Genomic DNA, 254,501 nt, shown 5'->3' with positions numbered 1-254,501 from the left:
ACTCACACTACACTTAGTCCAAACCCGGCACTGTTTTTATTGAATATACAGACGACAGATGAGACAATAGAACATATGTATTTAATTACACAAATATTGATTGCTGCCAGGACGGCCATTGCTAGGAGCTGGAAACAGGCGGAAGCACCAACTCAACAGCAAGTGACCCAAAAACTCACGCAGATACACTATCTAGAACATTTGACGGCTATTAGACATAAACGCTTGACACAGTTCCATTCTCGATGGCGAGCCTATGAGGATTGGATTTCAGGTGCCAAACTGAGCATATGAGTTAGGTCGGAAAGGATCTATACTTTAGATTCTCTTCTCACACCCGGAAGGCAGAAAATTCAGGCAGGTTGCTATTGGCTTACTGAGTACCACACTTATGGACCTACATTTTCTTATCCTCTCATGTTCTCTTATTCCTATTTTCAGCTACGGTAGACAGAGTACTGAAGACATCCTGTGACACTATGAGAGGGGTTGGGTAGATCAAAAAGGGGAAAAATCACTGTGGTAGTAAATATTTGTACTGGATGTAACACGTTACGATGAGTAACCTTGTATTTTCTTGTACTTATGGTGCATGCGTATGCTTTTGTACCCTTAATATTTCATGTTGTGGACTGCATCCATTATGCTTGTGCTATTATTAGTATCATATGATTTGGTTATATCCTGGTTGTTCTTTATAAATCCTAAAATAAAAAAAATAAAACTTCCAAGTACACCTTGACATCCTGCCTAGACGTATTACATTTTGTGAACTCCAGCAGGAAGCTCTCTTTGGTACAGTTGCAACTAACAAGGGGGCCAATGCAACACAGTATGCTCAGCCAAGTTTATCGGCGTCGGTGTTCTTAACCAGCAGACCGCCGGTAACAGTGGGGTCGCGTTAGCAAGGAGGCGCTGGCGCCACCCCCTAATTTGTTTATTGCATGGCACCCCCCCTTGCGGGTGCCATGCGCACATTAAGAAAGCAGGCACTTGAAAAGTCAGCGCCCGCTTTCCACGTTTAATATTGCATCGGCCTCCAAGGTGAGCACCAGCAGTAAACTTGAGCGTCCCCTGGCTTTTGAGCAAGGTTCATTCTTATATTTTACAAATATTTGGCTCACGCATTTTCGCTGTAGCAGAAGGCAAGGTACATTCGGGCACTGTGGTTATTTTTCTTCTTGTCTTGGTGTGCGCAAAACAAAGCCAGTTGGAGACGCTACCCCAAAGACTGCACATGCATTACAACCATTGGCAACAGTGCACAGCTCCTGTTCCGCCTGACCAAAGCAATAGGCAGGTACTGAGAAACGTAAGGGAACTGGAATCAGGCCCTTGCATGAAGGGCCCATGCAGACTCTGCCTCTGGCATGAAAGCCAAGAAGCCATCTCATGTTGGGATCGCTGCACAGTTGTACCTGTCTTGTGTGGTTAAACCTTTACAGTGTGAACTGGGTTATGGTATGAGAATGGGGTTGGAGACCTAAGTAGGATATCATATGACAAGGCAACATGAAAGATGGAATGAGTGAACAGAAAAAAGTTATGATTGCTTATCTCAAATGGTGGGCCAATACCTATCTTCAAGGATAGGAAAGTTAAGTTCTATAGCAGTGATTGAATCTACATGTGATTATTCGCAGGAGGTGATTTCAGAACCGGGCTGTAGTCTTTTTCCTCCCTTGCACATTCCATAGGAACCTTCACAGCCAAGAACAAGATCTTACCCAGGATCCAAAGTCGTACTGCACGATGGTAAATGAAGTTCTCACCCTATCAAGGGCCACAGGCTTACCAGTATTCCTATAAAATACGATAATGAAGATGGATGACGTAGCTAAGTCTGTCCAGTGGCTATGGCCATCATTCACTCTGCAAAATTATTTTGTGAAGCCACTTAACGGGCTTGGTCATTATTTACTTTTGTAGAGTAGTATGCAGTGGAGCCAGCGCAATATCCTGAAAAGCACTGTTTGCAGTCTCTTCGCACACTCCGTCTCCAAGGAAATTGTACAGCCTCCCCAGCGCGAACTGTGCCTGAAAAGCAATACTGTAATCTGTGACAACTTTTGAAGCATGATGCAGCTGCTAACACAGGCCTCTCGCGCTCAGCATCACACATGGCTAGCGGAGTTACCACACACGAATCCATTGACCCTTGGAATGTGAAGGGCTCCTGCCTGCCAAGGAGATACAGAAGCAGCTGCTGTAAACTGTGCATGGGAAGTAAGGCAGTTTACCCAGCCTGCCTGCATGTGGTGGTGCAGTAACCTGAAGATGCTGAGTAGACCCCCTGGCACGCTGCCAGCCTGTCCTATCTCCTGATTAAGAGATGCAGGTGGAAACAGCCAACTCATGTCTTTATGTACTGGAAATACTTCCAAAAAGATTGAAATAATCCTGCAGCTTTGCTCAATGACACAGTTCCGTGACACGAGTGCAGCAACACAAAGCACAAATAGACACTGCCTAATACCAAAAAAACACAGGTTCTGCTTTGCAGTCCAGCAGATGTTGCTAGAAACAGCAGAAACCCAGTCTGCCTGAATATCTGTGACTATACCGAACCCATACTAAAAAGGGCCAACTGGAATTCATACTGAGCTACCACAGAAAGATCCATCATGCACAGGGGCTTAGTCTTGCCGACGTCCATATTCAGAAGCATTTACTGGGAGATGCATCAACTGCGGTAGTGCTCTAATGTGCGTTAAACAGCGTATATCGCACTATAGAGCGCTATCATGGCCATATCTTGCACTATACATAATATTTTGCATGGCTCTGCCCAGGTTCCCTCACCTATTACAATTACCTGCTTTGCATGCTTGAATAATGTAAATGTATGCAAATGAGGTCATTACTAGACAATTCCATGTTAATATTTTGTAGTGGCCGACCGAAAAAGTGGTCAGTTGTGATAAAGTAACACTTCCTGGGGAATCATTATGTGTAACGCGGAAGCCCAGGGACCCTAATACGGGTCCTAAGGCTCCTGTGTTACATTTAAAGGGCCATGCAAAAAAAAACAAAAAACGAACTACTGCAGCAAAAAATAAAAGTTGAGCAGGGGGGTCAGGCCTGATCCCTGGCTCAACCAGGGGCCACCACTTGAGGTGGCCCTGATACCCCAAAGGTTAAAAAAATGAACTTCATGCACAGTGATGGCCCCCCAACTCTGTCTGCACAAAATAAATAGTGGCCCCCCCTCCCCCTTTCCAAATGCTGTACATACATTCATTACTATATTAATTTTCCTAACATTTTTCAAACAGGAAACAATCTCTCAACATTGAAAAATCTATCGAATGAAATTGTTTATCCACCAACAAGGCAAAAGAACATTTTTAGGGGAAGAAGAGGAAGGTTTCATACAATTTCATATCATCGCATCCAGCAATGTATGGCATTTTTAATCATAAACCGACCTCCTCCAACCCGTGAATATTTTTTCTATTTTTAACGTGCACAGATAAGTGACAGGGAAGTTCCCTGCAGTAAGATTGGATGCGAGAGAACTGTGTGTCGGCGTTATTGAAAATTGTTTTGCTGCTTCTTGAAAAAGAGAAGGTTAAAAAAAAGCCCAATTGTGGGTGGAAATAACTTCAAGGAAAAGTTTTAAGTCATTTTTCACTAAATTTAATCACGTTAAAAATAGAAAAAATATTCACGGGTTGGAGGAGGCCGGTTTATGATTAAAAATGCCATACATTGCTGGATGCGATGATATGAAATTGTATGAAACCTTCCTCTTCTTCCCCTAAAAATGTTCTTTTGCCTTGTTGGTGGATAAACAATTTCATTCGATAGATTTTTCAATGTTGAGAGATTGTTTCCTGTTTGAAAAATGTTAGGAAAATTAATATAGTGATGATCTGAGGTGATATCGGTTTTTGTGTATTTGTGATATTTATATCCCTCTAAAACCAGTTTGTGCGTTGTTTTTGTGGTACATACATTCATGACACACACCTCAATAGCGATCTAAAATCGTGGTGGGTATAATGCCCCCTCCCTCTCCTCATTCATTGGGGTTCAGAAGGATCCCTGCACCCCCTCAACCTCTGACCCCCCTCCCACACCCCCTCAAGCCTTCACAACTTGAAGAAGCTCCCTCAATGGGGCCCAGGGTGCCATTTTTTCAGAGTATGACATACCTAAGTCCCCCCTGTCTGTGGCACTAGTTTTTGGAAGGCAACACGCCTGCCTCTCTATTACACTTCTAAAAACTGGCCCTCACAACAAAATCGAAAGGAAACCAATGAATCACGCACACACAAAAAGACATTAAAGCCAAAAAATGGATACGTTGATACCTAAAGAATCAGCTAGTGCCGTTGCTAGAATACATATTATTCATAGGTTTACTGGACATTTCTAAGTTTTCACTTGTTGTAAACAATGTCCCTGATATTTATCTGTTGTTATGGATCTCAGGGTGGTCTATTTGAGTTTGAAAGGGTCAGTATAGTAATGGATGGTACAATTAGGGTTTGGGTACCATTCATTCATAAATTAAATAAGACAAGAAAAAAAAACAGTTAAAGATTCAGATTCTAGGAAAAACATGTAATTCTCATTCAAAATAGACTTGACATTTGCTTAGTGCAGTCAGGTCTTCAGTGCAGCTCTCGTGCTTATTTTAAACCAGAAGCTCTTGAAATGTCAGTCTACACTAGGTCTAGTGCTTGTGTGTGTGTGTGGGAATTGAACAAAGAATTTTATCTTTCCCATGAGTCGTCTTTAAATCCTAAGATACTGGCTTTTCACGAGGGGGAGGGCGTTGAGGAGCGTAACTTCAAGATTCAGTTTTGTGCTTCATGCAACTGTAGCACCCGTGCCACGTGGTGTGCCCCGGAGAAATGTGAAACACGGTATTTCTGAGCCCTGGTAATAGTGCCCCAGAGAGCACTCTGAGCATGTTTTAGCCAAACAAAGAAACATGAAGGCAAATAAAAGACCATACAGCCCTTCCAGTCTGCCCGGCCACATCCCTTGCTCAGCTTTAAGGTCTCCTCCTCTCCCTCGGAGATCCTCTTCATTTGTCCCGTGCTCTCTTGAATTCCGATGCTGTCCTCGTCTCCACCACCTCCACAGGGAGGCTGTTTTATGTGCTCAGCAACATTTCTGTGACAGCAGAAGCCAGAAGGGTGCCTGCGTGGCTAAAGGGAGGAACTGGTCGGCAGAAAACAAAGGAGGCGATGTCACGCCTGTCCATGTCCCTGCTGAGGTTTCATCTGGAATCCTGGGTGCAATTCGGGAAACAGCACCTTCAAAATAGCATAAACCAGACAGAGTCAGTCCAGAGAGTGGCTACTAAAATGGTCAGTGATGACCCCGAGGAAAGGTGAGATAGGGGAGATCTAATAGAAGCATTTAAATACCTCCACGGTATCAATGCAGAGGATACAGGCTTCTTCCAACTGAAAGAAGGTTCTGGAATGAGGGGGTCGTGGGATGAAGGTGCAAGGGAGTAGACTCAGGAGTAATCTACGGAAATATTTCTTTATAGAAAGGGTGGTGGATGCATGGAACAACCTCCCCGTAGAGGTGGTGGCAATGACAGTATCCGAATTCAAGAAAGCATAGGATAAGCACAGAGGAGCTGAGGAACTGATAGAGATTGTAAGAATGAGCACTTGTTGTGGGTGGGCAGACAAGACAGAAACATAGAAATGCAATGGCAGAAAAAGATGGGCCTATGTTTCTTCAAACAAATCTCTATCCCTGTCTCTACCTGTAGAGCAAGTCTGTATATCACATCATTATAAATGGATGTTCCATTTCCTCTTTCCAAATTAACCCACAGTGGCTCTTCCTTACCAAGTAATCACATCAATGATTACGAATGCCAAACTGGCAAAAGAATGCTCCTTAGCGAGGCAATGCGTTACCACCACTGGAGCCCCTATCGTCAAAATACTAAGACGGTTCTGATGTTCGATCATGCAGGTTTTAACGCCTCACATGGTCTTACCAATACAAGGTAGATTGTATGGACATTTAATAAGACACACAGTACTGGAAAGCTTTGAAGCAATTTCTTGACCTCCCAAGATGGGAAAAGCTGTGGGGATAACAAAACATGACCATATGGTCTGTGTCCATCAGATTTAATGTATATTCTCTCCTCAGATCGAAATTCAGAACAAACCAACATGTCTCTCAAATTCTGAAGCTGCTGAAATGCAAAGGTGGGGCGTGGGTATGGAAAATATCCTGAAGAGCTAAAATGTGTCAATGGCTGCAAATAATGAATTGCATCACAGATGCACCATGGGAAAAAAAGCAGAATACCTACAACTTAATCAACAGTGTCCTTTTGCTTGGGACAAATCAGAAGGTGATGATTTGAGTACAAAGTCCATCTATATGTCTGATTAATAATCCAAGATTTATTTATTTATTTATAACTTTTTTATACCGAGGTTCAGGTAACAGAGTTACTTATCACTCCGGTTTACATTCTAACAGGCAATAAATAATGACAATAATATGTCTTACAAAGAACAAGGAGGAGAATAACTAATAAGTGTGGTAGCACCGCTGAATACACCCAGCTATCTTAAAGTAAGCCAGGTACAGCGTGACCAGAGTTAGCTGCATAAGTTAAGCGGCTAACTCCGAATATCAAAGTTAGCTGCATAACTCGTTATGCAGCTAGAATGGAGCCACATACGGTGATGAATATTTCTGTTTTGCCATTTAGACGGATACCTTTTCAGTTATCCATCTAAGTGGCTTTTGAATATCAGCCTCTTCAGTACTTGAGAAAAACAAGATTAAGTGAAGGAACTTAGAAGCTATGGTGGAAAGTCCTTGGATTCCGAAAGTTTTGCTTTATGTGTTTGTTAAAGAATGGCCTTGGATTTACTACTGATACGTTTAGGAAAGCAGGTGATGAAAAGCATTTTCAAATCAATGAAAACTGATACAATAAATACTGAGGCGTGCAATAGTCAGGGTCAGTTGGTTTGACAGTGTTTCTGTCATTACCACAGGATTTGCAGTGCCTAGAAAAGCATGTATGCTATGAATAAATACTCGAAAAATACCAAGGGCAAAGGCCAAAGTCACATGCACTAGCAGCAGTGAGAAATAGTTTAAAATAAACTAAACTAGGCAGCCTCTGAAACCGGTGTTTGCACTGTAGGATATCAGGTCTTCCAGCCTAGGCTGAGGGCCACATAATCCATTTCCCCACTGAGATCAGCACAATGATTTCATGTTTCGGGGCGTGACCCATTCCCCATCCTTACACCAATGCCCTAGGCATGGCTTTGCTGCAGGCCCCACTGTACTCCTGGGGAAACTCTGCACAGAATCCCCCCCCCCCCCCGCACAGAACATAGGAGGAGCCAGCTCGCTTCGTTGTGCGCTCTCGCAGGCCGGTACCATGAAGCAGTGCAAGCCCGCAGAAGCAGTCGTCTTCTCGCTACATCACGCGGTGCTCTGAAGAGACTTTAACAGCACAGGAGATAGAGCGCGAGCCGCTCAGGAGGCAGGGCAATGGCTCTCCGGCACCGGAGAGCAGTGCCTGGACGCAAGAGGAGGAAACAGATCCACTTCCAAAGCTATGGCTCGTGTTGTGGCTGGGTCAGGTGCAGGGAGGAGGGATTTTACTGCAGCTTCTGCCATACCCACTGAGGAGCCCTCCCACCCCCACCCCACGCCACTCAAAGTGGTCCAGTACCAGCCTGCTCCTGTGGTTGGAGGCTCTGCTGGATTCTGCCCCTTGCAGCATGCATTTTGCTGCCCCATGGCACTGGTGTCTCTGGTATGTATTTGCAGTTTCTATATTTTGCCTGGAGGTGGTGGGTAGTGGTTTCAGCACCTACCAGTCCATCTCATGTGCCTTGGTCTCCGGCACCCTCAGCAGATTTCCAGCAAAATTTCCGGCACCCTCAGCAGATTTCCAGCAAAATTTCCAGTCTCCCAGTTTATTTGTTCCAAGTTATATACTCCTTGTTCTATGTAATAGCATTCTTACATGCATGTTTAATGTTAAAATGTAAACCGAATTGATTTGTAACTCTGCTACATGAATTTCGGTATATAAAAATGCTAAATAAATAAATAAATAAATAAATAAAATAAATAAAATTCAAGTGAATTCCCAACACAAGTCTAAACTCCTCCCACCTCCCCAAAGCTGAAGCCCTTCAGCCCTTCCCTACCCACCAGTGACTTGATGCATTTCAGTGGGTGTCTCCCCAGAGCAGTGTTCCCAACCCTCTCATGGAAGAGCACCTAACCAGTCGGGTTTTCAAGATTACCACCATGATTATGCATGAGCTAGATTTGCACACACCAGGTCCCTAATGAATGAACATCTGTCTCATGCATATTCATTACAGATATTCTGAAAACCCAACTGGTTAGGTGCTCTTCCATGAGAGGGTTGGGGAACAGTGTTTCAGAGGAGCTGAGGGAGTAGGAAGAGAATGGGGAGGGAGAGAGCAGTCTGCTGCCTAACGGTTAGGACTTCGGATTTTCAAGGATTTTAATTTGGCAATGTACGGTACCCAAGCGGAGCTGAAGACAGCACTGACTTCTTTCAGCTGCTGCCATTCATTGCAACAGCCACGGACACCGCTGTATTGTTGGGAAGCTGGAAGAAGTCAACACTACTGCAGCTTGATGCTCCTCTTGGACTGCTAATGTAAAATTATTGAAAACCAAAAGTCTTTGTTTTGATGTACTCCTGAGGGAATTCTACACCAAAAACTTAAACATTTTGCAATTTTTAAGTAAGAAATTTTGCTGCTGGCATGGACCTTTAGGCCAAGGTAGAGTTGGCACAACCTGCAGGGAGGTGCCCTGTAGGTCCCCAACGTTGGCAGGCAGGGCTGGCAAAAGCAGAGGCCCAACTGGAGCTTCACCAATACCATCCCTCGTTCCCCTTAGGTTGAGCCTTCAGGTGCATGGGCCTCTGTGGAGGTGAAGATCCGTTGAGATGAAGATATTGCAGGCTAGCGCTAACGAAGTTTGAGTTTAGCAGCGGTCAGGGCAGGCGGCAGGCGATCAAAGTCAGGTTCAAGCTGTGGTCAGAGGCGGGCAGGTGGGCGAAGTTCCTTTGGAGTCGAGGTACGGGTAGTGGTTGGTGGCAGGTGGAGAACAGTCAGAAAGGTAAGCGAGCAGTGGCCAGTGGCAGGCAGAGGTCAAACAGTGTCACTGTCCAATCCGAAGTCAAAGCCAGAAGCCCACCTGAAGAGACAAAGAACAAAGGGAAGGATGGAGGATGAGGAACCACACAGCAGGACGAAGATAGTGAAGACTGATGAAGAGAAGAGTGACCATGAGTAAGTCGAGAACATGTACCAGACACAGGAACTCAGGAACCCAAGGAGAAACTGACTAATGCTGAAACGGTGAGGCATTGCACACTTCCAGAGAATATGACCTATTGCCGAGACAAGGAGCAAGTGCAGCACTGGCCTTTAAGTAGTCCCCCGGTGATGATGTCATCAATGGGCGCCACTTTTCTGTTCCCACCACTGGCCCTTTAAAGAGGGCAAGGTCAGGCGTGTGCGTGCCTAGGGAGGATTCGAGACGGCTGGGGCGTCAGAGGCCGGCTGAGTGCGGCGGTTTACCACGAGCAAGGAGGCGGCAGCATCGGCGTCCAGCAGGGTGGCAGAAGCAGGGGCAGTGTGGCGATCTGCTGCGTCTCTCTTCGCGGTTCTCCCCCAGTGTCTGGTGGCGTCAGCACAGGCTTGGGGCTGGAGGGAAGAGCTGTGGTCCATGGGCCTGCCTCGCGGACTGCCGAAAGCAACTAATTTGTTCTGTTTTGAACTTAAAATGAATTACTACTCAAAGACCTTGATTATACTGCATTATTATCATTTATTTATTTATTTATTTAACTTCTTTTACTATACCGACACTCAAGACCAGGTCTTATCGTACCGGTTTACATTAAAACATGGGGAAACCAATTAACGTATAAGTAGAAATGAGAAGTTACATTAAAACAGGGAGAGTAATAACATGGATGTCGGAAGATAGGACAGAATTAAACAATAACAGAAATGGGAGATCAAGAATCAACCAATAAGTTAACAAAATTACAAACTATAAATTAACATAAAACAATAAATTAGTAATACAGAAACATGGATTATAATCAGCGGATATATACTTGGTATGTCAGATGGGGGGTGGCGGGAAAAAAGGTGGGTTGAGGTGGAGAGGGGAAAGGGAAAAAGGTTGGGAGTGAGGGGAGGGATAAAGGGTGGGTTGAAGGGTGAGAGAGTTGGTTAAAATGGATTCCTTCAACGGTAGGCTTGTGTGAACAGCCAGGTTTTAAGTTTTTTTCTGAAGGTTAAATGGCATTGTTCCTGGCGTAAGTCTTGAGGAAGCGAATTCCAATGTAGCGGACCTTTTAGAATTTTATGATAGTATGCAGAATTTATGATAGTATGCAGAATTTTATGATAGTATGCAGAATTTTAGAATTCTGCATACTTTATGATAGTATGCAGAATTTTAGATAACTTTATGATAGTATGCAGAATTTTAGAATTCTGCATACTATCATAAAGATAGTATGCAGAATTCTAAAATACTGTGCAAGGAGCTTTACATTTTTCTCTTCAGACACCCCCAGGCATAGTATTGTAATTTTTTTCTGCCTGCTCCTTTGTGCTTTCAGCTGGCACCATAAGCTTTCATTTACAAGAACCCAGTGATTTTTCCCCAATTTAAAATGTGCATCTGCATACTTTTGAATTATTATGTTGCGGTTGCATAAAATGCAATTTATTGCCCCTGGATAAGTACGGGTTATAAATTATTTAAATAAATAAAGTCAAAGAGAGGAATAGTTGAGTGTGACTCTTTTAGACTTGGGTCATGGCAGATTTGGGTCACTTAGGAGTTCTGAGTGAAAATAACAACACTAGAGCATTGAACTAAGAGCCTGGAGAATTCAACTCCCCATTTATTGCTGGCTCCTTGCATTGCATTGGGCAAAACCTTCAATTCATCCAGCCGTAATTTTAGTCATGGATTTGTCTTCACTTATATCCCACAGTTCTATAAATATTCACTGCGGATTACAATTAAAGTACATAAAAACACATTAAAGAACATAAAACAATAAAAAATGACACAACAAACCAGACAATGAAAACAGAATGAATAAACATAAAATGATCAATTCAAGTTGTTCCCAAAATCATGCGTAAAAAGAAGAGCTTTTAGTTTCCCCCAAAATCGCAGATAATCTGACTCACTATGCACTTCTTCAGGACCTAATATTGAAAACGCTCACGCTCTCATAGTACTTAAATGATAAACAGAAACAGCAATTAATAACCGAGAGGAAGAACTCAGCATAATTGAAGAAGTGTATCTAAAAATTTTGTCTGCTAAACAAAAAGCTCCACAATAAATAGCCTTATATACTAACATTAAAATCTTTAACTGTGTTCTCTAATAGGTAATAGGGAACAGCCACTGCTTGTTGTCGGCATTAGTAGCATGGGATCTATTTAATGTTTGGGTACTTGCCAGGTACTTGTGACTTGGAAACAGGATGCTGGGCTTGATGGACCCTTGGTCTGATGCAGTATGGCATCTTCTTATGTTCTTATCTCTCAGATATGGAGCAATACTAACACCCCACGACGTCCGAGGTCACGGCGTGCACTCATTACCTTTTAGAGAATAGGGAGCCATGGGGAGCGCCTGATCTGCCCCGGGCTGCTGAAGCCGCTCTCGCCGCCGTCTGTCCCCGGGAGGAGGGGAGAGAGGACTGGGGCTGCTCCGGAGCTGTCAGCGCGGGAGATCGGCACCCATGGACGCGGCCAGGGCAGGTGAGCGGGGGCTGGCGGAAAGTTTGCCCGATTCACTTCGGTCTTGTCCCGGGGAGTTAGGGGGTCAGGCAGTGAAGCGGGGCTGGCTGGGGCTGCTCCGGAGTTGTCAGTGCAGGAGATGGACGCGGCCAGAGCAGGTGAGCGGGGGCTGGCGGAAAGTTTGGGGGGAGTTAGGGGGTCAGTCAGCCCTTCTCAGATGGCTGCGACCGCTCTGCCTCACCTCTCTTTTACCTTTCTTTTACCTTTCTTCTCCTCCTTCGGAAGGATGGTTGCCTCCGCTGCTGTTTGCCGAACCCCTTGGCATCTCCGAGTCAACATGGACGTCCCCGTCCGCCATGCTTCTTCCTGAGGCCTCCTAGGGCGCGCGCGCACGCTGCCCACGTTCTTAAGCACGTCATGGTGGGAACCTCGGGGATGGCTCCACCGCATGACATCAGTACCTCTGGGTATTTAAACCTCCGCTCCGCTCCAATACAACCAGTTAGCAAGGACTTCGGTTTTGCTACTCTGACCGCTTCTAAGCTGCTCGCTTGGATTCCTCACTACCCTCCGGGGTATTTCGCTACCTACTGAAGCTCTGGGTACCCGCTCCTCGGGGGCCCCTCGCTTCTACTCGCCTTCTGGGCTTATTCGGCCTAACTATCAGGACACCCGCCCCTCGGGGGTCTTGTTTGCTTTATTCCAGGTACCCTTGGTGCTCCTAGGTACTCGCTCCTCGAGGGCCTATCCTGCTCTGGGTATCCTGCGCCTTGGACCACGGGTCCTTCTCTTCACTTGACTACCGAAGGAAGCTATCATCGATGCTACCCTGTGAGTACTACTACGCTCCAAGCTCTCCTCGCTCCACCCTTCAGGTTCACAGCCTATCCCGCGCTGCGGAACACTACTGGACCTTCGCTACATCTGGGTGAGATCATCAACTACATTACTACTGAGACTATCTGGAGCCTTACTGTGATATCGCTGGACTACAGCACCGTCCATTCCTTGGACAAGTATCATCTTCATCACAGCAGTATAATAAAGCTTCCTTTCCTCTGTGTCCACTTGCTATTGAGTCTAGCCTATCGTTGTGGATCCCCACGGGGCCCCTCCCCATGGAAGGAGTCATTGCCACTTCGACCAAGAGTCCACATTATGCCACAAACACAACAGCCACAAAGCAAGAAGGCCCACAGGCCACAAGGCAATAGGCAGACCTAGATAGGCCACAAGGCAAGAGGCTAGAAGGCCCAGAGACCACTAGGCAACAGGAGGCCTGGATAGGCCACAAGGTAAGAGGCTAGCCTAGATGCCACAAAGCACGGCAAGGAATGAGAATAACAGTGGCCAGATCAAAGAGTCGAAGGTAACTCCATGATAAGGCAAGGGGGTTCTGACAAGGCAGGGTTAAAAGAGGCTTGAGTTTGGGTGTGGTACAGGCAGAGGGGAGGAGCTTGGCAAGGCTGGGAGCCAAGTTCGCTAGTGGCCTCTGCTGGTGGGGAGGCATCATTGCAGAAGGCAGCAGGGTAGGATGAGGCTGCATAGCAAGCAAAATCCTAACATTTTAACTAAGGAAGGGGGTGGAGACCCTGACAGGCTATCCGGGTAAGTGGCAGCAGCCACCGCTGCCACCTACCCAGATAAATTCTGATTTATGCATTTATCTGGTAGCAGGAAGCAGCAGCCAGATAAATGCATAAATCAGTATTTATACAGCTATCTGCTGCAGGTCACTGCATCTCAGCCAGATAGCCACAAAGATCTGGACTTACCTGGTGGCTGCTTTTTGCTGCTAGATAGATGGATAAATCAGTATTTATCAGGGTACATGGCGGCGGCGGCTGTTGCCACTTATCCAGATAAGTCAGTACTTATGTGGGTAAGTCAGTTATTATCTCGATAAATGGTGGTGGCTGCTGGCACTGACCTGCAGAGTTTCTGAATATTTTTGTAACTTTTTGAAAATTAACTGTTTTTTTTTTCATAACGCTGGCTGGAAACTTAACTTCATCTGTGATCAGGGATTAAGTTTTCAGTGCTAAAAAATGAATGCTGGCCAGGTAGTCTCTCTGCATCAGGGGACAATGCTTAATGCCCTCATTTGCATGGGATTTCCATGCGAGGGTTGTAAGCAGTACTCCCATTTGGAAATACACATTTTCTGCTCGCAGCACTCCCTGCCGCGTCGGCAGTAAGTTTTGCCCGCAGAAAACGCGCGCTGAATGCACTTTTCTGCATCGGCCTTCTAGTCTAGAAAGGCTTAGTAACGAGAAGGAAGCAGGCACGTGCTGAGGGAATGCTGAGGAACACATATGCAGGGACACATACACACAGGTCAGCCAATAGCCTCTCGGGTCAATGACCTCCGGCCCATGGGACGCGAGGCCTCACTAATGCATTTCCAGAAAGGGCAGTGTAAACTGAAAGTACATAGATAATCCCAAATTCAGATTTTCACACTGACTTTTATTAGATCTGGGGGCAGCATGAACGGTACTTTGTGCCACGGTCCTAGGGAAGGCCTGGCTTGCAATTTGTTTGGCTGATCAGTTTCGTGGATCTAGCCTTATTGCACTTTTCTAATTAATTTTTCCGTTTGTTTAAGTTAGAACAAAAGTTCCTGGGGAGTGCACCTTGTTCTGTGTTATAAATGCTACAATAAACTATATTTATATTTTGAAATGGTGATCTTAAATTGTTACCTCAATTAAGGATCATGATTAGCAGTCAAATGGCCAAGCTCCCTCTGTTTGCCCTGACGCTCCTGCCCCAGGATTAATCCTTCTTCATTCATTTAAACACCTTAGGTATTACTTTGGCAAAGCATGTACAAACTGTCACGCCAATAAAGGCTCCTGAATCTGAATTTCTGTAATTTGCTTTTTCTTTTCCAGCTCTTGGGGGGAGGGAGGGGGGGGGGGGGGGCTGACCGCGAGAGAGACGCAGAGCTCTGATAACAGAAACGTCTGGGCTCCCAATCACAGAGGTCACAAGTGTCTAGGTTTTATTTTTTAACACAGTGGGAACCTCTCTTTTTATTGCTATAGGTGGCTATAACTCGCACAGGGAGAACACAAGACAAGGTTAAGTATCTTAGGCAGAACCAATGCATGCTCATCTCAGGTCAAGTAGGTAAAAAAATGTGATGATTTAGGCGCAGTGCGAGGCACAATCTGCAAAGGATCTACACCGGCCTTTGTGAGGGGTTTCTGCTTGCAGTGCCTTCATCCTTTTACTTTTCTGTAGAATATCTCTCCTTTTTTTTTTTCAGTTGCCTAGACCCAGCGTTTCTAAAATATTTGGGGCTTGATACAGCATTTATTCTACACCGTACACACACACACACACACACACACACGCATGCATGCACAAACCCTATCAAACTTTAATCAGGGCTGGAGAGAAAAGGCTTTTCGAGAGCTATGCCTGTTGAAGTACAAAGGGAAGAACAGAACTGCAAATACCGCAGTGCCCTGACGTGTAAATGAACAAAGCAGAAATGTTTCCCTGCTGAAACGGAGCAACTTTCAGATTTCAGACAGAGTGTTAGCACTGCTGACTCCCGTATCTGCCAAGCTCCCCGGGGCTACAGAGGCCTACAACAAAGTGAAGGTCACATTTTGGGGAAAAAAAACTGACTTTTAGGGGGGTGCATGTAAATGGCTGCTCTAAAACGGACCTGGGCTCAGGATGTGTAAAACTTCCTACGCAAAGACTGAGGAGAGGCATTCTGGGAGGTGGGGGGTTGGTGCTTACATTCATACCTTTGGATTTTAAAACGCCTTTGCAGAAACATGCAAGCGTACGTTCCACTCTCCCAAGAGGAGGTGTAACTTTACGCCAGGGAAGGTGTGTATATGCTCAGCCAATGACCCAAGGATTTTCAAAGCAAACTTACACTCATACGTTTACTTTGCAAATACCAGGTAACAATGGACAACGTACATGCAGACTTACAGAGAAATGATGGCAGAAAAGGACCAAACGGTCCATCCAGTCTGCCAAGCAAGCTTTCCATGGTAGTACCTGCCCCTATACTTAACAGTTTCCCAGACTGTAAAAGTCAGGGCCCTTGTTGGTTGCTGTCAGAGTCCAAATCCCCGTTACCTCTTGCCGTTAAAGCAGAGAGCAATGTTAAGAGTTGCATCCAAAGGCTTATTGATATAGGGGTGGATTTTCAAAGGGTTGCGCGCGTAAGATACGCGCGCAACCCCCAAAAACCTACCCCTGCCTCCCCCTGCGTACGCCAAGCCTATCTTGCATAGGCTCGGCAGCGCGCACAAGCCCCGGGACGCGCGTAAGTCCCAGGGCTTCGGTTAAGGTTCTGGCTGGGGTCGTGGCCGGGGGCATGGTGGCGGTCCGTGGGCGGGGCCGAGTGCTCCAGCACAACGGCCTGTACCGGGGCAGGGAGCCAGCGGCGCGCGCAAGTTACGCCTGCCTAACTCCACAAAATAAGGTGGGGGGGGGGAGGGATTTAGTTATGGTTGAGGGGTGGGTTAGATAGGGGAAGGGAGGGAAAGGTGGGGGGACAAAAAAAAATTCCCTCCAAGGCCGCTCCGATTTCGGAGCGGCCTTGGAGGAAACGGAGGCAGGCTGCTCGGCTCGGCGCGCGCAGGTTGCACAATTGTGCACCCCCCTGCACGCGCATGTTATAAGATCAGGCATAGATCTGTTCGCACCGGGTTGCGTGAACAAATCTGTGCCCTCGCGTAAGTTTAAAGATTTGCCCCTAAGGGTAGTAACCGTCACACCAGCAAGTTATCCCCCATGCACGCTTTTCCTCATTTCCATCCTCTAGCCTTTAGGGATCCACAGTGTTTATCCCATGCCCCTTTGAATTCTTTTACAGTTTTTGTCTTCACCACCTCCTCTAGAATGGCATTCCAGGCATCCACCACCCTCTCCTTGAAGGGTGGTGGATACAGGTGCTTTGAAAACTATCCTTTTAGATTATTTATTTATATTATTTATAATAACGTATGAATTGCTTTCCAGCTTTTACAATAAAATTGTTCAAAGCAATGTACACATTGTTAAACAAAAACTTAAAATAAAATCATATTCAGTATACATAAAACAATATATAAAACACACTGCAAACATTTCTCAACATCGTCATCATTACTAATCCCTTCTTAAATTAATCTACCTCAGACACCATCAACCAAGTTTTCACCTTACGCCAAAACCGCATCGAATCTGTCTCCTCTTTAATTGATACAAGAAGATCATTCCATGATTTGGGTACAGTCATTGACAATGATCGATTTTGCAGTTTAACATGTTGATAAGTTGAAGTTGGTAACAACTATGTATCTAGAAGAGGACTCCTAGCATATCTTGCAAGACATATGTGATGGACCTAACCCCCGCAAGATCTTGAAAACAAGTACCAAAACTTTAAATTTACACCGTAATCTCACGAGTAACCAGTATAACTTCAAGAGGAGAGGTACGGCTGATTCCCGTCTAGATCAACCCATTATTGTGCACTACTTGGAGCTTCTGAACTAAAATTACTTGGGAGCCCCCGACAGAGGATAATACAGTATTATTATTATTATTATTTATTTCTTTTATATACCGACATTCAATCGAGATATCACATCGGTTTCCAGATAACCAAGAGAATAGGGCGTAGTCCGCCCTATTTTACATTATAACATGGTAACCAAAAAAAAACAAAAAACAATTATAACATATTATAACAGTGGTACATGGAACAAAAGGTTATAGGATATAACAAAAGGTTATAGAAAATAACATATGTACATGAATGTGTTGTTGATAAAATAAATTTAGGATTAGGGACTTGTTGGTTAGGTAATTTAGGCATAGAGGTGGGGGGGATGAGGGAAGGGAGGGGGGAAGTAGTCTAGTAACGCTTTAACTAGGGCATAGGCCTCTGATTTTAGTGCTTGGAAGCTCAGAAGAGATTTCAATTGCCTCACTATTCTTAAACGCCTGTAAGCTGTTCGAAGCACTGCATTTTTTTTTAATTTTCCAATGTCCAAGTAGAATTTAGCATGACCCTAAGAGATCTCACATCATCACTTGCTGTAACCATTTCTCCCTCAGTTTGGAGTTGATATTTCTCCAAGTTAGATCCCACTTGTAGTATGTCAGTCTTTTTAGTATCCAAAATTGTTGTGACCGTTGGTCTGCGATGGCTTTGCCCTGCCTACTTTACTCTTCTTGTGGCTCCTCCTGCTCACCTCAGACTACTGGCTGCCGCCTCTCCGGCGTCCCCGGACCAGCTTTGGTGCTGCTTCCCGCCATGCTCCTCCAAGGTACCATAGGGCGCGCACGCACACGTCGCCCTCATCTTTATTTCCTCATTGGCGCGAACCTCAGGGGCGTCCCCCTGAGATGACGTCACGCTGCCCGGATATTTAAGCCTATCACTTTTGTTGGCTAATCGAGTTAGCAACCTCTCGGATTACTATGGATGGGATTCGCTCTCCATACCAAAGCTACTCTGCCACTCCAGCGTTTATCTGGAACTCTTATCGCTAACGGGCTACCCGCTCCTCGGGGGCCTCTTCTGCTTCTTTCAGGTGCTATCAGGAAACTAGTAGTCGCTCCTCGAGGGCCCATGTTCCCTGAGTCGCTGCCTGCATCTACAACCCTTTCTACTTGGAAGACTTCACTAACAGTTTCCATCTGTGAGTTCAACTACCATCTATTCCACAGTACTGCTTCCCTGGAACCAGGTACTCGCTCCTCGAGGGCCTGCCCTCTGTTTCGGTGCCAGACCTCTCGTCTAGTGGAATCGTGTGAGTATAATACCACTGAGTCTCCCTGCTCTAAGGGACCAGGTACTCGCTCCTCGAGGGCCTGTTCTCCCTATTTCGGAGCTTCTCCTATTCTACCTGGGCCTCTGTATATTTCTCACTGTGTACTCATAACTCTCAGTCTTTTTCCACTACAGCACAGCTAAGCAGAGGATTCGCTGTTCCAGCGTCCTGTGGGATACTTGCCCAGCCGGGCTCAACATCTACTACTCACTACTGCCACCTCTGGTGGTTTTCAAAACTGTTTAAAGAAAGATTCAATCTGTGTTTGTGTGTCCAGAGTCTAACATGACACCGTGGTCCCTCACGGGGCTGCCCCCCGTGGGCGTGGTCAGCTGCCACAGTGTCCAAGGATCCACCCAAAATCTATAACCATAACAAAATTTAAGTAGCTCTCCCTTAACCAGATACCAACAGCATCCATACCTTCATTAAAACGAGAAAGGACCTGTCCTAAATTAGATCTCAGAGGCACTAAAATTTGGACACTCGTGAGAGTAAAGGCAAACAAATGAATAATGCCCTCCCCCAAAGGGATTAAATATACTTTAAAACAATGAAGGGGAGCGTGAGGAGCCCTGTGGGACTCCACAATTTACAGAACACATATGAGAACATAGCCTCTGAGCGTGTACCGGTTGCATCCTATTCTGTAAAAAAAAAAAAACCCCAAAAACTGGATCTCCATCTCAGGACAGTTCCCAGCAAGCCCAAAAACTGACAGCGCGACACAAGGATATCAAGATCCACCAAAAGCGCTTGAAAAATCAAGAAACACTGTCAATACAGTAAACCCTCTATCAAAAGGGGGGCAGCACGGAGTCTGTTTCTCTGTAATTTGGAAGAAAGCTGCTGCTAGCTGTCCAATACCATCCCCCACCCCAACCCCATGTAGTCTGTTGTTACAGACCTAGTCCAGGACAGCTGTCTCTCTGACAGGGCCAGCAGGAGCTAGGAAGGGAACACATTTCCCTAAATGTTTAATTTAAAAGCTACTTTCTCCCTAGAAGCATGGGGGGGGGGGGGGGGCGGGGGTGCTATATTTTACTGCTGTAAAGCTCTGAGGAAGGATAGCTACATAAGCTCATTTCAGGACAGCTACATTTAAGTTTAACAGATATTCTGTTTTATGCACAATAAAAAAAACTGCACAACATCCTGCTATCATGACCATGGAGGTCATGAGCTCTTCATGCATAATTTTCCCAGTCTGTTTCTGCAAACCAGGGCTTTTCACACTGCTTCAGGAGGGCTGCAAATCACGTCTTTAAGCCAGGGTGACATCCTAGAAGACCAGAAAGTCAGCCCTTAATGATTTGTTTCCCCGAATAAGAACACAAGGTCAGTCGAGCCCAGCATCCTTTGTCCGATAGTGGCCAGTCTGCAGTGGCAAGTGGTCAGGGCCTTTTAGGGATTCAGTGAATCCCAAGCCCTAACTGGCATTTTTTTTCTCTTTGTGGATGACGTCATTAGGCTGCGCAGGCCAACAAGAGACTGCATCGGCCTGCGTGATCCCAGGTGAGGGAGAGGCTGCGGCACCGGCAGTCCGTGTAGGCTGACAAGACGATATGAATTTGTCCTGGGTGGGCCTGCAGAGCGTTGATGATCATCAGATACAGGGACCTCATAGCTGACTGAAGTGGCAGGAGTGATTTGTGGGCGAGAGGGGATGGGATCATAGGGGATTTGGTTGGAAGAGAGTGACTGGGATTGGGAGCATGATAAAGAATCAGCTGTGGTTTATTGCGCCTCAGGGCTTCTCTCTCACAATATTCTCTTCGCTCTTTGAATTCTTATTATGCCAAAAAATTGATTTAAACCCCCCCCCCAAAAAACATTATTCTAAGTGATTTTAATGTACATGTTGACATTACCCTCTGCTTACCACCAGTGAACTCCTATTAGAAATCATGCAAGCTTGTGGCTGGGGACAGATCTAAGGGTTATGAAATGAAACTCCAGAGAGGATGACTCAGAACCAATGTCAGGAAATATTTCTTCACGGAGAGGGTGGTGGATGCCTGGAATGCCCTTCTGGAGGAGGTGGTGAAGACAAAAACAGTGAAAGAATTCAAAGGGGCGTGGGATAAACACTGTGGATCCCTAAAGGCTATAGGATGAGAATAAAGAAAAGAGTGCATGGGGGTAACTTGCTGGTGTAGCAGTTACTACCCTTAACCAATAAGCCTTCGTACTGTTGATGCAACTCCAACATTGCTCTCTGCTTCAACAGCAGGGAGAAAAGAGGAAAAGGGGAATTAGATTCAGACAGCAACCAATGAGGACTTCGAATTTTGCGGTCTGGGAAAGCAAATAAGCATAGGGATAACTTGCTGAGGCAGTGGTTACTACCTTTAACCAATGAGCCTGTAACTCTTGATGCAAGTCCAACATTGCTCTCTGCTTGACTGTTGCGCGTCCCGGCTGCGCTGGTGCCACGACCGGGCTTGCTCACCTCGGGCTCCCCTCTGCAGGTCCAGGTCCGTCCTTCCTTGCCGCGGCTGCCAGTCCCCAGTGTCCCCAGCGCCTACCCAGGGCATCTCCGGCTCCCTCCATTGCTCAGGCCTCTCAGTGGAGCTCCCACAGGGGTTCCGCGTCCTCGGCCCTGCCCCTAGGCGCACGTATGGTCAACACCAGCCTCAGCCCAGGCGCCTCCCGATGACGACACCTGAACTCAGTATATAAGGCGAGGCCCTTTCCCCAGAACCTCGCCTTGGCAAATGGGTCGTCACCTCAGTGTGAAGCTAGTTGCCGTTCCTGTGCTTGTTCCTGTGTTCCTTTGCTTGTTCCTGCATTCCCGTGCCTGTTCCAGTATTCATGCGTTGCTCCTGAGGTCCTTCCTGTGTTCCAGCATCTGTTCCTGAGTTCCTTCGTTCCTGAGTCCTGTTCCACATTCTGCTACCCAGGTTGTACCTTCTCGGACTGATACCCGGTACTGACCTCGGCTTGCCTCTGACCACGCTCGGACTGATACCTGGAACTGATCCTTGCTTTGGCTGACCATCCTCAGACAGATATCCTGGCTTTGACCCTTGCGCTCCATTCGGACACTCTCTTCGCTTCTCCTGTGATCACCTAGTGGTCACCAGGCCTGCATGCTCTAACGCTGCCTGCGGCTTTCTTCGAGTTGGACCACTAGGTGCTGCCTATCCTACCCAGAGGACTTTCAGTTCCTGCCTCGTACCCGTGGTCTCCGGTACTTTCTGTTCCGGTCTAGCTCACCTGTTCTCCAACAGCCGCGCACCCCTTCTCTTGGTGAGCACACTTCTTCGTCATCTCTCCGGGAAACCCCCAGAGGCCCACCTAAGCCCAGGCAGTCCGGGAATCCAAGGGCTCAACCTGCAGAGCCCCCAGACTGTTATTGGTGAAGTTCCTGTCAGCCTCTGTCTCCTGGTGTGCTCCGCCTTCTGGCAGCAGGCGCACTCTGGGATTCCCTGGTGCTGGCCGAAATTAATGCCAGCCTTTGGTCGTTAATTTCTGAAAGTAAAATGTGCGGCTTGGCTGCACATTTTACTTTCTGAATCACGCGGGAATAACTAATAGGGCCATCAGCATGCATTTGCATGTTGCGGGCGCTATTAGTTTTGGGGGGGTTGGACGCGCATTTTCGACGCGCTAGCTTTACCCCTTATACAGTAAGGGGTTGCCATTATCTATAATTGGTAACTATATCACCTAATTGAAGTATGCTCCGTTTTCCTAAGCTCTCCTTATTTTCCTTTATTTTATTAAGTACAGTGAATGACATTTAGAAATTACAATTTGCGATTGTAATTATAGATTTTGTATATTTCTCTTTTCTGTACTTAAGAAATTGCCTTAGCAAGTGGATGCTTGTAAATATATTAAAATGCAATAAATAAAAAATGAAAAAAAACCCCCAAAAACTTCTCTTATGAAAGATATTTCCCAACTACTGTCCCATATCTTCTCTTCCCTTCATTACCACAGTGACTGAATCCACAGTCCTGCATCAGCTATCTGAATTTCCTGATGACCATATAAGATTGGACCCATATCAATTTGGGTTACGTAAATCTCACAATACTGAAACATTACTTATCTCAAGCTTAGACACTATCCATACGGGTTCTGAATCTGGTACTTGTTACATTCTGGTTCTTTTAGATCTCACCACTGCATTCAACACATTACTTTGATTCTCCTTTCATGCCTCAAGGAAATTTGTATAGCTGGTTCTCCTCATACCTTTCGGAACAATTTCAACAGGTTAGAATTGGTTCTTCTTGCTACACTGGGCACCCCATAAAATTAAGGGTCCCACAAGGCTGCAGCCTTGTTCAATATTTACTTAACTCCTCTATGCAAGATATTAGGACAACTAGGTATGTCATACAAACTCTTTGCTAATGATATCCAATTTTTCTTTTCTTTAAAAACCTCTTGGATAAACACTAACAATTTTCTTTCACAATGTCTGGAATCTATTCAAGACTGGCTTCAGACAAATAAAACATATATACAGGCAGGTTGCAGTGTTTTGAATTATTTGCAAGGGTCATATGGTGGATTGAGATAAATCAGCATAAAGAGAATTGCAATAGTCTAGATCTGATAGCCTGTTGCTTGCGGGCATAGGCTCGATTGCCGGGGAAAGCGTGAGCCCTTGGATCATGGCACAACCCCGGGGCAAGGCCCCAAGGTGCATACTGCGGGAAGCGAGTGTATCTGGCATGGGCTGGACAGAAGCACTTGGAGAGCTGGAACGCTTGGGGACTTCGCTGAACCTGCACGCACAAAAGTGAGACCCAGCAACGCAATGCTGGTCTCTAGGGTAGCCCTCCGGCCACTCGATAGCCCTTTCGGTCCTGCTGCTTGGGAATGGCTTGTGTGTCAGGACAGACGAAGGCACAGACATGACTTGGAACTTAGACGAAGGCACTGAAGACTTGAACATCCCTTGGAACAAGGAATAAGGAGATCCGCTGGACGGACAAGTTCCACAAGACTGGAACTAGGAACAAGACTAGGAACTTGGAACACAAGGATGGACTCCGAGGACTTGTCCCAGTGAAGACAGACTTGGACGCAGGCCTTACCCAGCCCGCCATGGACTGGTTGTGGACCATGATGTTGGCACACCTGGGGGAACTTGGAGTCTGGATTTTTGCTGTGGTGCGCCCTACACAGCCGCCATGGCTGGTCACACACAATGCACTGGCACATGAGGAAACTGAGGGACTTTAGACGAAGACGAGGGGGACTTGGCCCACGTACCTTGTAGGACTTGGGAGCAGGGCTTTGAGGACTTGGAAGACTCAGGAGACTAGGACAAGGCGAAGACTCAGAAGACTTAGATGCAGGAACTGACGGGAGACCAGGAACATGAAACAGGATGGACGTCCAACGAGGAACATAGAGACAGATGCAAAGGCAACCAGGAAGCGGCAGAAGAGCCCTTTTATAGGACTGGCTGGAGGACGTAGCACAAACGTCATCGGAAAGAGCTGCGGGGCTTTTCACCCCACAGGCCCTTTAAATTGTGGACGGTGGCGTGCGCACACGCACCTAGGAGGACACTGGGGAGAGCTGGAGTCGGCGGCATTCAGCTGCAAAGATCAAACAGCAATGCGGCGGTCCAGCTGCGGGAAGGAAGCCGGCAGAGAACACTGCACCGCCTGGGAGAAGCTCAAGGATGGGCGGCATCAACCACGCCCAGGGAAGGGAGGCCGCCCCACTAGCAGCCAGAGAAGGTGGCACCCCAAGCCGGGGGGGGTATTGGCATAGGGTGTGAGTGAAGTCAAACAGGACATAAGGGGGGGAAGAAAGGCCCCGGGAGGAAGGGTTAATTAGGAAGACCAGGATCGGAGCTAGGGTAGGGTTATCTTCCTTCCCCAATCCTGGATCCTCTCTCCCTTCCTTCCTCCTTCTGCTCCCCTCCCACCAAATCCAGATCCTCCCTTCTCTCACCAAACTCGGAACCTTCCTTTCCCCTCCTCTTTCAATTCTCCTCCCTCAGTCCCTGGTCCTCTCCCCCTACTTGAGTCTCCCTCCCCATATCTTTCCTATCCATCTCTCCACAGCACTGATACCTGAGATTTATTTTCCCCACCCACAAATGAATAATTTATATAGACAAGCAAGGTTGCCAAACTACTTTTACAAAGTAGAATAAAATATGTTAAATGCTGCTAATTTATGCAAATAAGCCACATAATCACCCATATACAGTTCCCGATGAGGCCTCATTTGGAATATTGTGTACAATTCTGGAGGCTGCACCTTCAAAAGGATATAAACCGGTTAGAGTTGATCCAGAGGATGGCTACTATAATTTATTATTTCTTTTATTCCACTAGATCCATTTTGTACAATGTGGGTTACATAATAACACAGATAAAAAGAACACTACTAAAACACTTAAAACATCATTTAAAAAACAATGTACATCTTATACTTCCCACATTTCACATCAGCACTCCCTCTTCTACACTATCAAATGCTTTTTTAAATACTTTAGCTTTTACCAATTTTCTAAACTGCAGGTAATCTCATTCTTGATGTAACTATATCGGCAGCTTGTTCCACATAGTGGGAGATATGATAGCTGAAAATCCTGCACTGATGGTATTCTGCAATTCTTCAGAGTTACGAGTAGGTACATATTTGTCCAATTTTCCAAACAACCCGGATGATTTACTTACATATTATGGTATACATCTTGAACTGAATTTGATATTTAACTGGGAACCATCAGCTCAGTGTGCTGTGGCAGTCAAAAACGCAAACAGAATGTTGGGAATTATTAGGAAGAGAATGGTTAATAAAACGGAAAATGTCATAATGCCTCTGTATCGCTCCATGGTGAGACCACACCTTGAATACTGTGTACAATTCTGGTCGCCGCATCTCAAAAAAGATATAGTTGCGATGGAAAAGGTACAGAGAAGGGCAACCAAAATGATAAAGGGAATGGAACAGCTCTCCTATGAGGAAAGACTGAAGAGGTTAGGGCTGTTCAGCTTGGAGAAGAAACGGCTGAGGTGGGATATGATAGAGGTGTTTAAAATCATGAGAGGTCTAGAACGGGTAGATTTGAATCGGTTATTTACTCTTCAGATAATAAAAAGACTAGGGGGCACTCCATGAATTTAGAATGTGGCACATTTAAAACTAATCGGAGAAAATTCTTTTTTACTCAACGCACAATTAAACTCTGAAATTTGTTGCCAGAGGTTGTGGTTAGTGCAGTTAGTATAGCTGTGTTTAAAAAAGGATTGGATAAGTTCTTGGAGGAGACGTCCATTACCTGCTATTAATTAAGTTGACTTAGAAAATAGCCACTGCTATTACTAGCAACAGTAACATGGAATAGACCTAGTTTTGGGTACTTGCCAGGTTCTTATGGCCTGGTTTGGCCTCTGTTGGAAACAGGATGCTGGGCTTGATGGACCCTTGGTCTGACCCAATATGGCATGTTCTTATGTTCTTAACCAATGTAATTTTAATTAAAAAAAAAACTTTATCGATGCCTTCCAAGGTAAATTAAAAATCACCATAACAGCAGCATTTTGTATCATCTGAAGCACTTTTATCAAATTTGTTGGCATTCCCATGTAAATTGCATTACAATAATCTAAATAACTGAGAACTAATGCCTGTAGAATCAAACGAAAGCCCTCCAAAGTCAACACATTTCTTAATGGTCTCAAAACCTTTAATTTGAAAAATGCTCTCTGGGCCTTTAATGTCAACACTGAATCCAACATAACACCTAGGTTATGGGATTCAGTTCATACTGTCAACATACAGGGGTAGATTTTAATAAAGTACACCCGTGCGAACAAGAGTACGCCGGATTTAATAGATACGCGCGTAGCCATGCGTATCCTTTAAAATCCGGGGTCGGTCCGCGCAAGGCTGTGCAAAATCGGCAGCCTGCGCACGCCGAGCCGCGTAGCCTGCCTCCGTTCCCTCCACCCCCGCCGCACCTTCCCCTCCCTTCCCCACCCCCCCAGCCCTATCTAAACCCCCCCTACCTTTGTTTGAAGAGATACGCCGCGCGCACCGGCTGCGCGATTCCCCGGCCTGGGAACAGTTTCGGAGGCCTAGGCCACGCCCCCGGCCCCCCCGAATGATGCGTCACTGCGACACGCCCCGACACGCCCCCAGGAAAGCCCCGGGACTTGCGCGCGTCGCCGAGCCTATTCAACATAGGCTCAGCGTGCGCAGGGGGAACTTGGGGCAGGTTTTTGGTGGGTATGCGCGAATCCCTTTGGAAATCTTCCCCACAATTCTCAAAATTTACCGTCATTGGTATTGAAGGCAAAAGAACTACATAACCACATTATACTTGTTTTGCCACAATTTAACAATAAACCATTCTCCATTAGCCAATCCTGTATTACTTTCATACTATGCTGCAATGATCTGCAATTACAGAAAACCCAACTGACTGTGGGGTCTCCAGGTTTGAGAAGCCCTGTCCTAGAGAAAAGGCAAAATAGGGGAAATATGATAGACATTTAAATATCTCAAAAGGTTTCCACATATAACAGGTAAATCTCTTTCAATGGAAGGTCATGGGATGAGGGTTAATCTTAGGGAATATTTCTTTACAGAGAGGGTAGTGGATGCATAGAACAGCCTCCCAGTAGAGAAAAAACAAACTATCTGAATTAAAGAAAGCATGGGATAAATACAGAGGACCTCTGAGGCAGTGATGGGAATTGTAAAGCTAAATTAGTTGGGTGATTGGACAGATTGTATAGGCCATATGGTCTTTTTCTGCCGTCATGTTTCTTGCAAAATTTGTCTGAGATGCTGTAGGCGACTGGGTGCTGTGCTTATCATGACCTGAATTGGGACTGTTCTTATCCTCATAAAAGGAATGGGTATAATGCAGTACAGTTGCATGTAATGTATAACCTTTAGAGAACAGGGACGATGAGGCAAGGGGATATAATACAGACTTTTAAATACCTGAAAGATATTAAAATGCATGAGACCAGGGCTGATCTCTTTTGGGTGCCTTATTTTCACAACTTTATTTTACTTTGTTCTCTGAAATATTCTCAAATTGCTGTAGCAAGAATTTTCGTGTTAATTTGAAAATTCTGATAAATAAAAAGTTAAAAAAAGAGATAAACTTTTTCCAGTGGAATGGGAGCTGTAGAATTAGGAGTCATGATATGAAACTCCAGGGACATCGGGAACTTTGTCTTTATTGATAGGGTAGTGGAAGCCTGGAATGCCTTCCTTGAGACAGAATTCAAAAAGGTGTGCAATACAGAGGATCCCTAGTGGCAAGACGTTGGAAATGAAGCACTGGTAATTTTTCTGTATTGGGGTAAACTGCATGGAGCAGCAGTTAGAAACCTGAACACCATCCTGGGCAGACTGGATGGACCTCTTGGTCTTTATCTGTATCTGTCCTCTCTTACATCTTCCATGAATACATGTTGCTTATTATCAAGAGCTACTACACATATTTGTGTTATATAACATTATTTCTTTTGTATGGCCGAAGTGCATCATTATAGTGTACAGTGCCATGCAAACTGAGTATAATAGGAATTGTAACAAAAACAATCTTGAGCTTGTCCTCCTGACTCTCTTCTAATTGCCAGCTTGTGTGAACACAAACTCAAATGGAGTCAATTAAATGTTAGCTTATAAAGAAAATAAAATGAAGATACCGAGCAAATGGAGTTTTAATCTTGGCTTTTCCGGAAGGTGATGTCACCGAAGACAAACAGAGACAGGCATTAGGCCAACTGCACAAAAAGAGATCATGACATCATTGGCCTGCAGGAAAAGATTCAGATAACTTGATTGACAATTTAACCTGTAATGCCAAAGGAATGCATAAAAAGCTGAGCCCCCTTCTGCCGCAATAAGTGACACAGCAGGAAACAGGCAGCCACCCCCACGGCCAGAACTGGATGACGTCACCGCAGGCCCGCCCCCTCTCGTCACGAGACGGTGAGCAAACCGGACGACCTTTCCCGGCTCCGACCACCCTCTCCATCACGTGATAGGAAAACGACATGGCGCTGGAGCGGGAGGGGAACATCAGCGCGCGTTTCGGTCCCGTCACATTAATGCCTATGAATAAATGCATACATATCTAACGTTAAAAACCAACCTATCTTCCGAGCTATGCCTGTATAAGCGGCCTACCTACTGGAGTCCAACATACAACCTCGGAAACGCTATCGAGTGTCGCGGGGCTGCTACGGAGGCCGGAAAGGGACATTTTTCTTTGCTCCGTGCAGCGCGGAGCTGAGGCAAGAGGATGGCGGAGGCGGAGTGAGTGGAAGTTTGCTCGGTTAGAGATTTTACGCAGTGACTACAGACAGTCACCTGAGAAAGCGGTCGGGGTTTTGCAGGTGACTGGCTGGACGCTGGTCAGGGAGCGGCATTACAGGGAGGGTGCTCACCCACCTTGATACCGCGCACCTGAGCCACGTCACATCCTCGTTCTATTTATTGTCTCTAGCTGCAGCATGAACGGCGGTGTGGGAATCTTCTTTGGCTCGTGTTGACATTCTTGGTTTGTCCTCCGTTAAGGAATCTTATTTCATGTTTCCTAGATTTCCAAACGCTAGCCATGGAGACTCTAATTTCACCCTGCACACCACCCTCGGCATGGCCACAAAACTTGTGCTCTCTACGCCTGGAAAGCCCATCCTTCCGGTGCAGACTGGGGTCCAGGCTCAGCAAGAGGAGCAGTCGAGTGGCATGTCAATATTTTTTAGTCTGCTCGTTATAGGTAAATGTTCACCTTGTCTTGTTTTTTGTTTTTTTTTCCTTGTGGAAGTTTGGACCTAGAGTGGCTTATTGGCCCAACAAGCAAGATGGGTTTTCAGGATAGTTATTTATTTATACATCCCTTTTTATAACCCACTTTTCCAAAGCAAGTTTGTCCAAAGTGAGAACAACAGTTAAAATAATGGAGTAAAAGGAAAATTAGAATATTAAAAGTACACTAGTGAAAATATAATGTAAACAAAATCAATTAAAATGCTGAAAATATGCAATATCCTAAGTTATCATTAAAATACAAACTAAAAGAAAATATCAATTCCTAAAAATACAAAGAGACTCTTAATACATAATACACAATTACCATTTAAAAAATACCAGGCAATAAATGGCTGTGTGAAAAATCATACTGTTCTTTTCCCAAGGATTTCACTACCACTCTCCAGTCTACCTCTCCACATCACAAATTTCACTACAAATCCAGTCCCAAATTTCAGTCTGCTTGTGTGACATTGCTGCCTGGCTGTCCTACTGCAATTTAACTTGGCCAAGATAAAACATTTTCAGGCCAATGCAATCTCACACTTGTAAAATGTGCATCCAAATTGGGTGCATGTTTTTTCAACACGTGATGCAATATGTTAATGAGCTGCAGTGCTAAAAGGAACAGAATAGGTAAAACTTGTGTATCCCTAATGCTCAAGCATCAGGCCACCCAGCAACTGACCTGGCCAGGGCTGGTCCCGATTGGTCCTTTTCATTGATGCATGTCCGTGAATGGACCAGTCCCCCTTCAGGACATCATTCTGAAAGGGGATTGGACTTTTCACTGACATGTGACAGTGAATGGACCAATTGGTACTGGGATGGAGTGAATAAATACATTTTTAAGTGTTAGCACCCTCTCTCTGCGGGTCACCAGAGCTACCAAGTGCAACCCAAACCCGCTATCCCGGGCTGGCTCATTTCTCTATTTGAGCAGCAGGGCGGCCACTAAGCTGTTCACCTTATCAGACACTGTGCCTATACATTTTTTTTCAAGACTTTTTATTTTTGCATGATGATGCTTTTTGTGATTCCTCCTACTTAGTATTGCGACAATACTAATAGGAGGAACCACAGAAAGTAGGATTTGTGTTTTAGTGGTTGAGCCCTTGAGCGTGGCATACCTTAATGCCAGCTCCTGGGCTGATGTAAAATTTGCCATGTTATAATGTGTGCATTGGCTGCGTGGGAATTTTTTGAATCGCAGGGTAATAGCTAATAACCTCATCTACATGCAATTTACATGTGATGAGTGCTATTAGCTATGCACTGGTTTGGACGTGCGTTTTGGATTCCCTGTATTGCATTGGGAGTTATTTTAGTGTATCCAATCGCATGTTAAGCGCATGGTATTGCATCTGCCTGCTTGTCTCTCTTCCACCCCCTACCTCCCCCAAAAGAAAATTCTGTTTCCTCTTTTTCTGATTCTGGGTGGCACTTGTATCCTCTTAGTTCGCTTGGTCTGTAACTTTGAGGTCATCCTTGATTCCTTTCTCTCCTCTATGCATGTCCAAAAAGACTGTTAGAGTGTGTTATTTCTTCCTCTAGAATAATGATAAAATCCATCTCTTCCTTTTTAAGCTCACTTACCAAGACACTTATCCACTCTCTCATCACTTTCCACTCAGAGTACTGCAACTTTCCCTTTGCTGGCCTCCTTCAGAACCATCTTTCTCTACTATAGTCTGTTCAAAATTCAGCTGTACAACTTATCTTTCTTCAGTGTCGCTGGTCATATTCAAATGTGCGGGTCAGATGTTGTTTCTGTTTGTACATAATATTATGTTTTATTACTTAATGTTTTTTACATGTTTGTTTTATTTGTTTTATGTACATATGCTTATTTTTATGAATGTTTTAATTGTACTTTGCTTCGGCCATTGCTGTGTGAAACAATTAATTTTAGTAAAATGAAATGAAATCCAATCTAAAAACTCACTTTCCTAGCATGTAGCAGATGGATTCAGGACCAATGTGTATAGTGTGCTCCTGATAGCAGTTGGAGACGGAGTCAGATTTCAATCTGACGTCCGCACCAGTACATATACCCGTGCAGGAAGCTCTGCTCTTCAGCAGTTTCCATCTCCATAGCAGTTCGGGAATTAAATACAAATTCCATCTCCATAGCAGTTCGGGAATTAAAAACAAAGAAGAAATCTTACCTCTCCAGACGAGCCCCGCTCTCCTGCGGTGATACCTAAGGATCCCTCCTCCAGATGAGATTTCCTGAGGTGATTTCCGAGATCCCTCAGAGGTAGGCCTCGGTCCGGCAGCTGGTTCCTGGTGTGGACTTAGCCCCTGGCAACGGGAGTGGCTGAGAGGCAGCAGGTGCAATATCGAGCGCGGCGGTGAAGGTTCTTCCCTCTCCCGCCGGAGCCCACCCGGAACGAAACCTGGGAAATGCCGAGACAAGGTAAGGTAGAAAACTTTTTCTAAGTCTCCCGTCTCTGAGGCTTGGATAGCCGCACAGATTGCCTACCGGCATCTGTACCATCGGGATGATCAGCCCAGGCAGGGCTACACCCCGATTGATACGAGGGTCCTCCCATGTGGAGACCCTCTGGGGTGGTCGCCATCTTGCTCGCGTGGTCGCCAACGCCATTTCGCCGCTCTGTCCACCTAACTGAACTGAGTGCACAGGGACGAGCCAGGCGGACAAATTACTTGCCGGGCGCTACGTGCACAGCGTAGCCGGGCACACAAGTTAAGGCCGTGCGCACAGCGGTGCCCACATCTCAGTGAGCACAAATCCCGGCGCGCATAGCTAAGCCTCCCGGTTCGCACATTAAACGCACAGACCGGGGTTTCAACGACCTTCACGAACAAAACCATGGCACCACCGGCCAGAAAACCAAGGCACAAGCCCTCTGCCCAGCCTGCAACATAAGAGCGGCGCGCAGTACAAGGAGGCCACAGCTCTGTGTCTACAGTGCGAGGAGGCCCTGGGAGAACCCGGACAAGGCCCTCTCCAGCCAGTACAGGAATCCAGATCCACCAATAGTACCCCGGACCTCTCTATCCCCAGCACGACCCTCCCCCAAATGGGGTCCCTGGGGAACACAGCGGCCTTTAATCTAGACCCAGGATCGTTCTCCTGGGTAGAATTCTTTAAGGGTCTACACACCTTTGTCCACATGCAACCGCCACCGATGGCACAAACACATCCACCACCAGACGGCCCTTGCCTCCCAGGGCCCTCCAGGTCTTCCAGTGACGTGCTCCCCCCCCCCCCCCCCACCCCCCCCCTGGCCAAAAGCCTCACCATAGGGGACACGGACACCTCAGACAAGGATCAAGACTCTCTGAAGGAAGGGGAAATGCCTCCAGGAACGGAACCTTACCGAACCATGAGGCGTTTCTTCTCCAAAGACGAGATACCATATCTCCATATAGCCATAATATTGTTTTCTGTATTTGAAGTTTGAATTGGGAATATTGTTTACTATGTTACTCTCTACCTTACACACATTGGCCATGAAACTCGGTATAACAAAATAATAAATAAAATAAATAAATATCTCATGGCTCTCAGCTTGAAGGAGCTCGCCATTCCAGGCACAAGTGCCACAGAGGAACCAAAGACGAACCCTCTCCTAGAAGGGCTCCGTCAGGCCTCCCGCCTTTTCCCCTTGCTTCAAGCCGTACAACAGCTGATCAACTTGGAATGGGATGCCCTGGAAGCCCTATATCCAGTGGAACCCTCAGCCAAAGATCTACTAGTGTTCCCCAAAGTGGATGCCATGGTCTGCTCGGTCACAAAGCGTACTACCATCCCAGTTGCAGGAGGAGCGGCACTCAAGGATGCCCAGGACAGATGTCTGGAATCCATCCTTAAACAGTCATTCGACATATCAGCTATGTCACTACAGATTGCTGCCTGCTTTGCCGTGGTAACACGCGCCTGCTTATCCATGACCAGGAACGCCGCCATGCCTGGCAAAGCACTAGAACCAGCGGTATCCTTCCTCCCGGATGCGACCTCTGACCTGGTACACACCTCAGCCAGGAGCGTCTCATCCGTAGTGGCAGCCAGAAGGCAACTTTGGCTCTGAAGTTGGTCAGCCGACGCGACCTCCAAGACAAAACTCACGAGAATGTCCTTTAAAGGAGCTCTCCTGTTCGGAAGCGAATTGAAGTTAGCGGACAAATGGGGTGAATCCCCAGTACCTCGGCTACCGGAGGACAAGAACAAAAGAAGCCAACACCCCTCTCCCCGATTACCTAGGGGCAGAGGATCACAGTGTTTCAGACCCTACAAGAGTACATATCAAGCCCCTCACCCCGCAGGCAGGGGCCAGTCCTTTTGGAACAAACACAACAAGAGGGGAGCCGGCTCTGGCACAGGCCCCAGCCGCACCACACAATGAGAATCAGCCGACCATCCACAGGAAGAAGCCATAGGGGGCAGGATTGCCCTGTTCTACCAAAGATGGGTTGAGAGAACAGCGGACAAGTGGATCCTAACTATCATTCGAGAGGGATACTATCTGGACTTCCACAATATCCCTCCGGACAAGTTCGTGAAATCTCCTTGCCACGCACCCTCCAAGAGGATGGCAGTGGAAACCACACTGGCTAAATTACTCGCCCTAAAGGCCATAACACCGGTGCCCATGCAACAACAAAATACTGGCCACTATTCCATCTATTTTATCGTCCCCAAGAAAGAGGGAACGTTCCAGCCCATCCTGGACTTCAAGTCGGTCAACCGCTACCTGAGGGTACCACACTTCCGCCTGGAAACCCTGCACTCAGTCATAAGGACGATACAGCCGGGAGAATTCCTTACATCCTTGGAACTGTTAGAAGCATACTTGCACATCCCGGTCCATCACGAGCATCAGCGCTTCCTGTGCTTCGCGATCCTGGACCACCACTACCAGTTCAGAGTGCTACCCTTTGGGCTCGCCACAGCCCCTCAGATGTTCACCAAAATTATGGTGGTAGTAGTGGCGACACAGAGGAAAGAGGGAATTCTTGTACACCCATATCTGGACGATTGGCTGATAAGGGCAAAGTCTGCAGAGGAAAGTTATCAGGCGACCACCAGAGTCAAGGCTCTACTGGAGAACCTCGGGTGGGTTGTCAACACAAAAAAGAGCTGCCTACAGTCCTCCCAATCCCTAGAATACCTGGGAGTCCGGTTCGAGACAAGACAAGGTCATTCTTCCTTCTATGAGGAGAAGAAAACTGACTAACCAATTGCGAAACCTGCTAACAAGTCTTCGCCCCAAGGTATGGGACTACCTCCAAGTCCTCGGCCTCGTGACATCAACCCTGGAAGTGGTCCCATGGGCAAGAGCTCACATGTGACCGCTACAGTGTTCCCTACTGTCACAGTGGAACCTGATGTCCTAGGACTACTCTGTTCGCCTGCAGCTCCCAGAAGAGGTGCGGAACCAGCTCCAATGGTGGCTACAAGAAGACCATCTGAGCAAGGGAGTAAGGCTATCCCGGTCCAGAGAAAGGCGACCAAAAAGGTGGATGGTCTTCAGCGAATGAAGAACCTAAACAGGAGCAGGGGTGATATGATACAGACTTTCAGGTACTTGAAAGGTTTTAATGATCCAAAGTCAACGACAAACCTTTTCCATCAGACAAAAATAAGCAGAACCAGGGGGTCACGATTTAAAACTCCAGGGAGGAAGACTCAGAACCAATGTCAGGAAGTATTTCTTCACGGAGAGGGTGGTAGACGCCTGGAACGCCCTGGTGAACACCAAAACTGTGAAGGATTTCAAAGGGGCATGGGATAAACATTGTGGATCCATAAAATCTAGAGGAAGTGAATGAGGAGAAGAGGCATGGGGGGTGGCTTGCGGAAATGATGGCTACTACCTGGTGATTAATGCTATTATTCAATAAACACACATACGGTTAATGCGACTCCAACATTGCTCTATGCTTCAACGGCAAGAGAAAATGTGGAAAAAAGGATTTGTATTCACAAATAAGCGGAGGAGTAGCTTGCTTGTTATGGCAGTTACTACCCCAAACCAAATAAGCCTGATGCTTCACTTGGAATACGTATCCAGCGCAGCTCACTGCTTCAACAGCATAGGGGAATGAAGAAAAGGTGATTTATATTCAGACAACAATCAACAAGGACTGAATTGCACAGGCTGGGTAAACAAAAAAGTGGGAGTAGCTTGCTTACTGTGGCGGGTACTACCCCTAACCAATTAAGTTAGATACATTACTTTGATGCGGCTCCAGCACTGCTCTCTGCATCAATGGCAGGGGGGAAGGAAATTGGAACCAAAAAGTTACCAATAAGGGCCAAGAGTAACAGATAAGTATGAGAAAAATAAGTGTGAAAGCTTGCTGGGCAGACTGGATGGGCCATCTGGTCGTCTTCTGCCGTCATTTCTGTTTCTATAAGTACCTCCTGAGGTGAGCCAGGCTGCCTTGTTCCAAATTGTCTGAAGCTTGTAGAGACTTTTCTTCTGGAGCTTTGTATGAAAGGCATTGCAATAATCAATGTTATATAAAACAAATAGATATTTGACTGTCTTTAGATATACCTTTTCTTAAAAAAAAAAAATGTTTAGTGTGCTCCATCTTAAGCGATAGCAACTTATTCTTTCAGGTTAGTGACATCTAGCAAAATATTCTTCATTTTTAAATTTGTTAACTTGTAATGCTTGTGATTTTTTTTTTTATTTAAACTTTGTATCTATTTGCTTGCTGCCTTGAGACAATTGTTTAATTTATCTACTGATTTTTTTTTTTATTAAGGGTTCAGCCCCAGGGGAGGGAGGTAAAGTTGAAATGGTGTCTGCATATACGTGATAGGAGACATGCACAGTGCGCATCAGCTAAATTTGTATACATTGGAGACTCTGTATATGTGCATGCATCACATGTTAAATTCCTTGTGGCTAGCCTGAAATCCTGCTTGGCTGTGGGATCAGTAGGAAAGGTTTGGCATCCATTGGCATAACATGATCCCTTTTGCATTTTATTTTCATTGGACTTCAGAATCAGTCATAGGTTTTTGGAACATCAGTTGCCTGTCTAATTTTTGAAAACTGTCCTATTAAATATTGAGTAGTATGATTAAAATATTTAATATGCACTGGGTGAATGTAGTGCTGACATAATGATGATGCATGTCTCTTTTTAAAGTCTGTGTTAGTTTTTCCCATTATGTCAGGACACTGAAAGATGCTAAAATGCTGGAAATTTGTGGACCTCTGACATTTTATTAATATGCTAATTGAGACAAGTGGTCCATCCTTTGGATATAGCCCTTGTTGAGTTGCTGCTAAGTTTGTTGCTTTAGCTTGTAAAGAAATACCAACCATTATAGGTCACAACACAATCGTTTTTACAATTGTCAAACTTTTTTTATGAAGAAGTTAAGATCTCCAAAAATGTTGAACATTTTAACTCTGGAATAATGATTGTCATGTCTCTCCTGGTTTACGGAATTTGTATTCTTGCACTCTACAATACAATGATTCCCAACCCTCTCCTGAAGGTACCACCTAACCAGTCTGCTTTCCAGGATCTCCATTGTATGCAGCTCGCTCTTATGCATATTCATGATGGTTGTCTCAAAAAAAACCGGACCGGTTAGGTGTTCCTCCAGGAGAGGGCTGGGAATCGCTGCTCTCATAATCCTTGCCTGTGATCTGGTAGCCAGATTTAGGGGTGGGGGTTACAGACTTTCACTATATTTAGATCTTCACTACTAGCATTAAACTCTCTCAAATATTTTACCTTGTTTCATTATTATTGTATTTTAATTGAAGTATTTTTGTTTGTTGTAAACTGCTTTGGGCCAGACTTTCTTTTGAGGAAGGCAGCGTATAAGTGTAATGTGACATATAACAGAGCTTCAATAATAGTGTAATAAAGATAATGTTTAGGCAATGCTTATTAAAAATCAACCAAATAGGCAGAACACTGAATTATACTGCATCCATTCAGTACCTTAGTCGCCATATTTCAGTTTATTAGAAAAGTATTTTTACATACGCTTTGAAGAAGACTTATCCTGCCTACAGTATTTAACACAGATTTGATTTGTATTTTTTTCCTCAGCTATATGCATCATATTGGTGCACTTACTGATAAGATACAGACTGCATTTCCTGCCAGAAAGTGTGGCTGTTGTTTCCTTAGGTAAGCAACCAGTCGTCTTGCCATTTAGATGAGATGTTTTGTATTTACACCTGCAAGCTGTGATGTACTGCATGGAGGGGGGGTGTATTGATAACCTGGAAGAAGGTCCATATTGAGTGAACCGGAGAGCAGGAAAGTTATCCGGCTGAAGCTTAGAGCAGCTTTTAAACTAGAACAAGGGGGAAAGCCGACAGTCACTCAGCAGTGCATGGTTTGGAGAAATGTATCCTTAAAGGATACTAATGAAACAGGAGAGTTAGGGCATCCCAACAGAGAGGTTCCATTAAAAGCAAACATAGTTCATATGCCTATATGTAAAAAATCACCAAAGCTAATGATTTCCAAATTATCCCAAACAACTGAAAAGCAGGTTGTTTAAAACAAGCAAAAACCACACTTTGAAATGTCTGTATGCCAGTGCCAGAAGTCTAAGAAGTAAGATGGGAGAGTTAGAGTGTATAGCAGCAAATGATGAGATTGACATAATTGGCATCACAGAGACTTGGTGGAAGGAGGATAACCAATGGGACAGTGCTATATCAGGGTACAAATTATATCGCAATGATAGGGAGGATCAACTTGGTGGGTGTGTGGACCTTTTTGTCCGGGAGGGTATAGAGTCCAACAGGGTAAAGATCATACGAGTAAATGCTCAGTAGAATCTATATGGGTAGAAATCCCATATGTGTTGGGTAAGAGTATAGTGATAGGAGTATACTACCGTCCACCTGGACAAAATGGTCAGACAGATGAAATGCTAAGAGAAATCAGGGAAGCAAACCAATTTGGCAGTGCAATAATAATGGGAGATTTCAATTACCTGTAAAAAAAAAAACCCAAGGTCAACCGAATGAAATTTAAATTATAGCCTAAGTGACGATGTCATCAAGCCAGATGTTGTGATTTTAACCAAATCCCAACCGGTCTTCTAATCATTCACCATCACTGTAAAAATTTAAATTTATTAATTGAAAAAATATGTTTTTTTTAATTTTTTGTTATTAATATATTAATAAATTAAAAAATGTTTTCAATTAATAAATTTAAATTTTTACAGTGATGGTGAATGATTAGAAGACCGGTTGGGATTTGGTTAAAATCACAACGTCTGGCTTGATGACACCGTCACTTAGGCTATAATTTAAATTTCATTCGGTTGCCCTTGTTTTTTACAGTTTACCGATTGGGTTACTGTACTGACTTCTTTTGTTATAGATTTCAATTACCCCAATATTGACTGGGTAAATGTAACATTAGGACTTGCTAGAGACATAAAGTTCCTGGATGTAATAAATGATTGCTTCATGGAGCAATTGGTTCAGAAACCGACAAGAGAGGGAGCTATTTTAGATTTAATTCTTAGTGGAATGCAAGATTTGGTGAGAGAAGTAACGGTGGTGGGGCCACTTGGCAACAGTGATCATAACATGATCAAATTTAAACTAATAACTGGAAGGGGGAGAATAAGTAAATCTGCAGCTCTAACACTGAATTTTAAAAAGGGAAACTTTGATAAAATGAGGAAAATAGTTAGAAAAAAACTGAAAGGTGCAGCTGCAAAGATTAAAAGTGTTCAACAGGCTTGGAAATTGTTTAAAATTACAATACTAGAGGCGCAGTCCATATGTATTTCGCGCATTAAGAAAGGTGGAAGGAAGGCAAAACGATTACCGTCATTGTTAAAAGGTGAGGTGAAAGAGGCTATTTTAGCCAAAAATACATCCTTCAAAAATTGGAAGAAGGATCCATCTGAAGAAAATAGGATAAAACATAAGCATTGTCAAGGTAAGTGTAAACATTGATAAGACAGGCGAAGAGAGAATTTGAAATGAAGTTGGCCATAGAGGCAAAAACTCGTAATAAAAACTTTTTAAAATATATCCAAAGCAAGAAACCTGTGAGGGAGTTGATTGAACAGTTAGATGACCGAGGGGTTAAAGGGGCTCTTAGGGAAGATAAGGCCATTGCAGAAAGACTAAATGAATTCTTTGCCTCCGTGTTTACTAATGAGGATGTTGGGGAGATACCAGTTCCGGAGATGGTTTTCAGGGGTGATGAGTCAGACAAACTGAACGAAATCACTGTGAACCTGGAAGATGTAGTAGGCCAGATTGACAAACTAAAGAGTAGCAAATCACCTGGACCGGATGGTTTGCATCCTAGGGTTCTGAAGGAACTCAAAAATGAAATTTCTGATCTATTAGTTAAAATTTGTAACCTATAATTAAAATCATCCATTGTACCTGAAGACTGGAAGGTGGCCAATATAACCCCAATATTTAAAAAAGGCTCCAGGGGCGATCCGGGTAACTATAGACCAGTGAGCCTGACTTCAGTGCCGGGAAAAATAGTGGAAACTATTCTCAAGATCAAAATCGTAAAGTGCATATAGAAAGACATGATTTAATGGAACACAGTCAAAATGGATTTACCCAAGGGAAGTCTTGCCTAACAAATCTGCTTCATTTTTTTAAAGGGGTTAATAAAATGCGGATAAAGGTGAACCAGTAGATGTAGTGTATTTGGATTTTCGGAAGGCATTTGACAAAGTCCCTCATGAGAGGCTTCTACGAAAACTAAAATGTCATGGGATAGGAGGCGATGTCCTTTCGTGGATTACAAACTGGTTAAAAGACAAGAAACAGGATTAAATGGTCAGTTTTCTCAGTGGAAAAGGTAAACAGTGGAGTGCCTCAGGGATCTGTACTTGGACCGGTGCTTTTCAATATATTTATAAATGATCTGGAAAGGAGTATGACGAGTGAGGTTATCAAATTTGTGGATGATACAAAATTATTCAGAGTAGTTAAATCACAAGCAGACTGTGATACATTACAGGAGGGCCTTGCAAGACTGGAAGATTGGGCATCCAAATGGCAGATGAAATTTAATGTGGACAAGTGCTAGGTGTTACATATAGGGAAAAATAACCCTTGCTATAGTTACACGATGTTAGGTTCCATATTAGGAGCTGCCACCCAGGAAAAAGATCTAGGCATCATAGTGGATAATACTTTAAAATCGTCGGCTCAGTGTGCTGCAGCAGTCAAAAAAGCAAATAGAATGTTAGGAATTATTAGGAAGGGAATGGTTAATAGAAAGGAAAATGTCATAATGCCTCTGTATCTCTCCATGGTGAGACCGCACCTTGAATACTGTGTACAATTCTGGTCACCGCATCCCAAAAAAGTTATAGCTGCGATGGAGAAGGTACAGAGAAGGGCTACCAAAATGATAAAGGGGATGGAACAGCTCCCCTATGAGGAAAGGCTGAAGAGGTTAGGGCTGTTAAGCTTGGAGAAGAGATTGCTGAGGGAGGATATGATAGAGGTCTTTAAGATCATGAGAGGTCTTGAACGAGTAGATGTGACTCGGTTATTTACACTTTCGAATAATAGAAGGACTAGGGGGGCATTCCATGAAGTTAGCAAGTAGCACATTTAAGACTAATCGGAGAAAATTCTTTTTCACTCAATGCACAATAAAGCTCTGGAATTTGTTGCCAGAGGATGCCTGTTTATGAACATCCCCAAAACGTTTTCCTGTTAACTTGTTTTAATGTATTTCACCCATGAGGTGATTGTTTAGTTCCATGTAAACCGGTGCAATATGTATTGTATATAAGAAATTAAAAATAAATAAATAAATAGTGTGGCTGGGTTCAAAAAAGGTTTGGATAAGTTCTTGGAGGAAAAGTCCATTAACTGCTATTAATCAATTTTACTTGAGGAATAGCCACTGCTATTAATTGCATTAGTAGCATGGGATCTTCTTAGTGTTTGAGTAATTGCCAGGTTCTTGTGGCCTGGTTTTGGCCTCTGTTGGAAACAGGATGCTGGGCTTGATGGACCCTTGGTCTGACCCAGCATGGCAATTTCTTATGTTCTTACCTGAATAACTTTGCTCTGATATTCAGCAGAACACAACTGGCTATACACGTTCTGCTGAATTTACCCAACTAAAGACAAAGTTACCTAGATAAAGTTATCCAGGTGTCTTTAGAACAGCCCTCTGGTGTTTTACCAGACTTTCCGGGATTACTTTATCTGGATAGTGCTAAAGTTAAGCTCCACCCTTGGAATACTACATCACTGCCCTTTTTTTTTCCCGCAGCTAAATTTTATGTGGTAATGAGTTACCTGGACAAAATGTTAATGGAGAACTGGGATACATTTTTGAAATCAAAGACTTGTCCCAGTAACATCCGAAGTTACCCGGACAAATAATTTGAATATGATCCTCATTATTTGTTAACTGTATTCTTGATGGCATCTACAGAGTTTGGCAACAGAAAATCTGGTTCTGATGTAATATGAGCAGATGTTACTGTCTTAAAATCTGTGCTCATACGTGGTTGTTAGTTTTAATGAATCTCCGTGGTGACAGAAATGCAAGATGTAGAGCGATAAAGAAGCTTGCCAGTGTGATTTCACGTGACTGTAACGTGGCAGCTAAGAATGCATCATGCTTTGCATATGTTTGTACCAGTCAGTATATTGTCAAACTGATATTTAAATAAAATAAGCATTAGTTAATTTGAGTTGGGGACGTCGTGGTCCTCACGTGGCTTTGCTAAGGAAAATCCTTGGCTTACCTATGGGACTCTGATCTTCTTTCCAGAGCATTTTGCGCTTACTGTATTTTGTCTGTCTCAGAGGAAAGACTGCAGCTAACCTCTAGATCAGTGTTTCCCCAGCAGGGTGCCTTCATTGCTGATCAGGTGCGCCACAGAAAAGTCACCACTGCCTGATTCTCTGATCCAGACCAGCACTTGGGCTCTGCTCTCAGGACCTCACAGCAACAAGAGACATGAGAGCAATGGTTTTTAAATATGTAGAAGCTCCTTTCTTAGAACATGTATAGTCACATATGCCTTCCCTTCCTAGCCTCAGCATGTGCCCTGGAGTATGGAAATTTAATAAGCACCATGCAGAGTATGGATAGCAGAGCCCCGCTTTGTTTGGCACAGTCATCTTCACCTTCTGAGCTTCCTCCTTTGAGTCCTTCCAGCCTCTGTCTTACCCCTAGGCTTTGTGAGACAGGCAGAACACGCAGTGAGCACTAGATGTGACTTATTCTGAGTGTTAGGAGCAGCAGCAGTGGAGGAGCACTGGCAGCCACATACGGCAGATTAGGTAAATAACTGAGCTGGCTACCTGTGCTACACTGACTACTTCTGCTTTCTCGTCCTTAGTGTGGGATCATGCCTGTCTTGGCCCCTCTCCGCCCCCCCCCCCTCTTTATCTTAAAATTTCAAAGAGAGACTGGAGATCTTTCAGTGCTGTCCTAGCTATTCTTCTGGCCATATGTATCCTCTTCATGTCTGCAATGCCTGCTCCATGGAGGTTGGTGCATCACACAATGTTTTTGTTAATTTAGGTGTGCTTTGGGCTTGAAAAGGTTGGGAAACTGCTCTAGATGGAGGTGAAAGTGATATGTCTGCTATGAACCTTACCACAAGATAATGAAATTGTCACTGAGGTTCTCCATCCTCAAGCAGACATGAATTAGCCATTATGTGTGGGTGATGTGATCTGACAGCACAGACAGAGACCCGACTCTCAGAACTCAGCAAAGACTTTTCGGAGCATGTGTGGGAATCCCTGCACATTTGCTGCCTTATGTGCCTCTGTCTTGCTTCTTCTGAGCTACTGCACAGATGTATCCCCTCTCTTTTGTTGTCTGGTCTCTTTTTATTGGCCTAGTATTTCTGCCTTGTTTTGCTTTTCCAAGCCACTGCCTTGAGCTTTTTAGTTCCTCCAAAAAACAAAACAGTGAAATGGAGAAATCCAAGGCCAAGAAGACCACAGTCAGTGGTGCTGGATGTCCATCGCAGCTTCTCATTTGGTGTGCTGTCCCAGCATGGGGCCAGATCATGACTCTGCCAACTACTACAATCACGGTAGGATGACCCTGTGGGCACAGCAGCACCAAGGCATAGCTTCTTGTTCCAGATTGAGGCATTGATAGATTCTCGGTACAGAAAATAGAAGCAGTAGTTCTGGAGTCCTTTGAAGTAAACATTCGACTTCTTTCCTGGTCAACTTCTCCAAGTCCAACTTCATCTCAAAGGATTCAGTTCATAGGATCCTGGACAGAATTAGTCAAGGAGAAGGCACTTCTTCCAGTTGAAAGAGCCACATTTCGGATGGGCCAGATGGGCTTTTTTTCTACAGTGGAACCAAGTGCTAGCAAAACTGGTCCTGGTACTTCCAGGATATATGTCTGCAGTGGGGCATGTAGTTCCTTGGCTTGTCTGCCCATGCAGTGCTGTCAGTGGCCCCTCCAAAGCCAATGGGATCAGCTCTATCAGCAGTTATCCCGTCAGATCTTCATGACCTCTGATCCCGAGATGAGGGCATCCTTCGGTGAATAAATCCATAGGTTTTTAAGTGAGCCTCTTGCTCTATGTTCCAACACATCAAGTTGCCCTGTCTACACAAGGGGTGGCGTGTGCACACAGAGGCTGCATGGACCCAGAGGTCATGGTCTGTAGCGGAGAACCATTTGCAGATCAGTCTGCTGGGGCTCCAAGCTGTTTGTTGTGTGCTAAGAGCAATCTCTCCCCTGCTGTCTGGCAAGAGAATAGTGATTCAGACAATCAGGTGACATGTTCTAAAGGAACAAGCAGGCACAGGCTCGTAGTTGCTTTGCACTGCAACCCTCAGCTTGGGACTCCCCACGTGTAATGGCTAATTCATGCCTGCTTCTGGACAGAGAAAGTAAGTTTGCTTACCTGCAAATGGTGTTTTCTGCAAACAGCAGAATGACTTGGCCTCGCTGGTGAGTTAACTATCTTGCAAAAGTGTAAACTCTGGAAGAAACTGAGAGGCTCACAAGGCATTGTGAACACACAGGAATTCCTAGGCACACTCAAAGTCTTTACTGATTTCTAAGAATTAGGTCTGTGTCGGTGCAGTCTGATGATGTCACCAACACGTAATGGCTAATTCATTGTGCTGTCCTTGGAGATCCCTGGTTACAGGTAAGCAAACTTGCTCTTGCCTTCGTTTGTACCCTACTTTTGATATACTGTCATTGGTATTATTTTTTTTCCATTGAGCCCTTCATAATGTTGCTTTAAATTCAGAGTTTAAAAAAAGATGGCAGAAAGTGGGCATGAACTCATGACAGGATATGTACATTAAAGCGGTTTCCCAACCCTCTCCCGAAGGCACATGTAGCCAGTCAGGTTTTCAGAATAGCCATAATGAATATGCATGAGATCGATATGCATACCGTGTCTACAATGTAAGCATATCTCTTATGCATATTCATTGTGTCAATCCTGAAAACCTGACTGGTTAGACTTGCCTCCAGGAGAGGGCTGGGAAGCACTGCATTATAGGCCACATGCATGTGGGTATTGTGAGGGATGAGGCCAAAGACAGCAAACATCTAGGAAAGTGGTTAAAGCCTGTCAGATACTGATAAAATTGCCTGGTCATTGACGAGTGTTTCTTAATGTGCTGATTCTTTGTTAAAGGACATCCGTGCACAGTCACATGCTGCTGCCTGACAAATCAGAATGCTCGCTTTTCCTCAGCCATTTTATCATGGTGCAAACTGACAAAAAAAAAATTAATGAATATTGAGCCTCTGTTCAGTATTTTATTTTATTTTTTGCAGAAAGGGAGGAATTTAAGCAACAGTGGAAAACGGGACATAATGAGAAGCAAATATTGGTGCTAGCTGGTTCTAGTACAAAGGAGCTTGCTGGAATGTATAGAAGGAATTACATTTATAAATAAATCATTACAGCTCATAGATAACCTTTATCATTTTATACTAACTTTTGCTGGTTTTATAGTTGGTTAAACCTTTTGCTTTCATTGCAGAGCAGGAATCTGGAAGTCTGTCACATGCTTTCTGATTTCACTCTGTTTTCCATAGGAGAATATAATTGGAAAGGTTTATTTTGGAATAAATATTTTTGTGAAGCGAGAGAGCCCCTTAAATTCCAGAGTCTCATTCCTGAGCAGAAATATCTGGTAGTACTGACTCTCTCTCTGGTTAAGGAAATATTTTTAGTAAAAATATTTACGTAGCGTCGCTGTCTTACTTTCTGGAGGAAACGAAGGCTTCTGAAATCACAGCGTGGGTCCCCTGTTCACATCTGATACTCGGGAGACGTTGGGACCATAGGATTTTAACAAGGGTGTCTCTTGCTCCGGGTATGTGTGTGTAGACCAGAAAATAGGTTCTTTTTAGTTCTGGGTGCACCTTCTTGCTAACTTGTTTGCCTTCGTGTTTCCTGGGATTAATTTTGAAAAGAATTTCTCTGAATCAGGAACTTTGTGTGACTTCTTAACAGCTGAAGTATAAAAGGATTCCTAGAAGGTCACACCCTAGACACAAAATATGCTAAAAAGTCTACAAGCTTGTTTCCAGTGGTTGGGAACAGAGGCGGCTGTGGAGTGTGTTGCATCTAATGGAGGCCCAACCAAAAATAGAATATGTTCTTTTGGGATTTATTTTTTTCTTTTTTTATGGAGCCAATACCACGTTTGCGAATTTAAAGCAAAATCTCAAATGCTAGACTGATGTGTGTGTTTGATGTTTCCTTTTATTGTTGATGCCTTAAGAGTTGGCATGAAAGGTGGAATTTCTTTCCCGTACAGTTGGGGTTGCTTGTCTGATTTCATCCTGTGATATCGGAGACCATCTGTCTGGAACCGAAGTTTAATAGACTGGGTTGTAAAATCACTACAGAATTTCTGTCTGATTTCTTTTTATGCAGTTGAATATCTTTGAGCCATAAAAACTGCACACTTAGAAATATTAGCAGTAGCTTGGTGTAGATCAAAGGTGTGCTAGAATACAATGAGCAAATCAGTCTAAAAGCTGAGCACATGAAATAGAGAAACCTTAAGTTTATTATATGTACTTACATTGTTTCTATATCTCTGTCTTGGTGTGATGACTGAAAGACTGTTCCCAAATGTCTTAGAACATCTGTACCACTGAAGGCAGCATTTCCACAAGTGACTAAAAGCTGCTTATATTGATATAGTGCATGGAAAGTACTGTAAATCCTTTGGAAATAGAAGAAAACATTTAGTTAATGTGCTTGTAAGTTTTTTGTTTTTTGGGGGTTTTTTTGGTGTGTCTTGCTTCTTTACTCCTCTCTGAGTTCTGGATAGTACTTGAGAACTGCTGGAAATGGAAAAAGCTGTTGAAGGTACAAATTTGTATATTTTGCTTTCTTCTCAGTACTTGATAGACCCTTTAAAAACAAAACACTTTTTAAAGCAAGTTCAAAATCGGTTTTGCCTTGCGTCCTCTGGGGAAACTGGCCTTATAAAATCATCACGTCTGTGTTTCCAGCTCTCAGCCCCTATAAGTGTCTCCCCCACACACCTAATAACTTTAGAGCAGCCCATCCAGTTTCATTCGAACATCTGCCCCATAGTAGAGCATCACATGACTCTCTGCTCACGCTCCATGCCTCAACATTTAGAATCCCCGTTTCTTTTGTCTTCCTGAAGATGAACGGGGCCAGTTCAGCTGAAATCTCCGGGAGGTTAGAGCACCTTGTGATGGTACTGGCCATTCTGTAAGATGCCCCGCCATTGCTCAAACACGTTCACATATCTTAATTTACTTTTATGCTGTCAAGAATAATCATGGCATCGTATTTTTTATTTCTTCCTGTTTTCACATGCCGAGTGTGGACTTTGCTTTTTAATGTACGTTATGAAGGCAATATTGCAAGCCCTTTTCATGGGTAAAAAAAAAGCATCTTACCCCTGGAAACGGGGGTGTTGGCTGTTGTCCAGCCTGTGGGGCGCTTCCTTTTATTCGTGGAGAATAGAAGCAATCTCTAGGGTGGAGAGAAGAACGTAGGATTCTGGCAAAGTAAATTACCTGCAAAGAAAGTGGGCGCAAATCTCTAGGGGTAACTTTTTGTTGGGCAGGAAGCCAGAGCTTTCATTATGCTGCAAACCTTGTGGGTAAACACTGCCTGCAGAATTTGCACCTAGGCACCAAATTTTGCATAATTTCTCCATATAAGACCTTTATTGGTCATTCTTTCTTTCGTACCTTGTGTAATGTCATTGATTATAAATTTAAATATCCTTAACTTTTAAATACCTGGAGGGTATCGGTAATGTAGAAGAGGTAAACATTTTTTCAGTGTAAAGTTAAGTTCTGGAACTAGGGGCCATGCTATGACTTGGGAGCAATGGCAGAAGAGAGATACACGTACGGATGTAAATATTCTGGTGAATACCTGGAATGCCCTCTTACTGCAGGAGGTGGAGAAAATAAGCAGTACCGGAATTCAAGAAGGCCCGGGTTAAAAGCAAAAATATCTCTAGGATGGTAATAGAGCACTTGGGGCAACCTGCGTGGAGAGAAAGTGAGAAACCCAAACAGAAGGCATGGGGGTAACCCACTCGGAGCTGCTGTTACAACCCTGAAAAATCTCGCTGGGCAGACTGGAGGGCCATTTTTCTTCTTCTGCCATCATTTACTGTCTTACTCTGTTTCTAAGCAGATGGAATGCAATGGTGAAACACGATTGGTCCTGAATGCATAATGGATTATGTTCCCAGAAAGTGCTACAGTCTGTCTTGTCCCTCAACACACTTCTGCCTGCAGGCTTCCTTTTTTTTTTTTTTTTTTTTAAATCTCCCTGGTACCATTCATAAAAATGAACAGATGAAACACTTATTTCTTGTATTCCACTTCCTCTCTTACATTTGCTGCATACATTAAGTTTTGTAGCGAGCAGGAAGTTCTGCTTGTAGTTCTCACCCTGCTAGTCCCTGTTTCTGGAAAAGAGTCTGATTGGGAGCATCGTGTGTTCATAAGCGTGCGTGCGTCGTATCATCATTCATTTATTCGGTCTTAATTGAATCGGCTTTCCCTTACTGTCCTGAAATAAGAGGAGAGAACTGAAATGTGTCGTTGGTCTATAAGTGCAAGAACATATAAGCAGTGCCATGCCGGGTCAGGCCAAGGTCCATCGAGCCCAGCATCCTGTCTCCCACAGTGGCCAGTCCGCATCACAAATACCCAGCAGATCCCCCAACAGTTGATCTGTTTCTTGCATCTCACTCCTAGGGATAAGCGCCGGCTTTTCCCAAATCTACCCGGCTAATAACTGTTAATGGACTTTTCCTTCAGGAACTTGTCCAGCTCTCTTTTCAGCCCCACTTGATGTTGGTTACCTTGACCACATCCTCTGGCAACGGTGTAGTACGTCATTCCTGATAAATGTTGTTCAGTGTGTTCCTGCTGACTTCCAGAAACCTTGAATAGAATGATTTGTGTGTCATAAAGAGCTCTCTGGCATGAAAAATTGAGGCTTTAGACTTTCTGTTACATTGCACGAGTAAAAAAAATCAATCGTAGGTTATCCGCGTGATTTCTTTTTTCTCGGTTTCATTTGATAGTTGCAGCTGAGTGAAATGTTATCAGTTATCCTGAAAGGAAGTGCTTATAAATCTTTCAAGGACTAAAGAAGGCAATTTATTTTTCTTATTTGATGTAGGGTGACCTGGCTTCCAAGAATGCTTGATACTTCCATTACTTTTACTGCCAAACCCATTTACAAATAGGTAATGTGAGTCATCATGCAGAAACAAACCCACGTATAAGGATCAGGATGTGATTTGCTTGTTAGGCCCATGGCCCACGTTTGAACTTAGGTGTGGTTGAGGCTATCAGTTTTTATGTTTGGTCAGCAGTAGATCTAAATTGACAGGCTCTGGTGGCCAGTACTGTTTTTTTTTCCTGTAGTTGCAGGGCTAAATTTATTTGAGGGATTCTGTTGTTTTTCTCTGTGGGGAATATCTTTACTAAAAGTAGCGCTTGGCCTTTAACTCCATGGTTTCTTTGGCTGAATCCTCGGAAGGTTGCTGACATTATCCCCCAGGGGGGGAAAGTTGCGCTGGGCTTAGGGGCCGATATTCAGAAGGCTGCTAAGCTTTTAAGCTAGCTTTCAGCCACTCTCTAGCCAGCTAGTCCTGAAAATTTGCCCTAGCTGGCAAATTAGTTTATACCTCCCTGATTCAGTCACACCCTTAGGACCATCCACTTGATAATGCAACAGGGCAGATTTTCAAAATGCTGAATCTGTCTACCCAACTCTTGAAGTTAGGAAGCTGGACCCTTTGAAAATCTGCTCTGTAGCAATGTAGACTGAGGCCCAGAGATGCCTTCGTGTTTTGTGAAGCGGGGAGAATAATGCAGTGATATGACTTCTTTGTTTTTCTTCATGCTGCCATGTTTTATTCCATCTTTTACTCTGTTATAGTCCTGCTCTCGGGTGCCCCTTTTGCGCTGAATTCCCTGATATCGCCGTTTCTGAATATGAGCCAGCAAACCTGTTGGCCTTATTCAGCAGATGATGCTTTTTTGATTTAAATGTTCATGGAACTCCCCTGTATACATAGCCAGAGATTGAAAAATACTTGCCTGCTCACTGAGGGGAAGTGTCATAGCGGGGCCACGGGGAATACCCTCTCCCCTCCCGCCCACAGGAAGCGGCAGCGTAGAAGCGTGGAGCCACGGGGAACACCCCCATCACTGAAGAGGCACATCGTCTCTGAGGTCACTTTCAGTAGGACTGGGCTGAGAAAGCTGCTGGAAAATCCATGTGCATGAGTTTTATGCAGTTCCTAACTATTGTAGGAAATTTCATTCCTGTTTCTTCACTCTGAAAGTACATGCATTCACTTGCACATAATTGAGTCATGTTAATCACATAATTGAAATTGACACCTTACCACTTTCATATCAACAGAAAAGGTTCCTAAACAGTGCTTTTTGTTTGCGGTTGCTTACTTACTGCTTTAGCTGCCTTTTATCATACAAACTTTGGAATCTTGATCTGGGCAAGTGAAGGAACGACCTTATCTGTAATGCACAAGGGCTTGCAGTAGCAAATCACTAAACTTGTAGCCATTCCTCTACCTGAAGCTTTGCAGGTGGATTATGTAAAGAAGGATTAACCATTGTAAGCCATGTTGATTTTTATTCATTTTTCTGTCCTGCTAAAGTGCACATGGGCAGAACATAAGATTCAGTGAGCCAAGTAGGGTAGAACTAGGAATATCAAGACTTTAGTGCTGATATAGAGTTAGGTTTTGTCATTTTGAACAGCATGTTTCCCAGTGTGTAGCCAGATGGACTCAGGACCAATGGGTATAGGGTACTCCAGATAGTAGATGGGAAATTGATTCAGATTTCAAAGCTGACGTCGGCCTACATATACCCATGAGCATGCTCAGCTCTTCAGTATTTCTCCGTCTCCCATAGCAGATGCAGACATTATTCCACACTAGAATAGTGTTAACAATTACAGCAAAAAGAAAAGAAATCTACAGCAAAAAGAAAGAAATGTACCTTTTAAGATCGAGCCCCACTCTCCTGCGGTGAAACCTAAAGGTCCCTCCCCAGTCGAGAATGCCTGAGGTGATTGCCGATATCCCTCAGAGGCCTTGGTCCCAGCGTGGGCTTAGCCCCCAGAGTGGCTGAAAGGCAGCGGGTGCGCATCCGAGCATGGCGGTGAAGGTAAAACCCTCTCCCCCCGCAGCTGGAGACCATCCGATACACACCCGGTAAGCGACGAGACCAGGTAAGAAGGAAACATTTACTTTAAGGTCTCCGGTCTCCAGAACTCGGATCGCCGTACCGACTCTGCTTCCAGCGAGTTAAAGAGGGAACTCCAATCGGGTTGAGAAGCCTTGGTTAGGTTAGACCCCGATCCAGTCCAAGGGTCCACACACATGGAGACCCTTAAGGGGGGGGCGCCATCTTGCACGCGGTGGTCGTCGGCGCCATCTTCCCTCCCCCTCGGCGGTACACGCAGGATCTTCTTGCGGCCTATGCGCATAACTTGTGCACACCCTATAGAGTTGTGCGCATACCTGTGCGCGGAGCGGTGCACACAACTTGGAGCCGAGTGCACTTCCAAGCTGCACACACAAGTTGGCCGCACATAACTACGGCCGCACATATCTCCGGCCGTGCACAAATGCCGAGCGCATAACTACGGCTGCGCACAAATTCTCGCACGCAGTAAAACTTGTGCGCCTAGACATAGATTCAATGGCACTGGCGTCTAAGAAGGCCCTCTCTCTGCACAGCCTGCCACATAAGAGCCGCGCAGACTGAATTGAAGTCCTGTCTATGCCCACAGTGTGAAGAACCCAGGGGGAAAGGACCCCCGCTGTCGGAGGGGTCCGAAACTATTGAGGGTTGATCCCCAGACCTACGTATCTCAGCACAACCTCCCCACAGGAGGACACCTCTGGGGCATAATTCCACCCCTCCCCTGGGATCATCATAGACCCAGGGACCTCCTCTTGGGTGGAATTCTTCAAAGGACTGCGAACAGCCTCCACTGCGCACCAGGCTCAACCCAGGCCGGGAGCACAAGATCCTCCCGGCACTACTCGGATGCCTCGAGACAGACCTCACCTAACCAAGAATTTCCCTATTAGAGGCCCAGACACCTCAGTGAGGAGAGTGACTCCCTGGAAGAAGGAGAAATTCCTCCAGGGATGGAACCATACCAAACCATGCTTCACTTCTTCCACAAGGATGAATTACCAGCCCTTGTTTCTCAGACTATGAAGTGGCGGGGCATTCCGGGCACTGACCCTATGGCGGAACCAAAGAGAAACTCTATCTTGGTGCCCTCTCGTAAGGCCTCAATGCTACTGTCCTATGTTGGAAGCCATCCAGGAACTGATTGACCTGGAATGGAATGCCCCAGAGGCCAACTTCAAAGGAGGGGAGTAACCCTTGGAAGCCCTATACCCTGGAACCTGCGGCCAAGGAGCGCCTGCGTTCCTGAAAGTGGACGCTATGGCCTGTGCAGTCTCAAAGTGAGCAACGATTGCCATTAAGGGAGGAGCGGCCCTGAAGGACAGACGATTGGAGTCCATCCTTAAGCAGGCCTTCAATGCAATAGCAATGACACTGCAGATTGCTAGCTGCTGCTCACTGGTAGCACATAAGAACATGCCTATACTGTGTCAGACCAAAGGTCCATCAAGCCCAGCATCCTGTTTCCAACAGAGGCCAAACTAGGCCACAAGAACCTGGCAAGTACCCAAAAACTAAGTCTATTCCATGCTACTAATGCCAGTAATAGCAGTGGCTATTTTCTAAGTCAACTTAATAGCAGGTAATGGACTTCTCCTCCAGGAACTTATCCAATACTTTTTTAAACACAGCTATGCTAATTGCACTAACCACATCCAGAGTCTAATTGTGCGTTGAGTGAAAAAGAACTTACTCCGATTAGTTTTAAATGTGCCACATGCTAATTTCATGGAGTGCCCCCTAGTCTGTCTGTCTGTCTTTTTTTTTTTTTTTTAATTCTTTCTTTATAACTTTTCTAATACATTCAGTATTTTAAAGCAGTGGTCCCCAACCTTGACCTGGGGGCCCACCAGCCAGCCGGGTTTTCAGGATAGCCACAATGAATATGCATGACAGAAAATTTGCATGCACTGGCTCCATGACATGCAAATTTTCTCTCCTGCATATTCATTGTGGCTATCCTGAAAACCCGACTGGTTGGTGGGCCCCCAGGACAGGGTTGGAGACCACTGTTTTAAAGCATTTAGGAAACATGTTAATCCACATTAGAAACCACTTGTACAACGCAAAAATAATTACTGTTCAGCAATCATCTAATGGGTTAACCAAATCTCAATACATTATGAACATTAGGGGACAGAAATTGGAAGGAGTATTTTAGGAAATGTATCAAAAATCAAGCTTATCCTGCTAACAAAGCTGTTTCTTCCTTACTATCCTGGGTCCCTATGGCGCTTCTTGTTCTGAAAAAGAATCCAAGTAAGTTCTCAGTTGTTCAGGGGAAAAGAATATAAAGGAATCACCCTCTCTCTTTAAAATACACTTACAGGGATACCTTTAATACAAATGTGGCCCCCAAAGAGAGAGCCTCCTGTCTCATAGACAAAAAACCTTTAGTTTCTCCTGAGTAATCTTAGATATATCAGGAAACATTCAGACCTTACTACCATGAAAAACAGAATTTAAATGTTTAAAGTAAGAGGACATTAGTTTACTTATATCTTGTTCTCTTATTAAGGAAACCATCAATGTAGAAAAATCTATTATTTCTATGGCAGAAGATTCCAAAAATGTGGTTAAATTTTGAAAATCAGTGGGGGGAACAGCCGACTCATTTCTGCGATTTAAAGCATTATTAGGAGGCAAAAAATAAACCTTATTAATCAAAGGAAATTGCAGTTCAGTCAATTCCAATGTCTCAGCAAGGTATATTTTGAAAGTAACAATCGGAAGTTCTCCCATTACTCGTGGAAAGTTTAGTAACGTCAAATTCAGGCAACTGTTCCAATTCTCAATCATTTCCAATCGACGAGAGAGAGCTGCCCTATCTTTTATGGTTGCCACATTGAAATTTTTTATATGTGAAATATCTGTTTCTGCTTTAGCAACCGCTGTCTGAATCGATGATAGGGTATTATCTTGCATTAGTGTTTTTTGATTCACTTGCAACATAAATGAATCCAACTTACTATTGCATTCCTTAACAGCCATCGATAAACCAGCAGTCAGCTCCCACAGGGATTCAAGAGTTACGACAGCCAGTCTTACTGGAACCTCAGGTCATTCCCCCGATGTTAAGGGGTTAATTCCAGAGTGAGCTGAAACTGTAGAACCAGTGAGAGTTATAGCTTCTCTGCTTCCTGGTTGAATCGCTGCCTCTGACGAAGCCGTCTGCAGACTTGTGCTGCTGACATCATCAGTCTGCGACTTCTGCAGGGCTTCAGGGGTCGAAGTTCCTCTGTCTGTCAGCGGTCGAACGTCTGTGGGACTGAGGGAAACCTCCGTCCCATGCGAAGATGCCTGTCCTCCAGGCGTGTTCACAGCTGTAAACACCGCCCCAAAATTAACAGTTCCCTGAGACAGGAAGGTCGTTATCAGAGCCTGCTCTGAAAGTTGAGTGGGAATAGAGGGGAATACCCTCACCTTCCCTTTCCGTTTCGGCAGCATCAGTAATGGAGGAAACACTTTCTAGCAGAAAGATAAGGAGCAGCTCCCACCTAGTCTTTCTATTATCCGAAAGAGTAAATAACTGATTCACATTAACCCGATGGAATCTGCGGCATCCTTCCTCACTGACGCAAGCTCAGACCTAGTGCGCACCCCAGCCAGAGGCGGTGCCTCGGTAGTAGCAGCCAGAAGACAACTATGGCTACGAAATTGATATGTGGACGCGACATCTAAAGCAAATCTCACGAGATTCCCCTTAAAGGATCTCTCTTGTTCGGGAGCGTTTTGGATAATTTGGCCAACAAATGGGGCGAATCTCCAGTGCCCCGACTATTGGAAAATAGAGGTAAAAGACCCTAGCATTCCTCCCCCAGAAGGATCTAGGGCAGAAGTTCACAGCGCTTTAGACCCTACAGGAACGCAGTCCCAGGTACCTCGCCCCCTCCAGAAGGAACCAATCCTCCCGGAGCAGACACACCATGAGGGAAGCAGGACTGGGAGACAGGCTCCAGCCGTACCCCACATGAGAAGAGACCGGCCCATCCACAGGAAGAAGCCATAGGGGGTCAACTTGCCCTCTTCTACCAAAGATGGGTCGATATAATGTCGGACAAATGGGTCCTAAATATCATTCGAGAGGGGTACTCTCTGGAATTTCGCTGCATCCATCGAGACAAAGTGATAAGATCACCCTGCCACTCCCACTCAAGAGACTGGCAGTAAAACCACATTAACAAGACTACTCAGTCTGAAGGTAATAACTCCGGTGCCCACGCCCCAGCAAACTACTGGGCGCTATTCCATCTAGTTTATCGTTTCCAAGAAGGGAAGGGTCATTCCGACCCATCTTGGTTCTCAAGAACGTCAACCGTCATCTACGGATGCCACATTTCTGCAAGGAAACCCTGTGCCCCGTTATGGCAGTACAACCAGGAGAGTTCTTAACATCTCTGGACCTTTTCGAAGCCTATCTTCACATCCCAGTTCATCAGAATCATCAGTACTTCCTGCGTTTTGCGATACTGAGTCACCATTACCAGTCCTAGGCGCTTCCCTTGGGCCTAACAACCCCCCCCCCCCCCCCACCCCAGGACCTTCATCAAATCATGGTGGTCGAGGTAGTTATAGCGGATATTAAAATACAGACTGGCATAAACCCTAATCAACACCTAAAATACCCCTTTCTGCTATTCCCATCATGCTGCTAACTCCAAACAGCAAGCTCTCCAGTCTTCTTAAATGGATGTCCTCCAGCTGTAGTGGCAGTTCCTGGCCCACACAGTCTCCTCTAACCAGCCTTTGCTTTTTGGGAGCTCCCTGCTCCCCTGGCAGTCTCCTCCTCTCAGAGGAGATCCTTAATTTGCCTCATCCTCATCCCGCAATTAATGTTACTTGCTTCAGACATCAGTTTCTTCACCTGACTGGCTTTAGGTTAAGTCTCCTTGGGACTTCAGTTCCTAGCCACTTCCTGTTCTCTGGCACTTTCTTTCTTAACGTGGTTGATTATTTCTGGGTTGGGGGGGGGGGCAGCGGAGATTCTCTTTACACAGTGCCTTCTGTATCTCTGGCTTGCTAATTTTCCCCTATTTCTACAGTGCCTCCAGCTGAGTTAAGTGCCTGCATCATTGCAGTGATTTTACTCGACATTTATAAAAAATGGAATCACTACTAGTTCATTAATAATTTTAGCTTTTCGGGTCATGATTCAACCTGACTCGTTAGCTCGTATCTACAGCATGGCGTGTTGGATTGGCGTTAATGATTTTACTCTGGAATTATATTTATCCTTTTATCTCAGTTCATTTTGCTAAGGAAATATATGTGCAGCTGTGTGTGCCTGAACTGTCTCATCGGGAGCATGCGGAAGGACTGCGTTTAAATTGAATAAATGGTGTTGCGGCTTTTATTACTAGCAAATACACAGCGTTGTCACTGCAGGGCTTGTAAGATGCTTAGTCAGATAGGATATCTAGGGAATTCATTGATTTTTCCCCTCCCCTCCCTTTTTTTCTGCTGGAGAAATTCTGAGAAGTAGCTTCATCTGGATCAATTGACAAGGCTCTGACTTCCATTATAATAAAGTCTGAGGCCCAGAAGCTACAATACTTAAAACGGTGGTGTGTGATGGAATAATTTGTAAGACTGTCGTGCAGGCCTTTTCATGAAATTTTCAGGTCCAAAATCTGGCCCCATAGATTTTCACATTTTTCGTGGCAGAGTGAAATAAATATGTATAAGAAAGTGATTTGTGCAGAATCTTTTTTATTTTTTTTTATTTTTTTTATCTTTAAAATAAATAATTTGTAATTAAATAAAGTCCCATATACTTAACATCTAGACCAGTGTTAGCTCTGTCATCTCCACTTGGCTCATAATTCTGGGCAAAACTCAGTGAAAAATGTGAAAATTTGATGAAAATATCTGAGACGATGTATGACAGTCCCTCATGGTCCAACACTTATCCCATAATGTACTGCTGCTTTCCTTCTCGTGTTTCGTGGTATCGTTTTGACTTACTTGGACCGAGCTTTGGCTGCAAAGCTTCATCTCAGGCTCCAGACTCTGGAAAATGAAAGTGAATCTTTGCTCTCTGTGTACTGTTCCTTTTTACTTTCCATACTTATTTCACTTTAATTAGTAATATGAGAGCATGCCGACAGTCGCTCAGCAGCGCATGGTTCGGAGAGAGGTATCTTTAAAGGATACTAATGATGCATTAAAATTAGGGCATCCCGACAGTGAGGTTCCAATAATTAGAAAAGTAGTCCAAGTGCCTGTAACTAAAACTCACCTGAGCTAAAAAATTCTAACTTATCCCTATCAATTAAAAAGCAGAATGAAAATACAAACAAAAAACAAACTTTGAAATGTGTGTATGCTAATGCCAGAAGTCTAAGAAGTAAGATGGGAGAATTAGAATGTATAGCAGTAAATGATGACATAGACTTAATTGGCATCTCAGAGACATGGTGGAAAGAGAATAACCAATGGGACAGTGCTATACCGGGGTACAAATTATATCGCAATGACAGAGAGGAGCACTCAGGAGGAGGTGTGGCGCTTTATGTCCGGGATGGCATAGAGTCCAACAGGATAAACATCCTGCATGAGACTAAATACAAAATTGAATCTTTATGGGTAGAAATCCCTTGTGTGTCAGGGAAGACTACAGTGATAGGGGTATACTACCGTCCACCTGGTCAAGATGGTGAGATGGACAGTGAAATGCTAAGAGAAATTAGGGAAGCTAACCAAATTGGTAGTGCAGTAATAATGGGAGACTTCAATTACCCCAATATAGACTGGGTAAATGTATCATCGGGTCACGCTAGAGAGATAACGTTCCTGGATGGAATAAATGATAGCTTTATGGAGCAATTGGTTCAGGAACCGACGAGAGAGGGAGCAATTTTAGATCTAATTCTCAGTGGAGCACAGGACTTGGTGAGAGAGGGTAACGGTGGTGGGGCCGCTTGGCAATAGTGATCATAATATGATCAAATTGATTTAATGACTGGAAAAGGAACAGTGTGCAAATCCAAGGCTCTCGTGCTAAACTTTCAAAAGGGAAACTTTGATAAAATGAGAAAAATTGTTAGAAAAAAAACTGAAAGGAGCAGCTACAAAAGTAAAAAATGTCCAAGAGGCGTGGTCATTGTTAAAAATACCATTCTAGAAGCACAGTCCAGATGTATTCCACACATTAAGAAAGGTGGAAAGAAGGCAAAACGATTACCGGCATGGTTAAAAGGGGAGGTGAAAGAAGCTATTTTAGCCAAAAGATCTTCATTCAAAAATTGGAAGAGGATCCAACAGAAGAAAATAGGATAAAGCATAAACATTGGCAAGTTAAATGTAAGACATTGATAAGACAGGCTAAGAGAGAATTTGAAAAGAAGTTGGCTTTAGAGGCAAAAACTCACAGTAAAAACTTTTAAAAATATATCCGAAGCAGAAAGCCTGTGAGGGAGTCAGTCGGACCGTTAGATGATCGAGGGGTTAAAGGGGCACTTAGAGAAGATAAGGCCATTGCGGAAAGATTAAATGATTTCTTTACTTCGGTGTTTACTGAAGAGGATGTTGGGGAGGTACCCGTAATGGAGAAGGTTTTCATGGGTAATGATTCAGATGGACTGAATCAAATCACGGTGAACCTAGAAGATGTGGTAGGCCTGATTGACAAACTGAAGAGTAGTAAATCACCTGGACCGGATGGTATACACCCCAGAGTTCTGAAGGAACTAAAAAATGAAATTTCAGACCTATTAGTAAAAATTTGTAACTTATCATTAAAATCATCCATTGTACCTGAAGACTAGAGGATAGCAAATGTAACCCCAATATTTAAAAAGGGCTCCAAGGGTGATCCGTGAAACTACAGACTGGTTAGCCTGACTTCAGTGCCAGGAAAAATAGTGGAAAGTGTTCTAAACATCAAAATCACAGAACTTATAGAAAGATATGGTTTAATGGAACAAAGTCAGCATGGCTTTACCCAGGGCAAGTCTTGCCTCACAAATCTGCTTCACTTTTTTGAAGGAGTTAATAAACATCTGGATAAAGGTGAACCGGTAGATATAGTATACTTGGATTTTCAGAAGGCGTTTGACAAAGTTCCTCATGAGAGGCTTCTAGAAAAAGTAAAAAGTCATGGGATAGGTGGCGATGTCCTTTCGTGGATTGCAAACTGGCTAAAAGACAGGAAACAGAGAGTAGGATTAAATGGGCAATTTTCTCAGTGGAAGGGAGTGGACAGTAGAGTGCCTCAGGGATCTGTATTGGGACCCTTACTGTTCAATATATTTATAAATGATCTGGAAAGAAATACGACGAGTGAGATAATCAAATTTGCAGATGACACAAAATTGTTCAGAGTAGTTAATCACAAGCAGATTGTGATAAATTGCAGGAAGACCTTGTGAGACTGGAAAATTGGGCATCCAAATGGTAGATGAAATTTAATGTGGATAAGTGCAAGGTGATGCATATAGGGAAAAATAACCCATGCTATAGTTACACAATGTTGGGTTCCATATTAGGTGCTACAACCCAAGAAAGAGATCTAGGTGTCATAGTGGATAACACATTGAAATCGTCGGTACAGTGTGCTGCGGCAGTCAAAAAAGCAAACCGAATGTTGGGAATTATTAGAAAAGGAATGGTGAATAAAACGGAAAATGTCATAATGCCTCTTTATCGCTCCATGGTGAGACCGCACCTTGAATACTGTGTACAATTCTGGTCGCCGCATCTCAAAAAAGATATAATTGTGATGGAGAAGGTACAGAGAAGGGCTACCAAAATGATAAGGGGAATGGAACAACTTCCCTACGAGGAAAGACTAAAGAGGTTAGGACTTTTCAGCTTGGAGAAGAGACAACTGAGGGGGGATATGATAGAGGTGTTTAAAATCATGAGAGGTCTAGAACGGGTAGATGTGAATCGGTTATTTACTCTTTCGGATAGTAGAAAGACTAGGGGGCACTCCATGAAGTTAGCATGGGGCACATTTAAAACTAATCGGAGAAAGTTCTTTTTTACTCAACGCACAATTAAACTCTGGAATTTGTTGCCAGAGAATATGGTTAGTGCAGTTAGTATAGCTGTGTTTAAAAAAGGATTGGATAAGTTCTTGGAGAAGTCCATTACCTGCTATTAAGTTCACTGTGGGGCGGATTTTCAAAGGCCCGCGCGCGTAAATCCTTCCGGATTTACACGTGCAGGGCCCTCGCGTGCCTATTTTGCATAGGCCGCTGGTGCGTGTAAAGCCCCAGGATGCGCGTAAGTCCCGGGGCTTTTGTAAGGGGGCGTGTCGGGGGCGGGGGCTACTGACGCGGCGTTTCGGGGGCGGCCCGGCGGCGTGGCGCCGGCCCGGGGGCATGGTCGAGGCCTCCGGACCAGCCCTCGGGACCGGAGGACGGAGCGGGGCTGCCGGCCGACGCGCGCAAAGTTACGCCTGCTGGAAGCAGGCGTAACTTTGCCAACAAAGGTAAGGGGGGGTTAGATAGGGCCGGGGGGGTGGGTTAGGGAGGGGAAGGTGCGGGGAGGGCGAAGGAAAGTTCCCTCCAAGGCCGCTCCGAAATCGGAGCAGCCTTGGAGGGAACGGAGGCAGGCTGCGCGGCTCGGCGCACGCAGGCTGCTGATTTTGCGCAGCCTTGCGCACGCCGACCCCAGATTTTATAAGATACGTGCAGCTACGTGCGTATCTTATAAAATCAGGCACCTGCTGCGCGAACAAAAGTACGCGCTCGTGCAACTTTTTAAAATCTGCCCCTTGGAGAATAGCCACTGCCATTAGCAATGGTTACATGGAATAGACTTAGTTTTTGGGTACTTGCCAGGTTCTTATGGCCTGGATTGGCCACTGTTGGAAACAGGATGCTGGGCTTGATGGACCCTTGGTCTGACCCAGTATGGCATTTTCTTATGTTCTTTTGCAGCAGTTTCTCACAAGCCTTGACTTTTTGATACTGTCATGTATCTGTAACATTCCTGGCTATTGAATTACTTTATTATCAGTTTATTGCCCTACTTTACTGTGAAAAAATGCAGTAACCACCTTTCTTCTGGGGCAAGAAGAAACCCTGAGGCCATTAGCATAGACTGTATGTAAAAATAACTAATTGTATGTGCAGTAAAGCGAAGCTATCTGCTTTTAGCCTGACCCGATAAAACTCTAGGAAAAAATTTATGTTCAGTTTCAATGTAAACCGATGTGATCTGTATTTCATACAGGAACACCGGTATAAAAAAATCTAAAAATAAAATAAATAACTAAAACAAAGGCTTTCAAAAATGAATTCTAGAATAGTACTTTAGCATCCAGTTGGGCCTAGTTTTGTGATTACAGATATCCAGTCTTCTGCACCAAGTTCCACATGAATGATGAATGATACACCTATTGATGAGGTGTTGTATGTGTGCACCCGGTGCAAACAGCTCCTGGCTCTCGGAGAACTAGTCCAATCTCTGGAGGCCAGAGTGGCAGACTTGAAGGAGCCGAAGCAGACAGAGAGGAGACATTCCAGGACATAGAGTGGTCCCAAATCCAGTCAAGCAACCCCTGTATTTCTTTGGAGGAGGAGGGTCACCTGGCAGGAGACCATCAGCTTTGTATGGAAGGAAGTGATCTTGATGCTAGGACCTGCTCTCCAGCTGATGCCTTATTTTTTTGTACTGAAGGTGTGTTTCTAGGGTCGTGTGCCCAGGATGGACAGGTTAGGACAGCTGTCATAGTGGGTGATTTTCTCATTAGAAATGTCAATAGCTGGTTGGCTGGTGTGCATGAGGATTGCTTAGTTACTTGTTTGCCTGTTGCAAAAGTAGCAGACCTCATGCATCACCTAGATAAGATTTTAGAGCGTGCTGGGAAGGAGCTGACTGACGTTGTACATGGGGGTGCCAATGACATAGGTACCATCATACATAGGTGCAGGAGGTAGATTTGGATGCTAAATTTAGTCTGTTAAGAAACTGAAATCCAGAACTTCCAGGGTTGCTTCCTGTTCCATGCCAGAACCCCAGAGGCAGGCTGAGCTCTAGAGTCTCAATGTGAGAATGAGTCAGTGGTACAGGGAAGAGGGTGTTATAATTGAGCGGTGTTTGGGTGGATCCTTGGGTACTGTGGCAGATGACCATGCCCACGGGGAGTAGCCCCGTGAGGAGCCACAGTACTAAGCTAGACTCAGAATGCACAAACACAGTTAGTTCTTTATTATACAGCTTGAAGAGTACCACCAGAGGTGGCAGTAGTGAGGCAGTCTGGTAGTAGCAGTCTCAGGGACCTCGGCAGAGGGAGCCCTTCTCACCCCGATGGTATAGGTGAAGTCCAGTATAGGTTTCCCAGCTAGGCAGTGCTGTGGATGAGATAGGCAGAGAGTTAGAGTACTCACTAGGTGTTTGCTGTAGATATGTGATTCCACCAGGTTGTAGCAGGAAGTGCAGGCACCGAGGCAGGGAGAGCAGGCCCTCGAGGAGCGAGTACCTGTTCCCTGTAAGGCACCTGAAATAAAGCAGAAGGTCCCCAAGGAGCGGGTACCCAAGTTAGCAGTTACCCCGAAGGGCAAAGAGAGAGCTTCCAGCGGCAGCACGGAAGTGACAGAGGAGCGTAGACAGGAACGGATTAGAGTCCTTGCTAACTCAATGAGCTAGCAAATTAGAATAGGTTATAACCCGGATGGTGTGACGTCAGCAAGGGGGAACACCCTGAGGTTCGTGCCAAGGTTGGAATAAAGATGTGGGTGGTGCGCGCGCACCCTAGTAGGTACCTGGGAGGAGCATGGCAGGAGGCTACACCATAGCCATTCTGGGGACGCCAGAGAGGTCGGCTTGTAGACGCGGCCACCTTTCCTAGGTAACCGGGAGGAGCCGTGAATAAGGTGAGGCAAACGGGTCGAAGCCGTCTAGCACCGGACACAACAGAGGGTTTCAGATTTGTGGGAAACAGGGGAACGTTCTGGGGAAGGCAAGTCTATTCCGAAGAGATGGGCTACACCTTTACCAGAGTGTAACGGTTTCTGGCACTAACCTTTAAAAAAGAGAGAGAGCAGCTTTTAAATTGGATTATGTGGGAAAGCCCACAGTTGTTCAGAAGCTCATGGTTCGGAATGATGTATTTTTGAAGGATACTAACAAAACAGGGAAGTTAAGGCATCCCAACAGAGAAGTTGAAATTATTTATTTATTTATCGAGTTTTATATACTGTCCGGTTTTGCCATCACAACGGTTTACAAAGTTTCGATGTTTAACATAGTGTCCAAAAAGATTCATGCGATTGTTAACATAGAAATTGTGTGCTTTATAGATGTAGTTCGGATGTCAAACTATATATGTTCTATTATGTGCTTATGTTGGTTCCACATGTTTGCATATTGCCAGTAGGAGGAGATAATAATTGAGTCATTGGATGTTTTGGTAGGCTTTGGTGAACATCCAAGTTTTTAGTTCTTTTTTGAAGGTTTTTAAATTTTGCTGTGTTCTAAGTTCGGTTGGGAGGGTGTTCCAGAGTTTGGGACTTCCTAGGGATATGGCCCTCTTCCGAGTTGAGGTAAGTTGGTTAGAGTGCACAGGTGGAATCTTTAATAGACCTTTGTTAGCTGAGCGGAGGTTTCGGTTTGGAGAGTGGAGTTTTATAGATGTACTTAGCCAGTTTGTTTGTTTTTCGTATAATAGTTTTGTAATATGGATAGTATTTTGTATTCTATCCTGAATTTTATTGGGAGCCAGTATAGTGATATAAGTGTTGGAGTAATGTGATCATGTTTTTTAGTTCCTGTAAGTATTCTGGCGGCTGTATTTTGGAGGATTTGGAGTGGTCGGATGGTGGTGAGAGGTAAGTTGAATAGCAGGGATTTGCAGTAGTCTAGACTGGAGAAGATGAGTAGTTGAAGGACTGATCTGAAGTCGTTGGGGGAGAGGAAAGGCTTTAGATGACGTAGGGTTAGAAGTTTGTGATATCCGTCTTTGATTTTAGTAGTGATGTGATTCTTGAAGGAAAGTTCGTTGTCAATTATGATTACTAGGTTGCAGGCATGAGTGACAGGGGTGATTGCCGCTTTTTGGTTCATTATGTTGAGTGGTGGTATTAAATGCTAAAGTAGCCCAGGGTCTCTAGAGTAGGCAGCATGGAATCTATCGACCTTTTGAGATCCTGCCAGGTACTTGTGACTTGGATTGGCCACTATTGGAAATAGGACACTGGGCTTGATAGATCTTTGGTCTGATCCAGTATGGAAAATCTTATGTTCTTATCTTTTTAAAAAATGATTCTGCCTCTCATTGAGATAAATATTTATTTTTGTCTAACATCACTCCCATGCTTTACATAAATGTGGGAAGAAGTACAATAAGAAAATCAAATACCCATGTAAGTAAAACCTGAAACATCTTCAGTTTGTGTGTCTTTTTATTTCCCCTAGGAATCCTAATGGGAGCAGTAATAAAAATCATCGAATCGCAAAAACTAGCAAATTGGAAGGTACATTTTCACTTATTTTTGCTGTTGTGAGGATATTTTAGTTTGTATATATAGTAATTCTGAAGCGTAGCCTTAATTATGAATTGCTTTGTGCTTGATCCTTGCTAATTGTGTCATTGTTAGAAATAGTTGATTTGGCCCACCTGATTTGCCAATTTAGCTATTTCTGGCAAATATAACTAAGTGTTGAATTACATATGTATATTAACCCCTTTTAGTTTTTACAATTAATTTGTTCTGTGATTTTGATAAAAGATGTCAGATTTATACACGTGTTAGTGAAAATGATCAAAAATTCTGAAAGCTATATTTCTGCAGGAGAAAGCCAGTAGATTATTACTTAAAAAAAAAAAAAAAGCCAAAAAAACAGCATGTGCTATAGTCTCTGTTTTGGCCCTTTGAAAGGTATCCCAACCTATAAAGATTTAAACTTGAAGAATTATCAGATGCCTTTAATTGTGTTGTGGCTTTGGTTAGTAGGGGAAACAGAATGTTTCTTTACCTATTGACTAATTTTTTCCCTTTAAATAGCTGCTGTTTATAGCTTGGCTGTAGCAAATTGCCTGGGCCAGATGGTTAAAACTCCAAAGTCCTGAAAAAAACTAAAAAATGAAATTGCAGATCTGTTACTAGTAATTTGTAATTGATCATTAAAATAATCTGTTGTAAGTGAAGACTGGAGGGTGGCCAATGTGACGCTGGTCTTTAAAAAGGGTTCCAAGGGTGATCCGGGAAACTATAGACCAGTGAGCCTGACTTTAGCGCAGGAAAAAATCGTAGAAACTATTCTAAAGAATTAAATCATAGAACATATAGAAAGGCATATTTTAATGGGACACAGCTAGCATGGATTTACTCAAGAGAAGTCTTGCCTCCACCAATCTGCTACATTTTCTTTTGAAGGGGATAATAAACATAGTGTATTCGGGTTTTCAGAAGGCATTTGACAAGGTCCCCTATGAGGTACTCCTTGGGGGGCTGGGAGTCATGAGATAGAAAGCAATGGCCTATTGTGGATTGCAAACATTTTTATAAGATAGGAAACAGGGAGTAGGAATAAATGGTCAGTTTTCTCAGTGGAGAAAGATAAACAGTGGAGTGCCTCAAGGATCTATTCTGGGATTGGTGTTCTTTATATATTGTATTTATAAATTGACTGGAAAAGGGAACAGTGAGTGAGGTGATCAGATTTACAGATGGCAAAATTATTCCAAGTAGTGAAATCACAAGTGGATTGTAAGAAATTGCACGACAACCTTGCGAGACTGGGAGAATGGGCTTCCAAATGGCAGATAAAATTTTATGTGAACAAGTGCAAAGCAGGGCACATAGAGAAAAGTAATCCTTACTATAGTTACATAATGTTAGGTTCCATATTTGGAGTTACAACCCAGAAAAAAGGTCTGGGCCTCATCATGGACAGTAATTTGAAATCCTCAGCTCAGTATGCGGCGCGACGGTCAAAAAAGCAAACAGAATGTTAGGAATTATTAGGAAAAGGAATGGAGAATAAAATGGAGAATGTTATATTAATTATGTATTTCTCCATGGGAAGATTACACCTAGAGTACTGCATGTCATTCTGGTTGCCACACGTCAAAAAAGATATAGCTGAACTAGAAAAGGTACAGAGAAGGGTGACCAAAATGATAAAGGGGATGGACAGCTCCCCTATGAGGAAAGGCTAAAGAGGTTAGGGCTGTTCAGCTTGGAGAAGAAACGGCTGAGGGGGGATATGATAGAGGTGTTTAAAATCATGAATGGAATAGAAGGGGTAAATGTGAATTGGCTAATTATTCTTTCAAATAATACAAAAAGTAGGGGACACTCCATGAAATTACTAGCACATTTAAAACAAATCGGAGAAAATTGTTTTTAATTCAGTGCATAATTAATCTCTAGAAGTCATTGCCGGAGGATTTGGTAAATGCAGCTTGCATAGCTGGAATTAAAAAAGGTTTCAACAAGTTCTTGGAGAAATCCATAAACTGTTGTTAACCAGATAGACTTAGGAAAAGACACTACTTATCCCTAGATGTTATCAACATGGAATCTATCTCCTGGGTTTTTTTTTTTTGTTTGTTTTTTAAAAAATATCTTTATTAATTTTTGCATAATAAAAACAACGAAACAGGAACTGTCAGATAATTTCAAACAAAGTCCAGAACTCTTCCCCTCCCCCTCCCAAAATTTCTCCCCCCCCCCTCCCAATTTCCATGTTTTTTTTTCTCACTGTGGTCTATAAACAGAGAGCGAGTGAAGTCCAATTGAGTCCTAACAGAAGGCACTGGTAAAGTAGTAGTTTATATGCCCGGTGCCAGTCCTACTCAAGTTTTGTTAACATCCGCAGATGTTCCCTCGTTGAGATTTAGGAGCTTATCTTGGTTCCAAGGGTCTCAAAGGGGTCCAATGCGAGGAGTAAGATAAGTTGTGAAGGACTTCCAGGACTGGGAGACAAGTACAGATTTCTTAGGCATAACTGGCGTGAGGATAGTACATTTGTGTTCTATAGAGCACGCTATTTTCCTTAACCAATGGTCAAAACTGGGGCTCTCGGGGCTTAACCATTTTGCTAGAATAATTTGTTTCCCCACCACTCCAGCCTTGGAGATAAACAAATGTTCTGAGGCAGGGAGTGTCATTGGTATGGAATCATCTACTCCGAAAAGCCAAAGGTTGGGGTCTGGTGGCAATACTTTTTTCAGTATGTTTGAACAGGCATGGCGCACTCTCTTCCAGAAAAGGGAAATTTGTTCATAGTCCCAAAACAATGAAAATAAGTTCCATTGCTATTTTCACATTTAGGGCTGTTGGGAGACTGCGTTAGTTTCATTTGGTGGGCTCGTTGGGGAGTTATATAGCTTTGCCAAAGAAATTTGTAATTCGTTTCTTGCATTATAACATTTTCAGTTATCATAGGCAAGTCCATAAAACATTTCGCAAATTCTGCATACGTTAAAGAAAAAAGAACCCATTCCGTCCATTTTACATATAGTGGGCTAGGGAGCTGTGGGTCAGACAACCTCAGTACCTCTTTGTGATAATTAGAGACTGTGGATTTGTTTCATTTCCCCACTTGAATTATGTCTCTTATTTTCTGTATTTCTGGAGTTTCTGCGAGAAACGGCTTCTTGGATTTTATAAAGTGAGTTACTTGTAAATATGCAAAAAGATCCGCTGTAGGTAGTGTATACCGTTGCTGAAGTGTGTGAAAAGGAAGTATATTCCCAGTCGTATCGTATATGTCGTATATATAAGTAAGGCCTAATTGGTTCCAACATTGAAAGACCCCACTCCCCTTCTCTGGAGGAAACGAGTCATTACCAGTGATGGTGATAAGCGAGGTTAAAGGGTTGGGCACTTGCCCCATTTTACAAAACCATTTCCAGGCCTGGCGGCACATACATAATAATTCCTGAGTTTTTATATGTTGTGGGATCATCTGATTAGGGAGTTGTATCAAGGGGTTTAGGGACGGCACACCATACCACTCCAGTAAGTAATGATAAGGGGTGAAGGATGATGTGGCGAACAGCCAGTCCTTAACATGGCGAATGCCACAAGCTAAATTGTATAGCCCCAAATTCGGGCATCCCAATCCCCCTTTTTCTTTTAAATTCATTAGAATCTGTATGGGTATCTGGCTCTTTTTCCCTGCCACAAGAAAGACCGTAAAGCTTTTTGTAACTTATAGTGGTCCGTTTTAGAAATCCAGAGGGGGGCCAGTTGGAGGAGGTAAAGCCACTTGAGCAGCATAACCATTTTAAAGAGCTGTATATGGCCTACCAGCGAAAGTGGTAAGGGTGACCCCTTCCGCAGGGTGGCCAGCATGGTCTCCATCAAGGGCTGTATATTTGCGGTGTATAATCTACCAAACCTTTGGGGAATGCGGAGGCCCAGGTATTTTAAGTTATCCATCACCCACTTGAGGGGAAAAAATTCCTTGCCAGGACCTTTGGACATTACCGGAACTCTGCAGAGCCTCAGATTTTTCACAGTTAATCTGAAGGCCTGCGAAACCACCAAACTGACTCCGGAGTTCAAGAACAGCCGAAAGCGATGATTGAGGTTTGGTGAGGAAGACCATCAAATCGTCCGCAAAATCCGCAAAATCACAAAATCACCAAAGCCCTTCACCATCCTACTCTCATCAATTTTACGTAAAAGGTGGTCAAGGGACAATATATATAATAGAGGGGATAACAGACATTCCTGGCGGACCCCTCTCTTAATCTTTATTTCTCCTGACAAACATCCATTAACTAAAATGCGGGAGGTCGGGTCATTGTATAGTAAGGAAATGTAGTGTAGGAAATCCCCTCTGATCCCATATCGTTGCAAAACCGAAAAAAGATAGCGCCACTCTACCCGGTCAAAGGCTTTCTCCAAATCAAAGCCTATGACCAAAGCTGGTATATCTTGGAGTTGACAAATATTCATGGCAGTTAACAATTTAATAATATTCGCGTTTGGCTTACGTCCTCTAACAAATCCCGTTTGGTGAGTAGATGTCAGATGAGGAAGGAATACTTTCAGTCTTTCTGCTAAGGCTTTGGCTAATATTTTAAAGTTGCAATTTAGCAACGGAATGGGCCTGTATGATGAAGGATATTATAAGTCTTTACCAGGTTTCGGGAGGACTGTGATATGGGCTGGGTAGGAAAGCTATGTCTTATGAGCCCTTCCTGGAAATAGTTAGTCAGTGTTTTGCCAATGTAAGGTGAAAGAATTTTATAAGTCATAGGTTAACCCATCCGGGCCCAGAGATTTGCCCGATTGTACCGCTGTGATTACTTGTGTGATTTCATAGGTCTGGAGAGGTCTATTTAAAAAGGCCAGTTGAGAGGCTGAAAGTGTGGGAAGAGTAACATCTTGAAAGAATGCCTCTTCTGCTTCGTCCCCCTTTGTGTCAGTTGTATATAACGTGTTATAGAATTGTTTAAAAACTTCACTTATCTCAGTATCAGTAGACGTGACCCCGCCGGAGGAAAATTTCAGATTGGCTACAAAGGACTTTGGCCGCTGTGCTTTTGTTAGTCTGGCCAGTAAGTGACCTGGTTTATTTCCGAATTAAAAAAAAACCTGTTGGCCTTTCCAGAGATAAGCTTTGGCCCTCGTATCTAAAAGGGTGTTCAGTCTGCTCAGCACGCTATAGAACTCGGCTCTTTTGCTCTCGGAGTTTTGCTGAAGCATTGCCTCTTTTGCTTCCTTGAGCAGGGATTCTAAGTGTAAGATTGATTTATTTATCTGTTTATTACGAGAGTGAACGTAAGAAATGATTTCTCCCCTTAGTACCGCTTTTGCGGCCTCCCAATAAAGATGCGGTGTGCCAATATGTTGTTGGTTGTGTGTTTCATAATCTTTCCATTTATCCTTTAAAAATATTTGGAATTGAACATCATCCTTGAGAAACAAGGGGAAATCCACAAACGAGCTTGATGGGTGGAGGATTGAGAATGGAATTGGATGGAGATCGGAGTATGGTCCAATATAGCTAGTGTTTCTATAGCGGCAGTAGTTACTTCAAAAAAAACTTGTTGGGAAATTAGTATGTAGTCAATATGTGAAAGCGTGTTGTGAGATCTCGAGATGTGAGTATAATCTCGTTCGTTTGGGTGGAGCGTTCTCCACACATCAAGGAGATCGACACGATGACAAAGGTATGCTATCCCTTTTTTTCGCTTTCCATAAGGTTTCACTGGGGAGGGACACTTATCTAGGGATATATCATGGACACAAAGTCCCTAAAACATAGTGTGCCTTGGGCATGTATATGGAGTAAGTTACATAAGTTCACGAAAAATTCATGGTCATAATCATTTGGGGCGTATGCCGTGCAAATTGTGACCGGTTTAGTGTTCCAGAGACCTAACAAAATAAGATAATGTCTCTCTGGATCAGATATGGCTTTCAAAAACTGGAAATTAGTAGTTTTGTTGATTAAAATAGCTACCCCCTCCCCCTTTCCTGTGCCATGCCTCAGAAAATAGACATGTACCCACCCATTCCCTTTGGAGTTTTGTGCTTTCCAGTGCTGTTAAATGTGTCTCTTGAATACATGCTATGTCTGCATGCAAGTGTTTAAGATGGGATTAAACCTTTTTCCTCGTCACTGGTGTTCCCAGGCCATTGACATTCCAAGATATAAGTTTAGGCATTAGGTAGTAATAGGGCCTGGGAAAGTTGTAAAGAGTGCAAGATAACCTTAAGAGGGAAGGACCTCAGCCTAGCCGCCCCTCTATCCTGTTCCCCTTTGCCTTCGTGATATTTTTGCCAAAAATGCCCATCTGTTCAGTGATATTGAATATTTTGAAGATGTCAGTACCTATTGCTAGACCACAAAGAAGAGTTTGTACACAGAGCGATATATACAACAATGTTCCCCCTCCCTCCCACAAAAGCTTTTTGTCCCCAATCCCCTTCTCCCTCCCCTTTTTTCCTTCCCTTTCCCATAAGCAAAACCTGAGATTTCAATGCCTCCATTAGTAGGAGGTATGGAGATCCGTTTAATGTGTCCAGGGTCCTCACTCCACAGAAACTTTAAGCGAACAGAAACCCAACAAAGATCCATCATTTATGGACAAACTGAAGATAAAGTCTCCGTGTTTTGTTTTGTTTTTGACTTGTCCAACTTTACAGTGCTGAGACCCAAAGAGCTAAAGGGCCTATCCCAGGGCAGGCGCCTTATATCCCTTGTTACCGGCTGATCCCAGGATCGTTTTTTCACCAAGTCTTAAGTACGAACGATCGTACAGCTAAACTACCATATTCTAGGTATGAGGCTCCATCGATGTGAAAGTCTGTGGATGTTTAATGATCGTAAAGCAGGCGCATTTTCCCCCGATCTTCTCCGTTTCAGTGGACTACAGCCAGCTTGTATTGTTATGGCATCCCTGCAAACCATTCGTTCTGTCCCGTCTTTTGTTCACGTGCTGGCAAATGTACAGAAAGTTATCCACTCTGTTTGGGCTGGTGTAATAATGCCTCCGACCCCTGCCAAACGTGGGGTTATGGAAGAAATGGGGGTCCGAGGTGAATGACTGGTAACTAGCAATGACCCCGCAATTTAATAATTTTGGCTTCCCCCGTGTTTAACTCCAACAGGATGAAATTGTTAAAAAAAAACATAGTTCTAGGCTTGATAAGGCTGCAACATAGAAAAAGAAATTACCTGGTCCACCCGCTCTTTTATTCCCGAGTCATTTGTTCATGTCCTCAAGAAATATTTGAGCAGATACTGGCGTCTCAAAGGTATGTGCTTGGTCAGCATGCCAGATTTTCAAGCGGGCTGGAAAGAGCAGGGACAACTTTACTCCTCGATTGTGTAGAGAAGAGCATATTGCCGCAAAGCCCCTCTGAGCTTCAAAAACCAACACACATCACCATCAATATCACTATTAGCTACCTCTTACAATGTAATTATATGTAATTAGCTGGTTTTCCTTTCCTTTTTCCTTCTCACTCCAAGTTCTATTTTTCCTTGTTACATGTAACTGCTTTTCCGCACTATTGTTCAAGTTTAAGTTTATTTTGCACTCCTGTTTCATGTGAACCAGCATGATGGGACTTTTGTCTTGAATGTTGGTATATAAAAAACTTAAATAAATAAATAAAATAAAAAACCGCTGCCGAAAAATCCTGGAAAATTCGGATCGAGCTTCCCTGAAAAGTTAGCTCCGTTTTCGATCTGGAAGCTCTCCATATCTCGGTTTTATGAGCTGAGTTAAGGATTTTTGCGATTAACAATCGCGGGCGGGTGTTGGCACCTCTTTTCACCCCGAGCCGGTGAGTGCTCTCCACTATGAGTTTGCCTTGTAGGTGCAGGAGTTCTAACGATGCAGGAATCCATTCTTCTAAGGCCGAGCAGAGGGATTTGTCTTCCACACCCTCTGGGATGCCGAGGAAACGAAGGTTTTCTCTACTAGCCCTATTTTCAAGATCATCTAACTTATTTTGGAGGGCCTGTATTTTTTTTTTCGCTGTCAGCCATTTTGCTCTCTGTGTGTGTCACGTCATCTTCAAGAATTGAAATCCAGTTTTCAGCTTGTTCTAAGCGAGGGTGTAGTTCTTGTAAGGACTCTTTTACTTCCCCTAACTGCGTAGTTATTTGGGTTAGCTTGTCTTCAAGAGCTTCTCGGATTGCTTCTTTTTATATCTGCAATCGTTAGTATTGGGTGAGGAGACTCACCATCTCCTGTGGCCGCCATATTAGGGTCAGTGGTCTTTGTTTTCTCCTATTCTCATTTCCCTCCTTTGGTTGTCATCGTCGGTATAAGTTTGTGCATATGGAATGATGGACATAAGCGCTATGCCCTCGTTGTATTTGTGCCCTTTTGGAGCTATTGACGGGCTGTGATGGAGCGCGATGTGTGGAGTGGGCCCTGGAGCTGGTGAGAGATGCGTCCTCCCAACTCACCACATCACGTAATCTCCCTATCTCCTGTTTTTAATTATGCCAGCTACTTGTGATCTGGATTGGCTGCTGTTGGAAACAGGATACTGAGCTTGATGGATCCTTGGTCTGACCCAGTAAGGCAAGTCTTATGTTCTTGTAAAATAAGAAATTTGTATAGGGGCTATTCTAGCTTGATAAATCTGGTCTTTGGGAACAAAAAATAGGAAAAGTAAATTCAGTTTAGCCCTAATGTGCACACCTGCCTCTACAAGGAGGAGCCATTGAACCAAAGGTACTAGAAAAAAATCCAGTCCAAACCAGATCTGGGTGTACGTTGTGGTGTGCAGCCTGATACTGGAGATTCCAGCACGCCAACTGCTAAATGCTTTTTCTAAATAAATACTTTTCTCTCTATCTTTGTATGAAATCGTCGGCTCAGTGTGCTGCAGCGTCAAAAAAGCAAACAATGTTAGGAATTATTAGGAAGGGCATGGTGAATAAAACTGAAAATGTCATAATGCCTCTGTATTGCTCCATGGTGAGACCACACCTTGTGCAATTGTATATATCTTGTACATATGGTTCTAATTTTTGTTTTTGTTTCGCGTTCTCTGAATGTGCAATAAAATCCCCCTGTATCCAACCCCCCTCCCCCCTCCCCCTCTCCCCAGTTCTTCCATCAGTTACACTGTAAAGCCCCGTTGGCTGTTTTCATGTTGTATGGAAACCGATGTGATGTTTTCTTAACGAGTGTCGGTTTATAAAAATCTTTAAATAAAAAAATAAATTTATTTATTTATTTATTTATTAACTTTTATTTACCGACATTCGTGAAACACATCATGCCGGTTTACATAGAACTCAATTGGGAAATACAGTATAACAAAATAACAATATAACAGTATGACATTGAAACAATAGGATGTTACTAAAACGAGAAGCAACAAACAGAAAAACCAAAAGCAAAATACAACAAAATAAATAAATAATGTTAAAGGAAAACGAGGAGTGTAGGTTTGAAAGAAGGGTAGGCAGGGGGGTAGAGGGCGAGGGGGGGGGAGAGGGTAAGGGGTAGAAGGTAGGAAGGGTAGGAAAAGGGGGATAAGTAAGGGAAAAGAAAGGTATAGATTGTAGGTTTGAAAAGAAGGGTAGTGTAGGTTTGAAAGAAGGGTAGGCAGGGGGGTAGGGCGAGGGGGGGGGAGAGGGTAAGGGTAGAAGGTAGGAAGGGTAGGAAAAGGGGGATAAGTAAGGGAAAAGAAAGGTATAGATTGAGGAAAAAAAGGGGAGAGAAAGTGGGAAAAGGAAGGGAGGGGGAGAAAGGCTTGTTTGAAGAAATGAGGGGAGAGAAAGGCAGAAAAGAGGGATACCATGTACAGATGGCTAATGTACATGGAATCGCTTAACTAGGTAGGATTATGGAAAAGTTGAAGTAGGTGGTATTCAAAGGGGTAAAAGGTTTTCTTCAGAGGAAGGACCTGGGAAAGGGGGGGAGCAAGGAGTATAAGGTAGAGCAAGGGGGCTAAAGGGGATATTAAATTTGGTTTGTGTCGGGGTAGGCCTGTCAGAAAAGCCATGTCTTGACTCCTTTCTTAAATTTGTGAAAGGATGTCTCTTGGCGTAGGAGGGTGGGGAGGGAGTTCCAGGGGGTGGGGCCAGCGACAGAGAAGGCTCTCCCTCTGGTATGAGTTGAGTGTGCTGTTTTGAGGGATGGGATGTGGAGAGTACCTGTATGGGTTGTTCTTGTGGGGCGGTTGGAGGAGCGGTAATGAGGCATTTCATCGAGCCAGGTGTGGTTGTGTTTATGTAGGGTGTTGTGAAGGATGGTGAGGGTTTTGTATTGTGAGCGGAAGGAGATGGGCAACCAATGTAGGTCCTTTAGTATGGGGGTGATGTGGTCTCTTTTGCGCGTACCGGTTATGACTCTGGCCATGGAGTTTTGTAGAATCTGAAGGGGTTTGATGGTGGTGGCGGGGAGTCCTAGTAGCAGGGAGTTGCAATAGTCTAATTTTGTGAGCATGGTGGTCTGTATGACTGTGCGGAAATCATTGGTGTGGAGGAGGGGTTTGAGTTTTTTTAGGATGTTAAGTTTATAGAAACCCCCCTTAAGTAGAGTTTTGATGTGGGGTTTAAAACTTAGGTGCTGATCTATGAAGACGCCCAGGTCTCTTACAGACTGGGTCTGAGAGAGGGTTGTGGTAGTATTTTGAGGAGTGTTCTGTCGCATGGGGAGGGTGAAACGTTCAGGTTGGTTGGAGATGATAAGTAATTCTGTTTTAGAAGTGTTTAAAGCTAGATGGAGTTCAGATAACAAGGCGCTTATGGTGGTGAGGCAGGATTCCCAGCGTTGCAAGGATTCGCTTATGGATTCTTGAAACGGTATGAGAATCTGCACATCATCTGCATATAGGAAGAAATTCAGGCCTAGGACGGAGAGGAGGTGGCATAGGGGTAGGAGGTAAATATTAAAGAGGGTGGAGGATAGGGATGAGCCTTGGGGTACACCTTGCGTGATAGGTATGCGTGAGGATTCGTGCTTGTCGATTTTTACTACGTATTCTCTGTTTGTGAGGTAGGAGGAGAGCCATGATAGAGCTGTACCTGCGATGCCTATTTCTGCTAGGCGGGCCATTAGTATTTGATGGTTGACTGTATCATAGGCAGCTGAGATGTCTAATAGGGCGAGGAGGTACGAGTTTCCGTGATCCATACCTTTGAGTATGGTGTCTGTCATGGCCAGTAGTAGGGTTTCGGTGCTTCGGGCTTTACGAAAACCGAACTGTTTAGTGTGGAGGACATTGTGGTCTTCTAAAAAGTCCGTCAGTTGTTTGTTAATAACCCTCTCTAGGACTTTGGATAAGAAAGGAAGATTGGAAATCGGACGGTAATTGGCCGGGTCTGTGGGGTCAAGGGTGGATTTCTTCAGGAGGGGTTTAACTATGGCCAGTTTGAGTGGGTTTGGGACACTACCTGCGGTAATGGAGCAGTTGATTAGGTCCTTAATAGGTTTGGTGATGGCGGGGGTAATAGAGAGAAGGGTTTTCGAGGGAATGGTGTCTGAGGGGTGTGTGGCAGGTTTCATCTATTATAAGGATACTGTGTACAATTCTGGTCGTCACCTCTCAAAAAAGATATAATTGAGATGAAGAAGGTACAGAGAAGGGCAACCAAACTGATAAAGGGGATAGAACAGCTCCTCTATGAGGAAAGGCTAAAGAGGTTAGGATAGAGGTCTTTAAAATCATGAGAGATCTAGAATGGGTAAATGTGAATCTGTTGTTTACTCTTTCGGATAATAGAAAGACTAGGGGGCACTCCATGAAGTTAGCATGGGGCACATTTAAAACTAATCGGAGAAAATTCTTTTTCACTCAACGCACAATTAAACTCTGGAATTTGTTGCCAGAGGATGTGTTTAGTGCAGTTAGTGTAGCTGTGTTTAAAAAAGGATTGGATAAGTTCTTGGAGGAGAAGTCTAATCAAGTTGACTTAGAAAATAGCCACTGCTATTACTAGCAACAGTAACATGGGATAGACTTAGTGTTTGGGTACTTGCCAGGTACTCATAGCCTGGATTGGCCACTGTTGGAAACAGGATGCTGGGCTTGATGGACCCTTGGTCTCACCCAGTATGGCATGTTCTTATGTTCTTTTTTAAAAAAGGTTTACTGTTACTAATCTCAACCTTTCAGCCCTCCCACCCCAGAGGTTGCTTTTCTTGTACAGCTTTCCTAAGGCAGGTAACCAAAGACCCTCAATCACTTTGCGGTCACAAGGTGTTTGATTATAGACACTTATTTTGATAGAGAAGGAAATGAATACAGTCATAATGATTTATACAGTGTGTAGTATACAGTGTGATGAATTAGTCCTAAGGCAGACCATCTGGAGGCTCAGAGCTTGCCTCATCTATTTTGAAGCTCTCTGTAATGGAAAGGGATTTGACTCAACTTAAAAGCAGAGCTCACTACAATTAAGGAGGCCAAAGAGGAATTAGCTAGCAATAGATGATGCTCCCCCATGATGCAGCATCCAGCAAGTCTTCCCCCTACTCCCGCAGAGGATTCAGAAGCAAAGCAATAAAAAGGTCACTGTGAGCTTTCGTAGGCTAAGATCTGAGACACAGACACCCCCCTGTAATACCCATTCAAAATTCCTTTTCTGCATTGGAAGCTGACAGTATTCCAGACATGGAAGCTGCAGCGGAGTCAAAAATATAAAAAGTCACCCGATACACACTCAAACCCCAAAATAATGCCAAACAAAATACTACCAAACATCAAAACGGAAAACTCATTCTTCTGGGGGACTCTGTTATCAGAGGTATCAACTTGGGGATTCATTTTGAGGGGGGGACACAATAGTTAAATGCCTTCCAGGATCCTCAGCTGGCAGTAGGGCACACCAGATTGTCAGTGCAATCAGAGAAGAAAGTAAGGACTGCAAAACTGATGTTATCATCCATCTGGGCACAAATGACTTTGCTTAGAAGTAACATTCAGGCGGTACAAAGAGATTTCCAGGTTCTGGAGAAGCATCTTGGGCATGGCAAGGAAAGACTTAACCACATAGATCACTTTAATACGTGGCTGAAAACCTGGTGTAAGAAGCAGGCTTTAGACATACAGAGGGCTGGGGCTGTGGTATAGATGACCTGCCTACATCTCTCCATGGCAGTTAAAAGGCTCATCAGGCTAGAGGACGGGGGGGGGGGGGGGGGAACAGAAGGAAGACAATTGATTTGGGCTGTTGCCCCAAACAAATACAGGAAGTGGGTGTAGAAATTAACAAAATTTAATCAGCTCAACAGTTCACTCCTGAGCAAAAATGCCAAAAGGAAGCCCAAAAAAGCCGCAAGCCAGGAAAGAATGGCTGGAAAGCTATGAGCACAACTGGAAGAGGTAGTGAAGACAAGAATGGTCATGGAATTCAAACACAGAGGAAGCCTTGAGGCTAAAGGATGGAAATGAAGAAAAAGAGAAACTGGGGTAGCCTGCACGGAGCGGCATTTACTACCCTTCCAAGCAAACAAAGAATTAAAACTTGCTGGGCAGACTGGATGGACCACTTGGGTCTTTTTCTGCCAACGATTCTTATTATTTTTTTATTTTATTTTAGATTTATATTTCGCTTTTTGCACGTTTTCAGCGCTTCAAAGTGGATTACATTCAGGTACTGTAGGTTATTTCCCTCTCCCCAGATGGCTTACAATCTAAGGGGGTCATTTTCTATCCCTATCGCACGCGACTTGCCCAAGGTCACAAGGGGCACCAGCAGGACTCAAACCCTGGTCTCCTGGTTCATAGCCCACTGCTCTAACCACTAGGCTACTCCTCCACTCCAGTGTCACTGTGTTTCCACATTTTATACACATGCACAGCTAATTCTCCAAAGAGTAATGATCTCCTAATGTCTTGGCAATTAAAAATTTGCAGTGTCTGCACAGTACAGAATGACAATGTGATTTCAAGCAACTTAAATCAGGTTTATTTCTGGAGTATTTATTTTTTCAATGTAAGGCTTGTGATTGTCTTTAAAAAAAAAATAAAAAAAATCTGCTGTCATGCCTCCAGAATGAGGCTAAGCAACCATGGTTTTGTTGCATATTACATTTACTGTCTTCAATACTCAGAATTCCAGTCACTTATTCCATTTTAAGATTTGTCGTAATTTGGCACTGCCGGTGGAACCTTACAGCAGTTCGGGCTCATCTAATCTTGCAGCAGAAGAGATGTTGACTCCTTTATTCTGCCGCAGCACCTGTTGAAGCCCTCTTTCAGCCAGCTATCGTATGTCTAATTTACATTCCCTGACTTTGTAGCTTGACATCATTTTCATGAATATGAATTAGGTTATTCATTCACAAGTATTACCAAGCTTGATCTTGTGGATACCGTTCTTCTTAGAATGAACTTTTAAGAAAGCAGCTAGCTTCACAATTAACACAAATATTCAGATATGTGACATGGAATCAAGCTTTTCTTTAGGTGCAAAGACCCAACCTACAACTGCATTGTAATACTCTCTTATAGTGTAAGAATATTTGATTACATTGATTTTGGAGGGCCTCTTTGTCTATTGGTAAGCTGTTGCGTCCTGGTTAATTTTTTTAGATTGTTTTTATATTCTTGGTCTAGAGACCTCAGAGCATCTTTTCTGTTATTGGTATATAGTCACACATACAAGGAAGATGTCAAGGGCGTACGTAGCTTCTTGCTTCCTGCTGCTTTTGTGGTAGAATAGGCTGTAGTGAAGTCATTTATTTACACAGTACAAACTCATGGGAATACAGCCATAAACCCATAATGAACTCTGTTGTTATTTCTTGCAAGTTCTTTCACTATGTCCTCACCGAAAATAAGACTATTTATATTAGGGGATTAAAAGGAGACACACAGATTGTAAGTGCCTGATAACCTTACTGTAGAAAGTCATGTTGCATTTCTGGTGTCTAGTTGACATAAGATCTCCTTAAAAATGTTATGGCTACCTAATAGCAAGTGTGAAAAGATTAAACTTTGAGAACTGTTACTATTACCTTTCATTAAATTGGTGACTTGAGGTAACAGACTAGGTGTAAGGAAAGGTGGTTTGTTTTTTTTTTGTTTTTTTTTTTTTTGTGTGAAATCCAAAACACACTATAGCTTTAGTAGTGAAAAAGAACTGCGCTGATCAGATGAAGAAGAAAAGGCCTGAATGTTCAGTTTCCTTCTGCCCATCTCTTATGAAATGGACTTAATTTCGTTCATGCAGGAAAAATCTTGCAATTTCTTTTTTTACATCTTACAAGCCAGGCTTTTACCCTTATTAAAATGTCATGAAGTCAAGGTTACAACACGGTATCAAGTGAAATTGCCTATTGCTAAACTTGAAAAAAATGAAATCAAAACCTTGAAGACTAAAAATTGGCCTAGCATCCATAATTCCATGATGGAGACTAAATTGCACATGTTTTGTATGTTTCATTATGTGTAGATATTCGGTAAACCGCCATGATAATTGGAGTGGGCGGCCTAGAAATAATTTTAAATAAATTATTTTGTGTTGAGTGTGCATGCAAGGGAAAATACATGAGCAGTGGGATTAATGGATTAGATTAAGCGTAAAGTGATTTTTTGCTTGTTACTTCAATCTGATAAATGTTATAATTTTCTTTACTTGCCTGAACGATATTGCTAAGTTTTATCACAGGAGACTGAAATACTGTATATTGGCATCCCATTCTCTCTTGATCTTACATACAGCTATTATGCTGCTTGTGGTGGTGTTCAGTATTGGTCTCCAGCAAGTCTCTTCACGTTACCTACTGAAAAGAGAAGATCACAAAGTGTGTCAAAATGGTTTTCATATTTGCCTTAAGATTTTTTTCTTTGATTTTTGTCATGCAGCCAGACTGGCTAATCAAAAAATATTAGCTGTTTAAGATAACTTATTTGTTCACCAGGAGTCTGTACCTGGTTAACTGTTTAGAAAGATTGCTCACTCCAGAAATGGGTAGTGTTACTGGGTAGAGTTTTATACACTTTACTTTCATGCTAAAATTGTACATAAGAGACATTTTTTTAAATATAGTTCATAGTATGGTTAAGACATAACTGTACTTATTGCTGTGCGACTCCTGCTTTAATCCAAGTTTAGATCCTGAGGCAGTATTCCTTATGAACTGGAAGAGCCAGGGTTTTTTTGACATTGTCAAAATCAAACCAGAAAAATGCCTTGCCCAACCTTTCCCACAGCTCTGGCTGCACAGCACTGCAGTGATCGGACTCTTAGAGCATTGCTCACTGTCTGACCTCTAATCGCTGCTGGAATTCTTTGCACTGAACCTAGCAAAGTTCAGAAGCCCTTCTTCCACAGCCTCTTCCATCTCCTTCGCTTCCACTCAATGCACAAGCATATTATCATTTTGTCCATATTTTACCCCACTAGAAGCTGTTAATTTTGAAAATTATTTTATCTTATTTAACATAGAAACATAGAAATGTCGGCAGAAAAAGACCAAGCGGTCCATCCAGTCTGCCCAGCAAGCTTATGGTAGCATTAGACATTAGGGGTGTGCATTCGTTTTGAACTTAAATGTAAAACGCTACTTTTTTTTTTTTTTAACTTAAAAAAGTGATGAGGCGAAAACGATCGGATTTCCAACGTATTCAACATAGCTATGTTGAATACGTTGGAAATCGCGATTGTTGATCCAAAATAAAAATTTAAACCCCTCACCTTCCTTAATCCCCCCCCAAAGACTTACCACAACTCCCTGGTGATCCAGCGAGGAGTCAGGACGCCATTTCTGAACTCCTTTGCGAGGAGCACGTGACGTCGGCGCCACGTCGGAGTGACGCGGCGTCACGTGATTCCCCGCGGGTTCGCTCCGGGACCCTCGTTGGGCCCAAAAGGAACTTTTGGCCAGCTTGGGGGGGCCTCCTGACACCCCCAAGCTGGCCAAAGTTCCTTTTGGGCCGAACGAGGATCCCGGAGCGAACCCGCGGGGAATCACGTGATGTCGGCGCCACGTCGGAGTGACGCCGCGTCACGTGATTCCCCGCGGGTTCGCTCCGGGATCCTCGTTCGGCCCAAAAGGAACTTTTAGCCAGCTTGGGGGGGCCTCCTGACACCCCCAAGCTGGCCAAAAGTTCCTTTTGGGCCCAACGAGGGTCCCGGAGCGAACCCGCGGGGAATCACGTGACGCCGCGTCACTCCGACGTGACGCCGACGTCACGTGCTCCTTGCAAAGGAGTTCAGAAATGGCGTCCTGACCCCGCTGGACCACCAGGGAATTTTGGTAAGTCTTGGGGGGGGGATTAAGGAGGGTGAGGGGTTTAAATTTTTATTTGCACATATGGACATACTCAACTTATGGAATTCTCCATATGTCCATATTGACCGCAAATGACCCCCCCCCTTTCGACTTATGGACTTATGAACATAAACTTTTGCTCTGCACATCCCTATTAGACATGCCAAACTTAGTTTCCCAAACCGTCAAAGTCAGGGCCCTTGTTGGTTGCTGCTGAGTCCAATTCCCCATTACCCCTTGCCGTTGAAGCAGAGAAAATTGTTGGAGTTGCATCATCTCTATGCTTATTTGTTTCCCCCAGACTAAAATTCATGTCTTTGTTGGTTGTTGTCTGAAACGAATTCCCCTTTTCCTCTTTTTCCCTCTGCTGTTAAACAGAGAGCAATAATGGACTTGCATCAACAGTATGGAGGCTTATTGGTTAAGGGTAGTAATCCTCCATGCACTCTTTTCCTCATTGCCATCCTCATTGCCATCCTCATTGCCATCCTCTAGCCTTTACAGATCCACAGTGTTTATCCCATGTCCCTTTGAAATCCTTCACAGTTTTTGTCTTCACCACCTCCTCCGGAAGGGCATTCCAGGCATCCACCACTCTCTCTGTGAAGAAATATTTCCTGATGTTGGTTCTGAGTCTTCCTCCCTGGAGTTTCATTTCATGACCCCTAGTTCTACTGATTTCTTTCCAACGGAAAAGGTTTGTTGTTGATTGTGAATCATTAAAACCTTTCAGGTATCTGAAGTTCTGTATCATTTTTCCCCTGCATCTCCTCTCCTTGAGGGTATACATATTTAGGTCCTTCAACCTCTCCTCATAAGTCTTTTGATGGAGATCCCCCACCAGTTTTGTCGCCCTTTTCTGGATCGCCTCCATCCTGTCTCTGTCCTTTTTGAGATACGGTCTCTAGAACTGAACATGATACTCCAGGTGAGGCCTCACCAAGGGCCTGTACAAGGGGATTATTACCTCCTTTTTCTTATTGGTTATTCCTCTCTCTATGCAGCCCAGCATTCTTCTGGTTTTAGCTATCGCCTTGTCACATTGCTTCGCCATCTTCAGATAGCTAGACGCTGTCACCCCAAGGTCTCTCTCTTGTTCTGTGCACAACAGCCCTTCACTTCCCATCACTTACAACTCTTTTGGATGACCACACCCCATGTGCATGACTCTGCACTTCTTGGCATTGAATCCCAGCTGCCTTATCTTCGACCACTCTTCCAGCTTTCTTAAATCACTTCTCATTCTCTCCACTCCTTCCAGTGTGTCGACTCTGCTATCATTTTCTTATATTCTGCAAATTCCATGATTATGATAAATGCAGATTACATCAATCCATACATAATAAACATTTAAAAATAATCTAACCTAACATAAAACTTTCATTATTAAAAATAACAAAATCTGGTACAGCAGTCCAAACACTAGTAACAGTTCAGCCCCTATCCAAATGCTTGCATAAGTAATGAGGCTTTTATCTTTTTCCTAAATACCAGGTAATAATCTGTGTACATAAATCATCTAGCAGTGCATTCCATAAACTTAAAGCTGTGGCTGAAAATGCTTTAGATCTAGTCTCCTGTAGTTTAATTTCATGAAGAGATGCAATCGCATACACATTTTTTTTTTCAGGGGAATGCAAAATTCATCTTGGTTCATGTGCCTTGCTTCCCAAGCAATGTTCCCCATCGTAATAGTGAATTTTATATATCAAAGTATAGATCTTAACTCTCTGCTGTGTGGGGAGCCAATGCAACTCCTTTAAACTTGGAGAAGTGTTATCGCACCTTTTTTTTTTTTACTCCTGTTATCAGTCTTGCAGCTAAGTTTTACATCAGTTGTAGTACTTTGATCAAGACCTTTGGAGTCTCAAGATAAAGAACATTACAATAATCTAGCATGCTTAAAACTATGGCGTGCAGAACCCCTCTAAAACCAGAACCAGATAGGAAAGGTTTCAAGTACCTTAATAAGCGAAGGTTAAACATTTTGGATTTTGCCACCATTCATACTTGTGACTTGAATGTGAGTTTAGAGTCTCTGATGAATCTGAGATTCTGTATCTCTGCAGTAGATACTGACAGTTCTACAATTTCCAAACTTAATTTCTACTGTAGTAAAATCTTTTCCATTTCTTAAAATGTTTTCCTAAGATTTAAAAACTAAACAATTTTTTTTTTTTTTTTTTAACTGTTTGTTTGTTCATTTATGAGCGTTTGATATTCTGCCTTTTCCCAAAGTTGGTCTCAAGACGGATTACAATACATTTAAATGAACAGAGGGATTAGAACATCTCACAACTGAATTAGAATTTGTGTCAGGGGCAGCAGCGATTTGAACCTGCAGCCTTGGTGTTCCAAGACCAGGGGATCTTGCAGTGAAGCCACAGGGACTCTTGTCAGCAGGAATCCTCTAGTAAATGTCAAGTGAAGCAGAGTTAGGGAGACCCCACCTCTGAAGGCTCCCTATTGGACCAGCATTAGGTGTGACTGTAATAGCTGTATATATGGAACACCAGGCTGCCACACCTTTGCTGGTCCAGCCGTCAATACTGTTTTTACTCTGTTCCTGGTTCCTACTCTCATCTTGGCCTTTGACTGCGCTCCTGCTTCTTGCTGCGGTCTTGGCTTTCAGTTGCACACCTGCTTCCTGCTCCACACCTGATCTTCAGTCCATTCTGGCTCCTGTTCTGCTGTGTAAGGCCTGGTGGCCTCCTGCACACAAGAGCTCAACCTGTGGCCTGTGAAAGCTGCCTTAGGTGGAAGACCACATGGCCTCTCAAGGTGTGCCTTTGCTTAGCCACTGCACCTTTCCTCCGTCCTCAGCAGAGCAGTCTGTGACAATTTGCAATTAATGAAGCATTGGGATCCAATATAGGAAATCCATTTGTGAATAGTTTCAAGACCCAGTTGTATCCCTTTTGTGTTTAACACAGTCCTTCGTAGAGGGTTCAGAAAGTTGAGTTGAAGAGAGAGCCTGACTGAAAAGCCATGCCGTAGCTGCTTTTTCCTGAACTTAAGATAGTATGGCTACAGGTGTTGGTGGTACTTTGTTCCAGATTTATGATACATAACAGCTGAAAGCATGCAGTCTTGTGCAGGACAATCTGGCAATGGTCAGATGAGGAGAGGAAAGAAGAGCCATTTTGGTAGACTGGAGTTCCCTTGAGGACATGTAACGGGAGAGACATTGAGAGAGGTATTCAGGGGCCTGTATATTCAAGCATTTGAAGACACATTTGTCTTAAATTTTATCCTGCTTTCTACTGGAAGCCAGTGAAAATGATGTGGAATGGGCTTGATATGATCAGTTGCTTTTGCACCTACCAGAATTCTCGTAGTAATTTTTAGGAGCCGGGGCACTTCACACTGTGACATGGCTGATGATTGATTAATGCATGGATTACAGAGCAAAATTGTGTTTATCGAGGAAATTTATGTAGTTGGCGGATCAAATGCGGATATATGAAGGAAGATCTTACTACTCTGGAAATTAGGGATTCTATTGTAAGATTTTGGTCGCATTGATCCCCAGACTTCAGTACTGATTCCTTAGAATATAAGGCAGAACCTATAGTGAGGGAAGTGATTTTAGGGGGGTGACCTTGGAGTTCTAATTTAGATGTGTTTACTGATCCATTGGGCTACCCTCTGTAAGACAGTTTTTGAGATTGGTAATGGATGAAGTTTGGTCAGGTTCCATTTTGATGCAAATTTGGATGTCATCTGCAACTAGGTGACACTAGATATTGAAGGACTGGATGAGATCACGAATAAGGATGTGTGTAGATGTTGAAAAGTATTAAGGAGAATACTGAGCACTTGCGCACTCCACAAGTGAGCTTTCTAAGCAGGATGCTTTGTTGGTCCACATAAACAATTGCATTCTGTTAACAAGGAATGATTCAACCACTTTAGGGTAGTGCCATTGATGCCTATGTCCTTGAGTCACTGGATCAACTATGGTATCAACCATATCATAGGTGGCTGAGTGATCAAGTATGACAATGGGAAAGCCACCCCCTTCATCCTCGTGGAGATGTATACTGCTTGCGATGGCTAACAGAACCAATTTTGTACCATGATCTTTCCTCAACCTGGATTGGTACTATTGTAGGATATTGTACTCTTCTAGGAAATCTAAGAGTTGGAGGTAAACTAATTTTTCCACCACCTTGGATGTTGGACTATCATTATTAGCAAAATCCCCAAAAAATTGTATGTAATCAGGATAAATATAGAACTCAACACCAAGGGATGTTAATGCTTCTATAAGAGGTTGCAAAAAAAATATTAAAAAGTGGATGATAAGGCTGAGCCTTGTGGTACTCCTATCATTAAAAACTTCCATGACAAACAAATTGTCTCCTATCTGTTAAAAACTGAGAGCCACTCTAAAACTGTATTCCCTAATCCCAGCATTCTCAAGCACGTAATCAATAAGTCATGTATAACACAAGCAAATGCTGCTGAAACATCTAGCACAACCTGCAGTACTGACCTCCCTTGATCTAACTCACAATGAAGAGAATCCATTAAGGAAACTAATAATACCTTTTGTCCCTCTAGACCAGTGTTTCCCAATCAGTGTGCCATGAGACCTGATCAGGTGTGCCTCGGAAAAGTCACCATTGCCTGATGTTCAGATCCTCATCAGCACCTGGGCTCTGTTTTCAGCCCTTTGCTGCAGCAAGAGACAGCAGCTGTGGCTCTTAAAGATACAGTGGCTCGTTTTTGAGAATATGTATGAACATGTATGCCTCTTCCTAGCTGCAGCATGAGCCCTGCAGTATGGTAATTAATGGACAGCGCCGTGGCATGGATAGGCAGGCCTCACTTTGTGCAACACACACATTGCACGTGGTACCTCCTCTTCTTTCTCCCTCTTAAGCCTTCTCCTTTGAGTCCTTCCAGCCTTTTGTCTTATCCCCATGCTGAATGAGACTAGAACAGCATGCACAGAGTGTTGAACAGCAATAAGAGGAGCTTTGGAAACCGCATGCAGCAGCCAAGGTAACTACCTTCGCCAGTTGCCTGTACCACATCGACTTGTCTCTTCCCTGAGCATATAGAGGGAGCTGGTCCACTGTGATGGATTAATATGTCTCTTCACCCCATCTCTCCCTTTATATTACAATTCCAAAGAAAGACTAGTTCAGGGAGTCTCAAATCTGTCCCGGGGACCCCACAGAAGCCAGGTTTTCAGAATATCCACCATGAATATACATGAGATAAATTAGCATACCATGGAGATGTAGTATATGCAAATTTATTGTGGATATCCTGAAAACCTGATTGACTTTGGGATCCCCAGGACAGGTTTGGGAAGCTTTGGACTAGTGGGACTTTCAGTGCTTCCATAGCTGTTCCTTTGGTCATAAAGCTCCTCTTCATATTTGCACTGCCTGCTCAGTGGAGGCTGCTGTGCCACACAATGTTTTGCTAATGTGAGGCTGCCTTGGGCTTGAAAAAATTGGAAAATACTGCTCTTGACCCCAGGGGTAGACAACTCTGGTCCTTTAGTACCACAGACAGGCCTGGTTTTTTAGGAATCCACAATGAATATGCATGAGGTATATTTACGTGAGTTGCCTCCATCGTATGCTTATATATCTCATGCACATTCATTGTGTATGTCCCAAAATCCAGACCTGTTTGTGGCACGTTAGGACTGGAATTTAGTACCCCTGCTCTAGACTTTCCAAACCCATACTGAAAAAGACTCTGGACTCCATGCTCCTTCCATCTAAGTAAATAATCCCACTTCTCTAATAGTCTGCTTAATGTAGGAAGATTATAGAGTGGTCTGTAATTTGCTTTATCTGTTTTAGAGCCAGATGAATTTTTCAACACAGATCTAACTATTGCCTGTTTTAACTCTCTTGGAACTATAATCTCACATGATGAAGCATTGAAAATTTTTATCAAAGGATCATAGATTTTTAAGCTTTGAATGATCCAAAATGGACATGGGTCTGCTGAACAGTAGGCAGACTAACTGTGAAATTTAAGGAAGTAAATATCATCCAATTTTATAAAACAAATTTAGTTCAATTCACATTTTAATAGTTCCCTATCAGGTTCATGGTCGGGATTTATTTGTGATTTTACCTCAGAAATTCACCAACTCTTCACTATTAATTACCATGTCTTGAAATAGACAACTGAGTTAAAAGATTCCAAATTATCCCTGTCAACTGAAAAGCAGTTGGTTAATACCAAAAAACCCCCATACTTTGAAATGTGTGTATGCCTATGCTAGAAGTCTAAGAAGTAAGATGGGAGAAGTAGAGAAAATTGACATCTCAGAGACCTGGTGGAAGTAAGATAACCAGTGGGAGAGTGCTATACCAGGGTACAAATTATACCACTTGGGTGCGGGATAGCACGTTATGATCGGGATGGCATAGAGTTCAGCAGGATGAAGATCTTTCAAAAGACTAATGCCCGGATTTTAAAAGGCCTGCACGCGTCAATCCCCAGTACGTGTAGAAGTGCAGGGCCTCGCCAGAGGGCGGGGCGGGACGGAGGGCCAGCCAGGACAGCGGCCATTAGCCACTGCCCGGGAAAGCTTGTGCCGGCAGCCAGCCAGTGCGCAGAAATTACTTCTGCTCCCAAGGAGCAGCAAGTAATAAAATAAAAAAATTTAAGGCCAGATAGTTAAGCTTTAGGGGGTGGGGAGGAGAGGGAAGGAGACGGAAGGTTCGGCAGGGGTTTAGGGAAGTTCCTTCCCAGTCCGCTCCTTAATTGGAGCGAACTGGGGGAGGCCCAAATGCATGACCGCGCAGAGTTTGCATAAATTCACCCCCCCTTGCGCGCGCTGCCCACACATGCGCACGTGGATTATAAAATCTGGCGCATGTGCGCACGACTACCCAATTTTTATAACATGCATGCGCCGGCTCGCACATGTCATAAAATCGGCATGTCCATGTGCATGCACCGGGAACTGTTTGCACATGGATGCGCGCAAATTTATAAAATCTGCCCTTAAACTCGGGACCAATGGGTTTATGCTCCCTTGCCAGCAGATGGAGACGGAGCAAGCTGATGTCACAGTATACATAACCCTGCAGTGACTCCAGATCAATCAATTTTTGAATGGCATCCACCACTGGGGAAAAAACAAGAGGCTTTCTTTAAGGAAACATTTGAGAAAGGAAGTTCCCTTGTCCTCTTTGGCCTGGTTGGTACTCACGATAGATGCAAGTCTCCAGAGTTGGGGGGCTCACTGTCTGGAGTTAACGACGAGAAGGCACACTGGCGCTTCCTGATGACGTCGGAGGCCCGGGACATTTAAACACTGGTTCCACACTTGATCAGCCTCTCGGCAACAGGTGTGCCAGGTGTCTGCAGTTGGAGGGCATTGCTTCTGCGGCCCTGTCTCCTGCCGTGCCATTCCTGGTTCCAGCTGCTCCTTGCTTCGTTCCTGCGTATTCTATCCCTGTCTCTGCCCTCCTGCCCAGCTGTTCTCGTCTTCCATCCTGGTCTGACTTCTCTGCCTCAATCTAGGCCCAGATCTCGTCTTTTTGCTTTCTGCTCCCTGCCTCGACCATTGCCTGCACCTTGACCCACTGCCACTTGTCTGCCCAGAAACTGGCTCCAGTCTGCAGACCCCTGGAACCCAAGGACTCAACCTGTGGTGGAGGGGGCTAATCTAGGTGAAGACATTTTGCTCCTGGTGCTAGCTGGTGGGGGACATCTGCTACCCACTGTCAGGGCCTGACCAGTACCCTACAGAGGCCTATGGCTCACATTCCTACATTCGTGACAAGGTCCATGGAGCCCAGCATTCTGCCTCCGACAGTGGCCAGTCTGGGTCACAAGTACCCGGCAGATCCCCAATAGTTGATCTACTTCTTGTATCTCACTCCCTGGGATAAGCCTGGCTAATTGTTAATGGACTTTTCCTTCAGGAACTTGGTCCAACTCTATTTTGAACCCCACTGTGCTAGTTGTTTTGACCTCGTCCTCCGGCAGCAGATTCCACAGCTTGATTGTGTGTCTTGTTTTAGAATTTTTTTCTCTCTTTTCTTTTTTTTTAACTTGGAATTTTTCATTTATTGTCTGCTTTGAAGCAAGTAGTTAGAAGCCTTTTCCCTGTAACTTCCCAGTGTGATGTGAGGGAACATCAAACTGGTGAGGTATTGATGCACTTGAGACTTCTTAAGTTGAATTTGAGATAGAAAATAATAGTTGAAAGCAGGCAGGAAGACCAGGCAGACTCAAATAACTTTTTTTTTTTTTTTTTTTTTTTATTGCAAATGAAATAGCTCTGGGTTAAATTCCAGTTCATGTAAAACTTGAGATTAGTTAATTTGCAGCAGGGTAGGTTCACTTGTCTTGAAGCCTGTCTGCAGAGCGCCTGGGGCGTGCGGACAAGCAGGCGAGCGACACCTGGGAGTATTTTGTAGTAACACAGTCCTGAGCAGATGATGACCGAAACAGACCAAGCGGCCCATCCAGTCTGCCCAGCTATAAAAACAAGCATACATAATGAACAGTGACGCGTGCTAAGCACGTATCCCGGCCGCCATCTATAGAGCGTGACCACTTGTGAGGTATCCCTCCCTATCCAGGACACTTAATATGGGTGTGAAAGGCTTAAGGGTAGCCCCAAGGGAGCTGTGAGCATTTCATTCATTTTTAAAATTTATGCTGCTTTTCCAGTGAAAGCTCAGAGCGGTTTCAGTTGGTTTTTTTCAGTTTGCCTCTTTATACCTTTTGCTAAACTGTTCTCTCACCGTTTTGTGTTTTTAAATTTTTTCTCCAGCACATGCCAGCCTGGCACCGCTCCCTCTGGTTTGTCTCTCTTCAGTCTCCAGAGGAGGAGAATTTGAATGCTAGCTGGTGCCAAGTAATGCAATACACAGTTCCAAAAATGACACTCTCTCTTTTTTAAGAATTTGATAAATATATCATCTTTTAGGAATTTGGAGTGCATATAATAGTCGCTAGGATTGATCACATGCAGTAAATGTAAGATGCAGCCAGATCTCTCTGGATTTCCATTGGAATATTTAAGTTTCACTGACCTCGCACTTATTGAATGTCTTCTGCTCTTATTATATTCTGACTTGGTTTTATTTTACTTTGCTTTGGCAGGAAGAAGAAATGTTTCGCCCAAATATGTTTTTTCTTCTTTTGCTCCCTCCCATTATATTTGAGTCTGGCTATTCCTTGCACAAGGTAAGGCAGGGCAAAAATATGGACAGAGGGATGTTTTGGGTAGCAGTGGGTTTTTCTCTTAAAGTAAATAATTACAGAAGCTCTTGGACTGATGTGGTGGTAACGGTGCTAAAACGCCTAGCCCCGAGGTCACAAGTTCACGATGGTTGATGTCTCATCCCAATGCACTATATATTTGTGGCAGGGCAGGAATTTATATGCCAGTTAGAGGGTTGTTATTTCAGTATATTTTTTGCCAGTTCAAATTTAGTAAATGAGCCTGCAGTTAACAGTTATAATCTTGCAAGTCCAAATTTGTGCAAGTGGAGCAATCTTCAGCTTATTAACACTTCTTGACTGAACTGTGCAGTGGTATCATGGGAATTCAGACTAGAAAGCAGAGATTTATTTAGTGTCCATTTGGTGGCACCTACAGTATTAAACCTCAAAAAACAAGGTTAGTCACTTTTTATAGCTGATTTAATTGGGATTAAGCACATAGTTGCCGATCCTTTCTTTGGAGAATTTTTATCTGAGTAAGATTTATACTTATTCCAAGTTCCCCCTTCCCAAACACATTTTGAGGGTAACGTAGAACGCTTCCTCTAAACTCTCTCTGCTAAGATCTTTTAGATGTTAAATGTGCGCACCCCAAAGTGTGTTTGGGAAGAGAGAGAATAGAATAGTCGCCTCATTTCTGATGGGAGACCTGCTGGATGATATTTGCCTCGCAGAAGGAAAAGCTAAACTGTTGGGAAGAACTGTGGTTTTTCAATTCCCCACCCACAGTGCAAACTTAGATCCAGCGCCCTTGAGAAGAGTGTATGTTCTGCACGGTTCAGCACAAAACGTTTTGTTACGAATGGGAGCGAGGAATAGCCTCGAGATGTGACCTCCAGAAGGATAATAGGAGCTGACCCAGAGATTTCACAGGAGACCAAATCTAGATTTTCCAGATAATGAGCAAATGCATTCTGGGGGATGATCTGGACATTAGGGGGGTTCACAGTAGACAGTTAAGAGGCTTGTATAATTTGGAGATGGTTATTCTTCGGGTTTTGGAACCTGCTGGGGGGTGCCACACTGCCAGTAGCATTGACTTTGCGCTGCCATCAATAGCTGCAGGTAGCGCAGTGGCTTTCCCCTCTTTTAGGCTCTGCTGTGTTACTGCTGCTACAGGCAGCAGTTGAATGTTGGTTTTGCCAGATGCTTAGAGCCTCCATTTGGCTTTGAAGCTTGCAAAATAATGAGCCCTGTGAAAACAAACTTTAGAAGGGACTTTTGTACACAAACAATAGCTGGCACATGGATTACGATATGTGAAAATGTGGTTACTCCAAGATCTATGTTTTGCTTAGAAAACAGGATCGACAGGGCTGGTTCGGTGGAAATATAGTTCAGCGCTGTGTGGCAAACCCGGGTTCAGTCCCCAGGCCAGGCCTCTGCTCCCCGGGCTTGACAAGGCTGAAGATGCTGCAGAGGCAGTATTCAAAGCCTTTGAAAGGCGGGAGACTTAGCCACTGATCACCGGTGACACCTGCTGGCTTGGGTGTGAGGTGCACTCGTACCGAGTTCCAGAATGAATGGCCCCTGGTTACGGACTGTCACCTGCAGTGGCTGGGCCAAGTGGGAGATTATAAAAATAAGAGGGAAAGCCCAGGTAGTTGCGAACGAAAGCCCATGGTACTCATTTCTGTTCTTGTCTTCACGCCCTCCCTTCTTTATAATTGTTTTACATTTCTGACAAAGGTAATGTATGCTTTTTAGTATAATTTGTTGATTGTTCTATGTAACGCTCACAGGCGAAGTTATGTTTTATTGTAAACCGGTGTGATTTGTATTTTATACAGGAATGTCGGTATATAAAAGTTAAAAATAAATAAGAATGGTGACTGAATTCAAAAAGACATGGGACAATCACAGAGGATCCCTAGCAGCTAAATGACAGCAGTGAAGGAAAGGGGTAACCTGGGTTAACTGGCTTAACCTGCAGAGATCAGCATTTGTAACTCTCATGGAGTGGTAGTTACTACCCTAAAAGAAAAAAAAATCTTTGCTGGGCAGGACGGATGGTCTCTTTCTGCCAGTGGTTACTACGAGACCGGGTCCAGTTTGTTAGTTACAGTATTGGACTGTGGGTTAAGCTGTTTGTTTGCACCTGTGCAGTTCCAGCAGAAATTTGCAAGCGAGCTTCTAATATCGAGATTTAATTTCGGTATGATAGGTTCATTGCAGGAAAGTCTTAATGCCTCCGGGTAAAAGATAATTAGATACTCTCTGAGTGAAGCAAGGAGAATAACTTAATCTGCCATTGACCGAACATTGGTCAAAGAAAAGATATGCAGTCAATAACGAGAAAGTAATGTATTAATTTCATACAGGTAATCATTGACTAATATATGGATGCTTGGATGTCTGTAGATTTTAGACAGGTTTCTATAATCTGTTCCTTTTCTCTTCTCTCTTTAGGGTAATTTCTTTCAGAACATAGGCTCTATCACTTTATTTGCTGTGTTTGGCACGGCAATATCCGCTTTCATTGTTGGAGGTGGAATTTATTTCCTGGGCCAGGTAAGGCAAGCTGCAGTTCCTTTCAACTTCTCCTTGATGGCAGGGGGGAGGAAGAGAGCAGGACGTGATCCCACCACGCAAAGGTGGGAAAATATGAACCAGTTAAGTCCGCTTTCAGCAGTCGGCAGAAGCACCTCTGAAGGAGAAGATTTGTGCAGCACCTTGAAACGAATACCAGTGCAGGATGCCAGACGACAAGAGGAAGATTGTGGCTGCTAAAACTGCATCGAGTTCTTTAAGGAGGCAACAAAAAAAGCAGTGGATCAGGGAAGTGCGGTAGACCTTGCCAGTAAGACTTTTGACGCTGTTTTGCGTAAATGACTGGCAAGCAAAGTGATGTAAATTGGGTTAGGAACTGGTTGAGCAGCAGAACGCAAAAAAAAAAAAGGGTGATGGTCATTGGAGTCCACTCCGCTGAATGCAGAGTGATCAGCGGGGTTCATCCGGGCTTGGTACTGGGACTGCTGCTCTTCAGTATCTGATTATTGGCATTGCTTGCATGAAAAAGATGCACTTTTTATTTTTTTGGACGACGATAAGATCTGCAACAGAATAGAAACACTGGAAAGGGTAGAAAAAAATGACGGGGAGTGTGGGGGGGGGGGGGGGGGGGGAAGGTCTTAAAAAAAAACCCCCAAAAACCTGAAGGGAAGAGTGGTCAAGGGTATGGAAAATGACATTCTTTGTCAAAAAGTATAAAATCCTGCATTTAGGATGCAAAAACCCTTTAGCAAAGTATCAGAAGGATGAGAAGTGGAAACTGTCAAACAAGAAAGTTATCTAGGAGTAACCATTTCAGATGACCTCAGAGCCAGCCGGTCAATATAATAAAGAAACTGGAAGAACTGGTGGGCTTGGTTGCATCAGGCAAGGTCTTATTAACAAGAAAAAGGAGGTGGTATAATGTCACTACAGGGGTCGCTTGTAAGATCTCGGCTTGAATAGTGCGTTCAGTTCTGGAGGCTGTGACTCCATGGGGACATTGAGAGGGAAGGAAGCAACGTAGAGAAGGGCTCTCAAAATGATCCAAGGCCGGTGACACGAACCCTACAAAGTAAAGCTTGAGACTGTACAAAATGTACTCTCTGAAGGAGGTAAGGAACGAGTGGACAAAATTACAAGTGTTCAAAGATTCGACAGGGCTTCAGCAAAGTATGAGAAGGCTGAGGAAATTCAAGGTCAAAGGAGTCATGAGCTGAAGCTGCAGGGAGGAGAAGACGTAGAGCAAGTAGGAGAGTGGTTGATGGCTGGAAGCGCCTACTGGCAGGGAGAGCAGCAACCAAAACCGACCCAGAGTTTAAAAAAAAATGCTTGGGACAGATGCAGAGCGCAGTGAGGGACAAGGGGGGGGGGGGGGGGGGGAAGAACTGAAAGAGAAGGTGATACTTAGGAGAGCAGCGTGGAGTGGAGAGTGGGTGAGGGGAGATGGTGTTGATTTGGGTAATGGGAATTTGTGTGCTCGTTGATTTATTAAAAAAAAAAAAAAAAAAAAGATATCTTGGGCTAGAGGGCTCAACTGTGTGCTGCCTGCCCTGTCTGTCCTTCAATGTTTATTTAATTTCTTTTTATACTTGTTTAAGTAGGCTATCAACAAAAGTTGCCCAAGGCGATGTACAACAAACATAGTATCTCTTCATACCTTCTATGCGCTTTATTTGATCTTTGTCTCTTGATTATATATGTCTTTGTTTATACAGACAAAAGTAAACACGTACAGTTTTCCTGCTGGTAGAAAAGCATTCTGTATTACAATGTGGTTTTTTTTTTTAAAGAGATGGCTGAAAATTCATTCAGTCTCTGTCTCAAACTTATCTCTGTTGAGACTAACTGGAGAAGCAGGGCCTGCAGTGTGAGGTTGCAAAGTTGTGCCGGTGTCCTTGTGAAACTTTAGAGAGCCCGTTTGTACGAGTGGAAAACTTTAACCGTAAAACTCCTCTGTCGGATATCAGTTCAGTGTAACCTTTTTTCATTCCTAGCGCTTGCTTGAGAATAATACAAATTCTCTCCTAATAAGCACTTGAATGTAAAGTGCTTTGTAGACAATTATGCGGTTATTGTAACTGGAGAGTTAGTAGGTTGTGATACCTCTCGGGGAGCAGCCATATTCTAACTGTGGAACCGGAGTGCTCTTGAATGCTCGTGTGTTACCACAGCTTTTTTTTGTTTTGTTTTGATTTTGGGAGGATGCCTTTTAAAGAGTAACAGCTTGCTGAGATTTCAGTTTTCTCCAGATCTGTTAGAAGTGCAGCGCTGCAGGTATTTTTAAATAATTTAAGCCCAGTGGATGGTAGCCTGATAGGGTAGGTGCCTCAGGAGCAAAGGGACATGAGCGCCCTGGACCAAAGGGCACGATGAAAAATTCCATAGGGCCACTATTATCTCCTTTATGTGATCAATTTGTCTTTTTTTTTTTTTTTTGCCCTGAAACTGGGAGAAACCTAGTGCGGAGAAGGTGATGAACCAACTGCGCAGGGGGCAGGGCCAACCGATGCCCCACGCACGGCCCAGCAGTGGTGCCCCCTCGGCCCTTCCACTGCTCAACTCACGAGACATTAAGACTCAATAAGTGCCGAAAGCGAAATAAAGAGAATTAAAAAATCACTTTTCTCCCAGACCAGACCCCATAACTAAATTAAAAAATATATATATTTTTAAATTGTATTTATGTAACACTAAATAGCAGTAAGCAATATAAGCAAATTATTTTCTCACAACTAGGGACCATCAGAAGAAATGCAAATTTTCCACACTCTGTGGGTGCCCCCCCTCCCCCATGGGGCCCTATGCAGGTGCTTGTTTTGCTTAATGGGTTAATCCAGGGCTGACAGGGGGTGACCCGGAGAAAGGTTTATGATGCGGCCTTTCTGACTGACCTTGCTGGAAATACCGTGGAATGTGTCAAAGCTGGCACTGATGCATACCAGAGCCATCATGGGGCCCACCCCCGCCCCTGATCCATGCCCCTTTTCCCTTGTACCCCGCTAATCTGACTGGTTGGAGGAGAGCGGCAATCTTTCTGACTTTTGATCTGCTGCTGGCCCAGGCTTGCATTTCAGTCATTTCCACCCCCCCCCCAGGCTCTCTGTGCCCCAGGCAGCTTCCCCTCTCAGCCCCCCCTGATTATGGTCTCGGTGCAAACGAGTGTTAGATTAACAGACCTTGAAAAGAAGGATTTTGGGATCTCCTTATTTCTAGTGTTTTTAATTTGCTTTCTATTGAAGATGCTTATCTTTAGGGGGGAAAAAAGGCCCATAGCAGTTTTAGAACTCGTTTACATTCTGCTTCCTAATTCTGATTTATTTCTCTTGTAGGCTGAAGTAATTTATAAGCTTACAATGACAGACAGGTAAGTGAGAAGGTTACCAAGCATCATGCATTGGCCAGATTTTGTATAAACTGTTGTCTGACTGAGAAGATAAAGCTCTTATGTTATCCTCTCTATATTAAGACTTTTTTTTTTTAAGTTTTAATTGAAAACATGAGAGCAGTTTTCAAAAACAGTTTACATTGGCTTAAATTTCTCTTTGAAAATTGTTCCATGGATTTAATGTTTTGTTTACTTTTGTATATAGTCCGGGGCAGCCTGAAAGGCCATTCAGAAAGTTTCTCTGATTAAAATAATTATAAAGTGCCCCTAGAATTAGTGTGGGCATCAGTGTTGGGCGGGTATGGAAATTGCCCATGCGTGTACTTGTGTCCACTCATATGTGTGCTCTTATTTACAGTCTTTGAGACCTGGAAACATTTTTTCAGTATCCCACACACTGTTTTATTCTAGATATCGACAAATACAAAAAGATGCTATTTGAACTGAATTAAAAGGAAATAAAAAATAAAACAAAATGTCTCTTCGCCAGGTGACATTTTTGCAGATTGTATAAATCCTTGAACTTTATCCATTTGATTTAGTTATTTTTTATTCAGATGGAGAATGTCTTGCTTAAGGAACCGAGCACCATAAATCAGGAATACTCTTCGGCAGCCGTGATAATGCATGTTCTTATCTAGGGATGTAGGGAAAAAAAAAAAAGATTGCACGTTAGTTTGCAGAGCCCACAAGATGACTGTCTGGAGGATCTGTCACATGAATTCAGTGAACTGCAGTAATAATAATTCCCTGTGGACCCTCAAATTGTCGAATCTGTAGTGGCGCTCATGCGCATTCACACGATCCGAGGGCTTTGCAGCTGCACATTTGATGTGCATTCCCACAACTCCACATCATGCTTGAATTCTCCACAGCTTTGCTGGGGAAATTGACAGATTTTAACAAATTTCTCCAGCAAGTCCAGAGCATATCTACAGATTCTGTCAGTCTCAAACTAGGCTGAAATGTGCCTGGTTTTTTTTTTTTTTTTTTTTTTTTTTGCACATCTGCAGTTGTACCAAGACACAGACTTCCTCCTTGTATAAAATGTAAGCTGTCTGTCTAGATCATAGGATGCGAAAGTTACATTATAAAGTATGTAAGGACCTTTTAGTCAGCAGAGAATATATTCAGGTTCCAAGAAGGTAATTTTGTAACATCGCGGATAACTTGCTCAGCAAATAAGTGCATAAGTTACACCAAATTTCAACAGGAACATACACATACACTCACTTGGAAAACAATCCCACCCAATGTTACAATTGCTCTCGGAGCCTGTAAACTCCAATGCATTCTTTTTACCATCAAAAAGTGTGAGGACAAGTGAAAACTCCACACCCTGGGGAGCACTTTCGCACGGTCTGGGTGAACATGTGCGTGAACCTGGCATACCGCACCTCAATTTACCTGCACGTTGGCAGGCAATGTTATAAAACCCCATTTCTGTGTGGAAATGCATTACCCTCAGTGTATAGCAGTTTCAGCCATTTCTCAGTGTCTTAAATAGCCAGACATACTCAGGTAAGAAGTCAATGCTGACATTTAAAGAACAAAATAAAGTGTGCCCAATTAAGCAGAGATGTAGAAACCAAAGTAACCTGCAGTCCTGTATATTAGGAGCATCGATGTGATTGCAGAGTTAAAAAAAAAAAAAAAAAAAGTGCAAAAAAATACAACAGGCCTCTGTTTCAAAAACACAAAAATGTATGTTGCCTCATTCAGTTCTTCATAGACTTTTTTTCTACATCCTAACCTGCTTGGAACTACATTTTATGAGATAAAGGGCCTGGAGGGTGTTAATATTTAACTCCAGTATTTAATATGCAAAAGACACACCTGAATGGCACATGGGAGTGATTGTCTAGTTTTTGTTTGGGCCGCAGGGATTATTTGCGTCTGCAGATAGGCAGTTTTCATTTTCTTGAACTGGTCACAGTGCTTGAAGCAGCTGTGAAAATAAACAGCTTCCCAGCTCTGTTGCTGCCAGCAGGGCATGTAGTCTGGGTGCTGAAATATTTTCATGAACAGATGCCAGGGCTGATCTCCCTGGTGGGATCTTGGTGTACAGGAAAGCTGCAGGAGGGGGTCCAGGTCTTCATCTGGAAGAAAATGTGCAAAGCTTTCACAATACGTTTTTTTCTTTAGAGACATAAAACACAAATCAGCTTTGTCATTTCAACATTTTATTTTTGTCTCTGAACCATAAATAAAACTGTGCACAGCCTTGTAATTGGAGAGCTGGTTGTACAGTAACACCTCTTTATTCCGAGCCAGGAATTTAGTACTGTATTACAAAAAGCATGCCGCTATTAATGTCTTCTATAATTAAGGATAAACCTCTGGTGCTGTAGTTAGTGCATATTGTTTACACGCAGGCAGCATGTTGGACTCTTGCATGTTTATTATCATTGCAGACAGTAAATGATTGTCTTAAAACATGGCCTCTTTGTATCAGCCAGTAGAGGAACACTTCAAATGAGGAAACTGATAGTCTGTTTAAATGACCTCCTTGTTTTGGTCCACTTCAAGCCTTTCTGTTAGCTACTCTGTGAATAAATATTTAAAAGTGTGGTTCAGATGTCAGTTTCCATTATATATTCTCCTTTTTCAAGAGGACTCCATGTCCCATTCGCGTAGGCACAGCTAGTAATTGATGCATGCATAAAATATTTGGTAACTAGTGCACTTAGCACACTGTATTTGATCGTCTTCGTTTTGACTTACTCTTGCAAACCATTTCCCAACTGGGAGCACTGTCCTACATTCTTGCTAGGAAAATGAATTAGTTTCCTTCATTGTATTTTGTCAAGAATTAACATTTTTATTGCATATTTAGATCTGTAACATACATTCTTATCTGTGAATCGCCAATAATTGTGTGTATTTAAATTCTCTAAATAGTTTTGCTGTACTTATTGTTTTCTCTGTTGGCAGTCCCTGCAGCTTTCTTTTCCCAAGATGGCATATCTGGATAATTGAGGAGTACCCCTCATTGTTCCAAGGCCTAGAGAAGTGCCATTCCTCTCTCTCCGGGCCTGGGTAAACCAGTCCTGATGGATGTTGGGGATCTGAACCCAGATCCCCTGTGCTACAGCTGGAGCTAACCCTATCACAATATAGTTTTAAAATCATTTTGGATATTACTTCCATAAATCTTCACTCAAAACTTTTCACAACGGACTTACCAATAGAGACTCTCAAAATTTGCAGACAACTGTGTATATCCTAGAGGAAAGGCGAGATAGGGGTAGATATGATAGTGATATGTAAATATGGCAAAGGTTTCCCTGCACAGGAGGTGAGCCTCTTTCAACAGGATGCTCTAGAACAAGGGGTCATGGTGTGCGAGTGAAAACAGGTAAACTCAGGAGTAATCTTATAAAGAAATATTTCCTAAAGAGAGTAGTGGAGGCATGGAACAGCCTCCCAGTGGAGGTGGTGGAGGCAAAAAACAGTATCTGAATTCAAGATAGAATAGGATAGACACAGGGGATTTCTGAGGGAGTGATGGGAATTGTAAGGGCTAGACTAGATGGGCCATATGGTCTTTTTATGCCATCATGTTTCTATGTATTATAATAGGAAATTAAAGGAGATATTTTTCACTTTAAAATATACAGGAAAGAAATCTTGCTGAACATTCAAGATTCCATCATATTGATAGACATACCATCTAAGCTATTTTGCGTTGGTAATTTTTCATTGTGCAAAATAAGTGTGTGAAGGGTACTGACTGTGGGGACCCTCTGACACCTGGTTTAAAATTTGAAGAGTGGAGATCACGTGGTGTGATATGATGGGCAAGACATGTCTTTGGGACCCCACTCACTCAACCAGCAGTAAATGTGGCTTTAGTGAATTTTAATTTCAATTTACTGATTAACAATACACGGGTGAGAAAAGGCAGTCTGTTTGCGCAGTGAGAGCCATGTTCCGGTGAGTCTAGATGTCTACCAAAGTTGTGCGCAAAGAGAGAGAGAGAGAGAGAATGTGGGCAGGAAGCAGTAAAATGGTGGAGGCGAGCAATGGCCCAGGTTCTCCAGTAGTGCTGAACTTTAATATAAACGACCTGGCTAATGCAGTAGCTTTGGTACTGGAGGGAAAATTTTGTAAAGATTGACTCTCGATGATGCCAATGCATTGCTCACGGAAAAGGGGAAGCAAATGTTGGAGCTGGAATCAAATGTCTTGGGCCTGGATGATCATATGGTCATGCTAGAAAGCGAAGTGCACGCCTTAAAAACACTGGTGGACAAACAGGCTAAGAAGTTAGAGTACCTGGAAAATCGCTCCAGGAGGAGCAACTTGTGCTTCATTGGCTTCCCTGAAATGATAAAAGACAGAAATTTAGCAAACATCATAGAAGACTGGTTACTGCGTGCATTGGCCCACTCCACATGGATCTTACATGGTAAGATCCATGTGGAGTGGGCCAATTGCTTGGGCACTAAAATGCCTAATAGAAATAGGCCATGCCCGGTACTGACAAAATCTCTGAATTTTGCCCAAAAACATTATATCTTGATGGCATACAGGAAAAATAAAGATCTTATTTTTGAAGGGGCGCCTATACTAATCTTTCAGGATTTTTCGGTGGGAGTGTCTGTGCAGAGAAAGGCGTTCTCCTAGGAGAGCAGTATGTTTGTCCTCACATGTGGGTGACATCATAAGATGGAGCCCGGCATGGAAAACGTCTGTCAAACTTTTTAGAAACGTTGACTGGCACACTGAGCATGCCCAGCATGCCACTGTCCACTCGGGGTCTCTCTTCAGGCTCTTCTTTTTCGCGGAGCTACTGCCTTGCGGTGGTGGAGCTCTTGTTCTTTTTGTGGAAAAAGTTCCAGAAAGTTCGTTTTTTGCTCTGCGCTAGATCTCTCTCCGGTTCTCTGTTGGTTTTTCTCTCTAGTCGGTGAGTTTTTTTCCTCTCCTTTGGTGTCCGCTGGTGGTCATATCCGTGCGGTCTTCTGTGCACCTCATGGCAGCATCAGTCTTCTGTCGGTGTCCCTGGAATATGCCCTTAACATATCCTCATGAAGTATGCATCCTGTGCCTGGGGACATCGCACTATATCTGGGGCTGCGATCTGTGAGTGCAGATGACTCCAAAGGGCCATTGGGCCAGACTGGATAAATGGAGAAGGTTTTCGGTTTGGGTAAGTCTAAACCCTCCACCACGGCATCGATGCCATCAATGCCCAAGGACCGGCGGAACCCTTTGTTATCCATCCTTCATTGGCCACTCCTTCTCCAAGAATCTCCAGGGGGAGAGGCTCTGGGGATTGACCTGTGTCAGACTCCTCAAAGTCGTGGACATCTGGATCATCGTCCTCGTCCTGGGCGCCGGGAAAACACCAGGCTGAGCACAGTGGGAAACACTGCTACTGATCTTCGTCCTCACCCGGTGCTGGCCTCAGCGCTTGCCGCCTTGCCCCCGAAGCGGCCCCGACGAGAGGAGGCCCCATTCTCCCTTGAGTCTGGTGGCCCAGGGCCATCCACACTGATCCTGGTGTCAGGCATTGACCCCCCTAGGCATCCCAAAGAGGAACTGGCCTCTCCTCTACCTTCTCAGCTTTTCCTTTCAGCGGAGGCTTTCGAGGTGGAGCTGGAGCGTCGGGTGTGCCTTAGCAGTAGAAAGCACTTTGCGCAATAGGGAGATGGTGCTCCCACCACCGATGCTGGTGCCTTTCCCAACTCCAGTGTTTTCACCAATGCCGACGTTTGTGCTGGTGTCGATGCCTGTGGTATCTGGTTTGGAACCGTTGTTGCATCGTCTTGATGTCCTCCTTTGTATCCTCCCAACACAATTGTTGCCGACACCTCACGATTCCTCGGTGGCCTGGCGGGCATCTGAGCCAGTCCTTGTTGAGGACTCCTTCGGGGACGAGGGACTGTTGGTGCCTTCTGCACCACTGGAACCCTCCGTGCCCCACCCTGTGCTACCAGGGCTGTTGCCTGGTCCATCAGGTCCCCCTTTCACTCTGAGTCCCTCGCTATCTCTGCCCTGAGACTTGCCCAGTGCTCCTCAGCCTGAGGACCCTTATGACCCTTGGGGAAGGGATATCTCGATACCTCATTGGTGGATTCCAGAGGTCTTCCGTCGATACCCTCTCCCTTGGAGGAGCAGTGTCTGTCCCCACTGGAGGACCTGACCTACACGGGTTTTGTCTGGGCTATGGCTGAAGCCATACTCTTCCAATTTGTTTGAAGAGGATGCCTACCACAAAATGCTGGTGATTCTCCTGTTTATGGATGCCCCAAAGGAAGTGGTAGCAGTCCCCATCCACGAGATTCTCCAAGAACTGCTCCTTCGACTCTGGAAACACCCCCTCTCCGTGGCCTCAATGAACTGGAAGGCTCGTAGAGTATATCTCTACGAGCCTTCCAGCTGTGGGCTTCAAAAAGCACCAGCTGCCCCAACAATATGTGATGATAGAGTCTGCACTGAAGAAAGCAAAAAAAGGTCGAAGACTCATGCCTCAGCCTGCCTGGCAAGGAGAATAGGGCATGAGATGCAATGGGTAGGAGAGTGTTCCAGGGCTCCATGTTGGTGGCCCGTATTGCTTCCTACCTGTTATACATGACCCAATATACTGATGCAGGTCCAGGAAGTTGCGGATGGCCTTGCCCAGCAGCCTCAAGAAGCCCTTATGGCTATTGTTCGTCAGGTCCTTGAGTGTGGGAAGCATGAAGTATGTATGGCCTACAATGTTTTTGAGACTGCGGGCTGCATAGCTGCTGCCGGCATCTCAGCAAGGCGTCTCGCTTGGTTCTGTGCCTTGAACCTTTGCTCTGAGGTTCAGGCTGACCTGCCTTGCACTGGGGATAACCTTTTCAGTGATAAGGTGAAAGATGCAGTCGCATAGCTGAAGGATCACCATGAGAACTTCCAGCAGTTGTCGGCTATGGTCTCATTCTCTCCATTGGCTTCCAAGAGGCCTTCCTGGCCTGGGCCAAGGAGACCCTTCTACAGGCAACAGAAGTACTACCCTCCTGCCCCTCTGTCTCGACCATAGCAAGGGGCAGATCTCATCAGCCACGGGGTCCCAGGCCCCAGCCAGCACCCTAGGCTAGCCCTGCTATGGGGTTTTAACTGGCTGCGAGGGAGCATAAGCCAGTGGAATTGACCAGTGCCAGAGGACCTGCCGGTCGGGGTCTGGCTCCAATTCTTTGCGGACTGGTGGCCGTCCATGATGTCAGATCAGTGGGTCCTGTCAACCATCCGGCACGGTTACAGGTTGAATCTCATGGCTGACCCACAGGATTCTCTCCTGTGCCCACTTTGGGGTCCCATCTCGCATCTGGACTTGCTTGTAGTGGAACTTTCTGCCCTACTAATGGTCAGGGCAGTAGAGCCTGTCCCTCGGGAACAACAGGGGTGGGGGTTTTACTCCTATTATTTTTTTGATTCCAAAGAAAACAGGAGACCTCCATCCCATTCTCTTTCTGTGAGCCTTGAACAGGTTTCTGAAAAGGGAAAAGTTCAAGATGGTATCTTTGGGCACCCTAATTCCCCTCTTGTTCCCTCGACCTGAAAGATGGATACACCCACATCGAGAACTCTCCCAGTCACCGGAAGTATCTCCACTTTGTGGTGGTTCGCTGGAATTTTCAATACCATGTGCTTCCATTTGTCTTGGACTCCCCGCCAAGGGTCTTCACAAAGGGCCGGATTTTAAAAGGGTTACGCGCATAAGTTATGCGCGTAACCCTCTTAAAAGGCCCCTGCGCGTGCCGAGCCTATTTTGCATAGGCTCGGCGGCGCGCGCAAGCCCCGGGACACGCGTAAGTCCAGGGGCTTTGCAATGGGGGCGTGTTGGGGGCGAGTCGGGTGAGCAGCGTGAATTTTGAGGCGCGCCTGGTGCACGAGCAAAAGTACGCGCGCGCGCAAATTTATAAAATCTACCCCATAGTGTTTGACCATGATGGGTGCCTGTTTACGTCAGCTGGATATCCAGGTCTTTCCATACCTGGACGACTGGTTGGTCAAGAGCGACACTCAAGCAGGAGCATTGTGGTCGGTACGCTGGACCATTCAGGTATTGGAGCAGCTGGGGTTTTTAATCAATTACCCAAAATCCCATCTCAGTTTGTCGTCACGGCTGGATTTCATAGGCGCTGTGTTGAATGCGACGCAGGCAAAGGCCTTTTTGCCCCACGACAGGGTTTGAGCGTTGCAGTCCATGGCGGGGGAGATCCAGGAGAGCCAACTACTGCCAGCAAGACAATTGTTGCAGCTTCTGGGGCACATGGCCACAACCGTCCATGTCACCCTGTTCGCCCATCTGCATATGCGCCAAGCCCATTGGTCCCTGCACTCTCAGTGGCAGCAGGCCACCCAAGATCTCCAGGTTCGTGTCCAGGTTTCCCCCACTCTCAGGGATTCCCTGGCTTGGTGGAGATCCCATTCCATTCTGGAGCAGGGTATGCCATTTCAGGCTCCCCCAACTAGGATTATTCTCACCACAGAAGCATCTCACCTAGGTTGGGGAGCCCACGTCAATGGCCTCCACACCCAGGGTCTTTGGATCGCTCAAGAAGCCCGGTGTCAGATAAACTTCTTGGAGCTGAGAGCAATCCGGTATGCACTGTGGGCCTTCCAGGTTCACCTGGCCAATCACGTGGTCCTCATTCGGACAGAAATCTAGGTTGCCATGTGGAATATCAACAAGTAAGGGGGCCCCATATCCTTCCTCCTCTGTCAGGAGGCGGTGCTGACCTGGTCCTGGGCCCTGGCTCAGAGGATGTTGTGCCAGGATGGAAAACACCCTGGCAGACAGGCTGAGTCGCACCTTCTAACCCCACAAGTGGTCCCTGATGTAGGAGGTGGCGGATCAAATCTTCTGTCTCTGGGGAACCCCGGACGTGGATCTATTTGCCGCCCCCTGCAACAGGAAGGTTCCTCAGTACTGCTCCCTGTCCAGGGCAGACAGCCAGCCAGTTACGGATGCCTTTGCCCTCTGCTGGGGATGGGGCCTCCTATATGCATATCCTCCACTCTCATTAGTAGCGAAGACTCTCGAAGCTTCACGAGTATCAGGGGACCATGATCCTCATAATCCCCCATTGACTGAGACAGGTTTGGTTCCTGTGAGAGCTCTCCCGGCAGGGCCTGATCTGTCTCGGGACTGCCCCAGACCTTCTCACGCAGGATCAGGGCAAGCTGCACCACCTCAACCTCCAGGCCCTGTCCCTTACGGCCTGGATGTTGAGTAGTTGATCTTGCAGCCTCTTGATCTCTGAGGAGGTGTCTCGAGTGGCTTCAAGGAAGTCTTATGCACTGAAATGAAGGAGGTTTGCCATCTGGTGTGAGCAAAAAAATTTTGACCCCCCTCCCCCCTTCTCCTGCCCGAATCTGGACCTCCTGGTTTATCTACTATGCCTCTTGGAGGCTGGGCTTAAAATCCAACCCCGGTGCATCTCAGTGCTATAGGAGCTTACCACCAGGGGGTGGATGGTTTCGCCCATCTCTGTGCAGCCGATTGTGGGGCAGTTCATGCATGGTTTAGTTCAGCTGTGGCCTCCCCTATGGACCCTAGCGGTGTCCTGGGGACCTTAACGTAGTGTTGGCTCGGCTGATGAAACCACCGTTTGAGCCACTGCGCTCCTCGACGCTCAAGTATTTGACCTGGAACGTCATTTTCTTGGTGGCAATCGCGTCTGTGTGCAGAGTCAGTGAGCTGCACGCCTTGGTGATTTATCTGCCCTACACGAGGTTTTTCCATGACAGGGTGGTTCTGCATACCCACTTTAGCTTCCTGCCATAGGTGGTGACAGATTTCTGTATTTATCAATCCATCAACCTGCCTACTTTTTCCTTAGGCCTCATTCCAGCCAAGGGGAAAAGGCGCTGCATATACTCTATTGTAAGAAGAGGGCCTTCGCCTTCTACCTGGACCGGATGGCAGGCCACAGACAGTCCACCCAACTTTTTGTCTCTTTTGACTCTAACAGCCAGTCTGTCCTCAGGAATCTCTTTCAGTTGTGAACCCAACTCTTCCTACCTAAGGCCCCTGGTTTGGGTTCAGACCGTCCCTGCTGTTACCAGCAGCACTTATGTTGTTGTGCCCGTTGGCACCTGTTTGGTGTCTGTTGGTCCTTTTATTCATCGGGGCCAGCCTGTAGCTAGAGATTCACCCACATGTGAGGACTACCATCCTGCTTGTCCTAGGAGAAAGCGAAGTTGTTTACCTTTAACATGTGTTCTCCTGGGACAGAAAGATGTTAGTCCTCAGGAAACTCGCCTGCCACCCCGTGGAGTTGTTTTCTCTTAGTGGTGGTTGTTTTTTTATTTTTTCGTAATTTGCTTACGAGACTGTAGAGAGAGACCCCATATGGACGTGTGGATAGTGGCTTGCTGGGCATGCTCAGAAGTTTTCCGTGCTGGGCTCCATCTGATGATGTCAACCACATGTGAAGATCCTGCTGTCCTAGGAGAGCACCTGTTACAGGTAAGCAACTTCGCTTTCTCTCCGACGTGTAAAACTTGTAGAGCTTAATCTCCCCTTTGCGCTATTATACCCAGTGAAACTAAGAATCACTCAGACTAATAAACGTGATTTATACTTCTGTAGCAGAGGCTGATGCTTTTTTGGCAACTTTGAGTCCAGTGAATACATGAGGACAGCTTTTGATGGAACTTTGTTTACTCTGCATAAATAATGTTCGTGAGAGATGGTAATGTGCTGCTCTTTATCAGCCTATGCAGCTGGCCTTGAAACTATACTTAGTTTTCGCTGGAGTTTGAGAATGTTTCTTCTAAGTTATAGTGTTCCCTTTACTCAACGTGCTTCTGGATGGATCTTCTGCTGTACTGTTATACCTACAAGGTATAACAGAGCAAGTGATTCGGCACAAACACTTTCAGGACTGGTCATACGAGAAAAATGTGCGGATTGTGATTCTAACTTCAGTAGGCACAGAGTTATTTTTGTTTTTTCTTTATTCACTTTACATGGGCTCTTTAGGCAGATTAGTGTAGATTTGTTAAAAGGAGAGTGGGGGTCCCTACACACTTTATACAGACCAATTTTGCCCATGGTTGGGCTGTTGAGTGTGATATTTCTATTGTTATTGGTTTTGTGGGGAAGGGAGGGTTTGGTGGGGGGTTGGGGTTGGGAAATGAGTCTGGTGGGGAGAAGGGGGAGCAAGGGTTGTGTGGGATGGGGGGTATGGTACATATGTCCTACGTTTGGTGATCTATTACTACTTTGAAGTTGGAAAATCATTTCTGCTGGTGGTGGAGGATTCGGATTTAGGCTGGGAAGGCTGGTTCTATATGATGTGAGTTTGTAGATTATGCAACTTTGCTAATTCTATATACCAGTAATTTCGCATCCGCTTAGATGGGCTATCTGGAATGTCTCCTGGGTTGGATCAGTTATCAAGAGATACAAAATATTACAGGCTTTGCAGAGGCTGTAATATTTTGTATCTCTTGATAACTGATCCAACCCAGGAGACATTCCAGATAGCCCATCTAAGCGGATGCAAAATTACTGCTTTAATCCAAGGAACTCATTTGGATAAAGCGGAGCATCAGAAGTTATGTAAACAATGGGTAGGGCAGGTGTTTTCTTCCCAATCGGGAACAAAGAAAGTGGATGTAGCAGTTCTAATAGGGCATAATGTCCCTTTGCAAATTTCCCAACAAATTGAAGATCCAGAGGGCAGATTTATATTGGTGTCTGGCTCCTTATATGGTAAAACAATTACAGTTTTTAATGACTATGCCCCGAATGTGTATGAACATTTTTTTTCCCACAAAACCACTCCATTTATTAGCTGATTTTACACATGGCCTCATAATTGTGGTGGGAGATTTCAGTTGTGTACATGATCCTGTCCTAGATGGTTCATCAACAACTTTAGTGGGAGGCACCAAATATCTGTGTCAGGGTTTGGATTTGGTGGATACGTGGCTTACGAGACTTGCTCCAGGATAGGATAGATTATCTTCTGATGTGAAAGGAAGATTATGGTCTGGTTTCAAGGGCTGAAATTTACCCCCTTGCAGTGTAAGATCATGCGTTAGTTTGGTTTGACATGGAAGGGCTGCAACTGGTTGATTTAGCACGAATGTGGCGCTTCCCCAAATATCTCTATACAAGTCACCACTTTAGGGATTTTCTGCTGAGTACTTGGGGCAAGTATGTTGGCAATAATAAAGACACCAGAAGTCGCAAATTCTTTTCTGGGAAGCGGCTAAAGTTGTTTTGAGAGGGGAGATCCTTTCTGCACTCATGTAAGAGATTAAGCGTATGACTAATGAAATTAAGACTTCAGGACAGACTGAAAGTTGCTTAAGTCATATGTTGCTAATCCATCTAGGGTTACTAAGGCCAATTTCCTTATGGTTCAGGCATCACTGAATATGTTACCACCTCAAGGAGCAAAGAAGAATTTGGTTTATTACAAAAGTAAAATGTTTCATTATAATAACAAATCAATGAAATTTTTAGCAAAGGTTGTAAAATAGTGGAAGGATCAAAATTATATAAAGCCATGAAGGATTCCACAGGAAAAATGGTAAACTCTGGTAAAGATATACCTTCTATATTTAGATCTTTTTATCATTCTGTATACAAAAGCAGAGTTGGTAGAAGGGAATGACATTTGGAAATATTTGGAGGGGATAGGTTTATCTCTTTTAAATGAGAATTAATTAGAGAAGCTATAACATTTACTCTGTTTGGTGTATTATAACAGTTTAGAGCAGTTATCGCTCTCTGGAGGAGCTCTGTATTTATCCATACCCATTGGATCCCAGTTACCTGTATCCCTTGTTCGATGTAATGCATTCGTTGTTATGCCGTTCCTCGTTTCGATGTAAACCGATCTGATATGTTCTTTTGCACATGAATGTCGGTATAAAAAAGTTCCAAATAAATAAATACATATATACAGGAAATACAACAGAGAATCCAGCAATCTAAATTGATGAAAGCACCAGGTCCAGATAGCTATTCAGCTGAATTCTATAAGATTTTGGGTAATAAATTGTTGCATCCCATGAGAGCGGCATATGGAGAGCTTTTTGGCAAGGATAGTTTCCCCTTCTCTCCCAACAAAGCTCTTATAGTCTTGCCAAAGTCAGGGCGGGATCTCTTGCTTCCAGGAGCTTATAGACCTATTTCCCTTTTACATTTCGATATAAAAATTTTGGCAAATATTTCTGCTTATAGGTTGGCGAAGGTTCTCCCGGGGTTGATAGAGGTGGAACAAGTTGGCTTTTATCAAAGTTACACACACAGTCTATAATGTACACAGAGTAGTGGCATCCATGGAGATTAACATTTGGAAGCACCTACCTTCATTGCTTTTGAGTTTTGATGCAGAAAAAGCTTTTTATTGGGTTAACTGGAACTTTGTTTGAAGTGATTTAAAAAAAGTGGAGATTGAGGGGTATTTTTTTATGGGTTATTGAGACTTTATATAGTAATCCTATAGCCTCAGTTCTGGTAAATGGAACTAGGTCAGATGTGTTTCCCTTAGCCAGAGGTACCAGGCAAGGTTGCCCCCTGTTGCTCCTTCTTTTTATTCTCTCCTTGGAACCGTTACTTCAAAAAATAGGAGAAAATGTGAATATCACTGGGACTCCATTAGCTTGTCAAAAGGATTTGTCTTTTAAATTGGCGACTTTTGCTGATGACATCTTAATTCCTATTGGTGATCCCAGATCCTCTCTTCCAGAGCTCCTCAGAGAATTCTCAGATTATGGCAATTTGGCAGGCCTGAAACTAAATTTAGATTAATCAGAGACCATACCTATGTGAGATGAAGTAGCAGGTACATGTGGACCCGATTTCATTATGCACTGGTCTTTTTGATTCCATTAAGTATTTAGGGATTCGTTTATATAAGGATCCTACTAAATTGAAAAAGGTTAATTATCAGCTGCTCCTGGGCCATACTGGGCAGAGACTTCAAACTTGCGGGTCGATACAGTAAAGAGCGGCCGCAGTTACCCCATTTCTAACCCGCTGTTTACTCACAATTTGGCCGCGTAAGTCCAACCCGCGATTCACTATCCCTTTTAACCCATCCTTACCGCTTTTTTAAATCAACGGGTAACCCTTTCCGCCCGCGGCATGTATATGAGATGTAAACGATCGGATTAGGTATTCCCTCCCATTCAGTAATGTGCGCCCCGACTATCGCCTTTTTAACCTGCAGTTTAGCCGCGCGTTTAACCTGCTAATTTACCACCTACCCCTACCCCTGCGTTAGAGGCAGGGGTAAGGGTAGACGGCAAACTTTCCCCCAGCCCCTGCTCACCTGCCCTGGCCGCCGGTCTCCGGGGCAGCCCCAGTCTTCTCTCCCCTCCTCGCGAAGCAAGGCGCAGGGCGAAAAGCGACTTGACATGTTATTAAAATATTGTAAATAAAGTGTAACAAAAGTTAACTTACTTCTTCTTACAGTCCTCTCTGCCCTCCTCTGGAGGCGCGCACCGCGGCTCCCCTGCCTCCTGGGGGCAGCCGGTGGCGAAAGCGGCCCCCGCCGGCGAAGATGGATGAACGCACGCCCGTAGTGCACGGGTGCTCGTCAGCAAGGGTGCATGAACGGGCGTGCGTGACGTCATGCAAGTCGCTTTTCGCCCTGTGCCTTGCTTGCCTTAGGTTTTCTTTTGATTAAAGTTGGGATCCACTTCCTGGTACCTGACATTTGAAATGACAGGTACCAGCGCACCCAGGATACTGTATAGGCGCTGTATAGCGCCTATACAGTAAAATGGATTGAGCTTCATGGACGTGGGTTGGATGTGGCTTGCATTTGCATGCCATTTAAATACAGTATCGAGCGGTAGGTGATCCTAACTATCGGTGCGGCAAACGCGGGTGCGCCGGGCACTAACGCACCTCTTTCTACCGCCCCTTACTGTATCGGCCCGTTGGATGGTGTATCCTTTATTTGTATCTGGCCGAAATGCTCTTTTTCAGATGATACTGCTGCGTAAATGGTTATATCTATTTCAAACCCTGCCCATGTGTCTCTCAAAACAGGAGATATCAAGCATAGAGACATTAATTACCAAATTTATTTGGCAGGGAAAAAAGCCTAGAATTGACTTACATAAATTAATAAGGAAAAGGATAGAGGGGAATTGATTCTTTCCAGTTTGCGGCTATATAATCTAGCCTGCAATTTACGGCATCTTGGTGATTGGCTGATGGCTTCCACTTTTTACACCCCATTGGAGAATGAGTTTGTGTCATCGTGGGATTTGTGGTTTTTGCTACACACAGAGCATTTTTTCCAATCCAAGCACAAGATAGTACTATCATACTTCCTATTTGGAAGACATGGAGGTGGTTTTGTTCTAAATTTTGCCTCAGCTGCATTGGCTCCCCATTCCTTCCCATATCCTCTATAAATCCCTGACCATTATCCATAAAGCCATATATTCACATAATTCCAATTGGCTCGTCGACCCCCTCCGCCTCACATGCCCGAATCGACCCACGAGGATCACAAACAAAGGGTTCCTCCATGTGCCCTCCCTAAAGAAAGCACACCTCACATCTACGAGGGATCGGGTGCTCTCCATTGCTGGACCCATGGACTGGAACTCACTCCCGACCCACCTCAGACTAGAACCATGCATTATAAAATTCAGAGCCCAACTTAAGACTTGGCTTTTCAAACAAGCCTTTCCCCAAAATCCTTGACAACTCTTGAATTGTGATGTTATATTGTTCTGAATTTGACTTTGATTTTGTCTTTAAGGCTCGCTAGTTCACTTGTTGATTTGTTCCTATGCCTCTCTTGCTTTCCTATTAGTTCATTGTACCCCTACCCTCTCCCCTGTGTTTTGTAATTTCCTTCCTATAGTTCGATGTAAACCGATGTGATGTTTCGACTAATGTTGGTATAGAAGACTCTTTAAATAATAATAATAATAATTTCTCATTATTTATCCATACAGGGAAATAGGAATTTTGCCCCGGGGTTCCAGAGTACTGTATTTCAGGACTGGAAAAGGCATTCAGATTTTATCACATTTATTGAATGATGTTGAAATTCTTTCCTTTCAGCAACTTCAACGTATTTGAGTTAGATTAGCGGTTCTCAACTGGTGTGTCTCCAAGCACATGCAGGAGTGTCGCCACACTTTCCGGTCCCCTGCTGGCCCAGCTGCTCCCCCTGCCCCAGCGAAATAGAAACTCATTCTCTGCCTGGGCTTAAAATGCTGATAGCCTGGGCAGAACGCAGCAGGGGGAGCTGGAGTTAGCGGCACCAGCATGGTCTCTTCTTCCCACCCCCTGCGGCCTGGAAGAGGAAGTGGTATCGAGCGGCCGCGCGCGCGGGAAGAAGAGACTATGCTAGTGCTCGCAGTGTGGCCTGAAGAAGAGCAGCGCGGAGCAAGAGAGGAGAAATGTCAGCTCCCGCGGCCGATGGGACTCCTTTTAAATATATCCGAAGCAGAAATCCTGTGAGGGAGTCAGTTGGACCGTTAGATGATCGAGGGGTTAAAGGGGCACTTAGAGAAGATAAGGCCATCGCGGAAAGATTAAATGATTTCTTTGCTTGGGTGTTTACTGAAGAGGATGTTGGGGAGGTACCCGTAATGGAGAAGGTTTTCATGGGCAATGATTCAGATGGACTGAATCAAATCACGGTGACCCTAGAAGATGTGGTAGGCCTGATTGACAAACTGAAGAGTAGTAAATCACCTGGACCGGATGGTATACACCCCAGAGTTCTGAAGGAACTAATAAATGAAATTTCAGACCTATTAGTAAAAATTTGTAACTTATCATTAAAATCATCCGTTGTACCTGAAGACTGGAGGATAGCAAATGTAACCCCAATATTTAAAATGGGCTCCAGGGGCGATCCAGGAAACTACAGACCGGTTAGCCTGACTTCAGTGCCAGGAAAAATAGTGGAAAGTGTTCTAAACATCAAAATCACAGAACATATAGAAAGACATGGTTTAATGGAACAAAGTCAGCATGGCTTTACCCAGAGCAAGTCTTGCCTCACAAATCTGCTTCACTTTTTTGAAGGCGTTAATAAACATGTGGATAAAGGTGAACCAGTAGATATAGTATACTTGGATTTTCAGAAGTCGTTTGACAAAGTTCCTCATGAGAGGCTTCTAGGAAAAGTAAAAAGTCATGGGATAGGTGGCGATGTCCTTTCGTGGATTGCAAACTGGCTAAAAGACAGGAAACAGAGAGTAGGATTAAATGGGCAATTTTCTCAGTGGAAGGGAGTGGACAGTGGAGTGCCTCAGGGATCTGTATTGGGACCCTTACTGTTCAATATATTTATAAATGATCTGGAAAGAAATAAGACGAGTGAGATAATCAAATTTGCAGATGACACAAAATTGTTCAGAGTAGTTAAATCACAAGCAGATTGTGATAAATTGCAGGAAGACCTTGTGAGACTGGAAAATTGGGCATCCAAATGGCAGATGAAATTTAATGTGGATAAGTGCAAGGTGATGCATATAGGGAAAAATAACCCATGCTATAATTACACAATGTTGGGTTCCATTTTAGGTGCTACAACCCAAGAAAGAGATCTAGGTGTCATAGTGGATAACACATTGAAGTCGTCGGTACAGTGTGCTGCGGCAGTCAAAAAAGCAAACAGAATGTTGGGAATTATTAGAAAGGGAATGGTGAATAAAACGGAAAATGTCATAATGCCTCTGTATCGCTCCATGGTGAGACCGCACCTTGAATACTGTGTACAATTTTGGTCGCCGCATCTCAAAAAAGATATAATTGCGATGGAGAAGGTACAGAGAAGGGCTACCAGAATGATAAGGGGAATGGAACAGCACCCATATGAGGAAAGACTAAAGAGGTTAGGACTTTTCAGCTTGGAGAAGAGACGGCTGAGGGGGGATATGATAGGGGTGTTTAAAATCATGAGAGGTCTAGAACGGGTAGATGTGAATCGGTTATTTACTCTTTCGGATAGTAGAAAGACTAGAGGGTACTCCATGAAGTTAGCATGGGGCACATTTAAAACTAATCGGAGAAAGTTCTTTTTTACTCAACGCACAATTAAACTCTGGAATTTGTTGCCAGAGGATGTGGTTAGTGCAGTTAGTATAGCTGTGTTTAAAAAAGGATTGGATAAGTTCTTGGAGGAGAAGTCCATTACCTGCTATTAAGTTCACTTAGAGAATAGCCACTGCCATTAGCAATGGTAACATGGAATAGACTTAGTTTTTGGGTAATTGCCAGGTTCTTATGGCCTGGATTGGCCACTGTTGGAAACAGGATGCTGGGCTTGATGGACCCTTGGTCTGACCCAGTATGGCATTTTCTTATGTTTTTCTTATGTTCTTAAGTGAGAGAAAGAGAGAGAGCATGTGTGAATGAGAATCTCTGTGTGTGTAAGTGTGAAAAGACAGAATGTCTGTAAATGTGTAATTAAGACCCTATATAAGTGACAGAGAAAAAGCATGTGCATATGTGCGTGATTGAGAGCCTTTGTAAGTGCGAGAGAGAGCCATGTGTATATGTGTGATTGAGAGCCAGTGTGGAAGAGAGAACTTGCGTGTGACAGAGAGAAAGTTGCAAGCAAGCCATCCCTCCTCCTGCTAATTCACCTGGATATCAAACGTTCCCAGGTATGCAGAGCAAAGCTTTTTTTTTATCATTATTTTTCATTATTGGGTCTTTGTGTCTGCTATTTTGAAATATTTTATTGGTATCTAGAAATTTTTTCTGAGTTTTTAATTATTGGATATTCCTTTCATCAGCTGTTTTGAAAAATCTGTTCTTTTTGTTAGTATGGTTTTACTGCTATTAATTTTATATTTCTTGATTTATTTTGAGGACTGGTAAAGTTTCTGTTTTTCCTTTGTTACACTGCATACAGTCTCTGGCTTTTTGCGGTTTCCAGTTCAGTTTTTGTCTGCATGCTTCTAGTTATGCGTTTAGGTCTCTTTATTCTTTGTTAGGTGAGGGTCAGCACATCTGATTCAGGTGAGGTTTTCTGCTGGCATGTAGTTTCTGTGTAGGGCTCTATAGCAGCCTGGCTTGGTCTGTTTTCCTAGTAAGAGTATTGTAGTTTTAGGGCCTGGTGTAATAATTTCAGTGTTGTCTTTTCTTAGGTAAGGTGGTTACTGTTTGAATGCTGGAAATTGGTGCTGTTTTGGTATGGGATGATTACTATTTATGCAATTTCTGTTCAGACAGAGTACTTATCTTTCCCTTATGTCATTCTTAACAATAAAAATAATACTGGGTCTTTATTTTTTATTTCTGCCGTGAATTGTAATAAGCAGCGTGACGCACACGAGAGCGTGGTTTGTCAGGTGTGTCACGATGGGAAAAAGGTTGAGAACCACTGAGTTAGATAATAAGCATTTTTTTTGCCTATTTCAAATAATTCATTAAAGGATGACATTAGATCTACAGGATCTTGTGGGTAAGAATCATGAGGAGTTATCTGAGGTTTTTGATTGGGAAGAACCCTTTGGACATACGAATTCTTATTTTTATAAGGCCTTATTGAAAAAGGAGGCCTCAGTAGAGTAACATGATATTGTGCATGGGTGGAGCCAGGAATTGATAACTTTTTCTTGTGGTGGTTATGCAAAATGTTTTCCTATAGTTAACATGCTTACCACTAATGTGGGGCTTCGTGAAGTTCAATGTAAGTTTTTGATGCGAGCGCATTTATCGGCCAGCCGTGCATATGCAGGGAAAATTTTTCAATCTGACATGTGCCTTAAGTGCCATGCTACTGGAGGTACTTTGGGGCATTTGTTTTGGTTACACCCTCACATACAGCTCAGAGATTTGTTAAGGAGGTGACAGGCACTGCAGTCCCATTAGAAGCGAAAGTCTTTGATGAAATGCAAAATCTCACTTTTGTAAACGCATATATTAAAATATGGGTGCGGAAGACATTATTCATAGCAAAGAAAGCTATTTTACAATAATGGTTAATGACAGAATCTCCTATACTTACTCAGCTGAGAACAGCTTTGCACCCTCTACGTGCTATGGAATATCACGTTGAAAGAATTGAGATGACTATGAAGTCTTTTCTGCAAATATGGGAACGGTTATTTACAGAAATTGACTCATAAAGCCCGCAGTCTCTTTGAATGTTCTTCCATGAAAACCTTTGACTCCCCTGGATTATTTGGATTCAGGGCATGTGTCATTTTTTTTTTCTGATCGCCTATGTTTTGATGAGTGGGGGGAGGGTGGGGCTGGGGTGGGTTTTTTTTTTTTATGGTTTTTTGTAAATGTGGCTGAAAGTTGTTTCTAACCATGGAGCGTACTGTTAATGCTTGGAGGTGAGCAGATGCACCACTTTCGACCACGTCCTTTGTAATTGTACGCTATGTTTAAATTTGGAGAGTGACTCATAAAGTGTCGTTTTGTTCTAAGTGTGTAGGTCCAGCTTCTACACCAAACCTAAAGGTATCTGTGTTTCTTTAGCAGAATCGATTCGTTTGCCTCCTCCTCCTGGTGCTGGACTGGCATTCACATGCATATGTGCTCTGCTACCACGGTCCTGGCTCCTGCTCCAAGCCGAGCGTTTGACTACGGTTGGTTCACCTGGACTGTTCTCACCTGTGCTTTGCTTGCTTGGTTATTGCTCAGATATAGCGTAAAAAAGCTTCTTATGCGTAGCCCATTCTTATAGTTGCCACTTTTTGGAACTTGATCTTGAGGGCGGAAAAATGGTGCAGGCACGTGCTTGAGTTTTCACCTTAGAGGGAGAGCTTGGGCAATCGCGCGCGATCTGGGGATGCTGCTTGTCTCTCTATGATCTGTCCTAGACTGATTCCTACTGTATAATTTTCCCTTATATTTTTTTACTTTCTCTGTTCCAGCTCTTCGACTTGCTTTCTGTTACGTAGTTAATATTTGATGTAAACCCCACAAGTGTGAGTGTTTATCTTCAGTGTACTGTGTTCGTACTTTTCTGTTTGCTTTGATAAAAAGGTGAGGGAAATACCAAAAGTTAGTTTGCCAGCTCTGCTGTGAGGAACTCTTTTTGTGTATGGGGAGGCGTAGCCCTTTCAGTGTGTGCCGCCCAACTGATGCGGTACTGGGAAGCTCTGAGAAATTCAGAATAGCTGGCTAAACGTTAGACATTAGGAAAATGAAGTTGTGGCCCAGAGCAAAGCCACAAAGAGACATTTGCGTTTAATCAGCTGTGTACGTCCCAGAAGTTCACCAAGGTCATACAGAAGAGACAGACGTTCCCAGGCCTGCTCACACACTACAGCATGATCACTGTTTATGAATTCTCCTCAACCCAAAATTTACCAGCGTTTTGGTTCCAGTAATAATAGGTCCTGTTCCCAGAAATGAAACGCTGGTTATAGAAGGGTAGGAGTATTTGTAAATAGTGATCTTATTTGATTAAGGTGTGCCGTCAGCTTTTCTTTCATGTATTTGCCTTGCTTTAGAAAATTAAAAAAAAAAAAAATCCTCCCAAGTTCAGAGTACTATATAATAGTTTTATTATATTTGATTGTTATCTTATGTTTTCAGACTTCAAGAAAGTCTCTTATGTGATATTACTTTTAACGTGGAAGAACCATCAGGCAACATAATTAGCCCGAGAGAGTTGGAAATTACATGGCAAAGTGTTATCAGTGGTTGTGGTTCCGTATTTCTTCTAATATCCTGCAGCAATATGAAGAAATTATATTTGGCCCATTTTTGAGTAATGTGTGTACGGATCTTAAGTTTGAGTGCTGTGCATGCTCACATTCTCTCTGTCAGGTCGATACAGTAACGTTCAGTTAAAGATTCCCCGTCTGTAACGTGCTGGGAGCGCACAATACAGACGAGTAAGGCCATCCAGCGATACAGTCTCCAGTTTCACGCGTCCTTAGCGCTTCCTAAAATAAACACATAACCCTTTCCGCACCCAGCATGTAAATGAACGAAAAAGCTGTATAATGAAGGAATTAGCTATTCCCCTCCGATACTGTAACGGGCGCTGATATTATCTCCTCAGTAACCCGCTGTTCTGCCGCGGCCTTAACGTGTTAGTTTACCGCCTCCCCCTAGTAGGTGTTAGTGTAGTGTAGTGTAAAAAATTGCTTACCTGCCCTGGTCCCCGGTCCAGCCATCCGGTGTAGCCCCAGTCCGGTCTCCTGCAGCCCCGTCCGGTCCCCTCCTCCCGAAGCAAAAAACAAAAAAAACCCGAAAAAGTAGCAAGGCTCGGGCCTGCTACGGTAGTCCCTTCTCCCTTCCTCCCGATTTCGCGGGTAAGCGGCAGCGGCAGCGGAATCCGGGGGCAGCAGCGGCAGCGGGGGGGCAGCGGGATCCGGGGGCAGCAGCGGTAGCGGGGGGGGGGCAGCAAAGAAGCAAAAAAAGCGGGATCCGGGGGCAGCAGCGGAATTGATGCCCGTGCGATTTTGGCGCTCATGCCATGAGCGCCAAAATCGCACGGGCATTCATCCAGGCAGAGGGAACCGGTGGCGAAAACGGCCCACGGTTCCCTCTGCCTGGATGAATGCACGGCCCCCGCCGGAATGGATGCCCGTGCGATTTTGGCGCTCATGCCATGAGCGCCAAAATCGCACGGACATTCATCCAGGCAGAGGGAGCCGACGGCGAACGACCTCCGGCTCCCTCTGCCTGGATGAACGCACGGCCCCCGCTGGAATGAATGCCCGTGCGATTTTGGCGCTCATGCCATGAGCGCCAAAATCGCACGGGCATTCATCCAGCCGGACACGCGCCCATCCATCCAGGCAGCGGCGGGAGCCGGACACGCGCCCACCCGCCCCCCGGGATCTGAAGCCATCAGCAGGATCGTAGCTCCCCCCGACGAAGACGAAGATGGCCGCCTGCACGGGGGAAAGCGTGCAATTGGCCGCTGAAGACGTGACGTCACATCCCGTGACGCCAAACGTCGTGACGTCACGTCTTCAGCGGCCAATTGCACGCTTTCCCGTGCAGGCGGCCATCTTCGTCTTCATCGGGAGGAGCTACGATCTTGTTCCTGATGGCTTCAGAAAAGTAAGTTACTTTTGCGACTTAGTTTTGGGATCTTGACAGATCCCAAAAGTAAGTCGCTTTTGGAAAAAACCAAAATTGTCGCTTTTTGGAAAAAAAAAAAATTGCTTTTGGTTTTTTTTTTCTTCTCTGCTGCCGCTGCTGCCGCCTACCCGCCCGATCGAACACGCACCCACCCGCCCGATCGAACACGCGCCTTTGGTTTTTTTTTTGCTTCGCCGCTGTGTCCCACCTCCTCCCGGAGCAAGGCTGCTTTCGCGCCCTGCTCCGGGAGGAGGAGAGACACAGCAAGAAGTAAGTCGCTTCGCCGCTTCCCTCCTCCCGGTGCCTGTCATTCCAAATGTCATTTGAAATGACATTTGAAATGGCAGGTACCATCGCACCCAGGTTTCTGTATAGGTGCTGTATTAAGCGCCTATACAGTAAAATGGGTTGCGCGGGCATAACCCTTCCCTATCGCTTCACAGCCGCGGCATGCATTTGCATGCAATTAGAGTATCGGGGACTTAGTGAAGAGAACTGTGCGTGCGGGGAGGAAGGGTGCGCCTGACACTGCCGCACTGTTTCTACCGCGGCCTTACTGTATCGACCTGTGTGATAGGCTTGAGGGTGTGTGAAACCTTTGGATTCATATATTTATGCTGCATTGTCTATATCGGCTCCCTAATGCAGAGCTAAGAGGGACCCTGGGTTACCAGTCTCGTTCTGTGCAAGCGTGTAAACGCGTGCCCTGCAAACGGTGAGGACAGACTTCAGGAAAAGAGCCTGCATTGGTATATATGTGGCGCTTGGTTTCCTGCAGCAGCTTAGGGACAGATTCTGTGGTGCAGGTTTCGAAATTTTGCAATTAAATTTTGTGTAAGATTTGCGTACAGTTGTACATTAGGGTGCACGCCATGAAAATCCTAGTTTTGTGGTGGAGGATTGTCTTGGCAATTTCCTTTTCTCCTTGTTCCTTCATATTTCCAGCTCAGTCAGAGCCAGGACTAGACAAATGTAAAAAAAAATAAATTATGAAATAAAAAAAACAATATTCAAATATTGTTTAAGGATCAGGGCTGGGATCTGGTGCCATGAGCCGCTTTTTGCAACTACACAAATTTTTCTCCGCTTTTTAATATTTTCTCCCTTCTCCCTACTCCAAACTCTGGCCATTCCAGCTTCACTCTTGGGGCAGGAGCCGAGCATCAGGCTCATTTCAGAATCCTGCAGTCACGGGCCCTGAATCTGACTCCTCCTCCTCCCCCCCCCCCCCCCGCCCCCTGCCTCTAGGGACTGTAAATGCTACCTCTGCAGCATCCCCAGCCCCAAGGGACCTGGGCAGTGGAAGACCTGACTTGGGAATTGCATGGCAGTGCACAGCACTTACTAACGGTGCCACCAGGCCAGCCCGGAAATCCTCGTTTTAAATGTTTACGTAAAAATACGTTTTTGAGTATGAATAATTTTTTCATGATTTATTTTATTCTCCATTTCTGTTTTCTGCCTCCTTAAGAACATGCCATACTGGGTCAGACCAAGGGTCCATCAAGTCCTCATCCTGTTTCCAACAGTGGCCAATCCAGGTTTAAAAGTACCTGGGAAGTAACCAAAAACTAAGTCTATTCCATGCTACTGTTGCTAGTAATAGCAGTGGCTATTTTCTAAGTCAACTTAATGAATAGCAGGTAATGGACTTCTCCTCCAAGAACTTATCCAATCCTTTTTTAAACCCAGCTACACTAACTGCACTAACCACATCCTCTGGCAACAAATTCCAGAGTTTAATTGTGCGTTGAGTGAAAAAGAACTTTCTCTGATTAGTTTTAAATGTGCCCCATGCTAACTTCATGGAGTGCCCCCTAGTCTTTCTATTACTTGAAAGAGTAAATAACTGATTCACATCTACCCATTCTAGACCTCTCATGATTTTAAACACCTCTATCATATCCCCCTCTCAGCCGTCTCTTCTCCAAGCTGAAAAGTCCTAACCTCTTTAGTCTTTCCTCATAGGGGAGCTGTTCCATCCCCTTTATCATTTTGGTTGCCCTTCTCTGTACCTTCTCCATCGCAATTATATCCTTTTTGAGATGCGGCGACCAGAATTGTACACAGTATTCAAGGTGCGGTCTCACCATGGAGCGATACAGAGACATCATGGCATTTTCCGTTTTATTCACCATTCCCTTCCTAATAATTCCTTTATTGTACTTTTCAATCCCTTTTTTCTTTCACTTCCTTTATTCTCTTTCTCTGTCCCTGCCTTATCCCACCTTCACTGCAGCTTGTTTCTCCTTGCTTTAATTTTTTTTTACTTGCCTCCACTCCCTCAGTCTGTCCTTGGCCTCAGTCTCCTCTTCTCCTTCTTTCCTTTGACTTCCCATTTTTCATCTCTTTCTTCTCCAGGGTATCACTTCCCTCTCCCTCTCCCTCTCTTTTTTGTTTTTTAAATCTGGCCACCATTCTCACAATGCATTGCTGATTCTCTTCCACCCTGGACTGGATTGCAGGAAATTATCAACCTGGGGGATTTTTTTCAAAACCAGCCCACGGGGTATCTGACTCACTCATGTGCTTTCTGTGCAGCATGAGCTTCAATAGCTCCCAAAAGCACACCTAGCCAATCATTGAGGGGTGCCATCACATGACCTGGAGCCTGGCGGCAGAATTGAGACAAAACAGTCGTGAACATAAATTTCACGTTTTTCCTAAACAATTAAACGGAGCACTGAGCTGCAGTCCCACTGCCATCTGTGCAATTGGTCAGGCCCTCCACCACAAGTTTAGGATTAGATGCCTAATCTAGTGTTCGTCTCCTCCACCCTTTTTAACATTAACTCTTTACCCCTCTGCCAGCTACTGTCCAACCTCTGCCTCAAATTCTCCATCTACGCTGATGATGTACAAATCATCATACCGATACAAGACTCTATCTCCGAAACACTAAAATTCTGGGAGAAATGTCTCGCTTCCATTAACTCCCTATTCACAAACCTCCACCTCCACCTCGCCCTCAGTTCCACTAAGACTGAACTGCTCTTCATATCCAACCACCAAAGTCCTAAGCCCTCACTTGCAAATGACCCAGCATTCAGCACTATTTCTTCCCAGCCCTTTGTACGCGACCTTGAAGTCCTGATTGACCAGCAATTAAACCTAAAAAAAACACATCAATAATCTCCTTAAGGAAGGCTTTTATAAGCTCAGCGTTATAAAAAAAAACTCAAACCCTTACTCCATACCCATGATCTCCGCACTGTCATACAAGCGACCCTCTCATCCAAGTTGAACTACTCCAACTCCCTCTTTCTAGGCCTTCCCTACTCCACTATAAAACCACTCCAAATGCTGCAGAATGCTGTTGCAAGAGCCATCACAAATGCCCGTAATTTGATCACATAACCCCCATCCTTAAAGATCTCCATTGGTTCCCGATCCAATCACGCATCCTCTACAAAACCCTCAACATTATACACAAATCCATCTACAAACACAACTCTAGCTGGCTTGATGAACCCTTCCACTTCACTCCCTCCATCCGCCCCACCAGAGCAACCAGTAAAGGCACCCTCTACCTCCCATCCCTTAAGAATGCCCACTTCTCCTCCACAAGGGATCGAGCCCTATCCATTGCAGGCCCCACCCACTGGAACTCACTACCCATGAATCTCCGCCTCGAACCTTGCACTATCAACTTCAAGAAAAAGTTAAAGACCTGGCTCTTCAAGCAGGCTTACCCAGTATAGGACCCTTACGCTATGATCCCATCATCACAGAATTTCCCCTTCTAAATCATTAATTTATATGTTATCTGTTATGTTAATTCCTCTTAAGTTATACTTATTTATATAGTTCTCCTTTTGTTTCCTCTTCGTCTACTTTACTTCTAGTTTTGTTTACTGTAGTCCCCCACCTGTTCCATGTATTTTCTACCTTCAGTTTCCTGTAAACCGACATGATGTACCCACTAATGTCGGTATAAAAAAGTTTATAAATAAATAAATAGTCTTTTGCCAACCAGTTCTTGAACATGTTGCCAAACCTACTGCCAGCCAGTGGCTCAGACACACATAATCAGACAAAGATAAACACACAAACAAAGATATTTACTGTTGTGCTGCTGCTCGTGTGCTCATTCAGTGAGTACCCACTACCCCAACACTGCCATGTCATTATGTAAAAGCTGATGCTTATTGCCAACCCTTCCTCAGCCTGCAGTAGCCCCCTCCCCCTCCCCCTCCCTTTCCCATTCTCATGCCTTCATGGTTCCCTCACATTCCAGGAGACTGACTGGTTCCACAGCCAGCTGGCCCCTCAGAGCTCAGCCCAGCTATCTCAGACAGCACTTTTGGCCCCGGTTTGGCTGCGCGTTTTCGACGTGCTATAACCCCTTACTGTATAAGGGGTAAAAATAGCGTGTCAAAAACACGCGACCAACCCTCCCCCCCCCCCCCCCCCAAAGCTAATAGCGCCCGCAACACGCACATGCATGTTGATGGGCCTATTAGTTATTCCCGCGCGATACAGGAAGTAAAATGTGCATCGAAGCCGCACATTTTACTTTCAGAAATTACATCCAGTACTCCATGCACACTCTCCTATTTTACTCGGCCTGGGGATAAGACAGAAACTTCAAGGGCTCAACATCGGGGGAAGATGAGGAGGGGGCTGTGTGCACTGCACAAAGTGGGTCCCACCTATCTCTGCTCTGCATGCTGCCCATTAATTGCCATGCTCCAGGGCTCATGCTGCTGCTAGAATGAGGCATGCATGATTACACATGTTCTTAGAAAGGAGTTCCTATCAGTTTTGAGTCACTGCTGGTGGTGGCCTGGATGAGATCATCAGGTAGTGGTGACTTTTCTGTGGCACACCTGATCCAGGTCCGAAGGCACACTAGTTGGGAAACATTGCCCTAAGCTCTGCTCTGCCTACCTACTCCTGGGGAGGGAGGGGGTACCAGAAGTGATCCATACGTCCAGCTTCTTCAAGGGCTTAAGAAAAAGCCCTGGCCAAGACTATAATATGCATCTCTGCTGCAGCCTAGACCAGGGAGAGCCTGGCTTATGACAACCCAGCTCCAGATGGAATTCTGCTTTCTCACGTGGAACCAATGCATCAAGCATCCTAGCAAAGCATTACGGCCTTGCACCCTGCCCCAGCTCCAGTCCCAGTCCCACCCTTCACACACCCAATTACAAATTATGCATTTTTAATAAGCTTTCACATGAAAAATGTACATTCATAGTACAGTCTTCTGAAGTAGAAATATTACAACATGTTTTACTGTATAGAGAATCTGATGCAACCAAATCCACTTCTACGGGAGCGGAAGAGAAATATGGATGAAATATTCTCAGGGGGAGGATCTGAATTCAGGTCCCAAGCGTTCTGAATCAGAACCAGTTCTGAGACCTGAAGCCACAGCTCCAAAGAGAATGAAATCAGATGCACCAAATCCTATTGCCAGGTGCGGGGGACAACCCTTCCGTGGTGGCTCCAGCTGGTGCTGAGATGGGGGCTGTCTGTGTGATACTGTGAGATTGACGTGATCCTTGCCCATTGCGGAGAGTCTACAAGCCTGCATCCTTGCAGAGCAGTGGAGAGAGGACAACCTGGATGGATTTGCAGCCTCATGCTCCGATATAATCTTGTCTTCATGCTGCTGTTGCTGCAAACCTTTTTTATTTTCTCATTTGCATACTGTGAGAAGATTGCTGAGATGAGCGATGCCCCTCTTTCGCTCTTCTCCATTCCTCCAACTATCTTTACTTCCCCTTTCCTCCTCTCTATTCTCTTTGGACCCATTGCCTCCCTCCCTCCCTCCTACTGAATCATCTGTGGTAGCAGCTGCTTTACAGGTTTATCTTGTAAAGCTCAGCCCCTGGTTCTTCCAGCCATACAGGATAAACCCTTAACCCTCCAGGGTGTTGAAAAAAAATCAGAGAAGGGTGGCAGCACCTTCAGGATCAGTCAGAAAGTAAAAGTTTTAACACACAGGTAAGACAAAGTAAAGTTCACACAAGAAAGCTACAGACAGTGGCAGAAAGTCCCCCCTTCTGGTGGCTTCTACATCTTGCAAGCTGTTACTGGCTGCAGAGAGAGAAGGAGGGTGAAAAAAAAAATAAAGCACTCGGTGTCTTAAGAGCTTAAGCAACAATTCACGATTTATATATTAGATTAATGAACCAAAGTTGTTACAGGTTCAAGAACTGAAGCGTCCTTGAACATTTTACAACCAACACGAGCCATGACTTTTTTAGTCTGGGGTACTGATGCTCAGACATTAAGAAAAAAAAAAAACAGGACCGCTTCTACGGCCAAGTCCATAAGCAAAGCACGTCCAGCAGCACTGACTGATACATGGGGGTGACCTGCACGGCGCGGCAGATACTACCATGGGAAGCTTGCTGGGCAGACTGGATGGACCATTGCTCCTTTTCTGCCGTCATTTTTATGTTTCTGTATTTACATACACTGATGTTATACCAACCAGAAAACCCTGCAATAAAATAAAAAGATGTTTGGAAATCATATGGTATTAGGCTGCTTGTAACATACGTTGAGTGGGGGCTTGGCACTCAGAAAGCCATGAGTAGACCAAATTACAATTACAAAATAATAAACCTCCCATACCAGAAGGCACTAACTGCCAACATTCAAATAGTAACAATCCTACCTATGAAAAAGCAGCTATTACACCAGATCCTAAAGCAGTGGTTCTCAACCTTTTTTTGGCCGGGACACACCTGACAGATGGTTCTCACATGTGTGACACACTGAACATGTCACTGTTATGCGGCAAAATGTAAATATACCCCCTCGACCCCCAAAAATGGGTGCAGAGCAAAACTAGGGCATTACCTGTAGAACTCACCATACAAAAAAGATATTCTGGTTCTAATGACATCTCAGTAAAAGCAAAACAAACTCTCTTTACTGGCAGGCACAATACCCCTCCTTATGAAAATACAGTAATTTACCACTACAAATATTTAACCAGGCCCTAAACACTAAACACCTCCTATTAGGAAAACAGAACATAAGATATGCCATACTGGGTCAGACCAAGAGTCCATCAAACCCAATATCCTGTTTCCAACAGTGGCCACAAGTCACAAGTCTGGCAAGTACCCAAACATTAGATAAATCACAAGTTACTGTTGCTCATTAATTATCGTAATAGCAATTTATGGATTTTTCCTCTAGCCAAGCTGCAATAGATAGATCCCCACTCAGAATTAATTGTAAAACTATACTAATAAATGTTACAAAACAGCTGATGAACAGAATAATATCCAATAAGTATTAAAAATTGTCCAAATAGAAATAAAATATTTCAAAACAGCAGACTCATCACATAATACCCAATAATTAAAATGGCAGTCAATCAAGAAAAATAAACTTAAAAAGCCGCCTTTACTTACCTTTTCCAGCAATTCTCCTACTCCTTTCCCTTGCAGACCAATAGCACTCACCAGAAGCAGCAGTGCTTATTGAAGCTCTGTCCTCACAGTCCTCTTCCTTAGGGCCCATGACCAGTCACAACCAGTCTCTGTCTCACACAGACCAATAACCTCCCTAACTAGTATCTCTTCCTCATACACACACACCAGTCAGCTCCCTGACCAGTCTCTATCTCACCCACACACTCACCAGTCGCCTCCCTGACCAGTCTCTATCTCTCCCACACACACTCACACACACACACCAGTCGCCTCCCTGACCAGTCTCTATCTCTCCCACACACACACACACCAGCCATCTTCCTGACCAGTCTGTCTCTCTCACAGAAACACATCACCTCTGACCAGTCTCTCTCTCTCAATCACACAATGCTCTGTCATTTACATACAAGCTCACACATACTTTGTCACAACTACACACACACACTGCCACTCATGCACCCATTGTACCACACACACACACACAGCTGCCACTCACGCACCCAGGCACCCATTCTACCACACACACGCACACAAAGCTGCCACTCATGCACCCATTCTACCATACACGCACACACACACACAAGCTCACATGGAGCCTCTTCTCATTGTTTGGCCCAATAAGCCTGGCCTTCGCTTATCAGCCGCCGCTAGCCTGACCTCTGGTGGTGTGCAATGTCTCTCCAGCCGCCGCTGGCCTGGCCTCCAGCAGTGCACAGGGTCTCTCCGCTCTTCGGCCCCGCCGGCCTGGCCTCCGGCGGAGCGCGCAGCGTCTCTCCATTCTTCAGCCCTGCCCCTGGGGAGAAGGGAAGCACCAGCGGGGCAGTGGGACACCGGGAGCTGCAACACACCTGCCGGTGCTTGGCGACACACCAGTTGAGAGCCGCTGCCCTAAAGTATCAATATATAGGAAAAACAGAACAAGCCAAGCTGCTATAGATCCCAACACAGAAGCTACACTCTAACAGAATACCTCCCCTTGGTCTGATACAGGCCGAACACAGACGGACTCTCATCAAATATAGTATAAAGACACCATAAAGTATAAATAGAATTATGCAAACAAAAACTGAACTGGAAACTGCAACAAGCCAGACTCTGTATGCAGTGCAGCAATGGATAAACAGTAACCATTCCGCATAAAACGTCAAACATAATCAAGAAACATAAAATATAATAGTAAAAATGAACAAATCTTTCAAAACTGATGAATAGAACATCCAATAAATAAAAACTCATTGGGAAATGTATAAAATATTTCCCAAACACCAATGAAGTATTTCAGAACAGCAGACACATGAAATAACTAATAAAAATGTTAAAAAATTCATCACTCTCCATACCTGAGAACTTTTTATTCTAGTCACCATAAAATATAAATAAATATGCTGACAAAAACTGAGCTGAAAACCGCAGTAAGCCAGCTGTATATACTACTACTTAACATTTCTATAGCGCTACACGACATATACAGCGCTGTACAAACATACAAAAAGACAGTCCCTGTTAAATAGAGCTAATAATCTAATTAGACAAACATACAGGATAAGAGACTTGGGGTGTTTCATAAAACAAAAACATTATCATTCCTAATAAAACATCATACAATAAAACTAAGAAATATAAATTATAAGAGTAAAACCATACTAAGAAATGAACAAATATTTCAAAATGGCTAACTAATAGAAGGTCCAATAATTAAAAACTCTATTTTTTTTAAATTTGAAATATGTTTTTGCTGTTTGGAAGGCACATCAAATAACATCCAATAATTAAAAATAAGGATAAAAAAATCTTGTGCTTTCCATACCTGGGAACGTTTGATTTCAAGTCATCCTAAGATTGTCATAAATTAGCAGAAAAGAGTTGATGCACAAACGTTTTCCTCCCTCCCACATATACACGGACAGAAGTAAGCTCCTTTTCTCTCACACATACAAAGATTGAGAGCGAGAAGTAGCCTGCTTCTAAGTCAGCCAGAAGCATGCTTCATCTCTTTCACTCACACACCCAGAAGCACTCTCGCTCTCTCACACACACAGACGCCCTCCCTTTCTTACATACATACACGTACAGACAGAAGCACTCTCCTCACATACACACACACAGAAGTGCCCTCCTTTCTCACATACATACACACACAGACTGAAGCTCTGTCTCTCTCTCACACACACACCCCTCCCTCTCTCACAATTGTGCCTCTGCGTTTTCTTCCCCCCACGGCCTGTCTGTCGATCTAGCACCAGCCCTCAGCTGAGCAGCTCCTGTCTTCGGCCCCACTGGCCTGGGTTTTAGCAGTAGCTGTCGACTTCGGCCCCGCCAACAGCCCCCATCTGAGCAGGTCTTTTCTTCAGCCGCGGCAGCCCCTTAATTCCTTCCTTTGGCCCTGTTGGCAAGGAAGATGCAGAATGCAAGAGGAAGTGGCCAGTGTTTCCCGCCGCTGCGGTCTGCATGGGGGAAGGACTTGTGAGGAGCGCTGGGAGGTCCCAGGCCCACGTTGCTGCTGCTGTGCTAGTTAAGGAGAAGGGGAGAGCTGGCCCCACGCAGCCACTAAACTGAAAATTAAAAAGCAGGCTTGAGCTCTGCATTGGCTTCCTTATACAGTCAAGAGTATATTATAAAGTTCTAACAACAATATTCAATAACATTAACCTGAACGACGACGATCTGCTAGGAGTAACTTTTAAACCTCACAACCCCCCCCCCCGTGAACAAAGGCCTTCTAGAGATCCCGAACTTAAGAGGTTCTCATCTAACGCTAACTAGAGACAGAGTAATTTCAATCTCAATTGCTGGTCCAAAACTATAGAATTCCACGCCAGAAGAACGTTGAACATTAACGGATAAAAAGAAATTCAAAACCCACCTAAAAACTTGACTATTCAAAAATGCCTTCTACTTGACAGAAACCCCCAGTTCCCCATGACTCAGTAACCTAAATAAATCTTAAACAATGACCCTCCTCCTCGCAAGCCTCTATAATCTAGCTTTGTTTTCTGTTATGTCTACCGTAGTACTCCTTCCGTTTATTATGAATTTTTACCCACCTTGCAACACTCATTATAATTATGAATGTTTTACCTGTAAACCGTTATGAACTAGTGATTCTTACATGGAATGACGGTATATAAAGCGTTTAAAGAAAGAAAGAAATGATACGGGCTGGTGTTGGATACAGTGGCTACATAAGTATGGGGCCACTGCGACCAACATCAACCATGTGATTGGGCCAACCAGCCCACTGTGGCATAGCTGAAGCTCCGATAAGCCAATCTGCCCCTACTTCCACCTGTTCTTTTTATCTCTCCCCATTTGCTACTGCTGCTTCCTCCTCTGCTTCCTTTCTATCCTCTCCCTCTCCCTGTACATACCCAGATCAGTCAAGATTCCTGGGTTTTGCTTCCCTGCCAGCAGATGGAGACAGAGAAAGTTTCACTGACAGTGTCACATACCCTCTACCATCTGCTGTCTCCAGCAGATGGTAGAGGGTATAAAACTTGCAATCTGGAAAGAGAGAAAAAAAATTAAAAGATAACATTTCTGGATTCAAAGGGTGGTGAGGTCCTTGTGGGGCCATTCCCCCTGGTTTAAGGCGGACAAGAGGGTGTTAGTGACACTTCTGAAGCTCAGTTCAGTGGTCCATGGGGTGGACATCTGGTGATCCAGATCCCTCATCCCCCACAAGACAAGTGGAATCCGCTGGCAGTTCTGCAGTGCAAGCCCAGTGGACCAGGGAAGTGTCCCTTTTTATAGGGTTTATTCTGGGCTGGGTTGCTAAAGTTTGGCAAAAGGAGACTGATGTAGGCAGTGGTCTGGCTCTTTTCTGATCTACCATGCGGCCTGCGCTCCTGGAACCGGAACCTCTGTGCCAAAGGAAAGTTTTGGTTTTTATGTATTTTTATTTGTTCTCGGAGAGTAAAAATAAGAGAACAAGGAACTAGCTAGAGGAATCTGTGCAGCAGTGGGATTCTGGGGGGAAGAGTTTCCTTACAGCTCAGGGAGCTCAACGATGGGGTTTTTCAGCAGCTTCTCTGCCTGCAGAGGAGACTGGGTATTGGCTTCATGGTGCTGAGGGACTGTTCCTCTGCTTGCCGTTGAGGTGCTGGTGTTGCTGCGGATGCAGAGAGGAACAATGTGTGTGTGTGTGCAGCAAAAGCAGCATGGCATTTGGGGGTCTGCGTTATGCATGGCTGGACTGGTAGAACAAGCCTTGTGGGCTTTCCCTGGCAGTGCGGAAATGGTGGCCATTTTCGATTCAGTAGCAGTAGAAGCAGGGGAATCCCTTCCTCATCTATCGTAGAGGTGCAGAGAGGCAATTGCACTGAGGAGAGGAGTCTCTGGTTCTGGTAGAGGTTTTCTGCCGGTTTTAATTTGCTTATATGCAAAGTTTGTTTAGCGGGATGCTGGCTCTTGGCCCCAGTCTCCATGGATTCTTGGCCAATCAAGAGGCCTGAGCTTTTGAGAAGCTCTTTAGGCCTTCAGTGATTATTGGTGCCAGATGTTGAACAGATCTGGGCCTAAATGTGCTGAAGGTGCAGGCAAGTTTTGCTTAGCTGAGTGATAGGCCGCGGCAGTCTCGCTGTGTGGCGATTGCATGTGCAGGGACTTGTATGCGTAAGCCTGTGGCTTAGATTTGAGCACATATTTGCACAGGTACTTGTGCACATAAGGCTGTGACCTATACTGGAGTGCGTATTTTTTGTGTAGGTACTTGTGCATATACTACCGCAACCTAGTCTTCAATGTGTATTTGCGCATTCTGGAGGGGTATGTGTGTGTGTACACTTGAGTGGCATTGGTGTGCAGCAGGAGGGTGCCTAGAGCCAAAGTTCAGGAGAGCTAGGCACTGGGGATGAATAGGTCCAGGCTCCTTGCTATCTGTGAGGCTTGCTGTCTGATAGCAATTCAGTCCTCACTCTCTCTAGGTCTATGTCAGCGCTGTTTAGATGCTCAAAGTGATTTGATTACTACAGAGTTTGCCCATGTTGGGACACCCCCTCGGCCTATGGTGTATCTGGAGTGGAGTGGAGTGGGAGGCGAGGTAACTGTCAATTCTCCTCCCTTGTTCCTGAGGGCTGAAGCTTCCCCGAAAGAGAGAGGTTGGAGAAAGCAAGTTTGGGCCTATGGTCTCCGGTGTAGCTCCATCCGCCGCCTCCTCCTGGATGGAATGTTTCCAGGGCCTGCAGACATTTCTGCAGGGGTGCCCAGTGAAGGCGAAGCAACCTGCTATGTAGGGATCGCGTGCTTAGGCCTCCCATTTGTCAGTCACAGCAGGCAAATGCCACAGACAGGCTGTCCCTAGTAATATTCAAGGGGAAGTAGATCATGAGACTGGAGGATTCCAATGGGGAATTGGCTTTCTCATCTCTATAAGAGGGAGAAATTGTATATGATTGAGAGCCGTTTCGGACTCTGTTCAGATTTTTTTTCTTTTTTCACAGAGACGTCTTGCTGAGTTTGTTGGCTCAGCCCCTGAACACGCTCAGCATGGCCTGAGTCTGTTAGTTCATACCCTGAACTCGCTTAGTATGACCAGAGGTCAATTTTAAGTTGTGTCCTGTTTGTTTCTCTCCCCCCCCCCACCGTATCCAATTCAAGAGATACTGGATTTAAAGAAGGTAAATGAGGCTCTCAAGGTTTCCCGTTTTCACATGGAAACTCTAAGGTTCAACTCTGAGGTCCATCATAGTGGTGGTACACAAGGGAGAGTTCTTGGCATCTCTCGCCTTGACAGAGGCATGTCTGCACATAGCCATCAGGATGGAGCACTAGAGATTCCTGAGGTTCCATGGCCTAAAGGAACATTTTCGGTTTTGACTGGCGACGGCTCCACGTACCTTTACCAAGGTGATAGTGGTGGGGGTGAACCAATAAAGAGAGATACAGTTAAAAATTGGACTCTTAAGTTTTTTCTTGGTGGCTATTTTTTGAGCCAGGAGAATTTTGGAGCTCCAGGAACTGTCATGTCGAGATCCCTTTCCACAAATGTTGGATTCGGGGGTATCTTTATGCATGGTGCCTTCTTTTCTGCCTGAGGTAATCTCAATGTTCCATCTTAGATGGATTTGGATTCCTCTATGCCACATGCAGGGGAACTTAGGCTCTTAGATGGGAGACATGCATTATAGAGATATCTAAAGGTCACTTATGATTTCCATAGATGGGATCACCTCTTTGTACTGTGGTGTGGTCCAAAGAAGGGGGAAGTAAAGCGTCTAAGGCTACAATTATGCGGTGGCTGAAGGAAGCAATCAAGTCGACTTATATTTCTAAAGGGCACCCCTCGATGCATTCTCAGGCGACTTCCCGGGCTCAATCACAACAGGTGTCTCCGCATAAAATTTTCTGGGTGGCTACTGGGAAGTCGTTGCACACTTTTTGCTAGGCATTATTGCTTAGATGTCGGGGCTCCAGCTTCCATGTGCTTTGGTGAGAGTGTTTCTACGAGCGGAACTCTCTAGGTCTCACCTGAGTTAAGGGAAGTTTAGGTACAACCCAGGAGTCTGGACTGATCTGGATGCATACAGGGAAAGGAAAATTGGTTCTTCCTGATAATTCCCTTTACTGTAGTACCACAGATCAGTCCAGAGACCTGCCCATTTATGGGGGGAGGGAAGAGTCCGCCACTCATACTGTTGCTTTGTTTATAGTGTGGAGCAGTTGGTTTTTAACGCTGATCACTTATGTTAAATTTGGGAAACGAGTTTTCCATTGTTTTTTTGGGCAACTTCATCTTCTTTTGGCTCGTTGGAGGGGAGGGAGTTTGCTTAGAAATTTATGCTTGTTGCTATCATCTTGGCTTGGGTATAGATCAATACAGAGGGACTGCAGGTGGCACACTGGGTTGCCAGTGGAACTTTCTTTGTCTCCATCTGCTGGCAGGGAGGCAAAACGCAGGAGTCTGGACTGATCTATGGTACTACAGGAACAAAAATTAGCAGGTAAGAGCCAATTTTCCTTTTCTTCCCCTCACTACCAGTTGCTGGCTGCCTCGTCTCCAACAACTTCTCTATTTAGCTGCATCCCTTCCACTTCCTTGGCTGTTGGATGGCTCCTCTCAACCAGCAGAGCAAAGTCCTGCCCCATGGATCTATGCTGCCTCTTAGCATGCTGCTCTACCAAATGACTTCATACCAGACAGTAAAAACAGTTCACCAGCAGTGAAGCATTTTGCCAGATGTGTTGAGTAGGGCCGGTTCAAGGGTCTGTAGTGCCCTAGGCATGCCAGTGTAATACTGGGCCCCCCCCCCCCCCAAACCCACCTTGAGTTTGACAGTGGTAGATATATAGAGTTATGATCACCCTCTTATAGTGCTCACTCTCTCTTTCTCACTAGCTCTGTGTCTGCTGTTGCCCCTTTCACATTTTGAAAATGGCGCCCTTGAGTACCCCGTCGGTGCCCCGCCCACTGATGCCTCCCTAGGCGACCTCCTAGTCCCGCCTAATGGTTGCACCAGCCCTGGTGTTGGGGTTTATTCCATCTGGACTGCTGGCTAAAGACGAGCCAGAATAAAGTTTTGCATCACTGTTCATGTGCTATGTCTTTCTGCCTTCCTCCATCCTTACCTGTTGTTATTGACTTCATCCCATCCTATCCTCTCCCCAGCTATTGACCATCACCTCACTGTGGTTTTATTTACTGTGATCTGCATAGCATTGGTTCTAACTCAGTTCTCATGAGACAGAGCCGGTGGCATGTAGGAGGAGGCCAACAACAGGAGAGATGGGGAAATAGTCAGTAAGGGGCATGCAGCTGTGGGAGGGGATGGGTGGGGGAAAAAAGGAGGCGGAGTGGATAGAAGCGGGTAGGGAAGGGACTGGGCAGTCAGTCTTGCATGATTCTGCTGGAAGGTGGAAATTCTGCGAACCTTGCTGCAGAATTGCAAGTAACTTGCATCTTCGCCTATAGCAACTGCTCCATGAGCAGCATTTGCAGCAGCTTGTTACCTAATTAGCTTTTAGTGAAATAGGGAGAGCGTGGAAAAACAAACTTTCAGATGAGAGAGGCTCAAATACTACTCTTTTTCGTAGTTTAAATTCGCCTGCATAAGTCCTGTGTTTTGCAGGCATCAGGTTGAGCGTGGAAGGCCCCACATTATGTCCATTTTCTAAAGAAGGAAATTTTGAAAAATCTGCTTTGGAAAAAAAAATCTGTTTAAGGCTCCCATGGGTTAGATGCAACCAATGCAAAGCGTAAATCTAAACAGCAAGCAGTCACTATAATGGAAAATACCTTGCATATTATGTTTATGATAGTTTTCCTGGAGATTTTAGGGGTTTGTTCATATGAGAATTAGTTTTTGTGTCTATTTTCCCCTAAGGACTGTGTTTTGATGCTAATCAAAGTTTCCCACCCTTGCCTCACACATTTCCATATTCTCTTTCTTTGTATAATGCTTTTGTCAGATAGTTGTTCTCAACCAGTCGTCTCAGCCCTCAGACCCCATGGAGCAGCAGGTGAGCCTGGACATGATGCCAGACAATTATCCACATCTTCCTGGCCTGACCTCCCTTTTGTCTCTTCATCACACCATACAGATCAGAAATCATAGTGGCCTCTTGTGGCTGAAGGGCAAGTAAAACTCACTGAAGAGCTCTGATTTGTGCCTCCTTGGATCTAGAGTAGGAGTCGCCATAAACCGGCCAGGTTTTCACCATGAATATGCATGTGACAGATTTGCATGCACTGCTTCCATTGTATGCAGATCTATCTTCTGCATATTCATTGTGGATATCCTGCAAACCTGGCCTGTGTGTGGCCCTTGAGGACCAGAGTTGGCCACCCTTGTCATAGAGCTATTACTAATGCTAGAGCTGCACTGCCTGTACTTCCCTTCTAGCTCTAGCTGGCCTGAAATGCAGAATCCTAATATTGGCTTAAACATGACTATGGAATGCACTTCTACATCTAGAGCTGAAATGACATAGAAAAGCTCTTGGTATACTGTATTGCTGAGGGCAGAGATAGAAGAAAGTAGAGAGGTTAAGAGCATGTAAGTTAAATAAAATGGGATTTGAACCCATCCTACAGGATTCACAGCTTGGTACTTTAACCAGGGTAATCAGAATGCCTTTTCTAACATCCTGCTTAATGAACAGCATGCTAATACCTACAGTACCTGAATGTAATCCGCCTAGAACTGTCAGGAAAGGCGGAATATAAATTAAAAAGTTATTACTTTATTATTGTTAAAAAATTGTGACTTAAATATCTCTTCTGCCTGCCAAATGCAGCGAAATGTGTTAATGATCTTGAAACCTACATCAGTATCGGACACATTTTAATACATCATGGTTTAAACTGCTTTCTGATACTTACAGGGGAGCTCCTAATGAGACACCAGGTTGATTAAATGGGCTTCATTCCACTGTGGCCATATTGGAACTTCCTTGATAACCTAGAGATTTTTTTTGAAGGTCACACACATCGCCTGGTTGTAATGAAAGTGTACCCGGTAGTGCAGAGGTCACGTTACAACCAAAGCATTTGCGATAATTTATGAAAACTTTGCGTGTTCCTCTCTGTCATTCCTGGTAGAATACGTCAAATTTGCAAACCTAGTAAACGTTTTGTTTCTAAACTATAGTTTCTCCTGATCTTTTTGCTCTTTTTTTTCCTTATTGAGGAAATCCTAGCAATCGTACTTCAAGCCATAAGCAATGGCGCGTTTGTGCCTTGTTTAAGATCCAGCTAGCGTTCTAGAGATTTAAGACCAGCAGGTCAGTGTTTGCTCGAGAAACTCAGTCATCGTTTAATCGGCCTGGAGGAACCTAGAGAAAGGCTTCTTATTGTAATGGGTCCAGCTTGGTGGCACCTGCTCCCACTGGCACTTCGTAAGGAAGTCTGTCGCAAGACTTTCAAAAAGCTTTTAGGAAAGAGAGCTTTCGATCTGCCCTCTGGGTAATGTGTGTGTTTTATTTTTTTTTAGCAGATATTATTAATTCACCATCTGTTATGTGTATTGCACCACTACGGACTCTGCTCATTATCTATTGCATCAGTTTGTCTTAAGCTTGTTTTTAAGAGTGCAAATAATATGATGAATGTCTGACTGTGAGCTGTTTAGAGCCATGGAAAATGTGGCATAGAAATATTAAAAATAAAATAAGGGTGGTTTACAACATAAATCCAAATTGTTTAATTGCTAAACTAATTGAATTGCTTGCTCATCTTGTAGTAGCAAAATTTATAGTAATAAATGGTAATTTTCTAATAGCTTCAATGTGCCAAGAAAGAAACATCTTCAGATTTTAGGTGTAGTTACCTCGGGGCATTGCTCTTGTAACGCAGGCTTTCATAATAGAAGGAAAAGTAAACTGGATGAGTGCCAGTGTATAGTTTTATGTTCAAACTGAAAATGTGCAGTGTTTGATCCAGAAAGCAACATTTAAGGATCTTGTCGTTATCCGTAGATGATTATGGCTATGCCTAGATCTACAGAAGTTAATGAAAGAGGTAGGCCCGAGACAAAACTGCAGAACAAATGAAATGCAGACCTGTGTGAGATGAATATTTTATACCAGTTGTAGTCTCTGTACATGACTGCTCCATTTATTTTAAAACAAATCAATAAATCCAACAAAATTGAGCAGATTAAAAGGATAATGTTTCAGCTGTTGATGGGAATTGTCCTGTACATCACTCTTGTTAAAACTGTGGGAGTTCAGTGCTGCTGTTTTCCTGGAAGGAGGATTTGAAAAATGCACGCTTCCTGAAAAACATGATGGCACCACATGATGGACTGTAGTTTTTTTAATAACCCTACCTAGTTGCTCCTTTTGACCTCTAATAATCCCACGTAGTTTTTCCCTTTTATTTTTTTAAATTGCAAGGTCCTTAGGTCAAAAGTACCTGCGGACTCTGACCCTGCTTTTTTTTTTTTGTGCAAAACGCTGCAGATAAATTTGAAAAATCAAGCTGAGCGCTTTGTGACTGAGGATGTTACTCCTTAATCCAAATAAAAATAAACACTCTGTGGAATATAAGAGCTGGCGTACTGGGTTAAACTAGCCCTGCAGAGAAGATCAGTTCTCAGCCCAGCCCATTTCCCCTGGTGAATATGTATTGCATCAAGATCTGAGATTCTGATTTTTCATGCATCTCTAATATATATCATAACTATCTATCTATCTATAGATGTGGATAAAGAAATACACAAATTGCTGTCAACCAGAGAGCATTCCGTTTTACGGATGCTGTGCATATTGTGTACATAAAAGTATAACACACTGTTAAACTGGTCCTTGTTGTTAGATATTCTCAACGACTAAATATGAACACCTCTGCTTTCTTCACAGTTTCGCATTTGGTTCCTTAATATCAGCTGTTGACCCAGTGGCTACTATTGCTATCTTTAACGCACTTAATGTGGACCCAGTGCTGAACATGTTGGTTTTTGGAGAAAGTATTCTGAATGATGCGGTCTCTATTGTGCTAACAAAGTAAGTGATTGAGAATAATATTTTAATGAAATTGTTAAAAATTATAGAAATTTGAGCTAGAAGAAGCACACTTTTATATTTTCATATCTCTGTTATTTAGTGACAAAGGTATGCACGTTGTTAAGAGAAGTGCTGACAATGGCAATATTCTGTTTCTGAACAGTAAATGTAACTTCAAAAGCGTGTGTTTGTTTTGTTTGGTTGGTTTTTTTTCAGTTATTTGCTTTACATGAAAAAGTCCTTTATAAAACCTTGTTCATGAGATGTACTGCTTTTATGGATAACAGTGCACTGATAACGTATTTAATCATTGAAAAATTAAGTATCATTTTAGTTCTAGCATGGCACTTTTTTCTTCATTTGCTCAGAGCTGCACTTTTGACAGAGAGTAAAAGCCACTAAAGGCTGGGGAGATACTTGTCTTATTTGTATATCAGCCCCAAGGTCATGTGTTTCCCTGCCAGTGTACCCTAATTTTGATAAAATTTCAAGTTCCCGAATGTATACCCACACTGAGAACAACCTCCAATCCAAGCTTGATTTTTTGTACACGTCTATTGAAGTTCAAGGCCCACTTAACATGGAAAAGACCAATTTGCACGATCAGCCTTCATCAGGCTTTGCTAGTGATTCAACCCAAACTAGGACTGAGAGACAAAACTTTAGAGTTAAGTTCTACTTGTAGCTTGATAACCACCTCTCTGAGTGCAGGCATCAGCAGTGAGACTGAGCGCAGGATCCACTGTACAAGCGCCTTCTTGGGGGAATCTGCTCTGATGTATTTTCACTGACCATGATCTAAGATCTAATACCAAAAATCCAGGTCTACACATCGATTATCATGCCTTATCCCTGCCTTAGAGGCAGGTAGGAAACATCAATCCTGGAGTGTCACAAAAAGGTCTGGTTTTCGGGATATCCACAATGAATATGAACGAGATATATTTACATATAATGGAGGCAGTGCATGCAAATACACCTGGTGGATATACTGAAAATCAGACCTGTTTGTGGCACTCCAGGACCGGAGTCGCCTACCCCTGCTGTAAGGATTCAAAACTTGGATGGCTTGCTGAAATATCAAAAGTATAGGAAAGTACCAGGCGGGGATGGCTTTAGAAGATCCTTCATAGCACTGTGGGAAGACTGCCGCACTAGTACCGAGGTGGGGGATTCTCACGCCTCAACTTGTTGGGCCGCACGGTTTTTGTGCGGATGTTAAGGTTCTCCGCTTCCCACAGAAGTCCTCCATTCATAATTCATACACAGCCAGACCATCTCAGGGTGGACGACGGGAAGCTTATCGCAGGAAAACAGAGGTGAATGTCCTAAGCTGGGAACAACAATTCAGCAGTTGGCTTCAGTGGTCCCATTTCCTCCATCAGGCGAGCGCCTGCCCCGAGAAGAAGCAGCGTGCCATTGAAGCTGAAAAAAAACAGAGAGGCAAGAAAGAAATCCTGGCCAAGCGCACTTAAGCCACAAGGAAACATTTGTAGCCATGTGCTGGACTGCCTTCCTGAGTCGTCTCAGAGTCCCCGAGAGATCGTTCTTGAGTTTTGGCTAGAAAATGAAACTATTAAGCGCCAGTTTGTGGGGGGAGAAAAAAATGATTTGCCTGGTCCTTAAATGTAGTCTTTCAAGATATTTGCTTCCACGTAGAGAAGGTTCAAGCTGCAGCAGAAGACGGGAGCCCGTATTGTTTACTATGTTCTTTTTTTTTTTTTTTTTATGCTGGCCAGCACTTCACACGAGCAGCTTGTGACTTCTGTACATTCCTTGCCAGGCATGGTGGGTCCCAAAGGCCCAATTCATCAGCGGACGAGCTCGGCATGGGATAGAACTTTTCAGACTTTACAAGGAACGTTTGTTTCTCCTCTTGACACCGGGCCAGATGTATTCAGAGGTTTTTGTCCATGGGAAAAAAAAAAATAGATAGTGCAGGTAGCTCAGCTATGTGAACTTGGCTCCAGGCTTGTTCCTGCAGGGGCAAAAAAAAACCAAAACTTGGTTAATTTTTCAAGAGATGTCTGCTCTTATTCAGGTTCTTTGTATGTCGGTCATCAGAACTGCTGCTTGAATCATTTGATGTATCCAACCCCACATCAAAACCTGTAACACACTCTAGTGCGCTAAACATTAATCCACCATGCACGGATGCCAAATATTTTGTAGCCGAAATCACGTCAAACTGACTTCAGATTAGGAAGCAGGACAAGGAGGAATTCACACAGTTGTCATTAGAAGTAAAGATGATAGCTTTGAGTTATTTTTGCCTTGTTGGGGGCGGCAGGAACTTAAAATCCTGTGGAAGTTTTGCCATGGTGTTTTGGCCTACGGAATAGGGGGTTTTTTGTTTGATAAATCTGGGTCAGTTTTTCAGTTGGAACAAAACTAGTATAAGAGTTTGATTGGCCTGCCCTGGAGGTGATTAATTTGTGATTTAGCTAAAGTACATTGTGATGATAGTTATTAGTTTAAAAAAAGTAAAAGCCGATGCTTAGGCCCGTTATTTGAGCGTGCGAAAGAAAATGTGGAAGTAATTGTAAAAATGAAAATGTAAAGTTGTCTTATGTGCTGTCTCCTATTGGCTTCTATTTTATATCTGCTTAGGCCACTGGCTCAAGTCCAGTCTTCATTCATTTTTATTTCCTTTGGATAGAATGAGACTATTTAACTTAGGTGCATTGTTTCTGGAGCTGATTAAAACTATTTATTTTAAAAATGTATACCCCGCACTCCTACAGATGTATGTGAGGCTAGTTGGAACCAAATCTTGAAATATTGGAGTAGATATTCAAAAGCCATTTAGACAGATATAACTCACAAGTTATCCGTTTAAGTGGCTTATACGGCATATTCAGCCTCTTATCCAGCTAAATTATAGCTGGACATGTTTGGGGAGTTCGGGGAGGGGTCTGGCTAACTTAGCCAAATATTGGCTATATCCAGCTAACTTAGCCGCATAACTACAGCACTCAGAAACGGGTGTAAAGTTGTCCAGTCTCATGAGGCCAGACAACCAGCTACTTACCCGCATATCTTCAGAGATATGCGCCCACCTTTAAGAAAAGAAAAGACACCAAGTCGCAGGGCTCTCAGCCCGATGCCCACCCTCCCACCACCTGTCTCAAATCCCCTTCTTCCCCGCTCATAAAAAAAAAAAAAAAAAAGGGCCCCAATCTTTAAAAAGCACATTAAAGTGCAAGAAGATGAGTGCTGCTGGCCTGGGTCTTCAGCACCCCCTCCGGTAAAAATTATAAAATTTATCCCTTCTACTCCCACCCAAACATCCACTCACCCCCCTCCACCTGGTTACCTTGCAAATCACCCCTCCTGATCTGCCGGGATCGCAGTGCTAAGCATCCCAGCATACACTTCCAGCATTACTTAGATAATAACATTGGGAGCAACCTCTGCGCTACCCAGTACCTCTGCGCTACCCAGCGGCATAGCAGCACAGCACAGCTCAGGTCAGGAGACCTGCACCCTGCAACCAGCAATCGGGGTAAGAGACCCCTTACTTGCGGCGATTCCACCCCAATGTTAAGCCTCCACCGCTCCGAGGGTGCCTGAAGCCGCGCCCACACCATCCCGACGGCCAATCGGAGGCCCCGAACCCCGGGAGCGGAAGCCCTTCAAATTAGGGCCATTACCTCGGCGCCGTGCGCCCCTTCATGCGTCCCAGTACACGAACCATTGCCCAGCAAGATTTATTGGTTACTACTTCTCTCCTTTAAACCCCTAGCAGACTGTTATGAGATTGACGGAGGTTAACTCACTCTCACTCTCGCTACTTACCAACTCACCTCAGGACCGTCTCTGCCAATCCACTCTCGACTGTACTCTAATAGGGGACTACCCTAGACCTCCATGATGCAAGGCTACTTAATACCCATCCTAAACTACAACCACATCTCTAGGGCGAACTCACCCATACAGCACCAAATTCGCCCATACAGAACCCTTAATCCTATCATGATTTCCCCTGTTACCCAACTCCTTGGGCTGGCCCTATTCACCCTCACTCTATTCAATGCCCAGTCGATCACCAAGAAAACCCATATCATCCATGACTACTTACTTGACGCCAAGCCAGATATCTGTGCCATCATAGAGACCTGGCTCAAACCGACGGATACAGCACTGATAAATCAGTTCCCCACTCATCTATATGATGTCTTCTCACTCCCTAGACAAAAGAAAAGAGGTGGAGGCCTCCTCTTAGCAGCCAAAAAAGATTTTAATCTTACTCTTCAACCAACCAAAACGGTATCCAAACTAGAAGTATGCTTGTTTAGATCCAACACGCTCCAAATCCTCCTCACATACGCTCCGCCAGGATTTCTAGACTTGGATGCCTCACCTTTGATAGAAACCATAGCCAAATACATAAACCTGGATTCCCCAATCATATTAGGGGATTTCAATCTACATATAGATTCGACCCCTCTCTCATCCAACTGTGAAGCTTTCTTAACCTCCCTCTCCGCCATGGGCTTCCAGCAACTTGTCAACAAGCCTACGCATAAAGTGGGACATACGCTCGACCTCATTTTCACTAACTCCGGCCTCACACAGCCCACTCCTCCCTCATGCCTCCCAGTTCCATGGTCTGATCATTCTCTTATCACCTCTACCCTCGAGATGAAAGGTAGACCCTTATCTCACCCCGCCCTCACCACATTACATTACAGGAAATCCTGCACTTCAGAAGTCCTCAGCAATTCATTGGTCAAAGAACTTCCTAACCTTGACTTATCAAACCCCAACTCAGCCATACGCTCCTGGAATAACATCACGGAAGCAGTAGCAAACAGCGTATGCCCCCTATTGACAAAGAAAATTAACCCGAATCAAAAAAATAAACAACCTTGGTTCTCAAAGGAGCTCCGATTACTAAAACAAGACCTCAGACAGAAAATAAATGGCGGAAGACCCCCAACCCTCACACTCTAGCTATATACAAAGCAGCTCTTCACTATTACAGAAACGCAACACTACGAACAAAAAGGGACTTCTACGCCCTTAGAATCCATGATTTGGTATTCGACGCGAAGGCCCTCTTCTCTTATGTATCGGAACTTACTAAAACCGCCACCCCACCCTTTCCGGATGACCAAGCGCAATCTAAAGCCAATGATCTGGCTCTCTTCTTCCAGAATAAAATCTCCAACCTTCTAACACGACTGCCACCCAACCCTAACACGCCGCCCATCTCCTTATCCTCCCTCTCTAATTTGGAAGCTTCGTTGGAATCCTTTGAACCCACTTCCGCTATGGAGATTGGAACCATCCTTAAGAGAATGAATCCCTCCACACACCCTCTCAACCAAATTCCGGCCAAACTACTTCTTCTAATACCGGACTCTATCTCCAAACATCTAGCCGATATTATTAACTGTTCATTTTCACAAGGAATTTACCCTGATGCTCTCAATCTGGCCACTCTTAAACCCATACTCAAGAAACCGAACCTGAACCCTGGAGACCCTAACAATTTCCGCCCTATATCCAACCTGCCGTTTGTAGCCAAGCTCATGGAAAAAGTGGTTAACAACCAACTATCGGAGTATCTTGAAGAACATCAAATTCTCCACACAGCACAATACGGTTTCCGTAAATCACATAGCACCGAAACCCTCCTCATCTCCCTCACGGACCACCTCAGCATGGGCCTTGACAAAGGACATTCCTTCTTGCTAGTGCTCCTCGATATCTAAGCGGCATTCGATACAGTCAACCATTCCATCTTATTAGATCGGCTATCGGACATAGGGATAACAGGATCAGCACTCAGATGGTTTGACTCATTTCTCAGCGACAGAGGCTATAAAGTCAAAGTCAATAATAAGGAATCTCCACGCATCAATTCTCCACTTGGAGTACCCCAGGGCCTCTCTATCTCCCACCCTGTTCAATGTCTACCTCCTTCCCCTTTACCAACTACTCACGACATTAAATCTGAAATACTACATATACGCGGACGACGTTCAAATTCTGATCCCCATAACCGATTCTCTGGTAAAATCACTCAAGCAATGGGACAACTGTCTGCAAAGGATAAATCTCCTCCTTACTGGCCTCAACTTGGTGCTCAATGCAGCCAAGACGGAACTCCTCCTTATCACCCCAGAAGACTGTGACCTCCACCAACAGACGCTCTCCAACACTCAAATCTTCCAAGCAAGAGACTTGGGAGTTATAATCGATAGACATCTCAGTTTAAAGAAGTTCATAAACCACACTACCAAGGATGGCTTCTACAAACTACAAGTGCTGAAAAGACTCAAGCCTCTACTACACTTCCACGACTTCAGATCTGTTCTCCAAGCTATTCTGTTTTCTAAGGTAGATTATTGTAATGCTATTCTAGATCTCCCTGCTTCCTCCACAAAACCCTTCCAGATGCTCCAGAATGCAGCGGCGAGAATACTAACGAACACTAAGCGGAGAGATCACATTACGCCTATCCTCAGGGATCTGCATTGGCTCCCAGTGAGCTTTAGAATCCTTCACAAATCCCTAACTATTATCCACAAAAGCATCCACCACCAGGTCCCCCTTGACCTGCAATTTCCACTCAATATTCACACCTCGGCCAGACCCATTAGAAAAGCTTATAAGGGATCTCTACAAGCCCCCCCCCCTATCAAAGTTATTCACCGATCAACCATCAGAGAACGGGCCTTCTCGACAGCAGGACCTTCCATCTGGAACGCTATACCCCTGATCTCAGACAGGAAACTTGTCTTCTGACTTTTTTTTAAAAACTTAAGACGTGGTTATTCAGACAAGCCTTCCCCTAACCCAGGCTAGCATTGACACACCTTAGTCCTGCCACATATCAGAGCAGATGTAGGCCTCTCTTACACCCTCATCTCCTCTGTTGTATTCTTCTTTGAGTTCTTCCCCTCCTCTGCTTTTATCATCTTCCCAGTTATATTCCCTTGTTTTATTGTAACTTTTTGCTTCTCTGGTTAATGTTATCGTTTTAATACTGCTGTTCCATGTAAACCGGCCTGATTTGATTGCATCAAGAAGGTTGGTATAGTAAAGCTTTAAATAAATAAATAAATACCTGTGCGCCACCCTGTCCCTCTGCGCCACCCAGTACTTGCACACCACACAGTAATTGTACATTACACAGTACACTTCCACCGTGAGAATGTGCCTGGCTGGGAAGGGGGATGAGTGGATGTTTGGGGGAGCAGAAGGGAGAAATTTAATATTTTTTTTAGCGGGGAGGACGGCTGGAGGCCTGGGCCGGTGGTGCTCACCTTTTTGCATTTGTGTGCTTTTTAAAGAAGGGGCACATTATTTGATGATCGGGGGAGGGGGGTTGAGACAAGTGGTGAGAAGGTGGGCATAAAGCTTTGAGGCCTACAACTTGGTGCCTTTTTTTTTTTTTTTTTTTTTTTTTTTTTTAAAGGTGTGCTACTTACCTGCAGATCTCTGAAGATATCCGGGTAAGCAGCTAAGCATTCAGTCACACGAGGCCGGATACCTTTGTCTAACCGGCCATATTCAACCAATGGCCACTTAGGGATAAAGTTATCTGACTGTACATAGCCGGTTAACTTTAAACAAGTATATTCAGCGGGACATTTATCCTGCTGAATATACTGGACAAGTTATCTGGCTATATGTAGCCGGATACCTTATCCACTAAATGGCCTACTGAATATTGGCCTCATTGTGCATGAGTAACTTAAAAATGAAATAATGATTATCCCAGGACTAGCAGGATGCTTGTCCTCACATATGGGTGACATCATTGATGGAGCCCTATTGCGGAAAACTTTCTGTCAAAGTTTCTAGAAACTTTTGACTGACCCTGTGAAGCCACTGAGCATGCCCAGCATGCCATGATGTTCTCTGCCACAGGGTTCTCTCTTCAGTCTTCGTTTTTCCACGCTGCTGTAGGTATCGCGGAGCAGGAGCCTCTTTGAGTTTTCTCACAGTGTTTTGTCTGACTAAAAGTCACATTTCTCATTCATTTTCTCCCACACGTGATCTCTCAGGTTTCCACCAGCTGGTGAGTAATCATTATCTCGTCTTTACTCTCTGAGTAAAATTTTTTCTTTTCACGTTTTCTCCTCATTTCATCGACGGCTGTCGACGTTAAAATTGCTACGGGATTTAAAAAATGTCCCATCTGTAATCGGACAATGTCCATTACAGACCCACACCTTGAGTATGTGCTTTGTTTGAGGGAAAAACACGACGTAACAACCTGCCCTAAATGTGCAGAAATGACTGCGAAGGGAAGAAAGGCCCGGCAAGAAAAGTTGGAGCATTTATTCCATCTACAGCGTCTGCCATCTCCCTCTACATCGACAAAATTGTCTCCGGCTGGAGTCTCTAAACACATAATTTTGAAAAAACGTCGTCCGGAGGGATTGGAGAACTATCCATCACCAACGTCATCGATAGCATCGACGAAGTCAGCGATTGAACACCGCTCAAAGCAAGTCATCGGCACCGACACCCATCGATACCAGAGGCGCTTCTTTCCCCGGAGGAATCGACCACGAAACGGCCAAGAATCCAGGAAACACTGGTACCTCCGATGCCGGGGCCTTCATCCCATGGAGACACACCAGTTGTCGAACCTCCACAAGGCTCTTGAAAAGAACATCCACACCTTCACCGCCACCACGTACAGCTGCTCTGCCTGCACCAGCTGTAACACAGGAATTGTCTGATTTCATCCGTCAAGCGGTGCTCCAGGCCTTAAAGGAACAGATGCCGGTACCTGTACCGATGCCGGTGCCTGCACCAATGCCGACAACCCCATCGATGCCGGCACCACAGCCTAAGTCGATGCCAAGGCGACCATCGATACCAACACCAATTCCATCGTCGATTCCAGACCTGATACCATCGATGCCGATGTCACCTGGGGCTCCAGGACATCCTGAATATGCACTGTACCAACTTCTCATGAAGAGATTTTATGAAGTAGTCGGTGTTCTTCCACCCAAACCATGAGAAGAGATTCCTGGAAGGATACCCCTTGATCCGCAACCAGGTCCTTCAGGACTTCCTCGTCCACCAAGATCTTCTCCGCTATCTCCACCTCTGGATGATCCATATGATACTTGGGATGATGGGCATACAGACACTTTCTCAGAAGAATTTGTCAGATCCTTCCCCTCTAGACCAAAGGAAGAAATCTCCACCGGAGGATTTATCCTTTACAAATTTTGTTCAGGATATGGCTGACACCATACCCTTCACCTTGGTAACTGAGGAAGATGCTAGACAGCAAACATTGGAGGTCTTCCAATTTGTGGATCCTCCAAAACAAGTAGTAGCCATACGTGTCCATGAAGTTCTCCTAGACTTACAGCATCGACTTTGGGAGCACCCATGCTCAGTACCTGCTGTCAAAAGAATGGACACTACTTATTTGGTACAGTCTGTTCCTGGTTACCAAAAGGCACAGCTTCCACGCCAATCAGTGGTTGTGGAATCCACACAAAAGAAGTAAAAAAGGATAAGGCCGCATTCCTCCACTCCTCCAGGAAAGGATCATAGATTCTTAGATTCCCTGGGAAGAAAAATTTATCAAGGAGCCATGTTAAATACCAGAATTTCATCTTATCAATTATATATAACTCAATATCAAAGAAATCTGTGGAAACAGATGCAAGAATTTTCAACATCATTACCACAGCAATATCAAGAAGCAGCCCAAGCAATCATTCACAAAGGACTCGAAGCTGGCAAGCACGAAGTCCGAGCCACTTATGATGGGTTTGAAACAGCCTCCAGAGTAGCGGCCTCTGGTATAAGTGCAAGACATTGGGCATGGCTTAAGGCCTCAGATCTCAGGCCTGAAGTTCAGGAAAAATTAGTTGACTTACCATGTCTTGGTGATAACTTTTTTGGTTCCAAAGTGCAAGATGCGGTAGCAGAATTAAAAGAACACACAGAAACCCTGCGCCAACTTTCGTTAATTCCACAGGATACTGCTACCCAGTCATCTCATCGGCCTCCAAGAAAAGAATCTAGACGACCCTTCTATCGACAGAGGCGTTATTACCCTCCAGCATCAAGGGGCAGATCTACTAGGCCGCAGCAAAGAGCTCAGCCCAGACAACCTAGGGCGGCTACGCCTCAACCTCCACCGCAGATGGGACCGGCTGCAGGCTTTTGAGGTTTTTCCCAGAGACCAAGGCCATCTCTTCAATCCTCAACCAGATCTTCCGGTAGGAGGCAGAGTATCCTCCTTCTACAACCATTGGTTACAAATAACAACAGACCAATGGGTACTTGAAATAATATCTCGAGGTTACCAACTCAATTTCCTCTCAGTTCCAAGAGATTCTCCTCCGAGACCTCTTCCTCTAAGCGAAAATCACATAATCCAATTGCAAGTAGAATTATCCACCCTTTTGAGAGCCAGGGCTGTAGAGCCAGTGCCCCAGACTCAGCAGGGCAGAGGATTCTATTCCCATTATTTCCTCATTCCAAAGAAAACTGGAGGCCTACGTCCCATCCTAGACCTCAGAAATCTCAACAAATTTCTGAAGAAAGAAAGTTCAGGATGGTTTCTCTAGACACCATGCTTCCACTTCTTCAAACAGGAGATTGGCTTTGTTCTCTGGATCTTCAAGATGCTTACGCTCACATTCCAATATTCCCTCCTCATCACAAGAATCTGCACTTCATGGTGGGTCATCAACATTTCCAGTACAGAGTACTACCATTCAGACTTGCCTCTGCTCCCAGAGTATTTACCAAATGTCTAGCAGTAATAGCAGCACACTTGTATAAGGAAAGTGTCCATGTTTTTCCCTATTTAGACAACTGGCTCATCAGAAGTCAATCTCAACAAGGAGCTCTGGCTTCTCTCAGTCGAACAATTACTGTACTTCACTCCATGGGCTTTCTCATCAATTATCAAAAGTCCCACCTCATTCCATCTCACCTGCTTCAATTCATAGGAGCAGAATTTAACACCATACTTTCAAAAGCTTTTCTACCCGGGGATCGGGCAGACACACTTTCCCTACTGGCAAACTCGATTCACTCAAAGAAACAAGCAACAGCTCATCAGTATCTAACCTTACTAGGCCACATGGCATCCACAGTTCATGTCACTCCTATGGCAAGGTTAGCCATGAGGGTAACTCAATGGACTTTAAGATCACAATGGATCCAAGCCATTCAACCACTGTCCTTTCCAATTCAAGTAACCCACTAGCTACGTTCATCTCTACTTTGGTGGGCAAACAAGGACAATTTGCGCAACCAGTCCCACAAATAACTGAAGAACATAAGAAATTGCCATGCTGGGTCAGACCAAGGGTCCATCAAGCCCAGCATCCTGTTTCCAACAGAGGCCAAAACCAGGCCACAAGAACCTGGCAATTACCCAAACACTAAGAAGGTCCCATGCTACTGATGCAATTAATAGCAGTGGCTATTCCCTAAGTAAAATTGATTAATAGCCATTAATGGACTTCTCCAAGAACTTATCCAAACCTTTTTTGAACCCAGCTACACTAACTGCACTAACCACATCCTCTGGCAACAAATTCCAGAGCTTTATTGTGCGTTGAGTGAAAAAGAATTTTCTCCGATTAGTCTTAAATGTGCTACTTGCTAACTTCATGGAATGCCCCCTAGTCCTTCTATTATTCGAAAGTGAAAATAACCGAGTCACATCTACTACACATCTACTACACAACTTTAACTACAGATGCATCCACCTTAGGTTGGGGAGCTCACATAGACAATCTCCAAACCCAGGGTACTTGGACAAAACTCGAAGCAACATTTCAAATCAATTTCCTGGAACTTTGAGCTATACGTTATGCTCTGCATGCATTCAAGGACTGCCTTTCACACAAGACTGTTCTGATCCAAACGGACAACACAGTAGCCATGTGGTACATCAACAAACACGGAGGTACGGGCTCGTATCTCCTTTGTCAAGAAGCTGCACAGATTTGGGACTGGGCCCTGACACACTCAATGTTTCTCCGGGCCACTTATCTGGCAGGCATTCACAACGTAGTGGCGGATCGACTCGGTCGTCAGTTCCAATCACACGAATGGTCCCTGGACCCCTTAGTAGCGACCAGGATATTTCAATGTTGGGGACAACCAACAATAGACCTCTTTGTGTCACGCTTGAATCACAAAGTGGACAAATTCTGCACTCTGCACAGGCAGAATCACCAACTAGCCAAGGACACCTTTGCTCGCCCTTGGAACTCAGGCCTTCTATACGCGTATCCTCCGATACTGCTCATAACCAAAACTCTAGTGAAGCTACAACAGGACAAGGGGTCCATGATACTCATAGCCCCATATTGGCCTCTACAAGTATGGTTTCCCACACTTCTAGACCTCTCAATCAGAGAGCCAATTTGCCTGGGTGTAGCTCCCACTCTCATAACTCAGGATCAGGGTTGGTTGCGCTATCCCAACCTTCAGTCCCTATCCCTGACAGCATGGATGTTGAAAGCTTGATTTTACAACCACTCAATCTTTCAACCAATGTATCTCAAGTGCTTATAGCTTCACGTAAACCTTCAACACGAAAGAATTATTCTTCGAAATGGAAAAGGTTTGCTGTGTGGTGCATGCAAAAGAGTATTGACCCTTTCTCCTGTCCCACAACTTCTCTACTAGACTACTTATGCCATCTTTCAGATTCTGGTCTCCAGACATCATCTGTAAGAGTACATTTTACTGCAGTCTCAGCTTTCCATAACAAGATGGGAGATGCACCAATATCCATACATCCTCTTGTCAGTAGATTTATGAGAGGTTTAATTCACCTTAAACCACCAATTCGGCCACCTGTCACAGAATGGGACCTGAATTTGGTTTTAACAAGACTCGTACATTCTCCTTTTGAACCCATGAATTCCTGTGATCTTAAATTTCTTAGATGGAAGACTGTCTTCCTTATAGCTATTACATCGGCTAGAAGGGTTAGTGAGTTACAAGCACTTGTCACTTTCTCACCCTATACAAAATTCCTACATGACAGAGTGGTTCTCCGGACACATCCAAAATTCCTTCCCAAAGTAGTTACGGAATTCCACTTGAACCAATCTATAGTTTTGCCCACATTCTTTCCAAGGCCTCATTCTCACCAAGGAGAATGGGCCTTACATACCTTGAACTGTAAGCATGCGCTAGCCTTTTACTTAGACTGCACTGCAGTCCACAGGAAATCCACTCAACTCTTTGTATCTTATGATCCAAACAAACCGGGAAAAGCAGTGGGTAAACATACTCTATCCAATTGGCTAGCAGATTGCATACAGTTGTGCTATGAAAAAGCAGGCCTTCCTCTCCAAGGGCGAGTAAAGGCGCAATCAGTAAGAGCAATGACAACCTCAGTAGAACACTACCGTTCAGTTCCAATTCTTGACATATGTAAAGCAGCAACATGGAGTTCTCTTCACACCTTTGCAGCTCATTACTGTTTGGACAAACAAGGATGACAAGATTCAGCATATGGACAATCTGTCTTAAAGAACTTGTTTCCAGTTTAATCCCAACTCCTTCTACATCCAATCTGCTGTGATCTTCGGTTACCTCATTTTCAAGAACAATACTTTACTGTTGCTTCACTACAAAATGACGCAGCCTCTAGCTTGCTATTCACCCATATGTGAGGACTAGCATCCTGCTTGTCCTGGGATAAAGCAAAATTGCTTACCTTGTAATAGGTGTTATCCCAGGACAGCAGGAAACCCACCTGCCACCCCGCGGAGTTGGGTCCGATAAGTTTTATTATTTTATTTTTGCTAAAGCTTATTGCTACATACGAGACTGAAGGGAGACCCCCTGTGGCTGAGAATATCATGGCATGCTGGGCATGCTCAGTGGGCTCGGAGTGCCAGTCAAAAGTTTCTAGAAACTTTGACAAAGTTTTCCCGCAATAGGGCTCCATCAATGATGTCACCCCATATGTGAGGACTACATCCTGCTGTCCTGGGATAACACTTATTACAAGGTAAGCAATTTTGCTACTGTTTAAAGGACACAGTGACATTCTGTGAATCTGAAAACGCAAGTTAATAAGGTACATGCTACACAGATAAGATCTCCTTTCACAAAAACATTCTCCTAAGAGCTGTTTTATAGTCTCATGGTATTCCTTCCTATGAAAGCAATTCCTGTTTATTAAAACAGTGTGCTTATAATAATATTGGATCATGTTATGAAGTACATTTGTAATTAAAAAAAAAAAAACAACAACCCAAAACACAGTTCTAGCAAAAATGAAACTAGCCACCCAAAATGGCTTATTTCTGTTACAGCACCACTACAGTACACAGAGCTATACAATTGCACATAAGAGATGCCCCTTGCTCTGTTCAAGCCTTGAAGACAGGGGCATATAACCACAAGCCCTAATGATGTTTTTCCTCTGACAGGTGAACACTTGTTTATTTATAGAAGAATAACATTTTATGGGTGGAACGCATACAGATCTGGATCACACACACACATTAAATATACTTTTTATTTAAACAAGCATATGGTACAGCTGACTAATTTATTCATTGTCTGGTGTGGACCCCGTGAGGTGATCCCGACCACTGGAAGAGTCAGGATGAGAAGGCACATAATCACAGCTAATTGTTAGTTTGATTTGTCTGTTGTTGAAGAGGTAAACTGTAACCGTACCTAATTTGTATGCTTTCCTGCACCTAGCCGAGTAACCCTTTTAAATAAACACAGTGCATATTGATGTGAATTGTGCAAATGTAAAATATGCTCAGAGCCTCACGCAGTATCCTCCTCTCTAGCTGCTTCCTTAAGGGGTTATTTTACGCCGTTGTTCATGTACCCTTGTAACCATCCTGAGAGTACTTTTCCAGGAGCAGGATTGGAGTCATCTGTGAGAAAGTGTTTCCCCTAAGGGGTAGAATCAAGAGTTTTGACTTAATTTCCTGTGACATTCTATTCATCGTTTCACGGTAAAAAGCCGTTTTAAAAGAAGCAGTAACAGAGAAGCTGAAGTCTTTCATACAGTTGACTATTTTAAGGTAAAAGTTTGGAACGTGTAACTGATTTCCCTGTAATCTTTGATTCTCAGCACGGCAGAAGGGTTAACCAGAGAAAATATGTCAAACGTAAGTGGATGGCAGACCTTTCTCCAGGCCCTTGCATATTTCCTTAAGATGTTCTTTGGGTCCGCAGCTCTTGGGACGCTAACTGGCCTTATATCTGCTTTAATATCCTTTTTTTTTTCCATGGGATAAAAACCTTGCATAAATTGACCATCTCTGCTGTTCTGTGGCAACCGTAAGTTTTATTTAATCACAGTTTTTCTGTTCCTCTCCTCGCCAGTAGATCGTTTTCCGAGTGCCTTACCTTTCGACTTCCTTTTTGGATATGCTCTCATGCACACACCCTCTAGCACAAAGGTAGTCAGCTCTGGACCTTGAATGCTGCAGACGGGTCAGGTTTTCAGGATGGTCCCCGTTGATTATGCATGAGAAGGCCTTTGCATGCACTGGCTCCCTTGTGGGCAGCTATAGCCGATGCATATTCATTATGGATATCCTGCAGACCAGACCGGATTAGCATATTCATTATGGATATCCAGACCGGATGCATATTCATTATGGATATCCTGCAGACCAGACCGGATTAGCATATTCATTATGGATATCCAGACCGGATGCATATTCATTATGGATATCCTGCAGACCAGACCGGATTAGCATATTCATTATGGATATCCAGACCGGATGCATATTCATTATGGATATCCTGCAGACCAGACCGGATTAGCAGTTTCCCATTCCCCCTCCCCCCCCCCCCCCAATGACTTCTTGTGACAGACAGCAAGCAAGATGCAGCTTCCCTGAAGCTGTTCCCTCTGCTGCTATTGAGAGTCACTGGAAGAGTTGGTCCAGGGTTAGGTCACTGCAATATTTATTCTAGGCGCCTATTTCAAAACCTTAAAATGAAATAGAATAATTAAAAAGAGCGCTAGCTGTTTTCTTATTTCATAACCTGTTCGAATTCAGTCTGCAGCCTGGGTAGGCACGTTCACGTTCTGCATTACAGTAGATCTTTCTTCTACTTGCGTGGAACGTTTGGTGGAAAATAGGAAATGAATTTGCTCCCCTCCCAGAAAAATTAAGTCCTGGAATTGTGCCAATCAATATGTATTATCCAGCCAGCAGCCTCCTAATTTTAGCCTGCCCCTCAGTTTTATCTGTGGCTTGTAACAGCAGCTTGCAGAGGTTGCTAAACGACCAGAGAGGTTGCTGCGGAATGAAAAAGAAAGATGTGTCTTTAAAATGCAGACACCTTTGTTGCTTTTGAAAGCTTGCCTTCAGTCTTAAAATAGCAACAGTTGCTGGCCTTGTTCTGTGTGCACCCAAGCCACAGCGCTGGTGCCCTGCTAACAGGCAGCGTAAGTTTTGGATGAATAGAAACCGACGGGCTGGCTTAGACACAGACTTACTTTCAGCCTCTGTTTAGTAGAATTGTTATATGGACGTTTAATCTCCTCTGAACATGGCACCTCAAGTCGAGATAATAGCCCTTATTGTTGGGATTCTTATTAATCGCACAATATAGTGAAGGCTAAATAGAAGCAAAGCATTTTAGCTTATAATGCCACTATTTTATTATTTCTAACCGTACACAAATTGTCCTTTGTTAAATAGAGAAATGTTTTCCTGGTTTTCTGATTAAACTAAATGGGGATAAATACATGAAGATCTATCTATAGCTCTGTAAGAGGTAAGAATTCCAAATATAAACATGAAGGAGATATTGATGATTTAGCATCAGCAGAAATGTGGAGGGGGGGGGTTCAGGTGTGTCACTGATTCAGAGCTAGATGTGAAATATCCAATTTCAGTTTCCACTGAAATATGGGGGTGACACTTGGTTCCAGATAATACATTTTGTCCGAATAATATGCATGAGTTTAGGACTACATCCAATTATATAGAAATGTAAAACTGCTTTAATCCAGACAGAAGTCTTGGGCTATGCAGTTTAGTTTACCTGACTAGAAATACTTTGCCTGAAAACTTTCTGTCTGGATTGAGTTTACTGGGTTTTGCCGTTTTAATTTATGTTTTATAGCATTGGTTCACTAAGATCTTTTGTGCTGTTCAGATGTTTGTATTTTAGGGAGACTATTACAAAGTGAATATGTATGCTAGGACTATGACATGATTTCTTATCAGCATAAGAGGTCACCTGTGTGCAGAAATGTACATCTTTTAGTTTCTACTGATTGCAGACAATGATCTTCAATGTTTTGAGATTAATGGGGCAATTTTCAAAAGCCATTAAGCTGCGTAAATGGCTGTTAGCGTAGGCAAAAGGACTATTTGCAAATTATCCACCCTGCATGTGCATTTTTGTGAAGATGTTCTCAGGGTAGGGAGAGGCTGAAGGAGATAGCAAAAGTTTGCATTTTCAAAACTACGTGCAGCGTTGTGGCTGGAAAAAGCACCCGCAGAAAAAACAGGCGTGGGTACTATTTTCCTTGGGCAATTTTCAAAAACGCGCAGTCATGCTTTTGAGAGCTGGCGAGAGCGCCCACTGACTCTGCATCTGCCTGTGCAGTTCTGAAAATTGCTCCCTAAAACTGCCAAATATTTTTAAAATGGTTTTTGCTGCATATTCTGCAATTTCATCACTTTGAAGATATCTGTTAAGAAACAAAGATACTCAGCAAGAAATGCTTGCAGTGCATTATTGTAAAAAATGTTACGTTTGTATATGTTCTAATTGTTTCCTTAACAAGCGGTATCTATGTACTGAAGCATATAGATTTAAGAAAAACCCCCTCCTTGGAGTTTGGCATGATGATTATCTTTGCTTACCTTCCGTATGGACTTTCTGAGGGTATCTCATTGTCAGGTAAGGTAGACGCCGTATCTGCTTCCCTCCCCAGGGAAGAAATCATCGTTTTCCATTGATGGGTAAAAGAACCAAGCTTAACCCTCAATGTTGCAGATATCATATTGTGTTGCTCTTGCTTACTGCCAGATACTCGGGTGGTACTGTTACCGCAAAATTGAAAAAAAAAAAAAAAACAGTTTAAAAGTTTTTCTAGGCTGGTGCATGTTGTTGACGGTTTGAGTCTCGTGTTAAAAATGGATAAAGTCTGATATTATGGGAGCCAGTCAGAGTGAAACTGTGATTTATTTTTATATTCCGCTTTTCGGCACTTCATAGTGTACATCAAAGTGGATTACGTTCAGGTACTGTAGGTATTTCCCTATCCCCACAGAGCTTACAATCTAATTTTGTGCCTGAGGCAACGGAGGGTAAAGTGACTTGCCCAAGGTCACAAGGAGCAGCAGTAGTGGGACATGAACCCTGGTTTCCACTGCTCTAACCACTAGGCTACTCCTAGCTGATGGTCAGTCTGGCCACTGGTTGACATCTTTGTAGCTTGAGTCCGGCTGCAGCCCAAATGGCTGATAAATCCATTCAAACTTATTTTTTTTTTTTTTGGCATCCCTTCTATATACGTTTATACGGAGCCTCCGTAATTATTTGTTAAATGTCTAAATTTATACTTGAAGACCAAAGTCTAGATCTGCAGTTCTGTGTTTAGCAAGTCCAGGAATAGACTTTTTTTTACCTAGTGAGAAAGCTGATGCATTACACTGATACTGAAAAGACTTGGCCATGGAGTGCAGTGCTGTCACCCAGTTACTAAGGCAGAAATTCACTAACCTATCTACATGCACCTTCCCCACTTCCTCACAAATCTTGACTGCAGCTTTTCTTTATATCCAAGTGTTTGAAATGTTCTAGATTCAAAAACTGTGTTTGATACTTTTTTTCCCCCCAAGGGTAGTTCAGAATGAACAATATTTTATTTATTCTGTTTTAAAGATTTTATATACCGACAACCGTTTGCACATCGCACCGGTTTACAGATAACTTAGAACAATGAGTATCAAATAGGCATGGCCTTTACAAAGAACAAAAAAAAACCAAAAAGTATACAACAAGAAATCTAAGAATTTAGTTAATAGATTCAACTGGGAGTAGCATGAATTGTGGGAGGATAAAACAAAATGAAAAGAGGAAGGCTATGTACAAAGGTTCAAAAAATACATTCGTTGAAATAGCTGAATAGAACAGAAAAGCCCCCCTGACTACTTGATTAATTCAAATGAAGAGTAGGAGCCCAGACAAATGTATTTATTTGTGTATTTTTATATTCTGCAAGGTTCTAATAAATTGTCCAGTGCAGATCACAAAATATTCATAATCGTATCAAATTTTACAATAAAACAGTGAGAGAGAGTAAACGTATTTAATATTTTTTTAATATTTATTTATTTTTATATACCGACATTAAATCTGACATATCACATCGGTTTACATTCAGGTACTGTGGGTATTTCCCATTCCCCAGAGGGCTCACAATCTAAGTTTTGTACCTGAGGCAATGGAGGGTAAAGTGACTTGCCCAAGGTCACAAGGACTGACAGCGGGACTCGAATCCTGGTCTCCTGGTTCATAGCCCACTGCTCTAACCACTAGGCTAATCCTCCTCCCTTTAGTCACAGTAGAAGAAGCCAATTCTGTAAAAGCTCTGCATAAGATACTAACAAAATCTTAGAGCATGTTTTCAGACAGAAACGGTCCTCCAGTGTTTTGTTCCTCAGGTTGTCTAGGGCTGCTGAGGAAGCAACCTTCACACTGGAGGGAGAGCTGCACCTAACGGCCGCATTCAAAGCCAGTGATTTGCCAGAAGGCGCCCGGGGTACCTGTGCAACCCTCTCTCTCGCTTCTCAGTTTGAGCTCTCCAGGTGGAAGGAGGGAAAAACATAACCTCAAAGGGCAACCTCCCCCTCTCTCATCAGGAATTCTTCAAGATGGAATTCTGGCCTCGGCATCTCTGAACGGGAGAAGAAATCCAATCTATCGCTCTGTCTGTTTGCTACTTCTGAGCATGCCAGGGCTAGGACACTTGGTAACAGTACAAAGGTCAACGCAGTGAAGGAAGTGCACCGGATGAGTTTTTACTGAAGCGATCAGGAAAGAAAAAAATAACCTTCACATTAGGGCGAGACCCTAATCTTACCTTTTTTTCAAACAAATAGTATCAGCAATATGCAAGACCGAAAATTGGTGCATCCCATCCCCCCACATAGACACAGTAGGACTATATTTGCAAAATCTTGTGCCCACATGCACAAAGCCAATCTGAACTGGTATTCACCTACAGAGCCAAGGAACTTGGTCACAATATAGTACTTGGTCACAATATAGTACTGCAGCATTGCTATATTATGACCAAGCTCAGTTCCTTGGCTCTGTAGGTGAATACCAGTTCAGATTGGCATTGTGCATGTAGGCACAAAATTTTGCAAATACTGTGTCTATGTGGGGGGATGGGATGCACCGATGTTCAGTCTTGCATATTGCTGATACCCTTTTTTCAAACAAATAGTAAGATTAGGGTCTCGCCGCAGCCCTTTTTTTTTTTTTTTTTCCCAGAGCTCAGTTAGCTCTGGGAATGACTTCTGCTTGTCTGATGGCGCAGCTAACTCTCAGGCAGTCAAGAGACCCCCTGGTTATGTCCTGCCAGATTTGTGGCAGTCTTAAAGGGACCTCGCTTTTATTAGTCTGTCAGAGTGGAAGTTCACAGTAAGCGTTTCACATGGTCCCCAGCCCAAGACTTTTACTAGAAGGATCAGACTAGGTGCTTTGAGAGGGGGGATAAAATTCCTGGATAATTGCACATGAAGACTCATGGCACCAGGATCCCAGCTCTGGTTCTGATTTTGAGCTGGAGGCTCAAAGCAACGGGGGGAAACTACCATGGCAAAAGAAAGCAAAAAAAAAAAAAGCCTATTGAAGTTTTAATCTTCTGTTTCCTTCTTAATAAAAGTGTTTTGCTTTTTTTTTTTTTTTTTTTTAAATAGAAAAGTAGAAGTGTATTAAGCAGCTGTTTACAGATCTTGCAAGAGCTTTAAATTGTACCATTCAGCAATAGAAGCAAATTAACCCATTTAGATGTTTGTTTGACTTTCCCTACAACTCAAGAAATTTGCTGCACTTCATGGTCCCTTCAGAGCTTCGGCATATGTCAGCCGAAAAAAAAAACAAAACCCAAAAACACACAGCGGCAACTGTTGTGTGCTGCTGGCTCTGTGATTTCTTCGCGCTCCCGATCCTGTTGGAGAAAGCCAACTCTAATTTAGTTTATGCATGGGGGCAAAATGTCATTGATTGGCACCACCAAGGAGAGTTTGCATCAATGACTAAAATATAAGGGTGGGGGAGAGGATATCAGGGTAACAGTATTGAAAACTTCTGACCTGCGGGATGCAAAGGGGGAGGCTTCTCAGGTGACCAAAAGGTTAAAGATTAAGGCAAGTCCTCAGGAGCCCCAGACGGGCCTGCTTTTCAGGATATCCACAGGGGGGTTGTGCATGGAGGCGAGTTTGTAGGCAGATGCGTCTCCTGCGTGTTCATTACAGATAATCCTGAAAACCCCAGGCCTGCTTCGCGGCTCTTGAGGACCCGGCATTGGCCGCCCCCTGGAGTCGGGGGAAAGAAAACAGGTCGGTGATTAGACAGGAACAGAAAGCGGAAGAGAGGGTCAGAGAGGATTCCTGGAGCTGGGGGGGAAAGAGATCTGGAGAGAAGCTGGAAACGTTGAGAGAAATCTAAGAAGAGAGATTGGTATGAGGGAGGGGCAAAAAGGACGATAGGAAGGCATTGAGGGAAAGTTTTATAAGGGCTGAGGAGGAGCAGGAAGGGTGCAGGGTAACAGAGAGAAAAGGCGCTGGGTATATGTTTTAGGTGATGGATGAAAGATCACAGCAGACTGTTTTGTTTGTAATGGACCTTGTGCGATTTCTGCAACATGTGAAGCAATCACGTCGTTTCTACCACTGCAGGCCGGGCGACAGGTTCAGATCAGCAAGGTCCTCACAGCTGTCCCCCCCCCCCCCCCCCCCTCCTCCTCCTCCTCACCTTTCATGTGCTCGGCATGTGGACACCTGAGGTGCCAGGCTACGAGGTGCACCATCTGAGAAGAGGACAAAATGTGAGACACTCAAACTTGCTCGCTTGGTTTTGTTACCTGTAATTATCCTTGAAGTGGAGCAAATAAGTCTTGCATTCCTGTATACATGCATTTTATCAAGTTTCAGGAAATATAGTTCAGTAGTGAATGCTTTACTGTGTAGTCACTCTTCACATAGAGAGAACTGGGAGTGGGCACTTAAGTTTTGAGCAACAAATAGACTTTTTTTTTTTTTTTTTTTTTTAAAAAGTCTAAATAAAATATGCAGAAGTGTATGCATACCTGGGAGCTTTGCATTTCACTCAGAGACTCCAGGAATTTGTATAAATTATAGAGTTTCTGGGGGAAATGCAAAAAAAACTATTTGGGGTTGGTCTGTGCCGGCCTACGAGGGCTGGAATGAGGAGGATGCGCTTTGTCGGCCCACCAGCGGGGGAGGGGGAGGGAGGGGCTGGTCTGACTGGTTCCTAGATTTGTGCAAAGTTTTCAGCAGCTCTGAACTACATAACCTCTCACAGGTAGAAATTTGTGACAGCAGGGATTCATTTGCATCCCCTCAGCATGCCTGATTATCATTCAACTTTATAGACAAATCACTGCAGGGCATAGGTTCATACAAAATGATCCATGACCTGCCATAGGTAGATTATTGGTGTTCTGCCAGGTGCTTAAGCAGCATCATGCGAAGAAAATGCAAAATCTGTTTTTGTTGCATGCCAACCTAGTGGTTAGAGCAGTGGGCTATGAACCAGGAGACCAGGGTTCGAGTCCCGCTGTCGCTCCTTGTGACCTTAGGCAAGTCACTTTACCCTCCATTGCCTCAGGTACAAACTTACAGGTCAATACAGTAAAGTGCGGCCGCGGTTACCCTGCTTCTAACCCGCTTTCTACTCACAATTTGGCCGCGTTAGTCCAACCCGCGATTCACTATCCCCTTTAACCCATTCTTACCGCCTCTTTAAATCAATGGGAAACCCCTTCCGCCCGCGGCATGTATATTACATGTAAACGATTAGATTAGCTATTCCCTCCCATACAGTAACGCACGCCCCGACTATCGCTTTTTTAACCTGCAGTTTAGCCGCGCGTTTAACCTGCTAACTTACCGCCTACCCTTATCCCTGCGTTAGAGGCAGGGGTAAGGGTAGGCGGCAAACTTTCCCCCAGCCCTCGCTCACCTGCCCTGGCCGCGTCCATGGGTGCCGGTCTCCGGGGCAGCCCCAGTCCTCTCCCCTCCTCCCGAAGCAACGAAAAGCGAAAAAAGGGGAAAAGCGACTCGACATGTAAAGTGTAACTTACTTTTCTTGCAGCCCTCCTCCGGAGGCAGACCACGGCTCCCCTGCCTCCCGGGGGCTGCCCCCTGCCTCCCGGGGGCAGCCAGCGGCAAAAGCGGCCCCCGCCGGCGAAGATGGATGCCTGCACGGGCCCTCTGCCACGATCGCTCCCGGGCGAATTCTTTACTAAAGCGCGGCCTCTCCTCCGAAGCTTCTTCGCTCTTCCGCCGTGACGTCAGTTTGGGCGCTCAAGCCAGCAAAGCGCACGAACGTACGCAGTGACGTCACGCACGCCCGTGCGCTTTGCTGGCTTAAGCGAAGAAGCTTCGGAGGAGAGGCCGCGCTTTAGTGAAGAATTTGCCCGGGAGCGATCTTGGCAGAGGGGCCCGTGCAGGCATCCATCTTCGCCGGCGGGGGCCACTTTTGCCGCCGGCTGCCCCCGGGAGGCAGGGGAGCCGCGGTGCGTCTCCGGAGGAGGGCTGCAAGAAAAGTAAGTTACACTTTACATGTCGAGTCGCGAATGCATTTCAAATGACATTTGAAATGACAGGTACCAGCGCACCCAGGATACTGTATAGGCGATGTATATAAGCGCCTATACAGTAAAATGGATTGCGCTTCATGGACGCGGCTTGAATTTGCATGTGATTTTAATACAGTATCGAGCGGTAGGTGAGCCGGACCGTGCGTGCGGCAAACGCGGGTGCGCCCGGCACTAACGCAGCTCTTCCTACCGCTCGTTACTGTATCGGCCTGTTAGATTGTGAGTCCTGTGGAGGATAGGGAAATACCTACAGTACCTGAATGTAATCCATTTTGAAGCGCTGAAAAAAAAGTGTGAAAATTGGAATCTAAATCAATGTATCCTTTTCCTGCAGGGAAACACTGATTTTTGTTCCTCACCACTGAGAGCAGCAAAGACTATTCTTCATTGATAATCTCAAAATATTTATCTAATTTAGTAACTGGCAAGTACATAAGGTGATAAGTAAGTTTCCGTTCTATTATAGAGGTACTAGTGACCATCAGTGAAGATCATCGTGGTATGAAAAATGCTGTTCTGTAAACAGAATAATGCAGTTATAAACTGGATTTAGGACAGATTATGTAAACAATGATCTTATTTTCCATCAAGTCCTACCAAACATTCTGAATCATTGAAATACCCTGGGACACCTCGTGGTACGCTTTTGCAATTTATTGGGAACTTAATGGAATTGGCTTATATTGCTCCCTAAATATAAGTGTGGGGTATTTTTTGTTTGTTGTGCTTTTGGCCTGGCTGCCTTCTCCTGTCCCATTCTTTCTGCTCCATCAGAACTCGCATCCATTTGGCTATGAGGCCATGATCCTTCATTTGCAACTATTTTAGGTTTTTCCCTCTTTATATGGCTTTTCTTGGCCCGTCCGTTGCAGTGACGGTCATTAACGGAAGCCCAGAGCCACTGCTCCCTCTGGACGCCAGTGGGCATGAATTCTAGGTCCGTCCGTCCGTCAGATGCTGCCATGGAGCAGTGTCTGGGACTCTCACCCTCCCCGGGGACTCTGAGCGCTGCCTCCCGAGCTTGGTGAGGGAAAGCTGGGCCCAGGATTCAAACCTGGGTCTTCTGAACCACTCAGCTGCCTTAGGAAAACAGTTTTAAAAAGTAAACGAGCATAGAAAAGGGTTTTTTAAAAAAATTTTTTATATGTTACCATAACAATATTGTCTTCCAGAGAGACTCAAATGTGTGACAAATGTAATCGTCTGGGATTAAGAGTTTCTGTGAGTTGGATGTGTAAGGAAAATACCTAACTTGAAGCAGGAATACCAGAAAGCCATTGTTTTTCTGCATATCTCATGTTACTGGTTTTTTGTGTGTGTAAATAATGGCCATTATATTATTTCTGTAGTGTGTTAGGTGCAAATGGGGCATGTGAAATTTCTTCATCTTACAAAAAAGGGAAAAAATATAGCTTTTCTGACAGTGAAACTTCTTATTTATGGCGACTAGCAGGTCCTGTGCGGTGGTAACGAGGTAGCTTTTGTTGGTGGAATTGCACAGAGTGTACTGCACCATGGATTCTAATGCTGTATTTTTATGTCTTTAATTTTTGGCCCGGCAGGTTCCTTCTCCTCCACTGGGCTTCCACCTCAATCAGAGCCGGGATCTATTTGGCCTAGGGTGTGATAAACCTTCATTTTGCAAACATCCAGTGGGTCGTTCCCCCCCCCCCCCCCCACACACACATTTATAACCCCTTTTGCCCCTTGTGTAGCCCGGTTGACACAATGATAGTCCTCGGCTACAAGTTACAGAGTACATCTCCTTTCGTAACATTACATTACATTTTCGATTTATATGCTGCTGTCCTCCAAAATGGATCTAGAGCTGCTCACAACATCGCAAGTTAACATAGGCAATACACCAAAATTACAAGAGCATGCATCTCAGAAATAGAAAGATGCAGCACCCAGTGGTTAGAGCAGTGAGCTGAGAACCAGGGAAGCTAGGGGTTCAAATCCTGCTTCTCCCAGTGATGCCTGCTTTTGACCTTGACAAGTCGCATTGCCTTTCTTGGCCTCTCTGGTACAAACTTAGATTATAAATTCTCTGGGGTGGGAAACTACCTAGGGTGCCTGAAACGAGGCTTGCCTTGAATTCAGGTTTTAAAAGGTGAGTAATCAAATCCATTCCCTTCCCCACCTTCCCTCTCAGCCCAAGTTTGAATAGATGGTATTTGCTGTTGTGTGATAACTGGGGAGGCCTTTCTTACCCCACCCCAGTGCTGTGAGCATTGCCTTTGTATCAGCATTCTCAATCTGGCTCAAGGAGTGAAATCCCGGCTCTGTAATAAAACCTGGGTTTCCTGCCAGGCACTGCACAGCCCTGCCAGTGAGCTGTCGAGCCTTCACTGCTTTATTAATGGCAGTATGAGGAAATAGGACCGGAAAGGTCACAGCTGCATTAAAATTCCAGCATCATTGTAGTAATATTTTAAGGAGAAAGAATGTCGAGAGATGGTAGTATGTAGAATGAGTCCAGGGGAGGGGTGACACTATATGTTATGGATGACATAAAGTCAAGTAGGATAAATATTCAACAGGAAGAAACTGAACTCTAGAAACTCTCTAGATAGAAATTCCTTGTGAGACAGAGATGAGTATAATAATAGGAGTATAGAATCGGCCGCTTGACCAGGATAATAGACTGTGAAATGCTAATGGATTAGATAGGCTAATAATTTTGGTAACACAATAATTATGGGGGGTTTCAGTTACTCCGATATTAATTGGGTGAATGTCTCATCTGTGCATGCAAGGGAAGTAAAACGTTTAGATGCCATAAGTGGTCCTGGAACAGGCGAGAAGGGGCACTATTTTAGACTTACGGGCCGATACAGTAAAAATCGCTGGAGAGCGGGCAAGCACACAGGCCACTCTCCTGTGCACGCGATTCAGTAAATTAATTTATTCAAATTAGGGCCCGCGGTAAAAAGAGGTGCTAGGGACACTAGCGCTTCTTTTTGGACAGGAGCGGCGGCTGTCAGCGGGTTTGACAGCTGATGTTCAGTTTTGCTGGCGTCGGTTCTCAAACCTGCTGACAGCCACGGGTTCGGAAACCGGACGCCAGCAAATTTTGAGCATCCGGTTTTCAACCTGCGAGCCGCGGGCCCATTTTAAATTTTTTTCTTTTTTTAATGTTTAACTATTTGTAACTTTTGGGACCTCCGACTTAATATCGCCATGATAGTAAGTCGGAGGGTGCACAGAAAAGCAGTTTTTACTGCTTTTCTGTACACTTTCCCCGTGCCAAGAGAAATTAACGCCTACCTTTGGGTAGGCGTTAATTTCTGAAACTAAAATGTGTGGCTTGGGTGCACATTTTGCTTTCTGAATCGCGAGAGAATACCTAATAGGGCCATCAGCATGCATTTGCATGTTGCGGGCGCTATTAGTTTCGGGGGGGGGGGGTTGGATGTGCATTATTACCCCTTACTGAATTAGGGGTAAAGCTAGCGCGTCGAAAACGAGCATCCAATGCGGGTACTGTATCGGCCTGTTCGTTCTCAGTAGATTGCAGAATCTGGTGCAAGGGGGAACAACAGTGGGGCTGCAGAGCAATAGCGATCATAATGCAATCAAATTTGATATAATCACTGATGGGAGAACACTAAGCAAAACTACTGCAGTAGCATTCAACAGAAAGGGAGACTTTTGGATAAAATGAGAGAATTAGGAAGAATATAATAAGGGCAGTTGCAAGGGTTGCAAATCTTCGTAAGGTGTGGATATTTAAAAAAAACCAAACTATCCTGGAAGCCTAGGTAAAACAAAATTGAAGGAAGAGCAAATGACTGCAAGCATGGTTAAATGATGGTGTAAAACAGGCTATTAAAAGCAAACAGGCATCTTAAAAAAAATAAAAAAAAATAAAAAGCAAGTCAAAATGAGGCAACTAGGAAAAAGCATAGGCAGTGGCAAGGGAGATGTAAAATATTAAGGCAGGTCATCAAAGGAAGTTGAGGAAAAACTTGCCACAGAGCTAAACACTGATGATAAAAGCTTTTTCAAGTACATCAAGTCAGGTAACCACTGGATTGACCAGAAGGTGGAAGGGATGCTCAGAGAAAACATAGCCATTGCAGAAAAGCTACATTAATTCTTTGTTTTGGTATTGATCGAAAAGGATGTTGGGAATATACCCACACTGGAACCTTTTCAAGGTGAAGAATTGGAGGAACTGAAGGAAATCCCTATTAAATTGGAGAATGTATTAGAGTACATCTATAGGCTAAATAGCAAGAAATTACTAGGACCTGATGGTATGCACTTCAGAGTTTTGGAAGAACTCAAATTCCCACTCAGCACCGTTATTGTATTATTTGCTCTATAGTTTTAGTGTTGGTTCGTAAATATTTTTAGTTACTTCAATTTCATTATGGTATGTTAAACTCTAATGGATGGTCCACGGTCTGTACAGACTGTTTCTCCGTCAATCCTGTTATTTGTAATTAATTTCTAATTCTAATTTCTAATTCTAGTTGTTAATGTCAATTGTAAAGCCTGTTGCTAAGTTATTGTTAAATGTAAACCGCGGTGATGTATATCCTTACGTACTGCGGTATATAAAAATCTCTAAATAAATAAATAATAGGAAAATTTAGATCTACTTCTATTAATTTCGTGGGGAAATGCAGGAGAACATTTTAACCTGGGGAAATTAAGCACCTAGATGGCAGATGAAATTTAATGTGGACAAATACATAGTAAAAAATAATCCTTGTGTGTGCATAATGCTGGGTTCTGAATTAGGAGTTACCACACAGGAAAAAGACCTTGGGGGTTATTGTGGATAGGTGGGGACAGCAAGTTAAAATCTTCAGCGCAGTGTGTGGTGGTGGCCAAAAATGCAAATAGAATGGTAGAAATTATTCAGAAAAGAATTGAAAACAAAACTGGTAATATAATAATGCCTCTATTGACGCGAGATGTGGCCATGCCTCGAGTAATGGGTGCAGTTCTGGTCTCCACATCACAAAAAATATGAAGCAGGGCTCAAAAAAAGTATGGAGAACGGGCACCAAAAATTGATTTTGGGGATGGATCGGGTTCCTTTATGAACAGGTTAGGGCTCTTGGGCTTGGAGAAGAGACGACTGAGAAGGATAGGATGGAGGAGGATAAAGTGGGTGGAACTTTTGTTTACTCTAGGACAGGGGGACACTCTCCGAAAATTAACAGGCAGCAGATTTGAAACAAATTTAAGAGGGAGGCTTTTTTTTTTTTTTTTTTTTTTTTAAACAGTCAACACACAGTTAATTAATGGAACTTGTTGCCAGAAAACATGGTTAAGATTAGTTGTTTAACTGAGTTTAAAAAAAAAAATGTTTGGATAAGTTTCTGGAGGACAGATAGACCTTGGTTTCTCCTCCTCTTAATTCTTGGAGAGAGCACCACGAACCTGTCTTTCCTGTTGGGATTTGCTGGGTACTTCCAGGCTACTCGAACCTGCCTGTGACCACCGCCTGCGACAGGACTCGACTTGCTGGACTATTGGTCTGACACAGCGTGACATTTTTTTTTTTTCTTTTCTTACGTTCTTACGAACATCCCATTTCTTAAATCTGACTCTGTGGAAAGAGCCAGCGAAGCCGGAGTGTGGCGTTCTCCTCAGTACACGCTGGTTCTTCACTCATGTGCTCTAATGGTGACAGCTGTTCAGTTTTAAAAGGAAAAACAGTACGACAACCCAGTTTCAAGGTTACGACATTTCTCTTGCCGTGGAAGTTCGACCATATGTGTATAAAAAGCACGTCGACGCTGTGACAGACTCAAAATCAGAGCGTTGCACCCGTGCGCCCTCCGGCTGCTCCGTTCTTCCGGTACAATCCCTCCAGCCCTTGGTGAGGGGATAATGTCTAACTGTGGGGCCCAGCCATTAGGAGTCGCTGTAGAGCAATGTCTGCAACGCCGTCTCCCCCACAGCACCTTAAGCCCCAGCCAGGCAATTTTAGCATTTCGATGCACTTCCTAAAACGATTGCTTTCTGCTTTTTTTTTTTTTAAACTGCCAGCATTGAACTGCTCATTTTCGGGCCTTCTGGCTTAAGCAGCCCCCATCCCCCACAGGGTTCAGCTGCCGTGAGCCTTCATGCACAGCCTCTGGTGGCCTTTCACGTTTTCAGTTCCTTTCTCAGCCAAGGGGCAGAGACTTGGCTCCCGCTGGAGCCCGGCACACGTGCCTGGCAGAGCTGACTGTCAGATGCTGATGAAACCTGATGTCTGGGCCTCTCTCAGGGGCTGTGAATGCTGCTTCCTCAGTGCTGAGCAGTCTCTAGCAATAAAGACAGTAGTAAAGACTTAACTGACCAGGATCTCGCCGTGCCTTGCAATTTAATAATTCAGAAGCATGCATGCAGGTGTCTGGGGGGAGGATAGCCTTGCAGTACATTTCTGACGTGGCTAGGATTATTATCATTATTCACTTCATGGTTGGGTGAGCTGAGGGACAAGATGAAGTGCCTAAGATGAAACAGAGCATCAGTAGAAGAGCAGATTTCAGCTCCCATCCCATCAGCGAGCCCCTTATTTATAGCTCAGGTGCACATCTTCCATGATTGGTAGTCTGATTGCTAAAATCAATTTCATACAAAGAAAACACATTTTGTTTTGGTATTTGTCCCTTTTATAAGAATATAAATATATCCTTTGACGATGTGGGTTATTCTTAAACATCAGGACTTCCAGTTAAGTCTTATTCCTTAGTAAGAACATTAGCATACATTGTAATGTAGGGTTCGGTTTTATGTCTATGAGCCAATAGCCGTTTAGTCTTCAGAAATAATAAAACCTAAGCTAATTGGATTAAAAAGTACATGATTTAGACAAATATCGGTCTTGCAATTACATTTTCTTTTTTTTCGTATCCATTTATTTGAGGCTTGCATTAAAATAATCCACTAACCATAATGTAATTTCAATCTCAGACCTAAAATCTCAGCATATTCAAGTAGAGAGGACACATAATGGATTAGTAGTAAGAATGGTTACCCCAGTAAAACACTGAATTACAAAGTATATACTTTAACTTGGCTCAGGGTAGTGCTGCCTGCTGTTTACTAGAGATGATGACATGCAAAGTAAGGTAGGCAAGGAGAGAGAGAGATTTTGTATGCAGCTTCAGCAGCTCTTAATTTGCCGCAGGCTCTCCCCTTGATGGCTGTGTGACACCACCGTATTGTTGCCTTGCTTTCAAGATACAAAACACATTTCATTTATTCTTACAGTATCAGTCCCCCCGCGTGTCAGATGGCATCACGTACTGCCAGATGCGGTATTATACCGAGGGATGAAAAAGTATTTAGAAAACTTAACTGCCGGCCAGTGTTTTTACAAGTCAGGGAAAGGGTTTTTAAATATTTTGGATTTATTTTTTTTTACCTGCTGAAACTTCCTCCTGCTTCTAGCTCAGTCAGACCCAGCCTTCCTTTGCAACTACCCGGGGGAATTTTCTGCTGTCTTCTACCCCTCTCTGGCTTACTTAAGACCAGGGACAGTACTTGACTGGAGAGGCCACACACCAGGGTTTCCTTTGGCACCTTACAATCATGAGCACTAGGAATCATCTTTGCACGATGGCTGGTACTGTCGACTATCCCCACCCAGCAAGAGCTGTGAACGCTACACCCACAGCATCCGCAACCAGCCCGTGGGCCAGAAGCCTGATCTGGCATTTGAGCCCGGCTCCTCCACGTGAGCCAGCCTATGATTACTTTAAATTTGCTTCGTTCATTATCTCTTATGATTTTTTTTTAATCTTATTTTTTTTGCTCATATTTTTTCCTTACTTTCCTTTCCCCAGCTTTTTCCTCTTTATCCTGCCCTCTCCGAACTTCTGTCTCTGTCCCGACCGCTTCCTTCCCTCCCTGGTCATTCTCCCCCGAAGCCTCCTTCCATCTCCAGTGCCACATGTTGAACTCTGCCAGTGCCGGCACACTCTCTTCTCTTTGGCGGCTCGCCAAGTGTCGCGCTGGCAGCGCTTGTTCCAGTACATCCAACTCAATACGGTGAGCAGGCACCAAAGATTTTTGTTGCCTGGGCAACCAGGCACAAGGGAGTTTTCCACTCTGGTCATGCCGTGGCAAGGTGGGGAGGGTTAAAAGTTATCCTGATAGCTTTCAAATGAGGCTTTCATAAAGTATTGTCGAAAAGAAATACCTTTCTCACTGTGGAAAAAAACCTCTTCATTCTACTATCTGTATCCAAAGCAATATGAGGTAGATTTTAAAAGACGCACATGGACGCACCGATATTTCTCACAGGACAAGCAGGATGGTTGTCCTCACAAATGGGTGACATCGAGGATGGAGCCCACCACGGAAAACTTCTGTCAAAGTTTAATAGAACTTTGACTGGCCCCTACTGGGCATGCCCAGCAAGGCACTGACCCTGCAGCCAGCAGGGGTCTCCCTTCAGTCTTCTTTTTTCCGCGCAGCAGTTGCCACGCGGTGAAAGGAGCTCTCTAACCACGTTCCTGACAGGAATTTGGAAATTAATTTCCTAAGAAAATTTGCCCCTCAGGGGTCTCCCTTCGACAAATTTTTAGTCATCTACGGAACCCGGGTAAGTTTTTTGCCTTCTTCCATCGACTGCCGTCGAATTTGGCCCTCGAGGCCTGTTGGCACTTACTGATCCCCAGCCTAAATTTTGGCTTCCAGCCATGGCACGGGGTTCCGTCGTTTGTCCGGATTGTACCCGGACTATGTCCATCACAGACCCCCACAGGGTTTGTGTAATGTGTTTGGGTAGTGAGCATGATGTCCTGACTTGCACCAAATGTGCCTTAATGACACCCAAGGGTCGCAAAGCCAGGATGGAGAAGATGGGGCTCCTCTTCCATGCACCCACCCCAACGCCATCGATAGCATCGACGTCATCGGAACCGGCACCGTCGAAGTTGTACCATCATCGTCAACCCTCCGGTGACCGTCCGCCATCGATCGCTTCTCGGCCGTCGACTCCCGTCCCTTCCCCGGATGGGCGAGGGGATCGGAAGGAAAAGCACCGCCATCGACGGCACAAGTCTCGGCCTGTCGAGGATCCACAACCATCGACCTCTGCTCAAGCCGAGCCACCGACAAAGAAGCCACGAACAGACCGGACACCCTCCACGTCTCGTTCGCCGGCATCGAGGAAACCCTCACCCTCTCGGGGTGTGGGGGCCGTGATCCCACCGGTTACGGTGGTCCCTCCGGCCCTGCCTCAGCCTCCCTCTCCCGTCGAGCCGGGTATAGTTACCCCTGGTCTCCGGGCAGAACTGGACCGGCTGGTCCAGGAGGCCATCGAGAAAGCGATGAAGAAATTACAACCTCCATCGGCACCGTCTCCGGCACCGGTTCCAGTGCCGCCCCCGGCACCGATGCCGGCACCGGCTTCGCCACTGAGGAGAAAACCGACCACCGAGCCGTTGATACAAGCGCTAGCACCGCTACTGAGCCGCATGGAGGCACTCATGACGGCCCTTCCATCGGTGATTCCAGTGCCATCGACAACACCACCGTCTCTGACTGGTTTCTCATTGGCAGGAGAAACACCGTTTCGAATTCCCCCTTCCGGGGTAGTTCCATCGGTACCTTCTGGTATATCTCCACCGATTTATCCTTCGGCTCCATCGATTCCGCGCCAGGCACCGATTCCATCGGCAGCACCGAAGCCATCGATGCCATTTCTGGTTCCACCTACCGCACCGATTCCACCTCTGTTTCCATCGATGCCTTCAGAGCCTCAGCCAGGTCCATCAGGGCTACAAGCCCCACATGATCCCTACGATACCTGGGGTGATGATGATGATACCTCTTCTGACACAGATTTGCCTTCGCCACCATCTCCTACAGAGAGTAGAAAAAGATCTCCTCCTGAGGATCTATCTTTCATTAATTTTGTGAAAGAGATGTCAGAAGTTGTACCTTTTCAACTACAATCTGAGGCTGATGACAGACACCAGATGATGGAACTACTTCAATTTCTGGATGCTCCAAAAATCATCGCTTCCATCCCTATACACCAGGTGTTTTTGGATCTGCTCAAGAAAAACTGGGAATCTCCTTCATCGGTGTCACCAGTTAACAAGAAAGCTGACTCCACATACCTTGTCCAGTCAGCACCAGGTTTCCAAAAACCTCAACTGGATCATCGCTCTGTTGTGGTTGAGTTCGCGCAGAAGAAGGCCAAGCGTCTTAAGCCGCACTCTTCTACCCCACCTACCAGGGACAACAAGTTCCTGGATAGTGTGGGACAGAAAGTGTATCATGGAGCTATGTTGATTTCACGCATAGCTTCATATCAACTTTACATGACTCAATACAACAGAGCCATCCTTAAGCAGATGCAAGACTATGCTGACACGTTGCCGGACCAATACCAACCGCAGCTTCAAGCCCTTCTTCACAAGGGATTTGAGGCAGGGAAGCACGAGATTAGGACTGCCTACGACATATTCGATGCTTCCACGAAGGTTTCAGCCACAGCCATCTCAGCCAGACGTTGGGCTTGGTTAAAGTCATCCAACCTTCGCCCAGAGGTCCAAGATCGTCTTGCTGATTTGCCCTGCTTAGGCGACAATTTGTTTGGAGAGCAAATTCAACAGATTGTGGCGGAGTTAAAAGACCACCATGAGACGTTGAAACAACTCTCATCTGTCCCACCTGAGGTGACCTCCAAGCAACCGCAAAAGAAGGACTCTAAGAAGTCGTTCTTTCGACCACGCCGCTACTACCCTCCGTCAACTAGGGCTCGTCCTGCATGGTCCTCTAACAGGCGTCAGCCGAGAAAGCAAAGGCCTACTGTAGCCCCACCTCCTGGGCCTGCGGCGGGCCTTTGACTTCCCTGTATTGAGCACATGCCAACTCCCTCTTCCACACATTCCTGTGGGAGGTCGGCTGTACCACTTTTTACCCCGTTGGAAACAGATTACCTCAGATCACTGGGTGCTAGCAATTATCGCACAGGGTTACCACCTCAACTTCACAACACTTCCGCCAGACTCCCCGCCCCTTCAGGCATGGAGTCTAACCAGCCATTTGACTCAATTACATCAAGAAGTATCCCTTCTTCTACAATCAAATGCTATAGAACCCGTCCCTCCTTGTCAACAAGGGAAAGGATTCTATTCCAGATACTTCCTAATACCAAAGAAATCAGGGGGGTTACGTCCAATTCTGGACCTTCGGGCCCTCAACAAGTATCTGCAAAAAGAGAAGTTCAAGATGGTAACCCTGGGCGCCTTGCTCCCTCTGTTACAAAAGGGGGATTGGCTGTGCTCTCTCGACCTCAAGGACGCTTATACCCACATTGCGATAACACAATCTCATCGCAAGTATCTGCGTTTTCTGATAGGCCACGACCATTATCAATACCGAGTACTACCTTTCGGGCTGGCATCTGCTCCACGAGTCTTTACCAAATGTCTCGTAGTAGTAGCAGCATTTCTCAGGAAGGAAGGTGTCCACGTCTACCCCTATCTGGACGATTGGCTAATCAGGGCCTCCACCCCTCAAATTGCGCAATCCTCCCTAAAGTTGACAATTCACACACTCCTCTCCTTAGCGTTTCTTGTCAATTACGAGAAATCTTGCTTGGTCCCATCTCAGACCTTATCCTTCATTGGAGCAGACTTGGACACCTTACAGGCAAAAGCCTACCTTCCACTTCAACGAGTCCAAACTCTCATGTCTCTAGCTCGCCAGCTCCAGTCTCAACACACTGCCACAGCTCGCCAATTCCTCATCCTCCTAGGACACATGGCATCCTCGGTTCAAGTTACTCCCTTGACCCGACTAGCCATGAGAGTAACGCAATGGACTCTGCGACACCAATGGCTTCAAGCTTTCCAGCCTCTGTCCTACATCGTCACAGTTACACAAGCGCTACGCCTGTCATTAACCTGGTGGACGACTCAAGTCAATCTCCTTCAGGGCTTACCCTTTCTCCTCCCAGATCCACAGGTAATCCTAACCACCGATGCTTCCCACATCGGTTGGGGGGCCCATGTGGACGGATTACAAACCCAAGGGCTGTGGTCGCCAGAGGAAGCCGAATACCAGATAAATTTCTTGGAACTTCGAGCAATTCGCTACGCGCTCAGAACTGGATTAAGATTATCTGATCAGATCAGATAATCTTAATCCAGACAGACGACCAAGTGGCCATGTGGTACATAAACAAGCAGGGAGGCACAGGCTCCTTCCTTCTGTGTCAGGAAGCTGCGCAGATTTGGGCAGAAGCCCTCTCCCATTCCATGTACCTCAGGGCCACTTACTTGCCGGGAGTAGACAATGTATTGGCAGACCAGCTGAGCCGTGTCTTCAAGCCACACGAGTGGTCACTCGAGCCTCTGGTAGTGACCTCTCTGTTTCACAAGTGGGGTTTTCCCCGCATAGACCTCTTTGCGTCCCCTCAGAACCACAAAGTGGACAATTATTGCTTTCTCATTCGGAGCCAACACTCTCAGCCGAGGGATGCCTTCTCCCTCAAGTGGACGACAGGTCTGCTTTATGCATTCCCTCCACTTCCTCTTCTGTCGAGGACTCTCGTGAAGCTACGCCAGGACAAGGGAACCATGATCCTGATAGCTCCCCACTGGCCACGCCAAGTGTGGTTTCCCATACTCCAGGATCTCTCCATCCGCAGGCACATCCCTCTGGGAACGGATCCGCATCTGCTCACTCAAAACGACGGATGCCTCCTCTATCCCAACCTCCAAGCCTTGTCCCTGACGGCATGGATGTTGAAAGGTTAGTCCTTCAGCCTTTTAACCTTTCGGATTCGGTTTCTCGTGTCCTGATAGCTTCACGAAAGCCTTCCACCAGAAGATCCTATTCATATAAATGGAAAAGGTACACATCATGGTGCACTTCTCAGTCCCTTGATCCCCTTTCCTGTCCAATCTCTAAGTTCTTGGACTATTTATGGCACCTATCAGAATCCGGTCTAAAGACCTCTTCCATTAGGATGCATGTCAGTGCGGTAGCCGCCTTCCATAAAGGTATAGAAGGTGTCCCTATTTCAGTACAACCCCTGGTGACACGCTTTCTTAAAGGCTTCCTCCATCTGAAGCCACCCTTACGTCCTCCGGCCCCATCTTGGGACCTTAATCTGGTTCTTGGTCGTCTAATGAAACCACCTTTCGAACCTCTGCACTCCTGTGAATTGAAGTATCTCACATGGAAAGTATTATTCCTATTGGCTATCACTTCAGCTCGCAGGGTTAGTGAGTTACAGGCCTTAGTCACCTATCCGCCTTACACTAAACTCCTGCAAGACAGGGCGGTGCTCCGCACTCACCCTAAATTTTTACCTAAGGTAGTTTCTGCATTTCATATCAATCAATCCATCATACTACCTATCTTTTTTCCCAGGCCCCATTCCAACTCTGGGGAACAGACTCTGCATACCCTAGACTGTAAACGAGCTCTAGCGTTTTATCTAGACCGTACAGTTGCTCACAGGAAGGGCACTCAATTGTTTGTCTCCTTCCATCCTAACAAGTTGGGACAACCTGTGGGTAAGCAGGCTCTTTCCTCCTGGTTGGCGGACTGCATTTCTTTTTGCTATGAGCAAGCTGGCATTCCTTTTCAAGACCGTGTAAAAGCACACTCTGTGAGGGCCATGGCGACTTCAGTGGCACACCTTCGATCGGTGCCGCTTCCTGACATCTGCAGGGCTGCAACCTGGAGTTCTCTCCATACCTTTGCAGCCCACTATTGTTTGGACAAAGCTGGAAGACAGGACTCCATCTTCGGCCAATCTGTCTTGCGTAACCTTTTTCCAACATGATGTACCAACACCCTTCCACCTTCCCGGTAAGGTGCGGATGCCCTTTACCAAATTCCACCCCAGTTGTTGTGCCTGTTGCACGTCGTTGGGTGCATTTGGTGCAAGCCAGGACATCCTCAGCTCGGTACTCACCCATTTGTGAGGACAACCATCCTGCTTGTCCTGTGAGAAAGCAAATGTTGCTTACCTGATGTAACAGGTGTTCTCACAGGACAGCAGGATGTTAGTCCTCACGAAACCCGCCCGCCACCCCGCGGTGTTGGGTTCGTTTTAGTTTTTACTTTTTTAGGCACTGCCTGTAGCTTTGAAAATCAGACTGAAGGGAGACCCCTGCTGGCTGCAGGGTCAGTGCCTTGCTGGGCATGCCCAGTAGGGGCCAGTCAAAGTTCTATTAAACTTTGACAGAAGTTTTCCGTGGTGGGCTCCATCCTCGATGTCACCCATTTGTGAGGACTAACATCCTGCTGTCCTGTGAGAACACCTGTTACATCAGGTAAGCAACATTTGCTATATCATGCGCACGGTTATAAAATACGATCCCCGCGTGCACATGAGCAAGGGGGGGAATTTCTAGTAAAAACCGCGCAGCTATGGGATCAGGCCTACCTCAGTTCCCTCCCAGTCCGCACCAATTAAGAAGCGGACTGGGAGGGAACTTCCCTATACCCCCTACCTATCCTTCTTCCCTTTCCCCTCTCCTCCCCGACCCCTTAAACCTACCCTGTCTACCTAAATTTTTTTTGTTTTCATACTTATTTCCTTTTTAGAGTATTTATTTATTTTATTTTATAAGCTTTTATTATACTGATGTTCATGAAAATCATATCGCATCGGTTTACATATAACTGAAGTTGGAAGTAGAAAAAAAACCAGGGAGATTTAACCAGGATAAACAACTACAGAGCGAGTCAAACAAGGGGCAGAGGAAGAGAAAGAATAGCAACAAAATATAAGTACAGCAAAACCAATAAATAAAGGGCCTTTAAACTGTATTAAGTGGTGTCATGAGGTGTAAAGAGTCTGATGGCGTACTTCAGTTCTTCAGGGAAACGTTTGGCTGAAGAGCCATGTTTTAAGCTTTTTCTTGAATGTCCTTTGGCAAGTTTCTTGGCGAAGATCAGGTGGTAGAGCATTCCATTGTGTGGGCCCCACTATAGAGAGGGCACGTTTTCTAAGAGAGGACTAGGCAGGGGGTGCATAGGGTGAACCTTTGTACGCTGATCTTATAGGTCTGGCGGATGTGTGATGTCGAAGAGGGATGATTAAATCAAGTGAGGTTTGCATGTGGATGGACTTGTGAATCGGCATTAGAGCTTTGTGAATGATTCTGAATTTGATGGGGAGCCAGTGTAAACTTTTTAGAACAGGAGATATGTGTTCACCTCTTTTGGTATTCGGAAGGCCGAGTAGGAGGGAATTGCAGTAGTCAGTTTTAGAGAATTATGATGGCTTGAAGAACCGAGCGGAAGTCATGTAGGTGCAGGAGGGGTTGAAGTAATTTGCGGGCGCCGGCCAAGGGTTCCAATGCAATAAAATGCGCCCAGCCTAGCGCACAGTTTACATGGAGTTGGATGCGTTAGGCTAACACCCGATACGATAAGGAGATAAGTGCGTCCAAAATGCACCCACCCATCAGATGCATAACCAGTACGCCCATCACATATAAATTCCATGTAGATGAGGCTGTTAGCTATTATACACACACACACACTCAATCACCGGGCACCCAACACACACACACACACACACACACCTATACACACACACACACACACACACACCTGCGAATGCAGAAAATCGCCGGGCACCCAACACACACTTCGTAACACGACAAATTTAACTCCAGCCCCGGAGGTGGCGTAAAGTCAATTTGCAAGTCAAGGGCTCATGAGAAATGTAAAAATATGGTCCTCTGAGGTTCCTCTTACTTAGTATCGTTGTGACACTTAAATTTACTGCTTGCAGTGTTGAAAAATAAATGTACATTGGCTTAATTAAAAAAAAAAAAATTCTTCTGGATGCACAATTTAGACACCCATAGCAAGGAGCACTTAGCTAAGGACATCTTCAAGAACCTCGGCAAAATCGGCCAGAAGAAGCGGAATAAAAACGGATGCTCGTATTGAGTGCCCTTTCTAATTGTGGGTGTTCAACACATTTTGAGCACTAGGGACACACAGTTCTCCCCTAGTGTGTCCTTTTTACGCAGCCCCCTCATTTAAATACTGCATCCGATGCTCAAGGGATGTGGCTGAGTGCCCGTTTTCAATGTGCATCATATATATTTTATTTTTGTTTATTTATTTAAAATTTCTTATATGCCGCGCCCTCCAAAGTTCAGGACGGTTTACAAAGCACGTTCATAAATAATAAGGCATGAATTAGACATAAAAAAACAGAATATAGATGAATTAATATTCATTAGGATCTTTAATGCTAATTTAAATAAATGACATCTGAATGCTTTTTAAAATTCTTTGGGATCTGAGATGAGTCTAACATATGGTGGAAGGTTGTTCTGTGTTGGAAAATGCACGTTCTCAAATAATGGCTAGACTAGTTGACTGGGGGATGGTACCTGGAGCAGAAGTTGATTCTGCGAATGCAAATTACAGGATGGTATGTAGAGATGTAAAGTAGAAGAGAGCCAACAGTTTGTTTGTAGTAGTTGTAGTTGTTGTTGTTCAGTAACAAAAACCAAACAACGTAGTACTGAATACACACCTCCCTCTCCAAAGCCAAACTAATCAGGATGGTAGTATTCTTTTCTTACAAAAAACATTACAGTTAGTTCACGTATTAAGAACATAAGAAAATGCCATACTGGGTCAGACCAAGGGTCCATCAAGCCCAGCATCCTGTTTCCAACAGTGGCCAATCCAGGCCATAAGAACCTGGCAAGTACCCAAAAACTAAGTCTATTCCATGTAACCATTGCTAATGGCAGTGGCTATTCTCTAAGTGAACTTAATAGCAGGTAATGGACTTCTCCTCCAAGAACTTATCCAATCCTTTTTTTAAACACAGCTATACTAACTGCACTAACCACATCCTCTGGCAACAAATTCCAGAGTTTAATTGTGCGTTGAGTAAAAAGAACTTTCTCCGATTAGTTTTAAATGTGCCCATGCTAACTTCATGGAGTGCCCCCTAGTCTTTCTACTATCCGAAAGAGTAAATAACCGATTCACATCTACCCGTTCTAGACCTCTCATGATTTTAAACACCTCTATCATATCCCCCCTCAGTCGTCTCTTCTCCAAGCTGAAAAGTCCTAACCTCTTTAGCCTTTCGTCATAGGGAGTTGTTCCATTCCCCTTATCATTTTGGTAGCCCTTCTCTGTACCTTCTCCATCGCAATTATATCTTTTTTGAGATGCGGCGACCAGAATTGTACACAGTATTCAAGGTGCGGTCTCACCATGGAGCGATACAGTTACATTATGACATTTTCCGTTTTATTCACCATTCCCTTTCTAATAATTCCCAACATTCTGTTTGCTTTTTTGACTGCTGCAGCACACTGCGGCACATGTTGCTCTGATCCTCGGTAAATCACTTGTTCGTCTGAAGTCCTTTCTGGACTTATTGTATCAGCCCCCAAGAGTTTAACAAACCCGCCCCCCCCCCCAAGTGATAGTTGTAATTGTCTGTCCCTAAGCAGTAGGGATATCTGGCCAGTGCCTCATTAATAACTATTATGATCAACAAGAAATCTAAAACTCTATAATAACAAAAGATGGCCCCACCGTAACAATGATTTAAATGTTTCCAAGTTCTAAGAAAGTTCTCTTTTTTTTTTTTTTTTCTTTCCAAGATTGGACCAAACTTATAAGCATAAATCTGAAGGGACTGAAACCTTTTTGGTATAAACCAATGTGATGAAAGGCATAAGCTTTCAACTTTTGAACTCTTCAGAAGCATCCCCATCTAAATAGTTGATTAAATAGTTGCATCTAGTTAATCCGAACCAGCTTTTAAGACCCAGGGATAATGTTTCATATTCATTATGGATATCCTGAAAAACCAACTGGCTGTGGAGTTACAAGGACAGCAGTTTGGAAGTTCTGCACCAGGCTCTGATTATTACATTGCAGTCACACAACTTGGATGGTCAGTTGTTTCTCTCCCAAATAGTTTTCTTGTTTTGCTTTCTCTCCAGGGGTCATTACCAGTGGTACTGCATTATTTTTGCTTCTAAAGTGTCTTTGTGTTTGACATCTATTGACCGATTCTTTTGTTGACGTGTAATTGATTGTGTTTGACTTGTCTTGACTCTACAGGTATTATGGCAATCCTGTTTTCAGGCATTGTCATGTCTCACTACACACATCATAACCTCTCCCCGGTCACGCAGATCTTGATGCAACAAACCCTGAGAACGGTTGCCTTCATGTGCGGTATGTATTTTTGAAATTTGCTTTCTCAGTTGCTGCAAGAATTTGAATTTTGTGAGAAATATTTTCAAAGAATTTGGAGTGAAGACCATACCAAAATTGAGTGCAGTTTTGAACAATAAAAAGGGATAAGATGGATCCCTAAAACAATTCTGATGGCCATGCACGGGTACAAGAGCAAATGTGAAAAACGTTTCTTGCAGGGCACACACAACCTTGTCAGTTTCAGGAGTTTTTATCGTTACCCATTTAAGTAAATGCAGAATTTGTTTCATTAATAAACGGGGGCATTTTCATTAGTGACCACTTAAATCTGAAGTACACAGTAAGCACAAACCAGTAGGGCTTCTATTTTAATAATAAATCCAGGGTGCACAGTAAAGCTATGATTCATAACTGAGCACCTTCAACCTTACCCTCTGTGTTCCAGAACTGAAATCATCCCAAGTGTTTTTAGTTCACAAAACTGTAATCCTTTTGTTTACCCCAGCGCTGGCCCGTTTCCCCTGCTGTGCGCTTAGCCCTACTTGTAACACGGGTGCGCTGTCATGTCATGAGAGGTTTTCCAAGCAACCTTCCCACCAGTCAGTGCTGCTGTTATCAGATACAAAAAGGAGTTCCGTCGTTTCATGAACACCACGGGCTTCCTTGCGCTGAGAGAGACGCGGAGGGATTGCTGATAACTTAGGAGCGGGACTTTCTCTTCCTTGAAGCAGAGAGAAAATTGCAAAGTAAACCTCCCCCCCTCCACTCCACCGCCTCTCTTTTTGGACCCAGTGGTTTCCTCTTGCTCCTTTGGGCTTCCAGCTCAGCTGGGATCTGGCAGTGCCAGTCTTCTTTCACAACCGTCTGGGGCATTTTGCTACTTCTTTCTCTCTCCCCATCACTTTGACCGACCCTTGCGGCGGTAGCCTTCAGCCAGGAGATCATGCAACCACTCTCCCTTTGGATCATGCAATCGTGATCCCCGAGTCCGCGAAGCAGGCAGCGATGGCCTAAATTTTCCTCCCCCACTCGGGGGAGCTGCAAACCACAGCCTCAGTAGCATCCCTTGCCCTGGAAGTTCTGGGAAGCAGAGTTCTGGGCCCGGGAATTCAGTGGAGTCCTTTTCATAGCGCTGCCACTGAGGCACTGGATCAGCCCTGTAAAGTCTCTTATCCCGAGCTATCAGATGAGATGCTGTGCGTTTTGTTTTTTTTTTTCCCTGGCATTGTCTATGGTGACAGTTGTAATAACAAAGTTTATATCGTTTTAGCTGGGGCAGGGGGACTTACCCCTTATTGCTCTCTGCAGTCTGCTGCCCTCCCAGTCAGGGAGCCCTCTGCCTCCTCTTCTGTTGAGGGGCATCTGCAGCACATTCAGAGCCAACCCAGCCCCATGTTACAGCGCTGCGGCCTCCGTTGGCTCTCTTTATGACTGCATCTGTATTTAATAGTAAGTAACTACAGTAACCATATCCAGTATAACGAGGCATTTCTGCACATCTAATCTAAAAGCATCCAGAGTTCCCTCCCTTGTAATATCTTTCTCATTTTTTTTAAATAATCAGAGCATCTAATTTTGAGCAGCCTGTGTTAACGTGGCTGCATTGATGCTTGTGCTTTCTTGGGTTTGTTTTTTTTTTTTGTAGAAGATGGAAGAATTCTTATCTGACTGTCTTATAGGAGCAATCAGGTTTGGGGGGGGTTTTTTTTTTCCCTTTAAGAGCTGCCAAAGTCATATTCCTGCCAAAGTTCTTCATTTTTGAATCAAATCCCAATACCTCCCACGTAAGCTGGTGTACGGTAATTTAAGAGCGGCAATGCCAGATGTCCTTTTACCTTAAACTGAACTCTGTATCTTTTGTTTATTCACAATCATTTCAAAGTCTGAAGCGGCCCTTCCCAAGTAAAGGGGATTTATGTGTCACCTAAAAATGAGTGGGTGGGCATTACAATAGTAATGGGGGCTTTATGGGCCTGGCAACTATTTTGGGCTTTCAACTTTATCTGAACCAACCTCTAGTGGGGCAGCTGCTCTTGAGTTTTTCTCCCATTTTTTGACCCTCCTCCCACCTTCCAACCTAGCCACTGCAACAGCAAATCTCCGCTAGGGCCTACAGACCGCGATTACCTTTGGAACCCAGTCAGAGTGCGTCTGAATCTGACCAGTGGGTGTCACTGTTGAGCAATGGCTGATGCTGGTTGGGACTGAGATTGCATCATCACCAGGAAAGGCCCAGGAGCAGGAGGCAGGTTTGGGAACTCCTAGATGTGCTGCGCTGCTGCTCAGCCATGGGGCATGCCCCATTTCTACAGTAAATTTCAGCTGAAATATAGCTGCCAGTAATCGCAGTAGCAATTTCCTAGCGTGTAGTAGATGGACTTAGGACCAATGGGTATAGTGTACTCCTGTTAGCAGTTGGAGACGGATCAGATTTCAATCTGACGTCAGCCCCTAGTACATATACCCCTGCAGGAAGTGCAGCTCTTCAGTATTTTCCGTCTCCATAGCACGCTCTCACAGCGTTAGAACAAAATCCTATGGAAAAAACCCAAATTCGGAAGAAAAGCCTACCTCTGAAGACGAGCCCCGCTCTCCTGCGGTGATACCCTTGGGTCCCTCCCCTAATTAAGAATTCCCGAGGTGATTTCTGTGGTCCCTCGGAGGTGAGCCTCGGTCAGGCAGCCGAATCGCGGCAAAGACCTAGCCCCCGATCCCGGGTGCAGCTGAGAGGAAGCGGGTGCACCCTTCAGCGTGGCGGTGAAGGTATTTGCCCTCTCCCTCCGCAGCCAGAGACCGCCCGGAATGAAATCGGGAAGTGCCGAAGACAAGGTAAGGTAGAAATCTTCAGAATAGACTCCGGTCTCCGAGGTTCAAGGAGTGGCACAGGTCGCCAGCCGGGACCAGTGCCACCGGGTTGATCCATCCTAGCAGGGCTAGGCCCCGGTTAGTTTCAGGGGTCCTCCCACATGGAGACCTCCGAGGTGGTCGCCATATTGCCCACATGCTCGCCATCGCCATATTGGCCCCATTCACCGCCCTATCCGTCATCTCGTTCCGGGCACACAAGGCCAGCTAGGCGCACAAAAATACATGTGCGCATAAAGTTGCTCGCACAAAGGTCTTGTGCGAATAACGTACACGCACAAGGACCGTGCGCATAAGTTATTCGTGTAGCGCGCGCCTACAGGGCTGAGCGCATACTGGCAACTTGGGCGCACATCTACGCGCACAACCCGCACACACATCTTAGACGTGCCAGAGCGCATAAGGTTTTACGCGCCTATAGCCATGGCACCACCGGAAACGGAGATCAAGGCCCAAGGCCTCTGCCCAGCATGCCATATCAGAGCCGCACAAAGCGAAGAGGCCAACGCCCGGTGCACTCAGTGCAAAGAGACTCTGGGAGATCCAGTTCAGGGCCAGTCCCACCCAGGGCCGAGTACTAGCTCCTCAGGGAGCACACCGGACCTAGCAAATTCCAACGGGACACCCCCTCAGACGGGGACCTCCAGGGACTCGACGCCCCTTAGATTGGATCCAGCGTCTATCTCATGGATGGAATTCTTTAAAGGGATTCACACCTTCGTCCACATGCACGCGGAGCCTCCAGTTAAACAGCCACAGCCTCCACCAGCAGACCTTATGCCCCAGGCCCCTCTAGGCCTAGACAAATGTTTCCACCGCCCAGAAGCCCCACCTTTGGGGACACGGACGACTCTGAAGAGGAAGCAGAGCCCCTAGAAGAGGGGGAACTCCCCCCGGGGACAGAGCCTCACCGAACCATGAGACGCTTCTTCACCAAGGACGAGCTCCCAGATCTGGTCACCCACAGCCTGAAGGAGCTTGCTATCCCGGGTGCAAGTACTTTGGGGGAGCCTAAGACGAATCCCCTGCTAGAGGGCCTCCACCAGACCTCCCGCCATTTCCCTCTATTACAAGCCATCCAGCAGCTAATTAACCTGGAATGGAGTGCTCCAGAGTCCACATTCAAAGGGGGACGAGCTATGGCAGCCATGTACCCCCTGGACCCGGCGGCCAAAGACCTTCTGGCATGCCCAAAAGTGGATGCCATGGACTGCACGGTCTCGAGGCGCACTACTATCCCAGTGGAGGGAGGAGCAGCTCTCAAAGATGCTGATGACCGGCGTCTGGAATCCATCCTACAAATAGCGGCCTGCTGCACCGTTGTGACACGTGCCTGCCTATCTCAGACCAGGAGCAACACCCCCGGGGAGGCCATGGAATTAGCAGTATCATTCCTTGCAGACGCTGCTTCCAATCTGGAGCGCACAGCGGCCAGAGGATTGTCATCAGCTGTGGCTGCCAGGAGGCAACTCTGGCTTCGAAGCTGGTCGGCCGACGCATCTTCCAAAACGCGTCTCACAAGGATGCCCTTCAAAGGATCCCTCCTGTTCAGCAGCGAACTAGAGAAACTGGCCAACAAATGGGGCGAGTCCCCATTGCCGCGCCTCCCGGAGGACAGGAATAAGAGAAACCCTTTCCCCTGTCCTGCAGGGGCAGAGGTTCACAGCGCTTCAATCCATACAGAAGCAACTATCAAGCACCCCGCCCTACGGACAGGAATCAGTCCTTTTGGAACAAGCACACCAAGAGAGGAACCAGTTCAGTCCCAGGCCCCAGCTGCACCCCACAATGAGATTCAGCCGACCCGTCCAAGGGAAGAAGCCATAGGGGACAGTCTAACCCTATTCTACCATAGATGGGTCGAGATAACTTCGGACAAGTGGGTCCTAGCCATTATTCGAGAGGGGTACTACCTGGATTTCATACGAACCCCTCCGGACAAGTTCGTGGAATCCCCCTGCCATGACCTCTCCAAGAGGGTGGCAGTGGAAGCTACACTGACCAGACTACTGGCCCTCGAGGCCATAACCCCAGTGCCTCCACAAGAACTAAATACTGGGCATTATTCCATTTATTTTTATCGTCCCAAAGAAAGAAGGGACGTTCAGGCCCATCCTGGACCTCAAGTCGGTCAACTGCCACCTGAGGATTCCCCGCTTCCGCATGGGAACCCTACGTTCCATAATAAGGGCGATACAACCGGGAGAGTTTCTCACATCCCTGGATCTTTCGGAGGCCTACCTACACATCCCAATTCATCAGGAACATCAGTGCTTTCTACGCTTCAAAATCCTGGACTGTCACTACCAGTTCCGGGCACTACCTTTCGGGTTAGCCTCAGCATCCCGGACGTTCACCAAGATCATAGTGGTAGTGGCGGCAACACTGAGGAAGGAAGGAATCCTCGTACACCCTTACCTAGACGATTGGCTGATCAGGGCGAAATCCCCAGAGGAAAGACGCCAAGCAACCAACAGAGTCAAAACTTTACTGGAGAGCCTCGGATGGGTGGTCAACACAAACAAGAGTTGTCTTCAGCCCTCACAATCTTTAGAATACCTAGGAGTCTGATTCGACACCAGAGAAGACAAGGTCAGCCTGACTCCCACAAGGAGTCAAAACTGAGGAACCGGTTACAAATCCTGCTGAGCGAACCTTGCCCCACAGCATGGAATTATCTACAAGTGCTCGGCCTGATGGCGTCCACACCGGAGGTAGTGCCATGGGCACGAGCTCACATGGGACCACTACAGCGCTCACTTCTATCGCGATGGAATCCACGGTCCCTGAACTACGCCATACATCCATTACTACCGGGCACAGTCTGGACCCAACTACGGTGGTGGCTGCTGATCAGCCACCTGAGCCAAGGAACAAGACTATCCTCTCCAACCTGGACCCTGCTCACCACAGACGCCCGCCTACGAGGATGGGGAGCACACTGCGGGGAGTTAACCGCCCAAGGGCAGTGGAACGCAGAAGAGTCGGGATGGAACATCAACTGCCTAGAAGCGCAGGCGGTCAGACTAGCCTGCCTACGATTCGCTCACAGACTCCGAGACAAAGCGGTCAGAGTAATGTCTGACAACGCCACAACATTGGCCTACATCAACCGTCAGGGGGGAACCAGAAGCCAACAGGTGTCTCTTGAAATAGACCCCCTAATGTCGTGGGAGGAAGTAAACCTCCAGGAAATCTCAGCCGTCCACATCGCCAGGAAAGACAACATCTCAGTGGACTACCTCAGCAGAGAAAAGCTAGACCCAGGAGAATGGAACCTGTCGTCCACAGCGTTCCAATTGATAGTGAACCGGTGGGGAACACCAGACATGGACCTTCTGGCAATCTGGTCCAACGCCCAGGTCCCCAGATACTTCAGCCGCAGGCGGGAACCTCAGTCCCAGGGGATCGATGCCCTAGGACAGACCTGGCCTCAGGGGACCCTGTTATACGCCCTCCCGCCATGGCCCCTATTGGGTGCAATCATTCACAAGATACAGCTACACAGGGGACTAGTACTTCTGGTGGCCCCGGACTGGCCAAGAAGACCCTGGTATGCAGACATGAGAAGACTACTGACAGGGACCCCCCCACCACTGCCTCCACACAGAGACCTGCTCCAACAAGGACCGATCCTCCACGAGGATCCAGCTCAATTCTCTTATGGCCTGGCCATTGAGAGGACTCGCCTGAGAAAGAGCGGATATTCAGGGGCTGTAATCAACACGCAAGTTCTCCACATCCTTAACGTACATAAGAATTTGGAGAGTATTTGAAGCCTGGTGCTACAGAAGGTCTGTCCCTCAATTCCATTAAGGTACAGGTGGCCGCATTGTCATGCTACGGCTCCAAGAGCGAGGGCGACAGCATAGCTTCTCACCCGGACGTTTCACATTTCCTGAAAGGAGTCAAACACATCCGCCCACCACTAAAGTGGCCGGTACCCCTCTGGAATCTCAACCTGGTCCTGGATTTTCTAGCAGGAGCCTCCTTCAGGCCACTCCGAGGTCTGTCCCTCCACCTGTTAACTTTAAAAACAGCATTCCTGCTGGCAGTTTGTTCAGCCCGCCACATTTCGGAACTACAAGCACTGTCCTGCCGTAAACCGTTCCTCAAGCTCACCCCAGGAACCATCCAGCTACGCACGGTTCCTTCGTTCCTTTCCCAAAGTGGTGTCACACTTCCATCTTAACCAAACCATCTCGCTACCATCGCCGGATGAGTTGAAGAATTCGGAAGAAACTTGTAGTCTGCGCCACCTCAACATCGGCAGACTCCTATCCAGATACCTGGAAATGTCGGAAGACGTACGAAAGACGGACCACCTATTCGTCCTTCACAGCGGGAAGAGACAAGGGGAAGCAGCCTCGCAGGCAACCATAGCCTGCTGGATCAAGGAAGTCGTAAGGCGTCCTACGTAGAAGCAGGCAAGCCACCGCCTCTACAGGTCAAGGCCCATTCTACTAGAGCCCAGGCAGTGTCCTGGGCAGAAACCAGAATGTTGTCACCCGCCGAGATTGCAGGGCGGCGACATGATCCTCCATCCACACCTTCTCCAGATTCTACCATCTGGATGTTCAGGCTCGGGAGGACACGGCATTTGCAAGGGCAGTACTAAGTGGTCACGGGCAGCCTCCCACCCGGTTCGGGAGTAGCTTTTATACATCCCATTGGTCCTGAGTCCATCTGCTACACGCTAGGAAATGGAGAAATTACTTACCTGATAATTTTGTTTTCTTTAGTGTAGACAGATGGACTCAGCATCCCATCCTTGGCTGCCGTTACGTTCGGAATTCAAATGATTCAAGGATAAGCCATGCTTTCATTTACCTAGGACATCCACCCTACTGGGTGTCCACGCATTCCGGTTGAGGGCACTGGCGGTCTCCAGCTATAGCCAATTCAACCAGTTCATGTTAATCAAGTTATAAAGTTTAACCAGTTTTCAAGTTAAATTAGTCAGTCACACATATATCCACAATGCTTTTCGAGGAGAATACTGAAGAGCTGCACTTCCTGCAGAGGTATATGTACTAGGGCTGACGTCAGATTGAAATCTGATCCATCTCCAGCTGCTATCAGGAGTACACTATACCCATTGGTCCTGAGTCCAACTGTCTATACTAAGGAAAATGAAATTTTCAGGTAAGTAATTTCTCCATTATAACTAGATTGACAGGATTTGTATTTTTCAGGATGTGGTGCAAGAACAAAAACATTGTGAATAATTAATTTGTTTGTTTGTTTTTCCCCCCCAGAGACCTGTGTGTTTGCGTTTCTTGGTCTATCAATTTTTAGTTTCCCTCACAAATTTGAGATTTCCTTTGTCATCTGGTGCATTGTGAGTATTTTCATAGCTATTGAAACTTTATTTGTTTTTAATGTTCCAATATTTATCTTTGTTCTATTGCTATAGAAACAGTGCTGTTTTCAAGTTGGTTGTAATGAATTTTGACCCTCTTATTTTGAACCTGCAGTTCTACCTTACACCGTAGATTCTCTAAACGGAGCTTTGTATGATTTTTTTGCCTCCTGTTCTGATTTTGAAACTGTGTTCAAACCAATCTTTTTGTCGACATTGGTGAGCTCCTTCTGTTTGCATTTGCAAATTTCTGATCTTTTGTGTCATCTTATGAGCCAAGATGGCACAATTAGTCCACATCTGGAGGACTGATACAAATTCTAGCATAGGCCACACAGGAAATACGTTTTGTGACCTTATTCAGCACTGTGCACCGCCTGGCAGGGCTATAGAAATGTTTAGCAATACAAGAAATGATCTTAACCGAGGCCTGTGGACATTCTTTCATCTAAAAAAAAAAAGTGGAATCCCAAAAATATAAGACCATCATGCAATTGCTTTAAAGAGTTAAATGCAAAATATGTTTTAATTGATCAAAAGAATGTTACTGTAGTAAAAGACATTTCATAATAACTCGGAGCGCTTGTGTATTGTTTGTGGTTGTGCTATTCGTATCATCAGTAGATCTTTCATATTCAGAAGTAGTTAAAAAAAAAGTTAGGGATTGGGCCCATAGGGTCTCCCTCTGAGATTGTGATATTAAAGTCAGCAATCGCCATTAGGCCACCCAAGAATGACCCTGGAAAAACACAGGACACTAGCGTTGCTGAGATCCGGGAGATTAGGCGCGTCGACAGGCTTGCTGATGCGGTGTTTATAGAGGTTGTGTGCTTGTTTTGATGCATTTTTGACACATTTGGGAGACATTGGTTTTGAGCTGTGCTGTCAATTTTCTGGGTGCCTTTTGTTTTTCATTCACTATAAATTACCACATGCACCAGCAAGACCTTCCTTCAGAACAAAGCAGGGATTGATTACACTATCTTCCTTTTTGCAGAGTAGAAGCATGAGGGGGCATTTTATTTAATGGCCTCCATTAAGCATTGTGGTTTGTATGTTGTGCTGCCTGCAATGAATGCATGTTTGATCAAATTCAATTGAAAGTGCTTGTAAATTCATAGAAAACAATTGAGATGCTCCTATTTACATAGTTATTTCTTTGTCTATGATGGGCAAAATATTTTCATGCATGACTACAGTCTAAAAACCTCTGCATAATCAAGATGTCCTATGGAGCAGGGGTTTAGAGGAATGTGATCCAGGATGAAAGAAAAAAAGAGCAACTTGGCCCTCCTAGTCTGCTCACTTGCGATTCTTAGACTTTGAGTAGATGAGATGATGATGAGCCAATAAAATTAGAGTATAAATAAAGTCTTCTGCTCTAATTTTTTTTTATATTTACATATATATATATTTTTTTTTTGGAAGATAGAGCAGATTAATTAATATACCATCATGCCAATGTCAGACAGTTTGTGATTACAATCAACTAATCTCCCCTCTCCCCACATGAAATTAGTTAGTGTAGCTGGGTTCAAAAAAGGTTTGGATAAGTTCTTGGAGGAGAAGTCCATTAATGGCTATTAATCAAGTTTACTTAGGGAATAGCCACTGCTATTAATTGCATCAAGTAGCATGGGATCTTCTTAGTGTTTGGGTAATTGCCAGGTTCTTGTGGCCTGGTTTGGCCTCTGTTGAAAACAGGATGCTGGGATTGATGGACCCTTGGTCTGACCCAGCATGGCAATTTCTTATGTCCTTTTAAATACCGACCCAAACCACCACAGGAAGAGCCGAGGGGAAATACCGTGCTGGTTGAGTCTTGCGTGATTAGTGATGTGCTGCCAGTGTCTTGTCAAGGAGCTCTCACCAGCTGGGTTACACTTGGTGAGGCTCTCCGTGTTTTCACAGAATTATTGAAACTTCCCCCACGGCTCCCCATATGAAAAACATTAATTGGAAATAGAACAAACAATAACAATCCTGAAAATTACATTCCAGTCATGGAATTCTTGGCAGATTTTAAAACTTTTTATTGGATCAGCAGACAAGTTATCTCCCTCCCCATCATTCCCTTACAGCTCCCTGATTGTGCTCTTAGGTGCTTCCTTCCTAATCTCCCACTCTGCCCTCAACTGAGCCTGGAGTCCTAGGATCACAGGCTGGGCTGTTTGGGTCTGATCCAGCCCCTTTCTTCCTATTGAAACAAGAGGACAGGATGGGAGGTGATGAGACCAGAGTGGACACAGCAGAGCAGAAAACAATTGTTCTGCTCCCATGTCCATCCGCTCCCCTGTTTCTGCCCACAGGTGGCCTGCAGTGCGGGCTCCAGCCTCACCCCCTCCCCTCCTGTGGGGCTGGAAGGGAGGGAGGAAAGTCTGGAGCAGACATGCAGAGAGGAAAGGAATTGCTCTGCTCCCTTCCTGTTCCCTGCAGACTGACCTGGAGGGACAGGGCTGAAGCAGTAAACAGAGCAGTTATTTATTTATACTTTTTTTTTTTTTATATACCGACCTTCCTCAAAGATATCAGGTCGGTTAACAATGCAACAAATACATCTCGATTAACATACAATAAAATATGGCATAAAACGTATAATAAATTAAAATTAATAAAACATAGAGCAAATAAAATTAATACCTTTAAAACGATTCTACACATTATATTGCTCTAAAATAAATCCTGGCATTGATTATTAAATTAATCGGAAAAATCCCTCAAATCATCATGAAGATGGGTTCTTACCCTAACCATTTCTAACCTGGTGTACCTGACCTCTGTAAAATTAACCCCCACTATAAAATTAATCACCTTAATAAAACTATAAAATAATCAATTGCTAGTCCCATTTGTTTCGTTAAACGCCTGTTCAAATAGCCAGGTCTTTATCAGTTTTTTAAATCTCGGTATGCTTGTTTCTGATCTAATGTCGAGAGGCAATGCATTCCAGATCTTTGGACCGGCCAGGAACAGGGTCCTTTCTCTGACTGAACTCAAATGGGCTATTTTTGGTGAAGGTATTGTCAACAGGGCTTTTCCCAGGGATCTTAAGTTGCGTGCTGGTGTATGGATAGGTAGGGAGGCATTTAGCCATTCAGAGTTGTTACCATATACTGTTTTATGTATTAGTAATAAACATTTGTATTGGATTCTTGACTGGATCGGCAGCCAATGGAGCTCTCTCAAGACAGGCGCAATATGATCATATTTCTTTGTGTTGGTCAATAGACGCGCTGCCGCGTTTTGCAATAGCTGCAAAGGCTGGATAGTTTAGTTTGGTACTCCTAGTAAAAGGGCGTTACAATAATCAAATTTGGGTGAGATGAGTGCCTGTAGAACGGTGCGAAAATCCTCTGTATGTAAATGGGGTTTCAATTTTCTTAATATTTGTAATTTGTAAAAGCTATCTTTATGTATGGCTTTTATTGATGCTTTCATACTCAATTCTTCATCGAGGATAGGACCTCTTACCTCATACTTGATATTATAGGATGGTATGAGGGACTTTATTTCTAATTCTATCTTCTGTTACTTTGTTGCTCATGTATAATATTTTTGTTTTTGAGTTATTTAATGATAAAGACATGTGGGAAAGAAGTTGTTTTATGGATATAAAATACACTTCCCATAACTTCAGTGTGGATTGAAGTGAGTCATTTATGGGTAATAAAATTTGGACATCATCCACAAATAAATAATGTACCAATCCTAATCCTACTAAAAATCTACACAACAGGGCCATATATATGTTAAAAAGCATTGGTAACAGTGAGAAACCCTGGGGAAATCCCTGTCTGAATGTCAACTGTATCTGATTCTGTTGTGCCTAGTTTTACTTTGAATGATCTATTAGTTAGATATGATTGAATCCAAGCAAGTGTTATATCTGTAAGCCCAATTTCCTGTGGTCTTGTTAGCAGGGCTTCGTGATTGATGGTATCGAACGCCTTTGATATATCCAATAAAATTAACAAATATGATTTATTCTGATCAAAAACCATTTGGATGGTATCTGTCAAAGAAATTAATAAAGTATCTGTATTATGGGATTTCCGAAATCCAAATTGTGATGGAAAAAGCAATTGGTTATCTTCGAGATACTCCATGAGCTGCCGATTTACAACTTTCTCTAATAATTTGCCCAAAGAAGGAAGTATAGAAATGGGACGATAATTGGCCATAACTTCTGGATGAAGCTGACTTTTTTTTAGTATGGGCTTTACTACAGCACATTTCAGGGGATCTGGGAATTTTCCCTCCTCTAAGGATATATTAATAATCCTGGCCAATGGTTTGGCTATAATATCGGGGACTGTTTTCAGGGCCTTTGTTGGTGTGGTATCAAGTGGGTGGTTGGCAGGATTGATCTTTTTTATGAGGTTACATACTTCTAAGGAGGATACTGTCTCAAAGGATGACCAAGAAACTGAGGGGTTACAAGGTAAGGTTATATTCTGATTGGGTTGGGTTTTTAAATCATTCAATATAGTCTGAATTTTTTATTTAAAAAAGGAGGCAAATTCATTGGCTTTGTTCTTTGGATTATCGAAGGAATGTGTAATGCCCTTAGGTTTGGTGAATTCTGAAACGTACGAAAATAATATCTTTGGATTAAACTGAAATTTATGGATCTTTTCAGAGTAGAAATCTCGTTTGGCAGTAGTGATCTCCCTTCTATACTTATGGAGTGCTGATCTATAATTTGTTAATGTATTAGTATTCCGGTTTTTTCGCCAGATTCTTTCTAATTTTCGCAATCCTTTCTTCAATGTCTTTAAGTATGGTGAAAACCATGGAGCTTTATGTCTATTGGCTGGGGAAATCCATTTCTTTATTGTTGGGCAAATTTTACTGGCTACCTCTGATGACCTGAATTTGACTATGACCTTGTTCTTATGACATTATAGTTCACTTGTTGTTTGTTCCTATGCTTCTCTGCTCTCCTTATGGTTTTTTGTACCCCTTACCCTTCCCCTGTTACTTGTAATTTCCGTTGCTTTTGTTCCATGTAAACCGAGGTGATGTTTCGACTAACATCGGTATAGAAGACTCTTAAATAAATAAATAAATGTGGACTCTAATGCCTCTGTATTGCTCCATGGTGAGTCCGCACCTTGAATACTGTGTACAATTCTGGCCGCCGCATCTCAAAAAAGATATAATTGCGATGGAGAAGGTACAGAGAAGGGCTACCAAAATAAGGGGAATGGAACAGCTCCCCTATGAGGAAAGACGAAAGAGGTTAGGACTTTTCAGCTTGGAGAAGAGACGGCTGAGGGGGGATATGATAGAGCAGCTTTTAAACTAGAACAAGGGGGAAAGCCGACAGTCACTCAGCAGTGCATGGTTCGGAGAAATGTATCCTTGAAGGATACTAATGAAACAGGAGAGTTAGGGTATCCCAACAGAGAGGTTCCATTAAAAGCAAACATAGTTCATATGCCTATATGTAAAAAATCACCAAAGCTAATGATTTCTGAATTATCCCAAACAACTGAAAAGCAGATTGTTAAAACAAGCAAAAACCACACTTTGAAATGTCTGTATGCCAATGCCAGAAGTCTAAGAAGTAAGATGGGAGAGTTAGAGTGTATAGCAGCAAATGATGAGATTGACATAATTGGCATCAAAGAGACTTGGTGGAAGGAGGATAACCAATGGGACAGTGCTATATCAGGGAACAAATTATATCGTAATGATAGGGAGGATCAACCTGGTGGGGGTGTGGCACTTTATGTCCGGAGGGTATAGAGTCCAACAGGATAAAGATCATACAAGAGAGTAAATGCTCAGTAGAATCTATATGGGTAGAAATCCCATGAGTGTTGGGTAAGAGTATAGTGATAGGAGTATACTACCGTTCACCTGGACAAAATGGTCAGACAGATGATGAAATGCTAAGAGAAATCAGGGAAGCAAACCAATTTGGCAGTGCAATAATAATTTATTTATTTATTTATTTAGCATTTTTCTATACCGACTTTCCAATAACAGAATTATTGATCAATTCGGTTTACATTCTCAACAATAACAATGACAAGTAAATGTCTTACAATGAACAGGTCGAATTAACTTGGGTTAAGATATATGGGGTTAATAACATAATTAAAAGGTACGGTGCCTAATGTAGTCTAGCTAAACAGGTGGTATTATAATGTTGTTAGATAATTAGACTGCCAAAGAATATGTGATTTCTAGAGGTCTATATAGTTCTCTAGCGTGTTCCCACGGAGGGGGTCATTGGCAGGGATATTCCGCAAGTTGATGTTAAGGGAAAGCTTGGTTGAATAACCAAGTCTTGAGTCGTTTTTAAATGTAGTGGAGCATTGCACTGATCTGAGATCTGACGGGAGAGTGTTCCAGATTTTAGGACCTGCTGTGGAGAAAGCTCTTTTGCTTAATGCTGACTTCATCGGTGGGATTTGAAGGTTGTTTTTGTAGGCTTGTCTCACTGGTCTGGTAGAGGTGTGGAGTTGGAGAGGGAATTTGAGCTCGAGTGGTGCCAGGTTGTGTAGTGCCTTGTGGGTTACTGAGAGCACTTGAAAAGTATTCTGAATTTGACGGGAAGCCAGTGTAGGCTTTTTAAGATGGGTGAGATGTGGTCTCTTTTGTTGGACTTGGTTAAGATCCTCGCTGCAGCGTTTTGCAGCATCTGTAGCGGTTTTATGGCGTTTGCAGGTAGACCCAGTAGAAGTGAGTTGCAGTAGTCTATTTTCGTGAGAATGATTGCTTGTAGAACTAATCGGAAGTCTTTAAAATGTAGGAGAGGTCTCAGTCTTTTTAGGACTTGTAATTTGAAGAATCCGTCCTTTACAATGTTATTTATGAGTGATCTGTAATTCATTTGATTGTCCAGTATAATTCCTAGATTTCTGACTTGTGGGGTCATTGTTAATTGGGTAGACATGATGGTACTTGGAAGTGTGTTGGTTCCATTTTGGGAGATGAGGAGATATTCTGTTTTGTTTTGATTAAGGATCAGGTTGAGGCTAGTGAGTAAGTTGTTGATGGCTTGTTGGCAAGAGTTCCAGAAGTCCAGAGTTTTTTGGAGAGATTCCGTAATTGGAATCAGTATCTGAACATCGTCTGCGTATAAGTAGTGGATGAGATTTAGGTTGATGAGGAGCTGGCAGAGTGGTAGGAGGTAAATATTAAATAATGTTGGAGAGAGTGACGATCCTTGTGGGACTCCTAAGTTGCAGGTGACTGGTTGAGATTCTTCCTTGTTGACCTTGACCTTATACTGTCTGTTCTGTAGGAATGATTTGAACCAGTTGAGGGCCTCATCTCTAATACCTATGTCTGACAGACGATCTATTAATGTGTTATGATTGACCGTGTCAAATGCTGCTGTTAGATCTAGGAGGATGAGGAGACAGGGATGTCTGTTTTCAAGATTCAGTAAAATAGAGTCCGTTAGTGAGATTAGTAGAGTTTCAGTGCTTCGAGATTGGCGGAAGCCGAACTGCGATGGGGAAAGAATGTTGTGGTCATTTAGGTATTCTGTTAGTTGTTTATTTGCAACTCGTTCCAAGATTTTTGCGATGAACGGTAGATTAGCTATTGGACGAAAATTAGCCGGGTTTTCTGGAGAAAGATTAGGTTTTTTTATTAGTGGTTTTATGATTGCCATTTTTAGTGGGTCGGGTACAAGCCCTTGAGAGAAGGAGCAATTGATGATTTGTGCGATGGGTTTGGAAATGGTTTCAGCACAAGAGATGAGGAGATTGGTGGGTATGGTATCCTGAGGGTGTGAAGAAGGTTTGAGCTTTTTTAGGATATTTTCGACCTCTAAGGATGAGGTCGGTTCGAATTCCCTAAGGCTAGCCTTTTGTGATGGGACAGCAGCTCGAGGTATTACTGGTGTAGTATAATTAATATTATTATTATTATTGGATTGCGTTAGTAGGTTTGGGATCTTGTTTTTGAAGTAGGTTGCCAGTTCTTCTGCTTTGCTTGCTGCTTTATCGTCTGGTATGGATGTCGATGGGGGTTTAGTGAGGGATGAGACCAAGGAAAAAAGCGCTCTCGGGTCGAAAATGAAGTGGTGGATTTTTTGTGAGTAAAAGTCTCTTTTTGCTTGGAGGATGGATATTCTGTAATGGTGCATCGTGGTTTTGAATGCCGTGATGTTGGCATATGTTGGGTTTTTGCGCCAATGTTGTTCTTTTTTTCTGAGATCCTGTTTTATGGATTTTAGTTTTGGGGTGTACCAAGGTTTTCTGTTGTCCTTGTTTGCTTGATGGGAGAATAATGGGAGATTTCAATTACCAGAACCAGAGGGCACTTTACACGCAGAGGGAGTGGCTCTTTCTCCCTTCCGCCAGCTCAGATGATGGGGCTAACAACTGTATTCTTCCCTTTTCAATTGCTGGTAGGTCTATAGCTACCATGATCCGACGACACTGGGCTGCCCTTGCGCTTACTGACCTGTTGCAGAGCTCACAACGCTTTACCTTTCGGCGAGGCAGAAACCTGCGGGACCGGCTAGTTCACACTGCCTTGTCCATAGCTGATTACATACCCCCTCACTCAGGCCTCACATAGACCATGTGGACGCTGTAGTATGTGCTGTCATACGGAGCATTCTTCGGGTTTTTTGCATCCTTCCGCCGGCCGTCTTTTTAAGTTTAAAGCAGACTCTGATTGCTTGACAAAAGGGGTTATTTACATTATTAAATGTCCCTGCTCACTTTTATATGTTGGCAAGACGACCAGGATGTTAAAGACCCGAATGATCGAGCATTGCTCCAATATTCGCTTGCATCAGTTAGATGAACCCCTGGTTTCACATTGGTCTGACCGCGGCAATTCCATTTCTGATCTCTCCTTTACAGTGATCGAGGTGGTTCACCGTCCACTACGTGGAGGTGATTTCCCCGAGATCCTGGGTCGGAGGGAACAGAAATGGATTTTCACCCTGGATACTGTGTCTCCGAAAGGACTCAATAAGGATATCGAGTGGTATCTTTTAGACTGACGGGATGACTTCGCCGCTGTGACTCTGTTTGACAGCTCTCGCGAGACTGACTGCTTTCGCGCCTTTTTCTACCTTTAAATGTTTGTTAATTGAGAGGGCGCTTTGCGCTCCGGTTACCACTGTTGAAGGTATGTAGAGTATTGTTGTATATTTCTGTAGCCTTTCACCACTTCTGTATAGTGATTTTTATTTGTTTGACATTTTAGATTATACTTGCTTCTTTGGTCCCTCCCGATGCAGCCTAGTGAAACACGGGACCGTGTCGGGGGACCGCTATAACAATTCTGCTATTTGATTCACGGAGTTGCCGCTTCTACACTGATACATTGTTTCCTGTTGGAATTATAATAAAGTGCCTTATAATAACTTTTGGTGGTGACAAGTTTTTGTCCTGCACCAGTGTACTCTTAAACTTGCGGATGTGCAAGGTTTTGCTTCTTCTGTATTTAGATTTCAATTACCCCAATATTGACTGGGTAAATGTAACATCAGGACTTGCTAGAGACAAAGTTCCTGGATGTAATAAATGATTGCTTCATGGAGCAATTGGTTCAAGAACCAACAAGAGAGAGAGCTATTTTAGATTTAATTCTTAGTGGAATGCAAGATTTGGTGAGAGAAGTAACGGTGGTGGGGCCAATTGGCAACAGTGATCATAACATGATCAAATTTAAACTAATAACTGGAAGGGGGACAATAAGTAAATCTGCAGCTCTAACACTAAATTTTAAAAAAGGAAACTTTGAAATGAGGAAAATAGTTAGAAAAAAACTGAAAGGTGCAGCTGCAAAGGTTAAAAGTGTTCAACAGCTTGGACATTGTTTAAAAATACAATCCTAGAGGTGCAGTCCATATGTATTCCACGCATTAAGAAAGGTGGAAGGAAGGCAAAACGATTACCATCATGGTTAAAAGGTGAGGCGAAAGAGGCTATTTTAGCCAAAAAAGCATCCTTCAAAAATTGGAAGAAGGATCCATCTGAAGAAAATAGGATAATACATAAGCATTGTCAAGGTAAGTGTAAAACATTGATAAGACAGGCGAAGAGAGAATTTGAAATGAAGTTGGCCATGGAGGCAAAAACTCATAATAAAAACTTTTTAAAATATATCCAAAGCAAGAAACCTGTGAGGGAGTCGGTTGGACCATTAGATGACAGAGGGGTTAAAAAGGCTCTTAGGGAAGATAAGGCCATTGCAGAAAGACTAAAACGAATTCTTTGCCTCCGTATTTACTAATGAGGATGTTGGGGAGATACCAGTTCCGGAGATGGTTTTCAGGGGTGATGAGTCAGACGAACTGAACGAAATAACTGTGAACCTAGAAGATGTAGTAGGCCAGATTGACAAACTAAAGAGTAGCAAATCACCTGGACCAGATGGTATGCATCCTAGGGTTCTGAAAGAACTCAAAAATGAAATTTCTGATCTATTAATTAAAATTTGTAACCTATCATTAAAATCCTCCATTGTACCTGAAGACTGGAGGGTGGCCAATGTAACCCCAATATTTAAAAAAGGATCCAGGGGCGATCCAGGTAACTATAGACCAGTGAGCCTGACTTCAGTGCCGGGAAAAATAGTGGAAACTATTCTCAAGATCAAAATCGTAGAGCATATAGAAAGACATGATTTAATGGGACACAGTCAACATGGATTTACCCAAGGGAAGTCTTGCCTAACAAATCTGCTTCATTTTTTTGAAGGGGTTAATAAACATGTGGATAAAGGTGAACCGGTAGATGTAGTGTATTTATTTATTTATATATTTAATTATTTTCTATACCGGCTTTCACGACCAGAGGTTGCATCAAGTCGGTTTACATTTAACAAGTTGTGCATTGAACATAGAACTAGAGGTATTGAACTGGTGCGGAAAATAATAGTTACAATGAACGGGGAAGTTAACAACTGGGATAGGAGGAAAAAAAGAGAGAGGGACAGGAATATTTACATAGTAAAAATGCATTTACAGTTAATATTTACATAGTATGCTATAATGGATTTTCAGAAGGCGTTTGACAAAGTCCCTCATGAGAGGCTTCTACGAAAACTAAAAAGTCATGGGATAGGAGGCGATGTTCTTTCGTGGATTACAAACTGGTTAAAAGACAGGAAACAGAGAGAAGGATTAAATGGTCAATTTTCTCAGTGGAAAAAGATAAACAGTGGAGTGCCTCAGGGATCTGTACTTGGACCGGTGCTTTTCAATATATATATATAAATGATCTGGAAAGGAATACGACGAGTGAGGTTATCAAATTTGCGGATGATACAAAATTATTCAGAGTAGTCAAATCACAAGCAGACGTGATACATTACAGGAGGACCTTGCAAGATTGGAAGACTGGGCATCCAAATGGCAGATGAAATTTAATGTGGACAAGTGCAAGGTGTTGCATAAAGGGAAAAATAACTCTTGCTGTAGTTACACGATGTTAGGTTCCATATTAGGAGCTACCACCCAGGAAAAAGATCTAGGCATCATAGTGGATAATACTTTAAAATCATCGGCTCAGTGTGCTGCAGCAGTCAAAAAAGCAAATAGAATGTTAAGAATTATTAAGAAGGGAATGGTTAATAGAACGGAAAATGTCATAATGCCTCTGTATCGCTCCATGGTGAGACCGCACCTTGAATACTGTGTACAATTCTGGTTGCCGCATTTCAAAAAGGATATAGTTGCGATGGAGAAGGTACAGAGAAGGGCAACCAAAATGATAAAGGGGATGGAACAGCTCCCCTATGAAGAAAGGCTGAAGAGGTTAGGGCTGTTCAGCTTGGAGAAGAGACGGCTGAGGGGGGATATGATAGAGGTCTTTAAGATCATGAGAGGTCTTGAACGAGTAGATGTGACTCGGTTATTTATACTTTTGAATAATAGAAGGACTAGCGGGCATTCCATGAAGTTAGCAAGTAACACATTTAAGACAAATCAGAGAAAATTATTTTTCACTCAACGCACAATAAAGCTCTGGAATTTGTTGCCAGAGGATGTGGTTAGTGCAGTTAGTGTAGCTGGGTTCAAAAAAGATTTGGATAAGTTCTTGGAGGAGAAGTCCATTAATGGCTATTAATCAGTTTTACTTAGGGAATAGCCACTGCTATTAATTGCATAAGTAGCATGGGATCTTCTTAGTGTTTGGGTAATTGCCAGGTTCTTGTGGCCTGGTTTTGGCCTCTGTTGGAAACAGGATGCTGGGCTTGATGGACCCTTGGTCTGACCCAGCATGGCAATTTCTTATGTTCTTATGTTCTTAGGTGTTTAAAATCATGAGAGGTCTAGAATGGGTAGATGTGAATTGGTTATTTACTCTTTCGGATAATAGAAAGACTAGGGGGCACTCCATGAAGTTAGCATGTGGCACATTTAAAACTAATCGGAGAAAGTTCTTTTTCACTCAACGCACAATTAAACTCTGGAATTTGTTGCCAGAGGATGTGGTTAGTGCAGTTAGTATAGCTGTGTTTAAAAAAGGATTGGATAAGTTCTTGGAGAAGAAGTCCATTACCTGCTGTTAATTAAGTTGACTTAGAAAATAGCCACTGCTATTACTAGCAACGGTAACATGGAATAGACTTAGTTTTTGGGTACTTGCCAGGTTCTTATGGCCTGGATTGGAAACAGGATCCTGTTGGAAACAGGATGCTGGGCTTGATGGACCCTTGGTCTGACCCAGTATGGCATGTTCTTATGTTCTTATCCATGTTGTGATTGCTTTTAATGTATCTGAAGTGTCTAATTTTGCCATTGCTTCTGGTAATTTGTCGGTAAGATCCTGTAAAGTACAGGATTTTTTTTAACTCTATTTTATTTTATCTGTAGCTTCAAGTTTGACCTGGGGAGTTTTAAACAAAAGTGAGGCAGTAATTAGATAATTGTCTGACCATGGGACTGGTAAACTCTATGGTTGATCTTTGATCTGAAGGGCTTCATTTAAAAACAGCAAGTCCTGCTTTATGTGTAGGCGTTTTAATGACTTGTGTAAAGCTAAGGCTTCAACCGAATTTAAGAATGTCTCACAGCTGGCTGATAAAGAGGACATAACAATATGAAGATTAAAATCCCCTAGTAGAATGGATGGGATGGAGGGATCAACTGATGTGGCAAGAAATTCAATAATTGGTGAACAATATGGTCTAATAGTCCGGGAGGGATATACACTACAACTATTTGCAATATACAAGTCTTGAAAAAAGCCAATTCATATCGAGTTGTTAGTTTCACATTTTGTTGAATCAGGTGATAATTTTTATTTGCTAGCAACATTATTCCTCCTCCTCTTTTATCTGGTCTGGGTATAGAGAAGATATCATAATCCGAATATGGCAGTTGATTTATTATCACCAAATCTGACGGCTTTAACCAAGATAAGGGCATGAGTTCCCAGTTTTTCAGACCATAAACCCACTATGTGAACCGAGTCCAGTTCATAACTTGATGGATTGCAGTAGCAGTGGTGGTGCACATTAGACCTCTGAGGTGCCTTGGCTGCGCAGTGTGAGGCGGCTCCTCTCGATATTCTTTACCACTCTTGCCCTCGGCACCAAAGTAAAGGAGCCTCTCCATATGAGAACCTCACCAAACCATGCTATACATATGCTTTGAAGTTTAGACCTTTTCCTGAACAAAAGAAAACTAGGTTTGAGCAGAAGGAAAGGTTGGGTTGCAGACCTGCCCAGCTGTACAAATATGCATTTCTTTGTGAAACAATGAGAAATCGTTTGTTTTAGGTTTTATCATAAGAGAAACATAAATCAAGCTTGCTCCTGTTGATACTGTGTTTACAGTGTGTGTTACGAGGCAGTTTCTGAATTCATTAATGGCTGTACCTTTCTGGTAGAATGGTCTTCGTGTTCCTATTAACCATGAAGTGGCTGTGGTTTTCTTTGTACTTCAGTACTGTAGGAGTTCTTTGTTCTTTGGTTTTACAGGGGAGGAGTTAGGTATTTTGAAACTGTGATGTGTTCATTCATCGTCTCCTTGGGGTTTTTTGTTTTGGTTTTTTTTGTTGCTTGTATTGAATTGAATGCTTGTGAAGAGGAGGTGCTGCTGTTGGTGTGAAATCTTTCTCTTGATCTTCAGAGCAGATATGCAGTGCAACGGCAGTACAAACTTTTCTGCTTCACCCTTTTTTTTTTTTTTTCAATTAAGAATTTTTATTGAAAGTCAGACAAGACAACCACAGAAGGAATACAAATCATAAACAGCAACGTCTGACACTCCATTTTCAATCCCCAGTTTAATCCCATCCCAACCCCACTCCCACGACTTGCACTAGATGACAAGAAACTTGCATACCTATACATAATACGCTGCATGGTTATTTAAAAAAAAAAGCAAGCATAAGTGCCATCCGCAAAAGTATAAAGAGCATCAAACATAAAACAGAAATAAAACATATAAAATGGCCAAACATCTTCCTTCTTCTGTAGTCTATAGGAAAGAGGACAATCAAAACACCCAAGCAAGGATTGTCGCCATATGTAATGAAAAAGCTAGGGGACAGGAGAAGAAGATTCCCACCACTGCGCATGTATGGCCTCCAGATCTTCTGAAAGGACAATAACTGATTATGACGGGCAGCAGAAATATAAACCATACGATAGTTAAACCTTAATTTTTGTAATACAGCTTGCAGAGATGGAACATCCATACGTTTCCAAAATAAGGCAAGCTCACAATGTGCAGCAATACACACTTGTTGACATAGACGCTGTTGAAATTTGTCCAAGCTGGGTGAAGGTGCATTAAGTAAAGACAATACCTGCATCAAATATATCCCCCACCCCCAACGCCCCGTACTCAGTCTGAGAGTTTCTTCCAAAACAATGATACTAACCCACACTCCTACCAAATATTGAAAAAAGTGCCCCCACAGTTCCTCCAGGAACCCTCACTTATAGTAGGATACATACAATGCAATCTAACAGGAGTTAAATACCAACATAAAAGGATTTTATAACAATTCTCTTGCAGCAACATAGAAATGGAGCATTTACTGGCCAATAAATATACAAGATCCCACGTTTCTAGGGACAGAGAACCCCTACATCAGCCACCCAGGCACAAATATGAGGAAGAGGATTCCCAGGGACCCTGTTAAGGAGACTCTACACTTTGGAGACTAGATCCCACTTCTTATCATCCTCTTCACAATAATGCTCAAATAAGGTTTTGCCCTGCAATAGCGAAGAAAGAATCATTTTGAATAATAAAAAAATGCTGCACCTGAGCATAAGCCAGAAAGGCCAAAATAAGTGTCGTCCAAGTCACTAAGAGACATTAAAGAACCTCCTGAGAGATGGTCAATGCCATGGGCCCTCCAAGTTATCTGTTTCACCCTTTTGATGTACCCTGTGCTACAAAAGCCACATCACTTTCCATGCCAGTTCCTTATTCTACCCAGAATGCCACTTAGGAGACCAAATTATAGCCAAAAACGAGAGTGGATTTACTGTTGTACACGGGGAAACCAGACCAACACCAATTCATTTCACTAAGGCCACCAAAGTCTTTTAGATAGCAGTGCCTTCCTACTACAGCCAGCCTTTCCCAGTGGCAGTAATAATAAGCAATAATAGTTTGTATTTTTAGATTGCCTTTTGTTTTTCAGGTATATCTCCCTGCCCTGAAAATCTTATAATCTAAGTGGGCGCCTGAGGCAATGGGAGAAAAAGTGAGTTACCCAAGGGCATAGGGCGTGTCAGTGGGGGAAGTGAGATATGATTCCTGGTTTCTCTGCATCACAGCCCATTGCTTGGGAAGTACTAGGCCATGCCCTTCTCCCATAGGCATAATATATGGTCATCAACTTCCCTTGCTGATGGTGAAAAGATCATGTAGAAAGACAGAGGTTGCTGTTGTCATCATCATCATCCTCATCCTCATAATCACTGTTTATTTATTACATGCTCTTCCAACATATGAGCTCAAAACAAGCTACAAGACAGCAAGGCTAAGGAGGCCAAAATTAACAACTTTCATAGAACATAAACCCATAAGAACGAATAATATTAGTGAAGAGGGAACAGAAACCAATCAACAGCAATTTGGTAAAAAGCTAAACTAGCTGTGCAATTTGGAGTGGAAAACTGGTTAAATGTGTTCATGGATCAAAAGCCTCAAGTAATAACCAGGTTTTCAGTTTTTTCTTGAAAGTCTGGAGATCTGGTGTGAGCCTAATGTCCAGTGGCAAAGAATTCCAAAGTGAAGGGAGAGAGCCAGCAAATGACTTCCTCCTTGTACTAGCCAGCCACATTTCCTTGGGGGTGGGTATCACCAGGTGGGTGCTGGGCAAAGTGTGAAGACAGGAAAGGGGCTGGGCCCTTGATTGCCTTAAAAGCCAGTAGAAGAAGTTGAAAGAGGTACAAGAGGCGATAGGGAACCAGTGAAGGGGTTTTAGAAACTGAATGAAGTGATCAAATTTGCTGGCATTGAGCAGAGATCGTGCAGCCACATTTTGTATGAGCTGAAGCTGTTGAATCTGTTTTTTTTGTTTTCTTTTTGTAAGCCCATGTTACAATAGTCCAGGTGGGAGATAACAAAGGCCTGAATGACTGTTGCATAGGCAGGATCATTCAAGAAGGAGCAAAGGAGTCGAAGTTGTTGATATTTAAAAAAGCAGATCTTGTGTCAAATTGAACTTGGACCTCAAAGGTAAGATTAGAGTCCAAGATGACGCCTAGACTCCTGACTTCATTTTTGAAGGGCAGAGTGGATCCTTCTAGTGTTTACCTTTGAAAGGAGATGTGAGCGGTCTGATTTTCCAATTCACAGTACTTCTGTATTTTGGGGGTTGAGTTTTAACTTGCTGCAGTAAAGCCAATTTGCAGTCGTCTTAAGGCAAAGATTTAAGTTAGCAATATCTTGGTCAGGATTAAAGCTTAAAGGGCACAATAGTTGAATGTCATCTGCATAAGCATAGAATGGGATATGGGGATTCCTGATTAGCTTACCAAGCAGGATTAAATAGATGTTGAACAAGTAGGAGCTAAAATGGAGCCTTGTGGGAAACACAAGTGAAGGGATGAGAGTGTGAGGTGGCCAGTCCCATGGAAATGGTTTGAGTACGGTCCTGAAGGAATGATTTAAGCACAGAACCGGAAAGACCCAGATCCAGTACCTGGGAGATAAGAATTCCATGGTCTACTGTATCAAAGGCCGCAGATAGACCCAGGCGCACAAGAAGGGCTTGTTGCGAAGATCTTCCACTAGGCAAACTAGAGCTTTTTCACTACTGTAAGATGGTCTGAAACTAGATTGGAAGGGGTTTAGAAAGTTTATGGTTTGGAGGAGCTAATTAAGTTGATACAGAACTGCATTTTTCAATGACTTCCTTGAGGAAAGGTATGTAGAAACAGGCCTGTAGTTACTAAAATCTTTGGGGTCCAGTTTCGGTTTCTTCAGAGTGGGTTTTACAACAGCTTCCTTAAAGCAGTGAGGAAAGTGACCCTCTGAGAGAGAGGAGTTTATGATGTTTCAAAGCCAAGGGAGGAGACCAGATTTGGCCTGCTTTATGAGCCAGATTGGACATGGATCATTCTGACAGGTGGAGGGTTTGATGTTGGAGAGAAGGTTGTCTACTTGTTCCAGAGAAAGGGAGCAAAAGTGACGAGGGATTATGTGGGCGAGGTGGTTTCCATATCCAGTGTGATGTCTGTGGTGGTGGTGATATTAATTTCAGATCTGATGTTGGTAATCTTATTGGTAAAGAATTCAGCAAGCTTGTTGCAGTGGGTTGAATTGTTGAGGGAGAGTGGTAGAGGTGTAGTAGTGCCTGTGAGTTTGGAGATGGAACAGAAGAATTACCTGGGTGAGTTTTTAGTTTGGGAGATTGTAATGGAGAGTCTTTTAGCCTGTGTGATTACATTGTGGTAACATGTCTGGTGGCTTCTGCATTTGTCCTTATCCACTTGGGACTTAATTATCCACCATTGGCATTCAAGTCTTCTTCCAGTCAGCTTTAGCTCTCTACGTTCTGGGGTGTACCAGGATGTGGGGCTGTGCTTTTTTACAATGGTAACCTTTCTTAGCGTTTAGACAGGTGAATCCAGAACCAGTGGGTTATGCACATCTACCAGCAGATGGAGACGAAGCAAAGCTGACATCACAGTATATATACCCCTGTAGTGACATCAGCCTGCCATTATTCTCCATCTCCAGCAGATGGTGGACATGCATCTCCTAACTGGAGATTGCTTTATATTTTAGATGGAGAAAAGAATAAGGAAATTTAATTTGCCCCGCACTCCTGTGGTGATACTTTATGCTCCCTCCCTCAGTCGAAAATTCCTGAGATGATATCCTTGGATCCCTCCCTCAGATAAGTGCTTTGGTCTGGTAGCTAGTTTTCAGCCGGCATGGACTTAGCTGTAAAAAAATAAATAAATAAATCTGAAAGACAGTGGGTGCAGGAAGCCAAGCGCGGCGGTGAAGTTATATGCCCTCTCTCCTCACAGCTGGAGTCCAATTCTGTACTTAGCTGGGACGGGCTGAGCTCAAGTTAAAAAAAAAAAAAAAATTAATCTGAGGAGGAGGGGATTTTTTGTTGGGATTCCTCTGTCCTCTAGTCTCCATGCTCAGCTTGCCAATCCGACGTTCATTACTGCCTCCAGGGGAGTTGAGCAGCCTTTTGGCTAGGCTCTGCTCTCAGGCTTTGGCTGGTTTGCTGTGTGGTAGGCTGTAGCAGTGTTTTTGCATGTTCTCCCTGTGCATTAGGCTGTTCTCTTCAATTACGTTGGTTTGTGCGAGTCTGTCCGGCTGGGCATCCAGGCGTGCTTCCAGTTTGTGCCTCTAGTTGGGCGCCTGGTTGGAGCCCATTTGATTAGGGGCGTTCATTCACATCTTATCTTTGCACTTAATCTGAGTGGCCCAGTTTTGGACGCTCATCAAAGCACAGTGATGAAAAACTAGGTGCCCAAAACTTAGGCTCCTAAATTTTGGATGCCTAAGTTTTGGGCGCCTAGTTTTTTACAGCACAACAGCTGGACGCACATTCTTACATGCTTATTACAGCATGTTGTAACACTGATGACACCTATAGTAAAGAAACATAAGTGCCTTACCCTCTGTGCTGCTTGTCATATTCGGGCATCTCAGCCTGGCATTTCCTCTAACTTATGTCAGCATTGCTTGGAGGCTATGGGGAGAGTCACTGTCGTCTGATTTTACTAAGCCCGGTTTTTCCCAGCCTGATGTGGAACTGGGAAAAAAGAGATGCCAGAAGGGTCACCTGATTATGGGGCTGTCCTAACTGGTTTGTCAGCAGGGGAAGGTAGTTTAATAGGTACAGGACAGGTGCCCCCTGCTTTTGGCATGGATCTCTCTGCTTTTTCTTGGGTAGAATTTTTTTCAAGGTGTGCAGTCTTTTCTTCAAGCACAGTCCTCGAACCTGGCCAATATTAACAGGTCTGTTAAATTCTGCACGCCTGGTGCTGTGGATAAGCATTAGAGTACGCCTAAATCGGCTACTGGTCTTCCCGATAGGGATTCAGATGGCATGGATGTTGAAGCAGATCCATACTCCCTGGAAGATGGGGAAATTCCTCCAGGATTAAAGCCATATAGAACTATGTTGCGGTTATTTCATAGAGATGAGTTACTGGCTCTGATTTCTCAGACATTGAAGATGCTGGAAGTACCCATGGTTGAATCCATGTCTGAGCCAAAGAAATATCCCCTTTTGATTTCTTTGCGTAAAACCTCATGTTTTTTCCCATTCAAGAATTAATTGATCTTGAGTGGGGTGTCCCGGAAGCTAATTTCAAAGGGGGACGATTCTTGGAAGGACTGTACCACTTGCAGAATTCGGCAGCTAGGTCATATCAGGATTATCTCCACGTGAGCATATTTCTCCCACCTTGGTTAATTTGCATCTTCTATCAATTAAATGGAGAATTTATTTCAAAATAACTGTTAGTTTTTAAAAGTTTAAAAGGAATCACTCCGCCTAGTGTGAATGCAACCTTGAAGCTTTGTCCTTCACATTGCTTAAGATCTTCGAGTCAAGCTTTACTTACTGTACCTTCTCCAAAAATCATTAGTTTAGATGAATCATGTGAAAGATTATTTTATGTTCAGGGTCCTCTCCTCTGGAATGCCTTTCCGCTTATATTAAAGGAAGAGATTTCTGTGTTAAAATTCAGGAAATTGTTGAAATCCTACTTGTTTACCCAGCATTTGATGGTGTATGATATTGTGAGCTCTTGAATTTTTCAGGGTATGACTCTCTAAGTAGATTTTTTATAATTTTTATTTTATTGATATTATTATTTTGTCAATATTAATTTTGATTTATGTCTGTTAAACCAAATTTTATTTATGTTTTTTGTAAACCATTTGGAAATTCTCGATTTGCAATATATACATTTTTTAAATAAATATGTGCGGGTTTGGCGAGTGTTTGAGGCTTGGTGTGAAGATCATGGGGTTCTTCCTCATTCGGTTACGATCCCACTTATTTTGGAAGTTTTGCAGGATGGATTGAGTGAGGGTTGGCCCTTAATTCCTTAAAGGTACTGTTATGTTTAAGGAAGGATGTGAACCCCTGGGCTGAGATGAGCAATGTCTCCGCCCACAGGGAGGAGCCCTGTGAGCCTCACCGACAGCAGGCACAGTCTCAGTGATGTGGACACCGCTAGGAATGAAGACTTTATTAAATAGGAAGGAAGGATTAGTCTCCACAGAAAATGGAAAATGTTCGTACAGTCCTGGGCAATGGGAATTACCCAGAATGAGACACAGCTGAGAAGATCTGGTAGTGGCCCGTGAAGTGGAGTATGCCGGGATCCCCTCTGAGCATAAGCAGCTTAAGGAAGACAGATCCGGTAGTGGCCCGCGGAGCGGGGGTATGCAAGGATGTCTGTACAGTAGATGGTGAAGAACTGAAAGCGATGCTGGAACCCGGAAGTGGCTCCTGTAGATCGTATGTAGGTATTCTGTAGAGCAGGAAGGAAATTGACTCCCACAGACTGAAGGTAGTAGTGGCCTGAGGATCGGGGTAAGCTGCGTGGAATCCTCAATGCAGTCTGTATAGTAGAAGTCAGTAGAGGTACTCATGGTAGTGTGTTCCTAGGAGCGAGGTAGAGACCAGAGAAGCAGGTCCAGTAGTAGTCGGGGCAGGAAGGCCCTCTGAGCAGCGGATAGCCAGGAACACAGGGGAGGCCCCGAGGAGCAGGTACTCAGAGCGTCCGTGTGCCAAAACTGAGTCAGGAACAGGAAGTCCTTGTAGTGGAGAATACAGCAAGACAGAACTCCTTGCTAACTCGAGGAAGGCAAGGGCAGGTGAGATTAAATACACTGGCGGTTGACATCATCGGGCAGGGACGCCTCCGAGGTTCCCACCATGACGTGTTCATATCAGGCCCTTGCGCACGCGCGTCTAGGTAACTCCGGGTCCAAGATGGCGGTCGGCAGCGCACACACTGTCCCGGGAATGCTGGAGAGGTCGGCGTGGACTGAAAGAGACTGCCATTCTTCCCAGACTTGATGGAGTGGGGAAAAAAGAGGTGAGCATGAGAGGTCGCAGCTGTCTGCGACCAACAGGCGTAACAGGTACAGGTGGCATATTATAATTATTACCGAAGTCAGGTGAATGGTGGACCCTTGTCTGCACATCCAGATGTGGCCTGTTTCTTGAAAGGAGTGAAGCATCTTTGTTCTCCCTTGCAATTACCGGTTCCCTTGTGGAATCTTAGTTTAGTTTTGGATTTTTTAGCAGGCTCTACTTTTCGATTCTAGGCCTGACTTTTCCTTGAGGTTACTGACCTTGAAAATGCTATTTCTTTTGGCAATTTGTTCAGCACTAGGGTCTCCAAACTGCAGGCCTTGTCTTGCCGAGAGCCATTTTTACGAGTGCCTCCAAGGCAATACAGCTGCACACCCGTTCCTTCCTGTTTTGCTACAGTAGCCCACTGGATTAAGGAGATTGTTATGGGTGCACATGTGGATGCTGAGCAGCCGTTGCCTATTCAGGTTAGGTAGGGCTCATTCCACTAGGGCCCAGGCAGTGTCATGGGCGGAGGTGAGATTGTTGTCTCCATTGATATTTGCGAGCTGCGACTTAGTCCTCCTTACATACCTTTGCCAGGCATTATTGCCTGGATGTGTAGGCCCGAGAGGATGCAGTCTTCGCTCGTGCAGTTTTGACTGGGCTATGGGCAGCCTCCTGCCCTGTTTGGGAGTAACTTTGGTATATCCCACTGGTTCTGGATTCACCTGTCTAAACACTAAGAGAGGAGAAATTACTACTTACTGCTTCCTTTTCTTTAGTATAGACAGGTGAATCCACCTTCCCGCCCTTGGCTGCCAGATGGTTGTGCAATTGTCCTCCTACGTAGCTGTGTGTTCCAGGGGTTACTGGTACATCCCTAGACTAGTGTTAATACATTCTTTGTCTGAGCTCAGTGTTTCCTGTTGGCTGAGTGCTGAATAGTTATCTGTTAATAATCAAGTTTTGTTAGTTTGTCCACAGTTGGCTTTTGCAGAGAATACTGGCTGGTTGATGTCAGCTTTGCTCTGTCTCCATCTGCTGGTAGAGGTGCATAACCCACTGGTTCTGAATCCACCTGTCTATACTAAAGAAAAGGAAATTATCAGGTAAGCAGTAATTTCTCCTTCTGATTAGTACATTTGCTGGACTGCATCCCTCTCTAGGTTTTGATTGTTTTAGCATTAGCAGTATGATTTAACTGATAAAAAAAGAGAGCTTGTACGGGTAATAGCCATGTTGGTTTATATTATAAATCTGAAATTTGAAGAAGAGCATTTTTATTCCAGAGCTGCTCAGCTTAAGTGCAGGTCAAGGGGTTTGCAGTGGTGCTGTTTTATAGGAGACTGATACTTGACAAAGAGGATAAGGGAGATTCATTTTTAATATACAGTCCTATGTCTCTTGAAACTTTGTGTGAGCATAATGCATGGAGAACACAGAGGGAATAGCTCAGTGGTGGGGCTACACACTGTCATGCAGGTGACCTGGGTTCGAGCTTGGCTTCTGTTCCTCAGGCATTGCACACCAGTGACACCTAGTGGCTAGATCCAAGATACATACATACAAGGTTTCAGAAGGAGCTGCAGTCGCTAGCCCAGACCAGACTGTCGCTGCAATGGCTGGGCTACACGGGGGGGGCAAACCCTAGGTTTTAGTAAAGGAAAGCTCATGGTATCAGATCCTAGTAGAGGCTGGGTCTGATCGACCTAGAAGTCCAAACGAGTTGAAGGAAACCTCTAGGCCAAAAAAAATAGAACAGAGGATAGGGAAATCCTGTTGCCAGTTAGGTTTAAAGAAATGCCTTTTCACGCTGCTTGGGTGATTAAAACTTTGATAACATTTACAGGCAGTTTATTTTCTTATGTTTGTTTAATTTTGCTTATCAGCTTTTTCTGCAAGGTTTCTCCCTTTTCCGCCTTTCCATGATCAGCGATCCATCATTTGTGGCCTCCTGTGCTTTCAGAATTATATCCCAGATTAATTCTAGATAATAGGCAGCAATCTCCTGTGGTTGAGAGAACAGGGTTCCTGAATATTCAGGTACTTTCAGTGCTGACTTTTCATTGTTCATGAGCTGAAAACACAGTTGTACAGAAAACAATGGTCCTTTTCTACTGCTATTTTCAAAAATGGCATAGGGGCTGGAGCACACTGAAGAGGTCTAGATGTGCACTTGGCTGGCCGGCCCTCAGGATTCCAGAGTCTTTCATCTGTTTTCACTTTGCTTGCTTTGCCCACAGACGGAGGGAGGCTGGCGTCATGTACAGCATTAAGAAGGCTACCCAGCCATTCAGTTGAGGCAAGCTTCAATAAATACTGCAGTTTGGGGTTGGCTGCTGTTACAGCGGCAGCACACACAAACTGAAGTATCGCCGAGAAACATTGCAGTCTGGTCCTGGCAATTCATGGGAAATAGAAGCCTTTTTCTTTCCCCCAGTACAAGATGCAGTGTGGTGAAGCTGGCTTGACGTTTTAGGACAACTTTGCAATTTATATGTTGCCACTGCATCTTCTGCTGTGTACTAGATCACACAATAGCAGGTTTCTTTTCCTGTAATGTGTCTTATGTCCTTCCCTATGTGCCTGTCACCCGATCATGCCAACTGGTGGGTTTTTTGGGGATTCACGGTTAATGCTGATTTATTATTTTTTCCCTGTTTCTCTGTGGTACCACATCTATGATATCAAACCAGGGCCATCTCCAATTTTTCCAAGGAAGAGAGTATTTTTTAAAGTCTGTATCATGGGGGGGGAAGTGACATCACCAACATAGATGGCAGCCTAATCGCTTAGCTCCTGCTTCTCCACCCCGCACTTCGAGGAACTTGGCACTTAAAAATTGCGCGATTTTCTGCTTACTGAACCAGCGAGACTCAAATACAGCCTTAGATGTTATCCAAGAAGAAAATGTGGAGTTAAGCCAGTTCTCATACAGCACGGCTGCATCGGAGGTAGACAGCGGAAACGGAGACAAAATTGGCCGACCGACCCGTGGCGGAACAGAAAGCGGCAGCGGGTGATAAACAACCCGAAGACCCAAAACTGAGCGCCTATGAGTCTATCTCCAAGGCGGATTTCGTTAAATGGGTTTGAAGATTTAAGTACAAATATTGGTGGACTCAAGGCTGAGCTATTCCAACTCGTTGCTGAATTTAAGACGCGATGTTGGCGAGTTAGGCCATAGAGTGGATGAGATGGAAAATCAACTCGAGGAGCAAATAGTTACCAGCGATTAAAATGTAAAAAAAAAATCTCAGACATCGAGTTAGCGCTGACAACTCTCTAGGATAAAATAGAGGACTTTGAGAACAGATTGCTTTTCATTTTAACTTTCATTGAATTTGGTTTTCAAGCAAGGTCTAAATCAGTCAGGATAAAGCTTATAATCAGTGAGTATGGCATATTAATCGATGGCATTGTTTACTGTTAAATTTGCTTATAGGTTCCAAAGTTTACTCTGTTCAGGTTATATATGATAACAGGTTGCGGTGGGGTAGTGGGAACCTGTGAGTGGCATCATTTCTTTCACTCACTTCAAACCGGCAAGGTTACAGCCAGATATGGTGGAAGGGGGGTGGGGGATTCGGTGAGAGGTAGGGGTGACGAGGCATATTCACAGGAGGCAGGATGCTACACTATATGGGGTTTGAAGGCCCGTTGTAGGGATGTTTCGGGATTTTTTTTTATTCAGGCATGTCAATGACTGTTTGATATTACTTATGGATACTCTTAGATTAGTTTCTATTAAAACTAAGGGGCTGAATTCCCCATATAAGAGGAGTCTACTTTTTAAAGAGGCAGGATGCCTCCAAGCAGATATACTGTTTGTACAAGAGACACATTTGAGGAGACGAGATGAGGGGCTTGTTGCAGGGAAATTGCTATTATCCAAGGGTTTTTCTAGCACCTAACTAATAAATATGGTGGAGTGGGAATATTGGTATCTCACAAAGTTTGTGCTGAATTTCAAATATTACATCGGGATGAGGGAGGGCGATACTTGATAGTGCAAATGAGTACACCCCAGGGAAAATACACGCTAGTGAATGTATATGGTCCTAATATTAATCATACAGTATTTTACCAGGGCCTTAAGGCTCAATTGGACACAATAAGTGGGGATTATTTCATTCTAGGCGGAGATTTCAATTTAGTTTTGAACCCCATTTAGATACCTCTCTAGGGAGGAGCTCAGTATCCAAAGTTCAATGCAAGGGGTTAAAAGATTGTAGACACATGGCGATTCTTACATACTTTTCAAACCCTACCTGTAGAGCTACCTGAAACAATTTTAAAACTGCTTCAGAAGCAAATTTTTTATTTCATTTGGAGACGGAGGCCACACGGATCTCTTGGAGGGTTCTTTATCAACCAAAGACTCGGGGCAGTCTGGGAGTTCCTGATATTAAAAAGTATTACTTAGCGGCCCAATTGAAAGCCATAGTAGATTGGCATGTGGTAGAGGATACTAAACAATGGGTAGATATAGAGCAGAACCTGGCAAATAATGTCTCCCTGGCAAGCCAGGTATGGTTGCCTTGATACCATAGAGTTCTCGAGTGGACTATTTCACCATATTCTCTACATACCATTAAACTTTGGGACAGATGGAAAATGGCACTTATAGGCGTGCAAACTTTACAGTAACACCTATTTGTAATAATAAAGGTTTTATGCCTGGACTTCTCCCAAGCAGTTTTACCAGTGGCATAGATTGGGATTACAAGTCTTAGGACATATGTGGGAGCAGGGTCAAATAGTAAACTTCAGTAAGCTCCAAGAAAGATTTAATATACCATCAGCAGATAATTATGCATATTTACAGTTAGCCCACTGTATGAACTCCCCTCACATTAAATCGCAACTACAATTAGAAAAATCCTTGTTTGAGGGCTTTTGTTTTCAATATGCAAGCGCCGAAAATTGATATCTAAATTATATTTATATCTTCTGGGTAACTTGAGGACTCCTCTGCTCCACATTAAAGCTTGGGAGGCGGACATGGGGGGGAACTCTTGAGGAAGAGGAGCCGGACTTATGTTATGCCCTTATTAAATGTAGCGCCATCTCATTTGCACTTATGGAAAACGGTTATAAGCTACTATATCATTGGTACCTTACACCTTCTAGATTACACAAGATATATTCTACTGTTTCTGGTCAATGCTGGAGAAAATGTGGTCACGAGGGTACAGTGCTTCAGGTATGGTGGAAGTGCCCAGGTATTTCTAGTCTTTGGGACTCCATCTTCCAGCTATTTTCTGAGATTGTTGGGTGACAAGCCATCAAAGATCTCAAATGCTGTTTATTAACTTTTCCCCTATCAGATTTCAATAAATATGAACAGACATTAGCAACTCAGATAATCATTGCTACCCGCATGGTAATTGCCGCTGCCTGGAAACAAGAACTGTGTCCAGGAACTACAGAGGTTCTGCGGAAATTGTCTACTGTTTATTATTTAAACAAATTGACAGCAACCCGTCTAAATACTATGGATAAGTTTGTTAAAGTTTGGCAACCTTATGAGAATGGGATGGCGAAATCAACTGAATGACGTCACCACCTGAGGACTGCTACAGAAACTAGCATCTGATATCTACTGTTTACTTTTCTCTTATCTTATATGGATATCTGTTGCTTTATATACAGTGATGGATGATCGAAGGGGGAAATTTAAAAAGGTTTGGTCAATATTTTGCATATCTTATTAAGATGATGATCCATATTCAAGATTGTATATGTTTCGTTGTTTGTTTTGGCCTTCATAAAATTTTAAATGAAAAAAAAAAAAGTTCTGTTTCATGAAATGTGACTCGGTTGACTCTGGTACAGCTTCTGTGGTTTTTTTATCGTTCCGTTAAGCTCTGAAGGTAAATTTGCCAGATTCTTTTTTCACCCTATGGATTTTTGGATTCTTTGAAAAAGTATAGCTGCTTCACTGCAATCTGACCTGGACTTCTGTTTTCAGGCTGCAGATAATTTTAGGTTGTATATGCAGTAGATGGTCATAGATGTTCCTAGCTGTTCTTCAGAATGTTTGCAGAGTGGAACTGGGTTTGCATTTAACTGGATCTATTTTGTTCTGTACACATCTTAACAAACTGCCATTTGGTTGTCTCTTGCCTCGCTCTAGAAACATAGAAATGACTGTATGGCCCGTCTAGTCTGCCCATCCACCACAACTTATTTATTTATAAAATTTTATAAATAAAATAAATAAACTTATTTAGCTTTATAATTCCCATCCTTCCCTTATTCTGTGCGTTCTTGAATTCGAATACTGTTTTACTCTGTGGTTTCCCTTTGGGATGCACCCAAAGCAACTGTCAAGAGTGCATTTTAAAAGGTTTTAAATCTTAATTGGTTTCTGTTCTTCTAGTTTGTTTTATTTGGGTAGTCTCAAAAGATTATATTGGGCAATTGACGTTTTGGACAAACATACTAGATGCCCGGGGAGAGAGGTGACTCCAGCAGGAGCGGTAGCACAGTCTGCCTTTCAGAGTTTTATAGCAAGGTCAAAAAGGGGGAAAAAGCCTTTTGGCATAATGTGGGATCCTGCCAAAACCTAGAAACATTGACACCTAGCCACAGCAGCACTGGAAAGGATGAACAGAGTGACTGCGTGGCAAAGGACTCAGAAGAACAACAATGTTACATTAATTAGTATTTTTTAATAAATATATTTTTTATATTATGCTTTTCGAACTTCAAAGCAGATTACATTCAGGTACTGTAGGTATTTCCTAAATCGAAAGGGCTTACAATCTAAGGGCCTGATTTTACTAAGGCTTTTCTCCTATTTGGGGCTATGGATAAATGCTTAGTAAATGAGATCCTAAGTTTGTACTCGAGGCAACGGAGGGTAGAGTGACTTGCTCAAGGTCACGAGGAGTGGCAGTGAGATTTGAATCCTGGTTTCCCTGGCTCATGGCCTGTGGCTCTAACCACCCTATGTAGCATCAAAATAGTGAAATCAAGATGGCTGCCAAGAGAAGAAGCACCTCTGTATCAGTGTTTTCCAACCTGGCTCTCTGGTGCTGTTGGTCCAAAGCCCAGAACATCCATTCCCTTCCTGCACCACACAAGGGTCGGTGAGTTTGAGCCAGACAGAACGTGACCACTCGCATTTGTTCTCGTGAGTCTGAGGACAGTGAGGCGTTCAGGTATGGTGCAGCCCAAATCGCTGAGACACGCACAGTGCTGAAAGCTAAGGACCGTTCCCGAGATGGGACCAGCAGCACATATTCGGGGAAGAATGACAAACAGGGAGGAACTGTCTGGGTGAAGGTGGGAATTAGGCTGGTGAATGACTTGGGAAAGGTATTAAGAAGGGGATGAATGAAGGGGGAAATGGTGGGATCCTCCCCAGAAGTTCCCTAGATGCCCCGCACCACCACCACTACTGCCGCTCCTGAGGGTTCCTTAATCTAAAATGGCTGAAAACCATTTCCTAATACTTAGGAAAGCAAGGCCCAGTATGTTAGAAGCCCTCCCTACAGAGTTCTCTTATTAAAGAAACATAAATATTCTTTATGCTCTTCCTGTTAAGATTCCTTTGTAATGAAAATTGCATCCTGTTATTTAACTATGGAAGTAGGGGCTCCTGCAAAAACAGTTGCAGCTTAGGTACGGTACAGTAGTACATTAAACATTTCTGTTTGCTAATTTAGTTAACTTATTTCTGTTCACAGGTGCTTGTTCTGTTGGGCCGAGCAGTGAATATTTTTCCACTTTCCTACCTGCTGAATTTCTTTCGTGATCATAAAATCACTCCTAAAATGATGTTCATCATGTGGTTCAGTGGTAAATATAATAATTGACGTTTTTTGTTTGTTTTTGTAAGAGAGGATGATGTGTCTAGTACAAGAAAAATAAATGGTCACCCATTATTTGCCATAGACAAAATTATTTACAAAAAGCAAAGTCAGATGACTTATGGGGAGGAAACATAAATATTGGTCTCTGTTGTTCTCCCTTAAGCAATGTATTACTCTTGTATAATCGTCAATGTACACGCATAAACCCATGATTATGAAACCTAAACTCAGTCTGAGCACAAAGAGGGCAATATTCAGAAAAGTTGCAGATACATTTATCTGGGTAATTTTGTCATGGATATTCAGCAGGATAAAGATACTGCTGAATATCCTCACCTAATGTTACCTAGATAACTTTCAAACCTAACTGGCTATCTGGTTGCATGCATCTAGATAACTTGAACTTTAGCCGGATATATTGAAGCATGTAGGCCTCCAGAGCCAGTCCCCCAACCAGTTATAAGACTAAAACTAGTGTGGGCCAGAGCACCCAAATTCCTTTCCATTCCTCCAAAGTTCTCCAAAAGATTCTAAATGTTGCTGACCTGTTGGCCCAAGGAGAGCACCCCTAACTGTGGCCTCTGGGCCTCCTCCTGAAGCCCACCCTCCAACCCGGACTGGAACCCTCCTGCCCCAGCCAGCACCCTTCCAAAGCCTCCAAGCTGCCGGGAGTGTGGCAGGATTGTAGCACTCCTGGCAATATCCAGCACAGTATTCACACGTCATCCTGTTACATTCAAACTGCACCCCACATTCCCATTGGTTGAAAATGCTGGCATTGTTCATTGGTTGAAACGTTATTTGGCTAGCGGACTGCACGCTCCATTGGTCAAAATCCTTCTCCTTGACGCTGCCTATTTACTCACAGACACATTGGGGCCGATATTCAGCTGAGGAGCGGCTAGTTTAAGTTAGCTGGATTTAATCAGGGTAACTTGACTGTCATCTGTTGAATATACCCGGATAAGTATAACCGGCTAACTTTTTAGGACAGCCCTATAGTGCAACCAGAGTTAGCCGCATAACTTATAAACATTTTATAAAATTTTTATAAAATTATTGTAGCGGCTAACTCCACTCCTCCCGGAAATGTCTCCCACCCGCCCTCAGTTTATATGGCTGCATTGTAGGCACATAACTCACTGTGCAGCTGGAATGTAGCCACATATGGCAATGAATATGGAGCTCACTATTACCAGTAGACCAAGGTATTCCACTCCAGCAAGGATCAACAATGATACTGAAGGCAGTCTGCTGTTTGGGTGTTTTTGAGAAGACATTTTGGAAAACAAGGTGCAGAAAGATGCGCTCAGACACATAAAGAGCGTAATTCTGTTTGAAGTGTCCCCTTAAGAACGTTTTGAAACATGGACTCATGTCGGGACAAGCTGACAATTCACGAAATAAGTAGGATTTTATTGTGCAAAAGAAAATAAATAGATGGGATTGACTTCATTATATGGACGGATGATTAGAACAAGGAGCTAACACAAAATGAAAGCTGTGTGGTTCTCTGCAGTTTAGTTTAATATAGGAAGTGTGGGATAGAACCATTTGTTGTTAATCATTGAAGTAATTTCTTCTTCACTTTTTTGGACTGGTCATTCTGGTGCTTTATAATCAAACTATCTCAATGGGTTTATCATTTGGAATGTTCTTTTCCCTAAAAAAAAGTCCTTTTTAATTTTAAGTCATCTTCAAGTTTCTTATTATTTTTTCCTATGTGTGTAGGTTAAAGATTTGAAGAGTATTTAACATTAGTCTCATCTTGCCTCTTTGGGTAGGTTTACGAGGCGCCATTCCATATGCTTTGAGTCTCCATTTGGGATTGGAACCAATAGAAAAAAGGCAGCTCATCGGTACGACGACTATAATCATTGTTTTATTCACAATTTTGCTGTTGGGAGGAGGAACAATGCCACTCATCCGGCTGATTGACATTGAAGATTCAAAAGCTCGAAGGAGAAACAAGAAGGATGTCAACCTGAGCAAAACTGAAAAAATGGTTTGTTTCATTTTGTTGTCTGTCCATTTGTTTTCAGGATATGAATGCGTATGAGTTAAGGTTGCGAGAGAACTACTCCAGTGATAGGCATCTATGGAACGTAGAGCAGACATGGCTAAGTCACTCCTTCGGTTCAGCAGCTGGGTCTTCCTGTCAGAAACCTGAGACAAAACAAAACAAAAAAATTGCCATCAAAAAATCTTAACAAAATCAGTGCTTGTGAGCATAAACAGTTAACACAGTTTGTCTTAATTATTTATTAAAGCGGAAAAACCCTCAGAGGTGCATTGATGCCTGCAAGGTGCAATTTAACCAAACTAGGCATATGCCCACTTGTAATCAGTCCAAAACCTCTATCCGAACCAAATTTTATTTTGAAAAATGTCTTAATTTTTCATTTTATGTTTAAACATTTTTATTGGGTTTTTTTTTTTTTTAAACATTAAGCAATGTACAACACTGGGGTGGATGAGTTCCTGAACCCACCCCAGAACAGGATATACAACCACATGCAAAACTGCAAGTTCCCCCCACCCTTGGCCCCAAGACCCACAGAGGACTATAGGTAAGCAACAGGGATCCAAAGGATTTGAGTCATTCAAAAACAGCACACAATACTAACTCCAACATTTAATCATTAATGGTGAGACTGCAAATCCGATGCGGGAGTGATTGTAGATATGCTTGCCAGACCACAAGGAAGCGTCGTCTACGGCGTGGAGACTTGCGAGAGGTCATGCACTCCATGGTCATCAGAGCATGTGAACTGTTTCTTCATTTTAATATATTTCTTCTTTCATTTTACTTTTTTCATTTTCATTTTTCTTTAAAAACAAATTGTAAAAGACTTAACCTCCGGGGAGAGGTCTTGTTGCTGTAATACTTGCTTCACAGAGAAATGCCAAAGCATAAACCTTCAAAATACTTCTCTATACCCCACTTGTAAGCAAAATTAATGGTATAGGTTGAGGAAGGTTTCATACACCGTCTGTAACCTGCCTCCTCGGCCTTGTACACAGAATGCTATGGATTGTAATCATGAACCAACCTCCTTCCTATCCTTGATTTTTTTTTTTTTTTAATATTTTATGTGAAAAACATTTTTGTGAAATTTTAAAGTGCACAAGACACAGAACTTTTTCACAAAAACTTTTTTCACATAAATATTCAAAAAAATCAAGGGTAGGAAGGAGGTTGGTTCATTCTGTGTACAAGGCCGAGAAGGCATGTTACAGAAGGTGTAGGAAACCTTCCTTATCCTATACCATTAATTTTGCTTACAAGTGGGGTATAGAGAAGTGTTTTGATTGATATTTTTTTGCCTCACGAATAGCGGAGATTGTATAAAAGCATAACCTTTTGGCATTGCATTATCTTCTCGTCACTTTACTATTTGCTTTATGAGCAAATGCCCAAACAAAACCAAAGGTGGCCAGTGTTTTGCATAAGCTGCCTCTGGATACACTTAGTATCAGAAAGGTTCTCCCACAAAATATCATTTATGGTGAGCAGAACCCGGCTTTCAAAAGGTTTTCAAGGCATTGAAAGAAGAAGGATGTCAACCTGAGACAATGAAAACGTTTTTGAAAGCAGGATTCCGCTAAGCATTAATGATATTTTGTGGGAGAACCTTTTTGGTACAAAGTGTACCCTGTGGCAGCTTATGTGAAACGCTGTCCCTTTAGCTGTAGGATACGTGACTTCATGAAGGATTCTTATGTTTGTATTGAGATGCCTGACTGAATCATGCCTTCTCTTGTTTGCATTGTAATAACAGATGGATCTATCAGGCAAATCTCTTGTTTCCTTGGGGATGTGGAGTTATGTCAGCCTTTCCTTTCTGGCCATGCGGTGCATAGCTACAACTGAGATGCTTGAAGGCATTAAGCATTTCTGGCTAGGTGTATCAATCCTTGGGGGTGTATTCTTAGATGTTCTTTTCTTGAAAAGTAAAAAAAAAAATGAACACCTCGTATCCATCTGTCTGTCCATTCATCTACATGTGATCCTCTGCTGCATGAAGGTGCTATGAGCTGTGATCAGCATAATTAATACACAACTTGTGCCACCTGGCTCTGCTGCCCTAGGGTCCAAAAGTGCCTACTGTAAACCCCAGCACCTCGTTGTGCAGTATGAGGGCCTCTGTGTGCCATCACTTGACTTTTCCAACTTGTTTAATTATGATGCACTTTAATGAGGGGGTGCCTTCCCTGCCTCAAGTATATGTTGCTGTGTTCGTGACTGTGTTAACTTTTCTTTATAACACTACAATAATTGTGTAAAATGTTTATACAGTTTCACAGACTTTCCAGGATAACACTCTTGAAAGGAAATAGATTGTACTGCCCAACAATAATCGAAAAAAAATGAAGTCAAGTAAAACAATACACACAGAAACATCCTGGCATTCAAAATGCTTTAGCGCATTGATGGTGGGAGGGGAGATCCAAGTTTCTGCACTAGGAAAAAAAATATTAAAGCCATTCTTCATGACCCGAATCATGGAACAAGGGAAAAAGGCAGATAAAATAAATTCAGACTACTCCTTAATGACTTGATACATAAAATAAGAAGAGGCTACTGAAGGTTCAGAGTGAGCAGCCATATTACACAGAAATAAGAACTTAAGATTTGCCATACTGGGTCAGAAAAAAGTTCCATCTAGTCCAGTATCCTGTTTCCATCAGTGGCCAATTCAGGCTACAAGTACCTGACACGATCCCAGAATGTTGATAGATTCCATGCTGCTTATTTCAGGGATAAGCAGAGTGGATTTAAGGACTCTTCTTCCAGGAACTCATCCAATGTGTAGCTGTAACTTGTGTTGCTCTTCCTTATGTGCAGCACTTTGCACTTGTCCACATTCAATGTCGTCTGCCATTTGGATGCTCAGTCTTCCAGACTAACAAGATCCTCTTGCAATTTCTCGCAATGCTTTTGTGATTTAACAACTTTGAATAATTTTGTATCATGAGCAAATTTGATTAATTCACTCATTGTTCCCATCTCTAGGACATTTATAAATATATTAAAAAGCAGCTTTCCTAGTACAGGTCCCTGGAATACTCCACTATTCACCTTTCCCCATTGAGAAAATTGACCATTTAGCCCTCCTCTATGCTTTCTATCTTTTAACTAGTTCTCAATTCACAATAGAACATTGCTTCCTATCCAATGATTTTTTAATTTCCTCAAAAGTCTCTCATTAGGTGCCTTTTCAAACTTTCTGAAAATCCAGATACACTGGCTCACCTTTATCTACAGATTTATTCATGTCTACAAAAAAATGTAGCGGATTGCTGTGGCAAGACTTCCCTTGACTAAATTTATTTTGGCTTGTCCCATTATAATATGACAAATGAGGTATGTACCACTTTTTCTAGAATGAGTTCATGAACTTAATTGTCAGACCTCGTATGTTAAGGAATTTTGTTCTTTATGATAGTTTCAACCATTTTTCCTGGCACTAACATCAGGCTCACCGGTCTGTAGTTTCCTGGATCATCCCTGGAACATTTTTCATATTGGCCACCTTCCAATCTTCAGGTACCATAGCTGATTTGAATGATAATTTACAAATTATCATTAGGTCTGCTGTTTCATTTTTTAGTTCTTTCAGCACTCTGGAATGTATACCATCTGGTCCAGGTGTTTTGCTAAAGTTTAGTTTGTCAATTTGCCCTATTGTAATTTCCAGTTTTTTCAGTTCCTCTGAATCATCACCTTTTAAATATCACTTATGGCATGGCTATCTACCTTACATCTTCCTCAGTAAAGACCAAAGCTAAAAATTAATCTAATCTCTCTGCTATGACTTGTCCTCCCTTAAAGGTGAATTTTAAAAGCCTGGCACATGCCAAAACTGGGAGATATGTGCACAAGTTGGGCCGGAGCGCACTGAGTAGATTTTAAAAGCTGCCTGTCTATGCACATATCTCCTGCTACACAAGCAAATGAAAAATTTCAAAAGCGGGGCATGACCGTTACTGGATTTCAACTTCAAATTTACACATAAATTCTTATGTGCACAGGTGCATGACAGGGTCCCCTGCCACATAACTTTACTTCTGCTATGGAAGATGTTTAAGTAATAAAGATTAAAGTAATAAAATTAATAAAGTTTGGCAGGGTTTTGAGGGTTGGAGCTAACAAGGGAGAAGGGAGGCTATTAAACTAGGGGGTTTGGAAGTCCTATCCCTTACCTGGGAAAACTGAGAACGAACTGGGAAAAGTGGTAATGGTATCTGCTTTCATGTCTTTTAAAATCCCCCCACTTATGGCGGCATTTGCACACACAGGCATGTATCCACTTAAAATTGTGGGGCGGATTTTAAAAGGGTTACGCGCACCGAGCCTATTTTGCATAGGCCCGGGACATGCATATGTCCCAGGGCTTTGTGAAAGGGGCAGGGGTGGGGCCGGGGGATTGCGTACCGGCAGCTGGCCAGCACGCGCAAGTTATTCCTGCCAGAGGCAGGCAGGCGTAACTTACAAAATAAAGGTGGGGGGGAGGGGGATTTAGGTAGGGCTTGGGGGCGGGTTAGATAGGGGAAGAGAGGGGAAGGTTGGGGGGAGCCAAAGGAAAGTTCCCTCCGAGGCCGCTCCAATTTCAGAGCGGCCTCGGAGGGAACAGGGAAAGCCAACGGAGCTCCCCTAGGGCTTGGCGCACACAAGATGCACTAATGTGCACCCCCTTGCACACACCGACCCCGGATTTTATATTTATTTAAAGAATCTTCTATACCGATATTAGTGGAGACATCATATCTGTTTACAGCGAACTTATAGAGTGGAAATTACAATAAACAGGGAAAGGGCAGGGGATACATAGAACCGGAGAAAGGAGCAATAACAATCGCAATGGGCAACTTGAGAACAGAAAATAAACAACTGAAGGAGCAATTATAATTATAATTGAAATTAATTCAATTAAATTAAAAATATAACTATGTACAGTATAGAGTAGTATCAGGTGTAAGAGTAAGGAGCGGAAAGACGGGGGTTATTAAGGGTTTTGAGGGAAGGCTTGTTTGAAAAGCCAGGTCTTTAATAGGGATCTAAATTTCACAGTGCATGACTGTAGCCTAAGGTTGGTCGGTAGTGAGTTCCAATGCGTGGGGCCAGCAATAGAGAGGGCCCGATCTTTCGTGGATGTGAGGTGTGCCTTCTTTAAGGATGGCACTTGGAAGGTCGCTGCTTTGGAGGTTCTAGTGGGTCGGTTAGAGCATGAGAGGCGGAAAGGGCCGTCAAGCCAGTTGGAATTGTGTGTGTAAATGGCTTTGTGGATAGTGGTGAGGGTTTTATAGAGGATGCGGGATGGAACAGGGTGCCAGTGAAGGTCTTTCAAGACGGGGGTGATGATATGATCGTATTTACGTGTAGTGGAGATAGTTCTGGCTACTGCATTCTGCAGCATTTGGAGGGGTTTTATGGAGGAGTGGGGTAAGCCAAGGAGGATGGAGTTACAATAGTCCATTTTAGATGAGCGTGTGGCCTGAATGATAGTACGGAAGTCATTAGCATGAAGTAAAGGTTTCAGTTTTTTCATGACATTGAGTTTGTAGAATCCCTCCTTGAGGATTGTATTGATGTGTTTTTTTAGGTTCAATTGCTGGTCGATCTGTACCCCGAGGTTTCTGGCACAAAGCTGTGAGTGGAGTGTTTTGTAGGCAGGATCGTTAGCAAGAGCGGGTTTAATAGGTAGGTGTTGAGAGATGAGGAGCAGTTCTGTTTTGGAAGTGTTTAGAGCCAGAATGGAGGTTTGTGAGTAAGGTATTGATAGCTGCAAGGCAATTTCCCCAGAATTCAAGAGCGTTAGATAGTGAGCCTTGAATGGGTATAATAATTTGCACGTCATCCCCATGCAGCTGCGCGCGAATGTTATAAAATTGGGCGTACATTTGTGCATGCTGGGTAGCGCGCACAAATGTACCCCGCGCGCGTATGTTTAAAAATCCAGCCCTGTGTGCACATGTGGGTGTGATCAGTCTATTTTATAACATACGCGCATATATGCATGTATGTTATAAAATTGTCTGTGTCTCTGGGAGCGGGCTGACCAATGTGTGCACATGTGTGCCTATTTAAAAGTTACAGTCCCTATGTCCCTTTTACCTCTTGATCATCTAATGGTCCAACTGACTTCCATGCAAGCTTTTTGCATCAAATGTACCTGAAAACATTTTTATTAGGGGTTTTTGTTTACATGGCAACCTTTTTTTTTTTTTTCAAATTCTGACTTTGCCTTTCTTATCCTTGCTTTGCAAATAACTTGCCAGTGTTTATGCTGTTTCCTACCTTCAGATCCATTTTCCATTTTTGAAAGATTGTTATTTATTTATTTTTATATACCGACATGTAGTATATATATATAGTATATTACATTGGTTTACAAAAAATAAGCAGAGTTGCTTAAAGTGGCATCTTCACAATGTTTCTTGTGATAGGAGATAAAGACAGATTAATTGGAAATATAGTTAAGTGGTACAATTATTTGGTGTTTCAAGAGTTCTTGATTTGAGTATTCTTAGACAGAAAGGTAGAAAACGTGTTAACTTCATCAATATAAACAGGAGTTAATCGAAACAGAACTGTCACATAAATATTCAAAAACAGATCTTATCAGTTTCGTCAGGATAGTCAAGCGTTGGGCAGAGATGAGTGTACCATTTCTTAAGAGATATGTACTATGGGAGCATGGCAGTTATAGTATGGGGGTCTGGCGGTTATTGTAAGCCTAATTGTGTTCACATGAATGCTTTTTGAAAAAGCCATTTCTTTTGGCTAGAATAGCCTCTTTCCCCTTAACTTTTTATCATGCTGGCCGTTGTATGGTCTTCCTTCCATCTTTTTTTTTATGTGTGGAATACATCTAATCTGAGCTTCCAAGATGATATTTTAAACAACGTCCATGCCTAATTGAAAGTTAAATGCCATCACAGTAGATGTGATGTGTCATCTTTCCAGTCATCAAATCAAATTTGATCGTTATGATCACCATTGCCAGATGGTCCCAACACAGTTACCTCTCAAACCAAATCATGTGTTCCACTAAGGATTTGATCTAAAATAGCTCCCTGTCTTCTCGATTCTTGTACCAGCTGCTCCATGAAGCAGTCATTTATTTAATCTAAAAAATTTACCTCCTTGGCATATCCCGATGTGACATTTACCCAGTCAGTACTGGGGTAGTTGAAATCGCCCATTATTAACATGTTGCTAAATTTGTTAGTTTTACCTAAATTCTGTTAGAATTTCATCATCAGTCTGTTCATTTTGGCCAGGTTGATGGTAGTACATGCCCACTGCTCTTCTATTCCCCTTCTCTTTTGGAATTTCTATCCATAAAGATTCTACAGTGCCCTTTGTTTCCTGCAGCGCTTTTATCCTGCTTGACTCTGAGCCATCTTTAACATATAGCCCATCCCCTCTACCAATTTGATCCATCCTATCATTGCGATGTGACTGTTCAAAGAATATATAACAAATACTTTGCCATACCACCTACAAGTTAATTTTAAATAGAATGAAGCCACTAATTGCAAAGCTCTAGGCCTACATTGCAAAAATAATTTTCTACTTTTTTGTTTTTCCTTTGCAACATCAGGAAATCTTCTAATTACAGAATAGATCAGCAGGACCCCTTTATGCTTAAAAAAAAAAAAAAAAAAAAATCTAAGGCTCCAGTCTCCATCTGGGGCTAAGACAAAATGAAGTAAAAAAAAAAAAAGTAACCAACCCTCCTTCGGACTTTTCCAAGGTACCAGATATATCCAGACTGTTGAAAGATAACTGGTGCTGATTCCTCTCCTCCTCAACCTCGCTTTTTCCCTTTTAAAAAAAAAAAAAGTGTTGTGGGAGAGATAATCAACCTTGGAAGTAGGAGGAAGGGGTTCATTTGGAATTTTAAATGTTTTGTAATGTGTATTTCTGAGCCTTAGCCAAAGCAGACACAGTAGGCAGTTTAGGAAATACATTTTTTTTCATGTTACTTTGCAGGGCTCTCTGAAAGGTTTTCTGTTTCATACTGTAATGCGATGTTACGGTACAGGTTTTCTCTTTAATGTGCTCCTCCCTGACAATAGAAAGGATTTTCTCTTTAACACAGTTACTGTTTTTCTATGATGCAAAACTAGATTGCATCAAACATCCCCCTATCTTCATGTTCAGGATTATTCTTGAGTGAGCGTGCCAGAGGTTTCTAGTGTGATCTCTTCTGTAAAGCAGTGTTTGCTTTTTATCCCTGACTTGTCCCACTGGTGGAGAACGTGGGTTCAGAGTCATACAACAGACCACTAGCAGCTGTTGTGAAAAAGCTAGAAGAAGGGTCATTAGCACGGAAGGCTGTACTCTCTCCATCGCAGTGCTTGCTACTTGGCCTTTGTTTCTCTGAGCCAGTCTTCTCAAAAACCTGCGCTCTGATATTGCCTTTTCTTTTAACCCAGCAGTTGATTCTGGGATAGTCTAAAAATTGTATTAAAAAAAAATCGCACCATAGACTGAGTATGACCAGTTTAAAGCTTTAGGACGATACCGATAAGAAATAATTTCTTAGTAAGCTGCAGAGATCAGAGGGTAATGATAATGTGTACCTCAGGTCTCTACCTTAAAATATGTAAGAGAGGGCTCAGTTCTCAAGACTTCATTTCATATAAATGAATGGACACATTAAAGGACCTCCTGAGTCTGGCATTATATTTTATCTAGAAAATAGAAAACTGATCTCTTATAGCACTAAGTTTAAGGCAGGGATAGCGGCTCAACAAAGCAACAAACATAAACGCTAATGTCCCAAAGGTTTAGAGTATTATATAAACGTGAATTCACAACATCATATAGAATACTTCTAATGAAAGACCTCATACAAGGCATACAATGATCAGTGCTGATTAGCATCAAAGTATACCGCCAATATAATCATGGGTCTGTAGTGTGCTGATCAACTTTTTTTCATTTTTTTTGCTCAAGTGAGTGTGTGGCCCATTTTAGACCCGTGTTTCATATTGCATAGTAGCACTTAACTTAATGAAGTCGAGGAACGCCAAGAACATGGTCGCGAGGTCGTATCCAAAGCCAATAGCGTTTATGGCTATTATATTTTATCTTACATTTCATCCATCACTTTGGATATCATCCTGCTATCGCAGAGAAATTCTAGATTACTTGCATTGACGTTTGAATCACTGAACCACGCACCTATCGCTACCCAGGGGAGACCTTATTTGCAATGGGAAATCTGAGTGATGTAGTGAAATAATTCTGCTTGGCGTCCGTAGCAAAAAGAGATCTAAATTGGTACAGTTAGGATTGTGAAGACGATGGACTTTTTTTTTATAGGCTGACCTAATGGCTCAGTGACATTTGCACGGCCATGAGGAAGGCCCAGGGTTAATGTCCAGAGCAGATTCCTGCTCCTTGAGCCACCAGGCGAGAGGATGCTTCAGAGGCAGTGTTTTACCCCCCCCCCTCCCCCCTACCACCAGGACAGGAGAAAGTTTGTCACTGTACAAATCACAACAACTGGTTGTCTTAAGAGTTGCATGCATGCTGTGTTCCAGAGGTAAGTCCAGTCCCTACCTGTCAGTCAGAGGAGTCCCCGCTGCGACAGCTGTGCTACATGGGGGGGGGTATCTCTGGAGTGCCTGTGAATGACCACTCATGGCACCATACGTTTAGGAGTGGAGGAGTTAGCGTAATGGTTAGAGGAGCAGGCTGCGAACAAGGGAAGCCAGGGATCAAATCCCACTGACCTTGGGCAAGTTGCTTCACTATCCAGTGCCTCAGATACCAACACTGGAGTGAATTTTCAAAGGAGTTACGTGTGTAAAAGTAGCATATATCAGCCATTTTCAAAATCCCATTTACGTATGTAAAATGTTTTGAAAATTACCTCCTTAGATTGTAAACCACCTAGGGACAAGGGAAGTGCCAACAGTACCTGAATGCAATCCACTTTGAAATATCATGCAAGGCAGACTATTAACTAAAAATTAGCTGGGACAGGCTTCAAATGAAGGAGCAATATACTGGGGAAAGAAGAATTACTGTATTAGAACATAAGACTTACCATACTGGGTCAGACCAAGGGTCCATCAAGCCCAGCATCCTGTTTCCAACAGTGGCCAAACCAGGCCATAAGAACCTGGCAGTATCCCAAGGGGTTAGAGAGAAATCCGCTGTTTATCCCAGGGAAAAACTTGAACCACGCACCTATTGCTACCCATGGGAGACCTTATTTGCAATGGGAAATCTGAGTGATGTAGTGAAATAATTCAATGGGATAAGCAGTGGATTTCTGCAACTCCAGCTTAATAATGGTTCATGGAATTTTCCTCCAGGAACTTGTCCAAACCTTTTGTAAACGCAGCTACACTAATAGCTTTCACCACATCCTCTGGCAACGAATTACAGTTTCATTATTTATTGAGTAAAAAAAACAACAAATTTCTCCTATTTGTCTTAAATATATCACCTAGTAACTTCATTGTGTGTCTCTTGGCCTTTGTAGTTTTTGAAAGAGTAAACAACCGATTCGCATTTACCCATTCCACTGCAGGCATATTCTTTATATGCAAATTGCCCCAAATATACAGACATCCACAGTGAAACAGCCCTGTCGGTGATGACTGGCAGATAATATGATGGGATCCTTAGCTATGTAAAGAAACTTGGCATTGTCTTTATCATGAGTTTGTATTTAATGCATCCTCTACCCCAGCCATGTCACACGAGTTAAAAAGCAACTCCAAGGTTCATGTTGAAAAGGATTTGGAGGGTGGCAGGATGGGGGACCTGGAGCCAGGACTTTTATTTAAATATCAGAACAGGGGGTGGGGGGCACATCCACAGCCACTGGCTGCTATCTGCTATGGCCTGTGACTTCGTTAAATTATTTTGGTGGTTTGGGAGAGGGGATCTGGAGCTATGCCACATTGTTTTTTGGGGGGTTTTTTATTATTATTTTTGGGAGTAAGGGATTGGGCCCTGCTGCTTGACAGACATCTGTGGGTAGGAATCTGAAGCTTTGCACACGAATACTCCAGAGATTCAAACTAACACAAGAACTCCGAAAACCAACAATTTTTAATTTCAAGAAAAGGCTCATTATGAAGCTTGCTGCGTATTTCACTTTTAATGGGAAAATAATACAACCCGAATTCAAGTTTGGCAAGGTGAAAATGTGTGGAGGGGTGTGCACTGGCCTCTGGCCCAGAGTAAATGGCTTTCCCCGCTGTAGTATACTTCTATGTTTGTCCCCCTTGTAAGAAAGGGCACAGCACAGGTTTTCTGTACCTGAATGCACAAAACCCCCAGGTGTTTACAAATAATTTAAAAAGCAAAGTACTGTAGACAGGAGGTTATTAAAATATACTTCAGCACTGGAATAAAGCGATAACATAAATGGTGGTGGTTTACAAAAACTCAAAAGGCCAGTAACGTTTTATGAATCTCTCTGCTATTTTCAGGGTAATACTGTTGAATCGGAGCATCTGTCTGAACTCACTGAGGAAGAGTACGAGGCCCACTACATTAAGCGACAGGATCTCAAAGGCTTTATGTGGTTTGATGCCAAGTATCTGAACCCTTTTTTCACTCGGAGACTAACTCAAGAGGTACGTTCTCATTTTATTTCCAGGGAGAAAGAGAGAAACTCAGAGATTGAACTTGGTAATTCACCACTGCATGCATAAGTCTCAACTTCTTTGTTTGGTAAAATATGTGGATTCCAGTGGAACAAAAATTACAGTTATCGCCAATTTAAAAGGATGAAGATGTTTTGACTTCCCGCATGGACTGGCTTGGTAGCAGGACAATGGTATAGGAGTCCTGAGCAGATCTGATGTCTTGGTGGGGGAATTAATTATTTTCTTCATATTCAACAGGAAGAGTTGGGACACCTTTAGACATCTTATACTAGTGTAGGAATAAGCCTGAATTGAAGTCCAGTTGTGAAGGCTTTCTTTCCAGTCTAAGCACCTTCGCTAATCTTCAGCTTTTGTCCTTCCTCCTTGCAACAATGAACCGAGCATTGATAGAGCTGTACCCATCATGGAAGCAGTGAATCTTGGGCAACAGAGATGGGGGAGATAGTTGCATACAATGTTGGATACCTTCAGCTGCTCTTAACTGGTGTTGGCATGCTTGCTTTGAATAACTTTCTTACCCGTCTGTATTCAGCTAAGGCTCTGGTGGTCTTTCCAGGGCTGTCCAGTAGGGGACGGGTCTATACAGGAAACCGTCTTGTGGATAATAATTACATGAATGAAATTCACTGCATTACGGAAAACACAAAATCAGAAGAAATACTGCAAAATTGTAACGGAAAACAGGGATTTATGAGAATTATTTCTTTGCAGTTTGTAACAAGACTATAGGATTATTATTATATATTCTACCTCCAAGTTAGCTTAGAGAGCAATTTTCAAAGGCATTTCCATGGGCAAAATAGTGCTCTGCCTGCAGAAATGGGGGTCTTTGAAAATTGCACTACAAATAAGGTAGGAGTTCCTGGGGACAGAGTCTGGGCAGGATCAGCACTTCTTGTTTAAAAAAAAAAAAAAAGTGGGCATATAAGTTTCTGAGAAAAAAGCACCTGCACAAATAGCAGGTATGGGTCTGTGCATGGACTTTTTATGACTCCGTTTTGAAAGGGAGCTTTTTGTCTTTGAAAATTGATGTAAAGCCTGCGGGTAAAACGTTTTTTTTTTTACTCTTCTGAGCGCGGTTTGAAAGTTTTTCCTTATTCCATATTTCTCACTGATCCTTACACTTTAGCAGAAAATATATTTTCTATAACAGACGTCCGGTTACAATGAAAGAAACAGCTCTTGCTCTCAGAAACGTCCATACCACAGCGTTCCACTAGAGACAGAATGGTGCTTCTGTCAAAGAGCAAAGTTTTATGCATCCCAAGTGGACTCATTTTTGATCTTCCTAAATTTTCCAGTCTAGCTTTAGAAAGAATATATGAAAAACAAATAATCCTAACAGTTATCACATTCGCAAATGTTTCCTCAGAATGCATTTGTATCTTTTAAACAGTTTGCTCTGATTAAACAAAAAAATATTTGTCTTCCTCTGCCCCCACAATACACACGCATATGTGGCTTAAAAAATGTACTTTCAGCATTTCAGAAGCTATTGCTTTTACACTGAACTGGGATACACCAAGGTTGTATGGGAGCTGATATTCAAAGGGTTTGTCCAGCTGACCTTTGAAGCTAGCCAGGCAAGCCTTCCATTTTATAAATTATTTTATTTATTTAAAAGCTTTTAGATTCCGCTTATAGTGGACAAACCGTGCTATGCAGCTTACATCGTACACTCAGGCACAAGTGAGCAATCAGACGGCACTTAAAACGCATCAGAATAAATGTCAGTACATTTTGAAATGAAGCCCCTGCTGGCTGGCTTCATTTTGTCTGGGGGAAATCATTGCCCACACAAAATGTGGCTGGAGGAAAACAGGCCATGATGGGGAGCATTCCCAGGCCGTGCAGAGCTTGAACGGTCAGGGCTGCTGTTCAGAGCTGGCTGGCTGGCTAAAGTTAACCAGCTATCTCTGGATGACCAGATAGCAGACCAGACTATTTTTTGGGGGGGCTGAATGTCTGAGCAAAGTTAAACCGGAGAAAGCTGCGTGGTTAACTGTGCCCACAAAGGGCCGGCTGGATGTCTGTTCCTATCAGACACAAAGTACCCGCGTGTATGTTTGAACATGTTAGCATGGGGCTGAACCAGCAGGTTGAGTTAGAGCGTTTTTATATTTGTATTCAGTTTTAGAGATCTTCTCTTCATTTGCTCTTATAACGATAAACTCATGCCCATTCTTAGAATCACTTTTGCTTCATGCTTGTCATGTCTTAATGACTTAACAATGCGAGGGGGAAATTGTGCCTAAAAGTGAATGTTTGCGCTGTCCTGACTGATTGACATGTTACAGTGCTGATGAGATCATGGTTTGGGGGATAGGAGATTGGCACTTTATTTATTTATCCTTTTTTTTTTTTTTTTTTTTTTAAGCAGCCAAGTCACAGATTACAGAAGCCTTCCATAAACTACCATCAGGAAAGTTTAAACAGTAACACGAATCACTATAACTTGAATAACTCTTCAGTACACTTCATATCGATCAACACCGTCTTCTCGCGGTTCTCATTGTGCCTTGCCACCATCTTCATGCTTTATTTGCCTGCCTTTCAGCCCTCTGCCATTCCCTCATGAAAGTCGTACAACACCTTCCACACCGAAAATACACTTCCTTACTCTACCCGCTTTTCCCCACGCGCACCCTTTATCAGCCATACAGCTTGGTTTACACACAATAAAGCTAACGATTCTTTGATATTCAACAGGAAGTGCAGGGGTTTGATGGATGTTCGTTTTATGATGATTTTTTCAGATCTGAAATAAGATTTTTATCACCACGGTTGTGGGATGAGAGAGGGTAAGTGGGACCTAAATATGATTAGAGGGGAAAAAAAAAAGCCAGCACAGATATAAATCTCTCATGGGTCATTGTTATAATGCACAAAAGATCTTCTTTTGCGCAGATTTGGGATATTGTTTCAAGCTTTTTTATGGATTTGAAATGCATCTGTAGGGCCCGGAGGATGAAAGGTGTTTGCCATCATTGTCTATTTGGGTCAGGGTGTGTCCAGACAAAGAGCCAGGAGACCCAAAGAAAGCAAAGGTGTTTTGCGTGTAGAATTCAATGAAAGAGGCTTTAGTGTGTCAGTAGATTAAAGCAGTACAAAAGCAACACTGTTTTCTTTTCATTCGCAGCAGGAAGAACTATGGCTAAGATGTTACTTCCCTAAACTCCATGGTCTCCTTTTTCGTTGATGTTCTCACTGATAGTATTTATTTATTTATTTATTTAAAGGAATTTATATACCACTTTATAAAATTAGATTTTGTCAAAGTGGTTTACATTAGAGAAAAATAATAAAATAAAAGAATAAAAAGAAAAAGGTAATAATTAAATAAAATTAAAATACATAAAATTGCTTAATAGCCGGAACGAATTCCGGCTAAAAATAAACACGTGTTTAATAAAGTAAATAAAAATATAAAAACTGTTGCCAAGGGACTTTTCTAATAATATAGGGGGGGGGGGGGGGGGAAGGGAAGGGGGTAGAGAAATCACAGAGTGTGTCCAAAACGTAGGGAACAGATGGGAAACAAAGGAAGGGAGGGGAAACGAAATGAAGACGAGTTGAGAAGTATGATGGTGACTGTAAATGAAGGAGTGAATGCGACTTTATGTTTATTCTGGAGTGGGTGTTTTAAATGCTAATTGAAAAAGATAAGTTTTGAGTGATTTCTTGAAATGGGAAGGATTTGAAATTGAACGAAGAGGGTTGGGAAGGGAATTCCATAAAATGGGTCCCGCAACTGAGAAGGCTCGTTTTCGGGTGACTTCTAGCCTTGCTAATTTAGGAGAGGGGATATCTAGAAGATTTTGGGTAAGAGAACGTAAATGACGGGTAGGTTTGTAGATCCGCAATGATGAGCAAAGCCAGATGGAGGTTGGGTTATGGATCAGACCATGTATAATAGACATAATTTTGAATTGTATCCTAAATTTTACTGGGAGCCAATGTAACGATTGGAGGATTGGGGTGATATGACTATGTAGAGGGGTCCTGGTTAATATTCGAGCGGCACTATTTTGAATCAATTGAAGGGAATGTAAAGAAGAATCAGGTAATCCTAGGTAGAGTGCGTTGCAATAGTCTAATCCAGAAAATATTAGTGATTGAAGAATGGTTCTATAGTCACGGAAAAAAAGTAACGGTCGAAGATGTTTTAATAGTCGTAGTTTATAAAAGGATTTTTTGGTGAGTGAAGAGATTTGTTGTTTCATGGAAAGATCTGAATTAATGATTATGCCTAGATTAATGGCATAACGAGTTATGGGGATAGATATATTGTTTATTGTCAACTGTGCAGGGGGTCCAATAGTGGGGTCTGTAATAGAGGAGAGATGTATGATTTCTGTTTTTGAAGAGTTTAGTTTTAAACGGTTGTGAGAGAGCCATGAATTTATAGTGGAAAGATAGAGGGAGACCAAAGCTAGTGTTGCTGACCAAGATGTTTTGTATGGGACATAGAACTGAATGTCATCTGCATAGATTTTGAATTGTAAATTTAGAGAACATAAGATATTACATAGTGGAAGAAGATATATGTTAAACAAAATAGGAGATAATGATGAGCCTTGTGGGACACCAGAGTTAATAATATAGGAAGTGGAAGTGTGTTGATTAAAGTTGACTTGCTGAGGGCGATTTGAAAGGAATGATGAAAACCAGTTTAGAACTGTACCTGTGATGCCTATGGACTTTAAACCGGAGATAAGGATTTGATGGTCTATTGTGTCAAAAGCTGAAGAAATATCTAAAAATACTATAATGTAGTCAGTGTATGAGTCGAAAGCACGGAAAAAAGTGTCAAAAGATGATAATAGAAGTGTTTCTGTTGAATGTCCCTTTCTAAATCCATGTTGGTTGATGTGGAGAATATTGTAGTCTGAAAGAAAATCGGTAAGCTGTTTTAATACTGCGGATTCTATTAGTTTTGCCAAGGAGGTAAGGGAGGCAATAGGTCTATAATTGTTGAGATCTGTAGTATCCTTAATTTTTGATTTTAGAATTGGGAGTATAGATGTCTTTTTCAGGTCATATGGAAATTCTCCAGTTTCAAGAGACTGGTTTACCAGTAGGTGAAGAAAAAAGCAGGCTTCTTGTTTGAGGGCTTTAAAGAAAACTCCAGAGCATGGGTTGTAGGGAGAATTAGAAACTTTATGCTTACTTATGATGGTCTGGATAGAACTTTCTGATACAGGGGAAAATTGTGACCATGAGTGGATGGAGTCTATCTTTCCTTGTATTGGGTAGGGTAGGTTGGAAAATTCCTTTGAGATGTTAGATACTTTTGTTTCAAAGTGCTTAGCGATTTTATTGCAGAAGTTGGGATCAGAGTCTATGACATATTCATTTTGAGGAGTGGTAAGAGATTTAACAATATTGAAGAGAGCATTGGCGTTGCCATTGGCTTTGGAAATTATATTTGCATAGTGATGTTTTTTTGCTAGATTTATTTCCTTATTATAACGTCGTAAGTTGCAACGGTATGCGTTTTTTGTTTCTGGAGTTCTAGTAGTACGCCATTTACGTTCTAATTTCCTGAGGTTACTTTTGAGAATATGTAAAGCTTTAGTATACCAGGGGGCATTGGGTTTGTTCCGAGTGTTAGGTTTTATGGACTTATAGGGAGCTATGTTATCTAGAGTATTTGTAATTGCGGTATTCCAGGTTGCTACAGTGTCATTTATGTTAGATGATAACGTAGAAGGAAGATTGGGGGAAACAGTTTCCACAAATGAGTCAGTAGTGATAAATTTCCTTTTGTAAACTATTGGTGGTTTCTTTAAGGGAATGTGTTTGCTGGGGCTAATACTAAGGGAGAAATGAATTCTGTAATGGTCAGACCATGGGATAGGAACTGTTGTGATTGTATTCCAAACGGGGAAGTGGTAAAGTGGATTGAAAAACACCAGATCTAGTATTTGTCCTTTAGTGTGTGTGGGGGTGTTTATGAGTTGTTCCCAGCCTAGGCCATTCATGGCATCTAAAAAGGAATTGGTAATTATATTTGGGTTGGTAATATGTAAATTAAAGTCACCAAGCAGTATAGTTTTATTTAAATCTATAGAAAGTGTGGAAATAGTTTCTAAAAATATTGAAATATCTAAGTTAAGACAGCCGGGGGGGCAGTAAATAAGTCCTATGTTTAAGATAGAGGTGGAGATAAGGAGCATTTCAAAGGAACCAGGAAGTGTTAATTGTTTTTTTACGGGTTTTAAAGATGATTTAATAATAGCTAGTAGGCCCCCACCTCTACGGTTCGTTCTGGGTTCTGAAATGGTAAGGTAGTCTGTAGGGGTTAAATTGTTTACAATGGCTATGTCAGAGGTGGTTAGCCAGGATTCTGTGATTAGAAAGAAGTCCGGTTTATTACTGTCAAGAAGGTCTCGTAAAATAGGAACCTTTTTCCGTATAGATTGGGCATTACAGAGGATAAAAGAAAGAGTAATCAAAGCAGTGGTACAGAGCATAGAACTTATAGTAGCTAGTGTTCGGTTGAGGGGGTATTTATGTCGAGGGAGAATGGAGTGTTTTGTATTGGTTAAGCCTGTGTTACCATGTCGTCCTTTTCCAAGGACTACTGGAATCTCCATAGCTGTTACTAAACTAAAATAGAATATGCTAATATAAATACAAACCATGAAGTATAACGAAGGCGAAAAACGAAGGGGCAAAACAAAGGGGCAGGCCCCTTTGTCGCGCGGCGCTTATGATTTCGCCGCGTTTTAAAGCAGCTGTCGCCCCTTGATGACCTCAGCGGCGGGGCGTGACCGGGAGACCGGTCCAGCAGCTTGGGCGCGGGTAAAGCAGTTAGGTGGGTGAAAAGTCCGGGGTTTTTCCTGCAGATCAATTCAGAAGCTCTCAGATGGAACAAAGGAGAGCAGTCAGAGGTCCAGGCACGAAGCCCCTCCGATTTCGCCGCGTTTTAAAGCAGCTGTCGCCCCTTGATGACCTCAGCGGGGGGGCGTGACCGGGAGACCGGTCCAGCAGCTTGGGCGCGGGTAAAGCAGTTAGGTGGGAGAAAAGTCCGGGGTTTTTCCTGCAGATCAATTCAGAAGCTCTCAGATGGAACAAAGGAGAGCAGTCAGAGGTCCAGGCACGAAGCCCCTCCGATTTCGCCGCGTTTTAAAGCAGCTGTCGCCCCTTGATGACCTCAGCGGGGGGGCGTGACCGGGAGATCGGTCCAGCAGCTTGGGCGCGGGTAAAGCAGTTAGGTGGGTGAAAAGTCCGGGGTTTTTCCTGCAGATCAATTCAGAAGCTCTCAGATGGAACAAAGGAGAGCAGTCAGAGGTCCAGGCACGAAGCCCCTCCGATTTCGCCGCGTTTTAAAGCAGCTGTCGCCCCTTGATGACCTCAGCGGGGGGGCGTGACCGGGAGACCGGTCCAGCAGCTTGGGCGCGGGTAAAGCAGTTAGGTGGGTGAAAAGTCCGGGGTTTTTCCTGCAGATCAATTCAGAAGCTCTCAGATGGAACAAAGGAGAGCAGTCAGAGGTCCAGGCACGAAGCCCCTCCGATTTCGCCGCGTTTTAAAGCAGCTGTCGCCCCTTGATGACCTCAGTGGGGGGGGCGTGACCGGGAGACCGGTCCAGCAGCTTGGGCGCGGGTAAAGCAACATAGTAACATAGTTGGCCCACCCAATCTGCCCGTTTGTTACCGGTTGATCTGCGCAACTTGAGTTGACCGAGTGGATATTTTTTTTTTGTTGTTTTGTTTTTCTAGACTGTGTCCAGCATTTCTCGAAATAAAAGCTTGACTGGACCGTTTGTTGCGTGCGAGTCAGGCGGCTTTGTTACGTGTTCCTTTGTTTAAAAAGATAGGCAAGTCACGTCTTAGGCCCGCCGAATGTTTCCTGTGAGAGGCCTGATGTTGTGGAACCACCTCCTAGAAGTGCTTAAGGCAAGAAACCATGCTGGGATAGTTTAGAAAGCAGGTTAAGACATTCCTTTTTCCTGGAATCTGAATGCTGGAGGATCAAGCGGTGGTAGGTACTGTGCGCTGTTTAGCAGTTGTTGATTTTTTTTGGGGGGGGGGGGGGGTGGTTGGTTTGTTTAGCTCGGGCAGATTTTATGTTAGATTGATTTTTATATTTACTTTTGTACAATGGTTTTTATTGTTGTACACCACTTCAGACAATCTTCCAGAGGCTGGGTAGGCTATAACTAAATAAAGCCTGAGTGACCCATTTTATTTTTCTACTTCATAACAATAATCTTGCACATAATATTCTCTGTATAAGAGATGCATCGTATTATTGAACTTCATGTAAATGACCTCCTTTACACATTAACACCTGTGAAAGGAACTATTTCTCAGTGGCCAGACTGAAAAATGTTTCATTAATATCAAATTGTAGAAAGACTGTCTTTTGGGAGATGATAGTGCTTTTTATGTTTATCTGCTTTTTTTTCATAGATTTTACATGATGATTGGATTATATTTTGTAAGAGTTTATTTTTTGTATGCTTAGCTTTTATGTTGCAAAATTTTAAATCAGTGTGGTATATTTTTGTCTTATTTTACTTTTGTAATGTAATAAAATATTGTATATGTAGTTGGATCTGTATATCACTTTGATTCTCGCAGAAAGGTGATTAAACAGATTAATAAACTAAATTTGGGAAGATACCGACCAGGGATGGATCCAAGGGCACAAGTCAAGTCCAACCTCTTTACCTTTTTCCAAAATCAGTGTTTTCTAAGCAGTGCTTATATGTGCTCCTACCTGTTCACATTTGTTGGTATGTCTTGGGCCTTGTGGTATATGTGGATGCCAGTGACATAGGGGAAGGTTCTGGAGGCTAAATGTAGGCTTTTAGGTAGGAAATTGAAATCCAGACCCTCCAGGGTTGCATTCTCAGAAATGCTTCCCATTCCATGTGCAGGACTACAGAGGCAGTCTGAACTCCAGAGTCTCAATGCTTGGATGAGGCGATGATGCGGGGAAGAGGGTTTTAGGTTTAAGAGCTGGGGAGCATTCAGGGGAAAGGGGAGTTTATTTCAGTAGGATGGGCTACGCCTTAACCAGAGTGGACCTAAGCTGCTGGCGCTAACTTTTAAAAAGGAGATAGAGCAGCTTTTAAACTAGACTATTGGGGAAAGCAGACAATTTATTAGCAGCGTATGGTTTGGAGGGAGGTATCTTCAAAAGAAGTTAGAATGATCTAATAGAAAGGCAATTGTAAAAACTGAAAAAAACCAGATGTATTTAAATATAGAGCATGCAGATAAAAATGACTCCAATGATAACCAAGGTTGTGGGTACATATAAAAAAAGAAATGAAAATAGAACTACTTTAAAATGTCTGTATCCAAATGCCAGAAGTTTGAAAAATAAGACTGCAGAGTTAGAATGTATGGTGCTAAAGAAAGATATAGACATAATAGGTATCTCAGAGACCTGGTAGAAGGATGACAAAGGGACACTGTGATACAAGCTGTTACGTTTATGTGGACCCAATAATAGAAAGACAGCCTTACCTGAGCCCAAGCCAAGGTCGGAAGCCACCGAAGAAGAGCAGGATTCAAATCCAGCCGGAGCTGGAGTCAGAGCCACTGTCTCCACCGAATCCCCGTCCAAGTAGACACAGGCAGGAGGTAGCAGAATCAAACCAGTCTGGGGCAAGAGCAGTTAGCAAGCAAGAGAAATCCAAAATCCAGTCCTGGTCAAAGGCAGGCAGCAGGCAAGAGGAATCCAAGACAATCCGGGTCACAGGCAGGCAGCAAGCAAGAGAAATCCAGTCTCAGTCAAAAGCAGGCAGCAGGCAAGAGGAATCCAAGACAGTCCAGGTCAAGACAAAGGCAGAACCAGCAGAGAGACAGCACAAGCAAGCCTGTAGCCGAGGCAAGGCTTGTGCTGGAACGCCAGGTAGATATATAGGCACAATTTCCCGCACTACCGCAGGGAGGCACGCCGATATTCCAAGGGGGGCGGAGCCAAGGTGCCGCGTGAGTCAGGCAGCATCACGCGACCATGATGTCGCTGTTGCTTCGAGGTTTCAGAAGGTAAGCCCGATTCGCAGCGGTAACACAAGGGTACAAATTATATTGACATAACAGGGCAAATAACATTGGTGGCATAGCAGCATTTTATGTTAAGGATAGCATAGAGTCAAGCAGGATAAAAGTTTTGTAGGAAGCAAACTGCACTCTGGAATCCTTATGGATAGAAATTCCAAGGTTAAAAGGGGAGAGTACAGTAGTGGGGGCTATAATACCACCCACCTGGCCAGTATGAGGAAACAGATTGTAAAATGTTAACAGTGATTAGACTGGCTAGTAAAATGATCAATGTAATAATAATGGGAGATGTCAGTTACTCAAGCAAAAAATGCATTTATAAATGCAATAAATGTATATGTAATGTAATGGAAAGTAAAGTTCCTAAATGCCATCAATAACTGTTTCATGCAGCAGTTGGTCATGGAATCAATGAGAGGGTGAACTGTAACAGGATCTGGTGCAAGAGATAAAAGTGGTGAATACACTTGGCAACAGTGATCATAATGTAATAAATTAAAGGAAGGTGAATACTAAGGAAAATTATTGCAGTCACATTTAACTATAAAAAGGGAGACTAGAATAAAATGAGGAAATCTATTAGGAAAAAACTGAAAGGTGCAATCCATAAGGTTAAGAAATTGCAGGAAGTGTGGATACTGTTTAAAATTACCATCCTTGAGGCCCAGACAAAATGTATTCCGTGCATTGAAAAAGGTCGAAAGAAAAACAAATGATTGTTGGCATGGTTTAATAGTGAGGTGAAAGAGGTAATTAAAGCCAAAAGGGCATCATTCAAAAAATGGAATGCCAGACGCAAATGAAAATAGGAAAGAGCATAAGCACTGGCAAGTTAATTGTAAAAAAAAAGTAAAAAGAAGCTTGCCATAGAGGTAAAAACAAGTAGTCAAACTTTTTTCAAATGTATTTGAAGCAAAAAGCCTATGAGGGTGTCAGCTGGGCCACTAGATAACCAAGGGATGGTCAGGAAGGACAAGGAAATATCAAGTACAAATAAAATAAACATAAGGAAATAGAAAAAACAAATTAATTCTTTGCTTCTGTCATTACTGAGGAGCATGTCGGGGGGGGTCATACCCATACTGGAAATATTTTTTGATGGTGATGACTCTGAGTGACTAGATGGAATCATTGTGAAAACTGGAGGACGTAATAACTCAGATTGACAAACTAAAGAATAACAAATCACCGGGACCAGATGGTATTCACCCCAGATATCTGAAGGAACTCAAAAATGCAATTGCAGCCCTGTTTCTGGGGATTTGCAACCTATGATTTAAACAGCAACTGTACCAGAAAAGGATGGCCAATGTGACACTAATTTTTAAAAAAGGCTTCAGGGGTGATCCAGGAAACTATAGATCAGTGAGCCTAATGTCAATGCTGAGCAAAATGGTAGACGTTATTCTTAAGAACAAAGTTACTGATCACATAAATAGACATGGTATAATGGGGGAGAGTCAGCGTGGGTTTTGCAATGGGAAATCTTGCCTTACCAATTTACTAGATTTTTTTTGGAGGGTGTAAATAAACATGGATGAAAGTCAGCCGGTTGATATAGTGTACAGTATTTGGATTTTCAAAAGGTGTTTGACGAAGTCTCTCATGAGAGAATCCTCAGGAAATTGGGAGGCAATGGGATCACAGGCAGTCTCCTGCTGTGGATTGGTTAGTGGATAAAGATAGGAAACATAGGGTAGGACTAAATGGTCAGTTTTCCAAATGGAGAAAGGTGATTATTGGAGTGCCCTAGGGGATTGTATTGGGATCTGTGTTATTTAGCATATTCATAAATTATCTGCAGAAAGGAATGGCGAGTGATCTGACCAAATTTGCAGATGACCCACAATTGTTTTGAGTCGTTAACCCAGAAGCAAATTGTGAAGGACCTTGTGAGACCAGGAGACTGGGCTTCTAAATAGAAGATGCAATGTAATCTGGACAATTGCAAAGTAATATATGAGGAGAAAAATAATCCCAACTAAAGGTACACGATGCTGGGTTCCATGGTAGGAGTCACCACCCAAGAAAAGGATCTCCAAGTCCTTGTAGATAATACCTTGAAGTCTTTGGCTCAATATGCAGCAGTAGTCAAAAAGACAAATAGAAGGTTAGGAATTATTTAGAAAGGAATAGAGAACAAAACTGAGACTATTATAATGCCCTTGTACAGATCTATGACGTGACTGCACCTTGAATATTGTGGTCAGTTCTGGTTGCCCCACTTCAAAAAAAGAGAGAGCAGACAGAAAAGATACAGAGAAGGTGACAAAAATGATAAAAAGGGATGGAAAAGCTCCCTTATAGAGAGAGGCTAAACAGATTAGAGCCCTTTAGCTTGGAAAAGAGACGGGGGGGATATAAATGAAATTTATAAAACCATAAGTCTGGTGGAACGGGTAAATAGGGAGCGGTTATTTACCTTTTCAAACAACCCTATGACTAGGGAACGCTCCATGAAACAAGCGACTGGCGATTTAAAACAAATCATAGGAAGTGGTTTTTTCACTCCGCGCACAGTCAAGCTGTGGAATCTGCTGCCGGAGGACGTGGTCAAGGCAAGTGACGTAGTGGGGGGGCTCCGAAGAGGCTTTTACAAGTTCCCGAAGGAAAAGTCCATTAACAGTTATTAGCCAGGCAGACTTGGGGAAAGCCGGCGCTTATCCCAGGGAGTGAGATGTAAGAAATAGATCAACTATTGGGGATCTGACCGGGTACATGTGACCCGGACTGGCCACTGCTGGAGGCAGAATGCTGGGTTCGATGGACCTTGGCCTGACCCGGCCTGACACTGCTTATGTTCGCGTGTTTTCTACTCTCCAGTACTGCCGTGTTTTTTTTCCAGTGATTACAATTTATATTTTTTATTGTCAAATGTCATAGAGTTGATGGAAAGGGCACTAGATAAGGGATCTCCATCATCTGTGCATTGTACTTTGGGGCAGAGACTTCCATTGTGGCTGGGGGTACTGGTGTTTGCTGCTCTGGGAGCTTTTCTCATGAGCTTTTATCTTTCTGAACATGCGACATGACATGAGAGGAATCTGCATGGTCTTACAGGCAACTGGTAGCACCTAAGTTTTATGTCTAAAATTATTTTTCTTACCAAAGTCAAATGTCTTGTACAAAATGTTCCCAGTTCATTCTGATGTGGGTAAAACATTTTGTATCTAAGCATACCCTTTATGTACCTACTTAAAAAGTTTTATGTCGCAATTCAGAATTTATAAACTGTTTCCATGGTTATGTTAACAAAATCATAATACATCACGTAAAACATAAGACACGTCAGACTGAATAAAACCAATCAAACATGAAATTAAAAAAAAAATAAAACACAACAGATAAAAACAGTAAAAATGAGCTGATGCATCTTCCTCCTTCATTATATTATCCTCATGCGCTTACCTGATTTAATAAACTCGAGATAAATCTGTTATTTGCTAAGGCTGCCAGAGACCAGTCGACAGGCTTATTCACAAGCCGCCTGAAAAAAATAACGCCCGCACCAGTTTTCTAAATTTTAAAAAGGACGTCACTTCTTTTATTGGGGGAGGCAACGTATTCCAAAGTGCTGGGCAGTTGAACTCGCTTGGAACCTTTAACTCTCGTTGAATCGAACTGAGCCCTTGCAAAATTTCAGATGCCATGGGTTTAGCCACCTTTTTGGATGTTTACCTGTTTGTGTTTTACAGAGAGAGAAGCTTAAGGTTTAGACACTGATCGTTTGTGATGTCGGAACCTTTTCAAGCTCTGTAGCATGAAAACAAATCGGTTTGCACGAGGCTTAGAAGGTCACTGCACGCTGACACCCTGAAAGGGAGGCATGTGCCCCTTCCTCAACGAGTTATTTAGCTCCACAGACTTCAACAGCATCCCTTCTCGGACAATCAAACCCACTTGTGTTCTTAGTTGTGCTGTAAACCGAGGCCCCCCTCAAAATGCCGGTTTTTAATGGCTGCTGACGTGTGTTGGCTTAAAAGTGAGTTTGCGGTTGGCATTTTTGGTCCTTTCCCAAGCATCTTGTTAGTGATCGGGCTGAAACGTGCAAGATGTAAGTTGTATGCATGAGAGAGAATGTGAACCACTGGCCAAATGTTTCTGTCCCTGTGAACTCTTAACAGGAGATGGCTTTGTTTTTCATAAGTGTTGTGTGCGGTTATTCCTCCTCTCAATTCCATGGGTTTCTTTCCCTTTTTGCTTCAGGACCTGCACCACGGCCGTATTCAGATGAAAAGCCTCACAAACAAGTGGTATGAAGAGGTGCGGCAGGGCCCCTCAGGGTCTGAGGATGACGAGCAGGAGCTGCTATGACAGGGGAGAGAAGAAAGTCCCGCGGCCTTGTAGAAAGCGCTTTCCAGGAATCGGAAAAGACCCAGGGGTTTTTTTGTTTTTTTTTGTAAAGCGCTTAAGATCTTTTTAAATCAGGTGGTATAAACGTAAGCATTCTGTCCGCGGTGTGGGCTTCCGGGGTGCAAACCCTTAGCAGGACAGAAGCGCGCTCAGCTTGTGCTCAGCAGAGCCGCCTTCTCAAGCTTTAATCTAATGTATGTGTGTTTGATTTATCCTTTTGTTAAAAGAACTGTTCATGTTTGCACTATTTTCAGAAAAAAAAAACTGCTCTTGTTTTTTTGGTTTGTAGCACCGAGCATACCTCCTAGTTCTCGCACTGTATGGGGTTCCTAGGTAACTGGAAGCTGTGCGGAAGGATAATAGCCGTGAAATCCTGTTGTTTTTAGCAATGATAGTCACTGGAGATCACCTCCTGGACCAGGAGTTAATTATATCTCTGTAAGCAAAAAAACAAAACAAAACACAAAATAACTTTGTCAGCTTGATAAATAGTGGCAGTGTCTGCGTGTTTCACTGTGGCTGTGCTAGGGATGGAGGGTCTGGTAAGGCGTGGCCACTCTAGATCGGTTAAGGATATCAGAATAAAGAGAGGAGTGCAGTGCTATTTCTAAGCTTGGTTTTCAAACGTTTGCTCTGAAAGTGGAACTCAAAATCAGATCAAGCATTTTGTCCAAATTTTCCCATTTGCTGTGACTCCATCATTCATTCCTAGTGATATTGACTATAAGAACATGGTTTTCTTGTTGTTCCTTGAATCTGGTCGTCATCCTTTTTTTGCCACTGCTAAAGATCTCCCAGTTCTCCCTTTTGCAGGAGATTGTTCCTTGTCCAGCAGCCGGGCAGTGCAGTCATGCCATCTTGCTGGTCGTGCTAGGTGACCTGTCACCTCCCCCAGTTATACGTGAGAGCACACTAAAGCCCCCCTGCACTGCTCCGTGTTAAGCCAAACCTGCCGTTTCTCCCTGGGTGCACAACTCAGCCAAATCAAAAATCCATCCAAGTCAGCTTAGTCACTTCCTCCTTTTGGCCCTCTGCTTTTCTGGGCAGATGTGTCTCCATACCGAAACTAAAAAAAATCAGGCTTCCCTATCTGCCCTACTCCTAGCCTTTGAGCCTCTCCCTTAACCCGTTGCATCCATTGGCGATTTTCTGCCAGGTGGCTGATCTGGAGCCTTTTTAAACTTTCTTCCTTTTCTCCATTGCGACTGGAGTGAAAGGTGGAGACTTCCACTGGCCTGGTTTTTTTTTGTTTTTTTAAAGAAAATTACCACTGGTTGCATCTATTCCTTTCCTAGTGTCGGAATAGAATATCGCTCATCTGCTGCTATGGCCAGTTGCTGTTGACCTAAATAGTCAACAGTGCCAAATGTGAAACAGGTGCACTGCAAACCATGGCCTCTTCTTAATCCCTTCTGTCTCTTTTGGTTCCAGGCTGTGTAAAATGTTCTCCTTTTTTCCTCCATTTTAGCAGGTTGAACTGCCAATTTTCAGTGAAGGAAGTCCTGGTCTGCACTGGTGTCCCTGGACGTCTACCTCTTTTTGCAGGTTGCAAGGGTTAGGGTCCCTGTGTACTTACTGATTTTGCATATTTGATGACTTGTAAAGAGCTGTAACAGCTGCAATAATATCTAGATCTTGTTCAGTGATTTGTGCCATTTTTCATCAGGTGCTGCTGTAGTTTTTCAAGTAATAATTGCATTTTGGTCAATGAAGTGGAAGCTTTGGGCGTTTGTTGTAAAAGAGAGAGCATGTCGATACGGTATATTGTAATTATTTAAATTGCTTAATGGGCGTGGACTTGGTTGCAGTGCCTATCCTCTGCCCTCTGCTGGTATTTCTATAAAAGGAGAGGCAGGAGAATACTGGGAGGCAGGGGGTGCAATTTCGAGCCGCCTGCCGAGTTAACAAAATGGCGCTCAGCCGATCGGGGACAAAACCATGCATATACAGTTTGGGAAAGTCAATTTATGCATGTGGTTGCCCTCCCCTCTCCCCCTCGAACCCCTCTCCTTAGCCCTAATGAAGTGCATGCACTGAGGAAGCCTGCACAGACGTGTAGCGGAGCATTGGAAGGCAGCTTTCACCTAGACCACTTACCCACGTAAATAACTTTTTGAAAATTGACTTTGTTATTCATTATCAATGCAAGCAGTGCCTCAAGAATTGCTTAATTTGATATTTTTTTTTTTTTTCAGGAAAATCTGGATTTTTGGTGGTTGTAGTTCAGTGCAATTGTGATTCACTCAATGGACAGTGTGAGGGACTTAAGGTTGCACTAACTTGTCTACCACAAATCCGTCCAGTGCATAGATTCTTGTTAAATTATAATGTAATATGACTGGTGAAAGTTTTTTTCTGATGGTGTTTCTGCTGTGCTGGTGGGAGAAGCTGATAGTACAAACTCTTTTAGGGTCTGTTGGTATCCTCAGTTTGTATCCAAAAATAAAAGAATGTGAGCTTTTAAAAAGAGATCGCCCAGCTACACCATGTTCACTGGCTTTTATTTGATCAAAAAGTGAAAACTTTTAATCAACTGTCGGGGGGGGGGGGGGAGGGAAAGAAAAAAGAAAATCTCTTAAAAGTCGCGTTATCTGAATCCGCTTTGAATGAAACAGTGGGAACGAGAGAGAGCGCTCCCTATTGCCCATGCGACGCACCTACCACAAAACGGCTTCGGCGGGCCCTCCCGTGTGATTTGCTTTCCCCACCCGCACGTTTACAGCGCCTGGGGATGAGCTGAGGGGAGCACGGCAGGCTCTGGGTTGGCGAGGGCTGCTTGTGGACAGAGCCTTCAACGAGCTGCCTAGCGCTAGGGGAAAAGCACAAGAATGTTCTCTTACGTTAGTAGGACTAAGGGCGACTGTTCTCGTGAATAGCTCATTGTTCTTTCAGTTTTTGTACCTAAGTGTGGTATAAATCTGATCCCCTGGGCAGCGGGAGTATCTGCCAGTGCTCGTTTTATCTGGCCTGCAGCAGAGCACTAAACATGGAGTTCCTTTTACATTTTGCGACTTTTCCCCCATAAACACAGAAAGGGGGGAAAAAAGCCCTTTCGTGACAGTTTGGAAAATTGGCTTTTCCTTCAGTGGGGAAGAAAGTTAAAAGTTTCTGCTGTCTCAGAGCTCTTGGTTTAGATCTAAGGGAGGCATGCGGGCATTGCTGGTGTCTGTCTGATGAGATGGGTGCAGTCGGGTTTTATTAAATAAAGAAATCTGTTCGGAGGAAATATGCCTTGCGGCGGAAATAATTTTGTTTAAACGGAAAACACGGACCTTACTTAAGTTCAGTGTAAAAAAATTAGGATTCTAATTTGGATCTTTAACCCGACTTTCTAAATCATGCTGAAGGCAGCCTACAGCATCACCAATAATGCTGGGCAGGTACAGCAAGTCCCCGCCCTGAAGAGCTTACATTCTAAATGGGCACCTGAGGCAATGGAAAATAAAATGATTTGCCCAAGGTTACCAAGAGCGTCAGTGGGCGAAATGGAATTTGAGCCTTTGTTTTTCTGGTTCTGAATCCTTAAAAAAAAGAATCCTTAAAAAAAAAGAAGTAATAAGAACATAAGTGCCCTGCTGGGTCAGAACAAAGTTCCATCGAGCCCAGCATCCTGTCCCCGACAGCAGCCAGTCCCAAAGAGTAATCCAGGTTCTTGCTGCTCACTCCCTATGACAAGCGGTGGCTCTCTTGGGGTCCCCTGGTTAATAACCGCTTATGGACTTTTTCTTCCAGGAACTTGTCCAAACGTCTTTTAAAACCCTACTATGCTATTCGCCTTCAGCACATCCTCCAGCAACACATTCCACTGCTTTATTATGTGCTGAGTGAAAAAATACTTTCTGCAGGTTGTTTTAAATCTGCTACCTGCTAGTTTCACTGAGTGTCCCCTAGGTAAGTATCTGACCATGTGGGGCTTACCGGGGAGTGTAGTTACACAGGGCACTCCGAGACTGCCGGCAAGAAAAACAGAGATCATTTCTGGAGGTTTACAATTGGTCCCTTTTCTGAGCTCCGTGATTTTACATGCTGTGAAGTTTATAAACGATCGCACCACAAATGAAACTGTGAGAAAATACCAGGGCGGTATAAAAGTCATGCAGCGCAGTTTAGAAATGCAGCCTGGGTAAAAATTCTACACATAATCGGCCGTTGTTATATTGCTGTGCTCTGCACACCTCTAGTATTTGTGCTAAATCTGGGGGAAAAAAAAAAAAAGTAGATTCGGTGGTAACACGAATTGCTTATGAACTCTTCTGACCAGTAAAGGTTTATTGGCGTATCAGACAATGCCATTAGAAACGGAAATCCTGGCAACCTTTGGAGTTTTCCATTAAACAGCGCCGTGAGCTGTGGAGCACCTGCCTCTCCCTGTAATCAGTTTAATAGGGAAATTTAAAAATGATTTCAGAATATGGCAGAATTTCATACTGTTACTGACAGGGTTTGTAGTTTTTTTGTTTCACATTTGGATCAGGCTAGATCACATTCTGTAACTGTCTTTGGAAAGCTGGATAGAACCAGGGCTTTTTATGCGAAGAGTTTTAGTAAGCAATTACATAATCAGCTTGTAAGTTTAAAAAAAATAATAATTTGTACTAGATGTCGCTGCATGGCACTTGTGGCAGGTCCACTTTATTCCTTGGATATTCATTGTGATTATTCTGATGTGGCCATGTTACACACGCACTGCTGAAGACTCAGTTGTAATTAAGGAGGAGCGGAGCTTTGCTAAATTTGGCCTTGGACTTCGACTGAGCTATGATCTGAAAACCGTCTCTTCTTGGTTTTTTTTGGGCGAGGTGGAGAAACCGGAACAGGACAGGGGGCAAATGCCCTGCCATCCAACCCCACAGGAAACCTGATCACCTTATGACCTTTGCCAAACAGGAAGATTAACCCTCCCACCCAAAAAAAAAGACCAAAGTTTCTCTCCCTTCCTCCTCTGAAATGGGGGAGGTAGTAGAGGGAAAGGGAGTAAAGGTGCATTGCGATAGAGGGGGGGAAGAGATGTAAAAGGGTGGGCTGGCTGAAGAGACACTCGAGGCTTTGATTAAAAGGCTCTGAGTTCTACAAAGGAGCCGCCTTAAAAATCACAGCCTCTGGGTGCTCAAGCGGCGCCTGCAGCCATTTTCCTGAGCGAACCTTTCCTGGAAGCAAAGCCTCGAGTTCATGAGCCTGTGAACCAAAATGTAAGCTCCCTTGCCAGCAAAACTGATCACAGTAAAACGAAATAACTTTTCTGAGGGGCCGAGGAGCAAGAGAGTATTAGTGAGGTTTTTCTTCTGTCCCGTCGTTCAGATGAGGATATCTCAGACATAGAGGAGAAGCGGGGTTCCTCCAAGAGGAAGGATGTGCTCTTACCTGGTTCATAATGAAATGAACCATTGCAAAGGTGGACCCTGGGACCCAGACGAGGGAGGAGCCCTGCAGGTCCTCGGCATCGGCTGGTGTTGCCGGCCGGTGCGGAGACCCAACAGGACCTTCAGGACCAGCCCTCGTTCCCCGCAGGTTGAGCCCTTGGGTACCAGGGCCAGCTGGACTTAGGCACAGGTCTCCGAAGATGAACAACGCCACGAAGGGCGAAAGGCATGAGTTGAGTCAAGGTTCCTGGGCCTAGGGTCGGGACAGGCAGTGATCCAAGGTCAAGGCCAGAGAAGCAATCCAAGGACAGGAACATGGAGTCAGGCAATTAGCTATTCACAAGGAGCTCGACCTGTTGCTGAGGCAGAGCACTGCAGGCAGGAGCGGGCATAAGTAGTCTGGAGGGCTGATGTCATTAGAGGGAGCCGAGGGAACTTTAAATTCTGCGGAGGAATGAAGTTGCTGGCGGGGCTGAACGTCGGCGGCATGAGCGGTGGATCCAAGCCGCGAGGAAGCCCGGCATTGGCGGCAGCTCCCTGCTGCTGCGAGGGAAGTTGGAGTTGGTCCGGGGTAGCGCGGAGCTCTGCAGCCGGTGAGCGCAACATGAACATTTCCCCCGTGGTGCTGAGAAACCACGTCTACCAGGTTGCTGGGTATGCATTTACTCATTATTTGCCGTTACTGCAGGATGTCCACATTTTTGCATAGTATATGTTACCTGAGAGAATTTATTTATTTTTTCTTTTTAGTCTACAGAACCCATGTATGGTCTTCTCCATTGGAATCTGAGTACAGACTTTTTTTTTTTTTTTTTTTAAACGTTTTATTTAGCAGACAAAACACACAGCCAATATCCTACAAGATAACCGTAGATCACAGCAGGCCTGATGAGAAGAAAATGATACAGAAACAGCAAGATGTAGACCACCCAAATGAGGGTCAAGCCACTTCATCTGCTACACGCTGAGGTAGATCTTCAAAACATACGAGCGTGCGTACTTTTGTTCGCGCCACCGGCACGAACAAAAGTGCACCAGATGTTATAAGATACGCGCGTAGCCTATAAAATCCGGAGTCGGCGCGCGCAAGGCTGCGCAAAATCAGCAGCCTGTGTGCGCCGAGCCGAGCAGCCTGCCTCCGTTCCCTCCAAGGTTGCTCCGAAATCGGAGCAGCCTCGGAGGGAACTTTCCTTCCGCGTCCCACCACCTTCCCCTCCCTTCCCCTATCTACCCCACCCCCCAGCCCTACCTAAATCCCCCCCCCTACCTTTGTTGGGCAAGTTACGCCTGCTTGAAGCAGGCGTAACTTGCGCGCGCCACCCCGGCATCCCCCGGCACAGGCCGCAGTGCCGGGGGACTTGGGACTGCCCTCCCAGCCCGCCCCCGGACCTGCCCCCTGCCCCCAGACACGTCCCCTCCCGCCCCTTTTACGAAGCCCCGGGACTTACACACGTCCCAGGGCTTTGCGCGCTCCGGCGGCCTATGCAAAATAGGCCGCCGGCGCGCGAGTGCCCTGCGCGTGTAAATCCGGGAGGATTTACACGCGCAGGGGTTTTAAAATCTACCCCATAGTATCTGAACTTTAAACCATGCAATATCAAACTGAGTTATGTATATACTCCCAGAAATTCCCCCAGAGTTTTTCATGGTTATCTTATCTTCTCAGGTCGTGAATTATGTAATTTTCTCTATCGATGCTATATCTAGCAATTGCACCTTCCACTGTGAAATGCTTGGGGCACTTTTCCAAAATCATGCAATAGTGGGGTAGATATTCAAAGCTGGCCGATTAGAACTTATCCAGCTAAGTAACGACGTGTATTCAGCGGTACAGTGAAGCTGCCGAATTTAGACATATATATATATATATATATATATATATATATATATATATATATGGACTTAAAGGTGAATTTTAAAGGTCCGGCGTGCACCAAAACCAGAGATATGCGCACAAGTCAGGCCAGCGCGCGCCGAGTGGATTTTAAAAGCCGCCCGCATGCACGCGTCCTTGCTACGTGCACAAATGAGTTCTGAAAAAGGGGCAGGGCGTAGGTGTTCCTGGATTTCACCTTGAAATTTGCGCGTTAAATACTTAATGCGTGCACAGACGCGCGCCGGGGGTCCCCTGCTGTGTAACTTCACTTCCGCTGTGGAGGACGTGTAAGTAATAAAATAATAATAGATCAGTGGGGTTTTATAGGAAATGGGAGGCTATTAGACTAAGGCGAGTTTGGAAGTCTTATCCCTTTCCTGGGCGAACTGGGAAAACTGGAAATGGTGTTGGTGCACGTCTCTACTAAAATCCCCCCACTGATGCGGTTAGAAGCGGCATTTGCATGCGTAGGTGCGCGCCCACTTAAAACTGTGCACACGTATGGTCGTTCAGTCTATTTTATAACATGCGCGCACCTACGAGCCTGTGTTAGAAAATGGCTGCGTTCCTGGATTTGGGCCAACGAACACGTGCACATGTGCGCCCTCATACCTGTTTAAAAGTTACCGTCTATGCCGGATAAGTTTAGACCTGCTGTGTGGAGCATCTGAACTTGCGTGTATTTTTAATGGCCAACTCCAAATATCAGTAGTTAGCTGTCTAAGTTATACAGCTAACTCGCTCCACCCCGGGTCCGCCAAGTACACGCCAACTTTTTTGTGTGTAACTTTTAGCTGTATAAGGACTTATATAGCTAAGCGGCGTCCACTGAATGTTGGCACCTATTCGTTGGCTGCTACTTTAGCCGCATAAGTCTTGCTTATCTGTCTAAATAGTGCTGAATGCTCTTTGAATATCAAGCCCAGTATGCCTAGCTGCATGTCTGCCGGGATGATAAGAGTTTTATCCGTGACATCTGTGATGTCTTTCCAGCATCCCAGTACTTTTAAGTCTCCCGTAAACACATCATTTCATCTTGGAAAGAGAATACTATGTAATCTGATTAAAAGAAGAAAAAGGTGGCCGGGACCACACATGAAGACTGACTGTGTTTACAGAACACTCAGA

At 43.9% G+C, this 254,501-nt stretch overlaps 1 protein-coding gene and 2 long non-coding RNA genes across 5 annotated transcripts; 1 reads left to right on the top strand and 2 right to left on the bottom strand.

Moving 5' to 3' along the window:
- The first annotated feature begins 28,434 nt into the window (after positions 1-28,434).
- SLC9A8 (solute carrier family 9 member A8) lies at positions 28,435-248,606 on the top strand. Of its 3 annotated transcripts, XM_029612294.1 has the most exons (16): positions 28,564-28,864; positions 29,149-29,327; positions 37,415-37,495; positions 64,424-64,482; positions 90,774-90,857; positions 93,306-93,407; positions 96,719-96,753; positions 138,460-138,603; positions 153,680-153,818; positions 156,375-156,480; positions 180,494-180,610; positions 188,716-188,798; positions 217,987-218,098; positions 219,897-220,117; positions 231,583-231,729; positions 245,991-248,606. In XM_029612294.1, the coding sequence occupies exons 1-16, from the start codon at positions 28,851-28,853 to the stop codon at positions 246,096-246,098; spliced, it is 1,731 nt and encodes a 576-aa protein (XP_029468154.1). In that variant the 5' UTR covers positions 28,564-28,850; the 3' UTR covers positions 246,099-248,606. The 3 variants fall into 3 exon arrangements, with proteins under 3 accessions (XP_029468155.1, XP_029468154.1, XP_029468156.1); XM_029612295.1 differs by lacking the exons at positions 28,564-28,864; positions 29,149-29,327 and adding an exon at positions 28,435-28,537; XM_029612296.1 differs by lacking the exon at positions 29,149-29,327 and having other exon boundaries at positions 28,565-28,864.
- LOC115096953 lies at positions 138,597-160,674 on the bottom strand. Its single transcript, XR_003858173.1, has 4 exons — positions 160,570-160,674; positions 159,909-160,130; positions 156,444-156,623; positions 138,597-140,581 (listed from the first exon to the last, which is right to left on the bottom strand). It is a non-coding gene; the product is annotated as an uncharacterized LOC115096953 (long non-coding RNA).
- LOC115096954 lies at positions 219,508-227,945 on the bottom strand. The gene is made up of 2 exons (XR_003858174.1): positions 227,856-227,945; positions 219,508-220,278 (listed from the first exon to the last, which is right to left on the bottom strand). It is a non-coding gene; the product is annotated as an uncharacterized LOC115096954 (long non-coding RNA).
- Positions 248,607-254,501: the final 5,895 nt, after the last annotated feature.

This window comes from Rhinatrema bivittatum, chromosome 8 (assembly GCF_901001135.1).
Source record: "Rhinatrema bivittatum chromosome 8, aRhiBiv1.1, whole genome shotgun sequence".
Taxonomy (NCBI): Eukaryota; Metazoa; Chordata; class Amphibia; order Gymnophiona; family Rhinatrematidae; genus Rhinatrema; species Rhinatrema bivittatum.
This window is presented reverse-complemented; position numbering and strand designations above follow the sequence as displayed.

Excerpts from the sequence above, each read along its gene's own strand:
- SLC9A8 (XM_029612294.1), top strand. Across the intron at positions 93,408-96,718 it reads GAATTTATTTCCTGGGCCAG|GCTGAAGTAATTTATAAGCT; the intron begins GTAAGGCAAGCT and ends TTTCTCTTGTAG. Across the intron at positions 156,481-180,493 it reads TGAGGGTATCTCATTGTCAG|GTATTATGGCAATCCTGTTT; the intron begins GTAAGGTAGACG and ends TTGACTCTACAG.